This window comes from Sus scrofa, chromosome 14, assembly GCF_054392235.1.
Source record: "Sus scrofa isolate SSC_HxYL_T2T_F1_AM1 chromosome 14, Sscrofa_HxYL_maternal_Yorkshire_Landrace_v2.0, whole genome shotgun sequence".
Taxonomy (NCBI): Eukaryota; Metazoa; Chordata; class Mammalia; order Artiodactyla; family Suidae; genus Sus; species Sus scrofa.
In genome coordinates, this window is record NC_139396.1 from 146493719 (window position 1) to 146747965 (window position 254247).

Sequence of the window (254247 nt, forward strand, 5' to 3'; positions counted from 1 at the left end):
CATTTCAGGAATGTTATATAAATGGAACCATATGGTACATAACTTTGTGGGATTGATTTTCTTAACTCAGCGTAATTCTCTGGAGATTCAATCCAAGCTGTTTCATGTATCAATAATTAGTCGTCCCCCCCCTTTTTTTTTGCTGAGTAGTATTCCATGGTATGGACGTACCACGGTTTAAACAAACCATTCACCCATTGAAGGGTATGTGGGCTGTTTCCAGTTTGGGGTGTTGTGAATAAAGCTGCTATGAACATTCATGTACAGGTTTTTATGCAAATATAGGCTTTCATTTTTCTGGGATAAATGCCCAAGAGTGAAGTGCTGGGTCATATGGTGATTGCACATTTGATTATGTAAGAAACTGCCAACTATTTTCTGGAGCAGAGGTACCCTTTTCATTCCCATCAGCAGTGAATGAATGATCCAGTTTCTCTACATCCTCTCCAGCTTTTGATATTGTCCTTGCTCTTTCGTGGAGACATTGTGGTAGGTTTATGGTGATGTGTCATTGTGGTTTTAATTTGCATTTCCATAATGGCTCATGAGGCTAAACATTTTTTTCATGTGTTTATATACTATCTGGATAACCTCTTTGGTGAAATGTCTGTTCATGTTTTTTGCCCATTTTCTAATTGGATTATACGGTTTTTTGCTGTTGGGATTTGAGAGTTTTGTAAATATGGTCTAGAAACTAGTCTTTTGTCAGATTTGTGTTTGGGGCATGTTTTTCTTCAACAGTTTTATGAGGCTTCAAGCTTGCTCATCACCTCCATTTGCCTCAGTGTGACACATATAATAAATGTTCTTTGAAGGAACAAATTAACTTGATTGTTCTGGGTTGTAGAATGAGTTACAGCTTAGGACGGTTTTCCTCAATTATGTTCCCAGAAACAACAGATGGTAATAAGTATTTGAGACAAACAGGATTCTGCGATCAAATGAGATTTAGTCTGGAAGAGCCACAATGCACATTGACATAGTAAAACTCTGAGAAGAGCAAAGCATAGAAAAGTCTCTGAGAAGTTCTGCAAGAAAATGCTCACTTAACGTTTTTGCACTGGGAACTTTCCATCATTTTTTGACCATGAGATCCTTTATTTCATGGAGCAAAAGCTTCAACATCTTGCCAAGCCAGTGTTTCTTGATACAGAGTTCAGGAAGATGGCTCAGGTCCTTGAATTAGTGCGGCAAAGAAGGATGGAAGAGGATTCTGGATGAACAAGGAGACAGAGATGGGAAGTCAAAGGATGCATGGTAGTGGAAGCTACAGGCACTTTGGTGTTGCCAGACTATGAAGCATAAAGTGGAGAGGGCGAACAAAGAGGCATGAGGGCCAATAAGGGCCAAGTCCTCTAGAAGACTTTGTCTGCCGTCGGCGGAGTGTGCATTTAACTAAGTGGACACACGGGGGCGCTGATGCGCTGAACGGTAGCATGATGTAGTCAAGATCGGCAGTCTAGGCAGACTGTTCTGGTGGTTGGGTGGAGGATGGGGTGGAAGGGAACAAACATGATGACCAATTAGAAGTCTGCCTTGGTGTTTCCGTAGAAGATGGGGTCTGATGAACAAGCCATGCATTAGTGGGAGAGGGAGGTCGGGGTAGATAAACTGCCATCCAGTATGTTCCCAGCCTCAACCAGAGCTGGGAGAACATACTCCCAAAGAGGGCTAAGAGAGCTTGGTGTCATCAAGAGCACAGGAGACCCGCTGAGAAGCAGCAGCAGAGCAAAGGGCATCGTGGCTCAGGTAGAGGGAACAGAGCAGCTGTTTTATTCCTCTTTGCCTCTCATTACGTTGCAGGTTCTGACACAAACTGGAGGCTCAACAAGTGTTCTTTGAGTGAATGAACAAGCTGACTTCTTTGTTCAAGGTTGTTTATCACCTTGATCAAGTTTGCCATCTTTCAAAGAGAGACTCCCACAGCCAGAGCAGCCCAAACGAGATGCCCTTGGTTGCCCAAGTAACCAAGGTCTCACTAAGTCGCAGCCTAAGATGATCTGTCATTTGTTAAAAGCTGAGTGTGAGTGAGGAGGTCTGGCACTCTGCGGGGCTGCGCTCCCTTGAACAAATGGCCCTGTTGCTAAGGAGCAGAGTGGAAGTTTCAAGTGGGACCCCAGCCTGTGACCCCACCCATCCAAAGCCCATATTGCCCCAAAGCATTTGTCCTTAATGGTCAATCCTGAGTGTATTTCAAGGGAAATTTAATCCATATGGTTTTGATTCATTTACACTTAACTCATCAGAACCCCTTCCCCCCCCCAACCCCCAGGAGAATTTGTTGCCATTTGGGAAGCATTTTCAGATGTGATAAAAGCCTTTAAAGTGATCGGTGAAAAGACTAGGAGTTGGTCATGAATCTGACACAGGAGGAAGCCAAGGGCCTAGTCTGGCCTTTCTTTACTCTGGCTCAGAGATGGCCCGTCTGAATCACATTTTTCATCCTTGATTTTGGAAAGGCACTAGGTTAGAGAAAAATGGAAAATGTGGGAGAGAAAACCTAAGCAGGAAGCAGAGTAGAGCATGGCAGATGAAGTCCTGGGCCCCAGCCTTCACACTGAGGGAGCTTCCCATCCAGCCACCTCTCAGTCCAGGCCATGTAGCCTCAGTCACCTTGGTTGTGACAAGTGGCTCTAAACCCTGGAGCAGTAGATGGTTAGAGTGGATGGTCTCAGCAATCCCACCCCTGCATGCCCCGCTTGCTGCAAGTGTGGACCTGCCCTGAAATGTAACCAGCTGGTTAACACTCTGTTCTCCTTAATATTCGTTGAGGTTTACTATGTATCAGACCACTTGACACGAACCTGTGTACCATATTAAGAGGTGCCAGCTTGGGCAAGGGACTCAACCTCTCTTAGCTCAAGAGACAGTAAACATGGTGATCAGGAAGCTCTGAGCTACGCGGTCCACATTCACCTCCTATTAGTTGCCTGATCCTGAACAAGTTACGGATCTTGCACAAATTCGGCCCCTGAGTTCCTATCTCATTGGGCTCTTCCAAGGCTGGAGAGTCTTATTATCCCAGGTAACCTTGCACAATGATCCAATGATGTAGCTGCTCTTATTACCACCATTCTGTAGGTGAGGAAAGTGGGTCCCATCACAGTTAAGACAGTAATACAAAATAATTGGTAGAGCTAGAATTCAAACTCCACTCTCTATGACTCCAGAGAAGCAGGTCTCTGGGATTTATTAGATAGTGTAGTGGGTATTTGTTTGGGATTGTTTATTTCCTTTCCTTTCCTTTCCTTTCCTTTCCTTTCCTTTCCTTCCTTCCTTCCTTTTTTCTTTCTTTCCTTCTTTCTTTCTATTTTTAGGGCTTCACCCACAGCATATGGAGATTCCCAGGCTAGGGGTCCAATCAGAGCTGTAGCTGCTGGCCTACACCACAGCCACAGCAATGCCAGATCCTTGACCCACTGAGCAAGGCCAGGGATCGAACCTGCATTAACTGCTGAGTCATGACGGGAACTCCGGTATTGTTTATCTTCTCTATGATATCATGTAGGCACGGCAAAAGAATTTTCTTTACCTCTTTTTTTTTTTTTTGTCTTTTATCCTTTTAGGGCCGCACCTGAGACATATGGAGTTTCCCAGGTTAGGGGTCCAATCGGAGCTGTTGCTGCTGGCCTACGCCAGAGCCATAGCAATGCCAGACCTGAGCCTTGTCTGCAAACTACACCACAGCTCACAGCAACGCTGGATCCCTAACCCACTGAGCAAGGCCAGGGATTGAACCCGCAACCTCATGGTTCCTAGTCGGATTTGCTTATGCTGCACCACAATGGGAACTCCATTTTTTTTTAATATCTTTAATATCAACAACACAGAACAATCATGATTTGGTATTGTGTCAGAAATATTTCAAATGGAATTTCCACTGTGTTCTCAGCACCCAGCTCACGGGTATATTTGGAGAATGTTTCTCCATCAGACAGGAAGCTTTCACATCGAAGAGACACAACTCAACTCTCACCTGCAAAAGCACCAAGAGAAATGTATGAGCTGACAGAACTGGGAAAGACCACGGTTGAATCTAGCCACTCAGAAGATGTCACTAGGAATCTTTTTCTCACCATCGCTTCTCTTTGCTTTACTGCAGTCTGGCTTCCTCTCAGGTGGCTCTCCCAGGTGGCAGTAAGATAGCAGTTTCAGGCTGATGGCCCGCCAGCCTAACAACTCCTAAGAGGAAGAGTGTGTTGTCCTCAAATTCCAGCAAAACAGGAGCGTTGACTCTCTTTTGATCTGGCTAAGGGTACACACCCACCTCCTCCAGGGCATAAAGCGTAGGGATTGGTCAGCTGTGGTCACATGCACATCCCCAGGGCCCGTAAATGGAGTCAGCTTCATTCAAACCAGAAGACTGAGTGTGGGGAAGGGGTGGTCCCCACGGGAAAACCCAGGATGCAAATATGATCCTGGGCAGGCAGAAGCATCAGCTGTTCACTGCACCTTGACATTGAGTGTTGGGGGGGAGCTGTTTGTGTCACACCTGACACCCCCGTGGACCCAGACCCTCGATCCTCAAACATCCTGGTAACAACACTGGAAATTTTCTTTGTCTGAGAAACACTTTAATCTTGCGCTGCCAAGACATCCTAAAACCCGAGGCGACAAGAAGAGACAAAAGTGGCACCTCCCATGTGGGCTGAGCTGCCATCTGTCCTCTGGCCCACCTCCACCATCCCCAGCCCTGCAGGTCTCTGATGTCACAGTTGTCCCAGTCAGATGGAGGGCAATCTTTGGAGACCTTGCCAAGAGAATGGAATTACCGGAATATTTCTACTTAGCTTGTCCTCAAGTTGCCAAGAGGCACTTAAGTGCATGTTATATTGGGCCGATGGGCCAGTTGAGTCCACTGGCCCAAATTAAGTTTACCTTCTCCCACAGGAACCTAAACATGGCCTTTCCCTCGGGAGTCTGAACAGCGTAGACTTCACCCCTGGGTGTCTTGGGATATTGAGCTCTTCTTCCCAAAGGTCAGAGGAGACAGCCCCCATGCCAGAAGGGGGCCATGCTCTCAGGGACGCCCACCCCAGGCAGCTCACCCAAGGGCAGTGGGCTGGAAGAAAGCTAAGAGCATCACGTAAGCTGGCGGAGTAGCCATTTACTCAGTTTCTAGCATCTTGTGTTTGTCTCCACGTGGAGCCGATGGATGGCTCATTTGGACTCAACTGGCCCATCGGCCCAATTCAACAAGCACTGAAGTGCCTCTTGGCAGCTTGAGGACAAGCTAAGTAGAAATATTCTAGGAAATCTATCAAAACTCTCGGACAGCCTTCAGGATCTGGAATCAGACTGACCCGGGTGTAAGCCCAATCCTGGCACGCCTGTGCTGTGTGACTTTGACCTCCATTTCCCGATCTGTAAAACAGGGATGCTGGCACAAGGGCCCATATCTGGGGGCTTTCCTGAGGCTGACATGAGGTGACATATATCGAGGCCAGTAGCCGCCACTGTGGGTCAGCCCACAAAAGTGTGGCCTTCCCTCCCCTCGGCCAGCTCTTTGTTGACCGGACTGGCCAGTAGGTGGGACAGATCCTCTTCCTGATGCATCTTGACAGCTGGGCACAGGGGCACCACCAGGCCATCAGCATCAGCTTTCTCAACCACCCTTCAGGTGGTACGAGGAGGAGGCAGGGACTGGATGAAAACTGGCCATTAATTAGCCCAACACACACCCACACACCTTAACGGGCACCCTGGGGCTTTACATGTGACCCCCAAATGCAGATATAAATGTTCATTTTATCTTTGATATCACGCCTTCCAGATTGAATAATAATAACAGACACCAGGTACCAAGCGAAATACTTAACAATCTTTCCGTAGCTGATTTCATCCTCACAACGGTCTCATGATGCTGTCAATCAATGTTAATACTTCTTACAGAGGAGGAGCCTGGAACTCTTGAGAGGTGAAGGCGAGGCTGCCATCAGTTGTGTGTGTGAGAGCACCCCCTGCAGGTGAGGGCTGCACATTGCTAATAAAAGTAGCAGGCGGCCCTCTTTTGGCACTCACTCGGTGCCAGATGTAGCCACAAGCGTTCCATCTTTCATCCTCACAGCCATCTCCCACAAAACCTCGGGGACCATATCGAGGCCCCTGCTAGCTTGTCCAAAGTCAACAGTTAATAAAGGGCAGAGCCTTCCAGAGTCCCTGCTAGAACACCCTGCCCTTTTCCTGAAAAACACGTTTAAAAATTGTGATTAATAACGGTCCCCACCACCACCACCACCCCCGTCAATAGATACATGTTCTATGACAGCAGAAGAGTCATTCTTGTATCCCCAGGACACAACACAACGCTTGGCTCATAGCAGGTGCTGAATATACTTGTTGAAAAGTGAGTTATTGAGTGCATGAATGAACAGGGTATAGAAGACAGATACGAGGAAGGGTTCTAATAGCAAAAACTGTCCACTCTTTCACCCCCAGTGTTTGGTGCAGGTGGCCAGGCTGCTGGGAGTGGTGGCACTCTGAATGCTGGCACCTGCGCCAGGCAGTGCAGAATGAAGTCCCCCAAGAGCACGCGAACGGAACTTCGGAGAGATGTACTCTGTCCAGGGCCGCCAAGTTCCTTGACCCCCACACAACATCTGGCCAGAGAAGCATTTCGTTTTTCAGACAAACCGAGACAGTCCTGCCAACATCCAAAGTGGCCACTGGCCAAGAGGCACTTGGGTTCAACGCTGCTGATTTTGTTGAAACAGCTGAGTGTTTTGCCACAGAGCCTCAGCCCCTCTGCGCTGGCGCTCTTCTCTCCTGTCTCTGGCTGAGGACATCCTCAGGCCGGGACTCTTAATCCTCCTGAACACAAGGGAGGATGTGCTCCTGACCGGGCGCCAAGGCACCCTGGAGCCCCCAGAGGCCGCCCCGGGCGGATCTGGAACGTTCAGAAATGCTGCCATCTTGTGGCGTCTTCAGGCGGGAGCAAGACGCTCCCTGGCAACCTTCAGCCAGCAGCTCCTGCAAGGCTCATCTGCCTTCACCTTTTCCTTTGTTCTCATCTTTTCCCAACCATCCCTCTGCTCCAGAGTGACGACCAATTCATGCTGGCGATTTGGAATTTTCCTCTATGAAAAGAGCACCACCAGCATGCACTTTAGAACTTTTAGGAGTTTCTGCAAATTCTGTCTTTGGAGAGACCCTGTCCCTGCATCTTGGTGAGGAGAGTCCCCAGTGTGTCCAGCATCCCCCAGGGGGCTCAGAGCACAAGCCACAGAGAGTGGACGTGGTCCGAGGCATCTTCGTCCATGGGCGCTGCTTGTCCTTGTGAGTTTGTCCAAGAACCCCGTGGCGGACGTGGGTACCTAGCTTCTGAAACCTCACTCCCAAGCTTGATGATATGCCCACTGAAAGGTTCAGCTGAATCTGAGAGGTCTTGTGCATCAGGGACCCCGCAGACTGGACCCCGGGGACTCCAAGTGGAAGAGCCTCTTGTCAATTCCAGGGCGGGGGGGTGCCCTTGAGACCGCAGACGACCCCGCCCACAATCTTCTGGCGTCCCGAAAGGAAGAAGCAAAGCCTTGATTCAGTGCTTAGAGGCGGATTCCTAGAAGATTGCCCCAAAGAAGGGTGCAGAGATGGTACATGTTTGCATCGCAGCTTTTGCGTGGAGCTGTCTCTGCTTCCAACCTGCTCTGGGTGGATTACCTGCTTCAGGGCCAGCCTTGGGCAAAGCTGTCAAGGGGAAAATAATGATCTTTGGCACCTCCCAGCTCTCTTGGAAGTTACCAGATCGCAGAGGGCAAGCCCCCGAGGGAAAGGGGTGGGACACAGGACAAGTAAGTTTTGACAGGAAAGAAAACTGGGTAGAAGGTCTAGGATGCTCCCCGGAGGTGGCGTGGGTGGGGGAAGGTAGTTACGGAGGCTGCCGATTGCTGAATTGAGGGGTGAGAATCAAAGAGCTGTAAAGGGCTGAGAAATCGATGGACAGCAGAGTCCTTTCTGCTGGGCTAAATTGAAGTGGCCTGTGTGGCCCAGCATAAAAGCTACAGACTGCTTCCTACGTGCAAGGAGACGTGAGCCTTGTCCTGCGTGGCTGGGGGTGGGGGCTGGGGAGGCTGGCTGGGTTCCTGCTGACTCCGAAGAGATGGGGCAGAGGCTCACAAAACATTTGCATGTTACTGTTTCACTGCCTTCACCTTTCCCTATGGGCTGGCCAGGCCTGGGCCCTTCTGGATTATAAGAATTGAGTATGTCCTTATTTTACCAAGGAAAGCACTGAGGATCATGGAGCAGAGTTGGTACAAGGCAACATTGAGGCAGATAGGATTCATCATCTGTGCTGCTGTAACAAATTACCACTAAGTGGCTTTTTTTTTTTTTTTTTTTTTTTTGTCTTTTTCCTTTTCTAGGGCCGCTTCCTGCAGCATATGGAGGTTCCCAGGCTGGGGGTCGAATCAGAGCTATTGATGCCAGCCTATGCCAGAGCCACAGCAATGTGGGATCCACGCCACATCTGCAACCTACACCACAGCTCTTGGCAAGAGCCAGATCCTTAACCCACGGAGCAAGGCCAGGGATCGAACCCGCAGCCTCATGGTTCCTAGTCAGATTCGTTCACCACTGCGCCACGACGGGAACTCCCACCACTAAGTGGCTTAAAACAGTGCAAGTTCAGTATCTCGTTCGTGGGCTAAAATGAAGGTGTCAACAGGACTGCGTTCCTCTGGAAGCTCTAGGGAAGGGTCCATTACCTTGTCTATACCGGCTTCTGGAGGCCACTGCGTCTTTGGCTCATGAGACCCTCCTCCACCTTCCAAGCCAGCAGCATTGCATCTTGCTGACCGCTCCATCAGGCGCACCTCACTCTGTCCACTGCCCGGAAAAGACCCATTGTGCCCACTTGGATAATCCAGGCTAATCTCCCAACTCACCAGCCTCAACCTTAATCTCATCTGCAAAATCCCTTTTGCCAGGTCAGGTAACATAGTCACCGGTTCTGGGGCTTAGGGTGTGGACATCTTTAGGGGTCATTATTCTGCCCCCTGCACAGTGGTCTCCCCTCTCTGGGCCAGACATCAGGCTGTGCTTCCACCCTTTCCCCTCCACCTCCTCCCCGCCTCCCTATTAAACCTGGGAAGTGACTTCACCTCGGGCTACATCTGCTTCCAAACCACTTGCCTGGTTCTCACCCAAACCCACCACTTGATTCCGAAATTACATGCAGGACTAATTGTTGCTTGAGGCTACTTGTGAAATGGGGATAGTTTGTAACAAAAAACCCCAGCACAAGGCTTCGAGGTAGGGGATGAATTGTTCAGGGAGCAGACAGGAAACACACACACACACACACACACACACACACACACACACACACACACACACACCCCTTTGCATTTGGGTCCAATTCTGTGCCTCCCTCCCAGAACCCACAAAAGCCTGGTGAGGGAATAGTGAAGACACACCTTTAAAATTTTTCTCTAAACCTTGGGAGTTCCTGTTGTGGTGCAGCAGAAAAGAATCCAACTCATATCCATGAGGATGCGGGTTTGATCCCTGGCCTCGCTCAGTGGGTCCGGGAATCCACTGTTGCCTCGAGCTGTGGTGTAGGTCAAAGACACAGCTCGGATCCTGCACTGCTGTGGCTGTGGCACAGGCTGGCCACTGTAGCTCCCATTCGACCCCTAGCCGGGGAACCTCCATCTGTCCTGGGTGTGGCCCTAAAAAAATAAAAGCAAAAAACAAAATTTTTTTTCTCTAAACCCAATAATAAAATAGATACAGAAAGGCAAAGCCAAGAAAGCTGTGGACTTGGTCTGGAACATAATTATTCTTTCACTTGTCAGGTAAGTTTGAAGAAAAAAATTGGCCAGATAAAAGAAGTGAGAAGGAATTTGACCGACTTGTTTAAGTTATGTAGGCTTTTGAAAGAGAGGAATTTCTTTTTTTTTTTTTTTTTGCCTTTTTGTCTTTTTGCCTTTTATAGGGCCACTCCCGCAGCATATGGAGGTTCCCAGGCTAGGGGTCGAATCAGAGCTGTAGCCACCGGCCTATGCCAGAGCCACAGCAATGCCGGATCCGAGCCACGTCTGCGACCCACACCACAGCTCACGGCAATGCCGGATCCCCAACCCACCGAGGGAGGCCAGGGATCGAACACGCAACCTCATGGTTCCTAGTCAGATTCGCTAACCACTGAGCCACAACGGGAACTCCGAAAGAGAGGAATTTCTAAATGAGAAATGTTTGCTGTTGATTTTTCAAATGAACCATTCGGGGTTGTTCCCATTGAATGGGGCCCAGCACTTGTCTGCTTTACCTCAGCTGCCAAATAATGTTGGGGCTCAAGTCCAAATATCTTTCCTGTAAAGAATTCTTTGCCCTCCCCATGCATATGACTTGCAATCTCATTAACTTTCTTTATAAATGTTTTGTTTCTAAATTTTTGTGTTCTTTTAGGATCAGCCTCCTCACGTAGTTTGGTCCAGATTAAGTGATGCATAAGCCAAAGAATGAGGAGGCTTAGCTGGAGCCCGAACGGCCTGCCCCTGAGGATGCAGCCAGTGGTGATCAGCCCAGGGACCCAGGGTCCTCCCAGTGGGACCTCCCAGATGGGGGAGCCTCCTTGGAAAGGACTCATCCTAGAGGAAGGGAGAATGGACAGTGTCGGAAAGGATGCGGGGGTGGGGGGCCGCGGGGGGGTACTCCCAGGGCAGGCTGTCACTCCGTTAACCTCTGACTCAGCTATCAGAGTGGACCTGGGTTCCAGAAGGGGCCTGAGACAGAAGGGAGTGGAAGGAAGCTGGAAGGATGGGACCAGATGGTGAACTGTCAGAGCTGCTGGTCCCTTCCCTCACCCTAGTCCTGAGGATGCCTCGGAGGCCAGAGGAAGGTGGATGGAATGCAAAGCAAGAGTGAGGATGTGTGGGACCGCTAAGCAGACAGCAGACTGGGTCTCCAGGTTGAAGGGTGGGGACCCTCAAAGTGAAAGAGCGTCCATTCCCAGGGTGTGGGAGAGCTTTTTACGGTCTGCTCCTTTCTCTTTCTCGCATTGCTCCAGAGAGACACTGATCTCTTCATCTCCTCTGGGGGGCACAGCAGTGCCCATCCAGTGACCCCTGGGACCCCAGATGGGCCCCAGCCTAGTCAGGGTGGTGTGCCACTGCCCCCCTCCCCTGAAGATCATCTCGAGGTGAAAACACAGTCTTACTTCGCTTCGCCCTGCCCTCTCTGTGTCCTTCATTCTCCGTCTCCGGAGAGCTCTTTTCTGAGACATCACTTGGACAAAATCCCTTTTCAGGCTCTGCTTCTAGAGAACTTAACCTAAGACAGTATGATAAATGGAAATGGATAAAGTGGCAGAAATTAGTCCTAGTATAATAACAATTGTAAATACATTAAATTCACTGATTAAAAAAATAGAGATTCCAGATTGAATCAAAAGTAAACACCCAAACAACAAGAACCAAGGTCCAGGACTTCCCGCTGAGCCACAGCGGGAAGAACCCGACTAGCATTCATGAGGATGTGGGTTCTGTCTTTGGCCTCACTCAATGGGTTAAGGATCCGGTGTTGCCATGAGCTGTGGTATAGGTCGAAGATGTGGCTAAGATCCTGTGTTGCTGTGGCTGTGGTGTAGGCCAGCAGCTGTAGCTCCAATTTGACCCCTTGCCTGGGAACATCCATTTGCCACAGGTATGGCCTAAAAAGGAAAAAAAAAAAAAAGAAAGAAAAAAAAAAGGAAAGAAAAGAACCAAGATCCAGAAATACACATAATTAGTAAACTCACATTAATAGGTGTTTATAGAACAAAGTATGTAACAAAGAATATATGTATCTCCATATAATTTTATATATATAATTATTTGAATGCACATAGAACATACACAAAAACTTATCTCAGACTTAGACATAAAAGAAGTCTCAATAAATTCTAAAGAATTAACATCAGACAATGTATTCTGATTGTGTTGGGACAAGAAGAAACCCGTGTCAAATTATTGGCTTAAAAATTACATCCATTATGCAATAAAAAGTGTGCTATTTAATTATTCATGGATTGAGGAGGAAATCATAAGGGAAGTTCTAAAATACTTAAAGCTAAATGCAGATGAAAATACTGTATACCAAGATTTGCACAACAGACAAAAGAAGGAACATAGGAACATATGGCTTTAAATACTTTTGTCCGAAAAGAAAAAAAAAACCACACACACACATACACACACACACAAAAATGCTGAAAACAAATCACCTAAGCTTTGAGATTTAAGCTTTCATATTTTTTTTTCAGTAGCAAAGAAATTTCAAAAAGGTACAATGGAAAGAAATGATTAAAAAATAGGATAGAAATTATTGAAACAGAGAACAGAAAAACAATGACAAGACTAACAAGACCAAATGCTAGCATTTTGAAAAGATAAATAAGAAGAGACAAACATCTGGTAAAATTGTTTTTTTAACAAAAACTTTTGATTAAGAGAGTTGTAGATTTACATGTAATAATATGAAATAATACAGAGGGATTTAATATATTCTTTATCCAGTTTTCCCCAAAGGTAACATTTTGCAAAACCATAGTACACAATACAGCTGGGATACTGACAACCATACACTAATTTTATTTAGAAGTTCTCAGTTTTACTTGCACACACTTGGATGTGCACTTAGTTCCATGCAGTTTTGTCAAATGTTCAGTTTTGTCAATAGCTCCTTCACCATAAGGCTTTCTCCTAAAAAAAAAAAAAAAAAAAAAATGCTTTTTGAAAAAAAGGAGAGAAGCTACAAATAAATAGGTACACAAAACAGATAAATACCTATTGATGCAGTAAAAAAAAAAAATTAGAGAATAACAATAGAATATTACGAATAGCTGGATACCAAAAGATTGGAAACCTCAGGCAAAATGGATACATTGTCAGAAAAATGTACAAAATCAAAATTAGGACAAGACAAATGGAAATGTTGAGTAGCAATAGCTAATAAAGGAAGACAGTGGGTCCTCGAATAGTGAACTGCGTGAGTCCACTAATGGGTAGGTTTTTCACTCAGTAGGTACTACGGTAGTACTGGCTCAATCCACAGTTGGGTACGTGGATGGGACCATGAATGCGGAGGAGTGACTGTCAAGTTATTTGTGGCTTATTGACTCCACGGAGGATCATCTCTAACCCTCACATGGCTCGTGGATCAACTATAGATACGGTGGTCAAATAGATTTCCACCCTAAATGCCAGTATCAAACAATTTTAGAGGTAAATTCCAATAAATTAGTAAATTACGAGAGAATCCCTACTTGATACAAGTTGTCTCAGAAATCAGGAGGAGGGAAAGTGATCTAAGACATTTTATGAGAGGCATATGCTGGAAAAATAATAGCCACCCACATTCAACAATATAGCTAAAATAAATAATGACAAAGTATAGCTTAACTTCAGAAAATCTAAATAATGAAATTCACCATGTTATGTAGGAGAGAAGAAAAACGGCACAGTTATCTCAATATATCTAGAAGATGGTTTTCATAAAGTTCAACATCTAATTATGATTTTTTTTTAACTCAGAGGAAAAGGACTTTTAAAAAAACTTTCCTTAAACTGATAAATGCATAGCAGATATACAGGAGCAAAAATTAAAGTTAGTGAAAAAATTCAGATATTTGTCATTAAATTGCTAATGAGGGGTTCCCTTTGTGGCTTAGTGGTAATGAATCTGGCTAGGATCCATGAGGATGTGGGTTCAGTCTGGCCTCACTTGGTGGGTTAAGGATCCGGCATTGCTGGGAGCTGTGGTGTAGGTCACAGATGCGTCTCCGATCCGGAGTTGCTGTGGCTGTGGTGTAGGCTGGCAGCTGTAGCTCGGATTCAACCCCTAGCCTGGAAACTTCCATGTGCTGTGGGTGTGGCCCTTAAAAAAAAAAAAAGCAAAAAGATTGCTAACAAGACAAATATACGCTCTATCCTCTTAAACAATATGGTACAGGGTATTCTGACTAATACTACAAAATTAAAATGAAACAAAACATGGAAATTGAAAGAATAAGAGAAGATTGCACTGGAGCTCCCATCATGCAGCAGCAGAAACGAATCCGACTAGGAACCATAAGGTTGCAGATTCCATCCCGGGCTTCTCACAGTGGGTTAAGGATCTGGTGTTGCTGTGAGCTGTGGTATGGGTCACAGACGCGGCTCAGATCCTGAGTTGTTGTGGCTGTGGTGTAGGCCAGCAGCTGTAGCTCCGATTAGACCCCCAGCCTGGGAACCACCATATGCCACAGGTGTGGCCCTAAAAAGCAAAATTAATAAAGAAATAAATAAAAAGAAAAGACTGCACTTCTGTGTAAGGGATAAGGATCATTTCCACAGTAAATTCAAGAGTATCAATAGGAAAAAGACTCTTAAGATTCCTAAGTATGTGGTAAGATTGTTAGATGCAAGAGTCATTTGCATACCTCCGTGAAAAAGCTTATCTCTGACTTTGACTTATGGTCATGCCCAAGTGACTTGCACAGGACTTACCTCCTACCATAAATAACTAGGAAATAGGATAAAAAGTATGAAACCGATGTTTTCAGGCATTGAACAACAGGCATCACAGGACTGTGATGCTTCGGAAAAGGCAAACCAAGGGGGCAATCTCTACAATCCTTGGCCTGCCTGGAGGAACATTCCAGAATACAGTGCCATGGGGGCTTGTCAAGCGGTTGGTGACTGCCTCACTGAGTCAGGAACACAGAGATCAGAGTTTGATGAGACTGGGGTGACTGGAGCTGGTGGGCAGAGAATCAGAAAAGAAGGAGATTAGGGAGAGAAAGAATTCCATGAGTTGCTGCTGTCTACTAACCTGTGCCTATATAGAAGGAAACTGTGAGACCAGGACAAGAAGCCTGGGGAACTGTCACGTAAACAATTTCGAGAGTTTACAAGGGCAGGAAGACACTTGAGCTCTGAGCAAATAAAGGAGAGAGTCCTGCGTGAACATCTCGGATTTTCAGCTGAGTCACACCTTAGTAATGATTCTAAGATGAAGGTTACTTTAAATCTGCCCTTTAAAAAAGGTTGAAAACAAGCCTTGAAGGACCATGCTGATCTGCACATTACTGAACTGTCTGCCAGACAAACCCAACCCTCCAGAAGAAACGCAACAATCTAGCACTCAACATAAAATTCACAATGTCCAGCATTCAAAAAATATTACTCAAAATGGCAAGAAACAGGAAAATATGACACATAGCCAAGAAAGACCAAAAAAAAAAAAAAAAAAAAAAGAAACAAACATGAAAACGACAGGTGATGGAATTTGAAAACAAGATGCTTATATGTGAAACAGTATATTATTGTTAAAAAGACAAACTGTAGGGAGTTAAATGTATTTTTGGTAAATTTTAGTGCAACGAAAATAAAATCAAAGAAGTATAGTTAAAGAGTTATTAATGGGGAATAAATGTCATGTGAAATAATACTCAGTTAAGCTGCAATAACATGGGTATGAGAGAAAAATAAATGAATAACAGATGGGAGAAAGAGAAAGGCAATAAAAAAAGCAGTATATTTAAATCCAACCATATTGTTAATTGCAATGTAATATTGTTAATTGTTAAATGTAATTAAATGTAATTTTAAAACATTCCATTTAAAAGACAAGTTTCTCAGACTGGACCCAATTTTATGCTGTTTCAAGGGAAATTAGAAAAGTATTTTAACTTCATGAAAATGAAAACAAAAAACTAAAATTCGTGAGATGCAGCTAACATACCATTTAGAGAGCGATTTATAGGCCTTAAATGACCATATTAGGAAAGAATAAAGGTCAAAAATCAGGGCTATTACCTTCTACTACAGTGATCTTACCTTTGTTAAAAGTTAGAAAAATAAGAACAAATTAAACCTAAAGTTAGTAGAAGGAGGAGTATAATAAATATAAGAATGGAAATCTAAGAAATAGAAAACAGACAAAAACAGGGGAAGAGAATTAATGAAACAGAAAGCAGTTTTCTTGAAAATATCAATAAAATTGATAAATTTCTAGTTAGGATGGTCAGGAGAAAAAGAGAGAGAGAGAAGATAGAAATTACTAGCTATAGGAATTCCTTGGTTAAGGATCTGATACTGTTATTATTCCCTAGTTAAGGATCTAATTGTCATTGCTGTGGCTCTGGTTACTGTGGTAGCACAGGTTTGATCCCTGGCCTGGAAACTTGCACATGCCACCAGCATAGCCAAAAGAAAGAAATAAAGAAAGAAAGAATTTACCAGCTATAAATGAGGAGACATCATTATAAATCCTACAGACATTAAAATAATAATGGAATAACAAGGGAATAGCATGAGCAATATTATCAAATAACAATGCATATGATATGGAAAAAAAATCACCTAAAAGTCCCAAATTCTCAAAAGTATACTCAAGAAAAAAAAAAAATAGAAAACTCTAATATTGTAAATCAATTTAAAAAATAAATTAGTAATTTAAAACTTTCCCACAAGAGAAGCCCCAGACCATACGTCTTTGCTGGTAAAGTTCATCCAGCATTTAAGGAAGGAACAACATCGATCTTAACTTTTTCCAGAAAATAGGGTAAAGGGAGCACTTCCCAACCCATGTTATGGAACTGATGGTACCTGAATAACAAAACAAGGCAGAAAGAAGAAAAAAAAAAAAGAAATTGCAAGAAAAGAAAATTATATACCAATATCCTCCATAAACTACACACAAAAATCATGAACAAGATATTAGTAAATATAAGCCAGTCATGTATAAAACAGATACTATATTGTGGCCAAGTGGCTTTATTCCAGAGATGCAAAGGTGGTTTAACATTCCAAAAAAAAAAAAAATCAATAAACACAATTCACTTTATTAATAGAATAGAGACATCTTATATGATCATCTCAGTAGACACAAAAAAAGACATTGGATAAAATTCAATACCCGCTCATGATAATAAATATCAACAAATTAAGAATAAGAAAGAACTCTCTCACGCTGATAAAGATCGTCTATAAGATATACCTACAGCTAATATCACACTTAATGGTCAAAGAAGAAAACATATTCCTTAAAGTTAGCAAATAAGCAACGATGTCTGTTCAGCAGTGTACTGGACATCCTAGCAGTGCAATAATTTAGAAAAGAATTTTTTTTTTTGTCTTTTTGCCATTTCTTGGGCCACTCCCGCGGCATATGGAGGTTCCCAGGCTAGGGGTGGAATCAGAGCTGTAGCCACCGGCCTACACCAGAGCCACAGCAACGCGGGATCCGAGCCACATCCGTGACCCACACCACAGCTCACGGCAATGCCAGATCCTTAACCCACTGAGCAAGGCCAGGGATCGAACCTGCAACCCCATGGTTCCTAGTTGGATTCAGTAACCACTGAGCCATGACGGGAACTCCGAAAAGAAATTTTTTAAATTGAAGGCATATAGACTGGAAAGAAAGAACTGACATTTTTTTTTTATTGAGAGAATTTATTTGATTATCTAGGTAGACAATCCTGAAAGCCTACAGCCACAAAACTGGAACTAATATATTAATTTAACAATGTTTTATGACCCAAGGTTGTTACACAAAAAAAATTTATTTTCACAAACTATCAAAGAAAAATTAGAAAATAAAATTTGAGAAAAGGCAATTCTACACTATAGAATGGAAAGCAAATCAGTTGTTCCCTTGGGTAAAAAGAAAATAAAAGGATTAATTACAAAGCAGCAAGAGGGGACTTTTGTGGATGACAGAAATATTCTACATTTTGATTGTGGTGGTTACATAGATGTGAACACTTGTTAAAATTCATTAAATCCTACAATCAACATGGGGACATCTTATTGTCTATAAATTTTTGTGTCAATGAAGTTGAGGTTTAAAAAAGTAAAAAAAAAAAAAAAAATTGGGGATTCCACTACACCAGTGATAACTTACTAGAAAAATATAATAGACTCTTGTCACAATTCCTAATGGTCTGCCACCACCCTACATTACCAGGACTATCTAGGAATTAATCTAAAAATACACAAGATCTTTTATAGAGAAATAACTTATTTTTTTTGTCTTTTTGCCATTTCTTGGGCCGCTCCCACAGCACATGGAGTTTCCCAGGTTAGGGGTCAAATCAGAGCTGTAGCCACTGGCCTACGCCAGAGCCACAGCAACGCAGGATCCGAGCCATGTCTGCAACCTACATTACAGCTCATGGCAACACTGGATCCTTAACCCACTGATCAAGGCCAGGGATCGAACCCGCAACCTCATGGTTCCTAGTCGGATTCGTTAACCACTGAGCCACAACGGGAACGCCTAGAGAAAAAATTTAAATAAACCTAAATAAATGCAGACATAGAACATGTTTATAAATGGACGGACCTAAAGGTCAATCCTCCCCTCATTAATTCCTAAAATTCTACTCAATTCCAATAAAAAATTCCCTTTTTTGGACCTTTATAAATCTTCCAAAATTAAGAAAAATAAAGCTACACGAATAGCTAAGACACTTTTGAAAAATAAAAAGGACCAAAGTAAGAAAATTTTGCCCTATTAGGTATTCCGCAAAGACATGGTAATGTAGTTAGTGGGGTATTAGTACAAGAACAGGTAAATAGACAAATGGAATAAAGAAGAAAACTCAGAAAGAGACCTCTGATCTGTGCTAAAGAGGCACTAGGATTCAGTGGAGGAAAAAAAAATGAATTATTTAGTAGATTCTGTTGGGGTAACTGGCTCACTGGCCAAACATAAAAAAAGTGTGGCTCTAATTCAAACCACATTAAAAAACAAACTCAAAAAAGACCTAAATGTAAAAGAAAAATGCTATGTATTCAATAGAAGAATATGTAAAAGAATATCTTTTTGACCTTAGGGAGGTAAAGCTTTCTTCAATAAGGCACCAAAAGCAAAAACCACATGGCAAAAATCGGTGAACTTGACTACATCAAAATTTAAAATATCTGTTTAAACCTGGCCACCAGAGCCATAGTTAACTGAGAGATGGCAGATTAGGAGGAATTAATGAACAATGCCTAAAACTAACAAAAGAATAGACTCCAAATATCAGGTACTGCAAACTGACAAGAGAAAGAGAATCTAAAGCAGAGATATAGGCAGATGCTAGAAGGGGAAGTTACATGGCGGATAAGTTTATGGAGAACTGATCAACCTCATCAGTAATTAGAAAGATGCAAATGAAAATAGCAATGAGAGGCGTGCCCTTGTAGCTCAGTGGGTTAAAGATCTGATGTAGTCACGGCAGTGGCTCTGGTTCGATCCCTGGCCTGGGAACTGGGAACTTCCACATGTGGTGAGTGCAGCCAAAAAAAAAAAAAAAAAAAAACCAAAAACCAAAGAACAACAATGACAACAACAAAACCAGTGAAGAGATGCTGCTGGGCAGCAATGATTAAGTCAGAAGAAAAGACAAAGACAAAACGTTAATGAGGATGTGGAGAAACAGGACCCTTCCAATGAGCTCCATTTTCCAGAAATACAAGCAAAACAATGCCCCCAGGGAGCTCTGGGTTGCGGGCTGGCACTTGGGCGGGAATGGAGTGGAGTCATTTCATGAAGCTGTCAGTGGCCTCCTAGGTAACCTGCAAGGGCCGCCCAGATTCATGCCAACAGGGGAGATCAGGCTGGCATTCAGGTCCTGACACTTATCCAGATCAGACTGGAAAATTCGGGAGAGGGCTACAGAATGCAATCTCTTTCTCCTCGGAAACATACAAGCTAGGGTGGGAGAAAGAGGGGTCAGTCATGGCGTGTTGGCACCTTAATCCCCGCGCCCTGCCTCCCATTCTTCCCAGGAGGAAAGGAAGAGAGCGGATACGAGGGAGGTCCTTGGGTCTGGGACCTCTGGCGCTTTGAACATGCTCCTGGACCCCATGCCAGGATGCTCCCTGCCTCAGAATCCTCATCCACGCCATGGGAGGGAGCCCTGCCCCAGCCTCCCCTGCCGGCCGGGTTACTGAAATACGAAGGCCTGTGAGTTCACAATGCAGGTAGTGGGCTGAACCATGAGGAAGAGTTTGCTGGGCTGCTTTGAGGTTTGACCTATTTATTTTTCTGCAGGAGCTTTTTTGGAAACTCTCTTTGTGAAGGTTTTTCCTTCCTTCTTCCTTTCTTCCCTCTGACTTTGACGTCAGCCACAAAAGCTAGCGTGGGCAGAATTTGGGCGTTTCGAGGACACTGCAGGGCGAGGAGTCCGTTCCTGGCCCTTCCTCTCTCCCGGGCTCTGGTCTCTGCAAGAGGCTCCCTGAAGTCCCAGGATGAAGGACAAGGTTCTCCATCGTCTGATCCCCAGTTGTCTCACTTTCTGGCCCCTCTTTGCCGCAGCCCAGATCCAGGGTCCCAAGCAGAAGCCTCAGGACCCAGGATTTGTCCAGGGCCACCTAGGCCCAAGACTTGATCAGATTTCCCCAGTTCATCACTCAAAAAAACAAAAAACAAAACAAACAAACAAACAAAAAAAAAACTTTGTGTCTACAAAGAGTGCCCCCAACAGAACATTCAGGAGGCAATAAAGAGTTGTTCATGGAAAGAGACTCTGGTCACCAGCTTCACATCCCCTAAAATTTTCCCTACCTGGCTGACAGCTCTCAGAATTTACCATTTGCACTAGAAGCAAACAAGGAAAATGAATGCAGCCAGGAATATCCCATTAAGATGTATGAGTCATTTATGCCTCAGTGTGGATGAGATACTCAGAGCCTTTCTTGGGGTAGCATGTGAGAAGATTCCAGCAGCCGGCCACCTACGATGGAGACCTCTTAGGGAGAAGAGGGCCCAGGCAGGACAGGTGAGAGTGCCCAAGACAAACTCATCCCCTCCTCCTGGCTCTGGCTGGGACTGGCTTGCCAAAAGTCCACCCAACGAACCCACCCCCATCCCCCTGCCCAGGATGCTGGCCCATGTCCTCGTCCCTTCTCTTCCAGGCTGGTACCAGCCATCAGACCCACTGGCATCTCCTGACCCTGCTCTCCGGTCACTGCTCTTTCACCTTCTCTCTCTACAGATCTCTTTTTCATTTTTTTTTCTTTTTAAGGCCACACCTGCAGATATGGAAGTTCCCAAGCTAGGGGTGGAATCAGAGCTGCAGCTGCCAGTCTACACCACAGCCACAGCAACACCAGATCCAAGCTGCATCTACGACCTACACCACAGCATATGGCAATGCCAGATCCTTAACCCACAGAGCAAAGCCAGGGATTGAACCCTCATCCTCATGGATACTAGTCGAGTTCCTAACCTGCTGAGCCACAGTGGGCACTTTTTCTCTTTTCGTTGTTTTTCACTCTCTCGTTTGTTCGCTTTCTCATTTTGTGTCTTTCACTTTCTCTCACATTTTATCTTATGTCTGTCTGTCCCCTTTGCTCGTCGTTCACATCCTCTCTTTTACTTTTGTTCTCTTCTATTTCACTTTCACTTTCTCTAACTCCCTTTTTGCTGGGGTCTCAGCCTGCCCTCCACCTCGGAGGGAACACAGTGTCTCCCTCTGCTGCCCTATGTCCTTCTGGATAGCCTTCCACAGAAAAGTAGGTGTTCACGGGTTTGCTATACATCAGATGAACATACATTCTCTTTTTTCTTTTTCCCATGCCTTTCTTTTTCTTTCCCCACTTCCATTATTTCCACCCCCCTCCTCTGGGCCTGTCCGCTGCCCTCTTTCCTTCTCATTCCCCTCTCTACCCTTCTCTTCCCCCATCCTCTTCCTTTCAACTGCGTGAACATCTCAATTGTACCATGTCGGCGGATCCTTGCCGGTCTGATATTTTATACTAGGTGCGTCTGCTTTAACTGCTCTGCTTAAAAATGAAACCCATCTGCCCCAAACTGAAAACAGCCTCTCCCCCACCAGGGACAATAAATATTGATGACTTGAGGCATGATTGGCTTTATGATGTTTGATGACAACTGGTATCAGTTACAGAACTTACATCATTTAATAAAAAAATGAAAAGCCCTAGCAGGGATGTTGCATGTCAACAGACATTATTAAATGTCAAAAGAAATACATTTTCTTCAAGCGCCTGAAATCTAAACAATGTGAGGGTGCTGGGGTGGGGTCGGGTGGGGGATGTTCGGACAGCTTTTATGTGCAGTTAGGAATATTGTTTCTTTTCGTGTCCACCCTAATTTGTGCCAGTTGATTTTTTTTTCCCCCCTTGGGCTCTACTGTAGGCACCACCACAAAACCTGTCTCAAAAAATCCTCCTCCTGTTTGTCCTTTGAAAAGCGGAGTCCATTTGAAGATGCTCTCCTTCTCCCATGGGAAACCTCTGAGATGCTCCAGAGAAAACAGGACACAAGGGTACCTGAGCTGGAAGCCGAGGACGGAGGGTGAGAATTTTCATATCTCTATTTTTATTGTCAGTACGAAATCAGGACTGCCTGGCTCTGAAGTTGAAAGCACATAAACCAAGTTCTGGTATGTAAGCCTACTGTGCTTCCATTTCTACCCTGATAAGTTAAATAGAAATCAAATTATTAAACGGGTGACTGCCAACATTTCTATTTGGGATACCTTCAGTCATAAAAAACGAATTGTAAGGGTGGAAACATTTACTGCTATTTTAAATGTATTCATATGCTCTACAGAGCTGGATTATGGCCACCTGAGATACTTCCGGAGACTCGTTTGGATATATTTAGAAGGTCCATAAATTCTTGTGGTCTTGAGGGTGGTTTGGGTGAATTAAGTCTCTAAAGGCTTTTGTAATTGAAAAAGTTAACTTGGCTCCTTCAAATTCCCATCTGACCTCCCTCCCACCCTCATCCCCCACCCCTGGGAGCTTATGCTGGGGGAGAACCAGACTCGTTTTTCATCCCTGCAGTTGTCGTGGTCTTCCAAAGAAGGTTCTGAAAGAAGAAGATTGGACTGCATGGGAATCCAGGGATTTATGCGACTCGATCCTGCATTTGTAAAAACAGTGTTATTATTCCTAGCCATCTGACAGGGTCATCATGCAAGTCCCAGAAGTACTGTCTGTGGAAGTGATTTGAAAATGGCAAAGGGCTAAGAGGTGTCTCTTTTGGAGAAGCAGCCTGTGGCTGGGAGGTCACTGGGATTGGACTTTAACAGTTGGGGAAGCCATGTGCGTGCCTCCTCAGAGCCTCGGTTTTATCACCTGGGAAGTGGAAACGATAATACCCACCTCTTAGGCTTTGAAAGTGGGAATTAGACATAATGTGCATAAAATTATTGCATAAGCAATAAGATGCTGTGTGCTCTCATTCATAAATACTTTCAACACTGACGTGCATAAGGTGGGCAGCAGGGAGCTGAGGATGGAGATGCAAGTTGTCCGAGGAGCTATTCTGACCTTGACGACCCCTCCAAGCAGCTCTGGCCTTGGAACCTGGAGGCCTCCTGCTATGCCATTGGAGGAATTTCCAGGAGGTGGGAGAAAGTTCCAAGGAAGGATGGAAAGAGCAGCTGGGTCACACCTGTCCAAGGAATGGAGGGCGGGAGTGGGGGCCCTGGAGAGTGGGAAGCTTCAACTTTATTGGTGGACAAGGGTGTTCAAGGCAGATAGACGCACAGGAACGGGGCTGAAAAGAAAGCATGATGCCCAGTTTGGACAAAGGAGGGATATGCAATTGCAAGACCTTGGATGGGGAGAATGGCGAGCAAAATACAAGGTGTGCTGGGATTTTTATAGACCTTGCCACTGTGCTCGCATTTATAAGATTTGTGCTGTTTTCTCTCTGTGGGGTTAAGGCTGGAAGGAAACTGGAGTGCTTCAAAGCTCCCCATCCAGGTTCATGCAGGCCCTCTGCAATGCAGCCCATCGCCCGCATCATCTTGGCGCCCAGAGCTGGGAGGTGGGGAGCAGACATTGACACGATTCTCTCAGAAGTGACTTTCTTGTGATTTGTTCCACCATTCCTTCCCTCAGCCAAACCAGAAAAACCACTGAACCTGGGTATTTGGCGTGGGTTAGGGATTTCTGGATCTCATAAGGGCAAATGACTATACAACAAAAACGGTTCCCTTAAAAGTTCACACTCAGTCCTTGGAGTGGGATGTGCGTGTGTGTGTGTGTGTGTGTGTGTGTGTGTGTAGGACAGGAGAGGGTCCAACAGACTCTCACTTTTTTCCAAATAAACGCCCCCAACTTCTAATTAAGAGCAAGTGCAAACAGATGGGAAGGGTGTATATTTCGTAATAGAAATGGGCTCTTCATGACTGACCATCCTCAAATTAAAAAAAAAAAAAATGAATCACTCTCTCCCTACTCTGCTCCTTTTGGAAGTTGTCCCTTTAAATGAAGTAGACAAGCCAGAGTTGTTTTCCTCCAAGGAATTTAAGAGAATCAACATGTTTTCTTTTCCTGGTTGCATCTGTGGTTCAACTGCTTCAAATATTTCACTTCTTAAAGTAACCTCAGTTTGTTACGGTGGATTTGTTTTTTTGTTCTCGCCCCCTCCCACACCCTTGTTTTCTTTTTGTTTTTGGTTTTGTTTTGTTTTGTTTTGTTTTTTAAGGTAGAGAAGATCAGCTCCCAGAAAAGAAAAAAAAAAAAACTTCTAGTTGTCAGAATCGGAATGCATATCAGTTATGCTGGGAGACAATGAAAACATCAAACAGCACATACAAGCCATAAAAAATTCAGGTCCTCTGAAGCAATGTGGGACACGCTTGGTTGCGCTCCTCATTTGCATGTCGGTACCCACAATGCTCTGCAAGCTCCCAGATCTTTCTGAGCAGCCCCAGTGCCTGAGCCCTAGGGAACAAAGTGAAAGGTTCGCATGAGCTCCTGGGTGAAGGAGGTACTTTAGCATCTGCGGGGAAACGCCAAGCGGGTGCGGGGCTGCAGTGATTAGCAGCCAGCCCTTTAGGGCTTAATCACAGGCTGGGAAGCCGTACCTTGTCTTTTGTGGGTTTTTTTTGTTTTGTTTCTCGCCTTCCTCTTCTTCCCTTTCCCCAGATGTGCTGCAGCGGTGAAGGCCCGCTGTGCAGGAAGAGGAGGACGTCAACCTTTAGAAGTCTTGGCTGGCTGGGTTGTTTGTTACAGCACTTGCCTGGAATTTGAGATTTTTGTGCAGTGTGTGTTTTCTGATTCGCAACCTCGACCCAGGATGCGCTGGCTTTTTCTACATTTGGGCTCCCGGGGACAGTCCTTGTTTGCTTGGGGCAAAAGACCTCGGTGCCACCCTGACCCCCTGGTGGGGGCAGGAGTTTCCCCTCGGCACTGCCGCTGAGCCAGTCTCTGCCCTTGCTCTTCCCACCCACACGCAGTGCTTCTCTCTCCAAGCTTTGCTCCCCAAGGAACCTGCCAGAGCCATTGTCTGGATATTCCAAATTCCATGGGTGGCTTGGGAATATAGGCCTCAAATTAAGAGTCAGAGAAGGAGGAAAGTAAATTTGGCCCCTGACCAGCCCCCCCCCCCCACCTCCTGGGTGGTCTTGGGTGTGTCACTGTCACTTATCATCCTCTCTCTCTCCAAACTGTCCTGTCCTGGGAACTACAGAGGCTCAGGACTCTTCTTCCACCTGTGATTTTAAAATGGCCAAGCATTCTGGGACACGACAAAATACATAAAAAAATAAAAGTAGAGCTCAATCTTTGAGGCTTCTACCTGGAAGGTTTTTGTCTGGGTTTGTACTTTGATTTTGAAGCTTCGCTTTTCTCAATGCTGCAAAGGAGTTCTTAGGCTAGATTAATTTAGCAGTAGGAAGATCTGGGCAGAAGAGTGAACGTGGATCCATGTGGGCTCTCAACCCAGTCCCTGAAACCCCAAGCTTCAGAGGTAAGATAAAAGTCAGCTCCCACCCAATTCAGAAGCGGGCTGCCTGCGAGCCAGATCCAGCCGACAGATTTGTTTTCTTCAGTCAGTACACAGCATTGCAAAATGTGTTGAATCAGTTGCCAGCATTTGAAAATCAGGAGTTTTATAGCATCTCTTAAAACATCTGAAGATCTGGCTCCAAGGCCTACATTTCTGCCTAGCAACCGCCAGCCAGGGTTGCTTAGACAGCGCCCCCTGGGGGCGGCTCTCTTCTCCTGCAGGGCCGGCCTTCCCGGTCCCCCAAACGCTCTCCAGCCCTTTGGTGTCGGGCCACCCACTCCGCTTACCTATGTTGCCATCTAGATTTTTCAGGCTTGTGCAGGCTCGGCCTTAGCCAGAATCCATGTTGTTTGCTTTGCCCCCAATAGCACTGGCATCGGGATGACCCAGCCCTCAGCGTGGACAGCTTTTCACGGTGGAAATAGAGGGAGGCAGGACCAAGGGCCTGGTCTCATAAGCACTCTCAGCTTTTCCATCCCAAACCCCCAAATGTGCTCCGCTTTAGCAGATGTGTTTTTCACCTGCTGCAGCCTGAGGAATCCACCTGGCCTCCCGCCTCCTCTTGGCAGCATATTTCTCTTCGCTTCTGATGCTTCAAGTAGTCTAGGGTGAGGGGTGGGTTGCAAGGTTTGGATTTTTAAAAATTCCTTTCCAGATTTGTTGTGTCTATTTGGGGCTGCAAATGGTTTTTGGTGTCAACGACTAACCACTGTTTGGTCTGCAGAGCCATCTCTGTTGAACTTGGATGATGGCGAAAGCCCAGTTTCCCCAAATAAAGTCTAAAGACATGTACACATTTATTCCCACGTGTGTCTTCATGTTTCTGTCTGTCTCAACACACCTCAGACATGTCCACGCATGGGAGCGTCCTGGGAAGAAAACGGGCAGGTAATTTGACCCTTTGCTGTAAACTACATAAAAGAAAAAAAAAAGCAAGTTGACCCAGTCAGATCATAAGAAGGATGTTTCAGAACATGGATATTCGATTGAGAGCTTCGACTGCAATTTGGTTGTTTCCTTATAACTTAAAAGACAAATGACATCACTAGAGAAAATGGGAAATAAAATAGGAAGGTAAAAAAAATAGGTGAAAATCACTTTAAACTTTACCCCTCCCTCCACAAAGAAAACACAAAATCTAATTGACAGTCTTTACCAATATCAGAACCTGAAATGTGTTTAATGTTCACCAAGTTATGAGACGGTTCTAACAAAAAATGATGCCAGGTTATACCAGTCCTGATGATGATAGCTGCCGTTTCCTGAAAGCTAGGAACAGGGCTAAAGGCTATTGCATTTTGATTCTGTTCACTTTTTTTTTGTCTTTTTGCCATTTCTTGGTCTAATCCCGCGGCATATGGAGGTTCCCAGGCTAGGGGTCTAATTGGAGCTGCAGCTGCTGGCCTACGCCAGAGCCACAGCAATGCAGGATCCAAGCCGCATCTGCAACCTCATCACAGCTCACAGCAACACTGGATTTTTAACCCACTGGGCGAGGCCAGGGATCAAACCCGCAACCTCATGGTTCCTAGTCAGATTTGTTAACCCCTGAGCCGCGATGGGAAATCCCGATTCTGCGCATCTTTATAGCAACTCTCTAAGGTCAAGGTGTTGTCCCCATTTGACAGGCGAGAAAACTGACGCTTAGCACGGTGAAGTGATTTGCCTGAAGTCCCACAGGTGGAAAGGGATGGAGCTGGTATTCAGACCACACCACCTTCCAGCAAATTCTGAGCCCAGACCCCAAGACTGCTGCCCTCGCTGCCCCCCCCCCCCCCCCCCCGCCAACCTGGCCAGAGTAAGGACCTGGCAGACAGCCTGCCTTGGTCATGGGGGACTTGGGAACTGACTCAGGAGAAGTTTGAGAATGATGGAAAGAAACAAACGTTGTATTTGATACACAATTCCATTGCTAAAAACGACCCCCGAGGAGGTACCCTGGGAGGCCCACTGGCTCTCCTTCAATGAAACCCTTGATCTTCAGAGATTAGCCTACTCTAGACCAACTGATAGACTAGGCCACTGCCTGGCAGGTTGGATGGTTTCTCACCCTGAATACCCATGGTTGGTTAGGGGAATGCAAGGGTACCCATTGCCTGAGGGTGCTGGGACCTGGCTGAGCTGACAAGGCCATACCTGAACCAAGATCAGGATGGAGACACAGCGTCAAAATTGAGAGGAAGCCCCATCTTCCTCCACATCTTATCTGAGGAGAATGGTGAGGATGAAATGGGGGTTTGAACCCCAAGGCACGTGGCTGGTGTAAGGTGGGCATTTTCAGTGAATGCTGGGTCAGAACCTGGCAGCTCTTGACATGGTGACTGGCAGATGTGGGCAATTGCTGAAACAAGGTGGGCTGGGCTGCAGGCTCAACTTTTATGTACCCTTGTCATGGACATTGATCACGAAGGGGGAGGCACTGGGCCAGGGACTAGGGGAGGGAGATACCAAAATGAACAAGGCAGTTTCTGTGCCTTCCAGCAGTTTATACAATTCCTCTCTTGCAAGGCAAGTCGAACAGAGACTCAAAGTTCAGTGGAGAAAGCAGCACATTCCTTTTTTTTTTTTTTTTCTTTTTAAGGGCCACATTCATGGCATATGGAAGTTCCCAACTTAGGGGTCAAATCAGAGCTGTAGCTGCCAGCCTACGCCATAGCCACAGCAACGTGGGATCCGAGCCACATCTGTGAGCTACACTGCAGCTCACGGCAACACTGGATCCTTAACCCACTGAACAAGGCCAGGAATCGAACCTGTATCCTCATGGATACTAGTCAGGCTCATTACCGATGAGCTACAATGGGAAGTCCAAGAGCAGCTCATTCTAAGGAGAAAGTGGGGAACTGTGCCCAGGGTCAGGAACCATGTGTACTCATCTTCCCATCCCCCCATGTGGACCACGGAGTTGGGCCTACAGTGAGCATTGAGTAAATGTGGATGAATGATGGGAGTTCCCATCATGGCGCAGTGGTTAATGAATCTGACTAGGAACCATAGGTTGCAGGTTTGATCCCTGGCCTTGCTCAGTGGGTTAAGGATCCGGTGTTGCCATGAGCTGTGGTGTAGTTGCAGATGTGGCTCGGATCCTGCATTGCTGTGGCTCTGGTGTAGGCCGGTGGCTACAGCTTCAATTGGACCTCTAGCCTGGGAGCCTCCATGTGCCATGGGATCAGCCCTAGAAAAGGCAAAAAAAAGACACACACACAAAAAAATGTGGATGAATGACTGTCTCAGTCAATGATTGATGTTTTCTGGCGACTCTTGGAAAAACTTGTGGGAAAGACTGAAACTGAATGTATGTTGTATGTGTTAAAATTAGACTTGCTGCTAGAAATAGATATCTGCATTAATAGTTGTCATAAATAAAGATTTATTTTTCTGTCAGGCAACATGAAGTCTAAAGGCTGAGAATCCCATGGCAGTATGGCAGCTTCATGGTCATCCAGGAACCAGCCTTCTTCAGTCTTTCTGCTCTTCCATCTTAGGCTCATGAATGCTAACCCCAAGATTGCCTCATGGTCATAAGATGGCTGCTGGAACTCCATTTATCACATCCATGTTCCAGGTAGAAGGAGGAAGGGGAGAAGGACAGCCTTCCCAGAAGACTCCATTGACATCCACCAACATTTCATTGGCCATTTATTACTGCATAGGAGACTAGGAAATGTGTTCTATTACTGGGCATATGGTCAGGCTGCTTAAAATCTTACTTCTGTTAGTAAGGAAGAAGGGAAGAACAGATAATGGCTAAATAAGAGCAGACTCTGTCTTGTAAGATTCAGCCTTCTTTACGGAATTCACCAAGGTAACTCCTGTTTCACTCCTGCCGGGTGAGATGCATAGCTTTGAGACATTCTTTATTGTGGCCTGATGATGTGGCAAATCAATGTGTGGGTGCCTGGGGCACATAATTAGTTCCTTCGCTGTTCCAATCCTACGGCCAAAGGCTTGACTAATTGCATTGACTTCTCCTTCATTATTTTTTAGCTGTTTAAAGTGCCTCTAAGAACGCTCAGCCTCTATTTCCTAATGAAACTTCTGGTGAAAAATGGAATCTGACAGGTATGTGGACAGAAATGCCCTGCAGTGGCTGGCAAAGCAGGACGTGTTCGCCAGGCAGGTAGATGGACAGATGGGCAGATAAAGTCCTCGGTAAACACCAAGAATTACTGAACAGCAAACTGAGCCCCTCTCACTGACTCAAACAGCCTCTTACAGGATGCTTAATGACTTCTGCTAAGCAGAACACTAGAGTTTCTCACATTTTTTAAGGCTACAAAAATTATAGCTCCCATATAAAACAAGTGCCAAATTTCCACTCTTGTGTTTGTTCAGCTTTCTTTGCTTTTCCCCCAAACCCAAACCTAAGAGATGCTCTTGGTTTTCCCAGGATGGCGACCCAACAGCCAGCCATGTGTTCTCAGATAAGGAGGGCTCCCTTGACACAGAGAACATATGGAGCTGGGATATTTTCCAGTTTCTGTTAGCCCAGGGCTAGGGAAGCTGGGTGGAGGCTTCTCAAGAGGAGTGGCAGAACTGTAAATGAAACCCTCGGAGTTCTCCTGCCCATTCTTAGCCTCGAAGTGTTGCTGCAGGGGCGGGCCACCTCCTGATGAAACCTCTGCTTCTACTAGGCATTAGGAAATAAACCACCCGTCCTTGAGGAGGCTGAGATTATCCAAAACCCCACATCTCACCAATATTCCTATTCCCCTGGAGAAAGACTTACAGAAAGGAGAGAATAAATGTTTCACATCATTCATGCTGGTAAATATGTACAAACGTCTTCCTTTCTAGTTTCATCCTAAATTTTATACAAACAGGAAATGTGTCTTTCTTGCTCTCTATTCCAGCTCCCTGCTCAGAACGTAAGCAGTGCTCAATAAATAGTAGTTTAATGACTGTAGAGATAGTACTACCTAATTCTTTCTGGAACAGTGTCTGATTTGGCTTATTCCATCTCCTTTGTTTTTTTGTCAGGCTTTTGACATATTTTCTCCTGGGCATTTTCTTGGTGGATTTTGTAGTGATTGATATTGTACATAGAGCCAGCCCTCTGTATCTGCAGGCTCTGCATCTGTGGATTCAACCAACTGCAAGTTGAAAATATTTTTTTAAAAGTCCAGAAAGTTCCAAAAAGCAAAACTTGAATTTGCTGCATGCTGGAAAACTTTTTTTTTTTTTCTTTTTAGGGCCACATCTGCTGCATATGGAGGTTCCCAGGCTAGGGCTCTAATGGGAGCTATAGCTGCCGGCCCTACGCCACAGCCATAGCAATGCCAGATCCAAGCAGCATCTGCAACCTACACCACAGCTCATGGAAACACCAGATCCTTAACCTACTGAGCGAGGCCAGGGATTGAACCACAACCTCATGGTTCCTAGTAGGAACTCCCCTGGCAACCATTTATATAGCATTATTACAAATTATTTACATTGTATTTGGTGTTGTAAGTAATCTAGAGATGATTTAATGTATATGGGAGGATGTATCTATGCTATAGGCAAATACTAGGCCATTTTATGGAAGGGACTGGAGCATCTGCAGATTTTTGGAACTGTACACACAATTGTGTGTAATACCACGTACAGAATAATGTAATGTGACGTGACAGACATTGGGTGTGATGCTTTGTCAAGTAGCGTTACAGCATAAGCATGTTCCTGTATATGCTCACATAAGCTAAACTGCTACAAAAAAGAGACTCCAAGATATAGAGTGCTTAAATAAAACAGGATTGATTCAGCTCACATTTAACAGATGGGCTGGGGCAGGTAGGTAGTTCTGTTCCACAAGGTCATCCAGGGAACAAACTGGAAGAGCCACTCTGTCTTCTTTAACACACACTGTCCATATCTTGGTCCCAGGTGACTCCTCCAGTCTTCATCTTCCAGGCCAAGAAAAAGAAGGAAAGAGTAAGTGGAGGGTGAGCAGCTTCCTCATAAAATCATGGCCCTGTATGTGCCTACTTTACTTGGGCTTGCATCTCACTGGCCCAAACTTAGAATATAATTATAACTAGCTGCAAGGGAGGCTGGAACTTGTATATAAACAATTATACATAGAATCCATGTTTCCAAATTGATATTCATCTTCAGAGTTTACAAATGAGAAGTTGGAATTCCTGGGGGTTCTTAGAATTTCCTGCAATCATGTTATTCTTAAAGGACAGGGAACATTCTTGGTAGTCTGCATGTTACTATGGATAGCTAATAATAACAGCTAAATAAATAAGAAATCGTAAGTTTAGTGAATTTGCAAATAACTATACCTGTAGTACATGATCAAACATTGGAAAATACCAGTGAACTTTATTGCTTAATATTTAAGTATGGGAATCTCCAGTGGTTAAAGCACTATATGAAGTCAGATGTCAAAATTGCCCATTGAGGGGTTTATTTTGCTCCCCACATTTGTTATTTGTGAGAATATCGTTAACAAGGTGTATATATATACACACACACACATATATATGTATATACATAAAGTATACGTGCACATAAACTTAATAATATTTATTTTATTTGCAAGAATGACTTGCCAATAGTAGCCATCGCAGCCACAAACATAGGACAAGAGCTACAAGCAAGATTGATTGACTAGATCATAGCCATTTCTCTCCCCTGTGCTCCTATTCTGCTTCCCAGGAATGTTAAACTTAACCTGTTTGTGTTTCTGCTCTTGCTTTCTGATTTGACATTGGTGGATTCAAACAAATAATGTCTCAGCGGTTCAACAGGATTGGTGGTGCCTCTGGAGCCTTGGGATGCAGGTTTGATCCCAGCCTGGCACAGTGAGTTAAGGATCCAGTGTTGAGATCTAAGGATCTCAGCTCTGATCTGATCCCTGGCACTGGGAACTCCATATGCCATGGGGCAGCCTAAATAAATAAATAAAATTTCTATGTTGATTGTTAAGCTTCAATTTTTGCAGGAGGATTACTGTTTCTCATTATCCCAATTTCTTTACTAATACCTTTTATTTAGAATTTTGAAAAGCATAAACATTTCCTAAGACATACTAGAAAGGAATTCTTATGTGAAAACTTTAGTCGGGGTGAATGTACATGTGGGTTGGATTGGGGAAGGAGAGAATGAATTCTGGGCGATATATCCACTTAGAACAAGCTGCATAATTTCTGGGCTCAGTGCAACACCAAAATGTGGGACCCCTTGTTCAAATCTTATTAAGAATTTCAAGATGGTGGCCATGGAGAATTAAACCAAGTGGGGAGGCCCTTCTAAACACGGGGCCCTGTTTAGCTTCATAGGTTCCACACCCACAAAGCTCACCGTGTCTCTGCTTCATCATGTTCTTTTAAAATCTTTGTTAATATCATTTTAAATGGCCACATGGTATTCCATTGTATGGATTTACCATAATTAATGTAGTATTTCTATATCTTTAGAAATTTTGTTGGGCTTTTAACTCAGTGATCTTTTCCACCAGTTTCACTTTTCTTTTTATTCTTGGGATTGGTTTGGTCTCAGAATATGTGTGGAAACATTGGGTTTTCTCCCCAAGATGTAGAGCCTTAGCTTTGATATCCCTTGAGCTGCAGACCACTCTTGAGGCATAACCTGTTACCCACAGGGCTCAAGTGTGAGCCAAGTTCAGACCAGTAGAAACCAGGACCTAGACAGGAGGGCAGCATGACTGTGAGCAATACCAGCAGGCAAATCAAGGCAAGGCTGGGTGGAAAGACATCGGGGAGGGCAGAACGGCAGATGAGCCAGGTGTGGACTTGTTTCTGGACATAAGACTGGTGTTAAATTCCCAGGGGGTGTCACTAATGCAAGGGCAGCTCTTGTCTTTGACTTGGGGCCACCTAGTTCTTCAGTTGGCATTCCCTGAGTTGACTACCTGATTGAGAGAGCAATCTCTGCCTATGTTGGATAACAGTCTCTCTTATAAACCCTGGGACAGCTAGGAACCCCACTCTTAGAGGCTGGGAGGGGAGGGGGGAGGCTGGACTCTGGATGGCTGCTTCTCTGGGACTCTGGCATCTCCTGCAGGCATCTCTGTGTTATGATCAGCCTCTGTGCTCTGTTTAGAGCAGATAAACATGTCCTTCTTGGCTGACACATTTAGCAGGAACAGAACAGCATGACAACCTAAGAGGTTCAATGCACAGAGCGGGGAGAAGTACTGGAACACTTTCTCTAAGGCCAGAGATGTCTCTGACACTCATTTAAAACCTAATGATCTTGGGAGTTCCCGTCATGACGCAGTGGTTAACGAATCCGACTAGGAACCATGAGGTTGCACGTTTGATCCCTCGCCTTGCTCAGTGGGTTAAGGAGCTGGCGTTGCCGTGAGCTGAGGTGTAGGTTGCAGACTTGGCTTGGATCCCTCGTTGCTGTGGCTCTAGCGTAGGCCGGTGGCTACAGCTCTGATTAGACCCCTAGCCTAGGAACCTCCATATGCCTCAGGAAGTGGCCCTAGAAAAGGCAAAAAGACAAAAAGACCAAAAAAAAAAAAAAAAAAAAAAAGCCATCAGAGCCAATTCCTTCTGGAGGCTCTCATGGAGAATTCGTTTTTTTGCCTTTTCCAGCTTGTAGAGCCTGCCCGAGTTCTTTGGCTTTGGCCTCTGCTTCTGTGTCACAGCATCTTTTCTCTGACTCCGACCCTCCTGCCTCCCTCCTCATAAGGACCCTTGCAGTTACATTAGGTCCACCGTAATAATCCAGAATAACCTTCCTATCTGATCCTTGCCTTAATTAGGAATCTGGGATTAGCAGACACAAACCACTATATATAAAGTAGATAACTGTATAGCAACAAGGAACTATGCTCAATATCTTGTAATAAATTACCATGGAAAAGAGTCTGCAGAAGAATATATTCATATACATATTCATACATACATGTATATATTCATATATATATATATATCTGAATCACTTTGCTGTACACAAGAAACTAAAACAACACACAGCATGTAAATCAACTATACTTCAATTTAGAGTTCCTGTCGTGGCTCAGTGGTTAATGAACCCAACTAATATCCATGAGGACACAAATTCGATCCCTGGCCTTGCTCAGTGGGTTGAGGATCTGGCGTTGCCATGAGTTGTGGTGTAGGTCACAGATGTAGCTCAGATCCTGCATTGCTGTGGCCAGCAGCTGCAGCTCCGATTCAACCCCTAGCCTGGGAAGCTCCATATGCCGTGGGAGCGGCCCTAAAAAAAGCCAAAAAACAAAAAGAGACAAAAAAATAAATAAATAAAACCTAATGATCTTAGGTGACACATCGGGCCTTTCTGTGCCTCTGTTTCTCTATCTGTAAAGTGGTATGAATGACCCATTTCAGGGGTTAGCACACTTCTTCTGTAGAGGGCCATGGAATAAATATTTCAGATTTTGCGGGACAAAGAGTTGTTGTCACAACTCCCACCTCCACCCTTATAGAGTAAAATCAGCCACAGATGGTATATAAAGAAATAGCACTGGCTCTAGTCCGACAAAATTGTATTTACAAAAACAAGCGGCTGACTGTCATTTGCCAATGCCTGACCTATTTCACAAGACTGTCAGGAGAAGCCAAGGAGGCAATGTGGGTAGAACACTCAGGCCCCCAAATGAGAGTTACTCTCATGAGGAGCTGGACGGCCTAGGAGAGGCGGGTGGGCGAGTCATGCGCGGCTGCTCCAGCCCTGAGGATTGGCCCCTCGTTAGTTAACAAGACACCCAAAGGGTCCTCTTCAGCCACTTTTTCTTCTTAGGAAGCAAAGTGCTGAAAGGAGGAGTCTTGACATTCTTCTAGATAGACAGAAGGGTCCCTTCTCTACACCAGTCCCTCTTTGTAATTTTTTTTTTTTTTTTTTTTTTTTTTTGCCTTTCTAGGGCCGCTCCCATGGCATATGAAGGTTCCCAGGCTAGGGGTCGAATCGGAGCTGTAGCCACCAGCCTACACCACAGCCACAGCACTGCTGGATCCGAGCCGCCTCTGCGACCTACACCACAGCTTACAGCAACGCAAGATCCTTAACCCACTGAGCAAGGCGAGGGATCAAACGTGCAACCTCATGGTTCCTAGTCGGATTCGTTAACCACTGTGCCACGATGGGAACTCCTGTAATGATTTTTGAAAATGAACGCATTTCAAGATGTACTGACAGACAATGTGTCTGCAACCATGCGAAGAGTCTTGGAGGATTCTCCAGCTCCTCTTTTCCACATCCTAAGTTCTGAAAATCACACCTCTCCTCCCCAATGCTGTCAGCTTGCTCCTCCAAGCGGAGCACTTGGAGAGAATTCTTTCGAGCCTGGGTGAGATGCAAAAAAAGTTGGAGGTAGCTCAGAACCATGGCGACTCCAGGACTAAAACAGTCATTAATTCCTGCAAGTTTTTTCCATCATGGAATCTCCAAGAGAGGATGTTACGATGGAGATTATGAATCTACTCCAGGGTAGGACCGAGGCATCTGTCATTAAATAATAATTTCAATACTACTAATAATTTAAATGAAAGGTCCCCTGGTGATTCTGCTGCTCAGCCAAGCATCTGCTTAGCTCTTGGCCAGCTTCCAGGGTGTGCTTAATGCACCCTCTCCCCAACCTTGTGTTATTCCAAAACCCCAAGCCCCACAGCTGCCTGACTTGCCTCCTTTTTTCTTTGTCCACTTGCTACATTAGCCAGGAGGCAGAGGGCTTGGAAGGCGCGTTAATACCTGCAGCAATGGCCCCTCGCTCCAAGAAGGAAATGATTTCCCACTGGCTGCGGATGCTGGAGCCTGAGTGCTCAGCCCCAGGACTCAGGAGAGCTTCTGGCAGGAGGATGTCAGTGATTCCAAATCAACACCAAAGGCTCAGACGCTGGGAAAGTTATTGATTTTTCTTGGGATAAGAACTCAAGTGTGTTTGTTCAGTGTCTTTCAGAAACCAAGCCTCGTCTGATTTGATTTTTGTTTTGTTCTGCTTTTTTTTTTTTTTTTTTTTTTTTTTTTGTGCATGGGTTCTGAGAAGAAAAAGCTTTGCTGACTCAAGCAACGTCTTGGTGTTTTAGTGTTCGCTGGCCCCTGGGGTCAAGCTGGTCTCATCTTTCTACCAAATACATTGATTCTTCAACAGATATTCATGAGCACCTGCTGGTGTCATGGCGGGCATTGGAGAGCTTGGCGAGAAGCATGAGACAGGGCAGGTTCTGAGATGACTGTGCTGGTTCTGGAGTCCACAAGTCCCCACTGAGGGGTGTCCAGGTCCTTGGAGAGCTTGGAGAGAAGCATGAGACAGGGCAAGTTCTGAGATGACTGTCCTCGTTCTGGAGTCCACAGGTCCCCACGGAGGGATGTCCAAGTCCCAATCCCAATTCTACTCCAAGAAAATCCCAGACAGAAGTATTTTAAGGGAGCTTGGACGAAGAGCTCAGTAAGTCAGGTTTGTCATCCGGCCTTGATGCTTTGCTTCCTGTACCCAATTCGTGCCTTGTTCCCAGGGAGCAAGTCTTTTACCCTCTCATTTATTCAGTGCCTGCCATGCAACATAGTTCTTTATACCTGCTATCTGATTGGCTCTTTCCACAACCATAGCAGGTAAGATCCATGATGTCCATATAACATAAGGCAACGGGCTCAAGAGAGATGAGTTATCTGAGTTTTGTTGTTGTTTTTCATTTTATGGCCTCAGCCTTGGCCATAAAAAGAAAAAGAAAGAAAGAAACAAACAAACAAAAAAACACCTTTTGGGAGTTCCCTGGTGGCCTAACTGTTAAGGACTTTGTGTTGTCTTTGTTGTGACTTGGGTTACTGCTGTGGATCAGGTTCAGTCCCTGGGCTGGGAACTTTTGCATGCCTTGGGTGTAGCCAAAAACAAAACAAAACAAAACAAAACAAAACCCTTTTGAGAAAACAAAGCCCCAAGGGACAACCCTGTGGGAGTGGAGCCCCCTGGAGTTGTGCATCGCTGCAGCCTGGACCTACACCCAAAATCCTGAAATAATGAGGGGCTTAGGAACTAAAATGTTTCCATCTACCAGAAATAACTTAGAAGTGAGGGGTTGGGGGGAGTTTGGAGAGAAGCTTTCCAAGATATTTAACTCTTTTAAACCACATGGAAAGTATTTCAGGATGAACTTGGCCAATGGTAACTATTCCAATAAAAGAAATTTCATTGAATGTAGTCATATTTCTGTTCCTTTAAACCTCGCTCATTGCACATTTTCAAAGCATTGGACTAGAACACCTTTCATTTAGGTAACACCTCTCAGCCCCAAGACTCAGGAATCTACTTAGAGAGATGATTGGCAAGAAAATTCCCCAACTTGGGAGCCCCTCCCTCTAGGGGGATGGTGAGTTGCTAAGAATAGCAGGAAATGTGCCGACGCCGAAGGTACCAGCAAACTGCTGAGGTTGGCTTCAAAGCTCATCAACAGACAGAGGAACCAGCCTGGACAACACAACTGTGGGCTTCAGATTTCCATGAGTTAATTTAAGAAAAATAAAAGGAATATATAGTCCTTGTTCTCTTTGTGGTGCCCTAGAACTTCACATTTAATAAGGGGATGCTTGCTACCTTCGGGCCCTAGTCATGCCTGAGAAGTGCCCCAAATTACTTTGCATTAGATGCTGGTTCTGGATTCAGCAGGCAACCAGAAATATTAGACACACATAAAAGTTGGGCATAGGGAGAAGGTGAGAAGGGCCAGCTTTGAGTTCCATTCTGCTTGGCAGGTGACTTCTTTTTTCTTATTTTCAAATAAAGTTTATTATTTTCTCCCTTATGAGAAGAATATATTCTTATTATAGAAAATTTGGTAAAAGGAGAAATGCAAGAAGCAAAGACACCCTCATCACCCAAAGAAAATCACTATTAACAGTTTGGTGTACTTCCCTCCAGTCTTTTTTCCTGTGCATTCTGGAAAAGAGAATTAGGTCAAGCTTCATGTTCTTTTTTTTTTGCTTTTTAGGGCTACACCCATAGCATATGGAAGTTCCCAGGCTAGGAGTCCAGTTGGAGCTACACCTGCTCGCCTGTACCACAGCCACAGCAACAGACTCCCTAATCCACTGAACAAGGCCAGGGATCAAACCCGCATCCTCATGGATGCTAGCTGGGCTCGTTACTGTTGAGCCACCATGGGAACTTCCTGTATGTTCCTTTCTAATGCCATAATATTATTGAACAACCCAGAATATTATCGTACAACCTGGAAATATTCCTGGAAAGTAAGAATGAGATCTTTCTTTCTCGTCACAGTGACACTGGGACTTAGTGCAGAGCCTGGTACCCACTAATTTTATTGAACAGAATAACAATGGGGAGTATTTCATAGAGTGAATACACCAGAATTCACCTCACCTTCCCTCTAATGTGGACATTCAAGTTGCATTTAATTTTTCACTGTTATAGGTAATGCAGGAATTCTGGTATGCTTACTTTTTTTTTCTATATTAAGATTATTATCTGTAACAGATATTGTTAGCATCCAGCCTTAGGACTTTCCTAGGGCTACCTGAAGACTTACCCTGGACAGTCTGCTGGCTTCCTCTGTCACCTGCCTGAACTTATTCTCTGGCCATGGAAGCATGCTTGTCCTATGTGCAGTTAGAATAGCCTGGATGTGCACGTGCTAGCTTTGACATCCCTAAGCAACCCTCAACCAATGGGGATGGGAACTCCAGCTTCCTTGATCCTCAGGATGGCCAATGAAAGGTGTGTTCTATGTGGGCTGACAGGTAGTTCCCCCAGGGTTGAGCCCTAGCTACCCACAGTGTCCTCTTTAGTATATCCATCAGATTGGCTTTCCTCTTGTGAAACCAGATGCAAAACCAGAGTACGGAAGCCAGAAGGGGGAACTCTTGCTTGTACCACACAATGTCAATTACAGGGAGAATGGTCAATTACAGACCCCAACAGAAAAAATGCACATTGCATCTCCTACAAGAAATTGACCCCCTCAGCAACTCAGTCAATGAGAAACCATCATCACCTTGAAGTCTCACTTTTCTCCAACAGACTTTCTTTCAAAACTGTCCCTTCCAAGTTTTCTCTATAAAAAAGCATTTTTTTTTTACCTTGTTGGACTTGCCTATGGCTTTTGCTATAGCTTGCTCGTCCCAAATGGCGATTCCTCTGATATTGCTGAATAAACACGTTTTTACTGGTAAAATAATTTTAATTTTTAAGGCCAGCATTCTCATTCCTGTTTCTCACAATCCCCACTCCTTCACCATGCTTCTTGGGATCACCTCCCAAGGAAACCGCCCTCTTGCACCAAATCCTTGTCTCAGGCTCTGCTTCTGGGAGACTCCAAGCTAAGTCATTAACTCTGGAGAGACTCTCAGCAGCAGAATTGCCAAGTCAAACCAGATGACTTCTTCAAAGATCCAAGATACATATTGATGAAGAAGTCATTTCCATGTAGGGGTTTCCAGAGCTCTTTTACCAATCCTCAATTTTATTTGAAGAATTTCAACCACCAGACTGGGCATTAAGGGGAAAAAATGGGAAAGAATGAGTTCCCATTGTGGCTCAGGGGAAACGAATCTGACTAGGATCCATGAGGATGGGGATTCAATCCCTGGCCTCACTCATTGCGTTAAGGATCCAGCGTTGCCATGAGCTGTGGTGTAGGTCACAGACACTGCTCAGATCCCGCATTGCTGTGGCTGTGGCGTAGGCAAGCAGCTGCAGCTCTGATTCGATCCCCAGCCTTGGAATTTCCATATGCCGTGGGTGTGGCCCTGCAAAGCAAAAAAAAAAAAAAGAGAGAGAGAGAGAGGAAAAGGAGTCAAAGTCTGCCCCTGCCAGGCCTGCGCTATAAGATCCTTCATTTGAGTTTATCCTTTTGCTGTTCACTTTTCTCTGTCGTTTGCCTTGCTTCATTTTCTTCTACGTTCCTGGGCAAGAACTCGTGGTTACAGACTTTTCTCTCTTGTCTCTACACATAGAAAGGGAGAGGAAATTGAAGGCAGCAGAGACAAGAAGCCAAGAGAAACGAATGAGATGTGCCTTTGGAATACTTTAGTTTTGGTTTCCTGAAAAAAACAAAACAAAACAGAGTTTGGTATTTTCAGGGGAAAACAGGAAACAGGCTCTGCTTTAAAGAGTTTTTGCCCTTATGAAACCCCTGCAATATCTGAGGTGCATGCACAGTTGTCCTAAAATAAAGTTGCATGTTTGGGGATTGTCATAGGGACCCAGAAAGCACGGCATCTCCAGGGAAACAGAGGAATGAAGTCTCCTACCAACTTTCCTGCTGAGCCATGACAGTACAGGGAAAGAGAATGGGGGCAGTTCTCTGAAAACGAAGGACACATCATTGTCTTTTGCCCAAGATTTCCTGGATATTCCAAGAAGGCATGGTTAACCTTAGCTGGATGGGCATTGGAGATAGAAATTTGAAGAGTGCTCGCACGCATCTTTTGTGTCCAGTTTTTTTTGCACGTTATGCGTAGTAGAGGGGTTTTTTTATTTGTTTTTCTGTTTCGTTTTGTATACAGAATAAAGAGGATACCTTGGTCAATGTCAGTTTATAGGTAGTTATTGAACATGTTTTTCTGGGAACCAGAAAATGTCAGACACCTCCCCATTGTCCTAGGTCCAAACAGCCTCCCCAAACAAGGTTTGCTGCCCTCTGGAGAATTCTACCTTACTCATAAATCCACGTGGAGGGAAAGAGAATCACATAGCACCCCCAAACTTGATGCCCGGCTGCCCGGGGGAGCATCTCTAGCAGAGCTCCAAGTTTGGTGGTAAGGAGATACCTGACTTTGAGGAGGAGGACCCCGTGTGGCAGGTACTCTCCTATTTTACAACACCAGATTTCCTCTTCCAGTTATGTACGAAACAACACATCTCAGCCTCCCTGGCATTTAGATGGGACCATGTGACCAGCAAAGTGAAATATACAACACTTCTAGGTCTGACTCCCAGATTTTGTGCCCTTCTCTGCCCTCCTTCTTTCTGCCTTTCTTGCACCTGGATATGCAGAATTCTGCAGTCCCAGAGGATGAGGGAATCACAAGACTGTAGAAGCCAAGTCCCCAGGTCATAGCTGCCCAGGAGAGCTAATGACCAGAAACAATATAAGAGCATCACATGAGTGAGAAACCGTCTTTTATTATGTGTTCCCAACAGGACTATTTGTTACAGCAATTCATCTACCCTGACTATTACATCCTATGCATTTTGGTTGCCTCCTGGCACATGTGTTAGTTTACCTGGTTGGCAGAGTCAATTATGCTGCTTGTCTCAGCTAGCCCCATTCAGGAAGCAGCATTCAATCCCAAAACGGTTATAAGAGCAGATGAGTAAGCGTGTGATCAACACCTGTTCTACACACCATGGGAGCACAAAAGCACAGCCGAGGTGGGAGGGATGCCAGGCAATGAGGCATGAAAAGACCAGAGATGTGCAAGTGACAGGTGTGTAACTTACAGAGCCAAGCAGAGTATCGTCGGCTTCTGCCTCACCTTGCACTTAGGAAGCGTCAGTCTGGCACCCAAAAGCCACTCAGAAGTAGTTGAACTCCGCATGGAAGTCCCTTAAGCAGCCACACCACAAATGCAAAGAAAACTTCTTAAAATTCCTCTTCCCCATCTCTCCATGAAATGTACACATGTACGACAGCTGCTTCTCAAAGCCCTCCCCTCCTCTATGCCAAACGTACCCCCTAGAACCTCTCTCTAAACCCATCCCAAGCCACCCTTCTCACCTTGGCTGTCTCGCCCTCCCTCTTCAGAACTGCTCTTTTGTCATCCTACTTTCTAATTCTCTCGCCCGAGCCAGGCTTTCTGCTCTTCCTGGCCTGAACATTTTGTTACAACTCATAGATTCAATTGATGAGTTGATCATAGACCCAGAAAGGCCCATAAACAAAACCAGACTTGTTGGGGGCAGCCTTGGCAAAGCGACTGACTATCTGAGTAGTATTATTACATCTACTGCAAAGAGGTTGTGACCACTGCTACTTAGGGGTTAGGTGACCTTGCGTAAATTCTTTACATTCTAACCTCAATATTCTCGCCTGTAAAGTGGGGTTTATAGACCTTCACAGGAATGAGGTGTAGTTTGTACAGTATGTGACAGCAGCTACTGCACAGCCGGCCGTGAACCATGTTTGTCCCGTCGGCCCTGAACTTGCAGCTCCTTTGCTCTGTGTGAGAAGGATCAGAGGTGCGGATCCAGCCCGAAGACACAAAGGAGGGTAAACTGAGGCCCCAGCCACCAGCAGCAGGGGGGTCTTGAGGCCAGGGGCTCTGGATCTCACTCCTGAGTTTCCTGGTTAACTTTCAAGTGACCTTGAAGGAAAAACTGCTTTTCCCTGTGCCTCCAGCTGAGCATTGCCACCACAGGGGAACACGTGCCCACCCTTTGTCCCCCAGGGCGGGTGGTGAAGGTTAATGAATTGGTATTTGTGAAGTGCTTTGAGATCCGTGGATGAAAGGCCCTATGAAGTCAAAAGCGTTCGGATGATTATTAAATTGGCTTGCCTGAGGTCAGACAGCGCAGGACTAGGGGAGCCGGGAAGGGAAGACTGTTCCCTTTCTTCCATTCCCCTGCTAGAACAACGAAGACCGCAACCTGTTCTTGTTAAGAAGGGCCTGTCCCTCTGTGCGTGGATGTCCTCGGGCCTTCACATCCTGTCCCCTTTATTCCCGGTACCCTGGTTGGGGCCAGACGCCTGGGCTCCTCACCAGCGCTGCTCATGAAATGCCGAACAGCTGCCCCACGCTTGGGGAGAGCTCTGGGTTGCAGGGTTTTGAAAAGCTCAGGGAAGCAGTTGTATGGGGGACCAAGAGTCCCACTTGGCCCCGAGGGTCTTCTTGAGAGAGAAGGGACCGTCTTTCTTTGTGCCACAGGGGCACCCAAACCTGGGCGGATTTCTGCCCGGGCTGAGCTGCGGGGCTGTATTCCTCACCGCCTGCCACTTCCTCTGCCCCATTTTCTTTCCTCTCCCCCATTTTTTTTTCCTTTTCCATTCAACCAGCCTAGCGGTTGCAGTATTTGTTTTATAAACACCTCCTCCATACCTTTGTCTTTTCCTTCCCCATGTTGGCAGTCGTATAGACACCTCATTGCAATTCAGACACCTGTCACTTTTGGATGTCACTGCGGCTGTTGCCACCCTGATTAGTTAAGATGAAGAAAAAAAAAATACAGCGCCATATAAATAAAAAATTAGAGACGGCCACGTTGTGTAAAAAGGACCCACCTTCCAACACCAGATCTCCCCGAAGCGGCATTCCTTTTTTTTCCTGGGCATCTCAGCTAAGGGGACTGCTTATCATGTCTTGTTTTAGTGATTAAGTGGTTAATGATTTAATGAACCAAAAAAAAAAAAAAATCTCATTTGTTGCTTCCCCCGGACTTGGAAAAAATTTCAAAGAGCTGATTTTCTGTGTACCTCAGTCCAATATTGCTACCTGCTGGGATCCGAACACAGTCTCTAAATAAATTGCTAGTGGCCTTAGGCAGGTGGAAGAATCTCTCTTTGATCCTGCTCGAGCGGATGAAGTCAAATGTTCAATCAATCAATCACATTCATAACTTGCAGCTACAATCGGGCTGACAACAGCCTATTATTTATTTTTAAAATCATATATTTCATTATTGCAAAACACACAGGCTCTCACGAGGGGGAAGAGACTAAATTATTGATAAGCCATATAGATGACGGAGTTTGTTGCTTCTGACATGCTTGTCACTAACTATTGTCAGGAAGAATTTACTAAGATGTAGAGTCAGGAAAGTTGGCCAGGAATGTATGTTGTGCCAAAGCGGAGATGGGGAGAGGAAACTCTAATGGCTTCTCCCTCTTTCTTATTGAATTCTTGTAGGTAAAAGGCAGCTGAAGGCAGAACAGGTTTCTATTGTAAAGCAAGACTTGAAAAGCCCCCAGTTTGATTGCTACAGAACAGGAGATTTGGTTCTCAAAATAGCCATGCGTCTGGGAAATGAATTTTTGCTGGTGTCTGTGCATTCCTGGAAATAACAATTGTAACTCTCCAGAATTCCCACTTGGACCCGGGCCAGGCATGTTTATTCAGTATTGTGTGTCGGGGGGCCGGGGGTGGAGGCGATGAGCAGGCTGAAGAGGAAGGCAGGAAGGAAGCTGGCTTTGGGCTCCGACGGCGGCAGAAGAGGGGGTGTCCTCCCCACTGCCTCTTCATCCTGCTCCTTGAGTGGCAGGGTGTTAGCAATGGAGGTGCCCTCCCTATGGACCTGAAATTGAACTTCTCCAAAGGACTTGGAGAAGGCAGAGCTGTCAGGAAAATGCTGATGGCTCCTTTCTCTGTGTGTCTCCATTTTCCGTTTTCTGGGTCACTGGCTGGGGTGGCCGTGGCGAGCTGTGAGCCCTGGTGCTGCTATGGTCACCTTGGACCACCTCGTCTGAACAGTGAGTGAGGGGTCGGGCTGCAAGATCTCCCCAAGCACTGTCACCTGGCAGTCGCCTCCACTATAAGAAGAAAGTTGCTTCTGGATTTGCTGGAAGAGAGATCCCCTGGACTGCAGGGATGGCAGATGTTTTATTAAGGGAACTTAAATGTTCTCTCATACAGATCAAACCCTATTACAACCAATACCATACTGCTTGAACAAAAACAGCTGTGGAACTAAAGACTTCTCATACTCACCCACCCCCCCGTTCGATACTCCTTGGAACACAAGGACAGTGCAAGTAAGATGCAAGCTGCTGTGGAGGTCCAGTTGAAATTGGACTTGTCCTTCTAATTTATTCATGCATCCCAGTGGCTGGGGTGGGGAGAGATGGTGCTACGGATACACCCTACAACCCAAATCTTCTCAAGGCAGAAAGGCCTTTCTGAATCTATTCATCCAACCTCTCCCTTCCCTAAGTCACGGATATGAAAACAGAGTCAGAGAAATTGCAATGAGACAGCCAGTTAGTGGCAGATGGGGGCCCAGACCCCAGGCCTCCAACTCCTTCCCTAAGTGAACTGTTAACCGAGCTGCCGTCGGGAAAGAAGTGTCTCCACTCCTGGTCAAGGGCTCAGTCCACTTCATTATGTTCTCTTCTAGGATAACATCCCAATCCATGCTTGTCAGGTCTTAAGAGAGTAAACTCTGCTTAGAACTCAAATAACTAGAAAATTCACTTAATCACATATGCTTTTCCAGTGCTAGCCCCTGACAGTGAGTAGGAAGCTTATAAAGGAGAAGGGTTTGGGGGTAGCTTCTGAATCCATCAGAAGATGCTCGATCCCCCTTCCAGGAGCTGGGAGCCCTCTCTTCCAGCTTTGGTCTGCTGCTTCCCTCTTGGCTGACACGGTGCCCTCTGGAGCACAGATTTCTGTCCATGATGTGACACGCGGTCTACTTGTGCTTCAAGTCAACTTCTCACTCCAACATGCTACATAAAATCCTACGCAAAATCCTCTCCAGGAGCATTTTTCTTTCATGTTGTGAACATTTGGCCGTCTAAGTTAGCACACGTGGCAATGGAACTGACCAAAGCAACCAGTGCACCAGAATAAACCATTTCTTATCATCTTCACGATACAGTGGAAATAACTCTTCCCTGGGAACAGGAAACCCTGGCTCTGCTGACCTTGGATGAGTCATGGGACCCCTCGGCACCTCAGTTTTCCCATCTGTAAAAGGGGGATATTTACTCCTTTGTTACCCACCCAGCTGGGGCAGATTGCTGTGAGCATCCAAATCCATTACATAAGTGAGAGGATTGGAAAAAAAAGATGCTTAAAGTGCATTAGAGATGTAAAGCAGTAGTGTGATTCGGCAGTGGGAATTTACTAGGGATGCGAGAGCTTGCTGCAAATATAAGATTACATTTTTAATTACCTTCAGATGCTGACCTATGTAAATAAGCCTGTTTTGCTTCTTTGGAAGGGGGTAGGAGAAAGAGATGGGGTGGGACTCATTAAGTTTCTGGCAATGCTTTTTTTTTTTTTTTTTTCAGTTTCAAGGAGAATCTTTAGGAGGGGGACAAACCAGCTGCTGCTTGCTGCAAGGCTAGAGTGGGAGAGAGAGGCAGAAAAGCCTGTCCCTTCTTTTCTTTTGTCATTCTTTTCTGTATTCTGGGTGGCGAGGTGCCCCTGTCCACCAACAGCACCGTGGCAGCTGCCCTTTGACAAACTCCGTAAGCATGCCAGTCACTTCCTATGTGTGGCTCTTTTCTTTTGAAGCCCCTTTGCTGCACACTTTGGTGAGAGTTGTCACCCCTAGGAGGGCTGGAGTACCTGCATGGTGTTGGGTTGTGGGATGCCAGACCGATGACTTTTTTTTTTTTTTTTTTTTCCCCTGGCAAGATAAGAATCCATTAAGTAAGATTTTATGAATAGTCTCTCTCCTAGCCTTGAGTCCCTTGGGGGCCTCCCGTGATTGGTCAGTTGTATTACAATGGGCACTAATTATACCCGGAAGCTAAGGAATAGCAGGCGTAACTTACAAAGCCCTTGGTGATAAAGGTTTGGGATAAACACAGTGGGAGAAAAACGACTTTATCCTTCCAAAAGGACAAAGAATTCTTGAAAAATGAGTGACTTATTTTAGAGAAAACAGTTAAAGAGAGGAACAGAAATAAAACAGAAACATGTCCAGTGTTTTCATGGGTTAGGGGAGCACAGTCAAATTTGGATGCATGCTGTATGGACCACAGTGGAGTCAGCAGAGGGAAGTCACTAACTCTTCTGGGATGGAAGCTGGGGACACAAGGATTTCAAGGTGATGGATTCCCAACACAAGGAATTTTTAGTTATTATTAATTTTTATGTTTTTATTTTTTATATTTTTTTGCTTTTGAGGGCCGCACCCACATAGGAGGTTCCCAGGCTAGGGGTCTAATCGGAGCTACAGCTGCTGGCCTACACCACAGCCACTGCAACTTCAGATCTGAGCTGAGTCTGCGACCTACACCACAGCTCACGGCAATGCCAGATCCTTAATCCACTGAGTGAGGCCAGGGATCAAACCTGTAACATCATGGTTCCTAGTCAGATTTGTTTCCTCTGTGCCACGATGGGAACTCCTATTATTTATTTAAGATTTTTTTTATTATAGTTGATTTACATTGTTCTGTCATTTTCTGCTGTATAGCAAAGTGACCCAGCCATACCTATATATTCTTTTCTCATGTTATCTTCTCTCATGTTCCATCACAGGTGATTGGATATAGTCCTCCGTGCTATAGAGCATGACCTCATTGCCTCTCCATTCTAAATGTAATAAGTTCCATCTACTAGCCCCAAACTCCCAGTGCATCCCACTCCCTCACCCTTGGCAACCACATGACTGTTCTCCATGTCTGTGAATCTGTTTCTGTTCTGTAGATAGATTCATCTGTGCCATATTTTCGATTCCACATGTAAATGATATCATATGGTATTTGTCTTTCTCTTTTTGGCTTACTTCATTTAATATGAGAATCTCTAGTGGCACCCAGGTTGCTGCAAATGGCATCATGTCGATCTTCTTTATGGCTGAGTAGTATTCCATTGTGTATATGTACCACATCTTCTCAATCTACTCATCTGTCGATGGACATTCAAGTTGTTTCCATGTCTTGGTTGTTGGGAATAGTGTTGCTATGAACATAGGAGTGCATGTATCTTTTTGGATGGAAGTTTTGTTTGGATATATACCCAGGAGTGGGATTACTGCATCATATGGTAGTTCTATATTTAGTTTTCTGTGGAACCTCCATAGTTCTCTATAGTGGCTCTACAAATTTACATTCCTCCCAACAGGGTAGGAAGGTTTTCCACAAAGGGAATTTTTAAAAGTAGAAATTAAATAAGGTCTACTTTCTGGACTCCAGATATGTTCATTCTAGACCTCAAGAAACAGCACCAACCCACACCAGATAAAAAGGCTCATTAAAAGTCTCCTTTCTTTTTTTTTTTTTTTTAAATTGCAAGTGACTCAGCAGCTGTGCACCAAGACTACGAACCCGCCTTCAGCCTGTGGCTCTTCTCCCTCGGACTAGTCAGCCGGGAGCGTTCAACAGTCAGGATGGCTGTGTAATAACGTGCCTGAGAGGCCGCAGGGGTACACACAGGCAACACAAGCCTCACCCCCTTCTTCAGCCCACCTCCCTGGGGCATCTTCGCTCTTCATTCTTGTTACTGGAGGGGCAGCTCCTGTTCCATTGTGGGAAGGGTGTGTCCCAGGGGCTGCTCCTCCTTGTGCCACCCCTGGGTCCTCACCAAGCGCTCCAGAATCCCTGGCAGCTGGTACCTATTAGAGTGAGACTGGGTCCCTTGCCTCCTACACGACCCGCAGTGGCTTCTGGCCAAAGTCCTCACACTCAGAAACTTCCATCCCATCCCCTCCCATCCCCTGCTTGTGTGCCCACGTGCTAAGTGTACCTCTTCAGAATTAAAGAGGGCACCTGCCTTCTCATCCAGTAGATGGGAGAGCTTACTTGGACACACCCACTCTCTCGTGCATGCCAGGGGAGCCTGTTTGCCCAGGACTTTCCCAATTTTACAACTGAAACTTCCATATCTGGGAAACCTTTCCGTCTCAGACAAGCAGAGCCATTTCATCACCTACACCCATTCCCCTTCCTGCCCAGTGGCCAGAAGTCAAGGGACAGAGGTTATGAGGCTAGAAAAGGACCTACATTGATCCAGATGAGGAATGGTCCAACCCCTCGGCAGCCACGAGGCTTCCGTGTTCATTCCACCTTGGTGAGAATGTAAAACAGCCTCCTTGCTCGTATATTTGCCAAGGAAGGGGTTACTCGTCGCATAAATGGACTTGATAAAATAAACAAAGAAGTAGACACATGCTTTCAAGTGCGGGGATTAAGTAGCTAAGCCTTATGCTGAAGTCAGAAGAGAAACAAGAACCTGCGGTCATGTATCGGAGTTTATGCAAACATCCTCTAATTCTTATTTATTTGGTTAACACTTTGGAGGAGAAGAAAAAAAGTCAAATGTTATAGTTTCCGCATCAAAAACATATGTAAAGCAGCTCTTACTCGCCCGCACAGTTGATGGAAACTGCCCCTTTGGAAGGAGCGTGGAAGAATGTCTTTGCGTTGCTGAGTTTTTACGTTCTTGACTTACCAGATCAAGGACAGATGTGAATGTATGTTTCGACTTCGCAACCAACGGGGAGTATTGCAACTTAAAGCAGCTGGGGGAGAAAGCTGTGTATAATACAGTGTTCCTTCTGAAGACGGACTGACGTTAATGGGCAAAATGGGGGGGGGGGAAGCAGGGCAGATACCTTAATTCACTGGGAAAATTATGATTTGGGGGAGCATGGGGGTGATCCTGGCGTTTCTCCTGATGTTACCAGAAGTTCCTTTGGCCCCCCCCCTTAGGGAAAAGGCTGCCCGAGCTGTCTTTTCTGTCCAAGGCCCACATGTGGTAGGATGCCATTTGGCATCGGGGGCCAGGTAAAGGATTTCTTAGTAGGTGCCAAGCCCTGTGCATTACATGTGTTATCGCATTGATTTGTAGAAGGATCTTTTGAGGAAGGTATTGCAGGTCCTCAGACCTTTTTCCAAAAATGCTTGGGGGCTGATGTGTTTCAAAATTAAAGCTTTCATGCCCAGATTTTAGTAAAGAAATAATATGGGTGTAGACCACATGGTTTGTAATCCCCCCCCATAGGATCAGCTGTAGCACCCTTTGATCAAACGCATGCCTGTTTTCACCTTTGGTGGGACAAATAAAAGCTATAAATTGTTTCAGATCCGTGCAGCTCAGAGTTCTCCGCTAAATGAGTGGTCATGCCAAACATTTAGGGAAAAAGGCGAGGCTTTCTGTTTTCAGAGCTTTTTGGATTTCTGAATGATGGGAAGGCAATCTGGACCCCGTTCTGTAAGGTCCCTGAGACAGGTGAGACTTGTTCATTCTCTGTAGCTCAGTCTAAGTTTAGTAATTGTCTCTGGATTAATTCCTTCTCAGTCTTCAGCTTTTTTTTTGGGGGGGAGGGGGCATACCTGTGGCATATGGAAGTTTCCAGGCTAGGGGTCAAATCAGAGCTGCAGCCACATCCACAGCAACGCGGGATCCAAGCCACGTCTGCGCCCTCCACCACAGCTCACCTCAACGCGGGATCCCCGACCCACTGAGTGAGGTCAGGGATGGAACCCGCATCCTTGACACTACGTTGGGTTCTTAACCTGCTGAGCCACAGTGGGAGCTCCTCCTTCTCAGTCTTTAGAATTTGAGTTCAGCAGTTCTGGCTTTTCCCTGCCTCCCCCCTCCCCCAGGCCTCTTTCCTGGCCCTCAGGGTGGGCTGCTCTGGCTGAGTCTTGAGTCCCCCAGGTTCCTCAGATACACAAGGACTCGGCACCACCTCCCTTTATGTAAACCAGCCTCTTCCTCCTTGACTCCAGAAGAAGGAAGATCAGTGGGCAAACAAAAAGGCAAAATATGGCTCATTAAAAAAAAAATGAGATACCTATGACTGCTTCGCCTGGGCCCCCATGGCTTGGGAGCTGTTATCTGTGGCTCCAGAACATTCCATTTCTAGAACAATACCGTTCCAGAAATACTTCCGGAGCACAGTATTTGCAGGATTGAACCGCATTTCCAGGGCAGTAGAGAAGGACTTCTGTCCATCCACGCAGGGGCCATAGCTTATCACGTAGTAACCTCTGGTCTGGGGAAGGAGGGCAGGGGTTACTCCATGAGGTGTGCCTACAGGAGAGATGCATTTGCAGGCAAGGCCCAGGTGGATGCTACCTGTGAAGCTCGGGTGGTGAGGTGGTGAGCCGAGTCCAGCCACCTGGGGGAGGGGGAGTGGGTGTCGCTGAATGAGGTCCAAGTCAGCTCCTTTGCAAAAGCAGCTGCATCCCCGAGGGCCTCTGCCTGCTCCCTCCTGCCAAACCTCTGGCCAAGGGGAAGCCACGGGCCCAAAGCTAAGGAGCCAAAGCCATGAGGAGTGGGCGTGCGATGGGCGTGCGATGGCCTGGGGCCTCCCCGTCCCCTCCGGCTGGCTGATGTTCGGACTGCCAGCACCTGCATAAAGCCCATGGTCGGGAGACAGGGTTGGTGGGGCCTCCATTACTGCTCTGAGGGCTGCAGGGAGTTGGAGAGCCATCAAAGTTGACGTCTGCCTTTTTCGGCTGATGGCGAATGTCTTTTAAGACGGTGGAAAGGCCTTGCGAGCGGGGAATGGAGCAGAGAACTCAATCGTGCCACAGCCGTGAGAAAAGTTTTGCCCAAGTGCAGAAGCTCTGCAGTGTACTGGCTCCCCTGCTGACCCAGCTAATGTTCTAACTTTCAAAGAACAGGTAGGAATCTGACAAGCTCACTGAAAATAGAGAAAAAGGAATTTTCCCCGAGAACTTTTAGAATCAAGTTTTTTCTTCTTTCCATTTCTGAAGGACTTGGGCCCACATTCTTGCCTGGGGAGAAATTCCTCCTGAGAGCAGTGGGATGGGGAGAGAGAAGGAATGGGGAAGGGGGGAGAGCTCAAGGCCGCTCACTCTGTGGGCACTGGGAATTCTGGTGGGGACCCTGTAAACAAGAGATGAGGCAGAAAATGCAAGCTCATCTGGCTCCCATTCACTGGCAATGGCTTCGTGCCAGGCCCAGAGCTGAGGGCTGTATGGGGGGCCCAGCGCCCTCTGTCATCAATTCCAAAACAAATATCCATTGCATATTTTAGTATCACCACATTTTGGATGTGCCTGAGTGTTCATGGCATCTCAGCACTGAGTCAGAGTTGAATTGGCAGCATTAAAAAATAAAACCTTTTTGCAGTGGTACATATGATAATGGTGCATCCTCTAAGGGATGGCATATTAGATGTGGATAAATCAGGTATCTCCCATCTCACAGATGAGACAGTTGAGGCCCAGAGAGGTTAGAAGACCTGCCTGATGCCACACAGCCACTCTTTAGACTGGAAATGAGGTCTGCTTGGCTCTCCAGTGAGGCAGGAGCCATTCCCAGTCACCACCCCCGAGATACTCAGGCATCCTGGAGTCCACAGCCCAGGGTGGAACCCTGGTTCACATTTGTCTCTGCTATTGCGCAAGCCTGGGAGGAAAGGACCATGATGCCCATTTCCCAGATTAAGAAATGGAGGCCCAGAGAGGTTACGTGCCAGTCCAAGCTCAAACAGCCAAGGTGTGGTCATGACCTAGATTTGAGCTCAGGGCTGACTTCAATGACCTCGTGACCTCCTGCCCTGCCTTATACTCAGAGGCTTAGATTCACTGCCAGGGTAGCAGCTATTATTTGCCACAGAATCCAGCCTAAAGCAGGAGAAAAGGAGGAAGGACCATTTTAGAAAAAGAGCTCATGGAGAAAGAGGAAAAAGAACAGGGCTGGAAATCCAGCTGCTTGGGGACTGCGTCTGCGGCCTGTTTTCCAGAGCTGAGAGCTGGGCCCTCAGCCGTCTCTAGCCAGGTGCACAAGGGTAGGTGGGAGTGCCCTTATCCTTTTGGGCTTCTTGCAGAGGAAGATCCCTGATGCCTTTGCTGGGAGGTCCCACAAATCTGCTCAGGAAGAATATAACCATAGGAACTTTCTAGAAGTGGTTCCCACTGCTGCCCTTTAGCAGAGCTTATAGCTCCACTCCTGTGGGAGGTTACAAACCTGCCCCAAAAAGACAGGAGAATTTCAAGAAACTTCATGCAAAGACAGCTATCAAATTCCAGCCCCTGGAAAGCAGTAAAAAAAAAAATTCACTTCTGTGCCAGTGACTTGGGCAGCTCCTATTCTCCTCATCTCCCCAGACTTCTCTGTCTGGGAAACTCCCAGACTTCCTCCAAGACCCAGCTCAAACGTCACCTCCTCGGAGATGACTTCCCAGACTCTTCCAGGGACAGGATGGCTACCTCCTCTGAGGTTGTAGGTACCTTTTAGAAACCTGTATTGGAGTTGTCAGTTTACTTCTCCATCATCCTCAGTAGTAGCGCAGTGCTTGGAATACCGTAGGTGCTCAATAAATGCAGGTGGAACAAATACATTTGTGAATCTAAGCCCATTTAGCTTAGTTTATATTGGAAATTGCAGGGAAGCCACAAGTTAGATCTTTGCATCATCCTGTTGTACATTTCATCTGAAGATTTTTGACAGTGGCGGTAATCAAAGGAACAACTGCTGCCATGGAGACCACTTGCTTTGGAGGCTTGGAGGGAATCTGGGGCGATTTGGTCCTGGTAGCCTTGTCTTTACTGCCCTCTTGTGGCCAAAAATGTTGCTGTCGCATCTGAACCAGCAGATTTCACTGAGACCACAGAGAGGGAGATAATTTTGTTTCCCGGAACACAGTGTTTTTCGGATCCCTGAGTCATTTTGAAACAGTCCCACATATCCTGTGTGTATCTGTGATCCTTCCTCCTGTGTTTTGAAAATATGTTAAAATAATGCAAGATAGATAACTAATAGGGCCTGATTGACCTCAAAGTGAACATCGGAGACTCCAAGTGTCCATCGGGGCTGGCTTAGCACTGTGTTAGCTCTGGTTATGGGAGGAGAGGAAATGATAAAATGTGTGGCAGATTCCTGCCCTCAAAGACCTAGCAGTCTGTTTGTAACACTTTCACCAAAAGTGAATGGTTCAGGATGACACAACTGCACATGGTCTACTATTAAAGGATCATAAAAACACCTGCCAATGTAACAGCCAAACTTTGGAATCAGGTCGCCCTGGGTGTGTACCCTGGTCCCACCACTTACTGCCTAGGTGGCCTTGAACGTGTTACTTCATCACTTTGGACGTCTCCTTGTCTGTGAAAAGGGCCTAGTAAGAGTTCCTCCTTCACAGAGTTATGATGATTATGCGAGAGGATGTGTGTCAAGGCCACAGCATGGTGCCTGGTGCAGAGCAGTTCTCCTAAGTGTTAGTGACTATTGTTATAAGTAAGGTTTTCAATTGTCAAGTGCAGATAGAGAACAGGGTGGGATGTAATAAGGAGTGGGATGAATATACTCCTAATCATGGCTTGTCAAAGGCAGATCTCCCCAGTGGATTTTTAATTTTCAGAGCCCATTGTAATAAGGTGTTTATTAATATGCTAGTACATCAATGGCAAGATGACCCATAGGGCTGCCTTATGGCAAGCCTGCATGGAAGAGGCAGGTTATTACCTGGCTCTCGCCAGAGTCTACTTTTCTCAGTTTCTCCCTCCTTTCCATGGAAGATATCACTCATCAATTATTTCTCTTTCCACACCCAAGGCAGACATCACTAATCAATCATTTCTCTTTCCACACCCATGGCAGACATCGCTAGTCAATCACAGTTCTTGCATACACTTGCTCTTTTTCATAGATTGAGTGTATAATCTCAAAGTTCTCATCACAGAGCTCCAGGAAATTACAACAATTCAACTGAGTGGGAAAATGGCAGACCTTTCTAGGTCTTGACACATAGGTAGTTAAAGTTATATAAAGGGTGAGGGCGTCATAGCCAGAGGGAGTGTAAGCTAAATTATGAGATGACAGATCCAATAGGAAAAGGAAGTAGACAGAGGCCACTTTCTGGAGCCCCTGGACTCCGGGCTGATCATAGGAGTAGGCAAAAAAAATCACTGAAGGTTATTGGGCAGGTGACTACGTGACCGTGGCCCTTTGGAGGTGAGACCTCGCTGGCAGCTGGTGCCGGGCAGACAGTAAAAGGCTGAGCTCTGAGGAGAGGTGAGAAGGGTTGCGACTCAGGACAAGGTACAGAGGGAGACCAATGCCCAGGAGACTGGGAAGGCAGCTTTTGTGGGCTTGGCGTCTCCTGGCCCATCAGGAATGAAGGAAGTGGTGCCATCGGAACTGCTTCTCTGACCTTGAACTCTGTAGACTGGGAGAACAATGGCACCTCCAACAAACGGGAAGGGGGGTTGGGCACAGAGGAGAGGATGTGCTTTGTTTAGGGGGATGGAGTTGGAGGTGCCTTGGCTCAGCCAGTGGCAATTTCCTGTGGGCGGCTGGCAATGGGAGATTGGAACTAGAGCTGGAGCAGCAGATATTAGAGAGGAAGAGAAAAAAAGGTTAACGCTTTACAGGTCCAGCCTCGTTTCTACTCAAAGCCGTTTGGGTAGAAAAAGAGAGAGTACATCCAGGAAAAAGATAAACTGGGTGAAGGTCATGGCTTAATTAAGAGGCATTTGCGACAATCCGGTTATTCCAAAAGATACTGCGTATCTGGGTCAAGTGTCCTTTTCACAATACCACCTAAAATGAGTAGGAAAAAAAATAGTGTTCTTTGGTAATAGGGAACAGTAAGTCTCATGCACAGGACCCCGAATGTCCCTGTTGCTAAGAAAGAAAGTGTATATTTAACTGAAATACCCCAGCAATCAGAAGAGAGGTCAGAGGGATGATTCCTTTATTAGGAGGCTCCATTTCCTAATGTGTAGTCTAATAAAGCCCCTTGGGCTCAAAGGTCAAACAGACCTGGATTTGAACCTCAGCTCTACCACTTCCTAGCTGTGTGACCTTGGACAAGATACTTAACCTCTCTGAACCTTGGTTCCCTCATCCATAAACCGGAGATAATAGAGGACCTAGTTCATAGGGCTGTAGTGGCAATCAAATGAAATAATGTATAGAAGGTTTCGTCCAGTACTTGGTGTGTAATAAGCATCAAATGTACGAGAGTTATCTTTTTATCCTGTCACCTGACATCTTTAGGAATAGATTTTAAATAAGCAGTGATTCTTTTCATGGCTGATGTGATCCTGGGAAGTCCTCTGAGGGAGACAGAGTCACCCTATGCTGATAAGAACCAGCAGGATACAATTCTTCATCCATTGCATCGTCTGGTAAGTGACACAGGGGGAAGGGCTTCAGGAATTCTGTAGGAGCTTAACTGCTCACTGGCCCTGTTCGGTGGGCTTGTGCCCCCACGTGTGTCTGCAGGGCTGAACTGTCAGCTTTCTGATGTCTTTTCCCACTTCGGCCAACATCCGCATGACGCATGAGTTCCTGAGGGATCGCATGGACCTGTGTGATGGCCCCCTTAATCCATGGCTGGAGATGACCTACCAATGCAAAGGAATGTCCTGGAACCAAGGCCAGTGAGCAAACACAGTGTCCTTACGTGACCTCGGGATTGTCCTTGAGGAGACCTTGGAGAATTCCTACCATGGATGGGCAGCAGCAGACGAAACATCTGCAAGGTTCTGGAAGGTTCCAGTTCACAGGTTGGAGTTTAGGGTGGAAAGACAATTTGTTGTAGGAAGGTTCAACTTGCAGTATAATAGCAACATCTAATGCTTACTGGGCAATCATTGCGTGCCAGGAACTGTTTGAACTACATACTAACTCACTCTATCCTCACCATGACCTAGAGGGCAGGACCATCCCCATTTTACAGATGGATCACTGAGGCCCAGAGACATTAACAAACGTCTCTAGAGTCTCACAATGACTAAGTGGCAGAAGAATGATTTGAACCCAGGAAGCCTGACTTTGCAGCCTGTACCCTTCACCACTGCGGTGTCACTGTGTCCCAGGCTGGGCTCCGCACTCAAGGGAGGGGAAGGGCCACCGTGTGAAGGTTGGACTTGTCTCTTTCTTCTTCCCCTTTCTCTCTCCTCCCCACTTCTCCCCTCCCCTCCCTTCCCCTCTCCTCCCCCTCCCCTCCCCACTTCTCCCCTCCCCCTCCTCCTTCTCCTTCTTTTTTTCTTGTGGAAATTCCTGGGCCAGGGACTGAACCTGAGCCACAGCTGTAACCAGAGCCACAGCAGTGACAATGCTGAACCCTTAACCCTCTGAGCTACAAGGGAACTCCTGAGGGCTAGCCTTCTGAGGAAAGGCCCTGCCAGTAAAGAAGTCGCCCCGTAAGGGCCCACCTCAGTGGACTGCTTTGCCCGGTGCCAGGCAGCCAGATGAAGAACCTTTCCGTCAGATGTTCCCAGCGGCCAGTCACCCTCCGGAAGCCGCTGGTCTCCTCTCCGGCCCCAGTTCTTCGGTGTCTTTGTTCCTCCCTGGGGATAAACAGGACCCTGAGGATCTCTCCCGGCCCTGTATTTACTCATACGATCGTCTCATCCCCCAGCCATTTCTCAAAGGAAAGATGCAGAGTTCCCTGTTATGCCAGCCTCGTCCCAACTCCAGGGGACGTGGCTAAGTGACCTTCCTTGTTGGATGTGTGACTAGGGCCTGCTCCCACCTCTGCTCTCAGGAAGCCACCGAGAGGGGGAGAGGGGTTGCGGTGGCGGGAGAAACAGATGCGCCCTGGCTCCTGGCTTCAGGGGTAGGAGCCAAAGGGTCCTGCTGGGCCAGGGGACACCCCCGAACTGCACTGGCACCGCATTTTCTTGCAGCCACGGGCATGATGCTCTGATAGGAACATGGTGGACAAACCTCGCGTCAAAACGTTGGAAACAGATAGTATGGTATCTCAGGTCGGGTGGGCCTTTGGAGATGAGATTCCCAGAGACCGTCTCAAAGCGCCCTTTCCCCGGGTCCACGCCGAGCCCGTCAGGCTGGGAACGTAATGGGATAAAAGACTGTAATTCACTCATTCGTGGTTCACTCATTTGTTCCAGGCACAGGCATCCTGCTGCGGACTACGCATACAAAGCCCAAAAGGACACTGTCCCCAAGCTGCCCACAGTCCAGAAGAGAGCAGAGGTCAGGCCCATGGCTGGAGGCCCGCATGGCCCCAGACTGCCGTTTGCATGCTTGGAGACTCACAGGGCCCTTCCCGCTGAGCCCATTAGAATAACATGGGCCAGGTGAGCCCACCGAGGGCCTGGGAGGAGGGTGGTGGCAGCAGGTACCACTCGGGGCCCCCCACCAAGTGAGCCCTCCCATGATCCTGAGCCTCAAGCCCAGCCAACCCCTATTCTCTGCTCAACCTCAGGAAGCTTTGGGCAGAACTGGTCGGTGGGCCTTGTTCAGGTGGACGGTGGAAATTCCTTCTTCTCTCCCCCGTTCCCACCATCACCCAACCTATTCAAACAGCACCGGGTCATGAGAACAAGGGGATTCGGGGCCCTACTCTGCTTCTGCTTCAAGGGGCAGGTGGACTCTCAGGGGTCAGATGCCCAGACTGAGAGCCAAGTCCGCCTCCATTCGCATCCAGCTTTGCCCCTTTGAGCCAGTGTCTTTACCTCTGAGCTTAGCTTCCCCAACTCCAGGGACTGGGTGATGAGGGACCCCTCCCCGGGCCGTGGTGCTGGTGAAATGTGACAATGTCTGCACGGCTCTTAGCACAGCACCTGGCACATCGGTGCCTGCAAAGAACGGAAGCTTTTATTACAGCTGAGTTAAGTGCATTTGTACGGTAAGTCTTTGAATGTCAGAGTGAATTTAGAGTCTGAACACCCAGACAGGACTCTGGATGCTGCCCCTCTTCATTGTACTTTGTGTCCAGCAGTGTCTCCGAGCCCCTCGTTCCTCATCACGAGGGAGAGCATATCTGCTCCTCTGTGTTGCGTGGATCGAATGAGACAGTGGCAGGAAAGAGGTTTGTAAGTCGGAGTTCCCGTTGTGGTGCAGTGGTTAATGAATCCGACTAGGAACCATGAGGTTTCGGGTTCGATCCCTGGCCTTGCTCAGTGGGTTGAGGATCCGGTGTTGCCGTGAGCTGTGGTGTAGGTTGCAGACGAGGCTCGGATCCCTCGTTGCTGTGGCTCTGGTGTAGGCCGGCGGCTACAGCTCCGATTCGACCCCTAGCCTGGGAACCTCCATATGCCGCGGGAGTGGCCCAAAGAAATAGCAAAAAGACAAAAAAAAAAAAAAAAAAGGTTTGTAAGTCAAGTGCAGTGTGAATGGAGTCGACTGTGAGCCAAGGGCGTCCCTGGTTTCTGTCCCACCACCACGGTGGGCACCCTGGTCCCCGAAGCTTCCTCCCCTCCTCTGAGGCTCTCTAGCCCTTCTTGGGAATGAAGTGCATCCACCCAGGTGAGGACCAGCCCGTGTTTACATGTAACTAAGAGTAGCCTTCGCTGCATTCAGGACGGGCCAAGCATTCGTCCGCATCAGCTCACGTTCTCCTCCCGACAACCCGGCCAGGGCGGCTGCTCTCATCCCCATTGTCTACACGAGCAAACTGATGCCTGGAGGAGACCTGGAGGATTTAGCAACTGCCAAAGATCCAATAGGCAGTGTGTCTTTTTCATCAGGACCCACGGCAGATATTTGAACCAAGATCAGTCTGAGCCCAAGCCAAGCTCTGAGCCCCACGCAGAACTGAGCCCAGGCAGACACCTACTATTTTGCTTGGTTACTTCTGATTTCTATTTTGTCCCCACCTCTAAAAAAAGAAGAAGAAGAAAAAAAGATTATCCCACCTAGGACATCAATGGCTCCAAGGCTGGTAAAGCTGGGTGCAGACCCAGGGGTGGGTAATATTCTCTTAGGAAGATGGCGGGTGCCCACAAATGCAGCAGCCAAATCCCTTGGGCCCCGAATCCCTCTGCGGTAAATATGCCTGCATGGACTGTCAGTATTTCCTTCTCAGATTCAAGAACCAATTCAGGGGGACACACTGCAGGCCACTTCCTGCTGCCTGGCACCTGCTGTGTGTCCGCCTTCAAGACGATGAATGCTCTGTGCTCAGGGCCCGTCTACGCAGCCCTGATGTTTTGTGTGTGTCCTGCATTCTGAAGTGTAATTTATTAGACCTAATCCCTGTCTGGGGTGACGGTAAGTCTTTCCAGTAGAGACGCTGGGGAGGAGGATGTGCCCCATCATTATTTCATTAGGACCCCCCTCGGTATTCCGAGAGTCCCCGAGTAGGTATCTCATGCGGGATGACTTAGACAGGACAGCCAGGGGCCCCCAGAACTCAGGATATATATCCACAGATTTCTATACATGCATCTCTTCTTGTTGCTAATTCCTGTTTTTCGCCTCTTGCCTGTCTTGTCCTCCCACAGAGGGAAGAACAGACAAAGATTTTAAAGGAGGTATCCAATATTTACTGCTTTCTCAACAATGTGAGTAGAAGACTTAAAAGCTAATGTCAGCAGCAAAGGTTTCCCTGCTTCAAACTGGTGCTGGCCATCTCCTGGTAAAACCGGCAATGGATGGAGGCACCAAGACAAAAGGCGTTTCACCCGTTCTCTTCGCTCCTTCAGCTCAGCCTGTCTACACGTGCAGAGGGAGGGGAAAGGTGCATTATTATTGAGAGACTTTGAGCCTTCGTCTGACTTACAAACAGTCAGGACTCTATCACCTGCCTTTGCTCTTAATTCCCCAGCCCTCTTCCCACGTGCGCGTGTGGTCAGCTCTAACAAGCCCTAGGTGGTGGGTCTTAAGGTCACTGGCTTCAAATTCCCCAGCTCACTAAGGTAAATTGTTCTTCACATGTTCATTTCAGCTCAGAGATACCATCTTCTGGGTCCTTTCTTTCCCAACCTATGGCACGGAGTCTCCACCTGATTTGATTTGGGAAGGACTCGTGGACCGTTCTTTTTCTAATACTGGAAGAGGCTCACACCTCGCCCGAGTTGCCCATCATCATCCCTTTTGCACCTTCACTCACTGCTACAGGAAGCAGCTGGACCAGAAATGGGCAGAGAGAGGGCTGCCTCGGAGTCAGAATCTTGGGTTCGACCCTAACATGCACCTTAGTAACTGAGATACCATGGGTAAGTCATTTCCCTTCTCTTAGCCTCAGGCTTCTCATCTGGCAAATGGGAATCATTGTACTGAGCCACTGCTTTGTGGTGAGCAGCAGGTAACAGGATGCATGAGAAAGCAGTTTTCACACTGCAAGGGGCAACCTGGATGTTATGATCTCACTCTGACATGTCTTTTTGCTGTGGGCTGATGAAACGAGAAGCAGTGGGATGATGTGAAGGGAATTAGTTCCTCCCCCTAGGGTACCGTCGGAGCCCAGGGTCTGGTTGGTGCTGGGATGAGATCACCACACTGATGGCCACATCTCATCAGCGGAGCAGGTGACGGGCGAAGGCAGGGGACCACTCTGCATCGCCGTCTCTGCGGCAGGTTCAAGTTTCTGTATGTGAACTTCCCAATGGTCGACCTTTCCCCAGGAAGAAAACATCTGACAACAGAAGACAACAGAAGGGGAGTTCCCGCTGTGGCGCAACAGGATCGGTGGAGTTCTCTGGAGCGCCAGGATGCAGGTTCGATCCCCTGGCACGGTGGATTAAGGATCCCACATTGCCACAGGTAGGTTGCAGCTGAGGCTCAGATCTGATCCCTGGCCCGGGAACTCCATGTGCCACGGGGCAGCCAAAAAAGAAAAAGACAACAGGACGGCTCTCTCCTTCCCCTTCCGCTCTGAGCAAAGTTCACACGCGAAGTTGCGAAGTTTCGAAGTTGTTTCTGTTTAGCTCATCAATAGTTGCCTCCTAAGAATGATTCCACGCCCTGAGAGGCATTTTAAGCCTTCTTAAGCTCCAAAGATTAGGATGAAACAGGGAGGGGGACAGATAAACAACGGCCTGGAGAGCGAGCATCCTCCACGCAGAGAAGGAGATTCTGCACTTGGTGAGATTAATCCCTAAACTGAAGCCGGCCCTGTGAATCGTTCTGAGAGAGGAGAGCCGAGATAAGAGAAAGGCTCGGCTTTAAGCTGCTTCTGGAAATGCGGGCCTCATTCTTTTCCTGGAGCCGGAGGACAGAACGACAAGCCTGTGGAGGACAAATCGAGGGTGGGAGTTTCCTTAGGACAGTCGGGGACAGTGTGGGACGGAAGGGGAAAAGGGGCAGCAGACACATGCGTGATGCTCAAATGTTCTGTCAAACCACCAAGGTGTCCCACCAACGTACCTGTTCTTGTACCATTCAAAGCACAGACACTGGGGAGGAGTTCCCGTTGTGGCTCTGTGGTAATGAACCTGACTAGTATCCATGAGGATGCAGGTTTGATCCCTGGCCTCACTCAGTGGGTTAAGGATCCAGCACTGCTGTGAGCTGTGGTGTAGGTTGAAGGTGCAGCTCAGATCCTGCATTGCTGTGGCTGTGGTGTAGGTTGAAGGTGCAGCTCAGATCCTGTGGCTGTGGTGTAGACCGGCAGCTGAAGCTCTGATTTGACCCCTAGCCTGGGAACCTACATGAGCTTCAGGTGCATTTGGCCCTAAAAAGAAAAAGAAGGAAAAAAACTCCACAAGCATTGGGTTCTGCAAAGACCAAAGAGCAGGGTGGGCTGGCTTTACTCCTAGTCCAGGCAGAAGGACACATGCAAAGGACCTTAACATGCCCAAGAGGAAGTCACCCCTCTTTTGCAATGTGTCTGGTTTCCGACCCCAAGACCCTGGCCCTCTCCAGGGAGGCAGCCTTCAGTTCCAAAGAAATCCAAGTCCTGCTCGAAGCCTGGAGATTGCCATCAGCCGGGCTTGTAGGATGGGTCCCCACAAGGTTGATGCCACCTGCCTAGACTCCCTGGGACTTCCGAGAAAGCTGAGTGCTTTTGAGAGGACAGTGCTTATTCAGAGGCATTGCTGACTTAAAATAACAGTCATACCTCTAAGGTCTGAACTGCCACATCTGCAGGTAGGAGCCTGCCAGCCCCAGCTGTCGGGAACAGGAACGGGACAGGGCCAGAGCACAGAAAGGGCCCTGCAGGATGAGTCTCCAAGGGCAGCATGAGTGACCAGGCCCAAAACTGAGAAAAAAAAGAGGAGGAGAAAAATGGTCAGATCCGTGGCTATAAGAAGAACTGCAGTTTCTCCTTTCTCCTTCTGTCCGAGACTTTGAGGCATGCCAGGCCGGTTCAGGAGCCCTGGTGGATGCGTGGGAAATGGGAGCGTGAAGTGTGGGTCTGGGCAGGGCTGTAGGAAGGAGAGAACCACTTCAAGGGCCAGGCAGGAAGGGTGCCCGAGAAGATGCTCAGGAAGGACCCTCCGGATGGGGGTTTGGGAACCACAGGGAAGGTCCGTTCTGACCCAGCTCAGGGTTCCGGAGTTTCTCTGTAATTAATCCCCACCCACAGTCATGGGGTGAGAAAGGATGAATTAATCCCCACCCAACAGTTGTGGGCACAAGGTAAGACTGGGATGGGAGAACATGCCAGAAAAGGTATCAGTCTGCGTAGCTAGCCTGGGAACCTGGGGAGAGGTATGCTGATGGAAGAGTTCCAGAGCCTTGGCTTGGTTTTCAGCACATTCCTGCTAAGCTAGACCCCTTTCCTGCTGCAATTTTGCCTGTCTTAATTTTTTGAAAAAAATTAAATGTGTGAATATTTTATAAAATATAAAATATTTTAAATGGTTACTAAAATCACTGAAATGCACATTAAAAATTTTTGCTTTAAAATTGTATCAAAGCGACATGTACATGATTTAAAAAAAAAAACAACACAGCACTCAATGGCTTATGAAAAACAACCCTCCTCTCTCAAGCCCAAAGGCAACTTCTTTTTAATTTTTAAAATTTTTTGGTTTTGGTTCTGATGATCTCCAAATACTCTGTTTCCATCATCATTTCTTGTTTTATCATTTATGAACTTTATCTGTTGACCTTCTACTTGGATAGTTGAGGGTTGGGCTCATGTGAGACACCCACCCATCTCTCTTCCTTCCTTCTTCCCAATAGAACTAAGTCATAGTTCTTGGTTTCTTTATTGATCAACTTTTCCCAATAGTAAATTGGTCTAAATTGTCTAAATATGTATCATTTTATTTTTTTAATTTTAATTTTTTTTTTGTCTTTTTAGGGCCACACCTGTGGCATATGGAGGTTCCCAGGCTGGGGGTCGAATTGGAGCTGTGGCTGCTGGCCTACACCACAGCCACATCAATGTGGGATCCAAGCCAAGTCTTCGACCTAAACCACAACTCATGGCTGGATCCTTAACCCACTGAGTGAGGCCAGGGATTGAAACTGCGTCCTCATGGATGCTAGTCAGATGTGTTTCTGCTGAGCCACAACAGGAATTTCTAAATATGTATCATTTGATAGTGTGTACTATTTACACACACACACACACACGTGTGTGTATCTGTATATGCAGCAGTGACTCTTTCCTGTGTTCCATCAGTCTTTTATCATGTCTTCATCTACACAATCTCAAAACACTCGAAAAAAATTTAGTCAGATGGGTGCAATTCCCACTCACAGTTTTGTTGCTATCCCATGGGGAAGCAAAGAGAAGGAGAGAGTGAAGTGTGTAAGGAGCTGGTATCTCCAGCCCTGGAAACAGGCCCAGATTCAATGAAGGGATCAAGATCCACCCCACTTTTGCCAACACACAGGTCTGCCAGGAAAGGCTGGGCATTGATGCAGAAAGCCCGGGAGGCACATTAGCACAGGCCTCTGCTCGCCTGTGTGGACCTTCTTTTGGGATCTTCCCTCTTTGCCAGCCAACCCCTAATGTTTGATTCTGCATCCCCATCCCCTCCAGGAATAGTCACCCACAGGACGGTCAGGAAGCTCCCCTCCCCTTTAGCAGTTCTCAGCTCCGCTTCTCTGCTTGCTGCCTCGCTCAGCCAGCGATGGATTCAACCAGTATTCACTCAGCAACCACCTGTGCTTGAGAACGCAGGTGTATGAAAGACCGACAAGGCCCCTGAACCTTGGGAGGGGGCTTAAGTGGCCAGTGAAATGGACAGCCAATAAATAAACTAACTGCCTATTGTGAAAGTACCATAAAGGATGTTGAGATGGAAAAGAATAGACCTTCTCTTCTCCGAAGAGAAATGCCACCAGACATTTAAGCTGAGAGCAGAGACTACAAAGGAACCAGGTTTGTAAAGAGCAGCCTGAAGGGGGGCCCAAGAAGAGGCAAGTGAATGTGCAAAGGCCCTGTGGTAGCGACGAGGAGCCGAGTGTGTTCAAGGAACTGAGAGGAGGCCCTTCAGTGGGAGCTTGGCAAGCAAAGCAGAGAATGGTCCAAAGCGAGGCTACCAGAAGCCAAGGGAGGACCACGTAGGACCCAGCTGGCCAAGTAAGGAGTCTGGACTGTATTCTCAGCACCTTAGGAAGGCCCCAGAGGATTTCAGCAGAGAAGTGACAGGACCCCATTTTTGTGCTTTAAGCTGCCCTTTTGGAAGAGTGGACCGGAAGCCTCAACGGGGTTCCTCTTTACCAACCAGAGGCATGGACACCCCATCGTTCTTGAGACAAGGGTTTCATCTCCCTTCCAGATGTTTTCATGTGTGGCCAGCAGGTGGTTCAGGGATCTGGGAGATAAGAAGGGGCTTCACAGAAGAGCTGTTCAAACCAAGGGGGCTGCTTGGCCACATTTAATATGGCGACTCTCGCATCTCAAACCAACAGAAGTCACGCTGGCTGTGGGGAGCATCGTTCTGGGGTGAGTGGAGTCTGCCGGGCAGGAGAGGCAGCAGCCTGACAGCCTTCATTCCCCCGGATTTCCACCCGGAAATTGGAGGACTGGAATGACAGCCAGATGCATTTCAGTCCTCTATTAACTTTTTTTTTTTTTTTTTATCACCTGAACTCTTTCCTGGTCTCCCTGGCTCCACAGCAGGGGTCCCCATGTGATTTCTGCCGGGATCCACCCCCACTTTCAGGGAACGGGGTTTGAGGCGCTGCCCCTCTACTTTTCAAAGCCTTTCCCCTGGTCATCAGAGAGTGTCTGCTGGGGGCTGGGTTCTGTGAAATCGGGGACTTTCTCTCCCAGCCCCCTCTCCCTCCCTCCACCCCTCCACTTTTTCCTCTCCTTTATATCGAGTTATCTGTTCAGAGCAAAGCCATCTCCGGGAACTGCCTGGATGGGATCTTGTCGCCCATCAAAGCCACAGAACCTTTCTCCGGCCCAGCTCGTGGTGTCTGTCAAAACTTTAAAACTGCTGCAGCCTTTGGAGGCAGCTCTTCCCTTCTCAAAGCTGTAGTGCAGGAAGTGTCACTTGCAAAGGCCCAGCATGGGCTGGTGTCAGCTAGGGAAAGTGAAGCTTGAGCCAGCCCTCAGTTCTGTAAGGTCCGTTTCTTGCTGAGCAAAGGCTCTAGAGGCAGACTGTTAGTTCACATCCTGGAGACACGGATGACCAGCAGTGAGATGGACAGCAGGCAGTTTAACCTCTCTCAGACTCAGTTTTCTCATCTGTAAAATGGGGCTAACAATGGCAGCGTCCTTGACAAAATGAAATAAAATTAAAGTACACATGGAGTTCCCATCATTGTGGCACATTGGAAATGAATCTGACTAGGAACCATGAGGTTTCAGGTACAACCCCTGGCCTTGCTCAGTGGGTTAAGGATCTGGCATTGCCGTGAGTTGTGGCGTAGGTCACATACATGGCTTGGATCTGGCATTGCTGTGGCTGTGGTGTAGGCTGGCAGCTGTGGCTCCGATTAGACTCCCAGGCTGGGAACCTCCATATGCAGCAGGTGAAGCCCTACAAAGACACATACACAAAAGGAGCAGAGGAGCAGAGAGCAGGAGCAGAGGAGCTCCAAGCTGGCACTGTTTAAAACAAAAAAAAAATTACATGTAAAGCACTTAGCACACAGAAGCAGTCAAGGAGACTCCCTGCCACAGTAACCAGTGAAGGTCCACCACATTCTGTGGGTGATGGGATCAGAGAGGAGGCACAGAAGTTTCCAGAGATGCCGCAGGAAGCAAAGGGAAGAGGCTTTCCCAGCTTCTCGCCTCCTTCCGACCGCCAATATTTCGCTAGCGCCCCCTAGTGGCTAAACCAGCCCAGAAGCCAGAGGGCAGGAGAGGCTGATCAATGAAATTCCCTTCTCCCGCAAACGAAAGCAGCAGAGGAGGGACCTGGAACAGATCAGAGAAGTCCTCCGCACGCGGTGTGCACACGTGTGCCTGTCTCCTCACTTGAGTTATGCGCAGCCTGGGGGGGCGTGTTCATAAATATAACACATCAAGGAGTAACAGTAAAGCTCTTTACATAACCGCTAATAACAGCAAAGCCATATTACATAGTTAATCTTCCGCAAACCCTGTAAGGTTAGGAAACGGAGGCTCTGAGGGCTTGATTTAGCCAAGAACATGCAAGTTGTAAGCCCTGGACCCGGAATGGCAGCCCAGTCAATCTTACCCGGAGCCGGAGCTCCCTGACCCCGCACCAGCCCCGCAAATGATTTCCCGCTCCCGCTTCTCTCAAGACCAATGACCCGCTGCACTAAGTGGCTGAAAAGGCCCACATCAGGAAGAGGGGTCTCCTTCAGTAAATGCCCCCCCCACCCACCTGCGTTCATTTTGTTCATGTCTATGCACTTTCCCACTTCAAATTGCTTCCTCAGCAACACTCCATCAGGTAGCATGGGAAAAGTAAGAAGGATCAATGACCCCCCCAAATAAATAAATAAATGGTTGCTCTGGGGAAGAAAAATATTGAATTCTGTTCAGATAAATGCAGCGTAAATTGGTTTCTGACAAGAAACCCAAAGAATTGCCCTCCCTCTCCTCCTCCCCTTCCCAAGGCTCCAGGTAAGTCTGGGCAGGTTCTAGGCAAAACGGTGGGGGAGGGGGGACAGCCGGGAGCGTGGGCTGTGGCCACCCACCCCTGTCCTCCTGTCAACCCAAAGAAGGAGACCCCCCCCAGCAGGGCTTCTTCTTCCTCAGCATTAAAGACCAGGGTTTGAGATGGCATCAGCAGGTATTTAGTAAGCCGACCAGCAAACCAGCAAAATTTATTCACTTTTGTTTTCCTTTCTGGGGGAGAAAGGGGAGGGGAAGAGACACGATGATTTATGTTTCATTTTTATCATCAATCACTTGGGTCAGTACCAGCAGGAAGGCCAGACTCTGCCCCCCTGAAGCCCTCCCACTTCTCAATTGTGTAATCGCCCCAGAAGCTTACACAGTCCAAAGGGGGAATCAGCACAGAATCCAAAAACCAGGAGGAGAAAAGCTAGGAACAGGCGACAAAGGTCAAAAGCTGGCCTGTGGATGTGCTTTAATGGGAAATAATTATCAGCATTCAGAAATCAGAAGAACTCTGGATTTCTGGCTTCTCTTGGAAAAGCTAACTCTCTAGCCACACAAGGCCCAACTTCCTGCAGGGCTAGGATGCAGATGGGTGGGGCCATCCCTAATAAACCACAATCTCCACCACCCCCTATTGCCCCCACCTTGATGCTAAGTGTTAATTACCATCCATCACCATCCTCTGGCTGTTTTCTTTCTTGTCCCTCATTCCACTCATTTCAGATTACCCACCTGGTTCCTGCTGGCATCTACATTAGTAGCCTCAGTCTCATTAGCTTGTTCCTGCCATTGCTTCTGTCCTTGTCACTTGCCAGCAGTTCCTGTGGGGCCACACAGAGCTGGGGACCTGCACCTCCAGAGTTACTTCCCACTGTGACTCCAAGTGAGGCCTCCGTCTAGACAAGCTGTTTACTCTCGGTTCTTTGAAAATCACTGCCCCTCCTGCCTCTAAACCTTTGCTTAGACATTTTCCCTGCACCATGCCTTCCCTATTTTTCCTTTAGCAACTAAATGTTAACCTCACTATTAGTTTTCTATTGCTGACATAACAAATGGCCATACTTGGGGGCTTAAGCAACACAAATTTATTCCTTTGTAGTTCTGTAGGTCAGATACCCAATGTAGGTCTCAGAGGGTCTCAGAGGCATCAGCAGGGCTGTGTTCCTTGTTGATTCTCATTTTTTTGCTGGCTCTCAGCTAAGGGCTATCTCTCAGCTTCTAGAGCCCATTCATCTTCTTAACTCATGGCCTTCTTTCTCCATCTCTTACACTTTGATTCTCCCTGTCTTTTTCTTCCATCTTATCCCTCTGACCCAGCCAGGAAAAGTTCTGTACTTTTTTAGGACTCATGTCTTTAAGACATTGGCCACACTCAGATAATCCAAAATAATCTTAGCATCTTAAGGTCCAAACCCATCATCACATCTGCAAAACCTCTTTTGCCATGTAAGGTAACATATTTACAAATTCTTGGGGATTTGAGTATGGGCATCTTTGGGGGTCATTATTTTGTCTAAATTTCCATTCCATTCCATTCCATTCCATTCCATTCCATTCCATTCCATTCCATTCCATTCCATTCCATTCCATTCTATTCAACTCTCTTAGAAGCCCAATTTGTCTTATATGTTCTAAAAAGTCCTTCTTGGAGTTTCCTGATGACCTAACAGTTTAGGACTAGGTGTTGTCACTGCTGTGGCACTGGTCATTGCTGTGTCTTGGATTCAATCCCTGCCTGACCCAGGAACTTCTGCATGGCACAAGTGAGGCCAAAATAAATAGTTTTTTTGGTTTTTTTTAATGCCTTTCTTAACCATTTCTCTTCTAATCAACTGTGCTGTGGAACTTTGAGGGAATCACCTGATCTCTCTATTTCTCATTTCCACTGTGTGCACGGTGTGCTGGTAAATGTTTAATAGCTGGCCCTCCTGGGAGGGGGAGAAGCCCTGATCTTTAGCATTTGCCGGTTTGTGTGATTAGTCCCCATGTGGTTGATTTTAAGTTACTATTGTGATGTTACTGAACACAGAGCTGGAAAGAGACATGGACAGTTCCTTGGCTCTTACAAGCCAGTGTGAGTCAGCTCCAGCGCTCCACTGCTTGTGTGTAAAATGAAGAATTGACTGGAGTTCCTACTGTGGCTCAGTGGTACAAACCCAATTAGGATCCATGAGGACACAGGTTCAATCTCTGGCCTCACTTGGTGGGTTAAGGGTCCAGCGTTGCCGTGAGCTGTGGTGTAGGTTGCAGAAGCGACTCAGATCTGGTGTTGCTGTGGCTGTGTTGTTGTAGGCTGGCAGCTGCAGCTTGATTTGACCCCTAGCCTGGGAACTTCCATATGCCAGGGGTGCAGCCCTAAAAAGACCAAAAAAAAAAAAATGAAGAATTGATTGACTGATCCAAATATAATCGATGCATTCATGATTTCTCAACATCTGGGAAACTTTTGGTAGTTCTCTGTGTAAGTGTGTCTCTTTATGGGGCAGGTGTTACCTCCACTGTAAACGTTTCAAAGATAGGACATATCAGAGAACTGGTTTTGTGAGAAAGGGCTGGAAAAAACTCTCTAGAAAGAGACCCGGAGACTGAGAGACCTCTGAGGTCTGTTGGCCTCAATGTAATCACCAAGTCCCAATTCCAACCACCAATCAGTTTGTTTTTAGAAAATGTATGATTTTTTTTTCCTAGAAACTAAATCAGATGTATAATGGTTGTTATTTTCATTTCCTCAAGTACACATCATTAAGCAGAGGAGTCAAAGGAAGAATTCCAGCCTCATAAAAGAACCATTAGGATGTTATATAAAGTGTTAGGATGTTACACATACCATTAGGATGTTACATATAAACCATTAGGATGTTATATAAAATTATTATATAATTTTCTCTTTTAACATGTGCATTCATTCGTGATTATTGAATTTCTTGCTCTAAGGCAGCCCCCCAAAATAAAAGTTGCATTTTTCAATTTTATGTATTTTTCTTTTTAGGGCTGCACCTGTGGCATATGGAAGTTCCTGGGGCTAGGGGTCAAACTGGAGCTGCAGCTGCCCATCTACACCACAGCCACAGCAACATCAGATCTGAGGCACATCTGTGACCTACACCACAGCTTGTGGCAACAACGGATCCTCAACCCACTGAGCTAGGACAGGGATCAAACCTGCATCCTCACGGACACTAGATTGGGTCCTTAACCCACGAAACAACAACAGAAACTCCAATAGCTGCATTTATCGAGTGCTTACTGCATGCAAGGAACTGTCCTTCACACATGTTATCTAATTCGATTGGCCTTATTGGTCCCACCTGGTTGAATGAGCCACCAGTCTCAGATCATTGGGTCGGAAAATGGAGTCACTGGGATTCAAACCCCAACACCCAGCTCTGCTGTTCTTGCACATGGACACCAGCCCTGAGGATGGGCTCATAGCAAAGACCTGCGTGTGAGCCAGTGGGAGGTGTTGGGCTGGAGCCAGAACTGGCAGGAGCATGAGTATCCATTAGGATGCTGTATATAAACCATTAGGGAAGAGCAGCCTGTTTCTGCAAGAACCAGTTCCCATGGGACCATTGACAAAAATCCCTTCATTTCTGTTACTGCTGCTTCTATCTACCTAGCTCTGGGGATGGAGGTCAAAGACAACCTCTGAAAAGACTAGGACTAGACTGGGGCGGGGGGGCGGTCCTTGCATCTGCAACCCTGCTTCCCTCTAAGCCTGCCTTCATCTCTCCTTTTCCTTCCTTTTTCCTGTTCTGAGATCCTTGTTAGCTCACATGCCCCTAAGGTGACATATACACATTCACTTCATTCAGAAAGCAATTATTGAGCACCTACTGTGTGCTACGTGCTGGAAATCCCCAAATGAACGAATCACAGGCTCAGCCCCAAAGTGTTCCTGAGAGGAACACCCCAGGGTCTTAAAGTCACAAACATCAAGATGCTGCAGAAGGCCTCAGGATAGGGAGTAGACTCCAACTTCTAGGGGAAGAAAACCTCACTCAGAAGGACTGTTGGGCTGAGATTTAAAAGAGCAGAGGGTGGGCTTCTCCAGGGACCAGAGGGGAACCACAACTGTACATAAATGAAGGTGTGAGGCAGGACTATGGCTGCAGCTTAGGCTGGGGGGTTAGGATGTTGGCCAGAGGAGTGGGATGCTGGCTAGGAATAGAGCTGGTGGGGAGAGGAGAAAAAAGTCACCAGAGGCCAGCTTAGCAGGGCCTCCTGAGTCTGGCGCATCAGTCTGAACTTTGTCCAGTAGCAGATGAGGCACCACTGATATGCTCTAAGCTGGTGAGTGATGCAAACAGATGGGCAGCTTAGAAGATGGCTCTCCAGCACAGGGAAGGCTTAATTGGAGGATGGGGCTGAGAAACTGGAGGCTCCTGTAAAGGACCAGGTAGGGATGGTGAGGGCCTGAGCCTCAAGCGTGGTGGTGAGGGTGATGCTGAGAGAATAGATGCAAAGGCTGTCGGGTGCACACTCAGAATGACTTACTCGCTTGCATCCTTTGCAGGGACCCTGCCTGGGGCTCAGCAGGGCATGGGAGCTGAGAGAAGTACATTTGGCAATCCTCAGCCGGTCAGAGGAGGAAATGAACTCTGGAGAAAGGGGGTGCTGAAGACAAAGTCACCTGTCTCTGGGCTAGCAGATAACCACGGACTTACAACCAGCTGCAGAAACGGCTGCTGGGTGCAGGCACGGCGACAGCACACACTTCAACACTAAGCAGTTCAGGGAAGAGGGCCATCAGCCAGGACAAACAAAGAATCGACTCTTGTAGCACGGAGGTCATTGTGCTTCCAGAACATTCCAGCCCTTCATCGCCACAGGGTGAAAAGGGGAAAAATGAACTCTATCTTTACAGTTGCAAAAACTGAGGCTCAGAGAAGATGCTGACTCGCCCAGGGTCACCAAGCTGGTATGGGAGGCAGCAAGAACTGTACCCTTCTGGCCTCTGGAGACCAAGTTTAGCTTCTGGCCATGCTGTCCTGACTTCCTCTTTTCAAATCCTCTCTTCCACGTGGTCAAACTCTTGACCAGTTTCTGTGTCATAGGGCAGTAATGGCTTGATATTTGAGGTCAAGTCTATGTGGCAGAAGATGCTCTAAACACTTTAGGTACTGTTTGACCTATACCCATGTGTCTATTCAACAGCCACCACACTCTTTGGGAAATAATAAGGTCTCTGCTAATCAGAGAAGGGGGAGCTCCATGGCTTCCCTTCTTACCTGCTACCTGTGGCGTGACAAGAGAAGTAGTCCTACTACAAGGACCAAGAGGCATAAAGTCACCCTTGTGTGGCTGAGTCCCCACTCTTGGCCTTTCCAGGCACCCTGACACCACTTTGCAAAAAATGGTCACTTCGTAATCATAGCTCAACAACAGGGTCAGCTGATCCTCTGGTTGGACCAGGAGTTGGAGATAAGACCCTAAAGAGTTCTAGACCTGGAATTATTCTCTGAAGGGGTCAGGAGGCCAGCTTCACCAGATGCTTTTCTTTTGTTTATGCCAAGGCAGAGATGCCTGCTTTGTCATTTCAATCGACCACCTACTTTGAATATCACTCGTTTTATCCTATCACTACGACTATAACACTTAATGCTCATTGACTGAGCCTTTGGTGTGGCTTTACATAGTAATATGTGAGGCCCCACCTTAGACATTCTGGAGGGCAGGTCATTGAATGGATGGTAATCTTAGAGCACTCACTGTGGGCTGGCATGGTTCCAGGCCACTTTGAACTTGACAGGTCATAACCCATTTATTGTTGGAACAATCCCATGAGATACATACTAATTTGTCTTCATGTCCCAGATGAAGAAACTGAATCACAGAGAAGTTAAGGGCTGTTTTCCCAGCAGTGGGTGTGAAGACCTTGAAAGTGAAACTATGGAGGTCCATCCTCCAACCTCCATCCCCAGAGCTGGATGGAGGACACACACAAGATATGTGTCAGTAACAGATAGTTGTCACCCACATGGCAAGTGGTTATGTTGAGTGGCCTGAGGTTGGAGTGTGTGGTTAAGTAGGGGTGAGCTGAGAACTATCCTGTAATGACTAAAGGAATCCGTTTTGTATCTGTCATTCTTCCCTTATCCTTTTCTCCCATGTCCATGGCTTGCAACTGGCCTCCGCAAAGACCGGTTTTTCTAGAGGTCTGTAGATTTGCCTATTGGTCTTCCCTCAACAGCGACAAAAGTCTCTGATGCATCTTAGAATGCCATAGTACCCAGCGTGCAATGGGTTCTCCAAAATGAATGAAAGAATGCATGATTCAGGAGGGCAAATCACACTGTTGGGTGGTGTGGTCGTTCCCAATTTTCTCTGACTCCGTTTATAAAAACTTGTTTTATGGATTATCACACCCATTTGGAGGAAGGTGTAGGTAATAAATGTAAAATAAATTTATCATAATAAATTTAAAATAAACCAAGAAACGGAATGTGAAAAAAAGGGAGAAAGATAGATGAACACAAATTGCATCTGTACTGTGTGCCAGGCACTTTCACATATATCCTCTCATCGAATACCAAAAACATATTTAAGGCAGGCTCAGAGATGTTAAGCAACTTGCCCAAGGTCACACAGCAACCAAACAGCTTCACCACTGGCTCTGCCTGATTCCTAGCCAGGCTCCTGCCACTGCATGGCAAAGGCAGGAAGCAAATGTGCTTAGGAAAGTTGTCCATGTCTGGCAGTGTCTAGAAGTTCAACTTAGAGAGGTTCTCAGAGGTCTGCCTTGCTCCAAAGAGAAAAGGCTTTCAAAAATATCACAGCATCCTCTATTCAGAACACCAGCAAGTCTAGACAGAAAAAGATAGCCCAAATCTCAAGATCCCCCCTCTCTTTCACGTTTACTACTGCATCGGAGGGAGGGGAAACTTTCCAACCTGTGAAACCTATGCAGAATGTTATTCAAAAATGTTTAATAAATCAAAGATTCACTTAGAACAAGAAGTATCACACAACCCAAATGATAGCTCTTTGTGAGGCTGGCGATCCAAAGGGGATCTTGCTTTTCTAAAGAACTGATTGATGGGATGGGAGAGACTGGGGGGAAATATACTCTCTGCTATAGACAACCACTGAACAGAGGAAACTTAAAATGCAAGAGGAAGATTGAAGCCCCACTGAAAGACTAAAGAGAGGAAAGACACACAGCTAGTCAGATCAACTATAGCGTGAAGATCCCGCAGTGTTTAATTCATATTGGGATGCACCGCATTTGGAGGTTACACAGTTGTGCTGAATCAAGGGTTGTTATATCTTTCTAACCTTCCTATAACCCAGGAACCAGAACTATCAATGACCAAAGACCAGGGTTCACTTTGGCAAGAGGGAGGCAGCTCTGAATTTGGAGTCCAGGGTGAACCTTTGCCAAATGAGAGACTTCGGGCCTCTGAGCAAACATGGCTGCCAACTGCCCCGTGGTCCATCTATTCACCCAACAGATAAATGTTGACCCTCCACACCAGGCCCTGGGCTAGAGGATAAGTTAAGCCAGTCAACACGACTGACAAAGTCCCTGGTCTTATGGAGAACACTGTGTGTCTGAGAAGAACCCGCCATGTGGCCAGGTCAAAGAGGATCTCAATAAGAGTTTGGGGATTTTACCACATCAGAGGGTTGTATGCAGGGGCATGCCATGCTCTGATCAGGCTTTTGTACAGTAAATGTTATTATTTGGTGGAGAATGGATTTAAGAGGAGGCAGGAATGAAAACAGGCAGAGCAGCGAGGGGGCTCTTGCAAGAGGATAGGCAGGAGATTGTGTGGGCTTGGACTAGGGTAAAAGGTGCTAGAAGGATTTGAGATGCACACTGGTGGTAGGCACATGCTGCTGATTTAGGTTTGGGGAAGGAGAGGAAGAGGAAAATGATGACGTCTAGGTTTTCAATTTGAAAAGCCATGTGCACACTGGTGCCATTTTCTAAGATGGAGAAGATTGGAAGCAGCTCTTTATTCTTCCCTTCCTCCAACCAGCGTTTCTTGAGCACCTAATATGTGCTAGCGACACGACACCTGCTTCTGAGGAAAAGAAGCGAATCTTTGTCATGGGTTAGCCAGACTCCTGTCTTGGGCCCGATGGACCGACACCCTTCCCTGGTGACACCAGGGGACTGCATGGAATTCAGGATTGAGAATGTGCTGGTGAGCTTCCCCGTCCTGTTTATTGAGTTCCAGCTTGTGCTCCTCAGAACATGAGGCTTCTAAAAAATAAAAATTGACCTGGAAAGTGTCATAGGAAAAAAAAATCTTTATTTTTCCTCTCAGATTGACTTAAGTATAATGAAAATCATGCTAAATGATCAGGTTTTCTATGTCCTTTGGCCAACAGGGAGCCTAGTTATTCATTTGCAGTTGGGCTTGCTTAATAACTGTATAGGGTTTATGGTTCCCATAACAGCATTCTGGATTTCTCCTTGATATTGATTACCTTGACTAAACACCTGTCATTGTCTGCCCCATGGACCTGGATCGGCCTGGCCATGTTTGCGGCTCCAGCCACCTCTGATTAGATCAGGTCTTAACTAGGGATGTTCATCCAAAGCTTGGCTGAGCCATTCAGGTTTCCTGAATGGGCTATTTGAACAGAGGGATGCTGGGTAAGTTTCGCATTAACAGTGGGTATAGAGGATGCTGTGGTGTGTCATCAGAGCCCCTCTTCATAAATGAAGGCCTCTGTTTCTCAGCTGCCAGGTGCTGGAGGCTGAAAATGCTCCACTGAGTTCCTCTCTGAGTGCTACTCTTTTTTTTAAATTCTTTTTATTCAAGTATAATTGATTTATAATGTTGTGCCAATTTCTGCTGAGCAGCAAAGTGACTCAGTTATACATATGTATATACATGCATTTTCTCTGAGCTTTACTCTTGACCAGAGTGGCCTTGCCTGGACTCGTGCCTCTGTTACAGGGATAGCCCCTATCCAGTGACAAGATGGTCCTAGTTTGAAGTCCCAGGCCCCTTGGTTCATGGTGGGACCACACCGAGGACCAGCCTAGCACCAGAACACTCCATGAAATGGGCCTCATCTCAGAGGAGGGAACGGGGCTCAGAGAGAGGAACTGATTGGTCCACAACGGGGACATGGTGGACCTGGGCTCACTGCAGGTCAGTCTTGATTCCGAGATGCTGTTCTTGGGCCCTGCTGTCTTCTACCTCCTGGGACTGAAGGCCTGGCAGGAAGAAGGCAGATGTTACTTGTAAACCATAAACATGAGGCAGGTTGGCCTAGGCCCAACAGGTGGCATGTTACCCAGTACCTGAGTGGGTGGGTCTCGAGCAAGGGTACTGTGAGGAAGCTGTCCCTTAGGGTAGAGGAATCCACCTGCTGGAGAACTGGAGTCTCAAGGCTGGCCTCCTGAGGCAGGACAGAGGCTCTCTGCAGCAACGTGTAACCCTATGCGTGAGAAAATGTCTCCCAGAGCCCAGAGAGGGATAAACTGACTCAATCACATCCGAAACCCCCACCGGGATAAGGGCTGGAGTCTCTGTGTTTGGATTTAAAAAACAGAGATCCTGGGTAGGTTTGTTCCAGGTCCCCAGATAAAGCCATATCACATGATAAACTAGCCTCTTTGTCCTTCTAAATTAAAAGGATAAAGCATCTTTGAGAGAAGTCTCTCCTTTAGGGCTATGGGCAGAAATTTATTCAATTTCTCATTGTCATGATAACAGGACTTTCAGGGAAAGGAGACAAGATGTGAGAGCCCTGCGGTCATGACACAAAGGGCACAATTGTTCACTTTTTGCTTGAGATAAAGGGAAGATTACATGTCAGGGAAATGAATCCGGATTCTGAAGGTGAACAACAAACTCACTGGGTCACTTCCTGTTGACACAGGAAGAAAAGCTTCTGGTTTGTTTTCTGGGAATCTGTCCCCAAAGTCAGAAGGTCACTAGTTCACACGAGGCTGCGGAGGCTAAAAGAGACACCAAGGTCACATGAGTGATTGAGTGAATAGACCTGCCTGAAGTTTCCATTTCCACTTTTTCCAGCCTGTGCAGAGGCCATGGGAACTCCAGCTCGGAATCTGGAAAAGGGCAACCTCTTGGCACACGCTGCCTCCTTGGCCCCTGCTCTATGACCAGACAACCAGCAGTGAGGTCAGCATGCCCCTAGTCACTTACTTAGCCACCATCACCATCGTCACCTCCTGGTCTACAAAAGCCTCCTGCTTGCAAGGATTTCTGTTCCATTCCCTTGTTTCCTTCTTTTTCAGACTTATCACTAAGATCAACTCGTTTACTTTTTCATGGTCCACTAACTCCCCCTCCTCCGGAAGGCATGTCCCTTAAGGGCAAAGTTCACATCTGCCTCCTCTGTCCCGGTGTTGCCAACGCTGGACTCACAGCAGGTCATCAGTGGATAATTGATACATATTCATGGAGAGCTCATGAACAAATGGAAGTGTGTTTACAAGGGCACAAATACTTTGTACATATCCAGTTTTTCTTTTCCTATTGCGTTGGCTATGCCGTCTAAAGTGCCCAGCTTACAAAGTATCCAGCTGTTCCTGTAGGAAAAGTGGTTTTATTCCTTTGCTCATGCATTCAAGGGTTATTTACTGAATACTTAAGTGTGAGCCAGGCAAGTGCCAGGCATCCTTGCCAAGAATTCCATGGTGAGCTTTCAGTCCAGTAGGGGCAGTGAAGGAAAACATATGAACGAAACAGCAATACAGTTGTGTTATTATGACCTTGATAAGTGTTATGAAAAAAAATACATGCAGGGCTTTTGAGGAAGTAATGTCTGGGCTGAGATCTGAAAGAGGGATTAACTAAGTGAGTACTTAAATGGACTTGCTAAAGAGAGATTAGGGTTAGCGTCAGGAAGAGAGCTATGGGTGGAGTAAGGATTAGGGGAAGGGTAGGAGAAAATTAGAGAAGACCCTTTCCAGAAAAGGGTGCATGTGTTACAGGGGTCAGATGGATGTGGACCAGGAGTGAGTTGATGGCTGACTAAAATGGGGTGGAGACAAAGACAAATTTGGGGTTAATTTAAGAGGTAAAATGTCAGGACTTGGTTTTTCCTTCAAGGACCATCTCTCTGGTGGCTGGGGCATTGACTTTGGCCTTCTCCTGGACTGGCACCTGTGGGGCCCTCCATGACCAGCAACCTGGCTTCCAAAGGTGGAAGCAGCAGGATTAGTCCAAGTGCATGTGCCAGGGAGGGGTGGCAGATGGGTGAACAGGAGGCCAGGTGGGCACCTGCCTCGGTCAGCAGCAGGCTTTCAAATCTGGATTTAGAACTCAGGTAAGAGGATACCTGGAGCCCCTACTTAGATTATTATGGGCAGTCAGGTGTTTACAGGAGCTCAAGATGAGGCCTATTAAAGAGATCAATTGTATCCACACGAACCCACGCTTCATAGGTAATTGTTGCTTTAAAGAGCCCTACCTGCAACCAGTGCAGCTAAACGAGGAACACCAGAAACCACTGGCCCCAAATATGAGCATCATGAGTTTTTTTTTTTTTTTCCTCCCTCCTCTTGATCAAAGATAGACTCCAATGAAAGGAAAAAATAATTAAAAAGCTAAAACCTTATGTAATAAAATTTAAAAGAAAACTTTTGAAGCCAACAAGCAACCATGGGCAATGCTTCAAAGGACCCAGAATCAATGTTTGTCAATAGCAGTTTTGCATCCTTTAATTTATCTTTCATGAATATAAAGCGTGATGTTATTAGGAGCCTATCCATGCCTTAATTCTGTTTGAGATTTGATGAATCAGAACTCTATTAACATTCTGTTCCAATCAGCAATGTCAGAGGCCTGTGGCAGGAGCTTCACTTGATCGGGCTTTCATCCCAAGGCTGGGCCGAGAGTTAACCATTGGGCCTTCTGCACCAAACACTCGGCAACTCCCTCCATCCCTACTCCCCACCCCACCCACCCCCAGACAGGGACACTTTATCTCCCCTGCTTTCTTCGGAGACTTTTTCTCCAGAAAAGAAACCAGCCCGTGACTCAGCCCAGCCCCAAAGTTACCATTTGTTTAATCAAGATAGTTGGTTTGCAAAACATTAAACATTAAACAGTATTTGATGCCTAGTTAATAATTTGCATTCTCTTCATTTGTTCCTGAATCCTTGGAGACTGACATTTTACCCCCCGAAAGGCCTAGACAACAAAAGACATTTTATTTGGAGCAAAACAAGAGTTCTTAAACTACAAAGATGTTTGCCAGAAAGTCTGAGCTCCACGTTCTGCTGTTCATGGTTCTGGCGGCAAAGACAGCCTTCGGGGTAAGTGTTCTTTTCAAATATCCGTAGTTGAGAGACTCTGAGGTTATTAGGAGAACCAAACTAGCTGGGCCAGGAGCGATGAGGAACTTTAGTTTTGAAATGTTGCCATGTGGAATATGCCCTGATTATAAGCGCTCACGGCGTCCTGCAAGGTTGGTTGCGGTCCAGCTCCGTGAAGACATGCAATTGATTTTGAGTCCTGATTGAAACAGTTTCTATGAACACCTTTCAACTAAGGAGACCGGAGCAAGAAAGTCTGCTAAGGCAGTGCGTTGTGATCTGGCATGAATCTCAGAGATCCCTCCGGGGAAGCCATTGAAAGCTACAAACTCTCTCTCTCTCTCTCCATTTGGGGCAACACAAGGGTAGGAATCCTGTGCTTTGGCCAGAGAGGAGACTCCTGCTGGTTGCCAATGACCCTGGCCACAGGTTTACTGAGATGGATTGGATTTGGAGAGAAGCTTTGTGGGCAGGACTCCCCACCCCCCCCATCCCCTGGGACGGTGGCTGTAGTGGCAGGGGCAGAGAGGTGAGCAGGGGAGGAAAATGACCTCAGGGTCTCACATGGGCCACGCAGATGAGTTGTGGAGATGTCGGCTCCCGTTGTGTGAGGTCGTGGTCCAAGGGTGTTAGCTGGGTCTCTGTGGGCATGTGAGGGGGGCCTGCAGCCGACTGGGTGCCTCTCGGATTTCCACACCGGATGTGGTTGGAGGGGTGGGGAGGGGTTTGGGGGCCAGGGTCTGCATCTCAGTTTTGCCGCATTCTGGCTGCGCAACCCTGGGCAAGTGACATCCTCTCTCTGTGAGTCTGTTTTCTCTACGGCAAAGCAAGCAAGACTCTCCCACAGATTTGGAGAGGGGCTGTGGCTGATTAAATGCAGCAATGCATGTGGCTTTCCATTAACTGTTAGCTCTTTTCCCTTAAAATGTCCCAAGTGAGCACGAGTTCTCAGTTCTCCATAACAATCAGAGAAGGCACCCCTTTGTGGGGGTGGAGGGAGGTGAGCAGAGAAGAAAGGGGTGAGAACTGAAATAACAGTCCTCTATTTATCGTATTAAATACCTTTACATCTTCATTCTTTGGTTTTTTTTAGGGCTGCACCTGAGACATATGGAAGTTCCCAGGCTAGGGTTGGAATCGGAGCTGCAGCTGCCGCCCTGTGACACAGCCACAGCAATGAAGGGTCTGAGCTACACCTGCGATCTGCACCACAGCCCACAGCAATGCCAGATCCTTAACCCACAGAGCGAAGCCAGGGATTGATCCCGAGACCTCAAGGATACCAGTCAGATTCATTTCCGCTGAGCCACGATGGGAATTCCTATGTCTTATTTCCCATTTCATTCCCCAGAGCTTTTTTTGAAGGAGTGAGAGTACATTTCAGGTTTTCTGATTAGGACCCTTTAAAAACAATAGCTTCGGAGTTCCTGCTGTAGCTCAGCAGGTTAGGAAGCTGATACAGTGTTCATAAGGATGCAGGTTCAATCCCTGGCCTTGCTCAGTGGGTTAAGCATCCGGCGTGGCAGTGTAAGTCACAGATGTAGCTTGAATCTGGCGCGGCTGTGGCTGTGGCGTAGGCCGGCAGCTACAGCTCTGATTCAGCCCCTAGTCTGGGAACTTCCATATGCCGTAGGTGTGGCCATAAAAAGAAAATAAACAATAGCTTCTCCTCCCAAACTCTATTCGGACACCTGCCTTAGCTCTGTATTAAGCTGCTAAGGGACTCACCTCTGGAGTCTTTCCCCAGTGATGACTTGTATGTGTGTGTATGTGTGTGGGGTGTGGCTATAATTACAATTGCCATCAACCCCCCACCTTGTTAGATGGCCGGAATCTGAGACCGAGCAGAAATTCTGCAGATCTGGAGACAAGCGATGGAAATTATCAGAAGTTCACCAGGGGCCCAGAGAAAGTACGAGTCAGAAAGAATTAGATCCTAAAGTTTGCAGGCCAGGAAGAGAGTTGACACAGTCTGTTTGAAGTTCACCCAAAGATAATGGTCCCCCCCAAGTCTCTCTCTGTCTCTCTCTCTCTCTTTTTTTTTTTTTTTTTTTTTTTTTTTTGCAAGCCCCAGTGAGTTTTTAGGGTTAGCGATAAAATTAGAAGTCAATAATGGATAAAAGAGAAAGTATGAGAGAAAGCCTTCAGGCAATGAGCTTAGTCAATTCCAAAGAGGGGATTCAGGGCTTTGGAATGTTTTCTTACCCCAGATGTGTGCCAGCCAGGTGGTCGGGAGGGCGGCGTGCGTTCCACAGGCCTGCACACAGACATCGGGGAAAGCGGCCAACTCAGTCAGATGCTTAGGGAGTTTGGGGCGTCACAGAGAAGGAAGGAGCCCCACAGCCAGATGGACCGGGTGGCCTCTCCCGCCCTGGTAGCTAAAAATAATAACCTACTGCTACCATTTCATGAGAAATCCTGTGTGCCAGGCACTGTGCTTTTCATGGACTGGTTTATCTCCAGAAAGACCCTAAGAAGCAGGTGTTATTGCTCCCCGTTGACACAGAAGGAGCTGGGCAGCATGTCCTCACATCATTCATCTGGGCAGAGTCTTAGACCATGGCTGGTGCCCATCTGTCTAGATGAGGTCTCCGGCCTGTGGCCCTGACTGAGGGTGAGATTTCTTTGGTCCATATAGCTCCAGGGGCATGGTCCTTCCTGGAGGGATGGGAGGCTCTTAGACCAGGGGTCTGTTTGCCGAGTGGAACAAAATAGACTCCACGTGCCTCTGAAGCTGTAAAGAAAAGCAGGCACAGGGTCTCTGATTGCTACTCATTGGAAAGCTGGCCGGATACCCTCCCATGAATTCAGATCATGCAGCAAACGCTATGGTGACTTCTCTGTGGGCTCCTCTTTATCTTGGGTTTGAAATCCACGATCTGAAAAGGTGTGGTCAAATATTATTGCCATGGGTTCCAGGGAAGCATTCATAATGCCCTCGTGGTCTGGTCCATATCTGGTTTTCCTTCCCTGGTAGTTGTGAACACCTGTCCCCAGCACAGCCTCGTATGGTCATTCCCATTTGAGGAATGAGAAACCCACTCACAGATGCTGAACTAACTGCTCAGCCCGGATTGAGACCCAGCTCTGACTGACACCAGCCGTCCCAGGGACCCACTCAACCAAGTGAAGGATGTGCCCCATCCCTGGGGTTTAGATACCTCTTCTTGCTCTGGTTCTAAGAGGGATTTGGGGGTCGCTGGCCTCCGCCGTAATGGAATTTGACCTCCTCCAGGGTCAGAAGCCAAAGGACAAGCCTTCGCAGCCCTGCCCTGCTTATTTCATCCCATTCCCAACAGGGGGTTTTACAATTAAAATGCATGTTTGCTCTCATTTCTGGCCTAGTTAAACCCTAGAGTTTAAACCCCGGAACTCGAAAACTCTAGAATCCTCCTGGGTCTGCGTAGACCAGAGGTGGTAAGTTGGCAGCTTGGGTATATTCTGCTCACCACCTGAGTCTTATTTAGTGGGTAGAAGATCACCCTGAAGAGTGTTTTAATTTCCTTTCCGTTGCTTGGTGGCATTTGAGAGTCAGCACATGTCCCGTAACAACACGGACCCCCCCACCCACCCACACACTCACACTAGCTTTTTAAACAATCAGACATTCTAGTAACACAGGGCTCCCATTCCCGCATGGCGCTGAGGGGAGAAGGAACCGCTGCTTCTTTTACCAAAAGAATCTGAAGCCTCCCAGTTCCCAGTCCCCAGCTCTCTCTGCTTCAGGCACCCTCTTTGCTTGATGGATGTACATTATCTGCCTGGTTTTACCTTGGAGAGAGAGAGACAGGCAGAGAAAGAAACAGAGTGAGAGCGTTCGTCTGATTATTATTCAGAAACCCTGTAGATGTGGAAGTATTGGAACCGATTTCAGATGGTCCAGAAACAGGGCTTCGTGTCTGGTTATTTCGAGCATCCAAATCCATGACGCCCCCAGGACCAAACAAGCCATTGCTGGGACCACCCTTTTCAAAGCCTCGATGCTCTGCTCTGGAAGGTCAGGCTGTCTTTGAGGCCTGGGAAACAGCCCTTCTCTTGCCATAACCCATTCAGAATCTTATGGAAAAGAGACAGACTGAATTGCACTGCACCTTCTTATAGATTAAAAAAACAACACCGACAACAAAACGGATCCTAAGCCCAAGTCCAGCTCATTAGCTTTGGCGGTCGACGCTGGTATTTAGGGAAATCAGGTCGCAGGAAATCGCCTGTGTATATAGGCACAGATATATTTATATTTTAAATTCATTAGGGTTTCCTAAATGCAAAGGCAATTCTGCTGTCACAGAGAAACAGCACGGCAGAATATTCGGCAGCCGGGATTTTAAATAAAACATGCTTTTTCTTCATAATTAATATAACAAGGTTTCCTGGCTTAGGACTTGGCAAGGATCCCAGGAAAAGCGAGGGGAGGGGGTTGGTGTGACGTGCTTGTGACCCGGCAAACAAATTCCAGGAAGTTTTGTGCGGAGTGAGCTCTCGTCGATCACACCACAACGTGGAAAAAAAAGTTTTTTTTTTTCAAGTCATGGATGGCAGTGGCTAAGAATTGTAATCATCGTCATAGCGGCAAGTATTTATAAAGTTTCTTAAGTCCTTACCATGTGTAAGATATTGTGTGCTCTGTGATGCTTATCTCATGGGAAACTTCCCCCTGGCTCTGTGAGGTAAGGACCAGTGTCATCCTCATTTTACAGATAAGAAACTAAGCTTTAGAGAAAGTAAATCATCTGTCCCAGTGGCCAACCCAGGAGATTACAGAGCTGGGATTCAAACACAGGTCTGCCTGATGCCCATTCACACTTGGGCACTGTGTTAGAGGTTGCCGAGGCAGGCACGACCCGAAATGACTGAGACTTTCAAAGTGGGATCGAAGGTGTCAAAAGGGGCAGTGATTGGAGTTCCCTGGTGGCTCCGTGGGTTAAGGACCTAGCATTGTCACTGCCGAGATGCGGGTTTGATCCCTGGCCCAGGGGCTGCATGCTGTGGGTGCAGCCAAAAAAAAAAAAAAAAAAAAAAAGGCAGTGGCCTCAGGCTCCAGCTTTGGGCAGGAGGGTCCTTCAACAATCTGGGTAGCTTTTCTTTCCAACACCAGAAGAATCTGGTGTTGCTAGATGGCTCAACAGTTCACTCCATGCTTTCTAACCTTTAGTCACAGATGACTCCATCTCCAGCAGTTTTGTCAAAGTCCCAACAAGTTTCCTTAATGCTTCTGTTAATAGGCACATTTCCCTCTACTTAAATAGATTTATTTTTAAAGCAAACAGTCGCTGCTATAAATGGGAAATCAAAGAAAATGAAACAGTGAGGTTGGATTCTAATTGGCTGCAGCTCTTGTGCTGAAACCAGCTCCCTCCTGGTTGGGGGGGTGGGAGGGTGGGCGGAGATTAGCGGGGTGGGGGAGTTGGGGGGGGTGGAGGATGGGGACTTACCAGCACCGCCCTGGTCTGTCTTGGTGGTGGGATTGGAAGGGAGGACAGGAAAGCTGAGAGAGGAGGAGTTCTCTTATGGCTCAGGGGGTTAAGGACCTGGTGCTATCACTGCAGTGGTTTGGGCCAAACAAAACAAAACAACACACACACAAAAACCCAGAAGGGAATGACTTTCTCACACTGTTTTGATATGATGTCACTTGTGTCCACGTGGTGGGCCTCAGACTCAACCCCAAGCCGCTCATTGGTTTGGTTTGTTCACTTACCTTTTCAAGGGGCTCCCAGGTGCATGAGCACATCCAGAAACGAGGGTTTGTTTTTATCCAATCTCCTTTTCCTGGATGCCCTCGCTTCCTAACCTTCAACCCCCTCCCGCCAAGCTCCTGGGATGACCCAGTTGTACCAATATTTACCACCAAGCTCTTGCCTAAAGAGTCGCCCATTGTGGGAGTTCCTGTTGTGGCTCAGCAGTAACGAACCCAACTAGTATCCACGAGAATGCAGGTGTGATCCCTGGCCTTGGTCAGTGGGTTAAGGATCTGGTGTTGCTGCGAGCTGTGGTGTAGGTCATAGACGTGGCTCAGATCCCAGGTTCTGGTGGCTGTGGCATAGGGCACCGGCTGCAGCTCCAATTTGCCCCCTAGCTCGGGAACCTCCATATGCTTTAGCAGGTGTGGCCCTAAAAAGACCAAAAAAAAAAAAAAAAAAAAAAAGTAGCCCATTGCAAATGCAGTGCTTGCTGCCCCCTGAGCAGACAAATCCCCTTGAATCAAACATTGGGTTGGTTAAGGGAATTCTTTTGTAATTGGGGAAACAGGTTTCAACAATTTGCAGAGGTGCGATGATGTCTCTCCAACGTCCCTGGCCTAAGAGCGGTATAACCAAGTGTGGCCGAGGGCAGAGTCGCTGGGGTGAGGGTTGAAAACGCACCCCAAGGAGATTATGCTGCAAATCAGTAAGACTCAGACACAGGATTCTTTTCTCTGCCCCTCCCTGCCCTCTATTCCAACCCTCCTGAGCCCAAAGATCACGAAACCTGCTCCCTGATGACTGGTGGGGAGACTGACATTGCCAAGGGTCTGCTCTTAACCAGGGAAGGCCAAAGTCCACGGCACAGATCCCTTGTGAAAGCCTGACTGTGGAGTAGATGGACCAGCAGTGGCATCTAGAGAGGTCTCTCTGAATCTACTGCAAAGCAACCACCTCCCCATGTGTAAGAAGCAGCTGCTTCCAGCCGTCTAGGAAGAGTGAGTGCAGTTGTGACCGCTCAGCCCTGCTGAGACGAGGAGTGAATGGGGCAGAAGAAGCAGGCCGTGGCTCGTGTGCCTTTTGATCCGGGTGGAGACGTTTGTTGGGATGTGTTGGCGACAGTGGACTGGCTAAGGCTCCAGCTGACTTTTTTTTTTTTTTTTTTTTTTGTCTTTTTGCCTTTTCTTGGGCCGCTCCCGTAGCATATGGAGGTTCCCAGGCTAGGGGTCGAATCGGAGCTGTAGCCACTGGCCTACGCCAGAGCCATAGCAACGCAGGATCTGAGCCGCGTCTGCAACCCACACCACAGCTCAAGGCAATGCCAGATCCTTAACCCACTGAGCAAGGGCAGGGATTGAACCTGCAACCTCCTGGTTCCTAGTCGGATTCGTTAACCACTGCGCCATGACAGGAACTCCTCCAGCTGACTTTTGTACCTTCTCCAGCTGTCCCTGGGGCCTAGTGGCCCTCTCTGTGTCTGCCAAGCCCGGGCTAGTCTGGACAGGCCTTTCAGAAAGCTTTCTAAGAACAGGGGCCCAGTCTCTTCACCTGGCTCAATACCCTGCCTCTCTGTTTCCTTCTCCGCCATCCTTTCACTGCCACATCTGCGTGCCTGCTGCCCTCATCACTCACAGCAAGGGCTCTGGCATAAGACTGCCTCCCTTCTAGCCTGGTTCCAGCACTTACTAGCTGGGCTACTTTGTCTTAATCTCTGCAAAGGTGTTTTCTCACCTCTAAAGGCACTTCATCAATAATCCAGTTATTAAGGATTGTATGCAATAAATGAGACAAAATGCACATAAAGCATTTAACACAGTCCTTGGCACCTGTCAGGTCTTAATAAAGGTGAACTGGGATCACAGTTGTCCCCTCCTCCTCCTCCTCCTTTCGCATCGATGGGCTTCCTCTTTGGATTTGCAAGTCCCAGGACTAGAAGTTCTTATTTCTCCGTCTCTGGGGAAAAACAGAATGGGATAATGGAATGAAAGGAGGCAAAGACTGTGTCTACCCCTCACCCCCAACCTGGGCCATTACCCAAGTTAGTTTCAGGGTCCAGAGATCTGGCACAAATAACTGGCCAGAGGCCTGGCTTTCCCAGACGGTCCCCCAATATCCAGCCTGGGGTTTGGGCTGCCAGCCTCCACATTTCACCACAAACTCTTTCTGTGGGTGGATCCAGTGATTCACAAAATGAGGGGGCCTGCTGGGGCCTTGGGGCCCCCTGACATGCAGCTCAGGCTGCACAGCTGGGCAGCAGCTGCTTCAGACTCCCTGAGAGCCCATGGGATCTGCAGCTCCCACCCCCAAGCCCCAGAAGGTCCTGCTTTCTTTTTGTTTGGTTTCCTTCCGAGCACCAGCTCCGGCTGCTGGGAAGAGCACGTCTGCCACCTGCTGGCAGTGGGCAGCACAGCATCTGTCTGTCCCACAGGCTTCAATTTCTAGCTAAGATTTGGGGCTCTGGCCCTGGCACAGGTCCTGGAGGGCTGGGTCAAGACAGGTAGAGAGGGCCAGGCCCTGCCCTTCCAACAAGCTCTATGGAGGGAAGATGAGGCAGGGCAAAGGACCAGAACTACGGCCGAGATGACTGGCTGCAACAAGGGTGAGACTGAAGGAGGGGTGACAGGTGTCCTGAGGGGCCCCTCATGTCCCTTCTCTGAAATCTGCCTGGCACTCAAGCCCAAAAGTGCCAAGGTCAAACATCCCCTGTTCAAGCTCCCCAGGCCCGGGGATGCCCTTAGACTTGAAAGCCCCCTCCTCTGCCAACTCTTCTCCACCATCACCCCACCACCAAAAAAAAAAAAAACCCCACCCCTCGTCTCACCTCCTGCAGAAACAGGGCAAAAGGGAATTGTGATGCCTTTAAACGGACACAATTTAAACAACAAGTGGCCTCTCTTGCTTGATCTGCATGACTTTCTCCTCCCCAACTTTTTATTTTGTGATTCGTCAAACCTCCAGAATGGTGGAAAGAATGGTACATGGACTATCGTTCACACAAACAGATGCAACACTGAGCGTGTGCCATGGTTGCTTTCTGTTGTGAGCTCTATGTAAAGTGACCTCTTATGCTTGTTTTTTTGGCTGGTCATTTGCTGAATCACTTACAGCTGAATTGCAGCCATGACCCTCCCCGCTTTAGCATCTTCTTAGGATAAGGACATTTTCCCATAAAACCACAGAACTGTTATCACCGTCAAGAAATTCAGCATTGACACACTAATAATCTCTAACATGTCTGTATTCAGATCCCCACTTGTCCCAATAATGTCCTTTAAGCCTTTTTTTTTTTTCTTTTTAAATCTGGGATCCAACCTAGGATTCCACACTGCATTTTGTTGTCATGTCTCTCTAGTCTTATTTAATAAAGAACAGTCTTCCCATCTTTTTTGTCTTTATGACACTGACAATCCTAAGCTAGTTGCTTTGTAGAAAGCCCACATCTTGGATCCACTGTGTTCCCTACAAGTGATGCAAGATGAGCAGTTTTGTCCAGAATTGATCTTGTTGACAGGTGGATCTTGTGCCCTCGTGTGGGATGTATTTTTCTTTTTACCATTTTACCCAAAGACGGCTGAAGAGGCTGCAGTAAAAGAGAAAATTAAAACATCTGCTGAGAGGAGTCCCCGTTGTGGCACAGTGGAAATGAATCCGACTAGGAACCATGAGGTTGCTGGTTCAATCCCTGGCTTTGTTCAGTTGGTTAAGGATCAGGCATTGCTGTGAGCTGTGGTGTAGGCTGAAGACATGGCTCAGATCCTGCGTTGCTGTGGCTGTGTTGTAGGCCGGCGGCTACATCTTCCATTTGATCTCTAGCTGGGGAACCTCCATTTGCTACAGGTGCAGCACTAAAAAGACAAAAAAAAAAAAAAAAGTCTGCTGAGGGTAGAGGAAGCAAACATACCAAACTGCCTAGACTGGGTACCAGGAAGATCCACCTCACCGATGGCAGCTTTCTGGCGGAGACCCAGAGCGAACGCCGTCGAGGGATAGAATTCTTGTATTTTTAAGTCAGAGGTCAGCAAACTTTGTAAAGCATCAGACAAGAACAACTGGGCACTACACTGTCTCTTTCACAGTTGCCCTGTCATTGCAACCTCAAAGCAGACGTAGACAGCACGTAAGCAGTTGGGGGTGCCTGTGCTCCAATAAAATGTTATTGACAAAAATGTAGCTGCTGTAGCTGCTGGGTTGGGCTCAAAGTCCTTTGTTTTAAGGGAAAGAAGATATTCCAGCTATTAAATGAATAAAACATTCTTTTCCTGGTAAGGACTGCATTCTACAAAACAAAACTATTCCTATCATATTTTCAGCAAAACTTTTCCAGGCATGGCATGTGCCAAGCGCTGTGCTCAGTACTGGGTGAATGCACAGTGATGAAACAGACCAGAGCCTCAAATTACTGGAGGGCAGCTTTGGATGTGAAAGATAGATAACATGCAAATGAACACATAGAAAACTACAAGCTGAAATAAGGACCGTGGAGGAAATGAATGGGTGCAGAGACGAAACAATGGGGGGTGTGTTGTATTGATGGGGAGGCGGGGAAGATGACATTTAAGCTGAGATGATGTCTAGTGATGGTCACGGAGGAGAGCTTTCTATGCAGAACGGCCTGTCCAGCAAGTGCAAAGGCCCTGAGGTGGAAAGAGCCTGGCTAGTGCCATTTTGAACGCAGATGTGGCTAGACTTTAGTAAGGGACAACAGGAGAGAGGGGGATGGGAGGAGCTTTATAGGTCCTGGCAAGGGTCCGTATTTTATGCCAAGGACAATGAGGAGTAACTGGAGGATTGAAGCGTCCATTCATCTCCAGCCTTAAGGAGCCATCACTGAGGCAATCGCCTGGACTTGGGCGTGAGTGAATCTGAATCCTGTCACAGCTGTGTGAGCGCTGAGCCTCAATTTTCTCATCTGTTAAGCGGGCTGATAAAGCTTCCTCATAGGGTTTTTGTAAGAGTTAAATGCAGCACTGTACAGTCAGGCAGAGGCAACACGCAATCCATGCTGATTCCTGTAACTGACAGGACGGTCAGGACCTGGTGGCCAGGTTCCAGTATGGGACAGGTAGGTGCAGGCACTGCATGTCCCAAAAGGAAAAAAAATCTCAGGGAAGTGAAGGAGTTCCCTGGTGACCCAGTGGTTGAAGATCCAGTATTTGCCACTGCCATGGCTCGGGCCACTGCTGTGGTGCTGGCACGATCCTGGGAAATGCCATGTGCCACAGGCACAGCCAAAAAAAAAAAAAAAAAGCACTGCGCGTCCATACTGGGGGGAGAAAGATGTTTTGGATGCTCAGCCAGCACAGAAAGAGCGGGGACAGCTTCAAATAGACCCCACCCCTCTTCTCTCCAATCCACACCCCCCCCCATCGGAAAGTACCCATTGCTCCCACGCCCTGGATTTGACCCCGGGAAAGGCTCCACTCACCTCCCAGGCGCCCAGGAAGGTGCCCAGCCAGTTCAGAGGACTCACGCTTCCTCCGTTCTGTGTCATTTTGTTTTTCAGTTCTCCCTCCTGTCTCTACTCACAGACCTGGACCCAGGTGAGTGCTTGGCGGACCACCTTGGGGCTGCCCACCTCACAGGCTGATCTGGGGAATGGGGGAAACGGGGCTTACACACGTGAGTGTGGGTGCAACCGCAGCGTTCCAATGGCTCAGAAGTGTCATGGGGCCCTTTGAGGATTTTCCCAGAGAAATGCAGCCCTGGGTGTTTGTGTACACACACACACACACACACACACACACACACTGGTTCACACAGTTTTGAGCTGCCTGTGGGTGCTGTGATGTCCAGTCTCAGGATCCCAAGGGAAAATTGCTGAAGGCATTAAACCCCTTCATTTCACAGAAAAGGAGACTGAAGCTCAGAGAGGGGAGGCAACTTGCCCCAGGTCACACAGCACATTAGAGACTGTGATGAGGCAAAGTGAGGATGTCTTTGCCAATGGCTCCATGCAGGCCAACCCCGTGCCACCCCTTTCTCTTCATCCCTTTTGGTGGGGAGCCAGCAACCCTATGCTGAGAGGATGGTGCCATGCAGGCAGCCCCCGGCCGGCCCCCCTGCTGCTGATGCCCCCCCCCCACTGTTGTCCCCTCCATGCAGTCTATTTCCCCAGTGTTCTTTCACACAGGCTCCTAATCCTATGTCCTCTGCCTGTGCCTTCAGCCATGCCTGGGCTGAGCAGAGCTGCTCCTTCATGCCACATTGTCTGCTCCTGGTCTCTGTCTCTGGGTCCGAATCTCCCTTTGCTGCTCTGAGATCCAAGGGAGAAAAGTCCACTCACTACCCCATTGGGGCAGAGGGTGGCTTCCCCATGGGGTGTGGCATTGGTCACCAGCAGAGGACCAGAGCCAGGCAGACAGCACGTGGCGGTGACCATCACATCTAAACTTTGGAGCAAAGATGGTGATAATTGGGTCAAGTGCAGCTTGATAGTCAGGATTCTCTAGCAGCAAAGCCCTGGATGAGAAGACAGGCTTGCACCGGCTCAAGGCAAGAGATGCCTGGACCTTGTCCTGCCCCGTGTGCTCAGGGAATGTTCTTGGAATAGGGTAGAAATATACAAGAGCCCCATGGGGGGGCTTGGAGAAGGATCTATGTCTTTCCCCAAAGCAAAGGAGGGTGTTGAATTCAACAACGTATCATTCAATTCCTTGGGAGAATTGTCTTTCCAGGGCTCCCCTAGCTGATCTCACCAGCATCTGCACATGGAATACAGGGAGGGTTCAAAGCCAAGAGACAGGAAAAGATGCCCCCTCCCCAGCCTTCAGCACAAACTTCTCAGGCACCACAGAAGGGCCTCTTTGGTCTGGGTGCCCAAGAGACAGAGCTACAGAACTGTGGGATCAAACAGAGGAAGAAACAGGACATGGAAGTGTCAAGGGACCTCGCAATCTTCGAGTGTATGAAAAGCAGCCCCAAACCTAGTCATGAGGTACCCTTTGTGGGAATTAAAAGGAATATTTAGCTCAAGACACTTATTGCCACCAGCCAGGAAGTTGTAAAAGATATCAACAATGACTATGTGTTTATGACACCCTGGATTGTGCAGTGCACAACACAAACAACCCTACTGCACAAAGAAATCACAGAAAAGAGAATGGATACATTCTATGTCCATAGGCTTTTTTTTTTTTTCTTGCTTTTTAAGGCCACACCTGCAGCATATGGAGGTTCCCAGGCTAGGGGTCTAATCAGAGCTACAGCTGCCGGCCTATGCCACAGCCACAGCAACTCAGGATCCGAGCCACGTGTCTGCAACCTACACCACAGTTCACGGCAATGCCAGATCCTTAACCCACTGAGCCAGGCCAGCAATCGAACCTGAAACCTCATGGTTCCCAATTAGATTCGTTTCTGCTGTGCCACGACAGGAACTTCAAGGCTTTCAGCTTTAAGTAAATACATTGGAAACTATAAAGTCAGATTTGATCTGCAAATAGGAAAAACTTCCTAACCATCGGTTGTCAAAAAAAAAAAAAAAGAAAAGAAAGAAAAAAGAAAACAACTGAATGACCTTTTGGGCTCTTGGAAGATAGTGAGTTCTCCATCACTGGTGGTGTTTAAGCAGAGGCTGCAAAACAACTTAGGAGGGGGTGAAAAGTGTGGGATTTCACATCCTGAGGTTCTGGGCTGTGTAAGAACTCTGCCAATAGTTTCTGTTGTTTGGTGAGTTGGTGAGGGGGGCCTTGGAGCAGGGGACCAGGGCTCCCCAGTCCATCTTGAGGTGTTCTGTCAGCCTCTGGCTGTGGCATGGGGTGAGAGGCAGTGGCTGGGCCTTTCTGCAAAGAGCAGGTTATGTTCTAAAAATACCTTTATTGGCGTCTGATTTAATTTCAACCCGGGGTTGTGCTTTGATGGAGTTTGTCAGATTCCTGGCCCTCTTTAGACAATGGTGAGGCCAGGGAGCTCTGCGCTCCTGCCCGTGGGCAAGCTGTCTCTTGAGTTGGTCTTGTTGGAGACGGTGCATGCTGAGGGCCTGGCTGGAGCAGAAGGGGCCCAAGCCACTGTCCCCCATGGGTGGCAGCGAAGGTGACCATCAAACAACACAGACTCTGCCCGCCTCCCCTAAGCAGGTGAGGCGACAGCCAACAGGGCTGCAGAAATGCCTCTTCAAAGCTGGCTTGACTCTGCCCAGCAACACAGGCTGAGCCCATCCATCAGCTGTCCTGCTGCCTGCCAGCGAGGGTCTCTGCTGGGCTTGCCCTGTCAGCAGGATTGGAAGCGTCAAATGCAGGCCGACAGGGCTGGGGTTTGGGGGAGGCCCCCGGAGGAACTGTCTGTGCCACAGTGATGGATGGTGCCAACAGGGATGGCATTCCAGGGATTTTTATTCCGTTCCACACATCTGGCAAGCTCTTTAACCGGAGCAGCTGCAAAGCCCCCATCATAGGAACCCTTGAGTTTTTCCAAGAGATCCTGTGTATGGACCATGATAATCCTGGTTGAAGGACCTGAAGCATGTGCAAAAAGAGATTTTCCCAATGCATCTTACTTCCTGGAAGCTAAAACCCATGAAACACAAACCCGCAAGGGCTCCAGGACTTGTGAAAAAGTAAATCGGACTTGGAGTTAGGTAGACCTGGGTTCGGGTGCCATCTCCTTCTGCCTTGGTTTTTCCTTTTCTGTAAAATAGGAATAATGATACCTAGGCCATAGGGTTTGTTTTTTTTTTTTTTTTCCCCTTTAAGGTTAAAGAAGATTCTATGCAACCACTTTATTTGGGATAGTCACCAATACATCAAAAATACTCAGTACATAATAACCTATTATTAGGATTATTTTAGTTCAAGTCAGGATACTTTATGCATTCTTCCCGATAAAGTCTAAAAACAGACTCTGATAATTAGACAAATCCACAAGGATTTCTCTTTATACCTGATATGAAATGCTTCTGACAGCTGCCCCATTCTTCCCCCAAAGCTTTCTCCTTTTCTATAGCCTAGAGAAAGCCTCAAATAATCTGTATTTGAACCTGGAGTGCTTTTCTCCGATCAGCCAATGGAGTCAAATTTCATGTCAGGCTGCTCGCCACCTCTCTCTCCCCAGGAAGACCTTGGACACAGTTCTCCATTCCTATTGAGCTCATCAGGCATTTTCTTCACCAAATACCTATGACCCAAATCTCATTTTGTGGCTCTCCTCAATTCCCCGTATCCTCTGCTCCGGGCAGACGCCATCTTTGCTGGCACAGTCAGATGCCCACTGAGCACTGACCAACACAGCAGGAAGAAAGGCTTGGCCGCAGAGGGAAAAGCCTGATCTGTCAAACACATACATTTATTGCAAAAGAGTTCTATGTTGGAATCAGGGGTGTAGAAAGACGAATGGACACAGCCCTAATTCTTAAGAAACCAGCCACTGGCGTTCCCACGGTGGCTCAGCAGATTAAGAACCCAACTAGTCTCCGTGAGGGTGTGGGTTCCCTCCCTGGCCTCACTCCATCTGCGGTGTAGGTTGCAGTTGTGGCTCAGATCCAGGGTTGCTGTGGCGGTGCTGCCGGCCTGCAGCTGCCGTTCCAGTTTGACCCTTAGCCTGGGAACGTCCAAATCCTGTGGGTGCAGCCGGAAAAAGAAAAAAGGACAAAGAAACCAGCTATTTAGTTGAAGGAAACACACCAAGTAGTCTAAGTTAAATGGGAAACGCAAGAGAGAAAGGCCCTCTGAGATCCAGCCGTGAAAGCTAAAATTCTGCACCCACCTGGGCCGTTGAGAAGTTGTAGTAGCTAAAGTCTGTCACACCAGCAACTCAATATTAATCAAGCTGTGTGTGTCCACTTGTTATTACTACATGATAAAGTTGATCCTGTAACAATTTGAGGGTTAGGGGTGCTGCCCCCCCACATGCAGTCAAACATCTACATATAAATTTGACTTCCCCAAAACTTAATTGCTAATAGCCTACTGATGACCAGAAGCCTTACTGATAACTAAATACCCGATTAATGCCTATTTTGTATATTAAATGTATTATAGGCTATATTTTTACAAGTAATCTAGAGAAAAAGAAACTGTTTCTTAAGAAAACCATAGGGGGGAACTCCTGTCATTGTTCAGCGACAGCAAATCTGACTAGTATCCATGAGGAGGCAGGTTCAATCCCTGGCCTCGCTCAGTGGGTTAAGGATCCGGTGTTGCCGCGAGCTATGGTGTAGGTCGCAGATGCGGCTCAGATCCCACGTTGCCAAGGCTGTGGTATTGGTTGGCAGCTGCAGCTCCGATTCAACCCCTAGCCTAAGAACCTCCATGTGCTACAGGTTAAAAAGAGAGAGAGAGAGAGAGAAGTGAAAACAAAGCCATAGGGAAGAGAAAATACATTTATAGTACACACATGTATGTATTTATTGGAAAAAGTCTCTGTATTATTGGACCAGTGCAGTTCAAACCCATATTGTTCAAGGATCAACTGTACCCCACCCCAAACTTACTGGTTTAAACCATGAGCCAGGTATTTCGATCTTAATTCTTTGGGTTGGTCGTTTAGATTGGGTTCAGCTGGGCGGTTCTTCCGGCCTGGACCAGGCTCCACTGAACTTGACTGGGCCTCGTTGTGAGTCTTCTTACATATTTGAGGCCTCGGCTGGGACCAGGGGGCCCACTGCTGCCTCACACATTCTCTTATCCTCCTCAGAAGAGCCCAGACTTGTTCGCAGGCGGGCACAGGGGTCCAGGAGAGAGAAAGAGACTTCTTGAGACCCAGCGTTGTAGTTGGCACTCAGTCCTTCCACCACGAGCTATTGGCAAAGCTGGTCCCAAGGCCAGACCAAACCCAAGGGCTGGGGAAACTGATTCCATCTTTCGGTGGGAGGAGCTTTAAAGGCACATTGCAGGAGGTGTGGCCATGAGCAACGGTGAAGACTCAGCCCCTGCCCCCCATTTTTTAATATTGGCTTATAATGCATCAGAGCACTGGGGTGGAACTTGAGGCGACCAGGCCTAGACTTGGCCACGTCACTACCCTTTCATCTCCTTCCTCGGCTGGCTTCCCCCCGCCACCTACACTTGACTGGAGGCGCCTTTGACCGGAGGCCACTTCCTCCACTTTTTGATATAATTCTCTACTGTTCCTAACGCCTTCCTGTGCCTGGCATCATACCCGGCCCATTATGGGTGCACGTTACACATTTCTTACACAGACAGTGGGATTAAGTGCCCACAGAACAGGAAAGACAAAATAAGCTTTAAAGTTGGAGGTAGGGAAACCCTCCCAGGTGATTCTCCTAAAAAACATTTTTTTGGTCCTTTTAGGCCCTCACCCACGGCATATGGAGGTTCCTTGGCTAGGGGGTCTAATCAGAGCTGTTGCTGCCGGCCTATACCACAGCCACAGCAACACGGGATCTGAGCTGCATCTGCGACCTACACCACAGCTCATGGCAATGCTGGATCCTTAAGCCACTGAGCAAGGCCAGGGATTGAACCTGCAACCTCATGGTTCCTAGTCGGATTCATTAACCACTGTGCCACGACTGGAACTCCCTAAAATCTTTTTTTTTTTTTTTTGTCTTTTTGCCTTTTCTAGGGCCACTCCCACGGCACATGGAAGTTCCCAGGCCAGGGGTTCAATCGGAGCTCTAGCCACTGGCCTACGCCAGAGCCACAGCAACATGGGATCCGAGCCACATCTGCAACCCACACCACAGCTCATGGCAACGCCGGATCCTTAACCCACCGAGCAAGGCCAGGGATCGAACCCGCAACCTCACGGGTCCCAGTCGGATTCATCAACCACTGTGCCACGATGGAAACTCCGAAAAAGCATTTTTAAAACATGTTGCAGGAGTTCCCATTTTGGCTCAGTGGGTTAAGAAACCAATATAGTCGGATGAGGATGTAGGTTTGATCTCTGGCCCTGCTCAGTGGTTTTGCCACAAACCAAGGTATAGGTCACATATGCAGATGCGACTCAGATCCAATGTTGCTGTGGCTGTGGGGGTGGCTGGCAGCTGTAGCTCCAACTCGACCCAGAAGCTGGGAACTTCCACATGCTATAGGTGTTGCCATAAAAAGAAAACAAAACAAATAAAACCATATTGCAGACCACCCCAAACATAAATGATCACGGCGCCTTCATGTGCACAGTCTTCCAGCTGGATGGCTTCTAGCCGTCCGGGGCCACAGAGCCTCTGCTGCTTCTGTTCATCTCAGCCAAGGGCCTGGGGCCTTGGAGAACAGCAGGAACTTCCTGCCTTGCTATGGGTTATAGACTTTGCTTCAGTGAGAGGTGAGCAGACCTTGTAAACAGGGCTAGATTTAAGTCAAAACCCTCAGACAGATATTTCATCCATCCCCCGATCCCTTGGAAAGTCAAACCATCTCATTGACATGTAGACATCTTCCTTCATTCCCAAAGGTCTGCCAAGGAAATGATGCTCAATGGCCTAACCAAGATTAGGTAGCCTGACCCTCAACTTGTGGGAGAGACAGGAGAAATTATTGGAGCAATTTGGAAGCACCTATCTATAAACATCTGTTGGAAAAACAAAAATAAATTTCCCAAAGAAGAAAGAAAGAAATGGGTCAGTTATCTCATTACCAAACCCATTGTCTCTTCCAGATGTCAGCTCTAAATCTTTTGTGCCAAGCTCAGAAAAACATTTCTTTTTCTCACTTTCTCCCTCTCTTTTACTGCGTTATCAGACTAGATGGAAAGAAACGTTATTTGCTCCAAGAAGACAATGGCCTTATCTTCAACCTAGATCATCAAGCCTGGAAAGGTGGCTTCCTCTGGGAGCATTTTCATAGCAGGCGGGGTGGAAAGCAGCTCGGGAGAAATAATGAAGAAGCAAAGGGAGTCTTGACTTGACACTGTGATAAATGAGGTGAAACTTGGGCAAGGGACCAGAGTTGGCGTATTCAAAAAGGAAATACAAAGATAGTTCCATTTTAATGGGAAATATAAAACAGCCATTGTGTAAAAGTCGATTTTTCAAAAGCCGAAGAGATAAAGAGTAGAAGGGAATGACTGAGAGACGAGTAAGATAATGTGGTGGATAATCAGGCTTAGGTAGAGTGCCGTCCCCGGAGCCATCCGCTGGCTCGGTGGGAGTGCCTTTTCAAGTCGGCTAATCTGCATTTGCTCCTGCCTCATTATCATATGCGTCTCTGGACAGCTCCCTTACAGCTTCAACTCCCTGACTTGCCATATTCCTGCCAGCTGGAGAGGCCAAATCCACCCAACTTTCTTCAAACCCAAATGTCTCTCCATGAGCCATAGAGCCTCCAACATCTTCCAAGGCCCCAGACAACAAAGAGCTTGTGTTCAGCCTTACACACACCTGCGCTTCCCAATGGACTGGCCTAGTGTGAGGTTTACAGCCACGGGCAATGCCATGCCCTGCCCTCCCTTTCAGGGGCCAAGATCCAAGGACCTTCTCAAGGTTGTCCTTGGGTGATTCTTAATTAACAGGCTGGATATGCAGTGGGAATGGTTGGACCCCTTTCCCAAGGGTGAGTGTGAATTATCTGAGGCAGTGTAAGAGGCCTGCTGAAGCAACTGAGATAGTGCAGTTCAGGGGTTAAATGGAGATAAACTGCCTTGGCTCACATGCTGCCATTTATTAACTATGTGGCTTTGCAAAAGTTACTTTAACTTCTTTGAGCCTCAGGTTTCTAAACTTAAGGTAGAGATAACAAATCCTTCCTAGATTTTTATGAGAATGAAATGGGATGGTTCATGTAAAATGCTTAGTACAGAGTCTGATACCTTATAGAGACATTATTAATTAATCTCTATTCCTAATAGAGAAATAATTCACTTCTCTATTAACAGTAAATATTAGCTGTTCTGATGACTCTATAGATAAAATGTGGGAGAAGTTTGATCCTGCAGCTGAAAGTGACAAACTTCTTTGACTTGACGCTAAGGTGACTGACAAAGTCCCACTGAGCAATTTCACTTACAGAACCACCCAACCAGGCGCTCAGGTGCCACTGGATCTGACCCCAGGAAGGTCTCCTACAGAACCTTGCAGACTTGCTAGGCCCTGGCCATCTTCCCAGTGTTTATAGGTGAGAAAAACAGAGGCACGGAGAATAAAATTGGCTTGTCCAAGGTCATGGTTAGTGGAAAGCCTGAACCTGACTTCTTATCCTCATTTCCAATCAGGCTTTTGGCCCTGCCCAATGCCAATGCTGGCTTGCTGTGGCCATACCAAGCCCCTCAAAAGAAAACACGATGCCTTACTTCTAGCTGCCTCATCAGTGTCAGAAGCTGGAAAGACACGTGAGTCCTTCTTTAGGACCAAGAAATCTTTCGGGGGAAAAAGGGGGTTTTTTGGTAAAATCAAATGATAACTTCTTTAGGTCTGATAATTAGGATGTCCTCTGTCCTGTTTCTGTGTCTGTAGATTGGACTCCTGAAAACTATGAGTACAGTTATGAGAATTACAACCAGGAGGAGAACAGCAGTGCTCCTGCCCACCACGAGAATCCTGACTGGTACTACACAGAAGACGGTAGGTACCAAAGCTGTTTGGGGGCCCTCCTGGGAGGCATGGGGCTCTTGCTCCTCTCCTCTCTGACCAACATCATAAAATAGGCATGAAAATATTATTTAGACTGGCTTTTTTTTCCCAGTGAGAATCATGTACAATGAAAACTGGGGAGGTTCTTAGAGACCATTTCACCCAGCCTCAAATGATAGATGGAGCAGGTGAGGCCAAGGGAGGAGGTGACTTAGCCAAGGTCACCCAGCAAGCCAGTGCATCATCCTCCAGGTCTCCCGACAGAGTAGGTCAAAATCATGTTCAAAATCATCCCCAGAGCTTTCATTACAGGTAGGTCCTGATTAGGCAGAAGAGCCTGGGTTAGTCTTAGGCATCAGGTGACAGCATTCACAAATTTGGCATTGGGACTTCCCTTTCACCTGTGCCAGATAGGTCTTTCTTCTTTCACCCTTCAGAAGCTTTGCATGGTTGTTAGGTTGCATGTGTGTGTGTGTGTGTGTGTGTGTGTGTGTGTGTGTGTACTCACAAGTGTGCTTGCCACATTTGCTTTTGTTTTTATGGCTTTTTAACCCAAGCAATGGGCTAGAAAGGAAAATGAGAAGCTGGGCCGAAGTAAAGCCATGTGACTAAGCCAGGAGAAGGAACGGAAAGCACTTAGCAGCTGGAATAAAAGCCGTGTAACTGCGAAATGGCCTGGAAGGCAGGGCCAAGATACGGGGCATCAGGGGAACATCAGAAGGGACCATCAAAACAAGAGCCAGGCCCAGGGATCCTAGTTCCTGAACCAAAGAACAATGCGTGTGAACAGAAGGATAAAGAATTCCCCAAGGGAAGATCCATTCAGACAACCATGAAAAGCCAAAGGCACAGATGAAATATGACAAAAATCTAACTGAACAAGTAGTTGAAGAAAGATGAAGGCCACTGGGTCATTTCCTCCTCGCCGTCAATTCTTCTGTCCCCTCTTGCCTTTGGTCTTCTTTCCTGAGGTTCAGAAAGCTTGTGTTTCATTAGGGGTGGGTTTTCGTTCCCCACTCCTGACCTCCACCCCTAGGCACTGGGAGTAGGGGAGGTCTTCAGGCTTGTGAAATGCCTTCAGCATCAGAGACAGACCCCGTGGCGCTCCCAGCGAGACTGGGAGGAGAGAGACACTGTTGATGGGAAAGGGGAGTTAACGCGGTGAGAAAGGCCCGATCCACAGCCAGGCCGAGGGAGACAGTCACGGCTCCTTCCCGCCTGTCCCCTCGCTGGCCTGCATCCTCTCTCTGGTTGAGGGACAGCAGTGTTCCTTGCTCTTTAAGGGCAATGGGTGTTTCCCCCTTTCCCCGATCCCTGGCTCTGCGGTTCCTCTCTGGTTTGGGGCAGGGGATGGAAATTCAGGCAGCAGGTGGGGGATGCTGGCCTGTTGTTCGTTGCTGCAAACGATGACTTCTGCCCACGTGTTTCAGATCCGTGCCTGTCCAACCCCTGTGCCCATGGTGGTGACTGCCTCGTCAGCGGGGACACCTTCACGTGCAGCTGTCCGGCCCCTTACTCTGGAAACAGGTGTCAGAAGGGTGAGTGTCCTTTCACTGGGTTCGGCTTCCCTCCACGTCGAACCAGAGGCAGTTCCTCCTCCAGTTCTAGGGGGTTAAAGAAGGATGCGGAATCCCATGGACAGGCTGATAACCACGCATATTATATTAGGCATAATGGATTCCTCAGCGGGGTCACGGGCAGCCTCTCATTGAATCCTCACCCCCACGTGTTAGATGGGACTGGTGGATCCATTCCACAGACGAGAACATTGAGGGCAGGAGGAGAGAAGAGCTGGACCCTGACCAAGATGTATTCCACACTCAGACTTGTTATTGTTGTTGTTTGGTGCTTCGAGGCACTTCGACAGAGCAGTGCTATTTTCGAAGAGGAGAGCAGGAAGCCCCTCAGGATGCAAAAAGCCCAACCCTCTTAGAGAAAGGGAGCCCAGAGCGTGCAGGGGGCTTGCTCACGGTCACCCAGCTCGTTAGGAGAAGAGCAGAAATTAGAGACCTCGTGCCTGACTCCGGGCGCAATGCTCTCGCTCCTTTCCATCCTCGCTCATGGAGACGCTGATAAAAGCTGTGTCTGCCTTTAGTGACCTCTGGTGGGCACAACACGAGGCTTTGCACGAACGTATTGGGAACAGAATTCTTATGGGCTAATTGCACCCCTAGAGAGAACCTGGCTTCTGTTCCATCCAGCAACCACCTAACCTGGGTGGGGGAGGCCGCGAGGGCTTTATGGTTAACTTCTTTTCTCTGTGCCCTCTTCAATTATGCCTACCGTTTTCAATCCTGCAAGGCTTTCCGTAAATGTTGCAGGATGGTTGGGGAGAGCAGGCACAAACATGGTATCTGGGTTTATCCCTCGACTTCTTGAAAGAATGACAAAACCATAAAAGGGAGAAACTCAAATTAGAGCTCTATTTGTGGAAGGTGTAAAAATGACCCAGGTGTTTATAAAGCTAGAATAAGAAAGAGTTTAAGCGCTGGAAGGAGCAGAGCAGCAATCATCCGTGATCAAGGATGAAAGAAAACCCTTGACTGGGGGTAGGTGGTGGGGAAAGCACGTGGACAAGGACACATGCACTATCAGTCACCATAACCCTCTCCCTGTCCCCCTCCCAAACATTGTCCTGTACAGGTATCTCTAAGTAAAATGTGACCCTAATAACATCCTGTAGCTTGGCCCTACTTCTCTGTTGATCTCCTGCAGTACAAAACAAGTGCAAGAACAAACCATGTGGCCGGGGAGAGTGTCTCATCACTCAGAGTCCTCCTTACTACCGCTGTGCCTGTAAACACCCTTACAGGGGTCCAGACTGCTCCACAGGTATGTGTGGGAAGCCTGTTCTGTGCGAGGCTCTCTCTACCCTGGCTTGTGCCTAGATGTCAGTATCTGACTGTGTGGAAATGCGGATACATCCAGCGTCTAGCGGCATCCAAAACTGCCCTTTTAACGAGGACTTTTTTTTTTTTTTTTTTTGTCTTTTTAGGGCTGCACCCATGGCATATGGAAGTTCCCAGGCTAGGGGTCGAATCAGAGCTGAGGCTGCTGGCCTACGCCACAGCCTCAGCAGTGCGGGATCTGAGCTGCGTCTGCAGTCTACACCATAGCTTACAGCAATGCTGGATTCTTAATCCACTGAGCAAGGCCAGGGATTGAACTTTCGTCCTCATGGATGCTAGTCGGGTTCATTACCCCTGGAGCCACAATGGGAACTCCCTAACCAGGACTCGTTAAGATTCATTATCCTTAGAAAGTCCAGTGGGAATTGACTGGTCTGTGTCCCTTCCCATTAAAAAAAAAAAAAAAAAAAAAAAAAACCTTCTTGAAACTCACTTCCTCTAGGAAATAAGGCCTGGCCTATTCCTAGAATGGGTCATATAGGAGAATCTATCTATATTTAGTCACCACTCTAAGTCAGGCATTGTCTCAGGAGATTTACAATCTCAAAAACTACAAGAAAGAGTTTTACAGATGAAGAACCTGTAGTTCAGAGAGGTTAACCACCTTGTTCATGGTCACACAGCAATCAAGGAGCAGAGCTAAGGTGCAACATAGCTCAGGCTGGCTCCCAAATGCCTGCTCAGTCTACATGTCTTGTTATTCCTTTTGGAGGGATCCGCCTACTTATTTACCCGTTTTTGTCTGGCCTCCAGCATATTGTTTCATCCATGCCTGTTTGTGTTTTTAAAGTTTGTGTGTATGTTTGCTCGTGTGTCAGTGGGTCTCTCTTGCCCCTTTGGGGACCCATCTTCTGTGAAAGGATGGACGCCAGAAAAGTGCCATCAGTATCTCCTCGTCATCTCAGAAGGAGCTGCCACTCCTTCTGAAGAGCCTTCCCGGCCCCACTTCCTGTGTTCACAGTGGTTCCTGTGTGCAGGCCAAACCCCTGCCAAAATGGTGGCACCTGCTCCCGGCACAGGAGAAGATCCAAGTTCACCTGCACCTGTCCTGACCAGTTTAAGGGGAGATTCTGTGAAATAGGTACAAGTCTCTACCACCACTTCGTCAGAAACTCTGGGCCACCTGCGAGGCTGCTGGAATCCTTTCTCTGTTGGGGTTTTATTGCCAGAACAGGATTCGAATCAAGATTCCCAAGTTCTGCTATTGTCTCTTCCTTCCAACCTAAGGGCGTAGGGTGCGTCTGACTCCATGGAGAGGAAGTAATGGGGGGGGGAGTAGCCCAGGTAAATCAGACACACCTAGGCATCCTTGGGCCTCAACCCGCCCGCCCCAGGTTCTTGTTTGAGCCCAAATGAAAGAACTCAGCTTCCACCCACACAACCACCATAGTCCACATTTTTACACTGAGTTGGATGTGGAACATCCCGACCGCCTTGTGTCTGGGGACTGATGGTGAACTCTCAGGTGACCAATATTCAGGCCCAAGTCTCTCACCATGAGGTACGCCTACCAAGTCCTTTCTGGGTGTGGCACGCCAACTGGTCTTGGTTCTTACCTTCCCACCTGCTCTCTCCGAGGTTCTGATGACTGCTATGTTGGTGACGGCTACTCTTACCGAGGGGAAGTGAGTAAAACTGTCAACCAGCACACGTGCCTTTACTGGAACTCCCACCTCCTCTTGCAGGAGAATTACAACATGTTTATGGAGGATGCTGAGGCCCATGGGATTGGGGAGCACAACTTCTGCAGGTAAAACTTACCTTCTTTGTGCTCAGTCTTGGCCACTTGTCACTATAAAGGTTTATTTGTCCCCTCCCCCTGCTCCTAGTTTTCCTGGGTCAGATTAGTAATTTCAGAACAAAACACTGCAATGGATCAGCTTTCTTTCTAGGAAGAAAGAATAGGTTAAGCTATGCTGCTGTAACAAACAACTCACAGATCCCAGTGGTTTGAAAACCTCAATGTTTATTTCTTACTAATGCAACATGTGTCATTTAAGTTGGGGGGGTGGGGATGATTGGGGGGGCATGTTAGCTTTACAAAGTTACTCAAATATCCAGGAAGGGCAAGTAGAGATTGGAAAATGGAGCATGAGGTTTTTTATTACCTCCACTTAAAAGTGATATATCATTTCTGTGCACCTGTTTCACTGGTCAGACATCATCACATAGTCCCATATAACATCAGGGGAGAAATGGCTTTAAACTGGTTCCCTCTCGAGCCACTTATGATAGAGTTTGATGGAGGATAATGTGAGAAAAAGAATGTGTGTATGTATGTGTGACTGGGTCACTTTGCTGTATAGTAGAAAATTGACAGAACACTGTAGGCCAACTATAATGGAAAAAATAAAAATCATTAAAAAAATAAATAAATAAACAGGTTCCCGCAAGCAAGAGGATGTCCTTTGCACAAAACACAGGTTGCCTTCTCCTTTCATGTACCTTGGGCTGTTCCCTCCATGGAGCTGTCTTCAGGCTGACCCCCAGCAGCCTTTCTCAGAGAACTGCCATGCATGGAATTTGATGGTCTGGACAGAGGACCCCTCCCCTCACCATGTTTCTGTGGTTGTTTCACTCTCCTGACCAAGAAGGATCTTTACCAGGGATCTCACTTATTTTCCCACAATTTAATAGGCTCCATGGACCTGGCACAAAGCTTGTGCACTGCTTTGTGGTCCTTGGGATTCTCCTCTGGAAGTTAAGGTTTGGCCCCAAAACTATGACCAACCACCCTTATGTGCCAAAGATTGCTAGGCTGTTGGAGGAGGGATGGAATGGAATGTGGTCCCAGGAGGAAGCAGGAGCTTGATACGCTCTTACCCAAAAGTCCTCTAATGAAGTCCAGTGAGTTCACCAAGCCTTGACCAAGGCTTACTTACTTTTTTAAAGAAACCCAGATGGAGACAGAAAGCCCTGGTGTTTCATTAAAGTGAGCAGTGCCAAGGTGAAATGGGAGTACTGTGACGTCCCTGCCTGCTCAGCCCCAGGTAAGACCGTGGCTGTCTGGAGACCTTAGAAATGGGGAGGCTGGCACAAAGCTTCCCCAGATGTTCCTGGCACCCCCACCCCCAGCCCTGTCTTCCCACCACACCTGCTTTCCATTTGCCATCCCCATGGCAACCCAACTCCCCTGTCCACTGCTTCCCTCTCAGGATGTCGAGCAGACCTGGATACCTTGGTAAACTCAGGCTTCCTGACCCCCAGCCTCAGCAAATATTGCTCCATTGCTTTGGGGTGCCAGGCATTGTGCCAGGCCTTCATGTACAGGGGTGATCAAACATTGGCTGGGCCTCCATAGCCCCTGAGGATGTAACGTGGGCTGAATTCCAGCCTCCCAGTCTTTGTGCCAGGCTGCCTTGCGCCACCTCTCTATCCACATCTGACGCAATGCACACTTCCTCCCTGGCCAATGGAATTACTTCCCTGGACAATTTCATTTCTGTGCCTTTGCTCTTATGGTCACCTCTGTCTGTAATGCTCTATCCCATACCTGCTCTTGTCCATATCCAACCGTTCTTTGAGGATTCACCCAAGTAACCACTTCGGAAGTTTTCCATGACCTACTAAGTGAAGTGTTACCTCTTCCTCCTTACAAACGCCATGGAATGGATTGGGCAGCACCCACACAACACTTAAGGCTCTCTCTTTGTATGACAGTTATCTGTGCAAATGTCTTGTTTCCCCTGCCCTACTTCATCTGGGTATCTTCCCCTATACATCAAAAAAAGCCTCCAAAAGGGAGCTTCCTTTGTGGGTCAGCGATTAATGAACCCGACTAAGATCCACAAGGTTGTGGGTTCAATCCCTGGCTTCGCTCAGTGGGTTAAGAATCCAGCATTGCCATGAGCTGTGGTGTAGGTTGCAGATGCGGCTCAGATCTGGCATTGCTGTGGCTGTGGGGTAGGTGGCCGCCTCAGCTCTGATTCGACCCCTAGCCTGGGAACTTCCATATGCCTCAGGTGCGGCCCTGAAAAAAGCCTCCAAAATATATGTGTTCATTGACAAATATTTAACATACCCAGAGATGAATTTATATATTTATAAGCATGTTTTTATTGAGGTATGGTTGCTGTACTACTATAAGTTACAGGTGTACAGTACAGGGATTCAAACTTTTTAAAGGTTGTACTTCATAGATAGTTACTATAAAATATTAGCTAAATTCCCCATGCCGTACAATATATCTTTGCAGCTTATTTTTTACCTAATCGTCCAAACCTCTTAATCCCCTACCCCAGTATTGCCCCTCCCCTCTTCCTACTGGTAACCAACTAGTTTGTTCTCTGTAAGTCTGCCGCTTTCTTGTTCTCTTCACTAGTGTGTTGTATTTTTTTGATTCCACCTATAAGTGATGCATGTTTTTCTATGTGTGTGCACCTATCAAAATAAGAAGGAAAAAGCAACGTTACAATTAATTCCATAGACTTGCTCTGTATTGATCAATGGATTCGGCAAGTGTTAATTACGCACCCACTACGTGCCCGCGCTGCATGCACCCGATCAGTCTCCTGACTCTGGACACCAGCTGAGCTGCTGGGTGCAGAGTCGTAGTCCTAACAAGGTCCTTCTGAGGACCTGGAAGGAGAGTGAGACGCGTGATGTGTTTTTCCTCTGTTTCCCCTTCAGAGGGAAGCCCCATAGAACCTGTGACCGAGCTTCCCGGGTTTGACTCGTGTGGGAGGACAGAGACAGCAGAAAGGAAGTTCAAGAGGATCTACGGAGGCTTTAAGAGCACGGCGGGCAAGCACCCGTGGCAGGCGTCCCTACAGACCTCCTTGCATCTGACCGTCTCCATGCCCCAGGGCCACTTCTGTGGGGGGGCGCTGATCCACCCCTGCTGGGTGCTGACCGCTGCCCATTGCACCGAGTAGGTGCCTGCGGCAAGCAGAGGCCAGGGTGGCTTGAGTCTCCTGGGGGTGTTCTCCCTCTCCCATCTGAGTGGCATCTTGGCGACTGCTGGCGGGATGAGGCTCTGATCTAGCTCCCAAAGCCAAGGGTGTCTCCTTAAAACCAGATGGAGAGAGTTCCCTGGTGGCTCAGCAGGTTAGGGATCCAGTGTTGTCCCTGCTGCGGTACGGGTTTAATCCCCGGCCCAGGAACTTGCACATGCTGTGGGTGCCGCCACCAAAACAAACCCAAACCCGGATGGAAAAGAGCGCCCAGGCGAAGGATGCTTCCCAGGTGCATCACGTGTATTATGACATTCAATCCTCAAAACTCTCTACTGAAAGACCCCCACAGGGAAGACAGGGATCTTTATCTTTTACTAATTGCAGCATCCCTAATGCCAAGCACGGGTCTTTATATGGAACAAGTGCTCAGTAAATATTTGTACTGGGAAAGAGTTGATGGTTACTCTCATTTCATAAATGAGGACCCTGGGTCCGGGAAAGGCTTGGTACCTTGCCTGGAGTCCTATGGAAAGTGAGTGGGCAAGGGAGAGGGATTCCACCTGCTTCCTTAGCCTCTCCATCCCTGCCTTGAGCTGAGAAAAACAACAACATGGTGCCATCACCAATGAACCTCCCTGGTCAGGTGTCGACTGTTATGTGCCTCAGAGAAGCCCGCACCTACTGGGAAGCTGGAGGAATCCCTGCCTCCCCCAGGTTCCCTAAGTTCATGGTCAGGGCTGGTCCCATGGTGGTGGCCTTGAGGGTCTTCCAGTCCACTCTGCTATGAAACAATTTCTTCTGGGATTCTAGGAGGAGTTCCTCAAGCAAGGTCAAACATATAAGCATTAGCATTTGCCAAAAATACTTGTTCAAGATGTTAATTGGCTGCTCATTAGCAAATCCCAGGGGAATGAGGTCTCCCAGGAAACGTGGGATACAAGTCACAGCTTACATTTGGAGACAGTTCCATGCATAAGGCAGTCTCCTCACACTGTCTTATTTGGACCACAGAGTAGAGTTCCATGAGCAAGACCAGGATTACAGAGGAGGATGTTGAGGCACGAGAAGGTCGGGTCATCTGTCAAAGGTCACAGAGCTTCCCGGGAGTAGAGCCAGGGTGCAGTTTCCATCTCTCGGGTGCCAGGGCTAGTTCCTGATCATCTCCCTTTTCCTTGTAGCATAAAAGCCAAATATCTAAAAGTAGTGCTTGGGGACCAGGACCTGAAGAAGACGGAACTGCACGAGCAGAGCTTTGGGGTAGAGAAGATATTCAAGCACAGCCGGTACAGGGAAAAAGATGATATTCCCTACAACGACATTGGCAAGTCTCTCCTATCGCGGATCCCCCATGGGTCTTAGACGGGGTGGATTTCTCTACTGATGGAAAGCTGAGGTTTGGTTCTAGAAGGCGCGCTGATCCTTGGGGCCCCTCAGAGGCCCTGTAAGGTCGGGCATTGGTTCCAGGGCTTTTTTAGATCTTAAAGGTCTGTGTTAGTGCTATAGATAAAGAGGCACAAGCTCTTAACTTGAGGGGAAGAGATGCTAGGACTTCGTGTTGCAGAGAGAGCTCAGCCCTGAACCCCAGCTGCTCCCCCTCACTCGCCGGCTTCAGCCCTCTAAGCCTCAGTTCCCTCTTCTGTCAAATGGGGACACAGATATATAAGCCTCCACTTCCTATGGGTTAAGTGACACGATGGGCATGCGTTCCCCAGGCACACTTGGCACTTGGTAGGCAACAGGGCACTTAAGCTGCTTCGTTCTGGACTCTATTTTTTCGTTCACAGACCTATCACTCTTTCTCCTGCCTCCATATCTTTCTTCCCCTTAAAGTTTTTTTTTTTTTTTTTAAATGGATTAGAAATTATTTCTAGGAATTCCCATTGTGGCTCAGTAGATTAAGAACCCAAGGAGTATCCATGAGGACATAGGTTTGATCCCCCGCCTTGCTCAGTAGGTTAAGGATCCGGCATTGCCATGAGCTCTGATGTAAGTCACAGATGTGGCCTGGGAACTCCATATGCCACTGGGCAGCCAAAAAAGAAAAAGAGGGAGTTCCCGTGTGGCTCAGTGGTTAATGAATCTGACTAGGAACCATGAGGTTGCAGGTTTGATCCTTGGCCTTGCTTGGTGGGTTAAGGATCTGGTGTTGCCATGAGCTGTGGTGTAGGTTGAAGATGTGGCTCAGACCTGGTGTTGCTGTGGCTGTGGTGTAGGCCAGCAGCTGCAGCTCTGATCTGATCCCTAGCCTGGGAACCTCCATATGCCACAGGTATGGCCCTAAAAAGACAAAAAAAAAAAAAAAAAAAAGGAAAAGAAATTATTTCTAACTCAAATACTATTTCTGGATATTACTCTCATCTCAGCCATAAGTGTCACTCCTCCCCAGGAGAAATTTAAAAGCATGAAATGGTAAGGGAAGAAGTGCTTAGGTAATGGGGGTGGGGCTTAGCTATGACTACCTTCCAATCATGTTGAAGCTGATGCTTCTTTGACAGAGAGGATATCATTGCCCATTTCTCCTTTCTCTACCCAGCTCTGCTCAAGCTGAAGCCAGTGGACGGTCACTGCGCTCTGGAATCCAAATACGTGAAAACTGTATGTTTGCCCGACAGTCCCTTTCCCTCTGGGACTGAGTGCTACATCTCCGGCTGGGGTGTCACCGAAACAGGTGAGTCTGGCCTGGCATTCTCCTGAGACACGGGTGAATTATGTCCACAAGGATAAAAAGGGTCGTACTCAACTGCCCTCCTCAACTAGAGAGTACTGTTGTATTCAAAACCTAGGATCTGGAGTTCCCTGGTGGCTCCTGGGGTTGAGGATCCAGCATTGTCACTGCTGTGGCTTGGGTCTGATCCCTGGCCTGGGAACTTCTGCATGTCATGGGTGCAGCCAAATAAATAAATAAGTATATACAAGAAAACCTTATTGTAGCTAACTCTGTTGGAGTCCACCTAAACCTTTCCACGTCACTGTGCTGACCAGAGCAGGCTGAGCAGAAGAGATGCTCTTAGGACAGGAAGCATCTGCTTTGGGGAGCAGGTGATCTAGATGATGCACCAGGGTGCTTCATTAAAAATTGACTATGTAGAGTTCCTGTTGTGGCGCAGTGGGTTAAGAACCCAACATAATCTGTGGGGATGCAAGTTCGATCCCTGACCTCGCTCAGTGAGTTAAGGATCCACCGTTGCCATGAATTTTGGTTTAGGTTGCAGACGCAGCTTGGTTCCTGCATTGCTATGGCTGTGGCGTAGGCCTGCAGCTGCAGCTCTGATGGGACCCCTAGCCCAGGAACTTCCATAGGCTGCAGGTGCAGCTGTAAAAAGAAGAAAAAAGAACTGACTCTGTGCCAGCCGTCTGCTAGGCATGGGAAATTAAAAATAGGCTTAAGACACTATCCCTGCTCATCTGATCTCACCATTCAGTTGGGGAGACAGAGGAGGAAATAAATGATTCTCCTTCAAGGTGAAAAGCACGGCGTTGAAGGTCTGTAGGGCCATCATGAGGGCTGAAAGCAAAGAGCCCCCAGCCCTGAAAGATGAGGCATCGCTGCCCATTTCCTGGAAAAACCCTTCCTTGCTGAGCTCAAGGCTGGTGACCACTGCTGGCTTCTGGTGGCGCAGCTCCCACCCTGGTCCCTACAGTGGGCACCTCTCTTCTCTGCCCCTCAGGAGAAGGGTCCCGCCAGCTCCTGGATGCCAAAGTCAAGTTGATCAGCAATGCTGTGTGCAACTCCCGCCGGCTCTATGACCACATGCTCGATGACAACATGATCTGTGCCGGAAACCTCCAGAAGCCTGGGCAAGACTCCTGCCAGGTCAGAGACTCCAAAGGGCACTTAGGAGAGGCAGGCAGGACCTTACATGGGGCACGAAGGGCCCTTAGAGCCCTGGGCTGGGAGGCGGGTTCAGAAGCCCACCTGCCACAAAGGGAAGGTGAGCATATCTGTCCTCTGGCAAATCTGAATCCACATCAACCGGGGATGACTCAGCATAATAACCAGAGTGCTCACTTTGTCTGCATTGTCTAACTTAAGTCTCACAACAGTGTGGTGAAGGGAGATGTCATTGTCACCCCTGGATAGGTGCTTAGAGAAGTCACCTTGGCCTAGAGCACCTGCGGGGTGAGTGGCAGAGCAGGAATTGCTCCCCTGGGCTTCATTGTGAATATGGGGCTTCTGGCCTCAGTGTTGGGCAGTGTCCCCAGAAGCAGGGCACAGTCCCAACGACAAGAGGCTAGAAGGAGAAAGCTGAGAGGCTAGGTGGTTCATAAGAATATTGATGAAGCTTGGGATTTCAGTGTGTGTGTGTAAGTATAAGAGAGAGATCAGCCCTAGGAAGTTACCTGGCTGAGTGGCTCCTCTTTGGCCACAGCCAACCTAGAGCGCTTTGGGGATCCAGCAGGGATTCAAATCCCAGCTCCTCCCTCCCTATGAAGGGACCCAACAATGTTCGGCCAGTCTTGAACCCACTTAGGGATAGGAAATCATGGTTATTCTCTCCAGGGTTCGCGGCTCTACTCTGATGCTCTGCCCCTTTCCAAGGGGCCACAGGTACCCACCTACTCAAAGGGGGGGATATGGGCAGGTGGCTGTGATTTGGCTTAAGCCCCTGGAAGATGAATAAAAAAACAGATGGTTCAATTCCCTAGATATTTCAAGGGCTTTCCTTGCTGGTTTTCATAAGAGACAGTCAGGCTTTGAAACCTGGTCCTGCCCTTTGCTTTGTGGCCTTTATCAATCACCAAAATGGCTTAGGAAGCTCAAGCTATAACAAATGAGCACAGACCGGGTGGCTTAAACAACAGACATTTATTTCTCACAGTTCTGGGGGCTGGAAGCCCAAGATCAGGGTACTGGTGTGTTCCTGGGTTCTGGGAGGTTCTGGGGAGGACCCTCTTCTGGGTTCCAGGCTCCCGACCTCTCACTGTGTCCTCCTCACACTGTGGGTAGAGTCTACAGTCCCTTCTAGAAGGGTGCTAATGCCATAATGACGTCTGCACCCTCATGACCCAACCACCTCCCCAAAGCCCCGCCTCCTAATAACATCACAGTGAGGATTAGGCTTCAACATAGGAATTGGGGGGCAGGCAAACATTCGATCCACTGCCCCTGAATACTTCTCCAATCTCAGGTGTCTCATGTAGAAAATGGAAACAATGTGTCCATAAGATCATGAGGTTGTGGCTGAGATTGAAAGAGACAATTCTTTAAAAATCTAATCAGTAAGCAGCAGTGTGTGTGCGCATGTGCGAGAGAGAGAGGCGGAGGAGGTACCATCCTTATTCCTCTCCTCCTCTCCATCCTCATCCTCATCACTTTACCTGGGGGCTTCACATGCACCAAGCACTGTTCTATATGCTTTACAAACATTCATCCTCACGAGAGCCCTTGGGCGGGGGCGGGGAGGGGGTCTGTTGCCATCCACTGTCTACAGGTTGAGAAACAGATGCCCTGTTGGCCAGCAGGCGGGGAGCCTGGGAGCCCAGCAGATCCAAGCCTGTGCATCACGCTGACCATCAAGGTCACGCTGCCTCTGAGCCCGTCCTCCCTGCCCCGTGTGTGCCCTGGGCCCTGGAAGGGCTCTATCCAAACAGGCCCCCCCCCCCGCCCCCGCCATCCCTCCCAGAACAAGAAGTCGAGGGCCCCTGGGAACTCAAAGTAGTAATACTCCATCACTAGGAGTCATGACCAGTCAGGAAGTGGAGGTATGAGCCCAGCCTGGCGCTGGACCCCAGCCCTGGGGCTTCTTTGCCAAGCCCTTACTGAGTCAGGACCTAGGTTGGTCCTTGCTCCTCTCCCTTCCAAGCCCTGTATCACCTGGGGCCTAGGAAGAGCCTTGTAACCGCCCTTCAGAGGAGCCAGCGACCTCACCCCATCACCCTGGTCCCCCTCACGGAAGGTGGGAGGTGTCTCTGAATAATGCATGCTGGCTCGCAGAGCTGACTCCTGTGTCTTGTTCCCGTAGGGTGACTCTGGAGGCCCCCTGACCTGTGAGAAGGATGATGCCTACTACGTGTATGGGATAGTGAGCTGGGGCCTGGAGTGTGGGAAGAAGCCAGGGGTGTACACCCAAGTGACCACATTCCTGAATTGGATCAGAGCCACCATGGAAAGGGAGGCCAGCTTCTAGGGGGTCTTCCGAAGCTCACGGCCCCTCCTCGATAATACTCAGATCAGGTGAGGCCTCGTGGGCAGTGGCGGGCACCCCGTGGAGCCTCTGGGTGACTACGTTCTAAGCAGAGACCACTGGTGGCCAGCAGGGGACCAGCATGTCCGCCACTTCCTCAGGCTCCCGCTGGGAAAGCTAGACATGAATCAACCTGAAATATAGGATGTTTGCTTCCCTTTGCACACCTGTACCTTCTAGAAAATCAGTGTTCACAGACTGCCTTCACCTTGGACATGTGCAAATGCGAGACTTCCGAGGCTCAGCGTTGGTGGCGGCCACCTTTCCATCTTTATTCCTCATCCCAGACACTCAGCACGCATGCAACAGAGCCGGCATCCAACTTGTGGGTATTCGACAGGGACCAAAACACACTTCTCCACCCGCTTTCCGAAATGTTATTTTAATAAAGGGGGCTGGGGGGGGAAGGGCCGCTGAGCCCTTTTCACAGTTGCCCCAACTGAAGTCATGCCTCTGGCGTGCAAATTTCCTCTCCAGCTTCACTCCCAAGAATCCTGGGTGGATGCTGCCCACTCACAATGGCAAGGCCCTCCTCCTTTTGACGTGCAGAATCTCGGTGGCATCTGGGTTCACGTCCCCCCTCTGATTATCACCAGTCTCCACAGCCTCCGGCCCCCCCTGCAGAAACCAAACACACCCTCCTGAGTTAAGACGAAGCTCCGGCCCTGCTCCTACAGGACAAGCTGTCTCCGATGGATGTTCACCTGTTCACCTTCCCCTTCCTTTTGCCCTCCTCCACCCTCCCCAAGAAAAAGGCTCCTCAAGGCAAGAAAGAGAAAGAAGACAAGCCCATCTCTCGTTTAGACGTGGTGTCTTTCTTCTGAACAAAGTACGGTTCAAAACCCAGACTGCTGTAGCCAGCAAGTCCCTGACCCCTTCCGCGAATGTAACGAGCAGGCGGTCAGCACAGCCTGGGCTGCCTCGGCCCGGATTGATGTCACCCCAGCATGTCTGTCTCCGAAGAACTAATGGCTGCGACTTCAGAAAAACCCTGCAGGAAGTTTAACCCGGGTGTCATCCGCCTGGTCATCTCAGGCCCAGGAAATTAGGCGCCTTGCCTGAGCTGCCTTTCACACATCTTTAGAGCCAGCTGACCTTTGGCCAAAAATAAAGTTTGAAAAGAAACAATGAGTTTGCCTTCCCCCAAGGCCTTGCCAGCTGGGGTGGGTTTGCACCCGCTACTCACGTAAGCCCCCCGGAGACCCCTGGCGTTGGCCAGTTCTGCAGCCCGCCGAGCCATCTCCACTTTGTAGGAGCCAGGAGGTGTCCAGCCAATACCTCGGGTCAGGTTCAAATCTGATTTGTACTTGACCTTGGGGGATGGAGGGAAGCAAGAGGAATAGGTCAGCAGGGTTTGGGGTGGTTTAGATACAGAGTGGAGAGGCTTAAAAGGGCACCCTGGAGAACGGGCTGTAGTCAGTGAAGCCAGGATAAGGGGGGGCCAACTCTTGTTGGCAGGAGTTCCCTTGGCACTGAGGATCCAGTGTGCTGTAAGCTGGGCCAGCCTGTTGCCGTCTCCTGTATCTTTCCACCTACATGGTGAGGGCTGTAGTGGGGGTGGCAGATCAGAGATCTGGTTCAAGGCTGAGCCCCTACTTGGACTTGCTCTGTGGCCTTAGAGAAGTCGCTTCTCTACTCTGGGCTTCAGCTGCCTCCCAGAGGAAGTGGGTGGGCTGGGCTGGGCTGGGCCACTACTCAGATCCCTTGGGAACAGTGTGGCACAGTGACCAAGAACTTGGGCTCTGACATCAAACCAAAGGGGGCTCAGATCCCAGGCTTGCCACTTATTTGCCATGTGGTCTGGAGTAAGTTATTCACTTCCCTAAGCCTCAGGCTCCCCATCTGTCAAGTGGGGGCAGTAATGGGATGGCTGTGAGAGCTACAGGGCATAGAGCTCAGAAAGCACGTGGCACAAGAAGGACTCAAGACACTGAGGTTCTTGTCATGTCTTCTGATGCTATCACCTTAGGTCTCCTGGGCTCTCTCTCAGCCTTGGGGACGGGGGACCAGGGCCATCTCTTGTGAAGAAGCACAGAGGTGAGGCCTGGGCAGGGGTCGGGGGGAGGCTCACATCGCTCTGCAGCTGGTGGGCCTTCCGTGCGTGCTTCAGGCCCAGCTGCTCTGGGTCGCAAGTGGGCTGGGGCAGAGGCTGCCGGTAGCTCACATCGCTGGCCAGCTGCTGGCTCCTCTTGGCCTGGAGGAAGCCAGGCTGGTCCGGGCCGCTGTGGAACTGGGACCGACTCTTGGCGAAGTCCTTCTTGTACTCGTTGTCGCTCTGCAGTTTGCCGACGCTGAGGAAGTGCTTCATCCTGGGGTCATCGTCGACACTTCGGTACCCAACCTGCAGGCCTCGATCCCGCAGGAAAGCCTCTTTGTACCGGAACTGTAGGTCAGAGGAACAGACAGGGGTCACGGGTGCGCCCCACCCCTCCAGGGTCAGCCCTCAGGATGCTTAGCAGGAAGTGCAACAGTGGGTGAAGAGCACAGCTTCAGAGTCAAGTTGACCCGAGATCTGTATCTCCCTCTGTTGCCTTCTAGCTGTGTGGCCTTGGGTCAGTTATTGAGACTCTGAGCCTTGGCTGCCCCACTTGACAAAGTGGGAGAATGAACTTCTACTCCACAGGATATTGAGAGGATGCACTGAGATGGGGGCTGAGCTTCATGCCTGGCTCAGGCTCGAGCCCACTGAGTGGGGGCTGCTGGGATCATTGCTGCTGTAATAATTAATGATCCAACCGCAAGAGAAGTGCAACTATTTCTTCAGCAGCCCCTCAGTCTTTGATTCTTTCTAGCTTTCAGGGACCCAGTCTAGCGCTCCTCAAACCATCTATAGTGAAGGATGGGATTTATTTTGTTTTGCTTTTCTAAGTTTCCAATCCGTCAAAGTCCAATCCATGGGCCTCCTGCCCATGATTAGCATGAAGTAGCGTGAGGTGCATTTGATAACATTCAAACTGGCCCCCACTCTGCTCAGCCAGAGGAATCCACTGGTCACACGCTTGGATGTCATCATGTCCAAATGCTAAAAATGGTTCTCAGTGCTTGATCTTGACTTCTGTACTTCTCTCACTTTGGACCAGTAACGAGCCGTTCAGGAATGAGCATATATCTAGTGAATCATGGCTTCCTCTTTGAGAATGACGGCTGCTATGTTTTGGCCACCTGCTCTGGGCATGACACAGTAAACCGTTTTGGTTACATCCCTACATCAATCCCAGGAGACAAATATTAGATCTTGATTTCACAGACGGAGACATTTGAGTTCAGAGAATTTAAGCAACTTGCCCAAGACCACAGAGCCAATTCCTAAGTGACTGAGCTAGGATTTGAATGCAAGTCAATCTGAAGCGGGGACCAATCTCCTTCTATCTTGTCACCACAAGGCCCTTTTATTGAAGGTCAATGCAGCAATCCCATGCTAATTGACTTTCATGTAGCGTCCACATGGACCATATATATATATATATATATATATATATATATATATATATATATATATATACACACACATATATATACTTTTTTGTCTTTTTGCCATTTCTGGGGCTGCTCCCATGGCATATGGAGGTTCCTAGGCTAGGGGTTGAATCGGAGCTGCAGCCACTGGCCTACGCCAGAGCCACAGCAACGCGGGATCCGAGCCGTGTCTGCAGCCTACACCTCAGCTCACAGCAACGCTGGATCCTTAACCCACTGAGCAAGGCCAGGGATCGAACCCGCAACCTCCTGGTTCCTAGTCGGATTCATTAACCACTGAGCCACGACGGGAACTCCCCACATGGACCACATTTTAAGGGTACCTCTCTTAAAAGAGAGAGAGTGGAACCTCAATCTGCACCAATTCCAAATTTCTGGCTAAGATGCTATAAAATAAGGTCAACCTTTTTCTTTCATTTAAAATATTTGCTCAGTTTGGGTTTCTGGTGGTTTGCCTTTCAACAGGACTGGGAAAACCAGAGCACAACCCATCCGTGACGGAGGTGGGGAGAGAACGTGAAGTCTTACGTCGCTGGCAATCTCCCTGGATGCCCGGGCAGTCTGGAACGGGATGGCATCCAGCCTGAAGTCATAGCCGCCAGCCCGGGTCTGCTCCCAAGAGTTTCTGTAGACTTTCTAGTTGGGAAAACAAAGAAGTGATGAGCAGGGGGTGAGGGGCCCCATGTCTGGCATGTTGCTGGTTCTCAGTGGGCATAGGTCCTGAACCTGCACCCTCTGTCTTGCTGGGGCGGGGATGGCAGGGCACATGACCCATGTGCATCCTGAGGACCTCCCGGCTCTGGCTGTAAAGGGCTTCAGCTCTAAGCTCCCAGCCTGAGCATCAGGCCCTGCTCTTGTGAAGCCTGGGGTCTAGCTCTGGCTCCTTTGCCACATTCCCCTGCTCTCCTGCCCCCTTCCTCCTGTCTTTGCTTTCATTTTCAGCACCTCAGCTCTGCAGCTTCTAGATGCCAGGAGTCCAAAGTCAAGTGCCCTGTTTCTTCCCACATGCTGAAACCTCTATCCCTTGAGTCCTGGCATCCGCAGGTTCACTGGCCCCACTGACTTGCTGGGGGCCCCTCAGCGACCTTTGATGCCGTGTCCCAGCGTCCCTATGAAGCACATGTTGCACCCTATGTGCTGCACTGAGGGGAGAGCCTTCACCTGAATTAAATTGATTGTCACGAACCTGACCAAGTTCCTGACCCACACATCTCACATCTTCCGCTTTCATTTTTTCCCCGTTTTTAAACTGTCCTCACACACCCTCCAGGAGTCTGTAATCACATCCTCTTAGTCCTCAGGTACCACATCACCGGTGGAGGCATCAAAATCTCCCGTGCCTTCATGTAGCTCAGATTTTTTTTCAAGATAAGGGAATGGCTCCATGAAAGGAGGCATCTGGAGATCCCAGCGGAAGGCTGTCCTTTATTCCGCCACAGAGAAGGGAGACAGCAGGCGAGGCACATCACCAGCAGATGACAAAGTGACAGCCCCGGACCGTGTTGGCCGCTCACTCATTCCCTTAAGAACCTTCCTTTTGTCACTTGGAAATTGAGGTCAAGGCTGAGGCTCTGTTCTATGGGGGGGGGGGGGGGATTAAGCCAAAGAAGAGTGGCAGAAAAAAAGCAAAGTGCTTCAGGCCACCCCATTAACCGGGCCTGAAACCAGAGGGCACCACAGGAAGCTTGAGCCAAGCGTGATGGGTCTCGCCGTTTTCCTGTGCTGCTCCCCAGCATCACCTTCACCGTCATCATCACCTCCTGTTCAACGTCCAACCTCGCAAACCAGGGGCCAGATACCTACTAGGTTCAAGGGCCTAGAAACACAAAACCAGTCATCGCTGGGGCCGTCCCCTAAGTGATCACAAACAGGGCCCCAGTGATTAGATTTCTGGGGTCACCACGGAGTTTAGTGGGCAGGACCGAGAGGTAGGTAAATAATGACAAGACCAACCAGCCCCTGGAGCATCGTGCTGTCTGGTGGCCCCACATATGTCAGACTAGCGAATAGAGTCAAAAGCCCTAGTATTCCCCAGAAAGGGGTCTGTCTACGAAGAGCTTCCACACCAGGTCTGGGCTAGGACATGACACCAAGCTTTCCACAGCATCAAACTCCGTCACCCCACCTTGGGGGTCAAGGCACCCCAGCTTCCAGGTCTCTGTAACTGCAGGTGGACTCGAGGGCATGGCCCACATTGGGGTTCTCGCCAAGGTGCCGACTCGCTGTCTCCTGGCAACTTCTCCCTGTGTACTGTTTGCTCGATTGTCACCACTTCTTCCCTGAGTTTTTTTTTTTTTTTTTTTTTATTCTGTTGAGGTTTTTGCCTTTGCCACTGGGAGTCTTTAGATTCTGCAGGCTCTTTGATTTGGAACCCTGGGCGTTCCTCTTCTTTATCACAGTGGGCACAGTGTTGCCCTCATCCTCACGCATTAGAGTCATTTGATTTTTAGTTATTTCGGCTGCCTTACACATCTCAATGGCTTTCTTTGCCCAGGAAGGTCACCCCTTCCTCACAGAGCACTTGATCCAATCGTGCATATCCTCCACGCCCCCGAAGAAGTGCTCTTTTCAAAAGAGGTTCATGAGTCCTCCCCATCCGTGTGCCCTGGCAGCTAATTTCAGCCCCGGGACTCTGCAGACTGGCACCCCTTGAGAGGGGACAGACGCTTCTGCCACCAGCCTGGGGTGGCTGTCCTCCTTAAGCTGGGCCCCCAGCGGATGCACGGTTTTACCCCCGTTTCCAGGACGATGGGCCTCCAATAGTCCCTCCAGTGGAGGCCTCGCCTCCCCCCTCGCTGCAGCGTTAATGAGATGGATGTTTTGTCCAAGCTCTGCTGAGGGGGAGGTCCCGCTTCCCCAGATGGAGGTCAGCCCACCAGAGCTGCTGTTCTAAAATTATCCCTCGCGTATCCCTCAAAAGCACCAAATGGTCATAATAACTCATATTTACAAAGCACCATCGCATTCACCGCGTGGGATCCCACAGGGCTTTACAAACGCAACAAACTAATACGCACGCTAACTAGAAGGCGCCTCTCGCCGACCCCTGCGAGGCAGCCACCTCTGGGGTGAACGGGAGCAGCTGTTGATCGGCACGGAGCCCCAGGACACAATGGCCAGGCCAGCGAGGGAAGAATGGCCAGACTCTGGGAGGCCCCGTGCTGCCCCAGGACGACACACTCAGCCTGTGTTATTCTGATCTGACAGCAGCTTTTGATTCTGCCGCCTCGATACCTGTTATCCCAGGATCACAGCTTTGCCGGCGGAGCGGCCGCCTATTCTATTACAACCGGGGGCCTCCAACCCCTGCTAACAACAAGCCTGGGTTTAGGAACCGGCATCCTGGTTATGCACGCAAAGGGCACACATCCAAGGGAAGAGGACGTGTTGGGGGCCACAGCCTCAGCACAAAGGAGCGGATTGTGTTTGGATCTGATGGACAACAATTGCAGCATCTTTCTAAACTGCAGAAAGCTGAGAAAGCGCCAGTCTGTCTCCAAACAGGCACTGCTCTGAAAGGCTAAGTAAGGAGAGGTGCTCAGGGAACAAACAGAGCAGAAGGCTACCCCAGGGGGCCAGGGCACGGCTACCCCAGGGGACAAGGGCACCACTCCCCTGACCGTCATCCAGCACCTGTTCGAGGTCTTTGGAGCAGTGCCCGGCATCAGGAAGCACAGCTCCGATCCCATTTCACAGCTGAGGAAACTGAGGCCCAGGGAAGACAGCGGCTGGAAGTCACACATGCCCTTTGTCCTGCTCTTAGCCTAGGGCTCAAGTCTCCCTTTCTGTTTTTTTTTTTTTTTAACATATAAAATCCCGTTTGGGCATGGATGATTTTACAGGAAAGCACACACACTGCAGGAACCGCAGGTTCACTTACATCACTCAGATGCAGCGCATTGAGGCGGGCTCTGGCGAAATCGGGGTGGTCGGGGACCAGGGTGTATCGGTGCAGGGATTCTGCGTCCCCGGACCTGTACAGGCGCTGCAGGGAAGAAGGCTCGCGGTCAGTGGAGAACTGCACTTGCTGTGGCCACAGGTGATGAACCGTTGGTTCGCTTTCCGGCGCCTCCCCTACCAGTGCCCCCCAACCCCAAGGGCGCAAAAGCCACCCTGCCTGCAGAAAATGTCCCTCCAGGGTTCACTGAGGCAAGGAGGGACCCCTGTGGCCAGGGGCCAGTGGGGGGCTGGTTTTAAATATACCCTGCTTAAAATATTCATCAAGACCTGTTTCAAATGGACCATAAACTGTCACCCTGCTTGGCTGTACCTGTGTGTTTTCACAAACAAAGGTAGGTGGCTTTTTCAGAGAGTCTTTGCTATCGGGCATCACTCAAGCTCTTGACTTGTAACAAGATGCCACAATGCCTTTGTAATTTAACATGAATAGTAACAGCAAAAAGACACAGTGGCTAAAGAGCCATCAACTGCCTTAACATCTGTTCAGAAACCTGAGGTTTTCACAGCTTGCGCTGGGTCCCAAGAAGACATGACTTGAAAACCCAAGCTTTGTCTTAATTGCTATTTTTAGAGCAGAGATCTAAGAATGGCAAACAATTTGGGGAAGTGATTGAGTCTCATCTATTTTTAGAGAGGAGATAGAATATTTAATGTTCTGATCCCTTCTGAAATTCAAGTTAGGTCTTAGAAATGTGAGCTGGTCAGTACAACAGTTGGCCTCTGTGTGAGCGTGGGGGCCGCTTTATCAGTATGCAAAATCCTATTCCTGGATAATTTCAGCAAAAAATATAGGTAACTTCCTATTCTTCGAAATAAATACAGGGGAGAGGAAAAGGGGCTAAATGACACAGTAAAAGCAGAAAGAAGCTTTTGATAGAGCTGTTTTTTTTTTTTCTAATTGGCTTATGTGACATTTTTAATTCTATAATCATCTATCAATAATTAAGATGTATCTGGGAGTTCCCGTCATGGCGCAGTGGTTAACGAATCCGACTAGGAACCATGAGGTTGCAGGTTCGGTCCCTGCCCTTGCTCAGTGGGTTAACGATCCGGCGTTGCCATGAGCTGTGGTGTAGGTTGCAGACGAGGCTCGGATCCCGTGTTACTGTGGCTCTGGCGTAGGCCGGTGGCTACAGCTCCGATTCAACCCCTAGCCTGGGAACCTCCATATGCCACAGGGGCGGCCCAAGAAATAGCAAAAAGACAAAAAAAAAAAAAAAAAAAAAAGATGTATCTGGCCTAGTGTTGAGTAAGGGATCACCAGGAGTACTCTGTGTTGTTATGGTTTTGGATCAAAGCATAATAAGGGACATGTATCAAGGACTTACTGTGCTCCAGATACTTGCTAAAAGCATCCTGTACTTTTATTTATTGAACTCTCATTTAATTTACTCAACCTTATGAAATGGTTGCTATCATCATCGTCCTGTCAAATAAGGGACCCGGGCCTAGAAGAGACTAGGAAACTGGCTCAAGAGCACCCAGGTAAGAGACAGGTTTGTACTCAGGTCTACCTGGTTCTTAAGCACTGACCATTGCACAGCACTACCCACTACTGGGCCTGGGGTGAGTGAGGAGGAAATACCCACCTCATTGCAGTGCACGTAGCTGTTCTTGGCATGAACTAGGTCCGGAGAGTCAACCACCGCGGTAAACTTGATGGTGTCTGGTTTTCTACGGTATTTGGTCTGTAAGAGAAAGACCATACTTCTCAAGAAACAATCAAACACAACACATTTTTCTGGATGCAGCTTCACCCCCACCTCCTCAGTCCCAAATGTACCAACGACACGATTGGTAAACCACCTTCCCTTCTTGGTGGGCACCTCACCAGCCTACAGAAGAGACCCAAGGTGTCTCTGTGATAGGGAACATTTTACAGGTATTTGCATTCTTGAAAAGAGACGCTGCAAAATACAGCCTCTGAGCATCACAATAAAAGAATTCAGTGGAAAGAAAGATCCACCATCAAGGCGGCCCTGCTCAGACCCTATTCAAGCAGGTTCTGTTGTGAAGGAACCAAAGAAGGCAGTGCCACCCTCCAGGAGGTCCCAGAGCAAGAACCTCTAGGTCCTCACAGGGTGGGAGAGCTCCGTGCGCTTATATGACCAAAGGGCGTATGTAAGCGTGTTCTGAGCTGCACCATTTGTGAGAGTAAAACCTGGAAAACCACCCAAAGTCCATCAACAGGAGGATGGGTAAATAAATTATATCTTTACACAGACGACTGTAAAGTATGAGAATGAAAGAACACCTACTTCATGCAACACAGGTGAGTCTTTTTTATTTTTTATTTTTTGCTTTTTAGGGCTGCATCCACATCATATGAAAGTTCCCAGGCTAGGGGGTCGAATCAGAGCTACAGCTACCAGCCTACCACACCGCCACAGCAATGCAGGATCTGATCCGCATCTGCAACCTACACCACAGCTCATGGCAACGCCGGATCCCCGAGCCACTGAATGAGGCCAGGGATTGAACCTGCATCCTCATGGATACTAGTTGGATTTGTTTCCGCTGCGCCACAGTGGGAACTCCCCAACATAGGTGACTCTTATAAACACAATAGTGAGTGAAAACATCAAGAGAGCAAAGTTTATAAATAGATAGAACTAATCTATAGATGGCACCATCAGATGTCAGTGCAGAGGTTCCCTTTGGGTTAGAAAGACCAGAGACTGACAGCAGGCCTCTGATGTGCTGCTAACGGTCCAGCTGTTAATCTGCTTGGTAACTGCGTGGTGTGTTCACATTGCAAAAATTCATGGAACAAACCATCAGTAAACTCTTCCGGATGTGTTAGATATCAGCGAAACTCACTGATAAAAAAAATTTTTAAAATGTGATGGGGAGTTCACTGAACATAACCATCTCTGTGCAAGTGGGAACTCCATCTGAAGTCAGACAACCCGGGGACGCAGGACTCTGAGCAAATTCGGGGGTGGGTGGCCAATCCTCTTCCTGGCTCCATGAAAATAACGGGCCAGCTTAGACCGCAACTGTACATAATGTATCTGTGAAGAACCTGCTATTTTTTTTTTTCTTTTTATGAATGCACCCGAGGCATATGGAAGTTCCCAGGCTAGGGGTTGAACTGGATCTGTAGCTGCCAGCCTACACCACAGCCACAGCAAGGCTGATCCCAGCTACATCTTCAACCTATGTGCAGCACCAGACCCTTAACCCACTGGGTGAGGCCAGGGATCAAACCCGTATCCTCGTGGAGATTATGTCAGATTCTTAACCCACTGAGCTACAAGGGGAACTCCTGTTAAGAGCTTTCTAATGCATCACTCCTCTTTCATGGCCTGATTGGAACATGCCTTTAACTCCCAAGCAAGCGAATTCATTGGGAGGGAAAGTTTGTTCTGTCTCGGGATTTGGTTGCAAATGGCCCCAGAAAAATATTGGGAGTCCAGTGGTCCTCTCAGGCTCTCCAGTCCATCTGCAGGTTCCCTGGTCAGGGGGAAATAAACGCCCAGTTGTGTTTATGGCAAAGTCAGGTTAACGGTACCTCGCTGATGAGTTCTCCAGCTTTCTTTGCGCTCTCGATCTGTGGGGAACTCAGCGCCAGCCATCCTGTCCCCTTCATGCTCCTCAGGTCTGACTTGTAGCGTGACTGCAAGAAGAAGATCATTGGCTGTTACCGGGAGAGGGTGGCAGGCTGTTGGGGCATCTGTAATGATGCTTCACAACATTTCAACACCTTCATTCAGAGCGCGTTCTACGGGTCATTGGGTCAAACTGTTAGAGTCTGTGTGCTCCGCCCAGAATGAAATAGTGGATCCGGTGTAAGACACCAGAAGGTCCCGCCTGTGACCTGGCCGGATTCCAAGCAGAAGGTGACCTGTGGGAACGAGCACTTAAGACAGATCTGAGATACACTCCTCAGCCCACGCATCAGCTCCGATTATTTGGTTTCGTTCTGGCAGTGAGGCGACAGACCGCCTGCCTAAACAGAAATGTTTTACACACTTTCAGTTGATCAAAGGACTTTGAGCTCTGGATCAAACCTGCTGTGACTCGGGGCAAATCACTGTAACCCAAATGTGACTCAGTTTCTCTCTGTGATACCTGAAGGTCATGACAACCCCTCTGTTCTCATGAAAACACCTGAGAGTCCTGAGGGGTAAAAGCCACTCTATATGTCAGATTTGTTTTTTTCCTTGCGGCAGTGGGGTGAGGGGAAACAGTTATACCTGAATTCTCAACGCTGGAACCAACCTGGATGCAACTGGGGAATGTGTGTAAGCCATTTCAATCTTTCTGTGCCTCGGTTTACACCCCCCGCCCTCGGCCCCGGCCCCAAACACACTGTTACTCATGATTTGCTCCCATGGCACAAAGGAGCTTAAGCTTTCTCCATTTCTTCCTTTTAGGGACTCGGAAGATTAGACCTACAGCTTCCATTCCTGGGAGAAAGTGGTAAGTGGTCCTTTAAGACAATGGGTCTGATTAGGCATCTCCTAACACATTCAATCTTATTACTCTTCCTTGATCTGCCCCCATCACCTACGAGGAGACGGTCGCATGAAAGCCTTTCTTCCTCTCTTTATGGAAATTAGGCATTTTAAAAGGTGGAAAAAGACTCTCTAAGGAAATAGAAAATTTGGATCTAAACGAAGTTGATAGCATTTCTCTAATTTAGATATAAGCTCTGCTGTAACGCAAAAGACCCACTCCTGAAATCAGCCTTGCGGCCTTTCTAGTTCCCTTTCATTTCAGGAATCACGGCGCTCTGCACAGCTGGCCTCAAAGAGGGCCCGTTTCTGATCTACTCTCTGTGGTTAACGCCCGGTGCAAATTCCACTCTGCTTCCTGACTGGCGAAGGGAGACATCACTGGGGTTCAGGAGCATGTTTCAAAACCCCATGTCAGTGAGATGGCTTTTTATACCGCGATCTTTCAGTCTACACCGGCAAGGCTTTTGCCTTCCACTCTGATAAAGAACAGAGAAAATTGGATAAATTTCTAAGTTAGAGAGAATAATCCTACAGGGCCTCTCTTCACAGCCAGGCCTTGCTCCTTTCATAAGTGAGATGAAGTGGGGCGCACGCTTTCAACTTCCCTTTTGTGGAGCTGAACAGTACGATCGCAGGTAAGTCAGAAGGCAAAGATGCGGGTTCCCCAAAGATCTGACTGCGCCTCAGACTCTCTTGTAAATGGATTGTCTATTGATATTTCAGCTCCCAGCCCAGCTTTGACTATGCGCGCAGACCCTAAAAACAACACGCCTGCCCCAGACCACACGATAAAAGAGCGGGGGAGAGGGGTGGGGAGTCGAGGAGCATCGGCTACCCAAAGATAGTTCCGAAGAAGGATTCTAAGATAACGAGAGGCCTTCTCGGGCTGCCCAGGTGAATATGGCTTCCCCCAAATGCCAGCCTTGCTTGCTACTGGCCCTTGTATATATATAATAAGGCCTAGAAAGCCACCTTCAGAGGCACCCGTGGGGCTTCCCGGCACCCTGGAGCACAGGGTGGCAAATGCAGGAGCTGCAGCTTTCTGTCCCTGAGTTCTAACAGGAATGACATAATCAGGTGCACCCAGGAGGGGCCAGGGGAAGGAGCCTATCCGTCACATTAATAAGAATGGTTACAACCACTGCCTTGCATGGGATGTGATTTGCTTTAGTCTCATTGTTTTTCCAGTCTTTGCACCCTTCTCAAAGGATAGGCTCTTTTTCCCATCTGCAGAACAATCTGGGGTGTTACATGCTTGTTCAGATTCTGGAAAGAGTCACCAGCTGCTGTCCTGGGGGATGGGTGGTGCTGTAACAGGGCACTCAGGAGCCAGAGCACCTGGGTTCCCAAAGCAGCCACTAGGGGGAGCTAGAGAGCACTGAACCTGCAGTCAGGAGCCCTGCTTTGCCTTTTACTAGCTGTGTGGTTTTGAGCAAGTCATTTCCCAGCCAGCTTAGGACCCTGAGCAAGTTACTGAAGATTATAGGTGCCTTAGTTACTGCATTTGCAAAAATAACAGTAATACCAGAACCTACCTAAATACTACATGAGGTCATTTGCGCAAAATATTTAAATAAATGCCTGGCCCAGGATAAGCATTTCATACTTTTTAGGTGCTGTTATTGTCATTGCTGTTATTTCTGATGGGGAAACTGAAACTGGGAGAGGTTAAGGAGTCTCCTGAGGCCATGCAGCCATAAGCGTGGGGCCAGAGGACTGTCCCCTTAACTGTCCCTGCATGTGCTTTGCAGGCCGCCCTACAGCCCCTATGTGAGATCACGGAGGAGAGCGTGGAATAGCAGATTTGGAAAAGACTAAGAGGTGACTGAACCAGAACGCTTTTGTGGTGGAGCATGGGCCGGGCAGAACACACATCTCAGATGCAATCCTGGGGTAAGGATGACTCTCCTGAGACTTAAGCAATCAGGGCCTTGAGGACCCTCCCCCCACCCCGGTAGGTGAGCATCTAGATCCACAGCTTTCTCTCTGGCTGCTGGGGGCTACCGTTCCTTCCCTAGACTCTGCTGAACTGAGTGAGCTCACACGGAGCCTTTGTTTCTTTTTCAGTAAACATAACCACGGGAAACTGGATTTTTGACAAAGACTGCAAGAAAACTAAAGCCCATTCCCAGCATCTTGGAGCCCGAGAGTCCCCAGTTCAACAAACCTGAAGTTTCAAAACAATGCATGAAGCACAACATGGTCATTTTAAACTTAGGCAACAACTTCCCAGCTTTCAACGTTTGAATACACATCCCATTTCATCAAACGTCAGTCTAAGACTGCCAACTAGCATTTCTTGGGAAGGACTCTCCTTTTTATTTTTATACATTTTAAAATAGCTGCTCCTGGGGCATATGGAAGTTTCCAAGCCTTGCAGTGACCCAAGCGGCTGCAGTTAGATTCTTAATCCACTGCACCATAGAGGAACTCCAGGAATCTCCTTTTTAGATTGTTCTTCCACTTTTTAGTGTTAAAATATCCTCCTTTGGAGTTTCCGTTGTGGCTCAGAGAGTTAAGAACCCTACATAGTGTCAGTGAGAATGCAGGTTGGATCCCTGTCCCAGGAACCTCATATACTGCGAGTGTGGCCAAAAATAAATTTAAAAAAAAGTTTTGAAATATTCTCTTTTCAAAAGTAACAGTGATATAAATGTAAGCTTGAAGCAGAATTTGGTTTGGAGCCTTTTCCCCTACTCAGTAAAATAATCTGATGTTATGTTGATGCCAGCATCAAACAAAACAAACAAAAAACCCCCATAATGTTATTCTAAACGTTATTCTGAGATCAGCAGTCAAATCAAACCTCTTTGCTCTTCCAGTGGTGACACGGAGGCCTAGAAAGCCAGGTCAATGCTGAAAGACTGCCAGGAAGTGACAGAGCTGGGCTTGCAGCTCGGCCCCCTGACCTCTCCCTGGTGGCCTCCGTTGTCATCTTCCTCGGGGCTTTGGAAGGTGATTCTCCTCTGCAGGAGTAGGCCAGTGACAAGAGGGTCCTGGGCTGGGCCCCGAGTCATGCTCTGAGCTCTTCTTGGGGCTGCAGGGTAGCCTTCCAGTAAGTGGAAGGCTTTCTAAGTGGGTCCTGGGCTGGGCTTCAGGGATCACGTCCCCTTTGTGGGGCCCACCCAACTCGCCCTGCTGCCCGCTCCCCTGGGTGGCACACAAGGAGACTCTGCAGTTCTCGTAAGTCATGATTCACACGTACATGGTGGCGAAGTTCAGGACATCGTTAAATCATTATTGTCATAATTTGTTTTTTTTTCTTTTTAAGGCCTCACCTGCTGCGCATGGAAGTTCCCGGGCTAGAGGCCAAATAAGAGCTGCAGCTGCCAGCCTACGCCACAGCAACACCAGATCCGAGGGCATCTCTGACCTATGCCTCAAGGTGGATCCGTAACCCACTGAGCGAGGCCAGGGATTGAACCCGCATCCTCAAGGAGAAAAGCTGGGTTCCTAACCTACTGAGCCACAATGGGAATGCCTCGTTGTCATAATTCATCATTGGTTATGTGTTTACAACACTCAGCCCGTGCCATGTAACCTAGGGTTAGTCACTGCCCCGAAGGCCACTAGAATCGGAAGGCTTGACGGGGAATAGAGTCCAAACAGCTCACATCCACCAGCGTGTGTCTATGGACCAGGCACCGTGCTCATTGCTTCATACAGACCAACCCGCAGCTCAGAGCCGGCTTCTCAATCAGGTGCAATTTTGCTCCCCACCCACCCCGGTCCACTGAGCAATATCTGGAGACATTTTTGACGGTCACTGTGGGAGGTGCTTCTGACATCTAAAGGGCAGAGGCCAGGGACGCCACAGTGAACAGGACAGGTCCCCACCACAAAGGTGCCCAGCCCCAAACGTCAAAGGTGCCAGAGTTGAGAAACCCCAATATGAATGAAAAGAGTTAATGTGACAAGAGTCCCATGAGTTCTGCCCTAAAATGAGAGCGTCTTCCTCCTGGGGATGCTGCAGGGCTGGGGAGACGATGTGGCAAGACCTCCCCCCCGCCGCCCAGGTGCAGAACCTGCCACATGCGTGTGCTTCCTAGGTGTTGACACAGCACCATTGTTCCCCTGCCCCAGCTGAGGAAGCCGAGGCTTGCTGAGGTATGAGATTGACTCCAGAACCTTCCACTACAGGTCGGGGGCGCTGGTGCTACCCACCCACCAACCAGCTTGGTGCCCTTGCCTAGGCCTCAGTGTCCACACCTGCATGGTAGAGAGCATCCGTGAGGACAGGACGGTCAAGAGTTCAGGTTCTGGAGCCAGTCCTGCCTCGGACCCTCCCATGCTACTTCATCCGTGAAACAGGAATGACAACGGCCCCCACCCATAGGGCTGCGGTGAGGGTGCCAGTGACAGCAAGCTGTCAGTGCACATCGGCTCTGGGTGCAATTCTCTCACTTCACGGGCACCCCAATGGCACACGGTCCAGCCCCGTATCTCGGACCCCATCCCCAGATACCCTCTTCCCTCACCTACTCGAGTACCTGCTTCACTCGGCCTCAAATACTCTGAGGCTGCTGCCGCTCAGGCCTTAGCCTTTGACTTGGCTGTTGCGTTTGCTGACCTGCTCTATCCCCTTACGTGTCTCCACTGGTCATTACTCAAATGTCACCTTTGCAGTGAGAATGACCCTGACTCCCCTTTTAAGCTGCACATGTGCAAGCGCACACACATATACTCACACCCTCCTCCAGCCCCGCTTCCCTGCTCTGTCTCCATCTGACACACTATACAGTGTCACTTAGACTCGATGTCCCTCCCGTAGAATGGGAGACTCCAGGACCCCAGGGCTTTTTTGATGCTTTGTTGACTGCTGAATCCCCAGGGCCTGGAAGGGTGCCAGGTACACAGTAGGTGCTTAGTGAACGTTTGTTGAATGATTGATTGCATAATTTCGCCTAGGGGACACAGACCAGGGGAATCTTGTTCAGGGGGAACTGAAGAGCTAAGGAAGGAGCAGAGGTTTACACCAGCCCGGTGGGAGCAGGAAGGTCGGGAACTGACGTGCAATCCACAGGCCCCACCTACCTCGCTCTGCAGGGCGTGAGCCTTCTTGGCCCAGGCCATCTTCAGGTCCTCGGGTAGCGCCGTGAACGCATGGCACCGTGTCCTGTAGTCGTGGTCGCTGGCCAGGGCCTGGGCCTTCCTGGCGTGGACCAGGGGCACCATGTCCATCGGCAGGTGGCAGTGGGCTTGGCTGCCCACCGCCTGCCTCCTGTACTGAAGCTCACTCTGCAGCTGGCCCACCCGCCGGCAGTGCCGGAGCCGGGGGTCGTCGCTCACACTCTGGGCTCCGATCAGCCTCCCTCGCTCCTTCACAAAGTCGTGTCTGTAGAGAAACTGGAAAGGGGGGACCAGGCGGTCAGGGGCCGGCATCGGGCCCGCTTCTGCTCCATCTGTGCCTTTTCCTCGGAGACTCGAAGGAAACTCACCTGTTCCTACACTAGGAGGGGATGATTATAAGAAAAACCACAGCGAGGTTGGCCTGAGAGCACGCTGCCTCCCTGGGGGAGGAACAATTAAAACCCTGCTCCCTGCCTCCTATCTAATTAAAAACAGAGCCTCCGAACCAAAGCGAGGACCCCGCTCTCCTTAGGTGTCCTGTGGCCAAAAGGCATTTATCAAAAAGGGTAAAAGAGAAACTTGCGCTTTTTCCCCTCGCACTTGGCAAAACATCAAACCCCAAAGAGAGGATCCATTCATTTGAAGTCTACGTGTTCTGTGATTTGTTTGTGGGAAAGAGAAAGTCACCTTCATGTTCCAAAGCTGTGGATGCGATCAACAGAGGGGCTGAAACCCAGCTGCAAATCCTCCCGCCGACACGGGAAACAACAGACAGCTGAGAGGGAGATGCATTCTGGCCGTATTAGAATTTCTACTAGGAGTTCTCGTCCTAATTCTGGGTGGAGTTAGAGAACAGGCAGTTCCCACATCGTGGGGATCGCATTGCCTGGATGCTGCAATTAGAAATAAATCGTCACCTCCTTCCTGCTGGAGACCTTTGCCTGCATTTAGCTTCTGATTAACAGGGCCTTTTCTCCCCTCTCTCCGTCGGAGAATCTCATTCATAACAAATACATTCTGCAGGCGACATCCTGTCTCACAGGGCGACAGATTTGCTTTAATTCAGGAAAATCAGCCGTAGACATTGTTTTACATGAAGTTAACAGAAATTAGGCAGGATGGAAGGTCATATCATTCAACTCACATCACTGGCTATGTCTCCAGAGACCCGAGCCGCCTGGAAGGGGAGAGCGTCTATTGTCAGCTTGTAGCCTTGAGCACGGAGATTCCGCCAAGACTCCTTGTATTTTGCCTACGGTAGGAACACACGTAGATTTTCTTTACCAAAAAAAAAAAAAAAAAATTACACGACAACGAACAAAGGCTACCCCTTTCGTTTGCAGTGTGGTGTTCCAGAATCCATGTCTGACAAGCAAAAAGCTTTCTATTTTGCAAAGAAAATCTCATTAGCACCCATGCAGTAGTGGGCTCTGACATCTATGTATCAACACATCTGTTTAAAGGTATAATTAACATAAGCGTCTACAAGATATATATATATATATATATTTTTTTTTTTTTTTTTTGCTTGTTTTTAGGGCCACACCTGCAGCCTATGGAAGTTCCCAGGCTAGGGGTTGAATCAGAGATGCAGCTGGCGTCTACCTCACAGCCACAGCAATGCCAGATTGGAGCCGCGTCTGCGACCTACACCACAGCTCACGGCAATACCAGATCCTTAACCCACTGAGCGAGGCCAGGTATTGAACCCCCGTCCTCATGGACACTAGTGGGGTTTGTAACCCACTGAGGCACAGCAGGAACTCCCTACAAGATACATTTTTTAAAGTTCCAGTGAATGCCAGCAGGGTCACTCTGAGATCCCATCATAGACACAGACATATATGAACTTGGAGCATGCCCCAATGTCAGCAGTGGGGACAGGCTTACGTCACTCAGGTTGGCTGCGTTGGTTTTTGCGCGGATAAACTCAGGCAGGTCCAGGGTCATTGTGTACTGGTGTCTTGCGTCTTCTCCTGCTGCTTTATAGAGGCGCTGGGTCAGGGGTTGGGGGGGAAGTGAGAAAGTAAGTGTTGTGAATTTCTGCCAGGCTGGAGGTCCCCCCTTTGCACGTGGGAACTCCGTCAGCAAGAGGCCATTCATTCGCTGTGTCATGGATACACCTTTGGCCCAGGAAAGATGTTTCTTTCAATAAAGGTGTATCCATGACACAGTGAATGAATGGCCTCTTGCTGACGGAGTTCCCACGTGCAAAGGGGGGACCTTCACCCTGGCAGAAACTCACAACACTTACTTTCTTGCTTCAGGAGTCAAATTGAGGGCTTTGAATAGAATACATATGGCATTGCAAGTTGCTTGTGATGGGCTTCAGGACATATGACCCCCAAATACGGTCCCTTGGCACAGTGAATATTTTAAGCTGGAAGAATCTGGAAGCAGCGGGAGATGGAAGAACTCTCCCAGACCGTCTCCCCTGAAGCAGATCACACCCCGCCTGTGGGAGGTGCCCGCCTTCTGCCGGAGGAGGAAAGGAACAACCTTCTCCCTGAACTTGGAGGGACCCAAGAGGACTTGGAACAAACAGACGGCCCTCCCTAAGGTTCCCCTTGTTTCCACCCTCAGCCCATCTCCTTTTGTTCTACCACGTGTTCCCCACGACTCTACACGCATCAAACCTAGAATACACATGCTCAGGTTTCACCGTCCCTTCTGGCCTGCATTTCCTTATGAAGACTCCTGTATCAGCTAAAGCTTGTATCAAATAAATGCGTATGCTTCTCTCTTGCTAACCTGTCTTCTGTTACAGAGTCCCAGCTAGAACCCAAGACGGGGAAAGGACAAGATAATGCATTCTCCCCTATGCTTTGCCCCTCAACAGGCTGACGAATGAAAACCACATTTGGGAATACTATCGTGGTTCTTCCTACTGCAGACACTTTTGTTGCTGAGGACACAATGTAAAGAGAACATTAAGACCTGGGAAACTGAGAAGAAGCTCTGCTTGGTGGAAGGGTGGTTCCCTTGCCCTGGTCTGCATCTTTTATGAAAGTCCCGGGATCTTCCTGGTGAGTAAACACACACCCCTGCTGCTGTGCATGGCCTCGGTCAGTACAAAAACATCCGTTCTCATCATCAGAAATGGGCCCATGGGAGTTCCCATTGTGGCTCAGCAGAAACAAACCCGACTGGTATCCATGAGGATGCGGGTTCTATCCCTGGCCTCGCTCAGTGGGTTAAAGATCCAGCATTGTCTTGAGCTGTGGTGTAGGTCAAAGATGCAGCTTGGATCCCACGTTGCTGTGGCTGTGGCGTAGGCCAACAGCTGCAACTCCAATTCGACCCCTAGCCTGGGACCTTCCATATGCCATGGCTGTGGCGCTAAAAAGATTAAAAAAAAAAAAAAAGAAAAGAAAAAAGAAATGGGCCTGTGGTTGCTGAGTTCTCTTAGGCCAGAGGCCACTGTAAGAGGCACGGTTACCCCACAGCACCCGGGTCAGGCAAGGAAGGTTCAAGGGGAGTTTTAAATTGATGATGTCGTGACACAAGCCTTTGGACTTTCTTATCACAAGCTTGGGGGGCGTGTGGGCACTAACATAAATAGCCAACTCTCGACCGACAGCCAAAGGTGAGGATCCAAAGGAGAAGCTTAAAAACTAAAGGTGATGCAACATTTCATGCTCTGCCAAGCTCACTGGCTATTTCAAACTTGTCACAGAGCCACTAAGAAGAAGTACAGCTGGAACGATGATTTTACGGAGTGAGATTCTTTCTCCTGGACCCCCTCCGCCAGAGTATTAAAGTGACAACTGGGTAGGTGGTGCGTGAGAAGAACAGGAGGCAGAGATCAAGAAGCCTGGCTCTCACCACTGTCCTTGGACAACCCCACCTCCTCCCTGTCGGCATCACCAGAATGACAGAGTGAAAACAGGGAGCCACTATTTGTCAAGCTAGAACAGAGGAATGAAAGACTAGGACTTCTCAAACTTTAATGTCCAAGGGAAAACCAAGAGGATCTTATTCAATGACCATGTGGATGCAGTGGGTCCCCAAGCGAGGGGTTGAATCTTAGCTATAGCTGAGGCCTACACCACAGCCACAGAAATGCAGGATCCAAGCTGCCTCTGCCACCTACACTGCAGCTGGTGGCAACACCGGATCCTTAACCCACTGAGGGAGGCTGAGGATCGAACCTGCATCCTCACAGAGACAGCATCGGGTCTTTACCCCACTGAGCCACTAGGGGAACTCCAGGTTTGGCATCTTTAACAAGCTCCCAGGGGTGCTGATGCTGCCAGTCTGGGACTGCATCTGGGGAGCAAGACGACCGACTAAACCAGATTTCCTACTGGGTCCTTCTTCTGTCTGGAAACCATTTAGGCTCTGTGTAATGACACTGTTTTCTTTCCAAAGTTCTGTGCAAATACCCATGCTCCCCCCCATTCAGTCCCATAAATATCCACATAATTTTTTTTAACAATCTAGCAGTTTTTACAGAGCCCATCTCCAAGCCATCTGGAGATTTTACCTCGTTTGTAATCTGGTTGCTGAGTTTTGCATGAGTGAGGCTGGGCGTGTCTGTCACCGCTGTGTACTTGAAAGCCTGGGGATGCTGACGATATTTACTCTGAAGTCACACACAAGAGGGAATAAGAAGACAAGGTAAGATGTAAAACCAGAGGAAGAACCAGCTCTTCTTTTTTTTTTTTTTTTTTTTGCCTGCACCTACATCATCTAGCCAGGCCAGGGATCGAACCTGCGCCACTGCAGTGACAATGCTGGATCCTTAACCCACTGTGCCACATGGGAACTCCAAGAAGCAGCTCTTTAACTTCTAGTTATAAAACCTCATTTTGCAAAGGCTGCTAGTCTGTCACCCAGCATCCATTCCGTCACCTGCTCTTGGGACCTCGGAACTCAGTGGGATGAGGCAGCAGAGAGGGTGGGACAGATGGCATCAGATGCTTATGGATGGGGAAGGGTGCTCTAGTCCTTGGATGTGAATATGAGGGCATGACTGTTGAAATTCGAATTTTGCTCCCAAATTTCCTTTGCTCGCTGGAGAGCCTGGGCTGCTCATGTTTGGGGGTGTGCCATAAACCACCATGCAGCTTAAATAATCCACAAGCCTGCACATCACCCTAGGAGATGGGGTTCAGTAAATTGTCTGCAGGCCCAGGCCTCTGTATTTATTTATTTATTTGTTTGTTTTACTTTTTAGGGCAGCATTTGTGGCATATGGAGGTTCCCAGGCTAAGGGCTGAATCAGAGCTACAGCTGCTGGCCTACACCACAGCCACAGGATCCGAGCAGCGTCTGTGACCTACACCACAGCTCATAGCAACACTGGATCCTTAACCCACTGAGTGAGGCCAGGGATTGAACCTGCAACCTCATAATTCTTAGTCGGATTTGTTTCTGCTGCACCACAACTGGAACTCCTCTGTTTTTATTTTTTAAGTTCCAAAGGGGATTCCGATGTGCCAGGAGGTTTAGAAACCACTGGCTTTAGAGATTTTGTTGGAAAAGCAGAGCACACGGTTAAATCTCCAGTCCCACAGTGAAGCCAATTCCGCTTGCTCAAAACTTCTAATCAATGCATAAGCCACTCTGATGCACCCAGGCTGGACGATGACTGCCTCTAACTTCCGGTGCCTTCCATTTTGCCCACCTGCCTTTGCAGCTACCATAATTGGAAATCTCGGAGCCCTCTCGGGGGCAGGCAAGATCCTCAGGAGTTCAAAGAGCTTAGAACTCCAGACTTCTGTATTTTCACCAAGAAATTACTACCAAGCTTATAGCAACATTTCATATACAGCAACGAGGAAAACACAGTGCTCAGATTAGTGCTGATCCTCACAAAAACTAAATGAGAGAGGTCTGAGTATCCCCATTTGATTGATTAAGATGAGGCTCAGAGAGGGCAGGTGACAGGCTTGAGATCACACAGCAAGTTGAGTTCCGGCCTGGAATTTCAGTCTCCCTCTGTGTCTCCAAAGCCCGCCCTCTTTTTCTTGTACCACAAGCCAGTGTTTAAAGGGACCCTAGGAAAGCACATCTTATGAGCCAGTGAATAATTCTTCTATGTTAAGACAGGAACTGACTCCATATCTGCAAAGCTGTCTTAAAGGGCATCCCGTCTGCATGGAGAAGGGAGTAAGAAGAGAGGCCGGGGGAGTCACCACTGCCAACAGTGCAACATGTAACTGACTTTAGCAATAAGAAACAGACTGTGTGCAGCGACCTCTGCCATGGAATATACGTGATGCCCCCACCCGTCCTGGGTCCCCAGTTACCTCACTGATGAGTTCAGACGCCCTCTTTCTCCCTTCAATCTCTAATGTGCCTGGGATGACACAGGCAACTCCTCGCATAAAGGTCAGGTCCGACCGGTACAGATTCTACCAGGAACAAAGCGAGGAATTAGAACTACAAAGCCCGCAGAAGAGGGAGGGACCCGCAACAGATGGCATCATAATTAGAACTCACGGCCAAGCCAGTCTCTCCAGATCCATCACACTCAGCAAACACACACACGCTTTTCAGTAAACACTCATTAGGGAAACAGAAATCAGGGTCGGAAGGAAATAATTCGGCTGTCACTTGTCTCTGTAGCTGTTAGAGAGATGCTCAGTGGATTTTTATTTTAATGTGAGCTATCAAAAAATAAACGCCAGAGTGGATTGTGGTTAGAAGAGTCAGCTGTCTGGGGGCAAGTGTGGAAATGGTTTAACAGGTCTTCAAAACAAAGCCCAGCAGCAGAGGGCAGCATTAATTAGTCATGGGTTAAGAAAGAACTAATACATGAATCCAGAATAATCTGGCAAAGGCCTGGGTCTGTGTGGTGGGGGCCGCATGTATACTTGAGGGATCTGGGCTGTCAGTTTAAAGGGGGCCCCGGATTCACCCGCCTCCAGCCAGGGAGGTGCCCCCTGGGCGTGCCACCGTCCAATTGCTATGGCAGTGAGAGGCAGGGGAGGCGAAGGCTCTGCTCGAGTGACACCTGGGCCCCTGAGCTGAGCGTGGCAGCTCCCTCATTCCTCCAGCTGCTACCACGTTCCTGACAGCTTGTGTCACCCGGTAAACGCTATACACAGGCGTAAAAATTCCAACAGACGACAGAACCCAGATCTGAGAGCTGCTCTGCTCTCAGGTTCTGCCAAACCAGAAAGCCGGTTTGGTGGGATTGTTTTAGTTTCCAATGCTGGCGGGCCCATTGCTTGTAAATCTCACAGCACGGAAACGCAGCAAGCTGGGGGATAAGGGGAGTACCAAAGAGGATGCTGCAGCCTGTTGGAAGAGACCTCCTGTATCTCCTCGGGACGGAGGAAACCTCCCAGGACATCCCAACCTTCCCAGGCCTGCCTGCCTCAGAAAACAGGTGGCAAGAGCTAGAAATACACTGGGTGGGGGGCTCCGAGACTCCTTGGGAGAAGAAAGGATCTCTGGGGCCCAATTTCCTTGCCCTCCCCTCAACACCCTCCTCTGCCTGAAGTGGGTCAGTTCCAAAGGGGCTCTGGGCACCTCTCCCAGCAGAGCTTAGCCCTCTTTGGAAGATGGGTGGCACAGGAACAAATGAGGCCTCAGAGGAAACCCCAGCCCACCCGGAGGCCAGAGGCAGTACCACGGGCAAGTCTTGAACATGCAAAACCATGAGCCTTGAAGTCATCTTCATCGGACACCCTCTAAGTCCAAGACTCAGCATCCCCCTTTTCATTCACGGTTCTGTGACCCTGCCCAAGCTACTTAACTTCTTTGAGCCTCAGTATGGTTTCTCTGTAAAAGGGGCGTAGAGACTATTGATAGCAGGGTTATTCTGAGAGGTTAAACGAGTAATGCCCCAAAATGCAATGCTTAGAATTGAGGAGAAATACTCAAGAAATGGTGGTGGTGGTTGTTATTCATAGACCTACGCAACTGTGCTTGGGAAGAGCCAGGCAGGACCATGCGGTAGTGTTTTAAAAGAAAACCCAGGAGGAGGACTACTCCCCTCTGGAGCCCCCACCGAGCCAACGGGTGCTTAGGGGTCACTGCCTCACGGTCAAGTCTGAGAGGAAAAGAGCCCAGAGAGAGAGGCCAGGTCCCCTCACCTCACTCTGCAACTTGTGAGCTTTCTTGGCACAGCTCAGCCTCAGGTCCTCCGCCAAGGACGTGTACTGGGGGAGCGGGCGTCGGTAGTCCTGGTCGCTGGCCAGGGTCTGAGCCTTCTTGGCATGCACCAGGGTGACCATGTCCAATGGCAGATGGAACTGCGCCTTTGAGTGTTCAAAGTCTTTCCTGTAATTCACCTAGACGGGGAGACAGATCAACAGCGGCTATTTCAAAGGCACCATTTGCATTAGGACCACCAGGGAGAGCCACTGCGATGGGACTGGCCCAGGGAGCTGGGGAGCACAGCTGGAGGGGACTGGCCCTAATGAGCAGGTCCCCCAGTCCTGCCACTCATCACTCTCGGCTCTTGGAGGTCACCGATTTGGATGACCAAGGCCTGGGGTCCCCCTACTTGAAAACACAGAAGCTCAAAGAAAGGACAGACAGAACCTTAGCAGTTCCCTTGCTTAGGTCTTTGGATCTTCCCATCATCCAGAGGCAAGAAGATGCATGGTGGACCTGCCTCCTTCTCCCCATAGTCTCTCCCCATCAGTGCTTAGACAGCAGGGGTTCTCCTCTCATGCAAGCTGATGGAGGGCTTCTTCAAGCCTCACATGACATCCTAGGAAAGCTGGGAGCCGGGAGCAGTGGTGGATGCATCTGAGGGATGGGTATTTCCCAAGAGCCCCACGTGCATCCTGGGAGAGGAAGGGCACTGCCGTCTTCGGAAGGAGCTACCTGAAGATCCACGAAGCTCATCATTGCTACCTCTGCCTCCTCCCTCTTCCCATTGACTTCCGAGCTCCAGCCACTCCTCCCTAACCTCCCACCCCCACCTCTGCTCATCCTCCCCTACCCCACCAATCTCACACTCTTAGGTCAGCACCCCAGTCGAGAAATGGGAAAGAAATGCTAAAAACAGGGAAACCAAGGCAGAAAACAAAATGGCAGAGAACCTATGAAATTGTGGAAAAAAACGGTGTAGAGCTGGCCCCATGTCTAGCTCTGCCCCATCTTAGCTGACCTTGGGCAGGGGATTGAGACAATCGGCATCTAGGTTTCCTTCTCCGTAACCCAGGAACAGCAAGTGATGGTCCAAGAGACATGGTGATGATTAGATAAACGTAAAAGGGTTTAGTCCTCTGCTACGTGCTGGACCCGTGTTAGACTTTGTCATGGCCATTAGCCAATCACACGTGTGCGAGGAGATACCATATACACACATGTGATGCTGCCTGGCGGTCTAGTGGTTAGGATTCGGTGCTCTCTCTCACACACACACACACACACACACACACACGTGCCAGTATCCAGAGGCTCGGAATCAAGGGGTCAAACCCAGATGCCTCGGGGAGCCAGACAGGGAGCATGAATGAGTGAAGCAGGAAGTGGGGGAGGAGAGGGTTGGCTGGATGATCAGGAGAGCAGAGCTCCTTTCTTTTTTTTTTTTTTTTTTTTTTTGGTCTTTTTGCCATTTCTTGGGCCGCTCCTGTGGCATATGGGAGGTTCCCAGGCTAGGGGTTGAATCGGAGCTGTAGCCACCGGCCTACGCCAGAGCCACAGCAACGCGGGATCTGAGCCGCGTCTGCAACCTACACCACAGCTCACGGCAACACCGGCTCATTAACCCACTGAGCAAGGGCAGGGATCGAACCCGCAACCTCATGGTTCCTAGTCAGATTCGTTAACCACTGCGCCACGACGGGAACTCCTGAGATCCTTTCTAAATGGAGCTCTCGGGAATCAACTCCAGTGGTAGCCTTGAGGAATCCAGGCCCAGCTTCTGCACAGAAGTCTAAAACTTTTATGTAAAAATTTCCATCAGTAAAAGTTTGCAATTAATTTGCCCTGCAGACCCGACGAGACATCTCTGTGGTCCAGATCCAGCCCCATTTGTGGCCACTGGTCCAAATCATAAGACTGCTCAGCCCAGAAGGGAGCTGAGAGGTCAACTAGTCCAGCTTCTCACTTGACTGAGGGGCCAAGGGACCCGACCCCACCACCTAGCTGGTTAGGACAGAGCCCATATCCCTAATCACAAGGTCACGTGACCCCGGTTGGCTGTGCGTGGTTAGGTGGGGAGGCCCCCAGCTCCGAGGCCTCCTCTGCCACTTACTTGGCTCTGCAGTGAGCTGGCGTACACGGAATGCGCAAGGCTGATATCGTCTTCCAAGCTCCGGGAGCCGAGCATCTGCCCTTTCATTTTCTCAAATGCCTCTTTGTATTTATACTAAAGGGAAAGAGAGTGGGAGAGTCACAGCTCGGGGACAAGGGACACGGAATGGAAGAGGTGGGTATTGGGCAAACGTGTTTTGTTCTTTTGACAGTAACTGGGTGAGTTAAAAGAAAAGGCGCGGGAGTCGTCAAAAGGCCTATTCTTTCATATGCAAGCCTCCCAATGACTAAAGGGCTGGGATATGAAATGGCAGGACGCGTGAGTGCTTGGGCGGCCCAGGCTGGAGGAAGGTGGGCGCATTGTTAACAGGCTCTTCACGTGGACTTGCTTTAGGAAAGCGCGTGGTGGAGGGTGCGTTTCATCTGCCCGGGGCCCATATTTACAGTCCAGCGTCGGCTTTGTACCCTGGCCAGGGGATTTTTTGTTGTCGTAAGGCAGGTTCTTTCTCACTGGTCATTATCTGATTGCCCTGACACAGCCAGTTGGGAGAGGAGAGGATATTATCCACAGGCAAAAGAAGGCAGGGGTTAGGGGCAAAAGGAACAGAAATTGGCGGGTTATGAAACACGGTCACGGCCATGGAGGTGGAGGCTCACATCACTGACGATTTCAGCGGAAGCCTTTGCTGCCTGGAATGGGATGGCATCCAATCTCAATTTATAGCCGCCGTCGCGAAGTTTGCTCCAGGATTCTTTGTAGCGTGTCTGTTGGGAAGATGTGCACCAGTGAGGACCTTCCTGGGGCCTGGTGGTTTCCTAACGCCCGTTAGGGAAACCAGAATCGGCTTTTTAGTGGAGTGTCTTGCCCCAGCTGGAGTGAGAGACCGCTGTGGCTTAGCAAAACCCAGCTGAGTTGGATCCTGCCTTATGGCCATCCTTGGCGGGGAGAAGGGGGCGGGCTTTCAAAAGCAAGAGCTTTGGCGTCAGAACCAGGGTGTGCTGAGCAGCAAGGTGATTGGAAGAAGGAGGCATAAGGCTTAGGCGCATAGCTCTTGATGGAGAACAAAGGGGACTCGACTGTCTGTAGCAAAGAACAGGGAAGCGGGGCTGATAGGGGTTCGGATGGGAAGGATGAAATCTCCCAAATCTCTCTTCACAGGATGTTCTTACTTATATTCTGATGTTCCATTACCCCAGCCTCTCAGTACAAATGCCCTTTGCACTGAGGAAGTTTTCCTAGTCTCGTCCTTTTGCATTGAGTTTGATTCTTCCGTGGGGACAGCTACATAATTTGCGGGCCCCAATGCAAAGGAAATCGTGGAGCCCCTGGTTTAAAAATCTCACAAACTTCAAGCTGGTGACAGCAGAGCATTAAACCAAGTGTGGGAGCAGGGGATGCAGTGCAACCACGAAGGACCCAGGTCTCCTGGGATAATTAAAACCAGCACGCCCTCCACTGGCCTCACCTCGCTGATATTCATGGCATTCAGCTTGGCCAGCAGGACTTCAGGGAGGTCGGCAGTCTGCGTGTAATGATGCTTTATGTTTTCTCCTTGTTCCCTGTATAACCTCTGTGGATGGAGAGAGGTTTTGCATTAAGCCCAGAAGCCTCCCCACTCCCGCAAGCCATCAGCCAAGTTACACCGCAGGAGACAATGGTGCTGCAGCTGCCACCTCCACGTAGAGACAGGATCTCGGCACCCTGCCTCCACGTGGATGGCACAGCTAGCTCGCCTCATGCCCTCCCCAGTGCTACTTCCCAGCTGGGAACGTGACGGGCTGAAACCTCCCTCTCAGTTAACACTCCACTTGCAGCTGCTGAGATGGGTGTCAAAAGAGAAAGTGAGGTCTGGTTAACATCTAGCAATGTTGTTCTTAACTACAAGCTAGGAGAGGGCATCCAAATTCAGCAGGCACAAGAGAAGACGGCTCTTCCACAGGTGAGATGTTCCCATGGACCTATTTCCATCCCTACCCCACTCTCCTTGCATCTCAAGGATTCTCGTGCTATTAAACACATCCTGAGTGCATCTGGGGTGCTGTTCACCCAGAACTCTGGTTTGGACCTATGATAATTCTTGTAGTTAGCAATGACCACATGGAGTTGGCACCCACCACCAGAGAAAGTTTCTAAACCAGGCTTTTCCATCCCCACTCTTATTAGACGTGTCCAAGTTTCTACGTATCACAGCAGTGCCCCCTAGAGTTGGACAGGATAAGGAAAAAGCAGGTATTGGGCTTTTTTTCCATACAAAAGTTCTTGTGTGAGCCTGTATCTCAGAATCTCAGAAAGCAATTTGCTGCTGCTGAGCTGATTGTTAAGAAGTTATAAACTCCCAAACCCATACTTTCTAAATCATCCCGTAGCAGATTCTGCCAGGCACTCAGGCCACTTCAGCATGCCTGTCGAACAAGGCACAGCAGGAAAAATTTGTTCAGCTGGGAAGCAAGGGTGACAATTTTGAAACCCTCCCCATCAAGGTTCGGCAATTTCCACGAGGGATTGTGGCAAGTTGAATGGTCTGAAGATATTTAAAAGGCATGTATGCCCTGCACGACGAAGCCCCTCTCAGTAGAGTCAGCCACACAGGGCTAACCCATGTCCTAAGGTGGATTTTTATAGGACCTCATCATTACATCTAGTCTCCAAAGAACTCTGTGCTGAGAGGCAAAAGGCCATCTCTTGATTTCACTTTATAAAGGGAGTATTGGGAAATGGCTTGGAAGTTAGTCTAATGCATGTAAATCAGACCCAAATCATTTTCAAAGTCTTTGGGGGAGTTCAGAAAGCAGAATTCCTGCCATGGGTCCCAAGGAGCCTAAACATTCCAATCCCTAAGGATTCCAATCACCAAGAATTTTGCCCCAACATCCCATTTCTGAAAACACGGCTACAAAACAAAAGGAGAGAGAGGGGAAAGGATACGCACCATGCACAGATTCTGGTGACATGCAAATGGGAGGGAAAGAGAGCAGGGGGCAGTGGGGTGGGTGCCCCACTTGGCTTCCTAAGAGCAGCGGTAACACCCCATTTGCATCCTAATGAGGAAGCACCCCCCGCTAAGGTGTGCCTCAGCAAAGGATAAGAAGCTCCTTCATCCTTAGAACAACAGAAGGAGCAAGCCAAGAACCCCTCAGCTTCAATCGCAGGGTTGAAAGAAGAGCCCACTCTTAGAGTCATAATGTATATACATTATCGCTTACATCCACTGCTTGGGTATAACTAATTCTGGCCTGGACCATCTCCGGAGTGTCTTTAATACTGGTAAACTTCAAAGCATCTGGATGCTGACGGTACTTCTTCTGTTGAGCAGAAAAAGATCAAAGCTGTGAATTTTGTGCTGCTCTTTCATGCCATTTGAAAGAGAAAATCATAGGTTGCTTGAGATTAGAGTGAATTTGTGAACATAATTATTATTCGGCTTCCTCCATCTTTATATCCTCAGTGCCTTCAGGTTAATATTTGTTTCAATTTAAGAATAACCTCATGTCAATTAACATTAAAGTATTTCTACCTGGTGCAAAGAAAACATCTCCAAATTAGGTTAGACCACTAAAATACTGGAGGATACACACTTATTAGAAAAGGATTCTTTTTACGGCCTACAAATACTGTCTCCCAGTTGTTTACAGATCTTAGTTTGGGTCTCCCAAGCAAGAAAGAACATTCATAGTTAGCTTTATCAATTGAAGCTTTCTGTTTTCCTCTCACAAAAGAACTTGACAGAGCTTATCACAGTCAAAACCCCTTGCATTTAACACTCGGTGACCATACACTATCCAGTGACTTTAGAAAATGGTTCAGTTAACATATGCTTTAAAATCATTCTTTAAAATATTCTAATAAGAAGAAAAAGGTGCTCTTATTGAAAGGAGTCATCATCCAATTTGAGAGAGACTAAAATAGACGAAAAAATTACGAGAAATTCAAATGCGGCAAATTCTCAGATACTCAATTTTGAAGTATTCTAAAAATCATGCTTAAATTAATTCCTGTCTTATCTTGTTTGCTTTCCTTTTAAATCAAAGCACATTTCCAGGAGACTAGACCAACTGCTATCTTAATGGGATTATGAAGTATATCTTTTCTCCAAACATCTATTTCAGAAATACTTTCTTATTTCTTGGGTTGGATTTTTGTATACTGAGTTGTCTTAAGAAGACACAGTTCAGTATCCAGCAGAATTTGGCCAGCAATTGTTTTTGTAAATAAAGTTTTATTAGAACACAGTCGTGTTCATTCATTTACGTACTGTCTATGGCTGCATCACGCTACAATAGCAGAGGTCAGTAGATGCAACAGAAGTGGTGTGGCTCACAAAGCCAAGAATATTTACCATCAGGTCCTTCACAAAAAAAGATTTGCTAACTCCTGCTTTAAATGCTAGGTGTGGCTCTTTCAACAAGGCCTGGCGTTCTGTCTGAGAATTAAAAGGTCAACCCATTTTGACACTAAATTGGAAATGTGCCAAACTGGAATGAGATGGTTGGGAAGAGTTGCTGAAAGACGTCTTGCCTCCCTGAAGTTTGAGGACAGGTACAAAGCACAAAAGGTACACACACTGGTTGAGAAAGTGTGCAAAACGCAGTGACACGTTAAGACCACTGTGGGAAAAACATGGTTCCAAAAAGGTCCCTTGGCTGCCAGACTTGGATGCGTGAAGGAATCATTTCGAGTCTACATGATGTGTACAGTGGTCTTCATTTGATGAGGAAGCTCAATATTGAGAGTTTGGGATCATGAATTTTCAACTTTAAATGTTTCCTCTAAAAGTTTCTCATGCTCATCCTTCTAGGAGGGTTTAATGAGACTGAACCACCTAGGATAACAGAGTCTCCACAGAACTCCCAGGGTCTTCTAAGCCTTGAATGTTGACTCACATGCCTCGAAATTAGGCCAATCAGAACGAGGCCCCTTTTGAAATCAGCAGTGTAACATGACAGGTAACGAGAATGCTCTCTCGTGGGAAAATATCAGTGCTAGGCAGGTGGCGTTACATCACAGGTGTCCTTCTGTTTTAATCATACATTTAGGAGGCCCTGGGACCAAAACATGGCCCCAGGTTGCTCATTACAAGGCTGACGTCTTCTGGAGCCACAGCCATTATGGTCTTTCCTCTCATACCAGAAAAGTGCAGAACCAACAGCTGCTCTGGGGGCCACTAAACAAATGCTCACTTGCCTTCTAAGCAAGTCCCTCCCCAAACAGACATGACTGAGTAGATCTGGCTTGTGCCAGGTATGCAGCCTCCTTGGCAGCAGGAGACATCGACGATTCCCTGAGGCGTCCAACCCAGTGGCTCTCCTCCACGCTGCAGTATCTGGAGCCATATCTGGTCATCATGACGGGGAAAGGGTGCCACTAGCATCCTGGGTGGAAAGGCAGGATGCTGGCGAACATTCAGTATGGCCCAGGACAGCCCCACAAGAAAGAACTGTCAATGTGGCCAAGGGGCCAGGGTTGAGAAACCTGATCTAGTTTTTTTTTTCTTTTTTAATTTTTTTTTTTTTTTTGTCTTTTGTCTTTTGTTGTTGTTGTTGTTGTTGCTATTTCTTGGGCCGCTCCCGAGGCATATGGAGGTTCCCAGGCTAGGGGTCGAATTGCAGCTGTAGCCACCAGCCTACGCCAGAGCCACAGCAATGCGGGATCCGAGCCTCGTCTGCAACCTACACCACAGCTCATGGCAACGCCGGATCCTTAACCCACTGAGCAAGGGCAGGGACCGAACCCGCAACCTCATGGTTCCTAGTCGGATTCGTTAACCACTGCGCCACGATGGGAACTCCTAATTTTTTTTTTTATACTTAGTTGATTTACAAGGTTTTGTCGATTTGTGCTATCCATCAAAGTGACCCAGGTATTTATTTCTATCCATCTATCTATCATCTATGTCCTTTTTCTATTCTCTGAAAGGTCTGCTCAAGGACACTGTCCTAACAATGTGAGGAAAAAGCTTCTTTTAGAAGCCACGATGCCTTCGGGTCCAGCTGGGGTGGCTACAGGTAGGTAGACAAGAGTGAGACAGAAACAGAAGTGAGCCCCTCCAACGAAAAAGAGCCCTGTCACGTGTTTGACACCGTGTGAATATTCAAAAACTGTTTACACTGCCGCGGAAAGAAAGAGGGGGGAAAATGTGCAGCAAGTCACGAAAGGGCTTTCTGGGTGCAATAAATGTATCTTTTCATCATCTCTCCCGTGTTGCTTCATTAAACAGGTAAGTTGGTGGGGAGCAATTGAGCTCCGTTTGATTGTCATTATTATTCATAATATCATTTGTCACCCACTTTGTTTTTGCCGGGGCACTCTGGGCCCCTACTGGGGTGTGTTTGGTATGTGGTTTCCCTCTAATTACCAGCCCTAGTCTGGATTTGGAGCCTTTCATGTAGCTTCGCCTTTTTCTTTGCCTTTTGAGTGGAAATTATTTTAATTTTATACAGAAATGCCGCACGCCTAATGCAGCCAGGCCTGCCACACGCTGTCAAGGAATCTCACCTCGCTAATGAGTTCTCCTGCCTTCTTCGCCTGCTCCACATTTAATGACCCGGTGGCGACCCAGCCCGTGCCTTTCATCCACTTCATATCTGCCCTGTATTGGTTCTGACAAAGGAGAAAGGGAAAAAAAAAAAAAAAAAAAAGGCAGGCCATTGTTAGTGTGCAGACGTTTAAAGGGCTATTACTGGCTCCCCAAAGTCGCCTTGGTGCCAGCTGAGTCAAATTAGATACCGCTTTTGTCTTATCCATTTCTGCACAGTCACAGGTAGGGCTCCAAAATGTAAATTAATTTCCCCCTTAATTGGAGCCAACCTGCAGCTGGCGGCCTTGGCCCCGCCCGGCACTCCTGGGGGAGGATCGGAGGGGCCCCGGCCCTCATTACAGACCCGCGTCTACCTCGGGAAGAAGCGCATCCGCATTGTCTGCTTTCCCTGGTTTCTTGTTTAAAATGACATGCAGGGGGAGAAGAAAATGAGAATTCACAACGGAACGCAGGCAGGGAGCTGGCTGAGGGAATTTCACAAGGCATCCAAGGCATCCTTCTAAGGAACCTCTGTGCCGGGCGGGGGGTAGTTCTCATCTCCTTCCTTGTCTTCAAGGAGTAGTTTTAACGGAAGGCCATTTAAATGGACACTTCCCTAAAACTCGCGTATCGCCTCTCCATCCATCCAGAAGACCCCCACCTGGCAGGGTGTGTCTGCGCAGCCCCCATCCCACCTGTGCGTGTGACAGTCTGGCTGCTGCTGACCTGCCCTTTCAGGTCACCCACCTTCTCCCACATAGTCAACCAAAGACAAACGCAGACAGAAGCAGGTGGGGAAGATAAGGAGAAACGGGAGAGGGCTGTTGACGATCGGCAAGCTGCCCGTTCTAAAATCGGCACAACCGACGTTGGAAGGAGTAACCAGGGCTGTTCTCCCACAGTGGGCCACAGTTAAGAATGTCACAAATAGGAGTTCCCGTTGTGGCTCAGAGATAGCGAACCCCACCAGTATCCACGAGGAAGCGGGTTCCATCCCTGGGCTTGCTCAGTGGGTTAAGGATCTGGCACTGCTGTGAGCTGCTGCTTGGATTTGGTGCTGCTGTGGCTGTGGCATAGGCTGGCAGCTGCCTATGATTCGACCCCTAGACTGGGAACATCCAAAATGCCACAAGTACGGCCCTAAAAAGAAAAAAAAAGAAAAAAGAATGTCACAAATACATGCTACTCCCCAACAGCTCAGCAAGAAAAAGAAACTGAGGTGGATCAGAATTCCAAAAAGAGAAAAATAGCTGTATGATTTTCCTTTTGGTAGTATAAGATTGAAAGTGGGCATAGTTTGAATAAAAGTTAAAACACTAGGAAGAGAAAATGTTTCCACTTAGGGATCAGAAACAGGTATCCCAAAGCATAAAGTATGTCCTAGAGGGTTTGGGAAAAGCCTTGCACCAAAACACACACACACACACACAGAGCTTACATCACTCTGTAAACCGTAAGCCTTCTTGGCCCATTCCACCTTCATGTCTGTGGGCAGAGCTGTAAACTGATGGGATGCTGTCTTGTAGCCTATGTCTGTGGCTAAGTGCTGAGCCTGGCGGGCGTGCACAAGGTGGATCATGTCCAGGGGGACGTGGCACTGGGACTTGGTATCCTCAAATCCCTTCTTGTACTCCAGTTCACTCTGCAGCTTGGACATTTGCAGCGAGTGGCTCATGTGCGAATCCCCCTGGGCACACTGAGCCCCGATGAGCTTCCCTCTGGACCTCTCATAGTTCTCCTTGTACTTCACCTGGAGGACAGGGAGAGGGTGGGGTGGGGATGGGGGTGTGGGGGGGTACATTAGCATCTCCTAGAGGAATTAAGTATCAAGGCACGCGTGAAAGTTAAAGCCACAGGACACTAGATACTCGTATGACACTGCTAGAATTGGTGTCATAAAACATTTGTCACCTTTGAACAACTGATGTATTTCCTTTCATCCAACAGTGAAATTAAATATTACTACTCCAGAGAAAACCATGACTGGAAAAGGTACATGTACTCCAATGTTCACTGCATTACTATTAGATACAATAGCCAAGACATGGAAACAACCTAAATGTCCATCGACAGAGGAGTGGATAAAGAAGATGTGGTACATACACACAATGGAATATACTACTCAGCCATCAAAAGGAAAGAAATTATGGCATTTGCAGCAACATGGATGGACCTAGAAATTATCATCTTAAGTGAAGATAGACAGTGAGACACCAATGCCATATGCTATCACTTACATGTGGAATCTAAAAAAAAAGATACATTGAACTTATTTGGAGAACAGACACTGACTCACAGAGTCTGAAAAACATAGTTCCAAAGAAGACAGGCTGGGGGGGGCGGGGGGGATGCGCTGGGGTTTGGGATGGAAATGCTATAAAATTGGGTTGTGATGACCACTGTACAACTATAAATGTAATAAAATTAATTGAGTAAAAAAAAGAGATAGGTTTATGGATGCTTTTGAATGTGAATGGTTATAGCTTGGCTACCCGTTATTCAGGGAAGTAAACAAAAAAATAAATGTTCAAAAACTGTGTAAAAAAATATTACTATTCATTTCCCTTGTTGTCTTGGCTGCCAGAAAGCTCAGCTATAAAACAGTCTTCTTCCTATTTCCTCCTGAAATTCCGTCTTGTCTCTATATTACTTGAGATTACTCTATCTGGGTTGATTTTTTTTTTAATTTTCTTTTTTGGCCAACCCATGGCATATGGAGCTCCAAGGCCAGGGATCAGATCTGAGCCAGAGCTGCAACCTACTGTGGCAATGCAGGATCCTTGACCCACTGTGCCGGGTGGGGGATCGAACCTGCATCCCAGGACTCCAGAGATGCCGCCAATCCCACTGCACCACAGCGGGAACTCCTCTATCTGGGTCAATTTTAAAGTGGCTCCTGGCTTTCATGAAAGCCACGTTAAAATCTTTTTTTGGTCATAGGGAGAATATTATAAAGAGAAAGTCATCATAAAAGGAAAAAGACACGGAATATCTAAAACACGACTGCTGTTTCAGAAAGAAGCTCCAATTAACTATAACTGGGTTACATATAAATATTTAGGATTTATGGGAAACAAAAGGGAGCACACTGGCCTGAAAAAGAAACGCTAGGCCAAGAGTGATAAGGATCCCAAGAAAGAGTAAATATGGACATGCTTTGAAGACTCTCACAGGATACTGGTGTGCAGCCTCACTTCCACATTGTTACTGTGGCCATCAGGCGACCTGGGCTCTAATCTCATCTCTGCCAACAGCAACAATGACAACCGTGTCCATAATCACCTTGACTTACTGAACACTTACAATGAGCCAGGCATGGTATAAATCTGTGCCACCCAAGGTGCATCTGCAGACAAGTGCTGGTTTGTTGATGAGATAAGGGGCTTGTGTCATAATGTAAATCAGCCATATTGCCAAGCCACTGTTCAATGCAGCTAATACCTATATACATTAATGGATATGTATTTTGTGTATATATGTACTATATATAATATATATACATGCACACCCAATAGATATAGAATATGTGTGTGTGGGTAGTAATTTTTGGAAGCAAGACTTTCTCGATGAAGGAAGCAGAGTTTGACTTACATTCTGGCCCAGGCTCCTTATCTCACATCAGACTCGTAATACACAGCAGGGGGACTACAGAACACTTAACATACATCAATTCATTTCATTGCCTCATAACCACTTTGCATTTACCAATTTACCCAGGAGTTAACTGAGATTTTGAAAGGTTAAACAACCTGCCCAAAGTCACAAGCTAGAAGGTGATGGGGCTGGGATTTTATGCCAAGTCTCTCCAACACCAGAGCCTGCACTCTTAACCATCAGCAGGCCTCCACATCCTTAGAAAGCCATGGGATATCTCTGGCATCAGTTTATTGTAAAATGATTGATGGGGATTACCACGCATGCTACTGCCACCGATAATCAGTTACCCCTTAACAAAACCAGTGAGCGGCAAGTGGCGTGCTAGACATTTACACGATTCTCTCACTGTGAGGCAGTCGTGTTTAGCCCCATTTTACAGATTAGAGCCCTGAGGCTCAAAGAGATTACGAGCCTACCCAGACTCGTCCAGATGCTCCCAAATGTCAGTATCAGGACTTGCGGTGTCAGGTACAAGTTGGGGGCAGACTCACCTCACTGGCCAGGTCCCTCTTGGCTTTGGCTGCCAGGAAGGCCAAGGAGTCAAGGCGCAGCTCAAACCCTTTTGCCTTCTGACTTTCCCAGCTGCTCTTATACAGTTTCTAAGGGGATTTAGGAGAAAAGAGACGGTCTGCATGTGAGAGGGCTTCCCTTGGACTCTGTAACGACTTCTCCAGGAGGCAAACACCCATTACATCTCTCCATAGAAGCCCCAAGAGCCAGAGAAGAAACCTGTAACCTGAACACTGCCAGGCCTTCTTGTTCCTCCCTTAAGCCCTCTTGTCACACAGGGCTTTAGCCAAAAGAAGCAGAAACGGAACTCCAGAAGCCTTGGAAAATACTAGGAGTCTTCGCAGAAGTCTTAATGACATGCACAGGTGGGATAATATTGCACAACACACAGCAGCATTTCTGAGATGTCTGCACACCCACCCGGCCCAGCAGCTGCTCCAGCCGCACCCCTTTCTCTCTCTAAGCCCAAACTCTAGTCCTCAAGGGTCTTTTCCTTGCCCCTCTCCTTTCCTGTCCTGCCCCCACCTCCAGGTTTCAAGTTCTTTCTTCTGGAAGGCTCCCCTCCATCTGTGTATGAATCAATGTAGCCTCTGTGGCTCCCTCCAATTCTTCCCTCTACCCATTACTCGGATCAGGACCCCAGAGACCCGGGAGCTGAATGGAAGAGCCAGGAAAGGCCCCTCCTGAGAAGAAGAGAAGCAAGTTGGGACTAGGCAAGCTTTCGTGTCTAAGGAAGAGCTGCCCTGTGCACAGGCCTCCCAATGCTTTCTGTACATCGGTGCATGGAAGCCTCCTCCAGGCAACAAGGTGTGAAGGGACCAGGAGAGCCCTCATTCACTAACGTGACAACCAAGAGCAAAGAAACTGCCCCAGGTCGCACACCTGTTGAGTATTAGAAACCAGGGTCAAACAGGGAGTTTCAAGCTAAGGCCTGAGCTCTTATTCACTTCCTTCTTACACTGTTTCAACTCTGACCCCAGAAAAACCACTGCCTCCTATCCCATCACATAATCAGTGGCACAAATCTCCCACCAGCTCATTCCCACAGAAGGCCACCCTTCCTTCCCCCTAAAACACTGGTCAAGAGCAAGGTACATACAGGCTCTGTCTACACAGCACACCAATATGGCTGGTAGGTTCTGTGGACCAGGCACCTACACACAGGGGAGCAGAGCCCTGGCTGCCCACTCCCTCTTGTGGTACCTCGCTGAGATTGGCAGCATTGGCTCGGGCCTGCAGGAAAAGAGGCTCATCTTTGCTGATGCTGTACTGATGGACAGACTGCTCGTTCCCAGCCCTGTAGGCCACCTGTCGGAAGAGAGTACTGGGTCAGGAGCAGGTGGCAGGGGTGGAGGTGGCTGACTGCTCGGTTCTTCTGTGTCTTGCATGGAAAGTCCAATGTAAGCCAACCAGACCAGATGCTGGCTGGCAGCATACAGGAAATGAGGCTTAAGGCAGAAGAAGCTATCGATGGGAGAGGGGCAGCTGGGAGGGGCTGGGAGGAGAATGTGGCCCAGGGACCAACCTGGGAACCCCTCTAAGGTTTCCTTTTTCACTCCTTTTCCCTCAAGGAGGCATTGACTTCCCTGGGCTGTGCCCATCTATACTGTTCATGGCAAACAAACAAACAAACCCAACCCACCAGAGGGCTCAGAGGAGCACAGACTCCCCAGGTGGGAAAAAGAAGCATCTTCTGTCTCCTGCATCCCACAATCAACCCTAAGGCCTCCACAGGTACTGACACCTGGAAAGTGAGCAATGACTAAAAAACATGAGTGAACATATTCTCTGTGGAGAACCTGTCACTTCTGCTCGCTCTTTTTTTTTTTTTTTTTTTTTTTTTTTTTGCCATTTCTTGGACCGCTCCCGCGGCATATGGAGGTTCCCAGGCTAGGGGTCTAATCGGAGCTGTAGCTGCCAGCCTACACCAGAGCCACAGCAACACGGGATCCAAGCCGAGTCTGCAACCTACACCACAGTTCACCGCAACACTGGACCCTTAACCCACTGAGCAAGGCTAGGGATTGAACCAGCAACCTCATGGTTCCTAGTCGGATTCGTTAACCACTGCGCCGCGATGGGAACTCCCACTTCTGCTCTTTCTCTCTTCCCCTTCCAACTTGAGTTTCCCATACAGTGGATTTCTGCAGGCACTGAGTTATGTTGATGGTATCCTTCCTGGCAGGTGCACCTGGACCTTTAGGAAGAAAACCCAGAAAGGTCCTGGCCAGAGGGTCACAACTACACCTGCTTGGTTGTTGACCACTAACATGTAAATAACTTATCTGGTGTTTCATTGTCTTATCTCCCATCTTTGAGCTCAAGTGGGCATGAGATGCAAACATCCCACAAATGCTGTCCTCCTCCCAAGACAATTCTCTACTGGCTCCAGAATTACGGGGTCTTTGATGAGAGAGAGAAGAAGGAGCAATAAGGAACTAGGCAAGACAGAGAGCTGGAAAGGAATGTCAGTTGACCTCTATCCCTAGCAACCAGAGGAGAAGAGTGGTGGGTGAGGCAGGGAGGCGTGGAAGCCTGTGGAAAGTTGGGTCCAGCCTATTCAAAGGAAAGGCTCTTTGGTTCCTGGATCATGTCTGGGCAGCACCTTCTGCTGTCCCCAGAGGTTCCCAGGCCCATGACATAGCAGCCTGTTGGGAAAAGGGCAGCCTGGGACTCACCCCACTCTGCAGCTCCTGGCTTCTCTTGGCGTGCTCCATCTGCGAACTGTCGGTTACACTGGTGAACTTCAGCTCATCCACCCTCTGCCTGTAGTTTTTCTGTTTCCAAAGAAAGGGGACCCTGTAGCATTAGGACTGGCCTACCCCATCACCTAAGCGTACACACACACACACACACACACACACACACACACTTTCTGTGATACAAGCATTTCCCTGGGATGGGGGGGATGCTCCAGCTGGTTCTACAGTTTAAAGAGGACCACGCAGATCTGAGACTACAAGCCCCAGTGAGCTCGTTTTAGTTGCTACTACTGAATGGTGACTTGAACTTCCTTCAGCGAATCCTGTGTGCCCTGGGATGGATCTACTTTATAAATCTAGATCTGACACCGCAACGTGAGATGGAGGGAACCTGGACTTTATACTATGAATCCCAAGGTCCAAATCTTCCTTCTACCTCTTTCCGGCTTCACGCCTTGGGCACATCACTGAATCACCTGAGCCGCTTGGGCTGGCACTGCGCACTGCGGACAATGATAGAGGCTGCCTCACCGCAGTGGTGTGGAGGCTTCAACGCCATGCTTTCCATCAGTGGAGTCCTCGGGCAGAATAAGTGGTCCCTATGTCCACTGTGACTTATTCATGGGGCGGTCAGGATGATGTGGGAAGTACTGGCTCTAACAAAGGGAAACACCAGGAGCCACAATTGAAAGGAGGGAGGCCAGGTGGGATTTGCCCTCACGGTTCTCAGTGCCCCAGGTCACTGAATGCTTATCCCCATCATGTGCCTATCTCACAGCCACGAAGTCACTGGGAGAATTTCAAATGTGCTCATTCTGTCCCCACCTGGGGGACTTTGAGTACTTCTGAGAGGCTAGTTCCTCTGGCCCTTCCCCTGGAGTTGCCAGAGTTGATGAGAAAGGCAGCTGAAGCTCCATGAGGTGGGGCAATCAGACGAGCAGAGCCCCCGGCACTGTCAGCAAGAGGGCTGGCAACACCAACCGCACCCAAAATAGGGATTGGAACATTGAAAATCCCAAATGTCCTCCGTTCGGGAAAAAAAAAAGAATTCTAGAAAAAATATTCCAAAGTGACTTGTAACTTTCCTTTCTCATGTGTGTTGAATGGGAAAACTCCTTTGCCACATAATTGAAGGAAGTCACATTGTCCTTCCGTGGTTGGAAATTCCTGGGGCCAGCCTCTGCGCTGGTCAAATCACACATGCTTAACTGGGAGCCAAGAACCCACCCTGTCTGAGGCCCAGCAGGGACATGAAAAAGGCAAAGGAACTGATAGCTTCCTGGCCCTCGAGGAGCTTGAAAATTAGCAGGTGCAGATAGTGAGATAGGACAAGGACTTTCCAAGGGGGAAAGGGGAGCTGGATGGGTCCCCTGACTGCACCCTATCCAAGAAGAATAGGGCTTGGCTTATTCCACTTGGATTTTGGTTGGTCTCAAAGAAGTTCCCTCAAGGATATTCTCTTCTCTCTACTTTTCCTTATTCGTACCCTCCAACCTGAAGTGTGTTTGTGTCTGTGAGAAGGGTGAGTACAGTGCAAAAAGAAGGATAAATTACAAGATAAGTTTTGGGGATCTGATATTGCTTAATGGCCAAGTGTTGGGGCACCACAAAATACCAGGTATGGCTCCCAGCTCCCCTACTTACTGGAGTGTGACTTAGTCTCACCTTCCACATATGTGTAAAATGGGGATAGGAATAGAATAATAGCATCTACTCACAAAAGATAATAAGTGCGAGCAACCAAGGAACAACAGGTATATCCTATACTCAAAGTTGTCAGTAAGTGACAGCAGTGGTTACATAACTATTATCAGCCCATAAATGGCAGCTGTTATTATCGCTATTATTACCGTATGCAAGAGAAATGCCGACTAGACTTCCTGGACTGAAATAAGAATCCCCTTTGAAGATCCCAAACAGTTCCTGAAATAGCCACATCTCTAAATGAAATGCCCTTCAAAAGTCCTCCTCTGTCTGCTGCCAAAGCCAGCTCCACACAGTGCGAAGAGAAGCACAGGCTCGGAGGCACAGGCCCTTTGGAGAGCATCCTACTCAACCATCTCATTTTTAAACCAGAGAAAGAAGATCGGAAGGGTTGAGTGACTCGCCCGAAGTCGGCAGTGAGTTTGAGGCACAGCCTTAAGGAGTGTGCTGACCTGCAAACACCAGGTTCTCTGATCCAGAAGGAATCACACTCTTCCGACATGACAAACACATTTCCTCTGGGCAAACAGACCTGTGCTACAACCCGTCTGATCTATGCTTTGGGTGCAACCACTACACAAAGTAAATCGGTTGGCCTCTTACAAACACCTCCCAGGGAAGCTTTGGGGTGTGGAAAGTTAGTCTAGGGCGTACTGTGCATGCAAAAGGAAGAAGTGCTCCTCTGAGTTTCAATCCAAATAAGCCTGGGGGTTGGGGAGGAAAGGTGGCTCTCGGTGGTGACTGGGGCTGACAAGGACTGGCAACTGGGGGCCTGGGCTCAGGTTACCTCGCTGACCAGCTGTCCTGCCTTCTTGGCTTGTTCCAGATTGAGACTGCCCTCGGTCAGCCACCCGACTCCCTTCATCCAGGCCAGGTCGGCCTTGTACTGCAGCTGCAAGAGAAAAGCCAAGCTCTAAGCAGACATATGGATGTGGCTGGGGCAGAGTTAACAGGAGAGTTAGGAAAATGATTGCTCCTGTTTTCTTCTCCATAGAAAAGCTGCCCCCATCTCTTTTAGAGTGGGCAAAACTCCACTTGAGGGTGAGGCCACTGGCCCACCTTGGAATCAGAAGAGGCTGTTCTACCTGATCTCCGAAACACCAGCACTTTACCAAAAAGAGGGCTTTTCAGACTTTTTCCACTGAGGATCTTAGCTGCCAACTTGCTACCTTTCCCAGACTTATTTACCACTTTGGACACTTGCTTCTTCCTTGCTCATGCCATTACCAACACATCTTGACTTTTGAAAGAGCTCTGAGTCCCAATCCTCCATCCTCTAGTCTCCACTGTCTTGATTCTCTCTCTCTACCTCCCCAGCCATCCTCCCTGGGCCCGGCACACCTCCAATAGTTCTTCCCAGCCCTCTCAGTTATGTAATAGACTCATGCATATGTTCAAAAGCCCTCTGAAAGCATCACCCTATCCAATTTCAAGAGAGGCACAGGGAGAATCAGCAAAGAGTGAGGGCTCACCTCACTCTGGAGCCCGTAAGCTTTCTTGGCCCAAAGAGTCTTCATATCTTCAGGCAGCACGGTGTATGCATGCAGTTTTTTCCTGTAGTCAAGGTCACTGGCCAGAGCTTGGGCCTTCTTCGCATGCCTGATGTTGACCATGTCCATGGGCAGGTGAAAGTGGGTCTTACTCTTTTCAAAGCCTTTCTTGTATTCAACCTGAATGCACCAAAACAAGGCATATTACTTGAAGCCTGCCTTGACAGGAGTGATGTAAAGATTCAGCAAAGAAGCCCAGGCTTCCATGGGGAATTGGCATGCTGGGCAATGCCACCTGTCTGTCTGAAGGGTGTGACCCAAGTCCTGGCTCTGTACAGTGGTGGCACCTGGGAACTGAGGTGTCACACTATTTTGTCTCTGGGAGGAATTCCTCCTAATGCTCTTTACCAGGGTGTTGCAGGAAGAGAAAACTCTGCCCATGGTTTCTGTAGAAGCTTTAAGAGGCAAAATTACACAGCTTGGCAAGTTCCAGAGTCAGACAAGCTTGAGTTCCAATCTAATTTGCCCTTTGCCAGCTAGATGACCTCTGGAAAGTCACATCACCTCTCCAAGGAATCATTATCTTTGAAGGGGTATTTTGAAAAGTAAACAAAATAATAGCCCAAACCCACTTAGTATAGGGAAGGTATACAGCAAACACTTGATAAAAGTTATTAGTGATGATGTGGGTGAGGATGGATGGGGGTGATGATGATGATGAATGCTGGTGGTGGTGCTGGTGATGGGGTGATGGTGGTGGTGGTGGTGATGGGGTGATGGGGTGATGGTGGTGGTGATGGGGTGATGGTGGTGGTGATGGGGTGATGATGGTGGTGATGGGGTGATGGTGGTGGTGATGGTGATGGGATGATGGTGATGGTGATGGGGTGATGGTGGTGATGATGGTGGTGGTGGTGATGGTGATGGGGTGATGGTGGTGGTGATGGGGTGATGGTGACGCAAGACAGTACAGTAGAAGCAATATGGTGCCAGTAAGTAAGAGTTCTAGGGTCTAATTCTCTCCTCCTCCACTACCACTGACTACTATACAACTTTTGGCAAGACCATCTTTTTTGGCCCCATTTGTTTCAACTGCCAATATGAAATACTAAGCTGTTCTCTGTCTACACTGAAGCCAAATTTGCAATGTCTTTGTATGCTTCATGACTATGTGCATCCTAGGGCTCCATCTGCAGACACATCCAAAATGGTGACCCAGATGCCAACTCTCTTATTCTATTCAAGCCATGGCTCTGCAGTGACTCATGGGGGAATTACATCTGGTTGCACCATCGAAGCAGCATAAGTTGGCCTCAACACTTAGAGCAGGCAACCATAAAGCAGAAAGCCAATGCCCGTGTTTCCTTTTTGCCTGTTTGGCATTGACAGGGAACATGTGATTGGAAACCAAGTCTGACCAGTCCTCTCCTTCCCAGAGACTCTTGGTGAGGGACATCTACCAAAGTTACTCTCCAGCCATTACAGTTCTTTACAAGCAGCATCATTTTGAGTGGTTGGAGTCTGGATGCCCTAGTTACTGGCCAAATATTTTGAATACCCCATGTATTTGGACCACAGGACTCATCTAGGACATCAGCACAATAAATAAAGTGCTTCCTGTCTAACTCTCCCAGTAGAATTGAGCTCCATTAGGGAGGAATCAGTGATGTGCTGTTTGTTCTTACAGCCCCAGTGTCTGACACAGTATCCTGCACAGAGCACCTGTTCAGTAAACATGTGCAGAATGAGTAGACGGGTTCAAGGTACCCTTTGTACCTTGAACAGTAGATGCCAGTTACCCCTTAGGGACCACATGCTTCTCATCTATTTTAAAAGAATAACATCCTTTGGTAAAGTAAAGAGGCAGGCAGCACTTTTCACATAAGCCAGGAAAGAAATTGAAAGTGGAAGTGGAAAAAAGTAAGTCTTGGGTAAGCAGACTGGGAAAAACTTTTCCCAGTGACACAAGTCTACATGAAGGCTTGCGGAATCGGAGAGAGTTTACCTCACTGCTCATCTTGGCCACCTGCAGGGAGTGCAGAAGCCTGGTGTCTGTAGTTCCCAGGACTTTGCCTTTTGCTTTTTCGTATTCTTCTTTGTATTTAATCTTGAGAGAAAAAGGAAGGTTGACTGTGAGTGAGAGAGAAACTTTGCCATCTCAGGGGCTGTGGTTTTAACAAGTGCAAGGGGAACAATTCCGAAAAAAACACCTCCCAGTTTTTCTCCAACCCAGTAGAAGTAGAAGATTAAAGTACCACGACGTTTACAATGTGAACAGTCATTATTTTTTGCTGCGGGACCACTGACGTTTTCCTGGAACCATTTCTTATGCATTTCTGAGTTAACGAGAGAAAACCTACATTGCTAGCAAGCTCTCCGGAGGCTTTTGCGGCCAGCAGAGACATGGCATCCAGCTTCATCTCAAATCCTTTCCCCTTTGTCTTCTCCCAGCCTTCTTTGTATTTAACCTGACAAACAAAAGCACAGGTGAATGGCAGTCGCTATCCAGCATCTGGCCAGAAGTTGAACAGAAATTTACTCAATTGCTGTGGGGTCACAAGGGGCAGTGGGAATAGGGTCATGAGGACAAAGCGAAGACCCATGCGTTCATCCCAGTATGGTCGTTTCCTGGTCATGTGACCTCTGGCCAATTGCTTTACCTCTTTAGTCCTCAGTTTACCACTTGCAAAAATAATATTATAATATCTGTCTCAGGATGGCTGTGAGGATAAATTTTATGCAGGCAAACAGATATGCTAAGCTTGTAAGGTGAAATGCAGACGTAAGGTATTACTACTGCCATGGTGGTAACACCTGACTCTCTTTGTCCATCTGATACCAAAGCCCACATCACCATGTCTCTACAATAAACATCTGCATGGGGTTGTTATAATATTGAATTATAATATTGAATAGTTCCATGTGTAAAGTGCCTATCCTAGTGTCCAGCACACAGAAAAGGTTAGTTCTTTTTTACTTATTTTTTAATGGAGGCAGAGTTAATTTACAACGTTGTGCCAGTTTCAAGTGCATAGCAAAGTGATTTAGCTATACACACACATATATGTATATATTTATATATTCTTTTTCCTTATAGGTTATTATAAGATATCAAGGGAGTTCCCACTGTGGCTCAGTAGTAACGAACCCAACTAGTATCCATGAGGATGTGGGTTCAATCCCTTGCCTTGCTCAGAGGGTTAAGGATCCGGTGTTGCCATGAGCTGTGGTGTATGTCATAGATGAGGCTTGCTGTGGCTGTGGTGTAGGCTGGAAGCTGTAGCTCTGATTTGACCCCTAGCCTGGGAATTTCCACATGCCGCATGCCACCCTGAAAGAAAGAAAAAAAAAAGATATCGAGTATAGTTCTCTGTGCTGTGCAGTAGGTCCCTTTTGTTTACCCATCCCATATACAGTAGTGTGTATATGTTAATCCCAAACTCCTAATCTCTCTCTCCCCTTCCCGAGGTAGTCACTTTTTAAATTCTCCTGCCTTACAAGTCCCATCTAGAATGAGAAGCCTAATCACAGCCCACTTGTGACTCCTGGAAGAATCTGGTGATTAAGACTGGTCTTTTATGAATGGACTAAGACAATGTGGTATATATAAACAATGGAATACTACTCAGCCATAAAAAAGAATGAAACAATGACATTTGCAGCAACACGGATGGAACTAGAGTCTCTCATACTAAGTGAAGTAAGTCAGAAAAACACAAATACCATATGATATCACTTATATCTGGAATCTAATATATGGCACAAACAAACCTATGCACAGAAAAGAAACTCATGGACTTAGAGGAAAGACTTGTGGTTACCAAGGGGGAAGGGGAGGGAGTGGGATGGACTGGGAGTCAGGGGTTAATAGATGCAAACTATTGCATTTGGGGCAGATAAGCAATGAGATCCTGCTGTATAGCACAGGGAACTATATCCAGTCACTTGTGATGGACCATGATGGAGGATAATGTGAGAAAAAGAATGTATACCTATGACTGGGTCACTTTGCTGTACAGTAGAAACTGACCAAACACTGTAAATCAACTATGATAGAAAAAATAAAAATCATAAAATTAAAGAAAAGATTGGTCTTCTTAAAACTTAAATTCTACTCACACAGCGAAGCACCAGCTAGACGTCATCAGGATGGGGATGGCGAAGGCGTGTGTTCCAGCACACACCACACATGTGCACACACAGTGAGAATTCAATTGTCGTGACTGATTTATCCCTGGGAACTGCCACATGCCGTGAGACAGCAGAATTCCAAACTCTGACATGATGGGTGTCTCTGAGGAGCTCTCCATGGACACAAGAGTCCCCGGTCCCTGTGTGCTGGACCAGCCTTGCATCTTCATTTCCGCATCTGGGCATAAGCCCCACGCTTCTCACCCATGCTTACCTCACTAAACAATTCAGCATTGGTTCTGGCCTTCACCAGCTGAGGTACGTCCTGGGGCAATGTGTAATTCAACTTATTCTTCTCATAGTCGGCGCGGTAATTCACCTGTTGGATTTAAAATAAGCCCAAAAGGTAAGGGCAAAGGTTTTACATGGCGAGAGGAGAACTTTGGAGACAGCACTCTCTTCTTCACTTTCTCCGAAGGCCCACCGCTGAGAAGGAGTTTCTGGAAAAAGGCGATTTACATGGAAGCCTATAATTTCATGAATATTTTAAATTGACTGAAGATGCCAAAAGACAAGTCAAACAAGTCAAAGGTCACGTTCAAAGTTATGAGCTTGCAGGAATTCCCATTGTGGTGCAGCGGAAATGAATCTGACTAGGAACCACGAGGTTGTGGGTTCGATCCTGGCCTTGCTCAGTGGGTTAAGGATCTGGTGTTGCCGTGAGCTGTGGTATCGGTCGAAGACATGGCTTGGATCTGGCGTTGCTGTGGCTCCAGCATAGGCCTGCAGCAATAGCTCCGATTAGACCCCTAGCCTGGGAACTTCCATATGCTGCAGGTACAGCCCTAAAAAAGGACGAAAGACAAAAGACAAAAAAAATAATAATAATAATTATGAGCTTGCAAAAGATGTCCCTGTGGCTACATCACCAACTCTCCTCTGAAGCTCTTGAAGGTATGAAATTTATTTTTTCACTGGCTGCTGAGCTAAACCTCTTGTTCTAAGCAAGGTAGATACTCAAAGAGTAATTATCAAATGCCTACTGGGAAAAAGCCGTTTTAAATCACACGCAAAAGGCAGCCAACCAGACACGTAATTCCCAATGGAATTACATAGCATCATCTGAGAAGTTGTCTTGTTCTCAAGTTAAACCTGAACCTGATCAAACCTATAGATCTAACTATGATATTATAGGTATTTCGAGGCCTGAGAAGCACATGAAGCCCACGCTGGGATGCAGTCAGCGAAGCTCAGACGTGGGAAACTTTAAAGGATAAACAGTCCAGTTTCTTCAACAATTTGAAGGAAAAGAAGAGAGAGAAAGGAGTTCCCTGGTGGCCTAGTGGTTAAGACTCAGTCCTTTCACCACTGCAGCCTGGGTTCAATCCCTGGTCTGGGAACTGAGATCCCACATCAAGCTGTTATACACCATGGCCAAAAATAAAAAAAGAGAGAGAAGGAGAGAGAGAGAAAAAAAAGATTAACAGGGAAAAAAATATTACAACCTTAGGAGACAACTGGAATGCTAATTGCCAAGTGGACATTGTGATGTTGAGAATTGTTTTTAGCTTTCTGGTGTGACATATTAAAATGATATAAATAAGCGGAAAATTATTTTTAGCTTTTAGTATTATTTTATCATACAAAAATATTTATAGACTAAACTATATAACAGCTGGAATTTTCTTCAAAATAATAGGGAGGGAGGAAGTGGATAGGCATAGAGAAGCAAAACTGGCCATGAGTTGATAGTTGTTACATCTGAGCGATAGGTGCCTGCGGGTTTATTATGCTAGCCTTTATACTTTTGAATGTATTTAACATTTTCTATAATAAAAAGTTTAAATCAAAGCAATGAGATCCTGCTGTCTAGCATTGGGAACTATGTCTTGTCACTTATGATGGAGCATTATAATGTGAGAAAAGAGAATGTATACATGTGTGTGTAACTGAGTCACCATGCTGTACAGTAGGAAAAAAAACAATGTATTGGGGAAATAAAAAATATATATATATAATAAAAAAAATTTTTAAGTTTAAATCAAATAAGTCATTTCATGATTGTAATAGGACATATGTCCCCATCAATGGGAGTCAAATCTTTAGGGAGCCATTTATCCAGACCCCACAAAGCAAACACAAGTCCTCCATACCCATTCCGGCAAGGGTGGGCCACTTACATGACTCAGTTGCTGGGCATTGATTTTGGCTTGAACAATCTGAGGGGTGTTGGTCACAGAGCTGTACTTCAGCTTGTCAATGCTTTGCCTGTAGTTGACCTGGGTGCAAAGAGGCACAAAAAGATGTCACTTGCACTTTCCTCTAAGATTTACTTGGCTCCTTCTCCCCCAGCCCAACAGAGCTGTGATTCTCAAAATACTAAAGATTCAAAGAGTCCAACAGGAGACCAACAGACAATCCAAGCCCATAGACAGAAAAGCAGTCCCCTGAGGAGTTCCCTGGTGGCCTAGCAATGAAAGGACCTGGTGTTGTCACTGCTGAGGCTTGGGTCACTTTGGTGGCATGGATTCAATCCCTTGCCCGGGATCTTCCACAGGCCACAGGCATGACCAAAAGAAAGCCAAAGAAAAACAGTCCATTGAGGCGTGAGTGACTTGAGGCAGATGACAAAAGAGGTCAACTAAATGGCGACTGACCAGAGGAAAACGTGCTTGTCCAAACCACTCATCAGAGGAAAGCATTTTAAAACCCTGATGGCACACCCCTCCACACTCTCCTAATGGTGAAAATTTATACTGTGGACAACGCTAAGTGTCAGCCATGATGTGGAGCTGCGAAAACTCTCACAATACTCCTGGCACAAGCGCAGGCTGGTGCCACCACTTTGGAAAAGAGCATGGCATTTGGCACAGACATGTACCCTAAGTCTCAACAATTCTATTTGGAGGTACAGTCCCAAAGAATATACCTGTACAAGGTCATTTGATAATCAGCTGTATATCAATACTTAGTGTACTTTTTCTATATCTTCTACTTCAAAAGAGGTTTTTTTTTTTTTTTAAGGGAAAAGAAAAATGAAAGAGGGACACAAATTCTAAGGCTGTCCACACATCTCTGAGTGGCAGGTCCTCAGTCCCACCTGGCCAGAGTCCCCAAGAAAGCTGCCCTAAACTTGGCACGTTCACAGAAAACGAGGGCTCAGAAGAGAAGGAGGTGGAATCTCCAGGGCAGCCTGGTTCATGGACTCCTTGGTTTCCCACTAACTTCAAGCTATTGGGGGCTGGTGGATTTTCTCTTTTTTCACACTACAGTTTGCCCTTCAGAGAGTTAAGGGTTATTAGCCATTTGTGCGTGAGCATATATGTTATCCAATCATCTTAGTTTTTTCCAAACTGGCCTAAGATGTGCTGCAGAGAAAAATGGGAACTTGAGCAAAAGTTCTAGGAATCTGAGGCTCAAGGGTGGGTAACACGGGTGAGGGCTGAGGTGAGCCGAGTGGGAGCCCAGAAGCCTGTACGGATGGAAGGAGAGCCAGGATCCAGATGGGTGAAAGAAAAGACGGTGATGCTGTGGATGGCAAATGGCCTCACCCACAATTTAGCCACGTGGGCCCTCGGTCCAGGTCAGGGAGGAAAATGTGAACTCACCCCTCACCCTGAGCTTCTTCCCTGACGCCTGCCTGGTGCTCTTTCACTCGTCCATTTGCTCATTTGCTCATTCTTTCAACAAACAGTCATGGAGCACCTACCCTGGACAGAGCAAGCACACCCAGTGCAGCCCTGCCCACACAGCCATCTCAGCTGGGTCCTTGCTCCCAGGACCCCAGACTGGTCTGGTCCTCTGCACACCTGAGCCTCTCCACCTATAGGCTCCAGGTTAGGCACTTTGGTCAGCTGCTTTGTTTGCAGCCATCAGATTATCACGAATACCCCACTCATGGTCTTCAAGTCTCTGTTTGATTGCACAAAGCCCAAGGCCCCACCCAGGATCCCACCCAGTATGGCAGCTTCTTTAGGCCTTTTGCCTAAGAACTCCATCCCCCTTGCCTACATCCTCACTATCTCCTGCCACGTCTGTCCAGACCCCCACCTGCTGCCTCCGGCCATCCTCCTCTGGCACTTGGCTCTGCCCCTCACAGGGGGCCACACCTCTGGCCAGCACTGCACTTTCTTACTATTTCCTGTCCAGATAACCAGAGTGTGATGTCTTTGCCATTCTTTCTGCCAGCTGCTGCCTCCTACTGCCACATTCCTGGGTAACAACCCACCATGGGGAGTCTTTATAACCTAAAGGTCACAAGGTCTGTGAGTTCCAAGCAGAGCACTAGCTGGATACCAGTGAAGTCCTCTCCTGGGCTCAGTGTCTGGCTTCCCGGTTGGGGAAGCAGTAAGGAGTGGTGGGGACCGTGGCAAAGGGCAGCAGCTGCTCCTCAGCTCTAGGCCTCAGAGTGAGGATCAAAGGGGCCAGAGAGTCCAAAGATTCCAAAGAAACTGGAAATCTACATCATTATATAAATTCTTACAATTTTTAAATGCCAGAAAATAGTTCAGTATTTTAAAACCCAGTGATCCAAGTGACACAGACCCAAGGACCAACTTGACACTGTATTTCCTTCTTCTACTCACTTCATTCTTGCCTGTCCCAACATTGGCTAAGAACAAGCATGGCTAAAAAACAGCACTGACTATGTCCCCGGCACTATGTCAAGGGCCTTGCACAGAGTCATGCATGTGATCTTCCCAGCCACCCTGTGGGTAAGGACTGTCATTATCGCCACCTCACAGCCTGAAACTGGAGACACAGAGACCTGACGTGACTTGCTCAAGGTCACCCGGCTGGTGTCAGAGCTAGGATTCAAATCCAAGCAGCTGGCCTCCCAGAGGGGCTCCCAGCCTACACATTATAAACACAGTTTTGCCAAAGGTGGTGTGCCTGGAACTGTTAACTTGTTATCTTTCAGATGGACCAGGGGCTTCCTAGAGTTGGAGAGGGAAATATATTCTGATTGACAAATTAGCCAAAAAAAAAAAAAAAAAAAGACCTACAAATTGCTTCTAGAATAGGACCTAGGAAAAGCAGCGTGTTCTAGACACCAGACCACAGAGTGTTTTGTTGGATTTGGAGATAAGGGACAACACTGCTTGGTGCTTTTTAGTTAATGGTTCAAGGAGAAAAGTTTTTGCACATTCTGAGTTTTGGACAATGCGTATGGGGGAAAAACAGGAAACAGGAAATCATTTCATTGTCAACCATTAATGAGATTCATGTACAGTAGCTTCCTAATGCATTAAGTCAGAGGGAAAATGATCTCATCTAAAGAGTCTATTAGATTTCGGAATTAGGCACAATTGAATGTCACAAAAACTGTATGTTTTTTAAATGGCACATTCCTTCCTGATAATTCTGCATTAAGTGTGTTGCAGAGCACAATTACTTTCTTCTGCAGGTCATAATTAACACTCTCCATGATTAATTATATTTCTGCAACATCATGGATGCTTGGTCATTGCTTCAATCTACTTTCTGAAAGGTCCCCTTGCTGCAGGGAGAGTCTCATTTTAATGCTCTTTGTGTTTGTAAAATTGACCCAAAGGGCATGTTCTTTAATTAAGGACCTGGGTTTGTTTATTTAATTTCATACGACTTGACCACCTTGGAGACTACCAGACAGACAGACCACAAATGTTCTCATAAACAGATTTCCCCAAACTTCCTAAACACTAAAGTCCCTATGCCAAGGGCGGTAAACTCAAATTCCCACGGAAGCCAGTAATTACGGGTAAAGGCGTTTAGGATGATAAAAGCAGCTGCTACCTAGTCCCAGTCGCCTGCTGCCACGCAGGAACAAGGGCCACAGCTCCAATGGGAACTCTCACATTTCTTTTTTTTTTTTTTTGCCCCCCTCCACCCCCGCCCCGGGCATGTGTAAGCTCCCAGGCCAGAGATCAGATTGGAGCCACAGTTGCGACCTACCCCCCAGCTGTGGCAACGTCAGAACCTTAACCCACTGTGCTGGGCCAGGGATCAAACCTGTGTCCTGTTGCTGCAGAGAGGCGGCTGATCCCACTGCACCACAGCAGAAACTCCCACAACTTCTACATATTGGTTCAAAACCACAATTATTTTTTTAACACTGTGTGACCAAACAAAACACCTCTGCAGCCTAGATCTGGCTCCTGGGCTGCCAGCATAGAACTTATCTCTTTTTGCAATGAATATTTCTAATCCCACCTCGTTTAATTTGTCTCTCAGACTTCTCCAGGTAAGCTGGCTATATTTCAGGTGCCTGGGTGGATCCACTGTCTTATGTAGACAAATGTCACAGCAAGTAGTGTCATCATGGGAATACAGAGTTGTAGGATGCTCTCTTTTGTTTGCACTCCTAAGAGTGGTTTCTAGAAGTCTACCTTGAAAGTACACATTCAGATTTTATAAGGTGCCCTTGGTCCCTCAAGTTTCCCAGATAATGTATGCAGCAAATAAAGAAAAAGCATAGCTTAGGTAGCCACATTTAACCTTGAATTTCATTAAGGTGAGATGAATAAGTCAACTCCATCAAATTCTGGGGAAAAGGAGAATCAAAATTCAGGCCCTTTATATGCCTCTATTTCCCACCCCCTGCTTTATCACACATTTGAAAAGCCTCTCTTATCCATCAAACTGTCATTTGCCAATGATTGGTCTTTGCTGTCCTGTAAACTATGTTAGATGCTGGAGATGCCCAACTGAACCTGACACAGCTCCTCCTCTGAACAAACAGGGGAGAGAGGTGAAGACCCAAATACCAAGAGCAAGACCCAAGCCAACTGCTGGAGCTGTGCTGATCCTAAAGGAATGTGAAGGAAAGCAGCCCTGTGCACCCAATGAACACACGTTCAATGTACATTAAATTATCGGTTGACTGGGGATAACTCACTGACAGCCAGGATACCAACTCAGTTCTAAATCACCTGTACTTTTTTAAATAGCAGATAACTTGTACTTTTTTCTTTGTACATTTCTGTATTTTCTAATTTTTCTGTAATAAACACTAAACATTCTTGAAATTAGAAAACAATAAACTTAATTATACATATTTCATTGGAGACAAGTTGAACTATAAATAAATAAAATCGCTGCTGTGATAATTCAGCAATATATATCTATTCCACACATATTTATCAAGTGCTCCTAGGGAAAAAAAAATGAGGGTGATATTACCACTTCGCTTCCTCTCAACTTACAGCTATTTCTTTTCTTTTCTTTTTTCTTTTTACTTTTTAGGGCTGCACCCATGGCCTATGGAAGTTCCCAGGCTAGGGATCAAACCGGAGCTAGAACTGCCAGCCTACACCACAGCCACAGCAACACGGGATCCGAGCCGCATCTGCAACCTATACCTGCAAGTTCACTGCAACGTCAGATCCCTGACCCACTGAGCAAGGCCAGGGATTGAACCAGCATCCTCATGGATACTAGGCAGATTCGTTTCCGCTGTGCCACAACAGCCACTCCTCAACTTATAGCTATTTCATTTTACTTCCTTTTGGTCCTTAAACATCCCACACCCAAAACTTAAAAACAAAACAAAACAAAAAACTCATCATTACTAGGGAATAATTACTTTAAATGTGCCCAGCAACAGATATAGTTCCTAAATTCTAAGAGGTGAAAAGGAACCATATTTTCAAGATGAAACCAGAGTTGTCCTCACCTTATCCTGGAAATCTAAGAGCTTCCAAACATCTATCTGTGGACTTCCTATTGGAAAAAGGTTCCCTTTTTCCATCCCTTCCATCTCCTATGAACTGCTGTATTCTGTTTCTTTCCATCAGGCTGCCTAAGAATCTCTCCACTGGAGGAAAGTGACAAGGAACAAAGGAGAAAGGCCTATGGGAAGAGGACTTACATCTTTCAAGGGCACCAGCTTCATCGTGGTTTGATAGGAAGGAGTAAGGGTGGCCGGGTAGTTGTAGTCGACAATGTCATGCTTGTAATCGGCCTTGTAGGCGATCTGAAACACAAAGAGCAAGGTTAGCCCCCCGCCCCCAGTCTCTTTTGACCTTGTTTGAATGTCACAATAATATTTTTTACATAACCAGGAACAAATTAATTCAGTTTCATCACCTCCAAGGAAAATTAAATTATGTTCACACTCCTGCCTTTAATTAATTTGAATTCTTCCTCTTAATTAATCCAAAATTAGTTAACTTCATCTGAAGCACATTTATTTTATCTTTCTTATTAATCATGGAACCCTTGTAGTTTTTTGTTAAAAAAGAAGCATTTGCATATGAGTATATATTCAAAGAGCTTCTTGGCTAACCCTCAGATAAAAAAGTCAAGAGTCTTCGGCATATTTTAATTTTTATTTTCTAAAGGTCATATACGACATTCTCAGGCAGAGGAAATTTGACATGTGTGTGTTTTAATAACAAAGTCAATTTCTTCTAAGTGTCCTTTACCTCCAAGATTTACAGCTTGGTATTTGCAAACCTGTAACTGAATTGAACAAAGCCGAAGAGAGATTAATAGAGCCCATGCTATTAAAAGAAGGACCTGGTCCATTTTGCCGCCCCACTGTCTTGACCAGTGCCTGGTCACGGGAAGTCTTCAGTGAACAGTAAGATTAAATACATGAATGAACCAATCCACCAACCAAACAATTCCAAATAAATCACAAATGCTTTGGAAAGTTGAAGAATCTCAAATAAGAATTGTGCTCATCCGGAGTTCCCGTCGTGGCGCAGTGGTTGACGAATCCAACTAGGAACCACGGGGTTGCGGGTTCGATCCCTGCCCTTGCTCAGTGGGTTGACGATTCGGCGTTGCCGTGAACTGTGGTGTAGGTTGCAGATGCAGCTCGGATCCTGCGTTGCTGTGGCTCTGGCGTAGGCTGGAGGCTGCAGCTCCGATTCGACCCCTAGCCTGGGAACCTCCATATGCTGCGGGAGTGGCCCAAAGAAATAGCAAAAAGACAAAAAAAAAAAAAAAAAAAAAAAAAAAAAAGTAAATAAAGAATTGTGCTCATCCATTTCTCTATCTTTCAGCAACTGAAAGTTTTTCTCACACTGAATCAGTTATAATAGAGTTAAGTATGCTTCAAAGCCAAGAAAGCTGAGATAAGTACGTGGAAGCTTTTGAAAATGTTCAAGGATTTTTACCTTGGTTACAGCGATTAACACTGGGAAACTTTCATAGGTCAGTCTTGATATGCGATTTTTCAAAAGGGGAGGTTGAAAAAGAATTGGCTGATTTCCTCATGTCCCACCTCCGTCCACCCCAAGAGACACCCCAGGACCTGCAGGCCCTCCCTTCACAATAGGACTCACGTTGCTTGCCAGACTTCCAACTTTCATAGCGTGGAGAGTCCGTCTGTCCATCCCAACTCCTTCATAGTGGCCTCTCATGTGGTTCTGGTAGTTTTCTTTATATTTATTCTACATGAGAACACAAAACCTTCAACAAAAAGCATTTTCTTCCCAACTTGGTGAAGATAAGCTGCTCATCCTAATGCACTAGATCCAAAATGTACATGATTAAATAGAGCCTATTTAAGTATGTGATGTGCCACTGAATTAAAAATAAGTCAAACTTTAAAAAAAATAAATTTTAAGAAGTTGGGGTGAAACAGGCACACAGCAAACATTATATTTGAGGCGCGCAGACAGCACAAAATGGATCTGATTAAAAAAAGAAAGAAAAACATTTTCAGGAAGTTCCTGTTGTGGCTCAGCAGTAACGAGCCCAACTAGCATCCATGAGGCCATGATCCCTGGCCTCGCTCCGTGGGTTAAGGATCCACCGTTGCTGTGAATTGCGGTGTAGGTCACAGACTCGGCTCCAATCCTGCATTGCTGTGGCTGTGGTGTAGGCTGGCAGCTACAACTCCATTTGGACCCCTAACCTGAGAACTTCCATGTGCTGCAGGTGCAGCCCCGAAAAGCAAAAAAAGTAAAATAAATAAATAAATAAATAAAACATTTGAAGTTGTGAATATGTCAGATTTTTCTAATGTAAAAACAAAACAAAACAGCATGCAGGGGTAGAGCTTTCCAAGGAGGAGCACTGACCCAGGAGGCCCTGCATGCAAACCCCATGCTGGGGGCTGGTGCAAATCATTGCATGCCATTCATTTCTAAATACATGAGGAATAAAACCTGAGCTTTGCCAAATTCTATAACTTTTATACGACACATCGGTCACTGCCAAAACCATGTGAAATAATATGTCCCAAGGGCAGCTTACCAAACAAAGACAAGACCAACACAAGAAGTCCTAAGTAGGAAAATGTGGGTAGCTTCTAATGAAGCCACATTAAAACCACCCACTCTGAGAGTCCATTGCATTTCCAGGCACTGAGGGTATTTCGATAGAAAACTATTACTCTCCATCAGACACAATGCTACTTATCTCAGTTAGTCTCTGCAAGCACTCTTTGAGGAGGAATGAATAACTATTAACATCCCCATTTTGCAGATGGGCCAAATGGCTCTGAGAACTTAACCTGCCCAAAGTCGGCCACTTGGCTAGTTGAGGCACCAGGTCCATCAGCTGCAAAGCTGGTGCTCTTAACCACACGTATGCAAAAGAAATTCCTTACTGAGCCTCACTAAGTCCCGCATGATTTTAAATTCTACTATTATACGTAGCTAAGCAGAAGTAAAATTGTATAAGCTAATCCTTGAGGTTCTTAAGGATACCTCCCCAGACCATATCTGAGAATTTCCAAATTTGCAAGTGCCATTCCAGCAGAGATCTGCTCATCTGTAAGATGGGGCAATATCACCTGGCTCCCCAGGTGACTGTGCAGGTGAACTGAGATTGTATTAATTTAAGAAGCACTACGTCGAGTTGAGGGGGATGTTGCACACTCAGCCAGGCTCCCCTGCCAGCATTTTCCACTAGGAGCTGGATACTGCTATGCAGGAAGGATGCAAGAGCACAAGTGCAGCCCTGAGGACTCAAGGTCAAGTGCATTCCAGGGGACTGAACACTTCATGGACCAGCCCCATCAGGCAATCACTATATAAACTCATAATGTTTGTGCCAAAGAAGCCATGCTTCTCCAAGACACCCAGCTCCATTCACACAGACTGTCTCTTAGGAGACCTATAAATTAAGGTCATCAGAAAAGCCCAAGAAAATGCTTAGGCATTAGAAACTCACATCACTGGTGAATTTTGAGATCTTGCTCACATTCCTGAATTGAGGTGTTTCACAGTAGTTGATACTATGACCTTTACTACTTTCCAGATCCTTCTTATACTCCACCTTGGAAACCAAAACACCAGATGCACCAGAGAACCAAACTCAAAGGCACTCTTGAAAATGTCACCAGGGCTCAACTAGGATATTTTTAGAAAACTTTCAACCCAAGATTTAAAAATACCAGGCGTAGGATACTATAGGTTAACAACACATGTTTTCCGTTCAAATAATAAATAAGTAAATTATAAGTTTGGCTTTGAATATTAAAAATATATAACCTCTTACAAGAGTAAACACTTTAAGATTTCATATATAGCTCGAAAAATGGCAAAGTAGTTTTAGAAATCAAGACAGTGGTTACTCTTAGAAACAGGTGTCTGCAGGCTGTCTGGACCTCTGGTCATGTTCTATTTCTTTATCTGGGTGCTAGCTACACACATGTGTCTACTTTTCCCTAAAAGTCTCTTTGAACCCGAACCAGACACTTTATTTTTCCAGGCCTATGGCAAAGCAAGAGCCTAAAGATTGCAAAGATCCCACCTAGATCTAACATTCTACGAGTTAAAAGAAAGGTTCAGCAAACTTTTTCCAGAAATTACCAGATAGTAAACATTTGAGTCTTTGTAGGACCTGCCACCTCTGGATCAACTCTGTCCTCATAACTCAAAAGTAGCCATAGACAATATGGTGTGTTCCAATAAAATTTTATTTATAAAAATGGGCGGGGGGGCCAGGTTTGGCACTCCGGTCATAGTTTGCTGACCTCTAGCCTAGAGCATCAGAATCATATGGAATACTTCCTTAAAATGCAGATTTCAAGGCCTTAGTACCCATCTACTACTTCAAAGTATCTGAGGTTCCTGATGAGGCCCAGGAAATGTCACTCCTAGTGATTCTGAGCAGCCCAAAAGTAGAGCACCACAGGCTAAGGAACACCTTGGGATAAAGGAATTAGGGGTTGGAAAAGAAAAATATTTTAGGGAGTTCCCATCGTGGCTCAGTGGAAACAAATCCAACTAGTATCCATGAGGATACAGGTTCAATCCCTGGTGTCATTCAGTGAGGCAGGGATCTGGCGTTGCCATGAGCTGTGGTGTAGGTTGCAGACATGGCTCAGATATGGCGTTGCTGTGGCTGTGACATGGGCCAGCAGATGTAGTTCTGATTCGACCCCTAGCCTGGAAACTTACATCTGCCATGGGTGCGACCCTAAAAAGCAAAATAATACTAATAATAATAATAATTAGGATATTTGCATATCCTTTTTTGAGTTTCAGATAACTTTTCAGGTGAGTCCTATGAATAGTCTGGCAAGAGGCTGACGATTCACATGCCCTTCAGGGTTCTAACAGGTAATGCCAACAGAGAAGCTGCTATAAGGAAACTCTAGGACCTAAACAGGATATGGGAACTAGAGGGGATATTTCCTTGCCAATAGTCTTAACAATTCTAAAAATCTTAACCACTGGGTCGGCCAAAGAAAACAGTCTCTGGCAGCCAGGTCAGCCTCCAAGGCAAGGGGAGTTCACAGGGCACTTCTTGGAAACCTGACTATAATTCTGAGAAAGAGGGAGGTTCCATGTTCAAAACGGACCTTCCCTTCTTGGCTTTCCATTCTTTAAGAACGCCGTGTTGTTATAGGGGTTGGATCATCCAGGATTCTGGCCATGAGAAATCCACTGCGGGGAACTGTGCCATATCTACAGCCCTGTGAGAATTCCGGGAAGAAACTTTTGAATCATCAGAGAAAGATGTAGTTAGTCTGATTCTAGACTCTTTCGTGAATTTTTTTGTCTTTTTTTTTTTTTTTTTTTTAACCATCTATGCATGCATTGGAAACTGTGGAAACTGGTAACCCATGTGTAGTTTATGGGTATCGCATGGAATCTTTCATCCTCGGGGCCTCTCCTTCCCTGCCTGAGTTAAAGGAGGGGACACCACCCAGGCCAGACCATCCCCATACGCACCTCGCTCACAAGCTTGTTCACGCTCTGAGCCCGCTTAAGAACCAAGTTGTCCTGGGCTGGGAGGGAGTGATAGTGTGCAGCGCCCTTCATTTTATTGAAGTCCTGCCTGTATTTTATCTGAAAGAAACACACATAGAGCGTTCGCAGTTGCTATTTTCATGCTCCATGAGAGAAGTTATATCATATCTACTTTGCATTGAATGTCAACATTTATTTGCTAGGATTTTTTGGAGGCAAAAAATTCCCATCGGTTTTTCCTGCTCGAAGTCCACAAACCACTTGGTCCCTTTTGCATCAAAATGCTACTGCCCCCTTTCCCTCTTTTTGTACATTACATTCTAATTCTGCATGAACAAAGGTCTTAAAAGGACCACAGCAAAAGGTATCATCCCAAACCCAAGTTTTAACAATCATTTCTCATCCAGCCATGAGTGAACTGCCTTACACTTTCCCTCTTAGAGTAAAGTGCACCCTCTTCCAGGGAAATGGGTGATAACTGGATAGTAATGAAGTATAAAGGAGAAGGGAAAAGGGTGTATGACACAAATATGGGCTTCTGAGTGTACATCAAGTTCAAGCTGGCATGTCACTTTACCAAGTTAAACTATAGCCTATCTTTCAAGGACTGCCAGGTGGCTAACACTCTGCAAAGAAAAAATCATTTTTTCAACTGAGACATACCCAGCTGATAATATACGAGTTCTTTTCATCAGCTATTCCTATAAAGAGCTCAACTTCTAAGATGGGTTATTTTGCAAAGATGCTCCTAACCCCAGCTTATCTGGCTGGACCAGCCTTTGTACTGGCTTCAGCTGACACAAAGTAAGTTATGTGGCTGGTCCATGTCAGCCTCCTTTGAAGGAGATAAATGTGATCTGATGGTATGAATAACAACAACAAACAAAGCAGGTGTCAGAAATTTGGATAGGAATTAAGGGCTACCATTTTACTTCAACTCAGCTCTGATACATGTACTGTGTGTCGGTTTCATTTAGCACAGCCTTCAAAGGCTCATTCCTTCTCTGCTTCTGCAGCTCTTATGGGTTGCCCCAATATGGTACTTACATCACTAGCGAGTTCATTGGCTTTCTTGGCGTTCAGATAAGCTGGGGTGATCATGGCTGGGAAGCTGCCCTTTCCTCTGGGCTCGCCGTACTCTTCTGAGTAACCCTGCTGGGTCAATCAAACATTGTAATCAGTAGCGCTCCACGCCTGGAATGGGTGGGGGATCAGCACCCATTTCACCTAGAGCCTGATCCCATGGACACCCATCCACATCAGACGCTCCTGTGATCAGCCTTAGGAGCAGTACAATGTGGCCCTTAAGATGTGAGACGCTGGAGGCCAGAGGCAGACCTGCTTACTGGTGGTACCCAGACAATCAGTCCTAAATAAATGGTAACTGCTGTAATTGTCATCATTTCCATCAGACAAATCAGGATACTCTGTGGGTCTCGCAGGCCCATGTGTTAAGGAGTACTGTTTCTTAACTGACACCTGCAAAGTCCCTCTGTCTTCCAGGCGCCTAGAACACTACCTTCCTCAGATGTAAAGACTCACTGACATCCCACATGCTGTCTCCTTCAGAGACAGAGTTATCTCAATTATTACCAGGAAAGAGAGATTATACAACTATTTGAATTCTGGTACTTTGGCGGAAAAGACTTCAAATCGCCCTAAGATGATCTCAAATGGGACTAAATGTATATTTCACACTAATTACTACAATCTGAGTCTTAATTTCTTCCTTTTCCTCCCCACAGCACCCACTCATGCCCACAAAGGAGAGCCTTCTCTCTCGTGGAACTGTCACCACCTCCCCTAGTAATCGATGTACTTCAAGACCCTGTCAGAAGCTACCTGCTCTCTGGGGACCTCCTCCCTCACTCCCAGCCCTGCCCCAGGCAGAATCTGCTGCTTCTGCCTCCAGGTTCCCACAGGTCTGGAACAGCCCTTAGTGCCTCCTTGACCTCGTGACTCCGTCTCTCTCCAGCATCCTTGCTCCCGAACCACGGTTCCAAGTCTAACACACATACTTTCTTAAACGAAATGGTTCGGTCAATTTAGAATGACCAGTAATGCCAACTGTTTAGCCTGAGTGCTCCTTGATGCTTGGCTGCCAGAATGTTCTAGTCAAATGCAGTAAGGAAAAAAAAGAGTTAAGCTAAAAAAAAATAATAATAATAAAGGCTCTCAAATTCTTTGGTAATTCGCCTCTGCCCATTCTGCTCTATGGACTGGGGTTGGTTTGTAGTTTTTTTTTTTTAACTTCTCTGCTTAGAAGACTATATGATGTGGACATCTTCCTAGGAGATACTTAATCCTATTGGGGAGTTGACCAGTTACAAATAATAAACTGATGACATGGGACAGCCCTTTAACCTACAAAAAAGTTACTCGTTAAAAAGAAGAATGAATAGTTTGGCCTTTCAGGCACTATGGATATTTATAGTTTATCTGTCTCCCTGCTTCTCTCTCACTCCCTCCCACACACGCCCTGGGACATCACACTAAATCACAGTGAAATGTCACTCCAGGCTGAGTCCTCTTGACCGACCGCTGCTGGCCGTGCTACCAAATGACACCCACTTTGATTCTTGCATTTGTTAGCATCATGACTGGAAACGTCAATCAAAACATCCTAAGACTCAAGGCTCCACTATGTTACTACAAAGTTACATTTCATCAGTGTGTACAGACAGGTCTAGGTATACATATGAAATTATATGTGTGTGTTATAACTAGTGGCAGATAGGATGGCCCAAACACAGAACAAAATATTTTTTACCAAATATAGAAGCCAAGCATGTTTTAACAAAACTGATTTTCAAAAATTGTCTTGAGCATTCTAAACAACATATTTAAAACACAAAGCCAATAAAAATGTATTTCCATTGAGTTTTAAGCCCTAGAAGACCCTTTAACTAACTTATTGTGGAATATAACAAAATGACCATTTCAATTCCAAATCAAACATTTTTGTTCAGATCAACATTTGCAAAAGGGTTAAAACCTATCTTCACATGCGTTCTAAGTTTCACATAACTATAGCCCCAATATAAGCAACCTGGTTTTCTGAAGAAGAGAAATAAGTTGTTTCCTTTTATAAATTATGTACATTGAACAAGTCATGTATATTGTAAAGTCTACCCATTGTCAAAAAATTCAAACCACTGTCAAATTAAGAGAAAAATATCAACTAAGCCCATTGGGTGTACTTTTCTGGTAAACACTCTTGGTCTTCCAACATTCTTTACTTACAGCTATGAAAAAATAATGTTCCCTTCCCCCTTCACAATACCTACCTAGTACCAGAAAATACAGAAGGATATGCAAATAAAATTAGCTTGTAATTGTCACTCAACCTTTTCACACCCTGACAAGATGTACTTCCTTTAAGAAGTGAAATTAAGAAAAAGGATGGTTCTCCCTGGCATACTGCTTTATCTAGGAACCTAGACACGAAATTCACTCTCTGAGAAAATGAGTCCTCCCGCTCAGTGAAGTGCTCAGTGTTTCTCAAGACATGCATTTGGATCCCTCCTGAGCTCGCACAGTGGTGGGCTAAACGCAACCAGTCTTAGTCCTTGGGACTTTTCCTCAACGAATAGATGAGGATGCTTTCTTCCTGGCAAACCCACCAGTTTGATATAGGTCCTCTATTTAAAAACAGGAAAGAAAAAGTGTTTAGACTCTGTTTCCCTAAGTAGCCAAGTTGAGAGCCCTGTGGAATAGACTGTCTGCTAGTTTCTGGCTTGAAAAATCCACCTCTCCATAAATGGGCAAAGATGAACTGCAACTCAACCCCCGATTAAAAGGTCACAGGTTGTGTCACAGGCTAGAGGGTTTCCAAACTGAGCCCTGACCAATGACAAGGATTGTCTCTTAAGTCATTTTACCACATACCTGGCCGTACTGGTCCACATAATCCTTCATCAACATGCCCTCAGCTCCAGCAGGTGGACCAGCCATTCCCTTCATTTCTCTTTGATACTGTTGATGGTACCTCACCTATTTGAACAGGAAAGACAAACCTGGTAAATTTAGCTTCTTATGCACAGACGCCAGAAAAGTAAAAACTGAATGTCCTATGGAATGTTCTTTTTCTGATTGGGTCTAGGGAGTGTGTCTTAGACATAAAGGTGCCTGATCATTATCCTGGTAAAACTGATTGAAAAAGAAGGAGAGAGTTCCCATTGTGGCTCAGCAATAATGAACCTGACTAGTATCCATGAGGACTTGGGTTTGAACCCTAGCCTTGCTCAGTGGGTTAAGGATCCGGCATTGCTGTGAACTGTGGTGTAGGTCACAGACACGGCTCAGATCCTGCATTGCTGTGGCATAGGCTGGCAGCTGCAGCTCTGATTCGACCTCTAGTCTGGGAACTTCCATATACTGCAGGTACAGCCAAAAAAAAAAAAGAAAAGAAAGAAAGGAAAAATAAAAAGGAAAGCTAGTTTCTGGCTTCATGGTACACACCAAAGGAGACAGGAAGTTGGACTTGCCAGGCCCAGGTAACTTCCTGCTTCATCCCCTATAAGAGGACAACGCTGCCCTGGACACTTACATCACTGGCCAGCTCATTGGCTCTTTTGGCTATCTGATAAGCGGGTGTGATCATAGCAGGAAAACTGCCTTTTCCCCTCTGCTGTTCATAGTCCTCCATGTATCTCACCTGGAAAATGAAAGCAAATTTTGAATCATATACCACAATCCTCCTACCCACCAGTGATCTGAGTGGAAAGCCTGCTAAGAATATCTCCGGTCACAACTCTTATGGCAGTGTGGTTGGCTCAGAGCTTGATGGACCCTGTGCTTCTTTTTAACCATTTTATTCCCAAAACCCAGCTGAGTTCCTGATCCAGGGAGATGCTCAATGTAGAATTCAACACATATTTGTGAGCACCTGCTGTGGGCCAGGTGGTGGGGCCAGGCAGAGCAAGAAGGCTTCCACCAGTCAAGTGTCAGAGACCAAAACCACTTCTCAACCCAAGGGAAGTGGAAGCTACTCATTAAGCTGACCCTGGATTCATGCTTAAACTTCTCATTCAAACAACATTGGGTTCTCAGTCTTATGCTGTGGACCAAATGGGCTATGAAAAAGCAAATGATAGAAATTCTTTGGGAGTTATCATCTATAATTTGCAGAGACAAGGAGAGAATTCTTTCAGATTAATCAGATATATCTGGTTTGTTACTAACACCAGGTAAAGTTCTCTCTCTAAGGAGGAGTTTTCACAAGGTCTTACTAGCTGTCAACACTGACCTGACCATCCTTGACCTTAGAAAGTTCTTCCTGGCCCCTACACAGAATTGAGACACCACCTACATTCTCTCTGCTTCCTCCTCCAAGTGAGGAAAGAATGGGGAACCTTAAATGAGAATGACTGCACATTGGCCTCCATCATCTCTTACATCACTTTGAAGCTGTCCCCCTGCCTTGGCCCGGAGCAGCTCAGGGGTATCTGCCACTGTGCTGAATCTGGAGATGCGCTCATCATGCCCTCTCTTGTACTCCACCTGGTGAAGAGACAGCATAGAGTCAAGGTCACACCCAACAGCCTTTGTGAGGACCTCACCTCCCAGCCATCCCAAAGCTACCACTGGGCAAAACTCAATGCAAACATGCGTGAAGTCTTTCTGGCTTGCTTTATGGGCTCCTCTCCAAAAAGCACCAATGCTTATGCATTAAGTAATGAGACAGGGCTAGGAACTGCTAACCACTAATAAATAGTAAGTCATCTCCACAACAATCACATAAGGCAGGGCTATGATTTTTCCCCCTTTTACAAATGAGCAGCTGTGAAGCTGTGAGGTTAAGAAATTTGCTCATGGTTCCGTAGCTACTAAGGGAGGGCACCAGGATTCCAATCCCAGCATTCTGGCTCCAAACTCTGAGCTCTTCACCAACAAGCTGTGCTACTCTTCAGGAGGATCTGCCATCCACTTGACAACAATCAGTTCCCTTAATGCTAAAGCCGCTTCAAGAAATTACTTGGTGCAGCCTGGGGGGAGCTACGTGGTCCTCTCTCCATCGATAGAAGTGGCCCATCAAGGCACAGAGAATGACTGACAGGGAAAAGAACACAGTGTTCTCCATTGCATCACCCTAAGGGTACCTGCCTCCCCAAAGCACTCTCCTATTGGATGTTATCTGAATCTCAGATAAGGACAAAAATTAGCATCACGGATGGTGACACTGAGACACTCACTTGGCTGGCCAGCTGGTTGGCTATCTTGGCCCTTTGGTAAGCAGGTGTGATCATGGCTGGAAAGCTCCCCTTGCCCCTCTGTTGCCCATAGTCTTCTGTGTACTCCTGTTGGTCAGATCAGTGTCAGCATGAGAGCCAATACAACATCCAATGAGAACTAATCAATTTGCAATAGCAAACATATTCAGAACCAAGCCAACCGGATGCACAAGGCACTTAGAAGACATTTCAGTCACCTTGGATAAATTCTAAAATGTTCGTTCACCTGGTGATTTGAATAACACCTTCAAGGCTGAAGATATAACATTTCCCAGGTCAAAGGGTTTCCCCTTCCATGTTTATATTAAAAGATATGGAACCAGGCACAACCAAAGGGATGCTCTTTGACTCAAAGGCTTATATGATACTGCAGCAATTATTATGCAGGACAGTTTTTCATAACTTGTTCACTGGAGACAGTTCTATAGCACTGCGAGTAAGTGGTCTGTTCTTTTCTCTTCCTGCTTTTTGAGTATCTCTGATGGTTAGTTTTCCTAAGAAGACACAGCTCCTTAGCAATTGTGTTCCTGTTGTTTTCTTTCCATTTACTGAAGAAAAATTACTAAATGGGGAGTTTCCGTCGTGGCACAGTGGTTAACGAATCCGACTAGGAACCATGAGGTTGCAGGTTCGATCCCTGGCCTTGCTCAGTGAGTTAAGGATCCAGCGTTGCCGTGAGCTGAGGTGTAGGCTGCAGACACGGCTCGGATCCTGCGTTGCTGTAGCTCTGGCGTAGGCCAGTGGCTACAGCTCTGATTAGACCCCTAGCCTGGGAACCTCCATATGCCAAGGGAGCGGCCCTAGAAAAGGCAAAAAGACAAAAAGACAAAATAATAATAATAATAATAATAATAATAATAAGCCATCAGAGCCAATTCCTTCTGGAGGCTGTCATGGAGAATTCGTTGTTTTGCCTTTTCCAGCTTCTAGAGCCTGCCCGAGTTCTTTGGCTTTGGCCTCTGCTTCTGTGTCACAGCATCTTTTCTCTGACTCCGACCCTCCTGCCTCCCTCCTCATAAGGACCCTTGCAGTTACATTAGGTCCACCGTAATAATCCAGAATAACCTTCCTATCTGATCCTTGCCTTAATTAGGAATCTGGGATTAGCAGACACAAACCACTATATATAAAATAGAATCTGCAAAATAATATATACATATATATATTCATACACACATATATATATTCATATACATATTCATACATACATGTACACAAGAAACTAAAACAACACACAACATGTAAATCAACCATACTTCAATTTAGAGTTCCTGTCGTGGCTCAGTGGTTAACAAACCCAACTAGTATCCATGGGGACAGAGGTTCGATCCCTGGCCTTGCTCAGTGGGTTAAGGATCTGGCGTTGCTGTGAGCTGTGGTGTAGGTCACAGATGTAGCTCAGATCTTGCGTTGCTGTGGCTGGCAGCTGCAGCTCCGATTTGACCCCTAGCCTGGGAACCTCCGTAGGCCATGGGTGTGGCCCTTAAAAAAAAAAAAAAGGACAAAAAAACCCTATACTTCAGTTAAAAAAATCCTTACCTTAATCATATCTGCAACATTCCTTTGGCCATAAAAGAACCATGTACACAGGTTCCAGGGATTAGAACATGGGAATCTTTGGGGGAGGGTGAGTATTCTGTCCCACCGTCTTAAAATAAACATTCAAACTAATTGCAAAAGTAATTTCTAGGGCCCTTACCTCACCCAGTGACTTTCGCGCCTCAACCATCCTTACAATTTCAGGGTCAGGCAGAGATCCTGGGCACCAAGCATTCCCTTTCCCATATCCAGGCCAATAAGCTCTCTATAGAGGAAAAACACAAATGCATACAAATATACACCCCACACATCTGGTTGGTAAGCTCACCCTCCCTATACCCACATACATTATCAATATAAGGTAGAAAGGATAAAATTCTCTAAAAACTATAAGCTCCTTTAATACGTGACAGGTCTCAGCTCACTAGAATGTTCATTCTTTTTCAACCTAGAAAATAACCAAATGGCCTAAATAACCCAACTTTCTGAGATTCACCTTGTCAGAGAAGACCTCCAAATGTAACTTAATATTTCTTTCCTCATTATCACACCAAGATTAGGCAGCTGAGATTCATCAGCACTATTCAGCCAGGCTTCAAAAACCTGCTACCTGTGTGCCAAGCATTAGATTAAGCAATTAACCCTCGCAAAAGAAAAAAAAAAGGGGGAGGGGAGGCGAAGTTGCCTTTGAAGACACTTGTGACCCATCTAGGGAGATTAAACTAACATAAGACACAACTAGCAATTAGAAAACATTTTTGTGCTTAGATGTACTATATTAAAGATAAATATGATGAGAGCTTTAAAGAAGCTGGACCTCCAGGGCTAAGGTCAGTGAACAGATGATGCAAAGGGAGAAAGAACAGCTTCTACTCTAGGAGTCAAGTTCCACAAAGGCAGGGATTTTCTTGTGCTTTGTGCACTAATGGATTCCAGCAGCTTGGAACAGTGTCTGGCATAGAATACTCCATAAATACATGCTGAATAAATTCTAGGAGTGTGGACTGGCATGAATAAAAGCAAGAAGGCTTTGGGTGAAAGGCCATGGGGAGGTGAGTTTGATGGGAATTGAAGGGAAGATGGGGAGCCAAGGGGGCTGGAGGTGAGTCAAGTTGGACAGGTTGGGCAGAACCAACCTTTGGAGATCTAGAAAGACAGATAGTTCACATGTGAAAATATGCTCAACTACACTCATAATCAGGGAAGTTTAAATTGAAACAAAACGGAGTTCCCATCGTGGTGCAGTGGTTAACGAATCCAACTAGGAACCATGAGGTTGTGGGTTCAATCCCTGCCCTTGCTCAGTGGGTTAACGATCCGGCATTGCCGTGAGCTGTGGTGTGGGTCGCAGACGCGGCTCAGATCCCGCTGTGGCTCTGGCGTAGGCTGGCAGCTACAGCTCCGATTAGACCCCTGGCCTGGGAACCTCCACATGCCGCGGGAGCGGCCCAAGAAATGGCAAAAAAGAAAAAAAAAATAACAATAATAATAAATAAATAAATGAAAACAAAACAAGATACAGATTGTCAAAACTTTCATCCCATGCTTTGATAATACCAAGTGTTGGTGAGAATATGTGGCCATATATAAAATGTATAGCCATTTGAGAGGACGATTTGACAGGGTCCATTAAAATTAAAAAGGCACATACCCTTGACCTTGTAACCTCATTTTCCATTATCCATTCTAGAGAAATACTCACTGTGTCTGAAAGAAGTCATACACAAGAGTGTTCAACTACAATTTTATAATAGAAAAAAATGGAAATAGGGAGCTCCTGTTGTGGCTCAGTGGCAATGAACCCGACTAGTATCCATGAAGACACGGGTTTGGTCCCTGGCCTTACTCAGTGGGTTAAGGATCTGGCATTACTGTATTGCTGTGAGCTTCGGTGTAGGTCACAGATGAGGCTCGGAACTATTGTTGCTATGACTGTGGCATAGGTTGGTGGCTACAGCTTGAATTTGACCCCTAGCCTGGGAACTTCTATATGCCACAGGTGCGGCCCTAAAAAGACCAAAAGAAAAAGAAGAAAAAGAGGAAAAAATGAAAATAATCTTACCCATCAATAAGAGAGCATGATATGTCCATTCTTAATGGTTGCACCCATGATATACCCACCCAAACAGCTTAAAGGCTGTTGACATAGAAATATCTCCAGGGTATTTGTTGCGTGAAAAATGCAAGTTATAAAACAATGCATATTGTGTCATGGAAAAAAAAATGATACATTTCAATAGAAATATACATATATAATTTTCAATAAGAAATAGTAGCTGAGGGAGTTCCCATTGTGATTTAGCAGAAACAAAACTGATTAGTATCCGTGAGGATGTTGGTTCCATCCCCTGAATTGCTGTGGCTTGTGGTATAGGCTGGCAGCTGCAGCTTCAATTCGACCCCTAGCCTAGGAACTTGCATATGTCACAGGTATGGCCCTAAAAAGCAAAAAAAAAAAAAAAAAAAAAAAAAAAAAAAAAAAAAAGTAGCTGAGATATTTATTGTGCTGATCCGTGTTCTAAGTAAGAGCTTTATATTTGTATACTCTTAATTTTTACAACAGTTCTGTGAATCAGGAACTGTTTAAAGTTCACTTTACAGACGAGAAAACCAAAGAAAAGAATGGTTATGTAAGTTATTACAGGTCTTTCAATAAATGGCAATAGTCATATCCAAATGTAAGCAGCAAAAAGTTATATAGGCATTAATTTGTAAATGAGCAGAGAGAATCTGGAAGGATACCCACAAGATTGATAACAATGGGAACCACGACAGAAGGAACTAGGGTGGGAGATGGTGGACAAGGGGTTAGCTTTGTGCTGTGAGATGTTTTTACAAGAAAAGTGCAAGTATTCTGCGGATCATGAAAAATAAATGGCTGGGGATTTTTAAACGATGAGGCTGTCAGGAGAGAGTGACCATAACTTCCCAGGTGATGGAAGAGTACATCAGAGACAACCAGGAAGATGCATGTGCCCAGTGTCCCAAGGAGGCCAGAGAGGGGCAAACCCGCGAGAGTGAAGGTTCATGAAAATCCAGGTAGGAGATGAGGGCATCAGAGCTGGGATAGTGAAATGCAGGGTAGGAGTGCAGATGTGTCAGGTGTCAGAAGACAAAAAGGCAGCCTTAGTTTCCAGCCTGATGGCTGATCCTAGTGACAGCAACACAGGGGTTGGAAGGGGGAAGTCAGTGAGCTTGGACTGGAGCAGACACGGCTGAGGTGGTGCTGGGACACACTGGCGGAAGTCTCTTGCAGATGCTTCCTTTGGAATTACAAACTGGATAAAAGAAAGCCTAACTGAGTCCCTCCAGGAGTCATACTCATAATGCATTTTATTTGCATACCGTGTCATTCTTTCCTCTGTTTCCAAACCCGCTTATAACACTTCTCTCACCTCATCCAATGGTTGGCTGCTAGGGGCAGCTGCCCCGTCCTTGGACTTCATATCCCAGTGAAACACCGATTTAAACCGCTCGCCATGGTCTTGATCATCAACCTGCACAAGGCAGACGTTGTCAGTGATGTTTCCATCAGAAAAAAAGAAAGGAAGCAAAAGGATACAGATACAGAGTGAAACCTGGGGTGGGGGATCCCAAGTCTCAACTTCAAAGCATCTGAACTGTACTACAACCCAAACTGTGTGGGCTATCAGTCTCCCTGGCTTCATCTCTGCCACCAGTCGAGTGGCAGGTACAGGGCACCAGCTGGGTGCAAAGTTCTATTTAGCAGTGTAATTAAAAAGACTTAAAGACTCTTCACACAGCATGAAGTATTCAGCTTAGAAAACACTAGACATTAGAAGAGTGGTCCTTAGAGTTCCCATTGTGGCTCAGTGGTAATGAACCCTACTAGGATCCATGAGGATGTGGGTTCGATCCCTGGCCTCACTCCGTGGGTTAAGGATCTGGTGTTGCCATAGCCATGGTATAGGTCACAGATGCGGCTTGAATCTGGTGTTCCTGTGGCTGTGGTATAGGCCAGCAGCTGTAGCTCCGATTAGACCCCTAGCCTGGGAACCTCCATATGCCTTCGGTGAGTCCCTAAAAAGACAGAAAGAAAAAAAGAAAAAAAGAGGAGTGGTTCTTTTTTTCTTTTTTGGTTGCACCTGTGGCATGTGGAAGTTCCCAGGCCAGGGATCGAACCCATGCCACAGCAGTAACCTGAGCTACTGCAGTGACAATACCAGATCCTTTACCTGCTTTGCTACAAGCGAATTCCTAGAGCAGTCATTCTTAACTTTAGCCTATGCAACACCTAGGGAGCTTGTTAAAATGCTGGCTCCCCAAATTCATGTAGGTGTTCTCCTCTGCTTTATAATTTCACTTCTCACATATTGGTCTATAAGATACCTTGAGTTAATTTTTATGTATAGGAGGGAGGTAGGTATCAATGCTCATTTTTTCTATTAAAGTGTCCATTCACTCCGGTACCATTTATTTAAAGATTGAACTGCAGTGGTGACTTTGTTGTAACTCAAGGCACCATATATGTGCAGCTCTATTTCTGGACCTTGTATTGTGTTCCACTGGTCTATCTATTCGCCCGTCAACACTACACTGAGTTAATACTACTACTTTATAGTAAGTCTTGAAATCTGGTAATCTAAGTGTCTCTATTTTGTTCTCCAAGATTTCTTGGCCATTCTAGAACCTCTGTATGTTCATATCAATTTTAGGACCAGTTTGTCAATTTCTACGCGAAACACCAGAATTTGGGCTGGAATTGCACTAAATGTGTAGATCAATTTGAGAACGTACATCTCAACAATATCTTCATGATCTTGGAAGAAGCAAAGCGTTCTTAAAGAGAACATAAAAAGAACTAACCACAAAAGAAAAACAAAATCAGGTCTTAGGTCCGAACCCAGATATTATAATGTATGTGGATAGGGCCCAGAAATCTGCAACTTTAACAAGTTGAAGTTTAAATCACTAATTTTACTGATGAGGATAGAAGTTCAGAAAAAAGAAGTGAACTTTTATAAATTATTTAGCAGATCAGCAGAGGCAGGTTCAGAGCCCAGGAATTCTAGTTCTCTGTCAAGGGCACTTTGTCTGGGCTCAATTAATTTAGCTCTAATATGCATATTTTAAAGTATATACATTAACATATCTTCACACTCTTTTCCCTCTTGAATTGTGAGAAACTACCATGAATATTACATAGACCTAAGGCAATGTTACTTCTTTTTTTTTCTTTTTTTTTTTAATGGCCATACTCATGTCATATGAAAGTTCCTGGGCCAGGGACTGAATCCCAGCTACAGCCATGACCCATACTGTAGCTATGGCAACTCTGAATCCTTTAACCCCCTGCACTGGGCTGGGGATGGGACCTACACCTCCATGGTAACCCAAGCTACTTCACTCAGATTCCTATTTTTTGAAGGCCACACCTGTGGCATATGGACGTTCCCAGACTAGGGGTCAAATCAGAGCTAGAGCTGCTGGCCTACACCACAGCCACAACAATGCCAGATACGAGGCTCGTCTGCGACCTACAATGCAGCTCGTGGCATCCCCGGATCCTTAACCCAGGGTACAGAACCCACATCCTCATGGATACTAGTCAGATTTGTTTCTGCTGAGCCACAATGGGGACTGCAGTCAGATTCTTCACCCACTGTGCCACAGTGGGAACTCCAAGGTGAGGTTTCTTGTTGGCAGCTCCACTGATATTTGGGGCCAGTTCATTCACAGGGTGCATGTCCTGTGCCTGGCCAGATGCTGAGAGCAGAGCTAGTCTCTATCCACCAGATGCCAACAGTCCACCCACCTGCCCAGTTCTGACCAGAAATGTCCCCAGACATCACCAAACTGCCCTCCTTGAGAACCACTGACTTAAGGAATCAGAAGCACAGGACCTACACAGACAGGAAGCCCTATCTTCGGTCCTCCTCCCGAAGAACAAACCCATCACTGGGGAGGCCTCCCCAGAGACCATTCCCAAGACTTGCGATCATTCAGAGGAAGTAGGAAGAGGAAAAAAGCCTTAAATGTTATTAGTGGGGTAAGGGCTAAAGTTCACCTTCTGAATAGAAGAGAACCCAGACATTCTATTCTGCTAAAAAGTCCATTCACAGCTGCCAACAGGACATTTTGTCTTCGTAAATACTTATTTATCCATTTATTTTTTAAAGAGTGACATTTAAAAAGAAAAAACAAAAAATGTTGGCCTACTTCAAATGCCAACTTAAAAATCTTGACTTTTCTCCTTCCCCACCGTTACTGAAGCATCCCTTTATTTTGTTTTTTCAATTGAGCACATGCCCCATGAATCTGCTTTTTATTCCACTGGCAAAGTCTCCCAGAGAAGAAAAGAGAGTAAAAAAGTAATCTACCACACCTCGTAGGGTGGTGATAAGATCCGAGGCCTTGAAGGGACATGATTGTCCCGTTGATTTTTCCCCTAGGGGGGAGGAAGGAGAAAGGGGTCTCAGCAGTCAGCTGTTCAGTACACACACACACATGCACACACATGCATGCACATACACATGCATGCATACACATGTACACACATATATGCACACGGATGTGCGTGCATATATGTACACACATGCACACATATATACGCCTATACACACATACGCATACAAACACACATCCATCATATAGACACAGAGATAACACACACATACACACATACACACACCACACACATACACAGATATGCACACAGGCATGTATATACACACACGAGTATATACAAACATGCATATGCACCATGTATACATGCACATACACACGTGCACACATATTCACACCTACACACACGCATACGTACACTCCCCATGTGCACACATACATATTTATACACACACACACATATTCACATAGATGCGAACAAACAGACACACACGGGCCTCCTGGGAATCTCACGCCCCTGTTTGCAACTGGAAATAGAACCAGTGAGAATCTCGATCCAGGGGGGGCCTGTCATATACAGTTAAAGGAAAGTGAATCCACTGCCACCGAGAAAGGTTAATACTGTGTGACCTGCTATAAGTTTGTAAGGGGGACATGCCAGGCGATACCTAGCATAGGGTGATACAGACATTATGGGTCTTTTTGAAATAAATACAAACAGTACTCTGATATATAAGCACATCCCCTTGTGTTTAACCTGCCCAACTCTGGCCCCAGAATTCCAGGGGCCAGAAATATCTAGATGGTCGTAAACATAAACAAGCGAGCTTTTTTTCCTTCTGGAGAGTGTCCCACCTCGAGGACACAGGTCGATGCAACAGTTTAGAATAGGGGATCCAAAGTCCAAAAGATCTGGATTTGGACCCATTCAACTAGCCAGGTAACACTGAGCAAGTTACTTAATCTCTCTGAGCCTCAGCCTCCCCAGCTGTCACATGATAACATTACAGAGAAGAAGCAGTGAGATCACAGAGATATGGGCCCTAGCAGAGTGCTCAGCACTATTGAAATGAAGCTAACCTCAGTATTTATTGCAATTTCGTGTAGCTGCCCTCGACATGAAGAGGTGAAAACAAACAAACAACAACAGCAAAAACACAAACAAAGAAAAAGAGATGAAAGCAAAATCCTAGAAGAATTAGCCTTTCAATAATCTAGGATGGCTTGTGAATTCTTAAGGCTCGTTGATCCTTAGAAATCAATGGTAACTGAACCACTCTCCGAGCCTGGGCTTCCTGACCAGTAGAAGGGGATAATGATACTATTTACTTGATTGGATTGTAATGTATTAAATGAACTAAGCAATTGTACAGTAATTTTTTTTTCTTTTTCTTTTTTTTCTTTTTAGGGCCACATGTGCCCTGTATGGAAGTTCCCAGGCTAGGGGTCTAATGGGAGCTATAGCTGCCAACCTACGCCCCAGCCACAGCAACACAGGATCCAAGCTTCGTCTGTGACCCATACCACAGCTCAACCCATGGCAATGCAGGATCCTTAACCCACTGAATGAGGCCAGGGATTGAACCCACATCCTCACGGATACTAGTTGGGCTTGTTACTGCTGAGCCCCAACAGGAGCCCCATCTGTACAGTAAATGTTATATAAGTTTGTTATAAAATAATAAACTCACAACTGGTGTGAGCCCTTAGTGAAATAAGCAACATGGCACACAATAAGAATAAGCTCAGTCTAATGTCCGTTTCCTTGAGGAGGATGAGGGCCTGGGTGGGCAGGAGCGCCAGGATGAGAGGAGGTAACACGAGGAAGGCAGATTACTAGAGAGCCTTCCACCTCGTAGATCATTTTCTAATTTTAGAAGGCTGCTAGCTCCATCCCACAAAACAACTTGTGAGGCATGGGGGAGGGAGGTAAAATGATTCATCATTCTATATGGCAAGCAGTCAATCAATTGTTCTCTGATAAAATTCTATTGTTAATTTTTCAAAACAGATTGGCTTATCCATAGGGCTTCCTTGTCTATCCAAACATCCGTTCCAAACCAAAATATCCTTGACTGACCCCTACCCATAGGGAAAGAGATCTTAAACACACTGCAAATAATCTTTTTTTTTTTTTTTAGGGCTGCATCCACAGCATATGTAAGTTCCCAGGCTAGGAGTCGAATCAGAGCTGCGGCTACCTGTCTATGTCACAGCCACAGCAACACAGGATCCGGGCGGTGTCTACGACCTACAGGACAGCTCATGGCAATGTCAGGTCCTTAACTCACTGAGCAAGGCCAGGGATCAAACCTGCGTCCTCATGGATAGCAGTTAGGATTGTTATAGATGAGCCACAACAGGAACTCCAATGCAAATAACCTTAAACACTACTAAATTCAGAGAGATTTACGAGTGTAGAACTAGTACCGAAATGCCACAGGAAAAGAAAGGAAAGGCCTTTGTAATGTTTTCCAACTACATGAACTTTGTTTTATGTACTAAGTGCGTAGTGTATGCATGGCCTATTGCATCAATGTGTCCAGAGCTGGCACACACAGAGAGGTTAAAATGGACACAAGGGGAGTTCCTGTCGTGGCTCAGCTGTTAACAAACCCAACTAGCATCCGTGAGGACACAGGTTTGATCCCTGGCCTAGCTCAGTGGGTTAAGGATCTGGCGCAAGTTGCCATGAGCTGTGGTGGAGGTCACAGACACGGCTTGGATCCCACATTGCTCTGGCTCTGGCATAGGCTGGCGGCTATAACTCCAATTCGACCCTTAGCCTGGGAACCTCCATGTGCTGCAGGTGTGGCCCTAAAAAGACCAAAAAATAAAAAATAAAATAAATAAAATAAAATGGACACAAGGACCCCGAATATTCGAGCTAGATTATCCTGTGTATTGGCCTCTATGCTATGGTAGGACAAATAGGAATATTTTCTACTTAAATGCCCTCTGCTTATATATGTGGAGAAAACAGGTAGGTTCACATCTGGGCAGAGACACTTAAAAACCTAACAGTTGCCTGAGTTAAGACATTTTCTTTCAAGGTTATTTTGAAATGCAAACTTACCCCACCGATGGCCTCTGGAGACTGCCTCACTTTTAGATTTAACGGAGTGTGATAGACACTTGTAAAGCTGTTGTTCTTGGGGTTATGGCTACAAAAATTAGACAGAAACTGAAATTAGAAATATATTTTATCTACAATGATTGCAAAACTGTTCTTAAAGGCAGAGTCTTCTTTAATCAAAAAATATAAAACTTCATAATTATTTTGAAGATTTTTCCAGGCAATGAGTCATAAAGGAAAAAAAAATCAAATAAATTCAACCTATTTAACCTATAGACTAGACTGAACTGGAAATGATCACTTCAAAACTTTCTGAAGAAATACAAAAGGATTCTGAAGTTATTTAAAAGGAAACACTTAAAGCCTCATGCATCCCCACGGCAACTACACTGTTCTATGTAACATTTAATAATTTGACGTGAGGTTATAGTGGATAGATCTGATCTTTTACTTATCAGAAATGTGAAATTTTCAACTTTCTGTTGCATAACATCCTGTCTTAGGTCTCTTTGATGATTGGATGTAAGTAAAAACTGTGGAGGAGATGTTTCTTGGATTTAACCCAGGAGTCTGTGATTTGAACCTCTGCTGGCTACTGGCTTAAAAAATAAATACAACTCAAGGGGTGGTGGGGAGGACAGCAAACACTTACGCGTGACAGTATGGCTTTTTCTGGTGACTCACAAAGTTATTAACCGATAGCATCATCTTGCAAACTTCACAGTGAAAACATGCTTTGTGCCATATCTACAAATCATATAGAAAAAGTTTTAGCAAAATTCCTTTTCTTTTTTTTTTTTTTTTCAGACTCAGGATTCTTGTGTATCTCAGAGTCAAAGAAAGAAAAAAACAAGCTTTAGGGATAAAATGGTGATAAAACACACACACACGGCTATGATGCGTAGATAAACGAATACAATTTTTTTGAGACAATACAGGAGATGTGGCCAGAAATGGGTACAACTGAAGAAAGGTGGGAAATACACCTTATTTTAGTGGTTCAAAAGACTTCCACAGGTCCATATGTGAGAAGATAAATTTCTCAGGTTTGTTACCACTGCCAAAGGCCAAGAAATATCTACTGACCTGGTCTAGACAGTTGATCTTCTCAGCAGGGTACACGCCATACCCACACCTGGAGCAAGCCTGCACATTCATCTTGATGTCCAAAGAGAGGAGACAGAGACAGGTCACAGGCAAGAAATCCAAGAAGTCCCCTTAAAGTTGTCCAAGTCTGCAAAGTCCCGACTCCGATTAAATTCCTGTGGGCACCTTGACCGCTCAGAATCCAACTTCCACTTTCCTTTGCTGACCTTCTAGTTTGAAGTCAGCTTCTGGATGGCTTTTAAAGCTGCCACTTACTCAAAGGGCTATTTTGGCGACTCGCTCAGCACGCATGCGTCTGGGAAATAAGGTGGAGGTATTTCTAGCTGACAGGCTTCTCGAAATAGAAAAGTGAACTCATGATGGCATCATGTTTATGGGGATGACCACAGCCTCATGTGTGATCGGGCACCTGTAGTCGTCGAACACTAGCTGTGATCATGACCCAAGAAAAGACCTCAGAGGCATACGCCACACCAAATGAGAAAAGCTTGCTCTGGGAGGCCTGTGACTAAAGCAGAAAGGCCAGCTCCCCTTCCTCCTCCCTGGGAAAGAAAATAAAACAGGGTTGATTCACTCCACAGGAGAGTAAATACCCTATTTGTAATTTAGCCTTAGCTCTTAAAAATGTGTATAAGAGGAGGATGGAAAACTTAGTAAGATACTCATCTGTTCGGCTTCTGCAAGAATACAAAAATAAGAACAGATGAGAGCTCCGGGTGCTGGCCTCTATATACTACCCTGGACTGTCCTAAGTCCTTGCTTAGTCCCCTGGCTCCTGGGTTTGAAGAAGGGGGCTGCTTGATGGCAAACTCTCTCTCATCTTTTTTTTTTTTTTCCCCATATATGACATGCGGGAGATCCTTGGCCAGGGATCAAACCTGTTGCACAGCAGCGAAAGTGAACTCTCTCTTCTTGGCTTTGTGAAGCTCCTCATTGATTTTGGTGTCTACCTAAATATCACCTTAAAACAGACCTTCACAGAGTTCCCACTGTGGTGCAGTGGAAAAGAATCTGACCAGGACACACGAGGCTGTGGGTTCGATCCCTCACCTCGCTCAGTGGGTGAAGGATCTGGCGTTGCTGTGAGCTGTGGTATACGTCACAGACTCGGCTCAGGTCCTGCATTGCTGTGGCTGTGGCGGGCAGCTGTAGCTCCGATTTGACCCCTAGCCTGGGAACCTCCATATGCTGTGAGTGTGGCCCTAAAAAGCAAAAACATACAAACAAACAAAACAGACCTTCATGAAACAGCTCACAAAAGATGGTGTCTCACCCCCCTCAGTTCACGGCTTTCTACGGCCACTCCTCTGCTTTATGTTATTCACAGCAGATACCATCATCTGACATTTTAAGCTTTTCTGTATCTACTTTTAAAAATTGTCTAGGAGTTCCCGTCATTGTCGATCAGTGGTAACAAAACTGAGTAGTATCCACGAGGATGCAGGTTCGATCCCTGGCCTCACCCAGTGGGTTAAGGATCCAGCATTGCCATAAGCTGTGGTGTAGGTCACAGGCATGGCTCAGATCCCACGTTGCTGTGGCTGTGGTGTAGACTGGCAGCTGCAGCTTTGGTTTGACCCCTGGCCTGGGAAGTTCCATATGCCACAGATGCGGCCCTAAAACAAACAAACAAACAAACAAACAAATCATCTATCTCTTCCGTCGCAATATGGGTTCCATCCAGATAGGGTCCTTGGTCCTTATCATTTCTGTATCCCCAGTGCCTAGAATAAGGTCTAATATGGAAAAAGTGCTCAAAAAGTATGTACTGAATCAAAACAATCAACTTAATACACCAAAATTGCCTGCAGGGGCCAGTCAAGCCATAGGTCACACACCCCCATCTGAACCATGCTTACGACCAGGCCAACTTGTCATGAGGCAATCAATACCCAGCATTGCCAAATATTCTGATTTTTCCAGAAACGCCAGATATCAGAATCTGCACCCGAAGTTCCCTGTTTTGTAAAACACTGGGAATAAGACCATTACAGGTCCATGGGCAGGGTTAGGTCGTGGGGCTCCCAATTAGTGACCTTCAGCATAAAAAAAAGGCTCTGAGGAGACTGCTGGGGGACGAGGTAGGGCAGAAAGAAATCAGCAGTGCTTTGGCGTCGTGTCTGGAGAACCAGGGGGAGAAGGAGGCCACAGAGCAAGCGACAGAGGCCACGTGACACCAAGGAGGTGGGGTTTGGTGTGTGGTTCCCCACCAAGAGGAGTGGGCACAGGGTTGCCCACTCAGCATGGGGAGGGGACTCTTGGCAGGGACTCCAGGCTCAGGAAGCCTCCATGCTGAAATGTGACACAGGGCAGCCTGAGGATGTGGGAACAGCAAAGCCAAAGAACAAAGACCTATGGGTTCCCCAAATGTTTTGCTCTATCTGGTATTTCTCCAGCCTCGCCTGGCCATGGGCTGGAAGCCCCAGTAATCACAGAAAAAGAACTCTGGTCCCATCCAGGGGGGTGAGGGATTGCGGTCAGGTTTCCTTTAAGGAAAAAAATGGCCTAACACATCTTTAAGGTTGTCGTTGCACCCCATGGCTGCTACAAGTGCTCCGTCACCCGTGTGAAAACAAGGGTGACCAAAATGAAAGATTTATTTTTTTCTTTTTAGGGCCACACACCTGTAGCATATGGAAGTCCCCAGCCATAGCCATAGCTATAGCAACGTGGGATCGGAGCTGCATCTGAGACCTACACTGCATCTGGCAACTCTGGATCTTTAACCCACTGAGCAAGGCCAGGGGATTGAACCTGCATCCTCATGGATATTAGTCAGGTTTATAACCCGCTGAGCCACAAAGGGATCTCCCAAAATGAAAATGTGAAGTTTGGCTCATCCCATCACTTCTGCTATTAAAAGGCAGTTACTACATATCAGACATGGTGAAGAAAAACGACCCCATAGAACTGGAAATGGAACCATTTAAGGACCTAAAATGAACACTCATTGCCAGAGCAAGAGACACACAGCCCTCATCTGCTGGCTGGACCTTGTGGCTGGTCTTCCTGTGTCTGTCCCACCCCCTCACAGCTGGTGGAGCCCCGCCCCCTTGTCACAGGGATTACATCAGGCCCTCCAAGCCTTAGCCGATGAGCGCACATGTTCCTCTGGGCCCCGGGATTGGTTCAGAACACGTGTGAGCCTAGGTTCTCCAAAAAACCTGGGGCAAAGGCTTGTGTGCAAGGACTTTATTTAGAAGTGTGATCGCAGGGAGCAGAAGTAAGGAGGCAGGAAATGAAGGAGGCAGAGAAAACAGGAGGGTTCTTTCTTTTCTTTCTTTTTTCCTTTTTGCTTTTTAGGGTTGCACCCGAGGCATATGGAAACTCCCAGGCTAGGGGTCACATCAGAGCCTGCAGTTGCCGACCACAGCCATGAGGGACCTTAACCCACTGAGCGAGGCCAGGGATCGAACCTGCATCCTCATGGATACTAGTCAGGTTCTTAACCTGCTGAGCCACAACGGGAACTCCACGGAGGGTTCTTTCTGATGTAAAGTACATTGGATCTCTTGTTCTCTACCTTCTAAGAGGCCACATAAACAGCTACTACTCAGTAATGTCTGCTAGAGGAAGGAAGTATCTGTTGGTCCCAGCTTCTCATTCTCAAAAGTTTTGCCCCACTGGGTGTTAACTCCCCTCCACGTCCATGCTGTATATGTTCCCAGGGAGTCCCACAGTATCTCATGCCTCAGTAGCAACAGGGAAAAAAAGGAAAGGCAGCATCAGGTCAAAGACACAGTCGGTTGTGCCCTTCTGAGGATGACCAGAGCCCACACAGAGCTCACTCCTGCTGCCGAGGTTGCAGCGACACAAGCGGGCCAAGGTCCTAAGACAGGGGAGGCCAAGTGGCTGGAAAGTGGCTCCTGAAAGGTGCCTGATATGCAATCCAACCAGCAGGGGGTCCAGGGCTTGGGCTTGGTGGTGGTGAGCCAGAGCCAGATCACGTAGAGGCTTGTTAATCCCTCATCTCGATGCTTCTGCCAGCAGAGTCCCCCATTACTTTGGCTGTTTTGTTTTTGCTTGTTTTGCTTTTGATTTTTATGGCCACATGTGCGGCATATGGAGGTTCCCAGGCTAGGGGCTGAAGTGGAGCTGTACCTGCGAGACCACACCACAGCCACAGCAATGCCGCATCCAAGCTGCGACTGCGACCTACACCACCCCTCACAGCAACACCAGATCCTTAACCCACTGAGCGAGGCCAGGGGTCCAACCTGCACCTTCAAGCGCTGAGCCACAACAGGAACTCCTTTTTTTTGGTCTTACCTCATGGGGAGATTGTGATCATTTCACATTAATGATGATCATGATCAGCATAAGGCCCATCGGTTTCCTTTTTGAACTTAAACGTGGCACTCGCTTCTCTCTGTTAAGTTGCATCCTGTTGATAGCGGCCCCATTATTTCAGCTGGTCAACATCTTTTTGTTTCTTGGTTCTGTCATCAAGAATATATGCAGTAACTTTTCCCAGCTCTGAGTCATTTTCAGTGCCCTCCAGGGCCATGGATGTAAGATGGTTTTGAAATTACAGAGAGGTGACAGATGTGAAGTCAAGGAAAGCTACCAAGACTTCATTCTGAGGGTCGCTGTTCCTCTGGTTAGATTGGGGTTGTTTCTTCCGGTGCCTTAGCATAGGTTCTCCCCAAAGTGGAGCTTGAGGGGAGGAACCCGGGTGTGGGTAGTCTATGTGGGAAGTGATCCCACAAGGTAGGAGTGAGGGTTTGAGGGGAGTGAGCCGGAGAAATAAGGGTTAATAAAGGGCACCTTCTGAGCTAATTACCACTGTGGGCAACTGGATTCAATCTTGCTAGGGACCCCCCGATAAATCATGTAGAATGTGTCCCCAGACTGTCCCACTAAAGGGCAGGATGCTGGGACACTTAGCCGCCCAACTCTCATTTCCCATTGGCTGCAAGTGCTCTCTGTGCAATAATTCCCTTTACCCCTAGGTACACTTGTCTGCACAAGCCGAACAGACCTCTTCAGCTTTGGAGAAAGCCCAGAGGCAGAGAAGCAGGGAGATGCTGCTGCAGGAACTTAAGACATCCTGGTGACATGCATGGAGCTATTGGTGAGCCGAGGGGATATGGCACAGGGTAGCCTAAGGGTCAGTCACTTAAGGAAACTGATTATGGGAGTAAAGGAGAGTGTTTGTTTGTTTATTTTTGTCTTTTTGCCTTTTCTAGGGCCACTTCCTGCGGCATATGGAGGTTCCCAGGCTAGGGGTTTATAACTGGAGCTGTAACTGCCGGCCTACGCCAGAGCCACAGCAACTCGGGATCTGAGCCGCTTCTGCAACCTACACCACAGCTCACGGCAATGCCAGATCCTTAACCCACTGAGCAAGGTCAGGGATCGAACCCGCAACCTCATGCTTCCTAGTCAGATTCATTAACCACTGCGCCACGACGGGAACTCCCAGTGTTTTTTAAGTTTTAATTTATTTTAAGTTAAATTTTATTGTAGTATAGGTGACTTATAATGTGTAAGTTTCAGGTGTACAGTAAAGTGAATCGGCTATACATCTACATATATATTCATTCTTTCTCAGATTCTTTCCCCATATAGGCTATCAGAGAGTATTGAATAGAATTCCAATATATAGTAGCTATATTGTTACTGATTTTATATATAGTAGCGTGTATAAGCCAGTACTAACCTCCCAAACCATCCCTCCCCTCAGCGTTTCCCCCTTGATAACCATAAATTGGTTTTGAAATTTTTGAGTCTGTTTTTGTTTTGTAAATAAGTTTTGTATCATTTTTTTACTAGATTCCACATAAAAGCAGCATCATTATATTTATCTTTCTCTGTCTGATTTACTTTACTTAGTGTGATCATTTCTAGGTTGATCCATGTTGCTGCAAATATCATTATTTCATTCTCTTTTTATGGCCAAGTAATATTCCATTGTGTATATGTACCGCATCTTCTTTATCCAATCTTCTGTTGATGGACATTTAGGTTGCTTTCATGTCTTGGCTATTGAAAACAATGCTGCAATGAACACTGGGGTGCATGTGTCTTTTCGAATTACGATTTTCTTTGAGTATATGCTCAGGAGTGGAATTGCTGGATCATATGATAGTTCTATATTTAGTTTTTTATGGAACCTCCACACTGCTCTCCACAACAGTTGCACCAACCTACATTCCCACCAGCAGTATAAGAGGGTTCCCTTTTCTCTACACCCTCTCCAGCATTTATTGCTTGTAGATTTTCTGATGATGGCCCTTCTGACTGGTGTGAAGTGATATCTCACAGCAGTTTTGCCTTAATCTAATAATTACTGATGTTGAGGATCTTTTCATGTGTATTTTGGCCATCTGTATATCTTCTTTGGAGAAATGTCTATTTAGGTCTTCTGACCTTTTTGATTGGGGCTTCTCTTTTTGACATAAAGTTGTATGAGATAAGGAAAGTGTATAAGACACACCATGAAACCCCACTCTATTTTCCAGCTGAAGATGTCAGTTTGGTTCCATCCTTCCCTCTTCTGCACTGTGCAACGTGTGTCCAGATACTCGGGGTGCAAAAGTCATGGAGCAAGGGCCTGTCTCTAGCTTTCATGCGTTCCCAGGTCAGAACTCCCACCCTACTCTCACCCCCATCTGGTGGTGCCTGGGGGAAGCTGTAAGGGGTGATCACATGGGCTTAGGATGAGTAAAGTTCCCACCAGCTGGTGGCTTCAGAGTCAAGTTCCTCCATGTAGTCATGGGGCCTGCACACCAGATGGCGGTGACCATAGTTCGGCAAGTATCTCTTCTCACCCTGGGGAAGCCTGAACTTCTGTTGTGGTTGCCTTGTCCTGGGCCAGTGGACCACGACACATGCTGTGGGTGAGTGGAGCTTCCCCTCTGAGTCAAGAAATGGATATTCCCACTGCCGAAGGCCACAGAATCAGAAAAGAGGCAGGCCTTGGCATCAGGATACATAGGTCTTGCTGTTGGGGTCCAATCAGGAGAGAGAAACCACCCAGTAATTAGAACAAGGAAAGGTTAATACATCAAATTATTAACTATAACGGGGGACTGAAGTACCAAGAGATTGGCTAGTAAGAAGTAAAGAGAACTTTTAAAAAACACAGCAATTACAGATCAAATACACTTGCAAATAGCCAATGTGTATTGGCTTGCTAGGGCTGTCATACAAAGGGCCACAGACTGGGTGTCTTAAACAACAGAAATATATCTTCTCACAGTTCTGGAGGCCAGAAATCCAAGATCAAGTTTCAGCAGGATTGATTTCTTCCAAGGCCTCTCTCCTTGACTGGTGGTTGACCGTCTTTTCCCTGTGTCTTCACGTGGTCTTCCCTCTGTGTGTTATCTGTGTCCTAATTTCTTCTTATAAAGACATCAGTCATACTGGATTAGGGACTATGCTAATGATCTCATTTTACTTCTTTAAAAACTCGATCTCTGGATAAAGTCATATTCCTGGGTGGTTAGGATTTCAGTGTATGCACCTGGAGACAGGAGTCGCGGTCCATTTCATAACAACATATAGCATAACATAACTTCTTTGCTACCACCCCAGAGGGCCTTAGGGCTGTGATCTAAACCTTATTGGAGAGAGCATGTTCATGGCTTTTACTCTATGCATGGAAGTCATGACAGTGGAACTTGCTAGAAATCTGTCTTCTAGAACTTTCTGGAAATTTACCCTCTTAGGTGCCGGAGAGGGAGATATTTGTTGGAAGGTATCTCAGTGGAGGAACTCTGTGACAAAATCACCTGGAGAGGGTGCCGGGAAGTTGCCAGCTGTTGGGGGCTGCTGGCCAGCAGGCACAGGAAGAGCTGGGTGCCGAGGAAGCTAGGTATGCTGTAAGAACCAGAGAAGCCACCCCTTCTGCAGGAGCAGCATTGCTCAAAAAGCCTGTCAGACACACCAGAACCAGGAAACGAAAACCTTTACCTCCTGTGACTTTTCTCCAGTGTCCCCTACTGGCAAAGCTGAATATGGGGCCACATGCAAAGGGCTTAGCTCCATTTTCACAGAACAGAGCAGAGAGCTTAGAGGCAGTGGTTGACAGGTACAGCCACAATTCCTCCTTTCAGGGAATTCTTTCCCCCTACCCTTTGCAGAAGTCTGCTGGTGCCTCAGCCAGAGTCTGGGGTTGGACCTGTGAGTCCTAAGAGGGGCATTTCTGTTATTCAAGAGATTATTCTTCAGTGGAGTTCTTTAGAAAGTCACAGCCTGGCCTGAGCTGTCCTGTGAACAGCTGGAGAAGCAATCACTGGTGGCACCCCTTGGGGATGAGGTGCCCAACAGAGTGAGGGTGAGATTAGGGAGCTCAGCAGGGTTAGCAGGAACAGCCTGTGACCAGCAGAGAAGGCTGGAGGCAAGGACCAGAGGGACCAGCCCAGGAGCATCCCTGAATCCAGCCCTTGGAAATCATCTGAACAATGGAGATGGGGATTTTTCTGGAGTGAAGAGGAAGACACAAGCTCTAAAGTTTGGAAAGGAGGCATAAAACAATGACATGGACCGAGGCTGGAGAAACACAGGAAATACAATTAGAATAGAATATCATTTGGATCTAAAGGGTTAGTACAATTATTATAGAGGGAAAAGTTCAAAATTGTTTCTTCCCTTTCATGTATCTATGATTTTAGTTGTTGGTACTGTGATAATTCAGCCTCGGAGCAATAAGAGAACTACACTACAGAACTGAAAAAAGAAAGTTTTCTTTATGACGCAGCATGATAATGTGAGAAAAAAGAATGTATACATGTATGTGTGACTGGGTCACCTTGCTGTACAGTAGAAAATTGACAGAACACTGTAAACCAGCTATAATGGAAAAAAATAAAAATCATTAAAGTAAAAAATAAAAAAAGAAAGTTTTCCTTAAAATCATCTTCCTATCTGAGCCAGCAACGAATTCCTGTGTGTGACACATGTAAACAAAATTGCTTCATATAATCTATGGTAGACCTTTCTTGTGGATGGAAAATACATTATTTTTCTAGGCAACCTGATCCTGGTTCTGCCACTAGCATGCCTGTAGTGTGGACAACCTCTCTGAGCCTCAGATTCTGTATCTATAATACCAGCAGAGGGATTAGTTGTGAAGGTGGCTCCCATATCTAACACCGTGTTTCATCTTATTTCACGAATAACCTGCAAAACTTGAATTCATAAATGCGATAAATCATAGGGTAACCTATTTGCCCTACTAATAGGCTTTTTATTCCATTTCTCAAATGATTCACCACTGAATTCCTTCAAAAAGAAAATTAACTCTGTGTCTACCATGACTTGGCTCGCCTTGACATTTCAGAAACATGGCTGTTAAAGAAAAGAGTAGCGCAGCCTGTCTTAGTCTGTTCTGGCTGCTATAACAAAAGAGCAGAAACTGAATAGCTTATAAACACCAGAAACGTATTCTTCACAGTTCTGGAGGCCAGAAGGCTAAGATCAGGGTGCCAGCATGGTTGGGTTCTAGTCAGAGCCCACGTTGGGGTAGCCGACTGCAATTTCTATGTCCTCACATGATAGAAAAGGCCAGGATGCTCAGCCTGGCCTCTTTTATCAAGGCACTAATCCCACTCACCAGGGCTCCACCTTCCTGATTTAAGCACCTCCCAAAGGCCCCCACCTCCTAATGCCATCATTTTGGAGATTTAGTTTCAACATAGGAATTTGGCAGGGAGGTAGGTGGCCCAAACAACCTATAGCACATCCATAGTGGAAATAGTGTAACTGCCTGTTTGAAATATTCAGGAATTCAGGATTCTGGCAGAAGGTAATAAATTATAATCACTCCCTTACACTTGCCTGCGGCCAGTCTTCCTTAAATCAAGGAAGCGTCCTTACCTGGTAAGATATTATGGACGATATTGAAGTCTCAGGCCCAGGGGACAGCAAACAAAAAGACGAGATGCGTTCTTGCCTAATGATGCACGACGAAGAAGGTTCGTTCCTTTCACTGAAGGCGTTGATAGTTCTTTCAAAGCAAACATCTCTGGTATGAATAAAACTGTCAGGTCTCCTTAGCTATTTACACTTCAGTGTAACTGCATGCATAAGCTGCTCCCCCGAGGAATCTTGGAGAGCAAGGCCTTGGAGGCCTCAGCTGGAGGTCCCAGGTTGAATAAAGACAAAAGTGGGAGCATGCATGGGTGTTGGGGGACCTGGGGATGCAAGGCTGGGGGTTAGGTGGCACGAGTGAAAGTACCATATTAGACTCTCTCCCGTTTTAGACTAACTCATGGCCAAGTACCCAGTGGCTGACACATGAGGGCGCTCAATAAATAGTCCATGAATGATTCTGGCGCTACGTCCCGGCCAGCAGGCTCTGTTAAGAGGTGTGGACGTGCTCTGCAGAAAACTGTTAGTTCCTGCCGCCCACGCGTGAGGAAGGCGCGTCAGCGAATGGAAGCAAGTTCTGAGCGGCAGGAGACCACGGCGGCTCCCTCGGCTGGCCCTAGGGAGATGGTAACTCAGGCAGATGCGGGCGCCCAGTCCCCCGCATAGACGATCAGGGTCAGGATTTGGCTGAGGAGGAGCCTTTGGGCCTTTGGAACAAGGTCCCAGGGCCGGTGCGGAGGCCGAAGTCGCGGTGTAGACCGGAGGCAGCGGGAGGGCAGGAAGGTGGACTCTGACCAGCGCCCCATTATCAAGCGCCGCGAAGTCGGCAGGGCGCACTCTTCAGTCCGCCCGACTGGGAACGCTGCGTGCGCCGGGTCTGCGGAGCGCGCCCTTCAGGTCACTTGGAGCGCAGTGGACGCTGCAGAACTTTCTCCTGGAGATTGCGCGCGCAGCTCCGGGACCCCTGTGGATCTCTGCAAACTTTGCCCAGGACGCGTCCGGTGCGCGCGACCAGCTTTGCCTGCCGAGGGCGCCCTCCCGCGACGACGCGCGCGACCGTTGAGAGCGCGCCCTCCCCGACGGGGCGCGGCGGCGCGGTGGTCCCGCGCGCGGCCGACTCTGAGAAGCGCGGGGTCCCGAGTCGGAGGCGGGGCCCGCAGCCCCGCCCGCCGGGTCGGCGTCCTGCCCGGGGCGACTCCTCCCCTGGCCGCGTTGCGGCTTTACTTTCGCTTTCGTTGGAGCGGCCGCAGACCCTCGGGGCGGAGGGACGGAGACAGCGCCAGTTCTGGCCGCCGTGGGAACGGTAAGTTCGACCGCCGCGCTTCCGCCCTGCCCTCCTTTCGCCCGCGTTCTCCCTGGCCGTCCGGCTGCCCTCGCTCCTGCCACCCCGAGCGCCGTCGGTGGGATTCGATCCCCAGGGACTGGGCGGCCCCCGACGGCTCCACTGAACTTGAGGGAGAGAGCTCTGCCCGCCCCCAACATCACTTGCCTTGCTCAGCTTGTCCCTCCCTTCCCTCCTAGTCGCCGGGCTTGGGTCACCGGTGCTCTTCGGGATTTGGCAGAGAAGGGGGGATGGATTTGGAAGGGTGGGAAGGGCCTGGGCTGGCTAACAGTGAGAGCTCCCTTGTGGGGCAGCCGTGGGTTCAGTCCCCCCCTCCCCCCCACTCTGTTTCTCTGCTGTGAGGCCTTGGCCCTCTCTGTGCCCGTCTGTGTAATGGGGATAGTGGTGGGCCCGGGGTGGCGGCTGCTGCGAGGATGGAGTGAGGGGGTTGGGGCGCAGAGCAGTGCTGTCAGGGTGTGTAAGCTCCTGTCATCCCCTCATCACTGTGCCTGGTGCAGGGCGCTGGAAGATTCTTTGAGGAAGTGGAAGAAGGCAGGACTCTCAGGCTGCAGCTCTTCGCCGTTGTATTCACCTTTGACTTTTGTGGGGCAGTAAAATTATTTGTGGGTGAGTCTAGTGAGTCATTCCCAAGCTTTCTCCCTTGAACTCCTGGGCTGGCTAAGGGCATGGCCCTAAGGTTTGTTTGCTTACAGACTGTTTCCTCCTTCAGGGTCCACAGCCAGACTTTCATCTAGGATAGCCAGCCACTGTCTAGGTTCATAATTCACTTCTGTCTTCTATTAGCTGTGTGGTTTAGGGCAGGTTACTTAATCCCTCTGAGGAAACCAAAGTTTCTTCAATACAGGATCAAGGCTCCAGCTTCCTAGCAGTCGTGTATCAGTTGTCAGTGGAGTACTTCAGTGCCCAGCAGAGCCCTCTCCTTCCCCAGATGCTGGAGGTGAGAGGTGGAGGTCCTGTGGGCTTCTTCTCTTGGAGCCTTTTAGGGTGATTGTCTTCACTGGGACACAAGTGAGGTACCAGTCGTGTTGTGTCATTTTCCAGGGGAAGCAGCTGCAAAGAAATTCAGACAATGGCTGGGAGGTGACCTGTACCAGTCACCTATGAAGCTGTGTGTGGAAATAATTGCTAGAGGAGTGTTCTGTTTCAGTTTCCACAAAAGGTGCTTAAAACATGAATGTGATTTCAAGGTACTGGTGAGGGTTGACAGTTGGCTGTTGCCTTAGTCTTGAGTTCTGCGGAGAGCGGTGATAACAGGGAATATTTATTGAAGGTTTAGACACCATGTTTAGCATTTTACATGCATCGTTTTGTTCATCCTCAGAGTCACATGTGACTTAGGCATCACCGTTTTCCCATTTTACAGATGAGGAGACTGAGGCTTAGAGAGATTGAGTAGTTTGTTCAATGTCTGTGGCTAATAGATGGAGGCACTGATCGAACCTTAGATCTTTGGTTCATCATGACTGGGCTCTCAAGCATCCTCCTGGGTCTCTTTGGTTCTGTTGTCTGTCCCATATCAACAATTTATTCAGGGCTGTGAAAGATTTAAAGTTTTTAAGTATATTTCAGTTTTCACATTGATAAAGAAATTTTCGTTGAGTGCCTACTGTGCACCTGGCACTTTTCTTTGACTGGAACTAAAAAAAAAGGATGTTTAGGAGAAGCTCTCAGCCTACAAAAAGAGCCCTAGTGGATAATAGTGAAAGTATCCATAATCACTGAGTGCTTACGGAGAGTGCCTGTAACAGCGCCAGCACTGCTAATGCTTTAAGTGTTTTATATGTCAATTTATTTAAAGAGAATATAGATGTGTTTAACAATTGAATAAGCAATTATCTGTTGAATAACTGCCTGCTCCTTGCAGTCTGAGTCTTACGAAGGGAACAGATAAAAGCAAATAATGCCAGGCAGGCCTTCTCCAGGCACAGCTGACCGAGATAGGCCTGGATTGTCTTGGGCTGTGGAGATGAGTGGAAATAAAAGGGCATCACAAAGTCTTGGCTTGACTGAAACGATGTGACCAAGATGAGGCACCCCACTCAGTCACCACTCTCATTCTGGGTGAACTCGATTTCACCCAGAAATGAAGCCCAGCCTCGTAGGAATAAGAAAGGCACTGCATGATTAGCCTTAGAGATTTAAGAGTAAAGTCCCACACTGTCATGCTGGGGACACACACCGTGGCAACTTCTTAGAAGGGACTCTAGCTGCAGCCTCCTCCCCAGCAGACAGTGTTCAGCATCAGCCCAGAAAGACAGGTTTCAGATAGAAAACCCATCTGATCTGGTGTCTGCAGAACCTCCTATCCCTGAGCTGTAGAAGAAATCAGCCTGTAGCTAAGGCCCAAGCCCCCTCTGAGTGGCTGGAAAGGATGAGGGGTTTATGCTGCACCCCTCATTGATGGAGCTTATCAGATATTTAATGAGGGTGCAGTTCCCTGTGCCTCCCTTGCACCCCCCCTTCTCTGCTTCCCCTCCTCGGATCTCAGGTCAGACATTTGCTCCCCTGAGAACCCTCCCTAATTCCTCTGGGGCTCAGTCGGGTCCCCTACTGTGGCCACAAGTTGTTGGTCCTTATGGTTCAACATTTGTGCCACCCATTTATCAAGGCCTATCTCCCAGTGAGGCAGGGCCGGGACTGTGGAGCCCCTGGTGCACAGGACTTCCAGGAAATATGTTTTAATAATGGTCACGTTGTTTTATTCTTCTAGATCCGAGATTCAGTTTTGAAAATTAGCCTTAGCAAAAGACCCAAGGCTTCAGTACCACATGTCCCAGTTAGTATCTTTTTCTGGTGGCTATTGTATTCTGTTAACTTGTTAATTTTGAAAATACCGCAGTGCTTTGCTAAAAATGCTCCACAGTGAAAAGTAACCAAGTCTCTATAAAGGAGGTGACATGAAAATGACTGAGTACTTTCTGTGCGTGCCTGGACTTATGCTCATCTCCTCTGGGGTTAGGGTTATCTCTGTTTTTGAGAAAAAGTTTGGGTCCTAATCTGAAACATCTTACTCCCTCCCACCTGGAATCAGATTGGCGGCCATGGCAGGGTGTTCATGACGTATTGAGGCATGGGATGGCCATTGGACCTCTCAGGGTCTTTGTAGCAATCCCACTCTCCCTTTCACTTCTCTCATTGCCCAGCTCACCCCTATATAAGGGCCGAGGTGACACGATAATGCCACTCAGGGCTCAAGGCCACAGGCTTGGTGCTTTGCTCTCTTGGATGGCTCCCCCCAGCTGGATTCCTTCTCCCCCCCTGCAGAAGTCCCTGCCTGTGCTCTGGGACATAGCATATTCTGTCAGATGCATGTCTTCTTGTTTCTTCTTGTTTTCCAACCACGTGGAAACTTTCCTGGGTGAGCCTGATAGGAACACATACCTGCACACACATGCGTGGCCAGCTCTGCAATCATTCCGAGGTTGAGACCAGCGGGAATTAGAGTCTGGAAGATCTGTGACTGAAGGGCAGTCCCTTTCCGGAAAAGGAAACAGGACTTGGTTTAGGAGAAACAACTGTAGCACAGGCCCTGCTTCTGACCAGCTGCTTCACTTTCCACTAGTTCTCTTTTCTTGGCCCGTTGTTTCTTCCAGCTTTCCGTTCAATTAATATTTATTTTGCAAATACTTCCTGTGTGCCAGGCGCCTCTGCCATGATGAACTTACATTGTTGTGTTTGAGGCAAGTAGAGTGCAAATAAACAAGACAATACAGGAGTTCCCATTGTGGCACAGCAGAAACAAATCTGACTAGGAACCATGAGGTTGCGGGTTCGATCCCTGGTCTGGCTCAGTGGGTTAAGGATCTGGAGTTGCCATGAGCTGTGGTGTAGGTTGAAAATGTGGCTCGGGTCTGACATTGCTGGGGCTGTGGCATAGGCTGGCAGGTGTAGCTCTGATTTGAACCCTAGCCTGGAAACCTCCATATGTCTCAGGTGCGGTCCTAAAAAGCCAAAAAAAAAAAAAAGGCAATACAAGGGCAGTAAAGGGAAAGGGGAGAGGGAGGGAGCTGTGAGGTCAGTGTAATCAGGGAGGACCTTCCTGCGGAGGTGCCACCAAACTGAGTTCTGAAGATGGATAACTAGCCAGCTGGGCAAAGGGGGCTTGTCCAGCAAACGTTTGGGTGGTGACTTCCAGAAAGGGAGACCCAGAGGCCCCGAAGGAGCCTGAAAGGAGCATAGTAGGTCCAAGATGTTAGAAGGCTGCGAGGCCGAATGATGTGATGGTGAAGGGTGGGCTCTGATTGCTTGTTTCCGGCTTCAGATCCGAGTCTAGTTTACTTGTTACTTAGCCTAAGGTCAGGAACTAGCCCTGTCTAGCCTCAGCTTCCTCATCTGTCAGAAGGCAGTGATCAGAGAGCTGATCCAGCAGCATTTGGGGGTATATTAACTAAGGTCATGCTTATGAAACAAGGAGCACAGCAGATGATAAATGTCTCTATTCTTATTCTTGTTATTTTTACTTCTTAAAGTAAAGGGAGTAGTAGGTGAGTAGGGGATCCAATTGGCCAGTAGTTATCCTAAATCAGAGGTTGCACCTTTTTTGTAAAGGGCCAGGTAGTAAATATTTTAGGCTTTTCAGGCCACATATTCTCTGTCACAGTTACTCAACTCTGGCTGTGGTGGGAAGGCAGACACTGACAAGACATAAAGGAGTAGGTGTGGCTATTTTCCATGAAAGCTTTAGTTATAAAAAGGGCTGGTGGGCCCTAGCTTGTCATCAGCTCCAGTACTAGATGATGAAGAACCTTAAAATCCAAGGAGTTCAGTTGAAGATTTGAACTTTTAGGTGTTAGGGGGTCTCTTGCAGATTCTCGAGCAGAAAAATACTTTGATGGAAACCTATTTTGATAGAACCATGTAAAACAGTCTGAAACAGAGCTTTAAACCCCAAGTCACTGCTGTTTTTGAACCGGGTTTGAGTGATAACGGGCAGGGGATGAGCATCTTATAACGTGTTGGGATTTAGGGGGAGTTTCTTGTTACAGACCTTGGCAGACCTTCTACAGCTTGTCATACGTGGTGGATAGTTGACAAAATCATGAGTGCTGGGTTAGAAGCTCCCTGAGGGGCAGGGATCTTTCTTTGCCACTGTGTAGCCAGGCTCTGGAGTAAGGCCTAAAATAGAGCTGGCACGCAAGCCCTTGAATGCATTGTTGGTGCAGCAGCCCTGAAGCCCAGACAGGCAGGATGGCTCATCTCCAGGCTTAATTAAAAACTGTGTTACTGAGTGAGTGTCATTTTAAAATCTCATGCGGCCAGTTGATGCCACTGGGTACCAATTTTCTGGTTGTTTTTTCCCATCCAGATGGCAGACGATCAAGACTGTGTCGTCCAGCAGGGGGCTGGGGACTCAGAAAGCAGAGATACGGTTGATGCGAAGCCAGACCGGTCCTCTTTTGTCCAGTCACTCTTCAAGTAAGTTTCCTTCCCTGCTGAGTTAAAAGAGGGAGCCTGGGCCGCTTGAGCTTGCCAGGCCTCTGCCACCTCCATGCACCCATGAGGAAGGGATCCTTTAAGGCAGGAGGTCTGTGCTGTGCACGTGAGATTTGCACAGAATCCTGCCAGCCACATGTAACAACACTGGGGTCCCCTGTGCACTCCCATGTCTCTGGACAAGCCCAGGTATGGGGGAGCCAAACTCTTGGGCATCTCCTGCTTGGCGGTGGTATGGCTGGGTGGCAGCTACCCAGGAGTGCGGGGCGGTCCCCATCAGAGGTGATTTGCAGCCAGCCTCCTTCAAGGCAGAGCGTGGGCTGCTCTTGCCAGCTGGCACCAAGCTTGGCTGAAAAGTAGAACCGGGGGCCGCAGGATAGGAAGTTTGGTGTCCTCTGCTGATTCCTCCCTTCTCCTTTTTGGGAGTTCACTTTGTAAATGCTATACTTTATATTTCATAATAATAATAGCTTAATTTATTAAGTTTTTGTATGCAGAGTTGCATGTAGTCCTCACAAACCTAGGAGATGGTTCTACTGTTACTACTGTTACCATCGCATAACAGGTGAGTAAGCTAAGGCATTAAGAGGTTTAGGAGTTCCTGTCGTGGCTCAGTGGAAATGAATCTGACTAGTTTCCTGAGGACGCAGGTTCAATCCCTGGCCACGTTCAGTGAGTTAAGGATCTGACATTGCCATGAGCTGTGGTATATGTTGCAGACAGGACTCGAGTCTCGCCTGGCTGTGGCTGTGGTGTAGGCCAGCAGCAGTAGCTCTGATCAGTACCCCTAGCCTGGGAACCTCCATATGCCACAGATGTGGCCCTTACAAAGACCAAAAAAACAAAAAAGAGAGAGAGAGAGAGAGATTTAATAACCTGCCGTTCATTTTTTATTCTTAAAAAAAATTTTTTATTAAAGGATAGTTGATTTACAACATTGTACCAATTTCTGTTGCGCAGAAAGGTAACCCAGTCATACATATATATACACATTCCTTTTCTTATATTATCTTCTATCATGTCTGTCCCTAGAGACTGAATATAGTTCCTTGTGCTATATGGTAGAAGCCCATTGCTTATTCATTCTGAATGTAGTAGTTTGCATGTACTAACCCCAAACTCCCAGTCCATCCCACCACCCCCTCTTTGGCAGCCACAAGTCTGTTCTCTGTGTCTGGGAGTCTGTTTATGTTTTGTAGACATGTTCACTTGCACCATCTTTCAGATTCCACCCATGAGTGATATCACATGGTATTTATCTTTCTAATTTCACTTAGTTTGAGAATCTCTAGTTGCATCCACATTGCTGCAAATGGCATTATTTCATTCTGTTTTATAGCTGAGTGGTTTGATTTATATACCTCATCTTCTTGATCCATTTATCTGTCAGTGGACATTTAGGTTGTTTCCATGTCTTGGCTATTGTGAATAGTGCAACTATGAACATATGGCTGCATGTATATCTTTTTGAATTAGAGTTTTGCCTGAATATATGCCCAGGAGTGGGATTGATGGACCATATGGTAGTTCTATATTTAGCTTTCTGAGGTACCTCCATACTGTTTTCCATAGTGGTTGTACCAGTTTACATCCCACCAACAGTGTAGGAAGGTTTTCTTTTCTCCACACCCTCTCCAGCATTTGTTTTTTTTTTTGTTTGTTTTTTCTTTTGAGGTTTTTGAAAAATGTATTTTCTTTTTTTAAAAATTTTACTATAGTTGATTTACAATTCCAGCATTTGTTGTTTGTAGACTTACTAATGATAATAGCCTGCCTTTCTTTCTTTCTTTCTTTCTTTCTTTCTTTCTTTCTTTCTTTTTGTCTTTTAGAGCCACACACTCGGCATATGGAGGTTCCCAGGCTAGGGGTCGAGTCAGAGCTGTAGCTGCCAGTGTACACCACAGCCACAGCAACATGGGATCTGAGCTGCAGCTGCGACCTGCACCACAGCTCTCTGCATCATTGGATCAAACGTGCGTCTTCATGGATCCTAGTCTGATTTGTTTCTGCTGCACCACAGTGAGAACTACAAGCCTGCCTTTCTGATGGTAGTTAATATATGGTCAAGCTGAGATTAGATGGTACCAGTACCCCTCACTTAACTCTGCTGTGTTTTCCATTTAAAAGTAGGGCCGTGGGGACCGGGAGGAGCCCCGTACTTCCCCTTAACCTTGGTCACGGAGGGGCAGTGAGTGGGGCTTCCTGGCAAGAGGCAGAAGTGGTCTGTGATTCAGAAGCATCAGGCTTCTTGGTAGCTCCTCAGCCAAGCTCTACATAGGGGGGACAGTGAGGGGGATAAAGGCTGAGGTTAGAGAGTGCTCCCAAGCAGTGCTCAGGAGGGGAGGAGCTGATGGGGCACCCCAGCTCCCTGCAACACCCCAGAGAGAGCCTGGGGACAAGTCACCCCTAAGGAGACTCAGAAAAGTGGGAAGACCCCAGCACCCTGAGTCCAAATTCCATTGGCATTGGCTGCCATTTAGGGTCAAAGATATTTGATGAGATGACTGGAAAATATATCTCCATCTCCTGAAAACTTTTCAAAGCCATGAGGTCAAGTAGTTTAGCTAAACCACTCCCCAGGCCTTCAAAGGTTTTGCTCAAATTCCTCCAAAATAATGTAAAACGACTCTCCCCCCCCCCTTCCATTTTAAAGTGATGTAGAATTCTTGTCAAAATAGTTGCAAAGCAGGTAGTAATATTTCACTTTTCCCACTTCTCTGAGTATCCAGATTAAGCAGGTTGCCTCTAAGTGAAAGAGAAACAGGAGTCGTGTAAGAGTCATTTCATGTCTTAGTAATGCCTTTTGTTGTGCTTCCCAGAAATTATGAAAATGAAGGGTGTTTTATAAATAGCACCATTTAAAAATCATTCCCTTAAATGTATCTAATAGAGTCTAAACCCTTAGTAATTTTATCCCCAAAAATGTGAATAAGCTGTTCCCGTAACATCTAGAATTTTTGTTGTTTCTTTTCTCCCCCAAACTCTTTTTTTTATTGTTTCTCCCCCCAATATTTTATTCTGATACAATAGATTTAGTTGCCTGAAAGTCTTTTATTGTGGCATTAGTTCACTATTACCTTTTTCTCCTATTTTTCATTTTTTAGAGATAGAAGTGCTGGGGAATCATGAATAAATATATGAGATGGCAGGAGTTTTGTTATGATAATGTCACTTAATTCTTTCAGTTCCTTCCAAGTTCTGTGCCAAAAATGACAACTCAATGAGGTCCTTTTTCAGTGGTATTGGAAACAAAGAATTGGAAATTACCTGACTTACAAAAGGAATTGTTACTCAGCCCTTAGAGACATTTATTTTTTTCAGTTTCTGGGAAGTACAGCAAAAAAGACTTTATCAGAACTTCTCAAACAACTGTTAATTAAACCTGTTCCTTTTTTACTTAAAGGCAACTTGTTTAACCCAAAATATTCCAGTAGCAATCAGATAATTAAAACAGCATTAATAAGCATTCGTCAGCATCCTTTCTTCGTAAAATGCTTTTAAGCTATATGCCCTTTATTTATTTATTTATTTTAATGAGTCCTTTCTCCTCCTAAGCAATTTGTCTTTCTCTGTTCTCTGCCTCAGTTAGTGGCACTGTCATTCATCAGTCACCCAAGCCAGAATCCTAGAAGTCACCCTTGATTCTTGTCTTTGCCTTGTCACTTGCCCTCCACCTCTGCTCCTCATCAAATGTATTAGAATCTAACAATTTTGCCCCTTCAACTCTTTCATTTTGTATTCTTCCGCTACTTCTTGATTAAAAAAAAAGTGCTGATTCAAGACCAAGGCCCTGGCTCTGAGGACATCCATGATGTTGGTGGCAAAGAGTCTCCTATGGTGGATTAAGTCATTGTTCAGAGTATTTGCTGCCTCTGCCTATGGGACCTATAGGAGGAATATACGTTTCTGCTCCATGGATGTCTGGCTTGGCCATTGACTTGCACTGGCCCCTGGAATGTGAACAGTGTGGCATGTGCCAATTCTGAACAGTTTGAGCAGAGGCTGTAAGGGTTATCAGGTGGTTCCACTATTGCTCTTTTCCCCTGCTGTGACACCACCATGTCCCAAGTAGGGCCCGCTCCTTCAACCTAAATTATGAACGAAAACAGTGAAACAGGGCAGCAGCCAATACATAGTGTACACTCAGTATGAACGAGAAACACATCTTGTTTGTTGTTAGGATATTGGGATCATTTGTTGCTGCATCATAGCCTAGCCTGAACTAACTGATACAGCTCTTTTTAGGGTTAGCCCTAGAGTATTTGAAGCTCATGCATGGTGATATGGAGAGCAGTGAGTCCTAGTGATGAGAGGTGAGGCGCAGTGTTCCCCAACAAAGAAAGCTTGAAGTGCTGACAAGTGTCACAGATCGCTCACACGTGATGATTCTTTTTTCTGGTTAAAATTCTGTTTGGCAAAGTACAATTTTACCATTTTGAATATGTCAGTAACTATAGGAGTTTCCAGAAAAGGCTAACAAAATCAGGCTTAAAAATAAATCTGTTCGGTGTATACACCAATGGGGAGGCACGTGGCCAAACCAGAGCCAACTGAACCAAGAGATGGTTATTTAAAATATATTTTTGTTAAGATCTCGGAGCTGCTCATTCATTTATGAAAGATGTCTGCTGAGGAATCGAATTGACAAAGTCAATTCTCCTTGTCAAACCAGTCAGCCACACCAGACTTGCTTTCAGTCAGTGAAGGTCTAATACCAGTTTTTGGTTCAATAACTATGTTGTCAGGCCTCCCTGTGACAGCCGTCTTGTTTCTGAATTCTAATTCTCGGATGGACAGATGAAGGATGGATGGACGGACGGACAGATGGATAGATGGACTGGTGGTGGATGGATGGACAGGTGGACGATGGACAGTGGATGGTATGGATGAATGGGATGGATGGATGAGATAAATGGATGGATGGGATGGATGGATGAGATGGATGGATGGATGGATGAGATAAATGGATGGATGGATGAGATAAATGGATGGATGGATGGATGAGATGGATGAGATGAATGGATGGATGGATGGATGAGATGAATGGATGGATGGATGGGATGGATGGATGGGGTGGGAAAGAAGAAAGGAGAAAAGAAAGGGCACAAAGGCCAATGTGTTTACCTCCTTGAATAAGTGTTTGCTTTGCTTTCCCAGGACTCTAGCTCAAAAGCCGTAGCATCTCTGAGAGTAATTAGGGGATTAAAGAGGTGAAGTCATTACACAAGAGCCACATCCCTCTCACTCCGTGTTCTATAACATGTAATTTGCAATATGTAACTGAATTTAAAGCAGCCCAGTGTGGCCCCAAGCAGCCCTGTTTCTAATGCCATCCTTCACCCTTACCAGACTCTCATCTAAGTCGGAAACTCTTTCTTTCTCAGCATACCCCAGTGCCTGATCCAGGGAGACTCACGGATAGGGAGATTTGAATTGTCCCTTAATTAGACAATGTGGCAGTTTTGATATCACCTAAGGTGCAGGGTGGGTGAGAGGTCTGCCCTGTTAAGTGGGGGGAGACAGGAGACTGAGAAGGGGGAGCTGTTTTCATACTCACACGGACCAGTTTTAGGAAAAAGACAAATGGAGATTGAGGGTCCGGCAGTTCATTCACTTAAAACCATCTTGTCTGCACCCCTTGGAAAGGTTTTGAGTTCGCTGGTTGGAGAGCACTGCTTTCATCACCTATCATTTTGCAAAAATAGCTATGGTCTCTGATGTGCAATTTTTTTTAATCCCCCTTAAATTCAGGTAAATAAGCCTGGATAATCTGGATTCTGATCCACTGTGTCTTTTCTATAGTGTAGCTGATATTGGCATCAAGCTTTATCTTATCAAAATAAACATGAAGTAGTTTCCAAAATATTTAAGTTCCATTTTCTAAAGTGCTGATTTTGGTTGTCTGAATTATAAGACATGATTTTTGAATTATTGAATGACATTGAGCTCCAGTAAGTATCAACTTACTCTCTTACTCGTCCAGGTTGTGAAATGTTAGTTGCTTATTTTCTCTGCCTTCACTTGGCATCCAACTCGTACCCCCATGTTAGATCATACTGCCTACCAAGGAGGCAGTCAGTGCAAGTAAAATTCAATCACGATTTGTGCCATACCCTTAAAATTTACGTTTTTCCTTCTTTTTAAAAAATTTTATAGTTTCATCTAGGAAAGTATCACTGGCTTTAATCATGTGAGATGACATTTTTGGTCAGTAATTCAATATTTCATTCACTCATTAAATATCTATGAAATGACAGAACATAAGTCCCTTGTGCCAAGTCCCTTAGTTGATTAGTGGTAGAGCCAGGGTTTGAACCTGCGTTCACCTGCCTCTCAAGCCAAGCTCTCCACCAGGACTCTGTAGCCACCTTCACATGCCAGGCGCTGTGTTTGGCCCTGGGGCTGCAGCCAGGAACAGGAGCAACAAGATCAGTGTGGTCTCTGACCCAGACACTCACATCCCGCTGCGGAAGGCAGACGTGGAACTGGCGTTTGAGGAGTGATGGTGCCGGGAAGGGACAGAGCAGAGATGCAGGGAGATGGCCCCAGGGAGATTGCAGAAGGGGTTATCCACAGTTCACCTGAAGGAGTTGGAATCAATCCTAATAAGGACGGGGAAGTCACTAAAGGACTTAAGCGGTCGAGTGACTCGATCACTTATACCTACGGATGCCCACCAGGACAGCCGAGCTGCCCCGTGAAGGGGAAAGTGCTGACGAGTGGCTGGGTGGAGAGCGGAAGTGGGTTAGGAGGCTGTTGCACGTCCCAGGCCAGAATGGATGGAGTAGATGGAGCAGGGCTGGGGCCACTGGAAGGGAGCAGCTGGACCACAGAGGTGCCAGGGAGGTAGAAGCTGCCAGACGTTTGACCAAGTGGAAGGAGGGGCTGGCGAAGGAATTGAGGAAAGTGGGAGCTGGACCACGGGGAAGGGTTGCAGTCACGAGTGCCCACTGCGCCCTCTTGCTGTGCAAAGGGGTAATACAGTTTATATTTCTAGTGTCACAATGACAGAACTGCCCCAGCATTGGCTGCCTTTCCGTGTTCCCCTGACTACCTGCGGCCTCTGTTCTCTCTGCTTTGTTGTTGGAGAACTAGAGAGCAACTTGGATGGTGTCAGGGACCTCTTGTATGATGGGGTGAGACTAAGTGTGACTTGAACAGAGGGAGCGCCCCTTATCACACGTGGCGCGCGGACACTCTGAACTTATCCTCTGTGCCTTCTGGATTCTAACTGGGATCATTATTCTGTAACTAACTGGGTCATCTGAAAACAGCACTAGCCCTTGGTTGTTTCCCGCAAATCCGGCAGGTGCCATAGCCCCTCATGTGCTCCCCTCTGTGGTGTGTGGGGAGCTTTGCACATGAGAGGCTATGGCTAGTGCAGCCTGGCTGCTCTGGGTGCTCCCTGCAGCTGACGGCCCGCACCTTCCCCCTCCCGTCCCATCCCCAGCTCCCTTCTCTAGGGTGTCAGAATTGCAGGGACATAATTGCAGTTGAGGGGCAATAGCACCCCCACCTGACTCTAACTAAGGACTCTCAATCTCACCCTAGAAACCTCAAGGATTCTGGGAAAAGAAAAGACCCCTTCCACCCCCACCCCCACTGCAGCCTCCAAAGCGTGGGTGGGACTCAACAGTCCTAGGTACTCCCAGGCCCTGAGACTTGTCTTGGCTTTTTTGTTTCACTGCCACTAGATGGCAGGACAGCATCATTTTATATCCATCTCACTGGGCTCAATAAACCAGACTTCCTTAATTCACCATTCTTAAAAAACAAAAATTTATTAAAATGTCTTCTACTTATCTGATTATTGAAGAACCCTTGGAAAACACAGAAAACCACAAAGGAAAAACATATTTATCATGTAAATTTAAAATTACTCAAGTGTTTAGACTATAAAAAATGACTTAGAAGAAATAAGTACAGTCTGCCCCCTGTATCCGTGGGCTCTGTATCTGTGGATTCAACCAATGGCAGATCGAAAATGTTAGGAGAAAAAAGTACCAGACAGTTCCAAAAAGCAAAACTTGGGTTTGCTGAGTGCTGGCAACTATTCGTATAGCATTTATATTGTTTTAGCCATTAGAAGTACTCTAGAGAGAATTTAAAGTCTGAAGGAGGATGTGCATAGGTTCTATGCAAATACTACTCCATTTAAATATGGGACTTGAGCATCCGTGGATTTTGGTATCCTCAGGGGTCCTGGAACTGATCCCCCTCAGTACAAAGGGACACTTGTGTGTGCCCAGTCTGTGTCCATTATGAGCCATAGTTTATGAGGCCTCATGTTGTATGAGAACTTGAAGAAGGATGCCTCTCATTGTAAAGGTAGCCCTGCAGCTAGCCCAGGTTACCTGCCACCCAAGGTAACGATGTGGTCCCTGCCCTTGATATAAACTCAAGTTTTAGTGAATGTCTAGGAAAATAGCTAAGAACAGGAAATAACTGATTGCCAAACTGTGGAGTATGGGGAGCTATGGGAGGCTGGGAGAGGAAGGGCGAGGGGGGCTAGAGGAGGAGTTGGGACTTGTCAGAGAAAAGGCAGTGGGGTGATCAGGGGACTGGAAGAGCCTGCCTGCTGGGGCTGAAGCCACCAGGGGCATGATGGTCAGGCCGGCCCACACTGCACAGGTCTGGGAAGTGGGGGAGCCCTAGGGCCATGTGAATTTGATGCTGGTGGCACCACTGGGAGCTGTTGCAGGTACAAGACCAAGCCCTGCCGCGTAGCCTGGGAGATATCCCCTCCCGGGAACACTTCAGCTATGAAATTAAAGGCCGTTTCTGAGCTCTGCTCAAGGTCACTGTTAAAGGAAATAAAAAAGAAAGTAGCAAACAGATTGCACAGGCTCTCAAATTTCCCCAGGGCCTTGGTGGAGCCTCAGGTGCCCCTGCTGAGGGATGTGTTTATCCTTCCAGCTCCCAACTGAAGAGGGTGGGAGAAAAGGCTTGTTTTCAAAACTTGGTAAACTCCCTACTTTTGAGCCTCAGGCTCAGATCCCTTGGGGTTTCTCCTCTGTATCATCTTCGTGTTCCAACCTTTGTCCTCCTGGCATGTGTTTCATAAATGCCACTTGGTTGTAATTCTTCTTTCTCCTGGACTGCAAATTGAGTTGCTCCACCAGTAAGTGTTATAATCAGGTCCTTATGTAAAAGACAAAAAACCCAAAACATGGTATTTGTGTAATTACAAGAAAGATCGAGGAAGTTCCCTCATGGTGCCGCAGGTTAAGGACCTGGCAGCAGCTTAAGTCATTGTAGCTGCTCGAGTTGTTGCTATGACACAGTATTCTATCCCTGGCCTGGGAACTTCCACATTTTGTAGGTGTGGCCAAAAAGAAAAAAAGACTGGGAATAGTGTTTCAGAAGAAACCATGCTTTGGAAGCAGAGAAAAGAACAAAGAAAGCAGACCTTACCTCATTCCAAAGACTGTGTCCCAAATTAAGGGAAAGCTTTTCTCTCACACTTGTTAATTTCAAGAGGCCAGGTCTGAGCCCTCTAAAAGCAAACAAACCTTAAAACATACCCAGGGGCTTGACTTTTCAATAAAGGAAGACTTCAGATTCAGACTCCAGGATACTGATTGTCTGTATGCAAATTTGTATATAAAGCGTAATAAAGACTTAATGCTGTATTTGAAGCAGTGATGATACTACTTAAAATGACAGCCGTGTAGTTCCAGTTGTGGCACAGTGGAAACGAATCTGACTAGTAACCATGAGGTTGTGGGTTCAATCCCTGGCCTCATTCAGTGGGTTAAGGATCCAGCGTTGCCATGAGCTGTAGTATAGGTCGCAGACACGGCTCAGATCCTGCATGGCTGTGGCTGTGGCTGTGGCTGGTGGCTGCAGCTCCAGTTTGACCCCTAGCCTGGGAACCTCCATGTGCCATGGGTTTGGCTGTAAAAAGCCAAAAAAAAAAAAGAGATAGCTGTGCTGGTGTGGAGTTGGACAACCCAGGTTCAGATCCTGGCCCTGCTTCCCCCTTTCTAATTGAACAAGCAGAGCAAAGGTTATGGCCTTTCTGAGCTTGGTTTCCTCATTTCCATGATTGGAATATGAATACCTATCCACTCAGTTGTTTGTGAGAATTAAAGTACCTGATGAGAAAGAAATCATAGAATCAATTTCAAACCAGGAGACTCCTTAAAATGTCGTTTGTCCAATTCTCATTTGTAGCAATCAAAGTTGAGACCAGGAGTACCCCATTGTGGCTCAGCATTAATGAACCTGACTAGTATCCATGAGGTTGTGGGTTCAATCCCTGGCCTCGCTCAGTTGGTTAAGGATCCAGTGTTGCCATGACCTGTGGTATAGGTTGAAGAGGTGGCTCAGATCTGGCATTGCTGTGGCTGTGGCATAGGCCAGCAGCTACAGCTCCAATTCACCCCCCAGCCTGGGAACTTCCATATGCCGTGGGTGCAGCCCTAAAAAGACCAAAAAAAAAAAAAAAAGAAGAAGAAGAAGGAAAAGAAAGAAAGTTGAGACCAGAGAGGTCAAGTTTTCTACCCACTGTCACCCAGCAGGACCAAGACCCAGGTCTGATGTGGGGTCCAGTGCTCCCTCCCCTCATATCAAGTGCCACCCACAGCTGCAGTGACATCAAGCTGTTCAATCACATTAATCCACCAGCAGAGCATTTTTTTCTTCCACCCAAGTGGGTCAGCAAATTTAATTCTTCATTGAAACTGCTCCCTTTCTGCTTCACTTCAGCCGAGGGATGGTATACAGACAGCATTTCAACAGGGCTAGCGATGGGCTTTCTGATACAGAGCGTCACGTGCCCATTTCAGGAGCAGCAAGCCACGCCTCTAAAGCATGGCCAAGGGGTCTAGAGACTTGGAAGCCGTCACTTCTACATGCACAGAATACCTCTCATTATTTTAGATTATTGCTCTTCAAGAGGGAGAGACTAAGCTCTAGGATTGACAGGAAAAGTGAGGAAGGGAGATCAATGTCAGGTTTTCACAGGAATAGACTGAAAGCACCATTCGTACAGAATTAAGCCCAGTAACAGAAAAGACCTGTGAAAATAAGCCCTGTTGCTTCTCCACGAACACATCATCACAAGTACGAAACGTGCATTATAACCTTGCGTGTTCCAACCCCAAGCTTGCTGGTGCTGAAGGCCTTCTGTCTGGCACACATCCATCAGCGTGTGTTTGTATACTGCTTGGCTGCAAGTGTCAAAGACAGATGAAGTGGTTATCTAAGAGTATAGGCTCAAGTATGCCTGCTGTTCAAAATTCTGGATTCTGCAGCCCCAGTACAGACGCCATTGTATCTTCCACGTCATTCCAGGCTATTTGAAGAGCCTTCAGTCTTTTGTTTCCCCTGAATGATTTTTTTTTAAGTCGTTTGTCAATTTTAATTGCCAGAGGTCTCTCTCGTCTTTTTTTTTTTTTTTTTTAGGGGGATGTTGGAAATATAGATGTTGGTAATTCTCCTTAGTCTATTTTCAACTGACTTTGTTTCCTCGTGTAAGTGTATTTTTGCAAACTGAGTTTCAGAGAAGAGTATAGAGAGCCAGTTTTCTCTCCTTCACAAGCCTGAGGATGGCGGGGGATTAGGAGGTTTGCCCGAGAGAGCAGGTGTGGTTCCCACTTCACACCTTTCATTGACTGTGACTTTGAACCAGGAAATTGAGAAAAGCATTGCAGAGGTGTTTGCCTAATAATTTTGGTTTTTATGTGTTCATCTTTTCCTCATTGCATTTGGAGGGTGAAATGGAAAAGGGTAGTAACTCCTGAATCATTCGCTTTATTCAAGACCCTTGAAAAACGTTTGTGTGCCTCATTTGAAAATTAAGATGTTTGGTATGCCTCTGTGGTCTTTTATTTTATGACTTATTCATTATTTTATTACACCCTTGAGTATCTTTATAAGGAAAAAAATAACCCAGTAAATTTGAACTCTTTGACTCGGCACCAGCCCACTTCCTACTTTGGTTCGCTTACATGTCATTTTACATGTTTTGCGATTCCTGTGTGTGCGGTTTTGCCACCTTTTATAGATTTGATACTTCGGCGGGTCTCCCACATCTGCACGCTCATCACTTTAAATAGCTGTGTAGTATTTTATTCTGCGGCTCCTCTGTGCCTTGCTGAGCCATTTCCCCATCGTTTCCAGTTTTCCACTCTTAAAGATGGTGCTACTGGCTGTTTCTTTGTGGAAATGTGGAGTTTTTTCCCCTTGGGATCCCAAGTTCCTAGAAAGTTGCTTTTTCTCTAGGGAGCTGTCCTGGAGTGGGGAGGATGCAGCCATGTGGAGCCTGGGCATTTCTGCCGGTCAGCAGAGAAGGCGGAGGCCAGTGTGACTTTCCCAGCCCCAGTGTCCTATGGAAAACTCCAGCGTGCAGTTCACTGCTGATTCAGGCACAGGCCTTCAGGGCCGGGCCGGCTGTGCCAGTCTTCTGTCCCTGCTCGGCTCCGAGCATGTTGAGTTTTTATTATTTCAGAGAAGAAGGAAACTCGCTGCCTGCTGTCACAGGGCGAAGCCTAGTTCTGATGCAGAGAGAGATGCTTTCCGATGGAGACATGAGGTACCGAATTCCCTCTCTCCTCTCCGTCCTGTCCTGAGCTGGGGATGCCCTCTCCTGAAATCTTGAAACCATGAATGAATCATCCCAAAGATATTTAGACAAAGCAGCTATGAAAACCAGAGCTCTAGTTCCGAATGGAGCAGCCCCCAGGGGAAGTGTGTGCCTGGTGGTATGTTTACTTTCGTGCTGATGAATGTCTGCAAACAGACGGAGCTACTGGGAATCCTATTCAGGGAGACACTTTAGAAAATAAATAGGAGCGGGTTTGCCTGCTTCTCTTCCCTTCCAAATATAGAAAGGTATAATTCACGTTTCAAGGAGCCTAGGGGATCTGTAAGAAGATAAAACCTGTATTTATCCATTCTGGTGATGGGGGGGGGAATTATACTTGTACCCAGAGTGGATTATAAAAAATGTTCGTGCCCTTTCTAAGGTTTTTCACTGCTTGGTGAGGTGGGCACAGTGGGGTTTTTTTTTTCCCCCCTATAATGTTTTCTGGTACAAATTACTGTACCAGTCTCTGTAAGGAAGTCTTTTTATATAAATAACCCATCAGAGCTTGGTTGTCATTTTTTGCCTCTTGATTTTGGTGAAATGACCGAGTTGGCCTAGCACTGTGAAATTTGAGCCTCCCCCCGCCCCCCCAAAAAATGGCTCTTGACCTAAGAAGTGAGGATAATCTAGTTCCTTCCTGATAATCAATGCTGGCGTTCTCTGTGTTTGGAGCAGAGGTCTGAGCTTACTGGAAAGCATCTGGGCAATGAAGTGCTGGCACTTGCCCGTGTTAGTGAGGACATACAACACCAGGAAACGTGAAGCATGGTTAGGTTAGGAAGCACCACAGTCAACCAGCCTGTTTCTGTAAATTAACTGCCTGTTGTATTTTAGTGCACCCTTGAACACACTTCCCAAGTCAGGAGTTCTACCAGACTTTCCTGGTGGCCATGAACTAGTTTCTCTGCCCTAACCAAGCACAGTGATTTCATGGCCAGATTTATTTTTGTTTAAATCTGCAACCAGTTGTGGAACACATGAGCTTTTAAGAGGATTTGGAACTTTTAATTCTCTGGTCTGAATTATCATAGCCTTGCACTTAACGGCAGCTTTCACAACCAGAATCCTGTGTTTCTCTTTAGCGTAGTGATCTTGGCTCTTGTGGGAGGGAGTTCCCGCTGTAGCAGAGCAAAACGAACCTGAGTAGTATCCGTGAGGATGAGGATTCGATCCCTGGCCTCACTCAGTGGGTTGAGGATCTGGTGTTGCCGTGAGCTGTGGTGTAGCTTGCAGATTCAGCTCTGATCTGGAGTTGAATAGCTGTGCCATAGGCCAGCAGCTGTAGCTCTGGTTTGACCCCTAGGCTGGGGCTTCCATGTGCCACAGGTGTGGCCCTAAAAAAAAAAAAAAGTAATTTTGACCAATGCGTTTGGAATGTAAAAAGGTCAAGTTAAAGACTGAGTGTATCAGCAGAAAATTAGCAAAGGGAGGGGACAAAATGGGGCCTGGGGCATAGAATGGGAAGTGATAGAATCTGGCTTTAAAAATACCCTGTCCGGGGAGTTCCCCAATGGTCTAGTGGTTAGGATTTGATGCTTTCACCATTGCAGCCCAGGTCCAACCCCTGGTCTGGGAACTGAGAGCCTTCATAAAGCCGCTGTGTGTTTCAGCCAAAAAAACAAAAACCCAGACCAACTTTAATTTGTTGCATCTTTCCATATCTCTCATTTGTACTTTGCAGAACGAATGGAGGTAATAATTATTAACACACTTGCTAAAGCGTAAAACAATATTAAAAACTACTAATGATACTTGTTCCTGGTGACTTAGAGCACATCTATAATTCCTCCACCTTTTCTCAGATTCAGGAGAAAGGCTGGCTTCTGCTGATCTGGACTTGAAAGAAGCACAGGTGCCCACCTGTTGGGGTCTGTGTCATGGCCGCTCTCTCATGTTCCAGCATCTTCTGCAGAAAGGCCAAATGAACCCGGGACAAGGAGAACAGCCACTTTTAGAAAATCTTATCTTTGGGGAAGGATAGCCAGCTGTAGAAGTTTCTAATTGGGAACTCTGAAAGCTTCTTATCATTCTCCATTCCCTCCTGGCCCCTACTCGGTGCTGAGCCATGGACCGGTGCCATCTCTTGGCAGTTGGCTAATTAATTAGCACTATCTCTTTGGAGCCCTTGAGGGCCTTGCTTCTGTCCAATAGCAGTTGTTTATCTGATGCTCTGCTTGGCTCCAGCCATTGATCTCCGAACAGACAGTAAGTCTTGATGAGCTGCTAACACTGGGATCTCGGCTCTCACCTCCCCTCACTGTGCTGAGAGTGAGATATGGGTACACCAGGGCGGTGCTGGGGACTCACCAAACTTGGTACAAACAAAGGAGGGTATGGATGGCATTGGTTGCAAAGTGGCATTTCCTGGAAACATTTTGGTTTTGCTGTTAAGTGTAATCTTGGTTTAATGTTCAGCTCAGCTGTCACCTCTGGGAGACCTTCCAGGTTTCGTGGAGAGCTATAAATCCCACAGTGACCTGAAATATAACCCCACTGCTGCCCCGGGCACCCTACACAAAGCTATGCTCCCTGAGACACCTCAGTTGACCTTCTGGCCAAGAGCTAAGGGGCCCCAAGACTGCAGCCATGTGGAAAGTGGTGTTCAATAGGGTAGGGTGAGCTGGTGCCGTCCAGCCTTCATGGGAGGGAGAGAGGCTGGCCCAGCCTGGGTTCTGGAAGTAACCAGAGGGCTTGCAATAAGGGCAGAGGCAGCGATGAAAAGTCAGGGCCAGGCAGGCCCAGGCAGTCGGCTGACAGGCTAGTGCTGAGGTCCTCAGGCTTTAGAGGGTATGAGTGTCTCCAGGAAAACACCCAGGCCTGACTCTGATCTCAGGGTCTAGGGCGAGGCCTGGGAATCTGAATTTTAACAAAGAAACCCTGGAATAAGGGACTGGGTGTCAGACCTCAGAATCAACCTGCTCCCCATCCCGGCCAGCTTTGTGATCTCGGCGAGCCGATGTGGTCTTTTCCCGTGAACTGGGGGTTAATGCCTCACAGAGGTGTTAAGATGACATGAGATAATATATGTAAAGTGCTAAGTGTTCAAAAAGCAGTACTTATTAGAACTGTGTTTATTGATTGTTGTTACTGTTGACACATAGAGGAGGGAGAAGTTTGAAAGGCTAGAGAGAGGGGTAAAATCACAGTGGAAAACAGAAAAATGGGGTGTTCGGGGATGCCTTTCAACAAGTCACACAAAAAACATATGAATGCAAAAAAAATCCCAAAAAGTAATTTTCAAAACAGGTCAAATTTTTTTTTTTTTTTTTTTTTTTTTTTTTTTTTTTTTTTGGTAACTTCTGGGCTAGGGAACGAACCTGCACCACGGCAGCGAACTGAACCACAGCAGTGGTGGATCCTTAACCTGCTGCACCACCAGGGAACTCCAGAGTAGGCCAGATCTTAAAATCCGTTTGCAGCAAGTGATTTTTAAATTTTTAAATCGTAATTTTTATTTTAGTCTTTTGAGTAATTAATGTATTTATAGATACAAAAAAGACACATGGCCAAAATTCTTTCTCCTTCCTGCTGCCCTCCTCTTGGCTCCCTTTGTATACAGATAGCTGCTTTTGATGATATTTAATAAGTAACATGAGTCATTATGACCTCTTTTTACCACTTACCACGTGCCATACACCAAGTGCTTGGTGAATAGTAACTTGTTTACCAGCTCTGGAGCAGATGCTGTAATTTTGTCCTTCTATACAAGGAGTACACTGAAGCACAGAGAGGTTAAGTAACTTGCCCACAATCCCTCAGCTGTGTGGTGGAGCAGGGTTTCACACCCAGGCAGTCCAGCCCCAGAATCCATGGACGTATCCATTATATTCTCTCTTGAAATGTCAACTTTCAGTATAACTCTTGATAGTCTCCTCATGCAAATACAAGCAAGATGCTAATTTTTCCCAAGAGGTCACATCCTTCTTCTGTCCCTTGGTTTTGTTCCACACGTAACACTGCTTATTGGCCGTCATCAGGGCAGGGAGAGCTTCCTTATTATTTTTTTTAAGTGTACCGTGTGATTTGGATTCAAAATCAACCCTCCCTTTCACAGTCCAACCAGGAAGTAGAGACGGAAATGGGTCTTGATAGCCCTGCTGGTCACTGTGGGAGGGAGTGGCTAATTGAGTAAACTTAGGTCTGCCCGCCAGATCTTTTCATGGAGGCCTGCTATTAAGGGTCAAACTTGGAGATGAGAGTGGCAAGGGGGAAAAGGGGGACGTGAACTTGTCCGTCCAAAAGTGTCTCCAAATACTCTTTGGTGTCACACTCAGAAGAAAGGCTCCAGGCGAACAACTGTCCTGTGTTCCTGCAGAATCAGCGACTAGGGGCTCCCTAACCTAAGCCCTTCTTGGGAGTCCGCACCCTTCCTAAATGTGAGGCTGTACTTAATTCTGCAGCCGCCTGGCAGTGGGAACTGGCAAGATGGAAGGGGTGGCACTGCTCCTTCAGGAGTCTCCAGGGAGAATGGGGTGAAAGGCAGACAGATGATCCCCAGGAGAAGGGGCCCCAGAGCCCCACAGCCGGTAGGTGGTAGACTCTTTCCCTTGCAGAATAGATCCATGGGCAGTAGACTAAAGTCCACTTTGTTTTTTTTCCAGGCACTTTCTCCCTCGTGCCTTCTCGACTACCACTTAGTGTAAACATAACTTTTGTATACACTGGGAAACCAAAAAAATCACTCATTTTATTGTGGTATTCACTTCATTGCCGTGGTCTGGACCAAACCCACTGTATTTTGAGGTCTGCCTGTCTATAGTATTGCATTGTAGTATTCCACAGTTTAGCCAGGCTCCTGTAAATGGACATTCAGATTATTTCCTGTTTGGGGCTATTACTATGTAGTACTGCTATGCGCATGGCTGACTCTGTCGTTAGGTAAATGTCTGCTCTCCTTTGGGCTCGGCACCCAGAGTGGAATTACTCTGTCATAGAACACACCCAAGGTCAGCTTTCGCAGATTCTGCCCGTTTCCCACAGTTTCTGTGCTGCGTGGGCACCCCCAGCAAAGCGCATGGCAATTCCAGGTGCTGAACGTGGTCACAGCACACGGTAGCCATGCCAGGGCGTGTACTGGTACCGTGCGCGGATTTCCATTTGCATCTCTCTAGCAGCTAATGAAATGAAGCAGGAGATCCCGTTCATTTTAAATATGACAATTAAACAGAACCATCTGTCCACCCCGGTCTTTTCGGCACACATATTGCAGCTTTCTTGGGCAGCCCTTTCATGCTAGTAGTAAAAATCAAGAGATCAGGGAGTTCCCAGGTGGAGCAGTGGGTGAAAGATAACGACGACGACGTTGTCCCTGCCGTGGCTCAGATTTCATCCCTGGCCCGGGAACTTCTGCATTCTGCAGGTGTGCCCCGCCCCCGCCCACCCTCCTCAAAAATCAAGAGGTCATTACTGCCCAAACGTCTTCCACAGCCCCTGACTGGCTTTATATTTCCCCAGTAAGAAGAAGAAAAGTGGCTCAGGGAGCTCAGTCAAGATCCCCCGGGACCGAGAGCCTACGTTTCAGTATAACATGGATTTTGAGAAAGTGGGCAAATGCATCATCATTAACAACAAGAACTTCGACAGAATGACAGGTAGGTGCTGTGGGCACGGCCTATCCCCTTCTGCTCCCCTCCAGATTCTTCAGCTTGCTGTGCCCACCTGCCATGGCAAACAGTGCCTCTGTCCACAGGTGGTGTTCCTGGTGTCCCTGTGTCCCGGGAGAGGGATGGGGGAGAGATTGGGAGTGTTCAGTCTGAGATTCCTATCTGGTACCTTAGCAGATGTGGGACCAAAGGGTAGAGGATGAAGGGGGGCTATTTGACCTTGACAGACCTGAGAGTCACCAGGATGAAGCTCACCTTTTGCGGGTGGGCTGAGTTATCCTCTCCTTTGAGTTCACTTCTTATTTCAGTCGCTCATCTAACTTGCGACCTTGGTAGCCCCTGGCACGGTGGTACCGGCACGTGGCACTCACTGTGGACTCGGTGCTTGATTCCCACAGGAATGGGTGTCCGCAACGGGACAGACAAAGATGCGGAGGCTCTTTTCAAGTGCTTCCGAAGCCTGGGTTTCGATGTGACCGTCTATAACGACTGCTCTTGTGCCAAGATGCAAGATCTGCTGAAAAAAGGTGCACCCGGGCCTCTTCCTTCAGTCTCCTTCCCACTCCCGAGAAGTGGGGGGCCCCCCTGGTCTCCAGGAGTCATCTTTGCAGGCAGGAGGGAGGGATTTCATTGTGGGAAGCCCTTCCGTTCTCTGGTCACTCCATACCTGTCCCTGGGGCACCTGTGTCAGGAAACTTAGATCTCTCCCTGAAAAGCTGATGTCAGCTTACATCACAACAGGAGAAATAGGTTCCATATCTACAGAATGGTCTCAGTGTCAAAAGGCTAATTCCTAGGGAAGTCGCAAGTCTTTCTGTCCAAAAAAGACTTGAAGTATATACACTTCTCCCTGGTGGCAGAGAATAATGGGCCCCGTACACTTCGGAACTGCCGTAGCTTTTAATATGATGTGTTCACAAAGCTGTTTCTTTATTAGATCTTCAGCACAGCCCTTGCTGTGGTGGCCAACAGTACTATCATGCCCATTTCATAAATGTAGGGCCAGAGCTTTAGAGAGGGTCAGGGACACGCTGAAGGCACCGTGTGGTTCTAAAAGGGGCAGAACCGGAGTTCCCATTGTGGCGCCGTGGAAATGAATCTGACTAGGAACCATGAGGTTGCGGGTTCGATCCCTGGCCTCGATTAGTGAGTTAAGGATCTGGCATTGCCATGAGCTGTGGTGTGGGTCGAAGATTCAGCTTAGATCCCACGTTGCTGTGACTGTGGTGTAGGCTGGCAGCTGTAGCTCCGATTGGACCCCTAGCCTGGGAACCTCCATATGCCGTGGGTGTGGCCCAAAGAAGTAAAAAAAATTAAAAAATAAAATAAAACACAGCTTCGAACTTCAGGACTGAGAAAAAATAAAGTAAAATAAATAAATAAAAGGGGCAGAACCAAAACTCGAGCCTTACTCTCCCGATTTCCAAAACCATTACCGTTCTTTGACACCACACTCTCTGGAGTGGGTGACACCCAGGGTATTTTCTCATTTCGGGCAAATGATTGAAAGTAATGCCTCGCTAACTCACTAGACAGTGGCCCATGGGCAGTGGGTAGATGAATGCACAGTTCCAGTCACTGCTGCTCTCCTTAGCTATGCAGCGAAACGAAAAAAGATCCCTGTCTCCTGTAACACCCTCTCTTAAATACCCTGTCTTATTTTTTAAAAACTAGGCATCTTTTCCTTATTTCTTTCAAATGCCACTCTTAAAAGCGAGCCTTCTGTACCCTAGTAGGCCACATGGTAGAGCAGACCGCACATCAGCCCAGGTTTGGGGTCTCATCCCGGTTGCAGCAGCTGAGCGAGCGAGGCAGAGCACCTGTGCCTCCCTGGTGCTTTGCTTTCCTCCAGGGCGGATCATGATACCAGCTCCTCCTGCATCCTGGGGTTGAAGTGAGGATTAGCTGAGAGAAGGTTTGGGAATGTGGTTTGAGAAAGGTACCTGTGTATCCAGATGTTAGGGCTTGTCCCGGTTGTAGTTTCTGTTCTTATGAGCAGTGAGTCATTCTGCTTGAGCCCAGGATATGTCAGGATCACAGAATTCTCATTTCTTGTCTCATCAAAATAGCAATGTGATGATTTTTCTTCACTGGGCAAAGTTCTAGGACCTCTCCGAGATTCCATTTTTTTATCAGTGAAATGGAAATAAACGAGGCCTGCTTCAAGGGGCTCTTGTCGAAATTAAATAACTCGGGCAGAGTACCTTGGTCATTGTCTGCATGTAGGAGGTGCTCAAGAAATTCCACATCTAATCTTCCTTCATCATTGATCATAGACAAGAAGGAAGGATAGGTTATTGTAATTAGCTAGCTAGTTAAATCACAGAACCTTAGATGTGCTCAGGCTGAGCCAACCCACTACATTGTTTGTGATTCCCATCCTCGATATCTTCAATTGACAGCCAACCTAACACTTTTTTCTTTCCTTCTTTTTGTAATTTTATTTTTTACTTAAAAAAAAATTTTTTTTTTTCCCCTAGGGCTGCACCTGAAGCATATGGAGGTTCCCAGGCCAGGGGTGGAATCAGAGCTGTAGCTGCTGGCCTGCGCCACAACCACTGCAACGTGAGATCCAGGCCGCATCTGCGACCCACACCACAGCTCACCACAGTGCCGGATCCTTAACCCGCTGATTGAGGCCAGGGATCGAACCCGCAACCTCATGATTCCTAGTCGGATTTGTTTCTGCTGTACCACAACGGGAACTCCAGTTCCTGCTTTTTATTTATTTATTTATTTTTTATTTTCCCACTGTACAGCAAGGGGGTCAGGTTATCCTTACATGTATACATTACAATTAGGTTTTTTCCCCCAGCCTTTCTTCTGTTGCAACATGAGTATCTGGACAAAGTTCTCAATGCTATTCAGCAGGATCTCCTTGTAAATCTATTCTAAGTTGTGTCTGATAAGCCCAAGCTCCCAATCCCTCCCACTCCCTCCCTCTCCCATCAGGCAGCCACAAGTCTCTTCTCCAAGTCCATCAGTTCCTGCTTTTTAAATTGTGATAAGATATACATAACATACAAGTTATCATCTTGACCTCTTTAAGTCTACAGCTCAGGGACATTGAATACATTCCCATGGCTTGACACCCGTCACCACCATCCCTCTCCAAAGGAACTCTCTCCATCTTGCATGACTGCAACTCTGTCCTCATTAAACACTAGCGCCCCATTTCCCTGTCCCCCCAACCCCTGGTGACCACCGTATGCTTTCTGCCTCTGTGGACCTGGCTGCTCTGGAACCTCATAAAAGTGGAATCATAAAGTATTTTTCCTTTAATAACTGGCGTATTCCACTTAGCATGATGCTTTATTTTCTTTAACAAACACTTGCCCCATATTTCTGTGGTCTGCTCTACAAGTATCAACTCCTTTAGTGGATACCGTTATCTCTATTTGACAGACAAGGAAACCAAGGCATAAAATGGTGAAGCACCTTGCCCAGGGTCACAGACATGACAAAGGCGCAGCCCTCAGCCTCCCAGCAGCTGCCCGAACCCCTTGTCCTTGGGACTCTCTTCCTGGGGAGGCAGCCCCATTCTGGTGTCAGGCTGCATGAGAATTCTAGAATTCTCCTTCTCTCTTGCTCCTCTCCAGTGTCTCCCAGAAGTATTCCTCCACCCCCCCCACCCCCGTCCGCCGCAGCTGCCAGGCTGGAAGGGAAGACCACAGCTGAGGTCCCACAGGACTGGTGTTTTAACTTTTCCATATTTAAATCACTTGCTTGCAGCTTCTGAGGAGGACCACCGAAATTCAGCCTGCTTCGCCTGCATCTTATTAAGCCACGGAGAAGAAAATTTCATTTATGGAACAGATGGTGTGACAGCAATAAAGGACCTGACGGTGCATTTTAGGGGGGATCGGTGCAAGACCCTTTTAGAGAAACCCAAACTCTTCTTCATTCAGGTAACTCCCCCCCCTTTTTTTGAAGTTTAGAACATATTTCAGTTGTTTTTCCAGCTTTATTGAGGTCTGATTGACGAACAAAATGATATTCAAAGTACAGAATATGATGATTTGATAATAAGAGTCAAATTAACACATCAGTTACCTCAGATAGTTGCCACTTATTCTGATTGGAACATTTATGTAAGGCTTCCTTATCAAATAGAAGCACCATGCTGGATGAAATCCCTGGAAGTTATTCATGTTAAAATGGAAAGTTATACCCTTTGAACTCTATCTCCCGACTCCCCCCACCCCCACCCCCCAGTACCTGGAAACCACCATTTTATTCTGATTCTATTTTGTTTTGTTTTCCCCTTTTTAAAGTCAGTAGAAACGGGGAAATATTAGAGAGTGACTTGAACTGTATCGTTTTCACAAATTCACGTGCCATTTCCATGGGGGGGGGTGGTATGTGAGTTTGGGGTTTGTCTTCCTACCTGAAATGCTTGGCATTGGATCACAAATTAGGAGAGCCGCTTTCGGATCTGCTTACAAATGAGACGCATCCTCAACGCCTCGTGCTGCTGCTGGACCATGCCGCGTAGCCCTGGGACAGCACAGGGCACGGCAGGGAACACCGCTCGTGCTCCTGGTCCCAGCTTCACAGAGGCATCTCTGCTTTGGTGTTTAGGCTTGCCGGGGCACGGAGCTCGATGACGGGATCCAGGCAGACTCGGGGCCTATCAATGACACAGATGCTAATCCCCGGTATAAGATCCCAGTTGAAGCCGACTTTCTCTTCGCCTATTCCACAGTTCCAGGTATCACGTCCACCATCTGCTCGCCGGCCCACGCCATCCCACCCTCGGAGCGCAAGCTTAGAGCTGTATTAGTTTTCTGCAGCGATAAGTGACCACAAACATCGTGGTTAACACACAAGCGTATTATCTTACAGTCCCGGGCGTCAGAACTCCACAGTGGGCTGGCGGGGCTGCATTCCTTCTGGAGAAGCCCTTGCTTTCCTAGCGTGTTAGGACCTCCCGCATCCTTGGCCGATGGCCCCCTTCCTCCAGCTTCAGAGCCAGCAACGCACGTCTCTGACCCTCCTTCCATCCTCACACCACATCCGGGAAGGGTTCTCCTCTTTCGGGTCCTTCTGTGACTAGACCGGCCCCATCTGCATAACCCAGGATAATTTCCCCGTCTCTTTTCCTGGCCCTCAGTCACATCTGCAGAGTCCTTTCTGCCACATCAGGTAACATTCACAGGCCCTGGAATTAGGGCCTGGACATCTCTGGGGACCATTATTCTGCTCACCACAGGGATGTCACAAGAAAGCTGAATTCTCTCATTTATGATAATTATTGTCATTGGTAATTATAAGAACAAACATTTCTGTGACACTTTACAATTTACAGAGTGTTCATGTCTTTTACCTCAGCCATCCCTGAAATAATTGTGTAGGTAGTTAGGAAAGGTGTTTACTGCCGTCCTAATTTTATTTTTTTTAAATTGAGCTTGGGTGAATTTAAGCGACATGCCCGAGGTCATAGAGAGATTCAGGTATATGATAGAGCTTGAGCCCCGGCTAGGATTCCTTAATAGGGCAGCCGGTAAGCAGGCACCAGAAACACCAGTAGCAAGCAAGCCTCCTCTTCCTTTACCAGGCTCCAGGTTTGCCTGAGTCAGTTCAGTGAAGTTCCTTTGTTTGGGGCCAGAACCATCACTAGGTCTGAATTCTCCCAGCTGGAGTAGTAGTTTGTCAAGTGCTCCATACAGATGTATTGGTTACAGTCAACAGGCCATTGTGTTTGGAAAACCAGCCCTGGCAGGTTTTGTGAGGATGATAGCATCGCAAGTGGTAAGGATCCTGTAAGAAAGAAACTGGGTCTCGTACCCCTGAGAAGGAGGCGGAGTCGTGGGGCACAGATCCATGTAAACCCATCTGTTGGAGGTGCTCTGAGCCAGGTCTGGCGGAACTGAAGGAAGAAGGGTAAACTCTAAGGAGGCAGGTGAGCGAGGCTTTGCGGGGGGGGGGGGGGGGGGGGGGCGGAAAGCTGCTGTGACTGAGTCTTGAAAAGTCAAACAGCAGGAGGCAGGGAGAGGTGGCTCACCAGGCAACCCAATGCATTGTTAAAACTCAAAAGGCAGGACCCCAGCTTGGGCTGCTGTAACATAATACCACAGACCGGGAGGTCGAAATTCATTTCTCACAATTCTGGAGGTGCGGAAGTTCAAGATCAAGGTGCCAGGCATTGTGGCTTCTGATGAGAGCTTGTACCCTGGCTTGTCAGTGGCTGCCTTTTCACTCGCATGGCAGAGAGAGAGAGAGGGAAAGAGAGAGAGAGAGAGAGAGGCGCCATAGCACATGTGTAGCTGGACGTGGTCAAGGTTCAGACCTGGACAGGTAGGCGAAGGACCCTGTTGTGGTGGGCCCTGTGGGCTGTGCTCAGCAGCCTGAACTTCACCCTGATGTAGGGCTTCAATGTTGAGATTTGCATCTAGAATGGTTACCTCGTAGGGCGGGGATTAGAAAGCCCATCTGCCGCACAGATAAGCGGGAACCGTCATCTCAGAAAAGCTCGTGTGAACGCCCTAAACACCGACCGCTCCTTCTGGGTGATGAGCGGAGCAGCGGCTGGGTCGGCTGATTGTGTCTCCTTTCTCTCCCACTGAAGGCTATTACTCATGGAGGAGCCCGGGGAGTGGCTCCTGGTTTGTGCAGGCCCTCTGCTCCATCCTGAACGAGCACGGGAAAAGCCTGGAGATCTTGCAGATCCTCACCAGGGTGAATGACCGGGTGGCCAGGCACTTTGAATCCCAGTCTGACGACCCTCGGTTCCACGAGAAGAAGCAGATCCCCTGTGTGGTTTCCATGCTCACCAAGGAACTCTACTTCTGAAGATGACCGTTTCAGGGGCGCATTCTAGCTGAGAGGTTACGGATCACTGGTTGATGAATCAGAAAAAAAAAAAAATTGGTGCGGGATACTCTTGAAAGATCCGGAAATTCTGAAGGATTTTAATTTCAGGAAGATTACTAATTCAACGGGAAAGAAACTTTCTGGTGCTGTCCTACGTTCTCTGAAATTTCAGGGACTTTCTCTTTTTACATTGTTATCCATTTGATGACTTAAGATTAATTTTCTGTTTGTCTCTCTTTCTCCTTGTTGTCACACTTAGTACATACAACAAAAGTGACCTCTGCAGATGGCTTTTGGCTTTGTCCACTGTGATCGGTGGTGACATTGGTCAACTCTTAGAGTCATATTTGTACCTGGCAAAGAGTGCTTGACGAAAAAACAGCCAAAGGGATATTCATTCGCCTGTATTGCAGGCAGTGGGTACTGAGTGTGGTTTGAGTGATTTTTTTCATTGGCTTAGGGCAGATTCTCATGCAAAAATTCCCAGATATGTTATAGGGGTCGGGGGTGGCGGGGGGGGAGTGTAATGATTCTAATATGTAGCAGTCAGCATCTAGTCAGGAAAACAGAAGCCATTCTGAGTGTTTCAGTAGAGGGAATTTAAGAGAAATTGACATACATAGATGATGAAAGAGAAGATCAATAAAAGGAAGCTCTTGCCACCTAAGGCTTTGAGGGGGTGTGATTCTTTGAGTCCAGAGGCTGGGGTTGTCCACAGGAGCTGGAACCATGGCAGGGGCTGGCTGGTGGAGCTAGTGCCCCTTAGGTGTTGTAGGAAATGGAACTGTGCCAGGGACACAGCCACTGCCCCAGATGGGGCAACACCGGATGACTCAGACATGGAAATATACCCTGGTTTCCCCTCTCCTTCTGGCCTTTAGTCTTTGTCCAGGACCTTGGCCCTTTCAGCCCCAGCTGGGAGGGATCTGGCAAGGGCCCTGGGAAGTCTGGTTTCCTGCAGTACAGAGCACAGCAAGGGGCAGTGAGTCAGGGGAGGAACAGGAAATAGGCCGGGCTTACAAAGTGAAGAGAAGGAATCCTTTTCCCTGTGTTCAGTGATTCATCCATTCATTCCTTTATTCATTGAGTTGTCAGATAATCTGTGTATTGCCGACCATGTGCCAAATAATTTGTTTCAGCTGGAAGATATATCTGGAACTTTTTAGGTTATTCCAAGCCTTATTCTGGAGTAAAATTTTTGTTATCTCTAGTTCTCTAAATTGGGGAGGGTTGATGGCGAAGATATTTGCACTGTGTTCCCAAAGTGGTGGTATCTTTTGAATTCCTGATAAATTACTGTTTTATTCTGCCTAATAACTTGTTAACAAACATTTATATTTATTGATTAAAATGCGATTGCTTAATTCCTAACCTGTTCAGTTTGCTTTCCTTTTGAAGTTTTGTTTTTTGGGTTTTGTTTTGTTTTGTTTTGTTTTTAGTGGCAGTGGGAAAATGAGAAAACAGAATAAGAAATGGCCCTCATGACTTGACTTCCACACAAAATGTAATTCATGCTTGTTTTGAAGCTAGAACACTAATAAAAACAAGTAAATAATCACTTAGAAAGCTGAAATTAACTCTTCACCTAAAGGGTTAACGAACTTATAAAGCTGTTTGTGATGGGTTTGCATTTATTAAATTGGCAGCAGAATCAGATGGTGTAAAAGTATCTTCTTTCAATAAGAAAACTAATTTAGGGCCAGTTTATTAGACTTGTCCCTGGTTTCCTGCCATCTAAAATATACCAAATGTTCAAAATTTAAGTGATGATTATGCATCAAGAGAATCAACAAGCATCTACCCTACTTTTCTTAGAATTCACAGGCTGTTCTTTGGGAACTAGACTGTCTTATTAAAGGTCCCTATCTAAGAAATAAATACGCCCAAGTGTGTTATAACTTCAAGTGAAAACCATCACACTCTAGTTTTTTGCCTTGTAAGCTTCATTAAAGAGTCAAAAGTGGTTCCAAAGTGTCAGCAATAATTTTTTTTTTTTAATTCTCTGAGCAGTAAGCTTATAAATAAGGAGTATTATCTCATGCCCCTTAGACCAGAGGTATAAATCCCTATTGGGAAAGAACTGTCATTCTGAATCCTTCATTGGGCAGAAGGTCTTGTTTATCAAGATCCGAAATCCTCTTCCAAGTGGGGTATGTGTTCCTACCACATATCCATCTCCATTCTTCAGCTTTCCCATCGTTTTATAATGTGAAACTCTGATGCCAGATGACCCTAAAAGAGAGTTCGACCCTAGTGAATATCCACTCCTAGTTATTGTTTAGAATGTGAGCTTCCCACGCTCAAGTACCAGGCAGAGCGTTGTTGCCTATGAGAAAGGTGCCTTCGCTGGTATCATGGGCTCAAGGCTGCATTTTCTTTTGCTTTTTCCCAAGGCACCACGAAGCCTATGTTTAGTGTCAGCTTTAGACCCTGCCCTGAGCTTTTGCCTCGGAGCAGATTTCCATAAACCTTGATAAGCCTGTTAGGTTTATAAATCACCCCCAAAGAGGTCTCAAAGTGCTGGGTTGCAGTGGATTCCACATGGTGTAAGACCTCCAGGAAACCAAAATTTCTCTGTGAGAAGAAGATAATGTCCCCTGAAAGGATGCGGACATCAGTTGACCAATCCTTTCTTTTGTCCAGTCTTGCAGTGCATCTCCTGAAATCTTTTGTCCAGATACTCTGGCCACCAAGGATTTCCTTTTGACTTCCTAGGAACACACTCCCTTCCGTCTGGCTTTCCATCTGTCAGGCCTCTTCCAGCAGGTGAGAAGCTGCAGTTGGTCACCAATTTAAAACAGCAGCATTGTGTCTGTTTCATTAGGCAGGGACACAAATAACAGCAGCCCTGGGTATCGATAATTTCTGAAGGAATGTGGTTGTTCAGAATTCTTCAAAGACAGGCAAGATCAAAAGGTTCTTTACATGGGTTTGCCTTGTAAGTGTCTTTGCCTTCTAAGTGCCACAGGTGTGCCCAGCAACATCTGCATCCTCTGGGAGCTTGTCATAAATGCAGAGTCCCAGGCCCCTCCCCAGCCGTACCCAACCAGAATATGCCTTTTAACCAGCTTCCCCAGCGGATCCACATGCGCAGAACAGTTTGAGAAGCTCTCGTTTTGAGGGCAAGGGCCATTTCTTTATCCCTTTTGGATTCCCCTCTGCACTGAAGCTGGAGCTGATAATATAGTATATGCCTAAAAAGAATTCATGAAAGAACATATATATTTTTTGGAGTTTTCACAGAAGACATGTTTTCAAGCGTATCTTAACCTTCAGTAAAATCCTACACGACCCTTCATTTACATGATATGCTTTGTACGCCCTTCTCCATTTCAGATGAGCTGTCTCCTGGGTGATGCAATAGGACTGTTCATATGTTTTCCAAGTGTTGGAGAATGGGAATCGCTGCCTTTAAAATGTCTTTGTAAATGCAGTGGGATTAAGGGAACCGTTCTTTGTGTGTTTGTGTTGTGGGAAAGAGCTGATGTGCATTGAAGCCAAGGAGACTGTCTCTTCCCACCTGTCCTCCCAGTCAGAGAATTATAATACCTCTCTCTCCCAGTGTGCCCTTGGCCATAGATCACCCTTCTGATAGATTTCAGGACTTTGTCCTTGGATCAGGTCGGAAATAATTCTTTTTCATTCACAAGTCATTAACACAAAAACGCCAAAAACACTTGTGGGTCCCAGCCACCACTGCAGTACTGGTGTGGACATGAAAACTCCATTAGCTTGCAAGTTCATGCTTGAATAGCCCTCTAAAAGTACATAAGCCACACCTGAAAACTCAAAAGCCAAATATGATGTGTTGGTTTTGGCATGAGCTTTGGTTTTTATAAATATCTGTGGCACTACCATTTTCTAATAAATTTGTTTTAAGTGTTTAAAGCTACACTATGTCAAAGGATTTAAATTTGGAAGGCACCTGGAGTTATAACTGTAGAAACACAAGGCCAAGCATCTCTTGAGCTTTGATGGTCTGACTGAGGCAGATGGTATGAGGTTCAAGAAGGATTTTGGAAAAAGAGGGAAGTAGAAATAGTCTGATAAGTTTGGTCTGAATTGCTGGTTCCAGCTTACGTTGTTTAAGGCATATCTCAATCTTGACAGCATCAAAGTTTTTTTCTCAGGATCCAGGGTCCACAGAGGTGCTTCTAACCAACAGTAGTTAGAAATTTGGCTCTGAGTCCTGTCAAAAGATAAACTGAGACATAGTAAAAGTTTAGGAAGTTATTTGAGCCAAAGGGAAAGTGATTAGAAGTGCTCCCTCAAAGAGAGCTGGGGAGGGAGTTCTCCGTCGTGGCTCAGTGGTTAACGAATCCGACTAGGAACCATGAGGTTCAATCCCTGGCCTTGCTCAATGGGTTAAGGATCCAGCGTCACTGTGGTTCTGGCATAGGCCAGCAGCTACAGCTCTGATTCAACCCCTAGCCTGGGAACCTCCATGTGCCATAAGAGCGGCTCAAGAAATGGCAAAAAAAAAAAAAAAAGAGAGAGAGAGAGAGAGAGCTGGGGAAAATCTTTTATGGGAAAAGCATGGAAGCAAAGTAAGGAAATTACTGATTAGCTGTACTTTAAACCCTAGCTTGCTGTGTTTGGTTGTCCTTAGGCTTTGCTTTCCTAACCCTGAGGTGTTTATGGGCTTTGCTTTGGGTTTGTTTATGTAGGTACAGCAGCATTAGAGCTGCCTTGAGTCTAACAGCGCCTTGTTTAATTAATTTTGTCTGATCCAGGTTTTAATCCCAGCCCTGACATTTGACCGTTTGATACTCATATGACCTTAGGCAATCTTTCTGTTTCCCCATCAGCCCATGAGGCTGATAGCTTTGTGGAGATTCAATAAGATCATATATGCAAAGTGCTTAACACAGTGCCTGGAACAAAACACTCCATCAAAGGTCGGTAGGTACTAGAAGATGATGATGATGTGAAGACAGTGATTTTTGACATGAAACATAAGGAAAAGGCAAGAATGGAAGATGCTCCATTGGACCCTCTACTCTTTCTACCTCAAAATGAGGTCTCCCTAAAGTGCAGAAATTATACCGAGGGTTGATGTACACAGCAGACATTCAAAGAATCCGACTACATGGCAGATGTTGTATTAGGGGTGGCGCTAAAAAGATGAGCACAAAAATGACACTTTCCCCAGAGGAGATAAATTACTCCAGTGAAATAGTGGCCTGTTTATGTTTATTTATTGAGTTGTGTGTACATCACTCGAGTACAGATGAGGTGGTGTACTTCTGCCTAGGGATTCAGAGAGGGGGTCCCAGAGGATGCATCTAATTCTCTTCCATTTTAGCCTCCCAACAAGGCGGAGAGGAGGCAGCAGAGGAGAGGAAATGAAAGCCAGCAGGTAGAATCTGGTTCTTTACTCTAGTGAGCCGCAGATTGTAGGGTGTCTGGGACCCCTGGAAGGTCTGCAAATGAAGCAGACGCCTGCACCCCAGTCCATCCCTGTTATCGTTTGGTATTTCTGGAGTGGAGAACAGGAATGTGCACATTTCACAAAACTGCCTGGAGATTCTGATGGAGGTGGTCCTAGGACAAGGCGCTTTATGTTGATACTAAAAGTCTCCCTTGCAGGTGACCACGAGTGGCAGCAAAACCTCAATTAAACAGCTAGGAAAGACTATCAAAGGGCCAGCCATGCATTGGCTGTTCTCAGACCTAATGTCTTAGCCAGTTTGGATGGCTATCAAATTACTCTAGAATGAGAGGCTTATAAGAAATATTTATGCCTCACAGTTCTGGAGGCTGTCAAGTCCAAGATCAAGGCACCAGCAGATTTGGTGTGTGGTGAGAGCCGGCTTCCTGGTTAATGGATAGCTGTCTTCTTACTGTGTCCTCACATGGCAGAAAGGCCAAGAAAACTCTCTGGGGTCTCTAATAAGGACGCTAATCCCGTTCTTGAGGGCTTCACCCTCCTGAACTGATCACCTCCCAAAGGCCCCACCTCCTAGTACTGTCGCATTGGGAGGGTTAGGATTTCAACGTATGAATCTGGGGGAGGGACACAAAGGGTGAGTTCAGAACACCCCGCTAGCCAGCCCATCCCGATTCCAGGCACAGATGTGCTCAGAACTGGAGAACATCTGCCCAGGAACTTCCAGAGCCTGAACTTCAAGCCCAGGGCAACTTTTGGAAGAAGCTTGGAAAGTGTTAAGGGAGATTACCGTGAGTGGGTCCAGATGCACTGGCTTCTCCAGCTGGTGACGGCAGGTACACCTCTTTCCTCTTCCTCTCAAGTCACTTAGGCAATCATTTCTGGGCAAGATGAGCCACTCATGTTTTCCCGCTTCTCCAGTACCTTCTCGGTACCGCAATGCAAAATTCTCCCTCTAACATTACAACGTGTTTAAAGGTACTTTTCTCTTCCATGCTTTTCATCATTAATATTAACTGGATTTTTGTTAAGTAAGGAAGGGAAACATTAATTCTAAGTGAATATTTGTTTTTATACCAGGGTATAGGACCAACTCTTAAAAGCATAGGAAAGTCAGCTTTTGCAAATTATCTTTTCTGAAGCTTCCAGCTGTATTAAGTGCTGACAGTTTTTAAGGGCTGAGATGAAAGAGACAAATTCTTTTTCTTTTGGGTTGCTAATTACAATTTTGCTTGGCATTATGAAGCCTGCTTTTCTCTTGAGACATTTGCCAGCATACATTAATTACACAAATATTTACAGACTGCTAAAGCATAGGGGCAGCTTATACCAAAAAAGATATGGAACACTTGGAAAAAAAAAAAGCCTCTTTGACACATTATATTTGTATATTCATTACCCAGAATCGGCATAAACTATTTGCCCCTTAGCCTCAGCAAACGCGTTTAAAGAACATTATCCCAGGGTTGACCAAGTAATTACTTTGCGGGCAAAGGATATTGAAGTCTTTTTTCAAGAACCTTGGGGGTGACACTTCTTTTTTTCAGGGTTAAAAATGAGGTTTCCAAAAATATGTATGCATCTTATGGATTGCTACCTTGTCAGCACTTTTCATCTCAGAAGAAGTTTATCCAGTGGTTGTTCCAAATCCCGGGAGCTTCGGAAAGCTACATTGAACATGCTGGAAAATTTGACGAGCAAAGTCACACGGCTCTTTATACCATCTTGCTTTCTTAGTATGTTATTTGAGAACAAAGGCTCCGGAGTAAGAGCTACATTCAAATCCCAGCTTTGGGAGTTCTTATTGTAGCTCAGCAGGTTAAAAACCTGACTTGTATCCATGAGGATGCAGGTTTGATCCCTGCCCTCGCTCAGTGGGTTAAGGATCTGGCTTTGCTACAAGCTGAGGCATAGGTCACAGATGTAGCTGGGATCTGGCATTGCTGTGGCTGTGGTATAGGCTGGCAGCTATAGCTCTGATTCAGCCCCTAGCCTGGGAACTTCCATGTGCCACAGATGCAGCCATTAAAAGGAAGAAAAAAAAAATCCCATCTTTGGCACTTCTAAGTTGTATAACCTTGAGGAATCTCTCAGGCTCTCTAAACCTTGGTTTCTCCATCTTAAAATGGAAATAGCCATATGTCGGTACCTGGGAAATGGTATCTATCTCCAAGAGTCTTGTGAGGAATAAATGAAATAATGAGTACAAAACACTTGGCACAATTCCTGGCACAAGGAAAGCACTCAATAAATGTGTGACTGTGTTTTTAAAGCACCCTAATGCTATTAATAATTTAGGAGCTAGGAAGGAGATCAGGAAGGGGGAAGAAAAGGAAGTGCAAGTGGATTCTCATCGACAGAAGAGGCTCCCTGAGGATCTGGCTGCCCATGCAGAGGAGAGGAAGAACAGGGATGGGAGCTGGTTGTCAGGGTCCTGGAATATTAGAGGAAAGCAAGAGGATGGCAGAGCCGCTAGTCTGAGCTGCGCAAGAGGAATGCGCCCTGGGTGTAGAGATACCCAATAAAGCACAAGGCTCCTGGTTACACTGGAATTTCACTAGAACATCCCTATTTTAGCACAAATACGTCTCAAATATTGCATGAAACATCCTTATACTAAAAAGTATTCGTTGCTTATCTGAAATTCCAGTTTAACTGGGCATCCTGATTTTGTGTGGTTATTTTTTTATTGTATTTCTTTGTTTTGCTCAATCTGGCCATCCCCGAATATCATTATTCCAGCTTCCATCATCTCATTTTGGCCCCGAATGCTCACCTCACAGGGATGTTGGGAGGAGTCAGAGAAAAAATACATGGAAAGGGCTTTGCAGACTCCAAAGCGCTATAAAAGCAAGTAGGGAGACCTTTCCCTACTTGGGTGTTGTTATTGAGTCATCAAGCAAAAGCTAGGTCTCTGTAAATTTAAAGAGATAAATGGAAAATTCCAGGGAGTCTATGGAGTTTATTCAGAAGGGGAATCTAGAGACCCCAGTGTGGGGACCAGATGTGATGGTTCATAACCGTGGCTATGCCTCAGAACCACCTGGAGATCTTACCCAATCCCAGGGCCCAGACAGCATCTCCGACCAACTACGTCAGAATCTCTGGGGGTGGGGTCAGGAATCCGTGTTGTGAAACCCTTCCATGTGATTCCAGTTTTTCAGCCAAGCTTATAAACCAGTGGTAGAATGTACTTGGGAAGGGGTAAGTTGAACAGTTTAGAAATTTTCGAGCCTGGGGAGGGTCCTCGGGAATGGATATACTCTTCAGTGACACAGAGTATAAGAAGGAGAAGAGGAAAAGAAAGAAAAACAAGAGGAAGGAATTATAAAGATATGTTCTCCCCGCCCCCCTTTTTTACAGCCTCACCTGTGGCATATAGAATTTCGCAGGCCAGGGGTCAAATTGGAGCTGCACCTGAGGTCTTCACCACAGCCATGGCAACACCAGATCCAAGCCAAATCCGCACCCTGTGCTGCAGCTTGTAGCAATGCTGGATCCTTAACCCACTGAGCAAGGCCAGGGATGGAACCGGCATCCTCATGGAGACAATGCCAGGTCCTTAACCTGCTGAGCCACAGTGGGAACTCCAAGATAAATCTATTCTATCTGCTAAACTTTAACAAATAATGTAAATACCAAGAGCAGACGAATATGGCTGATTTTAAAACTGCAGATTTGGATGTGTGCTAGAGGCAGTGGTTAGGTAAGAATTTTCTGTAATTAATCAGCCAGCACCTAACAGTCACTTAGCTGATGCGAATAGTGGTCCTTCTCATTTGAGGGCAAAGTGATCCATTCGTGATTGAAGAGGGCTCTGCGGGAGGATTTGTACTTTTAATGAAGTCACATTTGTCGCATAGCTTCTCTTCCAACTTATGACAGGAGTTGTGGGAAATGAAGACCAATTTTTCTTTCAGGCATGAAACTCTAGAAGGTGTAGGCGGCTGTGTAAAAATGCACCAATTTGTGTTCTGAGTAAACCGCTCCTACACAAGAAGCCACCGCTTGTCTTTGACTAATCATGATAGACACCAGAAAGGAAATAGCCTTTTATATATATATTTTCCCCTCAATCAGATATTTATTGAGCTCTGTGCTAAGCTGCTAAGCACTGTTCTTAGCCTTGGGGAAAGAACAGGTAACAGAACAGTTCTTTGCCCTCATAGAATTTATATTTCAGTGGAGAAGACAGGGGATTTAATGTGATTTCATGAAGCTTACTTGTATTGTGAAGATAAAGCAGGATGAGGAGCTCAGGAATGCTGAAGTGGGACAGAGGAAGGTTAAGTAAAGCAGACTGACTGGGGAAAGCCACTCTCAGAAACTTGAGTAGAGTGATGGAGAGGGCCATGTGGATATGGAAAGAAGGAGTTTCTAGGCAGAACAAGCAGCAAGTGCAAAGGCCCTGGGGCAGCTACCGCCTGGGCCATCAGTAAAGCCAGTGCTGCAGAGTGGGATGCTGGAAATAAGGGTGAAAGGCAAGCAGGGCCAGGTGATGGAGGGCTTTCAACCATGGTGTGCACATTGGATTTCATTCTAATGCAATGGGAAGCCATTGTAGGGATTCGAGCAGGGAAGTGATAGGATCTGAACTGAGACGCCTTGGAGAATGGATTAAAGAGAGAATGAAGATATTCAGGGAGCCTGGGTATTGCAGTAGTGGCCTGAGCGAGAGATGATGGACCATGGACCTCATGGGAAGTGGCAGATGTGGGCTTTGTCTTGAAGCTAGAGACGGCAGGATGGGCTGCCAGATTTGCAGTAGGGATGTACGAAAAGGCTGACAATGGAGGATGACTCAGGTTTATTGCCTGAGCAGGTAGATGAAATGAGCTTGTTTCCTGAGACTAGGAAGAGATTTGGTGGGAGGGGTGAGAAAGGTAAAAATCAAGCTTCTGTTTCCTACAAGTTGTTTGAGCTCCCTCTTAGACATCTATGGTAGATGCTGGCATTAACCCAGCCAAAATCCACTCTCTGCATTCATGTCCAGCTGCTGCTCTGACAAAAGAACACAAAGTGAGTGGCTTAAAACACTAATTTATTCTCTTAGAGTTGTAAAGTGCAGAAATATAAAACCAAGGTGTCAGAGTTCTCTTGTGGCTCAGCAGGTTAAGGATCTGGTGTTGTCAGCACTGCATTCGGGTGGCTGCTGTGGTAAGGGTTCGATCTCTGGCCCAGGAACTTCTGTGTGCTAGACTGAACAATAACAAAATAAAACCAAGGTGTCAGCAAGGCTATTTTCCTTCTGGAGGCTTAAGATGAAAATCTGTTTCCTTGCTTTTTCCAGGTTCTGAGGGCTTTATGTTCTTGGCCCTTGGCCCTTCCTCCGTCCTCAAAACCACAAGTGTAGCATCTTCTCTCTCCTCTGACCCTGCCCCCCTCTCACGAGGACCTGTACGATTCTAGCAGGTCCCCCAAATAAGCCCGGATAATCTTCCCATCTCAAGAGGCCTGACTTACATCCGCAACGGCGTTCCTGCCACAGGAGGTAACACACCCACAGGTTCCAGGGTGGACATCTTTGGGGACCATTATTTAGCCTGCCACACATCTCTACTTCCTTATCCTCAGAAACCCCGAGAGAGGTGCAAAGAGCAATGTGTCCAACTAAAACACTGCACCTCACAGACCTGTTTGCAGGGGAGCGTGACAAGGGCATCTTGCCACAGAGTCTGTAGCAGGTGAGGGTGGCAGCCACACCAGGCTACTCCAGAATGTCTCTCTGGATCCCTTGGGCCTCCTGAGCCCCCTTTGCTACATGGATGACAGGTCAGAAGTGCCAGCAATTCATGTCCCCGTGATGATCGACAGTATTTGGTCTAGAAACACCCCAGCTCCTTCACCCCGGGTGGAATAGCTAAGGCGAGTGTTGCGAAAGGGTTTCCAGCTGCCCAATGCCAGTTACTTTCAGTGCTAACTTACTAGATACCAGACGTTTTATCAGCTGGCTTCCCTTCTTGGTTGTAAAACAGGGAAAATGATATCTGCCATGCCTCCCTCACAAGATTTTTGTGTAAACAGGAGACGCTGTATAGGGGCTTTGTAACTGGCAAACTGCAGCATCAATTAAGCGGGTGTTTTTATGAGACCCATAGACTACTAGTCCTGTTAGGTACCTGGAGGTCATTTGGTCACATCCCCTCCACCACCCCGCCGCCTGGGGGAGGGGGGGACCAAGGGGACACACTCAAGGTCTCCCAGTGAGCTGAAGCAGACCAGAAGCATAAACTTGGTGTCCTGATGCTAGGTCTGGTGGGTTTCAACTCTGTCACGATGTTTATTACCAAGTGACTCTTCGATGATTTCTGAGCCTCCTGTGGCCTCTATTTACTCCTGTGAAACATGGAAAGAATGACATCACACCCACGGTGTCACTATGTAAAGTACTTTGGACAGTTTCTAAACTCAGAAGGGAGCCTGGCCCCTCCCACTAGGGGTGTGTCTTCTGCACAAAGTTAAAGTCAGACACAATGTCCTTAGTTTATTTGACCAACCCTTATAAAGGGCTTATAAGGGGCCAAGCACTTTACAAACCTCTGCTCATTTAATCTATCGAGGAGGTACTCTTATCATTCTCCTTTAAAAATGAGGAAACTGAGGCATAGAGAAGTTAAGTGAGCTCTCCAAAATCACAGAGCATGACAATGAACCCGGAGCCTGGAACTCTGACCCCAAGCTTGCCAACACTATGCTATGCTGAGTCATCCTCTTTTTTTAATCCATTCTCTCCTATAAACTCCCTCCCGCATTGCCATCCCCAGGCCAGTTCCTATTGTTCAAATCATAACATCTCTCAACCAAAGTGATTTCCATTTGTACAAAACAAAGAATTTGCAAACTGATTTCAACAGCCAAGAGAATTTCTACTTCTCCCATCAGGAAACGCCAGGGGAAGGATGAAATTCAAGCACAGTTTAATGCAAAGTTTACCAAGCTCTCAAGACAGCCGCCCTGTATCTCTGCGTTTTGTGCAGCTCCGCTCTTTCCCTGTCAACTTCATCATCAGGGTGGCTGCCCTGGCGGAAGCAAGATGCTCTCCCATCCACACAGCACTCCCCACAGGAAGAGAAGGAGCCTTTGACCCAGCATCGCTCTCACAAGTCTTGAGATTCCCTCTGCCTCTGAACCAGAGGCCGAGGCCAACGCTGGAGTCCAGAATGCATCCACTCTCCAAGAGTCACACGGGTCCCAGGGACCACTGGGTAGTGGGTGGGTGGAGAGGCTTTAAGACCCAGCCATGAGGCGACCCTTGGTCTCATCCTCTTCTGTTTTTGGAAGAACAGCCCTTCCTCTGAATTCCCGTGACTCTTGATCTGCCTCCGTCGCTCTGACAGCCTCTCCTCTTCTTCCTTCTGGACCCTTCTGGACCCTTCCCACTTGCCCCTCCAGGGCCCCCCTCTGCTATTTTGTATTCTTCTCTGCCCTGCTCTGCACCCCAGCAAATGAAGCTTTTCTCCTTTTAGTCCACTCCAGTCCAACTTACACTCTACAGCATTCTGTCCAAATAGCTCCTGCCAAGGCCATGACGACCTCTGTGTTGCCACCCACCCCTGTTCTCTTTAGGCAGGACCATGGTTTTGACAGTGGCCATGTTCCTCCCCCTCCTAGAGCCACTGCTCCTATAATGTGGTGCCTTTCCCACAGCTACAGCCCTCACCCCTCCCTCCTCTTATCCCAGCAGGCCTAGAGGTGGTAAAAGCTTCTCGCTACTGCTAGACTCTAGGTGCTTCACCCTCCTTTTTGGCTCTCTTGGTCCAGCCAACACCTCTGTAAATATCCCCTTCACTAACTCTCTTCCATAAATCCTCTGCTAGGACCCTGCTAGGACCCTGATTGACACACTGCTTGTTTTCATGTGTTGCTTATCTGTCATAGTAGTTTATAAGGTCTCTAAGATCAAGGTCTTAGTTCTTTTTTACTCCCAGTAGTGCCTCTTTTGCAGTTGGTACCAATGAATGCTGAAATAAAGTAGTCTTTCTTATTAGCTGCCTTCAACTTAAATAGGAAATGAAAGGGATAAAAGCATTTAAAATGTTTATCCATCCCCCAAGACAAAAGGCAGAAGATTGAAATAATGCTAAATGCTGATTTTTATGGGCTTTGCCTGAGCCCTCAAGTTCACAACTCATATACAAAAATCCATATTGACTATGCTCTTTCTTCTTCAGGTCCATAAATGAAAGATGGTTACTTCTATTACAGTAGAAGACAAAGTACAAATAAATTGGGCAGCTGTGAAATCCAGAGCAGCAGGGAAGCCCCACTGTGGACCAACACAAGAATCTAAGAAACATAGGGCATTAGTAATGTTACCACATCAGATACATGTGATGGGCTTTGGGAAAGTGGCTACTACATGGGGTCCCCACTTTGTGGGTTTCCTTTCTACTCTGCTTGTCTCTTTCTCTTCACTGTTGTGAACTGCACTGCCATTCTTTCTCTACCAATTCTAATTCCATTATCCCAGTGCCAACCAAGTTGGCAAATATAAGGATTCAGGCCAACCAGGGGAAAGGAAGGGAAGGAAGAAGGAGCAGTCCCCATCATCTCCCCTGGCTCCAGTGGTGTCTTTTTGGCTATCTCCCTAGCCTACAACCTTGGGCCATCTTCTGTTACCTATACACAATCCCTAGTCCCCAGAAACTGAACCCCCAAATTCTTTTAAAATAAAGAGGATTCTAATTTCAGTCATCTGTGGATCCAAAGGTCCTCCTTTGACATTCTGTGTCTACTTTTGCATTTACAAATGAATCCAAGGTATTAAAATATACCCTGTTGAATATAGGTGTTGGGAGAAGTGGGCAGAGATGATTAATTTTATTCTGTTTCTCATTTCAAAAAACTTTAGAGAAATTCGAAAGGACTTTGTTCCATAAATGGGGCATCCACATGGGTGACCAAAACCCTAGCCTCTAAGTTCTTTGACCTCTTCTTTGCCAATAACCTTCTTCTACACTGTAGCTCAGCCACCACCTCCCTGCAGCTGTTCTACTTTTAAGATCATGAATCAATCAAGCTTGCTCCAATCACTACCTCCTACCCTTCTAGCCAGCTTACTCCGTCTGTCTTCAATCTCACCAGTACTGCCTCTCCAGCAGCCCCTCCTATCATCTCTTCCCTCCTTATACCCTTCTGATTCCATGGTTCATCTATCTGGGCACTCTTTTATAAGAATCCTAAACTCCAGTGTTCTGTTATTCTTCTGTGGCATCTCCCCAGCAAAAACACTCACCTGGAATGAACCTCACGATCTGGGCTTTCCCATGTCTGTTCCCAAACAGCTAAATGGATGCCACTAGAGAAAAATCCCACATCAGGCAGATAGGAATCTTGCCAGATTTATGGGTCACCAATCTCAGTGGACCCTCAACACTTTCAGCATCAAGAGGTACTTGTAGAGTGGGTAAATATCTGAGGAAGGAACCCTGGGGATTCTGAAATGCAAGAATTGCCTGCAGGAAGAGGAGTGAGCAAGAGACAAAGAAAATAGATCAGTGCAGAAGAGAACCAGATGACAGAGTAACTTTCAAGTAAAGGAGAGAGAGTTTCAGCAAGGCTTCACTAACTGCATTTTGAGCAAAACTCTTTGTGTCAGTCCACTCCGTTGGGCCACTAGCCAACCAATGGAGGGGCAGCTAGATCTAGGGTCACAAGCTCACCCTGATCCAAAGCCCAGGCTGGCTCATCTCCTTTTACAAGTCCTTGAGGAACAGCAGTTTCAGCCAGAAAAGATCACTGATCACCACAGACATTTGAAAGCATTAGGAAGGATCAAGAATCTCAAGGGCTTGAGGAGGCTGAGAAATGTGTTTGGTTGAAGTGAGGAGACAGAAGAGGTAGAAGGATGGGAGGTTGCAGTCAGAAGGTGGGAATACCAGAATGAAAGTGAAAAAAGGCCAGACAGGGTGGGTGAGTACAAAGTCCAAAGTGCGGCCATGGGAGTGAGGTATGGAAGAGAAGTCAAAGTGAGTGTCATTGGAGTGTTAGACTTCATTGTCTCCCGTCTCCCTGGCCAAGTTAGGAGCTCTCAAAAGACATTCTTCTTATTTATTTATGGACCCATAATATAACACTTTGCATACTGTAGGCACACAATAAATAAATAAAGAATGGAAGAGGCATTTAAGCCAGCTTCTGGGACACAGTGATCAGCAGAAGCAGACATAATACTAATAATCCTCATGGATTCTGCAGTCCTGTGGAGGAAGAGAGGGGCCTTAATCAGATAATGAGAACAAAATGGGAAAATGTATTCTGAAGTTAACACAGCGCCATGGTAGTGGATCCTAAGAGAGCCTGCTGGCCTTGTCTGGGGGAGAGAGGGAATCACTGAGAAGGGATATTTGAATGAGATCTGAAGGATGAGTAGTAGGTAGCCAGGTGAAGAGATGGGAGAAGAAGGAATCAGAGAGGGAATGGTATGTACATAGGTCTAGATGCCTAGAGGGCAGCGAGCACCTGTTAAAGTCCTCAGAGGTGACCTTGGAGAGGGAGGCAGGGGCCAGGAGATGGTGATGTCTGCATCAGGCTTTCTCCATCTTCCTGGCAGACGGCACCATAATTTTGTTCAGATGGTGAGGAAAAGAATCATGATTGGGCCAAGCTTGCCCAGGAAATCTTATTTCCTCTTGTCCAATGATTGGTCTTGCAATGACACAAGACCTATACTGTACAATCTGATGTAAGGGGAAGTCTTCTGCAGGTTACCTAGGAAGAATTTTCCTCCTTAAAGTGGAAGGTACATAAATAGAGTCCTCCTTTTCTCTTAACCTTTCTCTGCTGCTTCAGATGCTGTCTTGTGAAAACACAATGCTTTTGACAGCCAATCTATGGCCAAATAGAAAAGATAAAGAAAATCAGGAGTTCCCATTGTGGCTCAGCAGAAACAAACCCAATTAGTATCCATGAGGACATGAGTTTGATCCCTGGCCTCACTCTGTGGGTTGAAGGATCTGGCATTGCTGTGAGCTATGATGTAGGTTGCAGGTGCGGCTTGGATCTGGCCTTGCTATGGCTGTGGTGGCATTCGACTTAGCCTGGGAACTTCCATCTGCCTTGGGTGTGGCCCTAAAAAGCAAAAAAAAAGAAAGAGAGAGAGAGAGAGAAAGAGAGGGAGGAAAGAGGAAGGAAGGGAGGAAGGAAAAAGATAAAAAAGAAAATCAGAGACATGAACTCAGTGTTGTAACATCACTGAATCATCCAACCATCACTTCAGATATTTTACCTGATGTGTGATAAGCAAATTATCAGCCACTCTTGTTGAGTGCTTTTTTACTTGCAGACAAAAGCAGTCCTAACAATGTAGCAATTTGCAAATTCAGTCGTAGGAGAGAATGATATAAAATACTTGATATTATCAGTCTTGTTCTCTTTACAAATATAAGATGATTTTGATCACCTCCAAGTAGGTGATAGAAAATAGATTCCGGTCTGTTATTTTAACACAATCTAAAAGGCATTCTTGTTATTATTTTTTCCTTCGTACGGCTTTATCCTTGCTGCCCTTGGAGTCCTCGTTCCAGAAAAGAGGTATAGAGCAAGGATGCCCTGTAGTGATGTGATTGATGTCTTTCCTTCACTGGTGACATCTCCACTTGGAGAATGAGCATGCAACATGCATTGAGACAGGCTGCACGTTGATAAGTCAGCTTTGCCTCAAGGGCATCATCATAATCAGAACTGAATGGGTGCTTAAAGCTCCTTGACAAAGGGACAGCGATTGGGTTATGAGGCCCAGAAAGCTTGCAACCTGTGCTGTGTCACACAGCTGGTAGCAGGCCAACTGATCCCAGTTCAGGATTCAGCACAGTACAGGGCACAAAAGGGCACATGCAGCCTTGAAAGTCAAGGCAAGGCAGACCAGAGTGATTCCTGATAGTCACATGCTAGCTGTATGACTTTGAGCAAATTATTTTTTCTCTAAATTTCAGTTGCCTCTTTTTAAAATTAAGGAATCATACTAATCATGCACAATTGTTTGGATTAAATGACATATCAAATGTGAAAGAAAAATTCCCAAGAAATGTTATGTCGTGTAATACCAGTTTCATGTTGGTTAAGAGGCAGCTGAGCGAAAGAGCCCTTTCATGATAGAGAAGCACAACTGGCAAAATCATGGAATAGCTTGCATGATACTTCAGATAAACAGGTGGTTGTTTTTTGCAATAGGTATTTCACTGATGCTTTGTCTACAGGTCACTGGAGACAGTAAAGGAAACTATGTTTGCAGTTCAAAGGCATGTGAACTTTTTACAAGCTTAGTATTTGGCATCTGCTTGCCAGTTTTTTATTTTGTAGGTGGCATCTACAGTACAAGCAACTCTCCTAGGCACCTGTCAGATGTATTAAGCATCTTCTTCAAAGAGCTTTGTAAACCTATTAGGAAAATAATGACCCCCCCCCAAAAAAAAGCCTAGAAGAGGGTGCCTGGATGGGTGGATGGCTGAGTGGGCGCACAGATGGATGGATGGGTTGGAAGTCCATATCTCTAAGTGGTTTATAGATTGCCTTTCCAAAGGAATAAGGTCTTAGAGTAATTCCCCTCTTCTTTTCCATTAGGTTTCTGGACTATGACAATGGGCTCTCTGTAACATTACAGTTCCCGAGTAAGTAAAGATCAGAACAAGGTTTTTTTTTTTTTTTTTTTTTTGCTTCTTAGGCCCTCACCCATGGCATATGGAAGTTCCCAGGCTAGGGGTTGAATCAGAACTACAGCTGCTGGCCTACACCACAGCCACAGCAACTCGGGATCCAAGCTGCGTCTGCGATCTACACCACAGGTCATGGCAACACCAGATTCTTAACTCACCGAGTAAGGCCAGGGGTCGAATCCACATCTTCGTTGATACTAGTCGGGTTGTTTCCACCGATCTACAATGGGAACTCCCAGCACAAGCTTTTTGTGAGCTACTTAGAGCAATAACTAGTAACAGCTGGTTAAAGACCAAATGTGAAGATACTAAAAACTGTTTCCAGGGTTGTCAAAAGCTGGCCTAAAGAAATATCCAAAGAGATGCATTCCAAGAAATTACTTCTCCTAAATCAAGCCAAACCTGCTCTTTGCAGGAAGTAAACAATAAATTAATCATTTCTGCGTATCTGAAGATCATGTAGGTTTGCTGAAAAAGGAACCAACCTGTACCCTCCCTAGGGTGCAAAAGAGATAAGTAGAGAAATAACCTTTGCTAAATGCTTACCATGACTCAAACACCATGCTTTTTATGGGAAATCTTAATTTTTAAAAAGATCCTATGAGCATTTCCACCCCATTTTTCAGATGAGAAAGCTGACTCAGAGACCTTAACCTGCCAAAACCATTCAGTAAATATTGGGCAGAGCTGATTCAAGTCCAGCTACCCTAGTGAAGACAAAGATTAAAGTTATGTGCTTTTACTTCTAAAGGTGATGTAAGAAGATAAAATTCATTCATCACTTCCTCTTTCCCCTAAAAAATTAATATATATGAAAATATACCTAAGGCCCTTTGGTGGCCAGGTATCACTGAGAATGATCATTCGTGGTGGTCTGCTGATTTTTAAGAGTTGTTGGTGGCTGTTCCGGACATGCAAGAGAACCAGTCCAGGGCTATCCTGTTGGTAATTCCACCATTATGGGGAAATATGCAGATCTTCCCGGAGAGCTTTGACCTGGGCAAATCTGTTGGAAAAGCCAGGAT

General features: G+C 47.0%; 4 protein-coding genes and 1 long non-coding RNA gene across 49 annotated transcripts in view; 4 read left to right on the top strand and 1 right to left on the bottom strand.

The window, feature by feature from the left end:
* Window positions 1-23152, top strand: part of LOC110256666 (uncharacterized) — a 280078-nt gene extending 256926 nt beyond the window's left edge. Inside the window, exons 1-3 of one of the 5 annotated variants that reach the window (XR_014826240.1) lie at window positions 20556-20734; window positions 22172-22275; window positions 22770-23152. The gene's annotated coding sequence lies outside the window, so the exon portion shown is untranslated. Of the gene's footprint in view, window positions 20735-21346; window positions 21471-21895; window positions 21982-22116; window positions 22276-22769 lie in introns of those variants that run through there. The other 4 variants (XR_002338526.2, XR_014826238.1, XR_014826237.1 and 1 more) reach the window with 4 other exon arrangements.
* Window positions 23153-79981: 56829 nt separating this feature from the next.
* HABP2 (hyaluronan binding protein 2) lies at window positions 79982-118968 on the top strand. 7 transcript variants are annotated; one of them, XM_084992997.1, is made up of 14 exons: window positions 80004-80147; window positions 91332-91368; window positions 100176-100283; window positions 101723-101830; window positions 103008-103124; window positions 104163-104282; window positions 104780-104951; window positions 106094-106191; window positions 107831-108071; window positions 109275-109417; window positions 110630-110764; window positions 111765-111910; window positions 114060-114271; window positions 118224-118968. In XM_084992997.1, the coding sequence occupies exons 1-13, from the start codon at window positions 80079-80081 to the stop codon at window positions 114222-114224; spliced, it is 1659 nt and encodes a 552-aa protein (XP_084849123.1). In that variant the 5' UTR covers window positions 80004-80078; the 3' UTR covers window positions 114225-114271; window positions 118224-118968. The 7 variants fall into 7 exon arrangements, with proteins under 7 accessions (NP_001230619.1, XP_084849123.1, XP_020927688.1 ...); XM_021072029.2 differs by lacking the exon at window positions 118224-118968 and adding an exon at window positions 114462-115406; NM_001243690.1 differs by lacking the exon at window positions 118224-118968 and having other exon boundaries at window positions 79982-80147; window positions 114060-115412.
* On the bottom strand, window positions 114648-204540 carry NRAP (nebulin related anchoring protein). 29 transcript variants are annotated; one of them, XM_084993286.1, is made up of 44 exons: window positions 203404-204540; window positions 197851-198020; window positions 193561-193632; window positions 193127-193221; window positions 192475-192562; window positions 186428-186529; window positions 183193-183297; window positions 181455-181559; window positions 180658-180762; window positions 179810-179917; window positions 179149-179253; window positions 176308-176412; window positions 175243-175359; window positions 173234-173338; window positions 171397-171504; window positions 169974-170078; window positions 164305-164403; window positions 162399-162503; window positions 160354-160461; window positions 159999-160100; window positions 157976-158173; window positions 157291-157395; window positions 154776-154874; window positions 153301-153405; window positions 152079-152186; window positions 149369-149680; window positions 147909-148013; window positions 144620-144718; window positions 142882-142986; window positions 142073-142180; window positions 141417-141530; window positions 139300-139497; window positions 137506-137610; window positions 135738-135836; window positions 133142-133246; window positions 132396-132503; window positions 131216-131527; window positions 125233-125337; window positions 123308-123406; window positions 121639-121743; window positions 118287-118394; window positions 116353-116664; window positions 115468-115593; window positions 114648-114899 (listed from the first exon to the last, which is right to left on the bottom strand). In XM_084993286.1, exons 3-44 carry the CDS (start codon window positions 193630-193632, stop codon window positions 114795-114797), a joined length of 5184 nt encoding a protein of 1727 aa, XP_084849412.1. In that variant the 5' UTR covers window positions 197851-198020; window positions 203404-204540; the 3' UTR covers window positions 114648-114794.
* Window positions 141457-147430, top strand: LOC146397065 (uncharacterized). The gene is made up of 2 exons (XR_014826253.1): window positions 141457-141590; window positions 147330-147430. It is a non-coding gene; the product is annotated as an uncharacterized LOC146397065 (long non-coding RNA).
* Window positions 204541-204619: 79 nt separating the features above from the next.
* On the top strand, window positions 204620-236551 carry CASP7 (caspase 7). 7 transcript variants are annotated; one of them, XM_021073318.2, is made up of 8 exons: window positions 204620-204700; window positions 210045-210154; window positions 222401-222710; window positions 228219-228355; window positions 228766-228894; window positions 232100-232275; window positions 232949-233078; window positions 234936-236551. In XM_021073318.2, the coding sequence occupies exons 2-8, from the start codon at window positions 210112-210114 to the stop codon at window positions 235157-235159; spliced, it is 1149 nt and encodes a 382-aa protein (XP_020928977.1). In that variant the 5' UTR covers window positions 204620-204700; window positions 210045-210111; the 3' UTR covers window positions 235160-236551. The 7 variants fall into 7 exon arrangements, 6 of the variants coding, with proteins under 6 accessions (XP_020928977.1, XP_020928982.1, XP_020928981.1 ...); XM_021073319.2 differs by lacking the exon at window positions 204620-204700 and adding an exon at window positions 205242-205345; XM_021073323.2 differs by lacking the exon at window positions 222401-222710 and having other exon boundaries at window positions 204620-205345.
* The last annotated feature ends 17696 nt before the right edge of the window (window positions 236552-254247 follow it).

What these genes read in the sequence shown, in the direction of transcription:
- HABP2 (NM_001243690.1), top strand. Translation starts at nt 80,079, where the DNA reads ATGTTTGCCAGAAAGTCTGAGCTCCACGTTCTGCTGTTCATGGTTCTG. An exon ending in CGGCAAAGACAGCCTTCGGG is followed by an intron (nt 80,148 to 91,331) that starts GTAAGTGTTCTT and finishes TTTGTTTTTCAG; the next exon opens with TTCTCCCTCCTGTCTCTACT. An exon ending in GGGGAGCACAACTTCTGCAG is followed by an intron (nt 104,952 to 106,093) that starts GTAAAACTTACC and finishes ACTTTTTTAAAG; the next exon opens with AAACCCAGATGGAGACAGAA.
- NRAP (XM_084993282.1), bottom strand. Translation starts at nt 200,519, where the DNA reads ATGTATCCTGATGCCAAGGCCTGCCTCTTTTCTGATTCTGTGGCCTTC. An exon ending in CTCACGCCCTGCAGAGCGAG is followed by an intron (nt 125,338 to 131,215) that starts GTAGGTGGGGCC and finishes TTCTTCTTGCAG; the next exon opens with TCACGCTACAAGTCAGACCT. An exon ending in ATGCGCTGCATCTGAGTGAT is followed by an intron (nt 118,395 to 121,638) that starts GTAAGTGAACCT and finishes TTTCCCAACTAG; the next exon opens with AAAGTCTACAGAAACTCTTG.
- CASP7 (XM_021073318.2), top strand. Translation starts at nt 210,112, where the DNA reads ATGCGAAGCCAGACCGGTCCTCTTTTGTCCAGTCACTCTTCAA. An exon ending in TTTGTCCAGTCACTCTTCAA is followed by an intron (nt 210,155 to 222,400) that starts GTAAGTTTCCTT and finishes CTTTTTCTCTAG; the next exon opens with GGAGCTGTCCTGGAGTGGGG. An exon ending in CCAAACTCTTCTTCATTCAG is followed by an intron (nt 232,276 to 232,948) that starts GTAACTCCCCCC and finishes TTTGGTGTTTAG; the next exon opens with GCTTGCCGGGGCACGGAGCT.